At 42.4% G+C, this 271,369-nt stretch overlaps 3 protein-coding genes and 1 long non-coding RNA gene across 7 annotated transcripts; 2 read left to right on the forward strand and 2 right to left on the reverse strand.

The window, feature by feature from the left end:
• The first annotated feature begins 68,631 nt into the window (after positions 1 to 68,631).
• CELSR1 (cadherin EGF LAG seven-pass G-type receptor 1) lies at positions 68,632 to 185,182 on the forward strand. Of its 4 annotated transcripts, none has more exons than XM_069977063.1 (36): positions 68,632 to 72,078; positions 117,210 to 117,848; positions 126,547 to 126,769; positions 127,616 to 127,731; positions 132,913 to 133,001; positions 151,721 to 151,878; positions 151,998 to 152,161; positions 153,245 to 153,370; positions 154,232 to 154,398; positions 154,525 to 154,710; positions 155,385 to 155,498; positions 156,038 to 156,212; positions 157,118 to 157,259; positions 157,361 to 157,481; positions 158,045 to 158,228; positions 158,938 to 159,039; positions 160,562 to 160,656; positions 162,506 to 162,715; positions 163,815 to 163,998; positions 165,617 to 165,760; positions 167,249 to 167,438; positions 169,109 to 169,276; positions 169,704 to 169,830; positions 170,473 to 170,673; positions 171,686 to 171,860; positions 172,764 to 172,876; positions 173,171 to 173,250; positions 173,418 to 173,544; positions 174,847 to 174,972; positions 175,909 to 176,042; positions 178,078 to 178,181; positions 178,538 to 178,705; positions 179,099 to 179,341; positions 180,259 to 180,523; positions 182,274 to 182,353; positions 182,588 to 185,182. In XM_069977063.1, the coding sequence occupies exons 1-35, from the start codon at positions 68,739 to 68,741 to the stop codon at positions 182,317 to 182,319; spliced, it is 8,946 nt and encodes a 2,981-aa protein (XP_069833164.1). In that variant the 5' UTR covers positions 68,632 to 68,738; the 3' UTR covers positions 182,320 to 182,353; positions 182,588 to 185,182. The 4 variants fall into 4 exon arrangements, with proteins under 4 accessions (XP_069833164.1, XP_069833190.1, XP_069833172.1 ...); XM_069977089.1 differs by having other exon boundaries at positions 175,909 to 176,000; XM_069977071.1 differs by lacking the exon at positions 182,274 to 182,353 and having other exon boundaries at positions 182,555 to 185,182.
• Positions 185,183 to 203,536: 18,354 nt separating this feature from the next.
• Positions 203,537 to 225,291, reverse strand: TRMU (tRNA mitochondrial 2-thiouridylase). The gene is made up of 11 exons (XM_069956118.1): positions 225,113 to 225,291; positions 221,562 to 221,727; positions 220,777 to 220,883; positions 217,224 to 217,346; positions 216,934 to 217,106; positions 216,208 to 216,261; positions 216,056 to 216,122; positions 214,399 to 214,499; positions 212,421 to 212,565; positions 209,952 to 210,034; positions 203,537 to 203,964 (listed from the first exon to the last, which is right to left on the reverse strand). Exons 1-11 carry the CDS (start codon positions 225,192 to 225,194, stop codon positions 203,809 to 203,811), a joined length of 1,257 nt encoding a protein of 418 aa, XP_069812219.1. The 5' UTR covers positions 225,195 to 225,291; the 3' UTR covers positions 203,537 to 203,808.
• Positions 225,292 to 228,587: 3,296 nt separating this feature from the next.
• On the reverse strand, positions 228,588 to 240,101 carry GTSE1 (G2 and S-phase expressed 1). The gene is made up of 12 exons (XM_069956119.1): positions 239,925 to 240,101; positions 239,108 to 239,153; positions 237,807 to 237,864; positions 237,053 to 237,716; positions 235,216 to 235,386; positions 234,812 to 234,953; positions 234,348 to 234,728; positions 234,189 to 234,261; positions 233,242 to 233,481; positions 232,782 to 232,956; positions 232,554 to 232,700; positions 228,588 to 229,144 (listed from the first exon to the last, which is right to left on the reverse strand). Exons 2-12 carry the CDS (start codon positions 239,121 to 239,123, stop codon positions 229,055 to 229,057), a joined length of 2,157 nt encoding a protein of 718 aa, XP_069812220.1. The 5' UTR covers positions 239,124 to 239,153; positions 239,925 to 240,101; the 3' UTR covers positions 228,588 to 229,054.
• A 5,480-nt stretch (positions 240,102 to 245,581) lies between these two features.
• LOC138776322 (uncharacterized) lies at positions 245,582 to 246,739 on the forward strand. Its single transcript, XR_011360718.1, has 2 exons — positions 245,582 to 245,939; positions 246,297 to 246,739. It is a non-coding gene; the product is annotated as an uncharacterized lncRNA (long non-coding RNA).
• The last annotated feature ends 24,630 nt before the right edge of the window (positions 246,740 to 271,369 follow it).

The raw sequence follows: 271,369 nt of genomic DNA on the forward strand, positions 1-271,369 counted from the left end.
CCAGGTCCCCCCCTCCTTCCTCTTTTTCATCCACTCTGAAAAATCTGAAAATTGTGACTTGTTGCAGGAGACGTCCCCTGTCTGTTCTAGGGAGAGGGGAGGGGGGAGGAGGAAGGAGGGAGTTAGCCGGCAGCAGAAAGCAGATAACAGAGGATTACAGGCAGGGAGCTGGGTGACAGCTGTAATCCGAGCTCAGACAGGTCACTGGTGATGGTCAGTAGAGATATCCCGTGAGGGATTTGTAGATTAACTCTTTGTTGTCCTGTTTTGGTCTTTTCTTTAGCTCTCTCCATAGGAGAACAATGAAGACAGGGGGGAGAGCTTCAGACTGCTTTTTCATGATAAAAATGCATTTTTCGGATAATAAACCCAATTACAAAGTTTCTTAAAATCGCCTGGACTATTGATTTCTGCAAAAAAAAAATTCACGACAGTGACACTTTAAAAATAGAGGCTATGCTACTCACCACTTTAACAGAGCCAAATACATTGTATCTAAGAAAAATCGTGACAACCTTATAAAACCGAAACAGAGCACATCCTGTCCTAAAAAAACTATTTCCCAACCAGTATTATCCATGGTATATACTCCAGTATTTAAAGGGGTAGTGCGGCGGTAAAGAATTATTGACAGAATAACACACATTACAAAGTTATATGGCCCCCTTCCCCGTGTCCCACCACCCCCACCCGTGTACCCGGAAGTGTGGTGCGCTATACATACCTGTCACGTGCCGACTCGTCTCCGATCTTCAGTCTGCGATGTCGTCTTCGGATGGCCGGGCCGAATCCCTCCGACTGTCCTGAGTGCCGGCCGCCCTCTGCTGCGCCATCGGCTGCTCAGCCGCGATTGGCTGAGCATACCTGTGCTCAGCCAATCGCGGCTGAGCAGCCGATGACGCGGCCGCGTCATCCGCTGCTCAGCCGCGATTGGCTGAGCCAAACTGTGCTCAGCCAATCGCGGCTGAGCATCTGATGACGCTGAAGAGGGCGGCCGGCACTCGGGACAGTCGGAGGGATTCGGCCCGGCCATCCGAAGACTACATCACTGGCTGAAGATCGGAGACGAGTCGGCACGTGACAGGTATGTATAGCGCACCACACTTCCGGGTACACGGGTGGGGGTGGTGGGACACAAGGAAGGGGGCCATTTACAGACATAACATACATTACAAAGTTGTATAACTTTGTAATGTGTGTTATTCTGTCAATAATTCTTTACCGCCGCACTACTCCTTTAATCAAATTAAATACTTAATAAAAAATCATATTCTAACTGAAGATGCTAAACTGGCGGAAATATTGTTACTGAAAAAAGGACTCCGACCTGGTTGCAAAAACATGGCTTTTTTAAATGTGGAGTTAACCCTGTCGAACATGCACATATGTCAAAACATGTACCACTTTTCATAATAACTCAATGACAAACAATTTATCATTAAACAGAGGATGGATTGCAATTCCACGAATATTGTTTATGTCATTGAATGTTCGCAGTGCAATATAAAATATGTGGGATGTACCACGCGTAAGTTAAAAACACGCACATTAGAACATCTCAATGACATAACTGGTAACCTACTACGTAACAAATCGGGCGCCTCGGCACATTTTTTTGCAATGCCATAATGGCAAATATGACGGTTTCACTTTCTATGCTGTGCCCCATAAAGTAATAATGTCCCCTGCTGTGCCCCCATATAGTAATAATGTCCCCTGCTGCACCCACCATAGTAATTAAGTTCCTCTCCTGCCTGCAATTAACCTGACCGCTATGCCCACACACACTACCCCACCATACCCCCCTACACACACACACTTTACCCCACCTGACCCTCATCCCCTCACACACTACCCCACAAACACACAATCTCATCAGCCCCCCTCACCACACTCGCATATTACCCCACCTGTCCCACCCCTTTCCCCCACACACTACCCCACCTGGGCCCCATCCCTAACCTCACCTGACCCCCTCCACACACATAATACACTACCTGACCTCCCCCCCCACGTCCACACACATACATATTACCCCACCTGGGCCCCAACTTAACGCCCCCCAACACACAGACACACAACCTCACCTGACCTCCTTCACACACATACTACACTACCTGACATCCCCCCCCACCTCCACATACATACATATTACCCCACCTTGGCCCCATCTGAGCACCCCCAACACACATACTACACCACCTCACCTGACCCCCTCCATACACACATACTACACCACCTGACCCTCCCCATACACACACACACATGAATTGCTCACTTGTCCGCCTGCCCCTCCCCTGAAAGTATAGGTCTGTTTGGGTTGCCATGGGCCCTCCCAGGAGCTCAGGGCCCTAGGCTACCGCCCAACAAGGACCTATTATAATCCACTACTGCTGACACAGTACTGGTCCCAGAATACAATGCTTTCCCTCAGCTGCTTTCCCTCATCACAGTCCTTGGAAGGGCTGGCCTAAAGGTCTAGGCCCCACCCCACTAGATTGGCCCACACCAATGGCCACTGAGGGGGCGTGGCCTATGCAGTGACAATGTCACAGAGGGGCGTGGCCAAGTGGGCTTCGGCCATGAAGCCCTGCCCAGTTATCCCAATCCCAGATGATAAAAGATCACTTGAGGTATAAAAACTTCTAAATTGAACCTTTACACCTGTGTAGAGCATTCATAATGCAAAAAGGGGGTGACAGTGTCACTTTAAATAAAAATTTTCAACTAGAAAAAGAATTTTCATGTAAGAAACCATACAAAAATGTATGGAAATGAGGGCCACATATGGGATATTTTTAAACAGAAAAATTGTGTTTGCACAGAGAGATTTATCTGACAGATTTTTAAAGCCAAAGCCAGGAACAGACTATAAACAGAAAACAGGTCATAAGGGAAAAACTGAGACTTCTCCTCTTCTCATATCTGTTCCTGGCTTTGGCTTCAAAAATCTGTCAGATAAATCTCTCAGCATTAGGGGAATAAATATTAAGTTGCGGGTCTCGGGTCAACACCTACATAAAAATGGGGTACATGCAGGATACTAACATGCAAAAATAACAATCACAGCTTTCAGAATATAGTGATGCACAAAATCTGCTCAAAACTAAAGGGGTCCCTAAAAAAATCTAGAAAATTTAGAAAATTGGTGCTCTACAACTTTCTAAAAGAATACAGAATGTTTAACAAATTATTTCAACATAAATTATACATATTGTGATTGATAAATAGCTACAAATTTATGTGGCATGATTATCTTTTTTACAAACGGGTAATTTCACATTTAGGCTGGGTTCACACATGGGGGAGATTTATAAAAGGGTGTTGATATACACCTCGTGTAAACTGCCCACAGCAACCAGCTCCTCTTATATACTCACCGGACACTTTATTAGGTACACCTGTCCAACTGCACGTTACCACTTAATTTCTAATCAGCCAATCACATGGCGGCAACTCAGTGCATTTAGGCATGTACACCACCAGATCTATCTTTATCTCTCCTTGCCTACAGTTTGGCTACATTGGCCTGAGGAAGGTCGGAAGCACGACCGAAACGTTGCCAGTAGCATTACTTACCTGCATAATTACTTTGTATCCTGATCTGGTTGGATTGTGACAAACTACTCATTTTTTTTTGTGTGAATAAAATTCTCTCATAAGCATCATAGAATTGGAAGTGCAGTGCCTTTGTTTTCATATATACCGTGGGATTGAGGAATCCTTTTGCACTAGCACCCAACATCTCTGAGGGAGTGCGGTTTGTTGTTGTCATTGCATTTAGGCATGTAGACATGGTCAAGACAATCTCCTGCAGTTCAAACCGAGCATCAGTATGGGGAAGAAAGGTGATTTGAGTGCCTTTGAACGTGGCATGGTTGTTGGTGCCAGAAGGGCTGGTCTGAGTATTTCAGAAACTGCTGATCTACTGGGATTTTCACGCACAACCATCTCTAGGATTTACAGAGAATGGTCCGAAAAAGAAAAAAACATCCAGTGAGCGGCGGTTCTGTGGGCGAAAATGCCTTGTTGATGCCAGAGGTCAGAGGAGAATGGGCAGACTGGTTCGAGCTGATAGAAAGGCAACAGTGACTCAAATAGCCAACCGTTACAACCAAGGTAGGCAGAAGAGCATCTCTGAACGCACAGTACGTCGAACTTTGAGGCAGATGGACTACAGCAGCAGAAGACCACACCGGGTGCCACTCCTTTCAGCTAAGAACAGGAAACTGAGGCTACAATTTGCACAAGCTCATCGAAATTGGACAGTAGAAGATTGGAAAAACGTTGCCTGGTCTGATGAGTCTCCATTTCTGCTGCGACATTCGGATGGTAGGGTTAGAATTTGGCGTCAACAACATGAAAGCATGGATCCATCCTGCCTTGTATCAACGGTTCAGGCTGGTGGTGGTGGTGTCATGGTGTGGGGAATATTTTCTTGGCACTCTTTGGGCCCCTTGGTACCAATTGAGCATCGTTGCAACGCCACAGCCTACCTGAGTATTGTTGCTGACCATGTCCATCCCTTTATGACCACAATGTACCCAACATCTGATGGCTACTTTCAGCAGGATAATGCGCCATGTCATAAAGCTAGAATCATCTCAGACTGGTTTCTTGAACATGACAATGAGTTCACTGTACTCAAATGACCTCCACAGTCACCAGATCTCAATCCAATAGAGCATCTTTGGGATGTGGTGGAACGGGAGATTCGCATCATGGATGTGCAGCCGACAAATCTGCGGCAACTGTGTGAAGCCATCATGTCAATATGGACCAAAATCTCTGAGGAATGCTTCCAGCACCTTGTTGAATCTATGCCACGAAGAATTGAGGCAGTTCTGAAGGCAAAAGGGGGTCCAACCCGTTACTAGCATGGTGTACCTAATAAAGTGGCCGGAGAGTGTATTTTACCAGAGATGAAAGCTGAGCTGTGATTAGTTGCTGTGGGCAGTATATTTACACCCTTTCATAAATCTCCCCCATTGTATTTTTGCTCGGTAGGCTATGTTCACACACTGTTCAGATTGAGTGTATGGGCATCATTTAACCCTTAGAGGACCCGGCCAACTAAAATTTTTGCATTTTTGTTATTTTCCTCTCTGTGCTTAAAAGGCCATAGCACTTGCATTTTTTCACCTAAAAACCCACATGAGCCCTTATTTTTGCACCACTAATTGTACTTTGCAATGACAGGCTGAATTTTTTCGTAAAGTACACAGCAAAACCAGAAAAAAATTCCATGTGTGGTGAAATTGAAAAAAAAACCAATGCATTTCTTTTATTTGGGGTTTATTCGTTTTTATGCTGCTCGTCCTGGGGTAAAACTGACTTGTTATATATGTTCCTCAAGTTGTTACGATTACAACGATATGTAACATGTATAACTTTCATTGTATCTGATGGCCTGTAAAAATTTCAAACCATTTTTAACAAATATATGTTCCTTGCAATCGCTCTATTCCCAGGCTTATAGCGCTTTTATCCTTTGGTCTATGGGGCTGATTGAGGTGTCATTTTGTTCTTTCTATCGGTACCTTGATTGCGCATATGCGACTTTTTGATCACTTTTTATTACAATTTTTCTGGATTTGATGCGACCAAAAATGCGCAATTTTGCAGTTTGGGATTTTTTTGCGCTTACGCCATCTACCATGCGAGATCAGGAATGTGATAAATTAATAGTTTGTGCGATTACGCACGCGGCGATAACAAACATGTTTATTTATTTATTAATTTATTATTATTTATAACATGGGAAAGGGGGGGTGATTCAAACTTTTATTAGGGGAGGGGGATTTTTATTAATAACAACACTTTTTTTTTTTACACTTATACTAGAAGCCCCCCTGGGGGACTTCTAGTATAGGTGCACTGATCTCTCATTGAGATCTATGCTGCATAGATATACAGCATAGATCGATGAGATAGGCACTTTGATTGCTTCCGGCTGCTGCAGCCGGAAGCAATCATGTGCCGAGCCGGGATCAGCGCCATTACGGCGCTGAGCCCAGACGGAGGAGGATGTGTGGATCAACCCCACTAGACACCAGGGATGGCTGCAGTCAAGTAATCGGATGCAGCGGTCAACTTTGACAGCTGCATCCGATTACTTTATTAGCGGGCACGGTGATCCTGACCGTGCCCGCTAATATCCACGGTCCGGGGCTACATGCGGCACCCGGGACCGCGGTGGTTCAGAGTGCGGCCACCGCGCGGCCTCACTCTGAACACACGTAGGCGTCCCTGGACGTACAGGTACGTCCAGGGTCGCCTAGGGTTTAATGGCGAATAACGGATCTTATTTTAAAACAATGTTGGTTGATTTAAAATAATGGCAATTTATTTTAAATGGCGGCCATCCACAAAATTTAAACAGTGTGTGAACTGTGCTTTCAATCCACTTCTGGTTATGGTTCAAAATACTAACCAAAAATACTGTGTTTGAACCTAGTCTTAAATTGCAATGCAAATTGGTCTAATTTTTCATAACATTCTGGAAAGCATCAAGCAAAATTTACCACTAACATAAAGGGCCGCATTACACGGCACAATTAGGAGGAGGAAGCTAGCACCTTGTCCCCAGGTTCCTTTTAGTGCAGCTAAGAGAACCACATGGAGGGGGGGGGGGGGGGTTTGGAGGGCTGCCCAAACGATCCTTATATCATCTGGAAGGCCCACTTAAGAGAGTTGCCGCTGCTTCTAGTAATTGGACAAAAACAGCCAATAATCACTTGGTGTTATACGGCCTAATGGTGTGTTTACATAGAGAGATTTATCTGGCAGATTTTTGAAGCCAGGAATGGATTTGAAAAGAGGAAAAATCTCAGTCTTTCCTTTATGACCTGTTCTCTGTTTATAGTCTATTCCTGGCTTTGGCTTCAAAGATATGTTAGATTAATCTCTCTGTGTACACGCGCCCTTAGGTAGATGCATAATATAGTGATTGCCAGGAGCCCTTAGCAGCTATGGCAAGGGGTTAAATGTTCTGTCATCTGACACAATGCTTTGCATGAACTTCTATAGTTTTTTTGTATTCCAAGTGTCATAACTTTTTTTTATGAAAGTGAATCTTTCATTGGGGACATACTTGTATATGTGTAGTGACTTTTTGATCTCACTCTGTATATATTTTTAGATGATCTTTGCCTGTAGGCTCTAATTGTTACATAACACTAAATAAATCAATAATAGTTCTGCATACTATTAATTACTCTAATGATTTTAATGCTGTTGCGTGCTGTTTGTTGGAGGCAAATGAGGTTTGACTTTCTTTATTGTACTATAGTGAGCTTTACTTTAGAGATACCTAATATGATATGATGTAATTATAATTAAAATATCATACTTTACTTACAGTCAGGGATGGCTTAGGGGCAGTATTGGCTTTACTGCCGTCAGGGGCCGGGCCTCTAAAGGGGCCCACACTGCCCTTGTGTTATTAATGGGGTTATCCAGCACCACAAAAACATGGCCACTTTCTTCCAGAGACAGCACCACTTTTCTCTCCAGTTTGAGCGTAGTTTTGTAACTTATTGTCCACAGTGTGTGTGTTTGTGTGTGTGTGTCTGTGCTGAGCCTGACAGCTGCTCCTTGCAGGAGGCCATTATTTTACTTAAAGGAGAAGTCCGGCAAAAATTTTTATTAAAGTATTGTACTGCCCCCCAAAAGTATACAAATCCCCAATATACACTTATTACAGGAAATGCTTATAAAGTGCTTTTTCCCTGCACTTACTACTGCATCAAGGCTTTACTACCTGGATAAAATGGTGATGTCACGACCTGACTCCCACAGCTGTGCGGGCTGTGGCTGCTGGAGAGGATGATGGCAGAGGGATGCTCAGTGTCCCTCCAGTGCCCTGTGTCCCTAGGTGTCCCCTGCCATCATCCTCTCCAGCAGCCACAGCCCGCACAGCTCTGGGAGTCGAGTCGTGACATCACCATTTTATCCAGGAAGTGAAGCCTTGATGCAGTAGTAACTACAGGAAAAAAGCACTTTATAAGCATTTCCCGTAATAAGTGTATATTGGGGATTTTTATAACTTTTGGGGGACAATATAATACTTTAATTAAAAAAAATTGAAACCGCCTCTCTGGGATTTAAGGGCTGAATGCCCCAAAAACTTTCAAGCAGAGAGACCAGGACTGCGATGGGAGGTAAGTATTACCTGGCAACAGTCACAGAAACCAGTTGGCACACCCAGTCTTTGCTGCAGGGGTGCCTAATGGTCTCATGAAAGGTCTTGCATCTGTCAAGTTACACTGTGCATGCTGAGATTAATATTGATTGCTGCAAGGACAGGGTTAACGTGTACCTGTCGTTTTTCATAGAGACATGTCAAACGTTTTGATCGGTCCAGGTTCAAGTGTTCAAACCCATACTGATCAGGAAATTGAGGGGGGGGGACGTGCTGCACTGTGGTCCAATCAGGCTCTGTGTTAGAAAAATAGTCTAGCTTATAATGTAAGTCTAGGGAGTCCAGCTTTTTTTTTTATCATACAGCACTTGTTCTCCCGATCATTCTCCCGTTCAGTATCAGTAAATGGCCAAAGAAATACCCCAAATTGACTTAAAAGTTTTTTAAATTATTGTATATTATTAGGTGAGGGCCCAGACAAGTCAGCAGTTTATGGCCTGATGGTGGCCCTGCTTACAGTAGCTGAATTACCTACTGGGCCGTTCTGCAGTTGTAAGTTTTCAGTGTGGTGTTTGCCCATGAGAACATTTTCTTGCAAATGCAGCAACACCAAGAAGTTAAGGGGGTTATCCAGTGCTACAAAAACATGGCCACTTTTCCCCCTCTCTTGTCTCCAGATTGGGTGGGGTTCGGAACTCAGTTCCATTGAAGTAAATAGAGCTTAATTGCAAACCGCACCTGAACTGGAGACAAGAGAGGGGGAAAAGTGGGCATGTTTTTGTAGCACTGGATGACCCCTTTTAAGGGGAACTCCAGGTAGAGGTTAAAAAAAATGAAACTTCTGCAGAAGCATATAGCCTTACTTACCTGTCTATCCCAGTTTTGAAACTACCAAAAATCCATTTGTTTGGTTTTTTTTTTGCTCTGTTTTGTGTTTCTCTTCTTCCTGGTTTAGCATTTCCCAGAATGCAATGCTTTCCCTCATGTGATCATCAGAGACCCCCCCCCCCCATCACAATCGGTAAAATTAGTGCAGCAGCTATTTCTGCCCGGTTAGAGATGGTGAATCAGTCAGGGGATTGGGTTATCCAGCCAAGCTTCCTGTGACATCACACCCTGTCCCCTGTCTGCATCATCAGCAAACACACACAATGTGAGACAGAGGCATGTAAGATTTGTCTCCTAGGGGGGGATAGCAGCAGGAGCAGGAGACAATGTGAATTGGCACAGGGGGCATTTTTTTTACTTCCTGGATTTCTATCAGCTACCAGTGTGGCAGAACTACACAGATACGGTAATACATTGTATAGACACATCTATATAACTTTTAATGTACTTTTAATAGAAAACAAGTTTTTCTTATCCAGAGTTCCCCTTTACAGGGTTTGTCTGGGGAGCAGAAGATGGCTGAAGCCTCCTGCTCCTCAGCACCCACTTTCGTCAGTTCCACATCTCAGAAGGTAGGGCCCTATTACAAGGGACAATTATTGTGCGGAAAATCGTTATATAGCTCAAATTTAAACGATAATCGTTCTGTGTAATTGCAGGCAACGATCGAAAAAGTGTTTGCGTGTCATTTTTAATTGATTTAGATCTGACCCTAAAATTATTGTTAATCGTTAGCTAATTGTTTGCTGTAATTTCACATTCGTTCACTGTATTTCCGCATTTGTTCACTAATTATTCAGTGTAATTCCACATAGTCCCTTCTTTTGCTGGGATCAGACAGAGTAACGTTTGTAGCTAATGACTATCATCCTATGTTATATGGTGAACAATTTCAGGTTAACGATAAACAATCTCGTTTGCGATCATTTATCGTTAACCCCTTCTCTGGTACGTCATGGTGCCGCGGGGGGAGTTCAGAGAGGGGTCCCGCCGGGACCCCACTCTGAACGGCGCCGCTCCCGGCTGATATCTGCAACCGGGGAGCGCCTCTATTAGCCGGCATGGGTCCCGTTGCCGCGCCGGCTTATTAAGCCTCTAAATGCAGCTGTCAAACCTGACAGCTGCATTTAGAGGCCTTGCGCCGCATGTCCCTGGTGGGTCGGATCTCCCCCCCGCCCCCCCTGCGATGGGATCGCGGGGCAAGATCAGTGCTTCTGACCAGGCCGGGACTTAGCGTCGCAATGACGCTGATCCCGGCTCGGCAATAGATTGCTGTGGCCTGCAGCAGGCCAAACCAATCTATCACCGATCTAATGGATCTTTGCTGTGTATATACACAGCATTGATCTCTATGAGAGATCAGTGCTGTGTATATACAAGTCCCCCAGGACTTCTAGTTAATGTAAAAAAAAAGTAAAAATATTTTTTTATTAATAAAAATTCCCCTCCCCTAATAAAAGTCCAAATCACCCCCCTTTTCCCATTTTATAAATATAAATAAGTAAACAAATAAATAAACGTACTGTAAACGGCGTCAGCGCCCAAAAATTCCAAAGTGCAAAATTGCGCATTTTTGGTCTCATCAAATCCAGAAAAAATGTAATAAAAAGCGATCGAAAAGTCACATATGCGCAATTAAGGTACCGATAGAAAGTACACATCATGGCGCAAAAAATGACACCTCAATCAGCCCCATAGACTAAAGGATAAAAGCGTTATAAGCCTGGGAATAGAGGGATTTTAAGGAACATATATTTGTTACCAATGGTTTGAATTTTTTAAAAGCCATCACATAAAATTAAAGTTGTACATGTTACATATCGTTTTAATCGTAACGACTTGAGGAACATGCATAACAAGTCAATTTTACCATAGGGTGAACGGCGTAAACACGAAACTCCCTGAAATAAAAACAAATTCCTTTTTTTTTCAATTTAAAATTCCAAAAGTAATATTATTTTGTTTCCAAGAGAAAGCAAAACTGATTTACATTAACCTCTTGTTTTCTTGTAGCTTAGTATCACAATTGTAAAATCACAATAGAAAATTAATATACATATTATTATTATTATTATTATTATATTTTTTTATACCATTAAATTGCCCTTCAAACTTCAAGAAAAGAAAAAACTTCCCCTCATCAATCTTTCCAATCTTTTCTTCACAGATTATGCACAGCTTTAATTGAAACAGTATCACCGAAGCAGAAAGATTAGGGGAATCCCAATTCAATCCAAGGTCAAAAAAGCAAACTAGAAATCATTGCCACAGAGGCCATCATAGACTAGATAGAACTTTAACCCTTTAAGGACGGGGCCCATTTTCGTTTTTGCGTTTTCGGTTTTTCCTCCTTGTGTTTAAAAGGCCATAGCACTTGCATTTTTCCACCTAGAAACCCACATGAGCCCTTTTTTTTTTTGCGTCACTAATTGTACTTTGCAATGACAGGATGAATTTTTGCATTTGGTACACTACGAAACCAGAAAAAAATTCAATGTGTGGTGAAATTGAAAAAAAAAAACGCATTTCTTTTATTTGGGGGAACTGTGTTTTTACGCCATTCGCCCTGGGGTAAAACTGACTTGTTATGCATGTCCCTCAAGTCGTTACGATTAAAACGATATACAACATATATAACTTATATTGTATCTGATGGCCTATAAAAAATTCAAACCATTGTTAACAAATATACGTTCCTTAAAATCGCTCCATTCCCAGGCTTATAGTGCTTTTATTCTTGGGTCTATGGGGCTGTGTCAGGTGTCATTTTTTGCGCCATGATGTGATCTTTCTATCGGTACCTTGATTGCTCATATACGACTTTTTGATCGCTTTTTATTCAATTTTTTCTGGATTTGATGCGACCAAAAATGCGCAATTTTGCACTTTGGGATTTTTTTGCGCTGACGCCGTTTACCATGCGAGATCAGGAATGTGATTAATTAATAGTTCGGGCGATTACGCACGTGGCAATACCAAACATGTTTATTTATTTGTTTACTTTTATTTAAAACCTGGGAAAAGGGGGGTGATTCAGACTTTTATTAGGGGAGGGGTCTTTTTACTATAAATAACACTTTTTTTTTTTTACACATATACTAAAAGCCCCCCTAGGGGACTTCTAGTATATATACTTTGATCTCTCATTGAGATCTTTGCTGTATAGATATACAGCAAAGATCAATGAGATAGGCACTCGTTTGCTTTCGGCTGCTGCAGCCGGAAACAAACGAGTGCCAAGCCGGGGACGGCACCATCTTGGATGAGTCCCCGGCCGGCATCAGACAGGGAGATGGCTTGTCCCGGAGGAGCGATCTCCCCCACTAGACCCCAGGGAAAGGTTGCCTCCGGTAATTAGAGGCAGCTGTCAACTTTGACAGCTGCCTCCGATTAGCTAATTAGCGGGCACGGCGATCAGACCGTGCCCGCTAATAGCAGCGGTCCCGGGCTACACGCGGCACCCGGGACTGTGGCGCTTTGAAGTGCTAATGAGGACATATGACATACGGGTACGTCATATGTCCTTAAGAGGTTAAAGGGGTTGTCCGAGATTTTTCAATAAATTAGCATTGCATTGACCTCTGTGGATGTTGCATATTCTACATACACTTCTATTTTCTATTTAGAGCGCTTATTGTGTTCTCAGGCTCAGTCACATGACCACACTGCCTGTGTTTTCTTTACTTCCTGTGAAATTCTGTTCCCTTTCTGTTTCCTGTTCCTGCCAGTAAGGAAACAGTGAGTCATCAGGTGGGCGGGGTTATGCAAATATTTCTTTAGCCCCACCCCTAACATGTAACTAATCTGAGCCCAGAAGAAACTGCAACAGTAAGGACAGCATGACAGACTACAATCTCTGTATTGCACTGCAGCATAGGTTGGAGCTATAAAATGTAAATAAAGGAAGTACGAGGGATGATTTATCAAAACTTGTGCAGAGGAACAGGGAAGCAGTCACCCATAGCAACCAGTCAGATTCTAGGTATCATTTTCCAAGGCCTTTTTTTAAAAATGAAAGAAGCAATCTGACAACACCAGACAACACCCTCCAGACAACACCCATGACCCGACCATACACACAACTACCCCCAGCCATTCACACAACTAGCCCCGCAAAACACACAACTACCTTACCTCTCAGCCATACACACAACTACCCTACCCCCCCGGCCATACATGCAACTACCCCTCCACCATTCACACATCTACAACAACCAACCCCCCTGGCCATACACACAACTACCCCCAGATCCATTCACCAAACTACCCCCCAGCCATACACACAACTACCCCCTGATCCATTCACCAAACTACCCCCCAGCCATACACACAACTACCCCCAGATCCATTCACCAAACTACCCCCCAGCCATACACACAACTACCACCCCCAGCCCTCCACACAACTACCACACCCAGCTCCCCAAACTCAGACATTCAGACAGACACACACACATGACAGAGCTATGTACACAAACACACACATGACAGAGCTATGTACACACACACACACGCACATGACAGACCTATGTACACACAGACACACATGACAGAGCTATGTACACACTCACACACATGACAGAGCTATGTACACACACACACACACACGACAGAGCTATGTACACACACACACACACACGACAGAGCTATGTACACACACACACACACGACAGAGCTATGTACACACACAGACACACACACATGACAGAGCTATGTACACACACACACACACACGACAGAGCTATGTACACACACACACACACACACGACAGAGCTATGTACACACACAGACACATGACAGAGCTATGTACACAAACTCAGACAGACACATGACAGAGCTATGTACACACACACACACACATGACAGAGCTATGTACACACTAGGGCTCCTCATCACACACTATGGCAGCCTCCAGTGTATACAGGGCTCCTCATCACACACTATGGCAGCCTCCTCAGTGTATACAGGGCTCCTCATCACACACTATGGCAGCCTCCAGTGTATACAGGGCTCCTCATCACACACTATGGCAGCCTCCAGTGTATACAGGGCTCCTCATCACACACTATGGCAGCCTCCAGTGTATACAGGGCTCCTCATCACACACTATGGCTGCCCCCTCAGTGTATACAGGGCTCCTCATCACACACTATGGCAGCCTCCAGTGTATACAGGGCTCCTCATCACACACTATGGCTGCCTCCTCAGTGTATACAGGGCTCCTCATCACACACTATGGCTGCCTCCTCAGTGTATACAGGGCTCCTCATCACACACTATGGCAGCCTCCTCAGTGTATATAGGGCTTCTCATCACACACTATGGCAGCCTCCTCAGTGTATACAGGGCTCCTCATCACACACTATGGCTGCCCCCTCAGTGTATACATGCCCCGGCGCACAGGCAGCACATCTAACTTCCATAGATGTGCAGAGCAGCTCTCTGTCTGCCAGAGCGCCCCCTAGCTGGCCGGGAGTGAGGCGCCCTGTGCAAGCGCACAGGTCGCACACCCCAAAGGCCGGCCCTGATTGTAGTGTAAAGATGTACAGTGTGAGGGCAGTACTGCTGCTGTGTGTAATAGGGAGAGGAGAGAGGAGACTTCACCTCATACCACTCACCATGTCATCTAACAATCTATTGCTGAGGTAAACTTGTAACAGAATCCTGCCTCATTGAGACCCCACCCACCTGTAGGATGACTACTGTAGTGTATATGTAATCCAGGACTACAACTCCTATCATGTACATGTGTGCTGGGGTTTGTAGTCCTACAACAGATAAAAGTGTGAAAAAACTAGTTGATTTGATAACATAACTAATTGGCAGACACTGAGCCACCATGCTGCTCAAAAGGACACTTGTAGTAATACAGACATTACCTGCCTATGGGTAGAGTGGGTGGAGCTACAGGCGTGCAGAGTTGTGATGTCACTGCTGACCCCTGTGACCAGGAAGTTCTTTATGTAAACAAACACAAATCCAAAAAGCAGCAACAGAGGAGGAGGCCTGGGGACACAGCGGCGAAAGGAGGTTAGAGAAAACCACTCAGGGAAAGGGACAGATTACAAATTATTCACATTTCCAATAAGAAGAAAATGTTGGACAACTTCTTTAACCCCTTAACCCCTTTGACCCGGAAAAAAATGGCGGTCAGTGCTGTCCGAGGACGGCACCGACTGCCATTACTGTAAAAAGTAATGGTGGTCACGGTGCCACCAGCCCGATCGCCGTGAACGGCCGGCCGGTACCGGACAGCCGTTCACGGCGATAGGGCCGGTGGCACGGCGATCAGAGTCCCCCAAAATAGTAAATACCTGCTCTGGACCCCTCAGCTAGGTAGCTGAGGGGTCCAGAGCAGGTATTTGTACATTACTCACCTGTCCCGGGGTCCTGATCGGCGTCTTGCGGGTTTGCGGCGTCCTCCGTCTTCTCCTTCGGTCTTCGGCTCTTTCCGGTGGTCCCCATCGTCTTTTTTCGGCTATTTTCGGCTCCAGCCTCGTCTTTTTCCGGATTTTGCGCTCTGCTGCCCCCTAGCGGCTGATATGTGTAATACACTTATCGGCAGCTACAGGGATATTCAGAATGTAGAAAAAGTTTTGTTTTTTTTTTCCAAATTTTTTTTTCTATTTTCCGCACCCTATCGCCGCTGAGTGTTGATCAGCATCGCACGAAAGTGCGCTGCTAATCAGCAACCCCTCCTTTTTGGCGTAGGGTGTTTTTTTTCTATATCCTACTGCCACGGTCTGCTGATAAGTGCCGCACATAAGTGCGCCATTTATCAGCAACGCCTTTGTTGCCGTAGTTTTTTTTTATACTTACTGTAAAAAAAAAACACGTAAAAAAAAACACTACATTACACCACACTACATTGAATAAAGTTTGACACTACACCACTACATACCCCATATACTAGTCCCCGTATAAAGATGGCCCCCAGGGTGTTTTCGGCGTCAGAGGGATACGTTATTATTGCCTCCGACACCGAAACAGCCATTGAGGATGAATGGGGGGATCCTTCGTTCCTCCATTCATCCTCATCATCCAGTGACGTGTCTGGGGGTAGCGTAGCGTACGCTGCCTCCCAGACACGTCTTTTCCGCCAGTACCGTCCCAATAAGAGATGACGGTATGGCATGAAATTCTCCAAACTCTGTGAGAGTACCTCAGGGTACACTTACAGATTTAGGGTACGTGCACACTGCGGAATGGCGAAGGATAACCCTTCGTGCATTCCGCAGCTGGCACCCGCCGGTGGACTGATGCGGGCGCATGTCTCTACCCGTGTCATAGACTCCATTCTATGCACAGGCGGATTCCATCATCCATCCAAAGAATGAACACGTTGGTCGGAGAGCGGAATCCGCCAATGCATAGAATGGAGTCTATGACACGTGTGGAGACGTGTGACTGCATCACTCCGCCGGCGGGTGCCAGCTGCGGAATGCACGAAGGCTTGTCTCTCGCGATTCCGCAGTGTGCACGTACCCTTAGAGTGTATGTAGGAAGGGACACCCGAATCCAGCCCCCAGATGCCCCCTCCCCCCCCCCATCCTCGGAACAAGTGGGAAGATCGTCCGGGAACTGATCTTCCCACTGCTGGATAAAGGTCACCACCTGTACGGGGATAACTTTTATACCAGCACCCCCCTCTTCCGGACCCTCGCTGCCCTGTAGCTTGCGGCACGATTCGAACATATCAGAAGCAGTAATAGAGCCCTAATATTTAGCAGCCATGGAGCGGACCCAGCGCTTCTGGATATGAAGGACCCCGTATCGCACCAGGGCAACATTTTCCAGGTGACGTCCCCCACACTGGAGAAAAGGAGACCCCAGAAGAAGTGTAGAGTGTGGTGTAAATGAAACTACACCCGATAAGGAATCTAACAAGGGGGGCAGCGGGGATATGGCCTCCTGGTGATGGCCACATTTGGGACGTGAAAATGAAAAAAATGGTATTTTTTATTTTCTCAGCACATGTTCTACGTAAGTGCCCGTCACCAGTGGGGTCCATATGCTCACTGTACCCCTTGTTAGATTCCTTATGGGGTGTAGTTTCCAGAATGGGGTCACTTGTCGGGGGTTTCTACTGTCCTGGCAGCACAGGAGCTTTGTAAATGCGACATGGCCTCCATCCTCCATTCCAGCCTCTAAATGGCGCTCTGTCCCTTTGGTGGCTTGCCCTGTGCCCATATGGCACATTATGCCCACATGTGGGGTATTTTCGTACTCAGGGGAAACTACCCTACACGTTTTGTGTTCATTTTCTTTTTTAACCCCTTGTGGAAATGGAAAAAATTAAGGCTAAACCAACATTTAGTGTAATTTTTGTAAAATTTTTACTCTAAATATTAATCTTGTCATGATTTTTTCATTTTCACAAGGGGCTAAAAGATTAAAAAAAAAAAACACTAAATGTGTAGCGCAATTTCCCCTGAGTACGGAAATAACCCACATGTGGACATAAAGCGCCATGCGGGTGCAGGGTAAGCCTCCAAAGGGAAGGAGCGCCATTTGGTTTTTGAAGGCTGGATTTAGATGGAATGGATTTCGAGGGGCCATGTTGCATTCAAAAGGCCCCTGTGTTGCCAAGACAGTTGAAACCCCCCACAAGTGACCCCAGTATGGAAACTACACCCCTCATGGAATGTAACAAGGGGTGTAGTGAGCATATGGACCCCACTGGTGACGGGCACAAATGTGGAACAATGTGGCGTGAAAATGAAATATTACATTTTTTACACTATAATGTTGGTTTAGCCTTGAATTTATCATTTTCACAAAGGGTTAAAAGAGGAAAAAAAAAACAAAATGTGTAGAGCAATTTCCTCCGAGTCCGTAAATACCCCACATGTGGACATAAAGCGCCATGTGGGCGCAGGGCAAGCCTCCGAAGGGAAGGAGCGCCATTTGGATTTTGGAGGTTGGATTTGGCTAGAATGGATGATGAACGCCATGTCGCATTTACAGAGCCCTCGTGCTGCCAAAACACTGGAAACCCCCCACAAGTGACCCCATTCTGGAAACTGCACCCCTCAGGGAATCTAACAAGGGGTGCAGTGAGGATATGGACCCCTTGATGACAGGCACATTTGTGCCATGAAAGTGAAAAAATGAAAATTTTCCCTTTCACGTCACATTGTTCCACATTTGTGCCCGTCACCAGTGGGGTCCATATGCTCACTGCACCCCTTGTTAGATTCCTTGAGGGGTGTAGTTTCCAGAATGGTCACTTGTGGGGGGTTTCCAGTGTCTTGGCAGCACGAGGGCTCTGTAAATGCGACATGGCCCTTGAAATCCTTTCCAGTGAAATTCAGCTTCCAAAAGCCAATTGGCGCTCCTTCCCTTTGCAGGCTCGTCCTGCGCCCCCTTGGCACTTTATCGCCACATGTGGGGTATTTCCGTACTCGGGAGAAACTGCGCTACACATTTTGTGTCTTTCTTTTCCTCTTATCCCTTTAAGAAAATGAAAAAATGAAGGCTAGAACAACGTTTTAGTGTAAAAAATAAATTTTTCTTTTTTCACGCCATATTGTTCGGAAAATCTGTGAAGCACCTGTGGGGTCCAAATGCTCACCGCACCCCTTGTTACCTTCCTTGAGGGGTGTAGTTTTCTAAATGGTGTCCCTTTAGGGGTGTTTTTTAGGTTTTGGCACCCCAGAGCCTCTGCCAACCTGAAGTGGTATAGTCAAAAATGACCAAATATAACAGAGGCATTGAAATTCACTAGGCGCTCCATTATATCTGAGGCTTGTGGTTGCGTCAAATAGCGCAATAGGGCCACATATGGGGTATTTTTATAAACTGCAGAAACGGGGCAATAATTATTGGGGTGCAATTCTCTGGTAATAGGTTCATAATTATGAAAAATATTGGATTACATTAAAATCTCTGCACAGAAAATTTAAATTTTCAAATTTCTTACACACTTGGCTTTTATTTCTATGACTCCCCTAAAGGGTTAAAACACTTTCTGGATATGCTTTTGCAGAGTGTGGGGGGTGCAGTTTCTGAAATGGGGTGCTTTGTGGGGCTTTCTAACATACAGGCCCCTCAAATACACTTTAAACCTGAACAGGTCCCTAAAAATATCTGATTTTGAAATTTTACTGAAAATTTGGAAATTTGCTGCTAATGTTTTAAGCTTCCTATTGTCTAAAAAAAAAATGAAAGATCGTTTAATAAATGCTGCCAACATAAATTAGACATGTTGCTAATGCTATTTAATATATAATTTATGTGGTATAACCACTTTCTGTATAAGCAAAAAAGTTTCAAAGTTGGAAAAATGCATTTTTTTACATTATTTGGGGTTTTTTCATAAAGATTCGTTATGAGTATCGACTCCAATTTACCAGAAATGTAAAGTACAATATGTCACGAGAAAACAATCTCAGAATCAGCCGGATAGGTAAAAGCATCCCGAAGTTATTAATGAATAAAGTGACACTGGTCATATTCATAAAATTTGTCTCTGTCATTAAGGCCATTTCAGGCTCTGTCCTTAAGGGGTTATGGGTGCCTTCACACCTACCGACTCGCAGCGTTAATAACGCTGCAAGTCGGCTAGGTCCTGGCAGATCACTGTCAGTACATACACGCAGCCGTTTGAACGACCGCTGCGTGTATGTAAATCTGCCGGCTGCTTAACCCCTTCTGATGCCGGCCGCCTACCGCCTCCCGCTCTTTTCAAAAGAGGCGGCGCGAGACAGGAAGCTCCCGTCATGCAGAGCAGCAAGGCCGGGGCACCGCCATCTCGATGACGTCACTTGCGTTCCACCGCTGGAGACTAAATCAGGATGGCGGCGCCCGATCATGCTACAGCGGCGGACCAAAGCATCAGGTAAAGTATAAGTCATAAATAGACAAAATGAAGATACAGACTGCCTTTGCAGTCTGTATCTTATACTTTAACTGATCCTCTTGTTCGGTGCAGGAAGGCCGGGCGCCGCCATCTTGATTACGTCACTTGCGTTCCAGCGGTGGAACGCAAGTAGCGTAATCAAGATGGCGGCGCCGACCTTCCTGCACCGAACAAGAGGATCAGGTAAAGTATAAGATACAGACTTCCTTTGCAGTCTGTTTTTTTATAAATAGACAAAATGAAGATACAGACTGCTTTTGTAGTCTGTATCTAATACTTTACCTGCTCCTTTGTTCCGGTGCAGTAATGCCGGCCGCCGCCATCTTGTTGACATCACGCTGGAACGCACGTGACGTCATCAAGATGGCGGCGGCCGGCATTACTGCACCGGAACAAAGGAGCAGGTAAAGTATAAGATACAGACTGCAAATGCAGTCTGTATCTTCATAAATAGACTTCATAAAGATACAGACTGCCTTTGCAGTCTGTATCTTATACTTTACCTGCTCCTTTCTTCCGGTGCATGAATGCCGGCCGCCGCCATCTTGATGACGTCAATTGCGTTCCAGCGGTGCGTTCCAGCGTGACGTCATCAAGATGGCGGCGCCCGGCATTACTGCACAGAAGAAGAGGAATTAGGTAAAGAATAAGATACAGACTGCAAAGGCAGTCTGTATCTTCATAGATAGACTTAGGGAGAGAGGACCTTTGATAATAGGGATAGTAAATTTTAGGTGATTGGTTCTCTTTAAGTGTACCTGTCATGATTAGAGATGAACGTAACTCAAGCATGCTCTGGTCCGCTTGAGCATTCAGCAATTGATTACAACTGCTGAAGCAGTTGGATGAAGCCTTGGGGCAGGCGAGGGGAACCTTTTCCCTGTTGAGGGCCATTTGGACATTTATAAAATCATTTTAGGGCCATACACTACACAACCACTGCAGTCAATGTTATACTGTGCGTGGCAGTGACGTTGCATGGGTTGGCAGCATCTGGGGCAAGGCAAAGTATTGTTCCCCTAATTCCCCTGCTATTGTAGCTAACCCTCTGTGATGCCCCTGGTAGCTGATGTTAACCCTTGGTGATGCCTGATAGCCATAGTTAACCCCCCAGTGATGCTTCTGGTAGCTGTAACTCCCAGAAAGCTCCCAGCCAGTGATGCCTTTGGTAGTCATAGTTAAACATAGTTAGCCTTAGTGATGTCCCTGGTAGTCCTAGCTAACCCTCAGTGATGTCCCTGGTAGTCTAGTTAACCCACCAGTTATGTCCCTTGTAGTCTAGTTAACCTCCCAGTGATGTCTCTGATAGTCTAGTTAGCCCCCCCCCATTGATACCCCCGGTAGTCCCTAGTAGTCTTGTTAAGGCCCCAGTGATGTCCCTGGTAGTCTAGTTAACCCCCCAGTGATGTGTCTGGTAGTCTAGTTAACACCCAGTGTCTGTACCAAATTAAAATAATAAACACCCCACTCACCTTTCCTCTGCTCCTGCACTGGGTCCTCTTCTCTCCCCTATGCTGGTCTTCTTCTGCAAGCTGCAGGAGACAAGGAGCCAGCATGCACAGGATCCTCCTGTTGCTAGCGGCCACTGCATTCAGTGCTATATTGTTTGCATTACCCAGTGGACACGGGGGGGGGGGGGGAAGGGTCCTCGCTCCTGCCTTAGGGAGTCCTGCTCCCTGCTCCATCTCAATAGCACCCATCTCCAGCATAACACCCAGTGTAATGTGATTCTCTGGCGCTAGGTTTCAGATCAGAGATAGGTGCCAGGAAGAAAGAAATGGTAGCTACAAGTAGCTGGGACAACTGCAACACCATTAAGTTTTTTTGGCACCAAATTCAAAATAAAAGTGTTAGGACCCGGACAGCAGGACAAGACAAGACAGTGAGCCCTAAGCTCAGCCCCGCCCACTGTCCTCTACCTACTTGCCACTATCCGCCCTAAGATGGCGGCGAGCAACTGGGCGGCAGTCCCTGCACTGGCTAGGTGAAACACAAATACAAAACAGACAGACAAACACAATGAAGAATAGTCCACAGTCCGGGTCACAACAGTCAGGCAGCAAAAGTACAAAATCAGGATCCAAAGGCGTAATCAGAAAACAAGCAATATGATCAGGGGGCAGGCAGCAAGCAAGGGAGGTCAGAGGTACAAAGCAGTAGTCAGAAGATGCAAAGAAACAGAATCCACAAGCAGGCAGAGACTAAGTCAATAACCAGCAATGAGTGCAGAGACTGAGGTAGTTATATAGGAGGCCAGGGTTCTGATCCAGAACATCATTGGACCATCCCCCTGATCTCCAAGCACAGACACCTAAGAACAAAACAGATCCACTGGCAGGAAGACCTGTCAGTCACAGCAGAACCAGAACACAGATTAACCCTGACATGGCCAGACAGAACTCAGCAGGTGTGGTCGGGTGTGTCTCGCAAAGAGAGCAAATAAACCAGTGTTCAGACACAGCTAAACAAAACACAGAACAGAATAAGAGAATATCAGCGCCTTCTCGGCCGCACAGCACGAGCAGAGGGACGCATAACGCTCCGCAAAGATACCATCCTGACAAAAAGTCATTTTTAAAGATAACTAATGTGCATAGTGCTGCATGGCAAGCCTTGTTAACAGCCTGGGGCTTTGCTTCAGGTATCCTACTGTCTGCAAGTATACTCAATCCACTCCATTCATGATTGGAATTGTTCAGAGCAGTATACTCCATAATAGTCCACAGACCTAACCTGGCCATAGACAACTTAACCAATACCCATTTTCTGCCAACCTAAACAAACCTATTATTTCTGTTTGTCAGGTAGCATCAGGCTAAGTCCATAAATATGTAAATAGTCATTTGGATTTACACAAAGGGACACACTTATTATGTATTTAGAAAAGAATCAAACATGTAGTTATTATGGTGATTTTGTGTAGCAAATCCAGAGGTGAAAACAAAAGAATGGACACATAACATTTTTTTTACCTTTCCTTTTGAAAACAGTTCTGGTTTTGCTTAAAAATTGCATGTGCAGTTTCAGATTTAAATGTTTTCAGGTGTAAATACTGTTATTTATAAAGTCCCTGTGTACATTTTTCATCACACCCGAATGTATCAGGAAAAGAGTCAAAGCTTCAGAGTTGCATGGGCTATGACTTGTTTATTGATATTTTCCATGCATCCTGGGCAGTCCTGCCCATATTTCACTATGCTCTCTCACTAGCTAATGTTAGTACTACCCAAAACAATTAATCACAAATTTAATGTAAGCTACTTGGCTGTATCAATAGAACAGCTTTTTGGATGTGGTGCAAAATCGTCCATGGTTGTTGCATACCGTACAAGCCATCTATCCCCTTGCCTCCGCAGCCTGTTTTGGCCTTAATGACCAGGCTCATTTTTCAAAATCTGACATGTCTCACTTTATGCGCTTATAGCTCAGTGATGCTTTAACGTATGCTATCGATTCTGAGATTGTTTTTTCGTCACATATGACACTTTATATTTGTATTTGTAGCAACATTTGGTCACTACTGTGTGTATTTTTTGTGAAAAACATCAAAATATCATGAAAAATGTGAAAATTTTGCATTTTATGAACTTCTGAAATTCTCTGCTTCTAAAAAAGGAAGTCATAGCACATACATTAGTTGCTAAATCACATTACCAATATGTCCTCTTTATTCTGGCATAATTTGGGAAACATATTTTACTTTTTTAGGGTGTTACGGGGCTTAGAAATTTATTAACAAATTATCACATTTTGTGAAAATTTCCAAAACTGATTTTTTTTTAGGGACCAGTTCTTTTTTTAAATGGATTTAGAAGGCTTGTATACTGAAAACCCCCCATAAGTGACCCCATTTTGGAAACTAGACACCTTAAAGAATTAATCTAGGGGTATAATGAGCATTTTAACCCTACAGGGGCTGGAGGAAAGTATTCACAATCAGGCCGTAAAAAAATCGAAAATTTTAATTTTCAAATAATATATAGGTTTAGATTAAAGTTTCTCATTTTCGAAAGGAACATGAGAAAAAAAGCATGCCAAAATTTGTAACGCAGGTTCTCCTGAATAAAACGGTACCTCATATGTGGGCATAAACCACTGTATGGGCACACAGCGAGGCTCAGAAGGAAAGGAGCGCCAATTAGCTTTTTCAATGCAGATTTTGCTGTAGAAGTTTCTGAGCGCCAGGTGCGTTTGCAGTGCCCCTGTAGTGCCAGCGGAGTAAAATCTTGCCATAAGTCACCCCATTTTGGAAAGTGTACCCCTTAAAGAATTCATCTTGGGGTAGGATGAGCATTTTGACCGCACAGGTGTTAGAGGAAAGTATTCAAAAGTAGACAGTAAAAATGAAAAACTCGAATTTTTCCAATAATATGTTCCTTTAGTTTGAAATTTCTCAATTTCACGAGGAACAAGAGAAAAAATGTACCCTTAAATTTGTAACGCAGGTTCTCCTGAGTAAAAAGGTACCTCATATGTCGGTATAAACCACTGTATGGGCACACAGCAGGGCTCAGAAGGAAAGGAGCGCCAATTAGCTTTTTCAATGCAGATTTTGCTGAAGAAGTTTCTGAGCGCCAGGTGCGTTTGCAGTGCCCCTGTAGTGCCAGCGGAGTAAAATCTCGCCATAAGTCACCCCATTTTGGAAAGTGCACCCCTCAAAGAATTCATCTTGGTGTGTGATGAGCATTTTGACCCCACAGGTATTAGAAGAAAGTAATCAAAAGTAGACAGTAAAAATGAAAAACTCGAATTTTTCCAATAATATGTTGCTTTAGTTTGAAATTTCTCAATTTCACGAAGAACAAGAGAAAAAAAGTACCCCAAAATTTGTAACGCAGGTTCTCCTGAGTACAACGGTACTGCATATGTGGGCATAAACCATTGTATGGGCACACAGCCGGGCTCAGAAAGGAAGGAGCGTCAATTAGCATTTTCCGTGCAGATTTTTCTGAAGAAGTTTCTGAGCGCCAGGTGCGTTTGCAGAGCCCCTGTAGTGTCAGCAGAATAGATTCCCACCAAAAGTCACCCCATTTCGGAAAGTACACCCCTCAAAGAATTCGTCTTGGGGTAGGATGAGCATTTTGGCCCCACAGGTATTAGAGGAAAGTATTCAAAATTGGCCAGTAAAAATGAAAAACTTGAATTTTTCCAATTATATGTTGGTTTAGTTTGAAATTTCTAAATTTCACAAGGAACAGGAGAAAAAATGTACCCCAAAATCTGTAACGCAGGTTCTCCTGAGTACAACGGTACCCCATATGTGGGCATAAACCACTATATGGGCACACAGCAGGGCTCAGAAGGGAAGAAGTGCCAATTTGCTGGAGCAAAACCGCAGCTAGTAATAGTTATTAGAATAGCGCAGTTACTAAAATAAAATTAAAAAATTAGATTACAGGTAATGTGGGGTGGTTACGGACAGTCTGGGGTGGTTCCGGGTAATCTGGAGGTGGTTCCGGACAGTCTGAGGTGGTTACGGGTAATCTGGGGTGGTTACGGGTAATCTGGGGTGGTTACGGGTATTCTGGGGTGGTTACGGGTAATCTGGGGTGGTTACGGTCAACATGGGGTGGTCACGGGCAACCTGCTGTGGTTAAGGCAACCTGGGGTGGTTAGAGGCAACCTGGGGTAGATACGGACAACCTGCTGTGGTTACAGACAATCTGGGGTGGTTACAGACAATCTGGGGTGGTTACGGACAATCTGGGGTGGTTACAGACAATCTGGGGTGGTTACAGACAAACTGAAGTGCCTATAGGTAATCTGAGGTGGGTACCTGTAATCTGGCGTGGTTACAGGCAATCTGGAGGGGGTTACTGGCAATTTGGGGTGGTTAGAGGCAAGGTGCAGTGGTCAGAGGCAAGGTGCGGTGGTCAGAGGCAAGGTGCGGTGGTCAGTGGCGATGTGCGGTGGTCAGAGGCGAGGTGCGGTGGTCAGAGGCGAGGTGCGGTGGTCAGAGGCGACGTGCGGTGGTCAGAGGCGACGTGCGGTGGTCAGAGGCGACGTGCGGTGGTCAGAGGCGACATGCGGTGGTCAGAGGCAACCTGCGGTGGTTGCGTGCAATCTGGGGGGTTACATGTAATCTGGCATGATTACAGGCAACCTGGGGTGGGGGGGGGACACTATCAATTTTTATCCCGTGTCACCAATCATTCATGGTGACAGGGGATAAAAAGTGCCTGGAGCACATGGTACAAGCGATCACTGCCCCATGCTCTCCGCTACCTCCGGTGGCGGAGAGCATGGGGCTTTCATTAATTTTTATTTTAGATCACTGTGAACAGACATTAGTCTGTTCACAGTGATGGCAGCGGCCATCTTGGATCTGATGGCCGCCGCGCCGAGGGGGGGTTAGTAATCGGGGCACTAGGGGGGCTGATCTGGGGTCTGATTTTACTTATTTCATCTCCCCCCACCGTGGATTCACAGTGGGGGGGAGATGAAATGCAGCGACGGCACCGGCCCGTTAGTGACTGCCGTTTCGGCGGTCACTAAGGGGTTAATGGGGGTCAGCTGCGGGATCGCAGCTGATTCTCATTATCTCCGGTGCTTCACTCAGATGAGAGAGGGATCGCTATCCCTGCAGCGATCCCGTTCTCATCACAAAGCCCCGTCAGTAACAGGAACGTATATATACATTCCTACTGCACAGGGCATGTGCAATAGGAACGTATATATACAGATTGCTGACGTTAGGGGTTAATGGCGTTCATCGGGTGGTATATTTAATGTACAGGTTAATAGACGGGGTCATTACGGACGCGGCGATACCAAATATGTGTATCTTATTTATAGGGGGTCGTTTATAAAGGTAGAGTTGGTGAATGTGTATATTTATTTATTTATTTTAACTATTTATGTATTTATTTATTTAATTAATTTGTAATTAATTGATTAATTAATTAATTAATGTATTTGTGTGTGTTTTCTTCTTCTTCTACTTTTGCAGATATATATATATATATATCATGAATTTCAGCACATGATGTGTTATGTAATGCATGATATAGTGAATCAGCTGTTAGCTTTACAGCTGACAGCTCATTCAAAGCTGAGTACCGGGAGGGAGCCAGAGCCGGATCCGGGCAGGGGTGAGCCAGGGGAGGGAGAGGGAGCTGGGGGGGACGGGGAACGGGGGAGCCAGAGCAGGAGCGAGGGGGGGGGGGGGGAGCACATGTGGATGAATGGGAAGCCGGATCGGGGGAGGTGGGGGCACAAGCGCACGGAGAGGGGGGCCGGATCGCATGGATGGGGAGGGGGGGAGGCTGATCTCATGGATGGAGAGGGAAGGGGGCCGGATCGCATGGGGAGGAGGGGGCCGGATCGCATGGGGGAGGGGGGGGGGCGGATCGCATGGGGAAGGGGGGGGGGGGCGGATCGCATGGGGAAGGGGGGGGGGGGCGGATTGCATGGGGAGGGGGGGGGGTCCGGATCGCAAGGGGAGGGAGCAGGATCGAGACGGAGAGGGAGTTGGAGCTGGAGTGGGGCGGGGGGAGCAGCACGGGGTCAGAGAGGGAAGGATAGAGGCTGGGGGAGGACATCAGCAGAGGTGGCAGGAGGAGGCAATGTCCGTAGCCTCCTCATGCCGCCCTGATCAGCCGGAGGCATCAGATCTCCCCATAGACGCAGCGGTCGCAACGACCGCGGCGTCTATGGGGTTAACTGCCCGGGGGGAGCACGTCTCCCCTCCGGGCAGTGGCAGCGGGAGGAGACTGTGTTACAAAGCCTCCTCCCGCTGCCCGATCTCAGATAGGGAGAGCGGGGGGAGGCAGAAAAGGCATGACGTCCAGGGACGTCATGATGCGTTCTGGCACTGTTTTTCATGACGTCCCTGGACGTCATATTGGGGGAAGGGGCTATAGTACTGTGGTTTATTTTGTTTTTCTGATTCTGTGCTATCAGTGGTGACAATACCAAGGGAAATGGTCAATTTCATTTGTCAACATCTTTGTGAATAATAGAGAAAGTTATAGTAACATAGTACTGCTGAAAGTTGACATGTTTGCTTTGTATTTGGCTTAAAAAAAAAAAAACTTGGGAGAGTAATCTTGGGAAAAGGTGACTTAACAGACTTCTCCGTCCTATGCTCTGTCCTAAGGCATGTCCCCAAAGCTGAAGAACAGGACATCAGACTCATCTGTTCTAATTCGCATATTGGGCGCACAGATGAGTGGGCGGCGATTTCTCCACAGCAAACCAGCATCGGGAGCAGGACCGTCAGGAGGGGGTAAGTGTGGGGGGCTCTATTGGGGGTTCGGATGGGTTCCGCCCCGGGTTCAGGGGTGACAGGTTCCCTTAAAGTAGGTATCACAGAAGGTAGGTGCCCCAAAATAGATAGCGTTTCTCAGTTAAGTAGGTAGTTCACCACAGTAAAGGGGTAATTCTCCCTATTAGATAGATAGGTCCTCACAGTATGAAGGCAGGTCCTGCCTGTAGGTGGATTGTTCTTCCCATTAGGTATTTCCCTTTGGTAACTGTCCCAGTAGATAGTCAGTTGTCCCCAGCAGGTACATAGTTGCCCCCTCAAAAAACCCCAAAATATGTACAACTGAAACAAACTTACCTCCATTATTCTTGTTAACTGGCAGGGTGACAGGCTCCTCCCCCACCCCCCATGAAGTGACATCATTGGTCGATGGGCCAGAGCTGGGAGCAGAGGACATGTTCAGGACATGTTCAAGGGTGTGGACTGGAGGAGTCAGGACGTCTAAGCAGAGTATATGTTATAGCCCATAAACACCATTTGAGGGATACCAGATATGGGTGACACTAATTCCTGTGGTTAGGGACATAACTAGAAATGTCTGGGACCCCCCCTCGACTGACCACTACGCCATCAACACACCCAGCTCTACACAGGTTCTGTACTCCATATAAATTACAGTGCAGTTATATTAAGTGACTCACAGGGGACGTCTTCTCTGATCAGAGTTCTTCCATTTTCATTTTCTTCTCCATCTGCCCTGGGCCATCATGAGAACTTCTCCAAGCCACAAATCCACAGAATCTGCCAGACAGACATATTAGGCTCTTCACTCTGGCACCATCCTCATCTCTCTACAAACTGCTATTGGCCCCTTTATACCCTAATTTAGTGGGTATCCCCCTTATAGTATATGTCTCCCTCTATGTAGATGGCCCCTTGTTCAGTCTTCCATATAGATGGCCCCATGTGCATCTCCTAGAGAGCCCCCCACTGTGTAGTCCCCCTATAGTAGATGACATCTTCTGTGCATCCCCTATACTATATGGCCCCCCTCTCTGTAGCCCCCCCTTATAGATGGCCCCTCTGTGTAGTCCACTATAGTAGATGGCCCCCACTGTGCATCCTCTATTGTATACGCAACCCCAGTGTTGTCCCCTATATAGAAGGCCCCCCTCTTTGTAACCCCTATCCTCTGTGTATCCCCATCTGTGAAGTTCACTTATAAATACCCCCCTCTGTGTAGTGTCCCTTTTATATGGTCCCCTATGTGTAGTCTCTCTTATATATGGCCCCCATCTGTGTATTCTCTCTTATAGGTGCCCCCCCCTCTTATAGATGGCCCCCCTCTGTGTATCCCCTCTTATAGATGGCCCCCCTCTGTGTATACCCCTTAGAGATGCTACCCGTGTTGTCCTCCTCTGCCCCCCTTATAGATGGCCCCCCTGTGTTGCCCCCCTTATAGATGGTCCCCCATGTGTTGTCCCCCTTATAAATTACCCCGTGTTGTCCATCCCCCTTTTAGATGGTCCCACATGTTGTCTTCCTTATAGATGCCCTCCTTTGTTGTCCCCCTATAGATGGCCTCTCATTTGGTCCCCTATAGATGGCCCCCTTATGTTGTCCCCCTATAAATGCCCTCTCATGTTGTCCCCCTATAAATGCCCCCTTATGTTGTTCCCCTATAAATGCCTTCTCATGTTGTCCCACTATAGATGCCCTCTCATTTGGTCCCCCTATAAATGCCCCCCTTATGTTGTTCCCTTATAGATGCCCCCTAATGTTGTCCCCCTATAGATGCCCCCTTTATGTTGTCCCCCTAATGTTGTCCTTTATAGATGCTCCCTTTATGTTGTCCCCTATAGATGCCCCCTTTATGTTTTCATCCTATAGATGCCCCCTTTATGTTGTTCCCCTATAGATAGCCCCCATATGATGTCCCCCTATAAATGCTTCCTTATGTTGACCCCTTTATGTTGTCCCCCTATAGATGCCCCCTTTATGTTGTCCCCCTATAGATGGCCCCCTTATGTTGTCCCCCTATAAATGCCCTCTCATGTTGTCCCCTATAAATGCCCCCTTATGTTGTTCCCCTATAAATGCCTTCTCATGTTGTCCCACTATAGATGCCCTCTCATTTGGTCCCCCTATAAATGCCCCCTTATGTTGTTCCCTTATAGATGCCCCCTTATGTTGTCCCCTTATAGATGCCCCCTAATGTTGTCCCCCTATAGATGCCCTTTATGTTGCCCCCCTAATGTTGTCCCCTATAGATGCTCCCTTCATGTTGTCCCCTATAGATGCCCCCTTTATGTTTTCATCCTATAGATGCCCCCTTTATGTTGTTCCCCTATAGATAGCCCCCATATGATGTCCCCCTATAAATGCTTCCTTATGTTGACCCCTTTATGTTGTCCCCCTATAGATGCCCCCTTTATGTTGTCCCCCTATAGATGGCCCCCTTATGTTGTCCCCTATAAATGCCCCCTTATGTTGTCACCTATAAATGTCCCCTTATGCTTTCCCCCATAGATGGTTCCTTATGTTGTCCCCCTATAGATGGCCCCCTTATGTTGTCCCCCTATAAATGCCCCTTATGCTGCCCCCATAGATGGCTGCCTTATGTTGTCCCCTATAGATGGCCCCCTTATGTTGTCCCCCTATAAATGCCCCCTTATGCTGCCCCCATAGATGGCTGCCTTATAATGTCCCCTATAGATGGCCCCCTTATGTTGTACCCCTATAAATGCCCCCTTATGCTGTACCCCTATAAATGCCCCCTTATGCTGCCCCCCATAGATGGCTGCCTTATGTTGTCCCCCTTTTACAGCCCCCCATAAATGGCCGCCTTATGTTTTCCCCCTATAGATGGCCCCCTATGTTGCCCCCATAGATGACCCCCTATAAATGACCCCCTTATGTTGTCCCCTTATAGATGCCCCCTAATGTTGTCCCCTGTAGATGCCCCCTTTATGTTTTTCCACTATAGATACCCCCTTTATGTTGTCCCTATAGATGGTCCCCTTATGATGTCCCCGTATAGATGGCCCCCTTATGTTGTCCCCATATAGATGCCCCCTTTATGTTGTTCCCCAATAAATTCCCTCCTTATAATGCCCCCCATAGATGTCCCCCTTATGTTATCCCCCAATAAATGCCCCCTTATGCTGCCCCCCATAGATGGCCCCCTTTGCAAAGCAGAAAAAACAAAAAAACAAACACAACTCACCTAACAACACGCTCCTCTGCCGCTGTCTTCTCCTCTCCTTCCCGGCAGCTCTATATTCACAATTTTGTGTACATGCAATACCACTGCACTGGTGTAGGGGTGGTGGCGTCCCGGAGGATATACACGGTAACATACCGCTAAGGGCCCTATTCCACCGGACGATTATCGTTCAGATCATCGTTAAATCGTTCGAATCTAAACAATAATCGTTCGGTTGAAATGCAGTTAACGATTAACGACCGAACGAGAAATCGTTGATCGCTTTATAAGACCTGGACCTATTTTTATCGTTGCTCGTTTGCAAAACGTTCGCAAATCATTCGCATTGAACGTCGTTCGGTCGTTCGCAATAGATACGAACGCAATAGCGAATAAATAGCGAAGAAAAACTATCGCAATTACGATCATAAGTAACGATTATCGTTCCATGGAAATGACTGAACGTTTTCAGGTCTTTCGCAATAGCGGTCGTTTGAGATCATTAATCGTTAATGATTATGCAAACGATAATCGTCCGGTGGAATAGGGCCCTAAGGTTTCTGACTTGCTGAATCCCTAGATTTTGTGGGGTAATAATAGCAGATTACGGGTGGATAGCACCATTAATGATATGATGTAGGTTAATACAATGAACTATATGCACTAGCACTTTAAACATGAATAGCTTACATAACGTCCTACTGTACTGTGTTTAATTAAATCCTCCTGTATAATGATGTAGGTTGTTGGTCAGGGATTGCAGCATGTGTGAAGTAGTAATTATAGAACCACCTCCGGGATAGCCACCGTTCTTTTAATGTTTGGTTTGTCTCTTTTTTATGAATTGTTTTAATATATGTATTGAATAAAGATGTAAACTTTTTTGCTTCGAAAATTCAGCATTTGTTCTTTTCTTTTGGTTATAATTCCCGGCAGCTCTGCAGCTCCGAAACTCAGTGGCCGCCGGGGCTAGTACTTCCGGCACAGGAGGCATCTCTAACACACGCTCCCTGTGCCGGAAAGTACAGGCCGCGGGCGTACCCTGAGCTCACTGTACCTGTGCTGACCGGGGAAAGGACGGGACGCCAGTGCAGTGGCATCCTGTCCTATCACCGGGCAGCACAGGTATCAGTGATCTCAGTGTGCGCAGGCGGCCTGTATTTCCAGGGGCCTGTGTTAGAGACCCTCCCTGTGCTGGAAGTACTAGCCCCAGCGGACACTGAGCTCGGGATTTGCGGAATCCCCAGGACAATAAATAAAGCAACTACAATAAATTACGCATATTTTCATAGCCTGCATACGTTTTCTTTTTATATTGCAAATAGAGATAAGCGAAGCGAATCTGGCAAATCCAAATTCGCTGCAAATCACGCTGTCATTTTTTTAATTCTACTAAGCTTATTCACAGCCATTTGTTCCAAATTTGATGAACATGGCGGCTCACAGTACTGTTACTTGATGGAAGCTAGGGATTATTCATGATCTCTTGTGGATGTCTAATCACCTACAAGTCCCACTGTGATGTCAGCATCTCACCCTCTATATAAAATGTTCGGCTTCCTGGAGGCAGTCAGCTGTCTGTGTAGTGGAGAATAGGTTGCAGAAGGCAGTTAGAGCAGGGAGAGAAATACAGAGAAATAGGGACAGAGAGGAGAGGAGGGGGGATTGTGAGTAGAGTGTGCGTGGTTTTGATGGAGATGACGACGCCTGTGCTTTCAGATTCCATGTAAGGTCTGCCACATCATCATCATTGTAGTCAGGAATGAGGATTTTCTCTTCAAGGCTGTCTGGCTCTCTTGACTGCTTATGGGCCTAGCAACCCCTGGAATTTCAATGCTGCCTTCCAAATGCTGACTGTCCTCCCATTCCGCAAAACAATTCCTCTGAGCACAGTGGCTGAGAGTCTGGGGGAGTTCCCTTGGCCCCGTCTCCTGTCGTATCTTGGCACGACCTTTGGTGGACCATCAGCCAGAAAGCTTCGGACAAACATAGTAGCACAAAATTGCTACTATGTTATAGCCCCACTATTGTAGCTACTATAGTTTGCATGTGATTTGTGAATTAGCACGAATCCGACCCAGAATTCGAGAACCTTGCAAAACTAATTTTCGACTGCTTTGTTCAACTCTAAATGTAAACTTGAAACAATATGAATGCCTCAGCTATGATTTAGCAGTCGTCTGAATAAAGTCTAACAACAACATTAAAACATGGTGTACAATTATGTCACAATGGACTGTGCTAAAGGCTTTCCAACAAATAATTTCTTTTAAATTTTTTAAAAATTTTTTTCAGCACGCAGCACTTGGGAAAAAGATGTTCTGATAGTTGTCTAATAGCATTGCATTCCTACCTACTGTAGATCAGACTTTATTGTGTATTGTTGAAGATGAGACCAATAATTAGTCAGCGACTGACAGATGCCTGACATGGTAATACAAGGTCAGTGTACAATTACCTTTTACTTACTGGGGCTTGGAAATGAGATTGAGGTGAGACAATAATACCCTTGAAAATTTGAAGCTTGTGATATTATTAACTCTTATATTGATGATCATATACGCATATAGCATGCTCTTCTTTAGGTAAATAATATTGAGTGATGTATACAGTACATTGACCTCTGTACATATGCATATTTCATTTATTGCTACACAGATAAAGGTACATACAGTACATAACTCTATGACATCAGCTTATAGGAACACATTTAACAAATTTAACACTTTTCTACAAAAAGCATGGAACCTTTGAACAGAAATTAAAGGTAGTGTCTGCTTTGGACAGTCTCTTTAGAATTCCCTTAGAAGTGTCCCCTATTAGAGTACGTTCACACACTTATTACCACAGATAGGTGGAGATTTATCAAACATGGTGTAAAGTGAAACTGGGGAATTTTACTTGAAATTAACAGATTGCATACACTGATCATTGCCATGCCATAGGCATAGCCTTGATCAGTGTTATAGGCGCTCCGCTTATTAAGCCTTTCTGTGGCAGACTCTATCAGCAGAGCGCCAATCGCACTGCATAGAGGAAGGTAAAAGACCTCCGGCAGTCCGTGAAAGCTGGGGTCCCGATTGGTAAGTGACAGGAACTGCTCCTGTCAATTACACTTAAACCCCGCGGCGTGTAATGGGTTAATGACAGGCTGCAGTGCGATCGCACTGCAGCTTGTCATTAACGGTGAGGGCCTGGCTGCTCGCTGCAGCCGGCCCCCACCTGCTATGAAGCGCGTTCCGCTTTGCAAAGGCACTGCAAACAAGCAATGATCTAGCTGATCGTTGCTTGTTTGTGGCCACACACAGCTGCACAATAAAGGGGTACTCCAGCGAAAAGCTTTTTCCCAGTAATTGAAACACATTACAAAGTCATTTAACTTTGTAATATGCTTCACTCACCTATCTGCCCCCCTTCCCTATCTTTTCCCCCCTCAACCTCCCACCAGGAAGTAAACTCATTCTCACCTAAAGACTGTTGACCCCAGGCTACTCTGTGGAAGCCATTTTTTGACAATGACATCATCAAGAGGGAGGCGGGTCTAAGCCCTGTTAAGCCAGCCTCCCTTTGTTCAGATGAGCTCTGATCAGCTGAACAAGATGTAAACCATCTAACAGTTTTACAGTCAGTTAGACATCTCAGGAGACAAAAGGGCATCATGGGAAAGCCCAATCCGGGAAGTAAAGAAAAAATGAAGCCAACTGGAGTTTTAGGGACCTGCAAACAGCGGAAAATTCAAACGGAGACAGACTCAGGAGGGATGGTAAGTAGGAAAACTATGTTTATGATTGATTAATTGATTGGGGTTTTTTTGTCAGCGTCGGAGTACCTCTTTAAGCTACAACAGCAGTAAAGTGACATTACTTTCTCCTGCTATTTAGCAGTTATAAACCTGACTGCTGGCTGCCTACAGAAAAACAAGATTTGGTATTTAGAAACATAGTACATAGAAGGTTGGCGGTTTTAGTATTTTTCTTATTATTATCTTAGGATTGATATATGTTTATCCTAGGCAGGTTTAAATTCTGTTATTGTAGATAACCAACCACATCTGCTGGAGGTTTGTTCCAGGCATCTACTACTCTTTCAGTAAAGTAAGATTGCTTCTGATCTTTCCCCCAACTAACCTCCAAGAGGTGTCCTCTTGTTCTTGAGCTCAGTTTTTTTACAATTTTTTTTTTTTTAAATTGCATAGTATTGCCAGAACAATTAAAAATACTTCTAAACATTCCAATTTTTTTTTTATAATGAATACTTACACTACCGTTCAAAAGTTTGGGGTCACATTGAAATGTCCTTATTTTTGAAGGAAAAACGCTGTACTTTTCAATGAAAATAACTTTAAACTAGTCCTAACTTTACAGAAATACACTCTATACATTGCTAATGTGGTAAATGACTATTCTAGCTGCAAATGTCTGGTTTTTGGTGCAATATCTACATAGGTGTATATAGGCCCATTTCCAGCAACTATCACTCCAGTGTTCTAATGGTACAATGTTTTTGCTCATTGGCTCAGAAGGCTAATTGATGATTAGAAAACCCTTGTGCAATCATGTACACACATCTAAAAACAGTCTAGCTCGTTACAGAAGCTACAAAACTGACCTTCCTTTGAGCAGATTGTGTTTCTGGAGCATCACATTTGTGGGGTCAATTAAGCGCTCAAAATGGCTAGAAAAAGAAAATTTTCATCTGAAACTGGACAATCTATTCTTGTTCTTAGAAATGAAGGCTATTCCGTGCGAGAAATTGCTAAGAAATTGAAGATTTCCTACAACGGTGTGTACAACTCCCTTCAGAGGACAGCACAAACAGGCTCTAACCAGAGTAGAAAAAGAAGTGGGAGGCCGCGTTGCACAACTAAGCAAGAAGATAAGCACATTAGAGTCTGTAGTTTGAGAAACAGATGCCACACAGGTCCCCAACTGGCATCTTCATTAAATAGTACCTGCAAAACACCAGTGTCAACATCTACAGTGAAGAGGCGGCTGCGGGATTTCGGGCTTCAGGGCAGAGTGGCAAAGAAAAAGCCATATCTGAGACTGGCCAATAAAAGAAAAAGATTAATATGGGCAAAAGAACACAGACATTGGACAGAGGAAGACTGGAAAAAAGTGTTGTGGACGAATGAATGCAAGTTTGAGGTGTTTGGATCACAAAGAAGAACGTTTGTGAGACGCAGAACAAATGAAAAGATGCTGGAAGAATGCCTGACGCCATCTGTTAAGCATGGTGGAGGAAATGTGATGGTCTGGGGATGCTTTGGTGCTGGTAAGGTGGGAGATTTGTACAGGGTAAAAGGGATTCTGAATAAGGAAGGCTATCACTCAATTTTGCAACGCCATGCCATACCCAGTGGACAGCGCTTGATTGGAGCCAATTTCATCCTACAACAGGACAATGACCCTAAACACACCTCCAAATTGTGCAAGAACTATTTACAGCAGAAGCAGGCAGTTGTTATTCTATTGGTAATGGAGTGGCCAGCGCAGTCACCAGATCAGAACCCCATTGAGCTGTTGTGGGAGCAGCTTGACCGTATGGTACGCCAGAAGTGCCCATCCAACCAATCCAACTTGTGGGAGCTGCTTCTAGAAGCGTGGGGTGCAATTTCTTCAGCTTACCTCAACAGACTAATAGCTATAATGCCAAAGGTGTGCAATGATGTAATTGTTGCAAAAGGAGGATTCTTTGACAAAGGCAAAGTTTGATGTAAAAACAATGTTATTTCAAATACAAATCATTATTTCTAACCTTGTCAATGTCTTGACTCTATTTTCTATTCATTTCACAACGTATGGTGGTGAAGAAGTGTGACTTTTCATGGAAAACTCAAAATTGTTTGGGTGACCCCAAACTTTTGAACAGTAGTGTAGCTTAAAAAAAAATATCCCTGATGAAGGAAGGTGCCTTTAGCACTGTTGATGCTTGTTCTAGCATTCAGTTACATGTTTTGTTGCAGGCACATCAGAAATACACGAAAAGGGTAACCTTAAAAAGGTTGTCCAGGAAACAATTAACTTGTCTGCTATCCACAGGTTCCACAGAAATAAATAGAGTCATGGGTCACGTGCCATACCTCCGCAATCTCTTACTTGTCCCCTACCCTGTGGATAGGGGATGAGTTAATTTTCCCTGGGCAGCCTCTTTAAAAAGGGTATTCCAGTCATCATACAGAGCAGCCACCTATAGAGAGCGCTAGAGAAAGCTTTCTTGTCTTGAACACTTATTTGATGATATAGTTTATTCACCAAATGTCCAGCAGAGGGCACCAAAGTTATACTAAAACACCTTTAGCTACATTAATGTGCACCTGTGCAGTCTTAGGGCATATTCCTACATACCCTAAATTACGGTCATTACAGACGGAAAAGCCCTGTAATGGAATGTCTCTCCGTCCGGCATGATATATCAATATCACGCCTGGAGCAGGGAAATTCTTTGAATCTCCACGATGCCTCCAGAGTTGGGGCAAGCGTTTATCATGACGACATATCCAGAACTCCACCAGACCTGTATTCCCATCTAGCAAGGCTCCAGGTGCACTGACACACCACAAGACTACATAAAAATAGCATCTGCTACATGATTAATTAAAGCTAATTACCTACCAGACCACACATACATGGAACCCACTACAAGTTAGATGCCAAATAGACTGCACTCTGTCACCCTGCCCCCATAGGACAGCTCCATGCAACACAGTAACAGTAAAACTAACAGCATCTAAGCCAACCTGATATTTAAAGTGGCAGTGCATAAGATCTACAGTACTATCTGCTAGTATCTACAGTATATTTAAAATAACAATACATAGGCTTAATTAATGGTGCGTTTACACAGACAGATTTATCTGCCAGATCTTTGAAGCCAAAACCAGGAACAGACTATAAACAGGGATCATGTTATAAAGACAAGACTGGGATCTATCCTCTTTTCAAATCCATTCCTGGCTTTGGCTTCCAAAATATGTGAGATAAATCTTTCTGTGTAAACGCACCCTTATAGACATCAATTGTTAATCATATATCATAATCATTTTCATAAAATATTATTAAAGTGACAGGGCATAATTAATTTATAACCATCAATTACCATACCATTAATAAAGTGTCAAGATCATATAATAAACGTATCATGTATTTAAAGTGACAGTGCGCAATACATTTTTAAACATCAATTAACCTATCATTAATCATGTATCATAATAATGTGTCATAATTATAATATCCAATCAGAAATTGCAGTGCTGTGTATAAATAAAGAAACCCAGCCATCCATGCTACAAAAAATAAATATAAAACCATGTAAAACATTAAAAAGTGCAAATGTGCGATAGTGCCAATTGCATAAAGTGCACAGTAAGGGGTGTGTGTGTGTGTGTGTAAGTAAGAACCTGTTATTGACATTATGAATACATGAAGAGATGTCACTATCTAAGTATATACCAAACATGCCATTATTTCAAGCATTGTACTTCCAATTGCATCAAATGTCCCATCCATAAATGAAAGGGAGGGGGAGCAGGGACGGAGGGAAAGGGGAAACTAGGATTGGGAAGGGGAGAAGACAAGGAGAACAGGAAAAGAATAATATCTGAATGTGTGAAGGAATCCATGAATGACAAGGAAAGCTATATATCTCATTTATGTTCTACCATAGTACCTGTAAAAACAGAAACGGGTAGATGTAAATTGTGAGTACATTTTTTTGTTAACATCATAATGTCTATTACGCCTAACCATTTCTTCATCCACTTCTCAGAGCTAAAGATAACTCAAAGTTAGAGGTACCAAAGACTTAAAGGGGTAGTGCGGTGCTCGACATTTATTCACTAAATAACACACATTACAAAGTTATACAACTTTGTAATGTGTGTTATTTAAGTGAATGGCCCCCTTCCTCGTGTTCCACTCACCCCAGAAGTGTGGTGCATTATAATCACAGCATTACTGTTGACCCCTGCCGCCATCTTGGGACAATGACGTCGGCCTTAGGAGGGCGGCCGGAGGGCGCCATGAGGGATGGCTGGAGCGGTCCGCCGGCCTCCTGAAGACAACATCATTGTCCCAAGAACCGGGGTCCCACACACCATAGACCTATAGCCTAATCCATTCGGCCGACATAAGTCTAAGGTTTATGGCCACATTGAGGGTGCCATGTTGCACTTGTGGAGTCCTTGGGGGTACCCCAGTGTAGACATTACCCCATTTTGGAAACTACACCCTTCAAGACATTTTTTTAAGCATTAAGTGAGCATTTTGAGATGTTTGTGTAAAATGTTTAGCTTTGGAAAAGCTAAATGCCTATGAAAAATAATTTTTTAATAATATGTAGCTAAAAAAATTTTATTTTCATGAAAAAAACTCAGAAGTAAAAAGCACAATAAAATTTATTCCACAGGTTCTCCTGAATACACAGCAATCACAGCAGAGCTCAAAAGGGAAGGATTACCATTTTTAGTGCAAAAGTTGCTGGAATGATTTTCAGCTTCTATGGCCTCATTCATACCTCTGCAAAATATGTTAGCAATAGCAGAGCCACGATTGTGGACAGATTTAGAACACATTGCTTTCAATAGGGCCATTCACACGTACGCATTAGAGTGACTTAAAACAAAAAAAAAAAGGTCAGGTTGTTAGTGCGGACAATTGCAGCACATTTCCATCATAGAAATCTAGAGCTTCTGTGATCCACAAAATGTGAAAAACACAACTAGTTCAACTTTATTAACTAAACACTGACTACACTGTACAATTTCTGCAGATCCACCAAAAAACACGGATGCTACAGGTGTGCACCACAGATGGTTTTCAGCAGATTGCAGATGCAAAAATGCGGACACAAAATATAGTCTACAAAAATATACTGACATGTAAATGAGGTTCTATCTATTATTTGTAGAGTCCCTGCCGTACTAGCACAGTAAAAACCCATTTTGGAAACTATAGCCCTCATGGTCTTCACCTGTGGATGCAGTGAGCATTTGATCCCTACAGGTGTTTGCCAGAAATAAGTACCGAGTGGATGCAATTTTTCCACATATATACAAATTCAGTGCCCAATATGTTGTACCCAGCTTGTGCCACAGTGAAAAAAAATAGCTTTCTGATTATTATGCTTGGTGGCTTAGGGCCACACTATACATGTGGCCCTAAGCTTTTCCATGACAGACATTAGGGCTCAGGAGTAAAAGAGCCATATTTACATTGTAAGGCTATGTTTACACTACGTAAAACTACGGCCGTAGTTCTTGCCGCAGAACTATGGCCGCAGTTTTGCGGGGTGGGACATAGCTTTATTTTTAATGGCATCCTGGCTGGAGCGTACACACATCGTATGCGCTTCGGCTGGGATCCCGTGCGGCGCCGGAAAAAACTGACATGAAAGACCTGTCAGTTCACACAGTGAAGCGAGCGGCTCCGGCCGCTTGCTTCACTGTGGGCTATGGGAAGCTCTGATGTGGTCGCGCGCTGATGCGCCCGCATCAGAGCTCCGCGGCCGGAAAGATCACCCGGCCGGTACTTAAGTCCGGGGTCACGGAACGGCCGATTGTTCACGTAGTGTGAACATAGCCTAAAGCGTAATGTGGTAATTTACAGAGCACTGGTCCTTAATCGCAAATGTCTGACATGAAATAATAGACGATTTTGAAAATGTCACCCTTCAAGGTATTAATAGTGAACATTTGGGGGCACATAAAAAATGTGAGCCTACTGAGCCCGTACACAGATCGATTATTGTGCAGCCCTTAGTTAGACATCGTAAGTGATGTCTGTGCAGCCTTTTCTTTGGTGCAAAAATAATAAAGATATGTACTTACCTGTCCAGTCTCCTTCAGTGTCCTCCAGCCTTGTTCCTGTGTTACCTGCTCATCGCACCCACCTTGGGGACTTCTGATGCCGTTTCTAAAGGGACAGGTCGCTCAGCCAATCACTGACCGAGACAGGACAGTACCGCTGCCAGTAATTGGCTGAGTGGCCTGTCACTTTAGAGATGAATTTGGAAGTGCCAGAGGTGGCTGAGCGGAGAACACAGGATCAAGGCTGGGGGAGCCTGTATAGGCCAACAACAATCAGCTGATGATAATTTTTTGGCTGATCATTGTTTTTATTAAACACAGTGACCTTCCTGACCTCCCTCAAGGGGAAAGGGACGACCTCAGCACTTTTTTCTCAATCAGCTTTCATCATTGGTGGTGGTGGCTATCAATCATTTCCAATGAGGATGATTGGAAAGTGGCAATTGCAGCCTTTCTTGAAGTCCCATCCCCACTAAAGCTCTCCCGCATGAACTGGAAGCAAATGCAGCATCACTTCCAGCTACTCGAGCACATGTCAGAATGGGAGAAGCCTGCACTGGAAGTGGAGGCTGTAACTTGAACCAGCAAACGGATCCCTACAAAAGTGCTCAGAAGAATAATGCGTCCTACCAGGTGAGAGAAGACCATGGTCAAAGCCCTCCTCCAGCACTGATAGAGCCCCTGGACGCTGGCAGCCAGAACCCTGAATCAGCAACAATCGGGGAGGGGACAGAACATCTAAGAAGACAGGTCTGCTTCTCACAGGCAAAACACATCTGCAGAAGCTGGAGCTCAGGGGTATGTAACCGGGAACCCCAGTCAGGGCACTAGAGTCACTATCAGCCATAGGCAATAGGAAGAAGGGAGAAAGGAGGGGGGACCCCAATTGACAGGTCAGCTAAGAGGGAACAAAGAAGATAGGAGAAATGTGGGAATGGGTAGGTATCAGGAGACAAATTAGGGCGCAAAGTTTGCTAACTAATTTTTAAAAAATCCCAATTCACAAGTTGTTCTATGTCGAGAGAAGAGTGAGATGTTTATCTCTTTCAAGCAACAATCAGACCGTATAGGCTTGCTTGCTTGACTTGTCAGAAACCTACCTAAAACTGTAAAACAACTTAGTAATATGTTTAACACATTAACATATTAACATGTGACAAGCCAGATGATCCACTGTGGCAACTAAGAAATGAAACACCCTTAGGCTGGGTTCACACTACGTATATTTCATTCAGTATTGTGGTCCTCATATTGCAACCAAAACCAAGAGTGGATTAAAAACACAGAAAGGATCTGTTCACACAATGTTGAAATTGAGTGGATGGCCGCCATTTAATGGCAAATATTTGCTGTTATTTTAGAACAACGGCTGTTATATTGAAATAATGGCAGTTATTTACTGTTATATGGCGGCCATCCACTCAATTTCACCATTGTGTGAACAGATCCTTTCTGTGTTTTTAATCCACTCCTGGTTTTGGTTGCAATATGAGGACCACAATACTGACTGAAATATACGTAGTGTGAACCCAGCCTAAGGGTCTAAGGGATTTTTCCTAAATACAGCATATATATCTTGAACTTAAGATTGCACTTTTATTTGAATCTTTATACTTTAGAGCAGTGCTTCTCAAACTTTTTCTATTGGAGCCTCACCAAACAGACCAAGGCAATGCCTGGGCCTCACCAGACTGACCAAGAGGGCACCTGGGCCTCACTGTCTGTAGTGAAAGTCCATTTAAAAGCTGAAATTAATGCAAAGGCTAGCTTTCACCCGTCTCCCAAGCTCTATATACTCATAAATTAAATACAAAATAAATTAATAATGTTGTTAAAATGGAGATTTCTGCAAACAGCAAAAGGACTGTGCAGATCCTAGTTACTTTGGGAAAACTGCCTCCTCAGCTGGGCCTCACCAACAACTAGGGGGCGCCTCACTGATGAGGCCCGCCTCACAGTTTGAGAAGCACTGCTTTAGAGAATGTTTTTCTACCATAAGGTAGGTAGGTAAATATAAATTATGAAAAAAAACCCATGCAGAGAAGTTCAAAAGATGTCATATTAAATGATAAGATGCCTGTCTGTTTAGTCAGCTGTCTGGAATTCAGTGCTAACAATATTGACAATTTACCCTAAAGCAATATATGGTGTACTCCCTGGTGTGGCATCTACAGACAGTAAACATCAAACTTCTAAAGCTTAAAATTGTTTTGGGTTGTAAGAGACAAGACCAATATAGATCAGGGCAAATATACAGATTATTGGCATTAACGTATTTCAAAGTGCATTACAGATAGCGTTGTTATATTATGTTTGTGCCCTATATCAGATTTGGATCCTATAACATATATAGACATTTGATCTAAATGTAAAATACCACAAGCTTCTAGCATTTTCTTCCCCTATAGCTGCCTGACTCCTTCTCCTACAATTGTCTCAGCCCTGTAGACAACTGCTACTCATTTGCCTACACTAGCGACACTCTCTTGACCTCTAGATGATGATTGACAGCTGTCTGCCTATAGACTGCATAGATAGACAACCGGTTGGCAGAGTGTGGTGGTCATGAATACCCAGGACTACTGAGCACACGCACATAACAGAGAGGACTAGTTATTGTCCTTAATATTCTAGAGGATATCTCCAAATCAGCTGGACAAAACATTACAGAAAGCATGGATAAGGAGTCAGTCAGAACGGCAGTGGTGGTGGATGGGACAGGTGAGTATGGTGTTTTTGTTGTGTTTTTTTTTTTTAAACTCCCGAGCTAAATATAGAAAGAGATAAGTAGGAAAGTCAAGAATATCAAAATGTTATCCTCAAGGAGTGCCAAATTCTGTTGATCTGTATTACTAACTACCCCTATAAAATCGGGTACTTTAAAAGACAGGTTAGCCAAAGGCTCAACTTGCAGTGCAAACAAGGACTGAGGGCACCCCTGCCTCATACCCCAATCTACTGAAAAGGATCAAAATTATAGACTCAGTAGCAGACTATATGAGTCAAGTCTGTATAAAGGGTTTGATGGTACCTAAAAAATGTAACACCAAATGTCATACTTCTTGAACCATAATGTAAATGCTGCCGTGAGACCGAATCAAAGGTCTTCTACAGATCTATGTCAAATAACACATTCTGTCTCACAACACCTCCATGCCAACCTGAATTTAACACAGATATACAACTGAAGACAAAATGGACCTTGTGCACTGCCTGCCTGTAAGAGATAAATCACCTCCTAGTCTGAAAGATCAGAAGCAACATGGGTAAATATCACTTTACTGAAAGAGTAGTAGATGCTTGAAATGGAATAAAAATATGTCTGGGATAAATATCTATCAATCTTATGATAATAATAAAAGAAATAATAGCGTGGACTATATGGATCAAGTTGTTCTATTTCTAACGACAATTTTTTATGTTTGTACGTCCCCTATTGTATTGTGCCGCTGTCTCCTCATGATCAGTGACCCCCTAATAATTGTTTTCAAATCTGTGCCTCTCAGCTTTTTCAAGACTACAACTCCCATTATGGCCTGCCAACAGGAAATTACAGGAGTTGTGGTCTTACAGCACCAGTTATTTGGTCTGGTCACTTCTCTTAAAATACATCTGCTAGTAGCAAGTAGAGTGAAGAATTTAGACTTGAGATGTTTGAGTGGAAAAGGCAGTATATGACTGTTTATTAGAGGTGATTTTTGAGGGGCAACTACTTAAGGAATACCCAATCCAATTAGCATCAGAATCTACTGACGAGGACCCACACAGTTTGGCTTGCTGTGATTTGATAGAAGAGAAAGAAATCGTATTCACGGGACAACTCTACAGATTCTGTAACATAATACCCTGAAGGATGTATGCTAAAGCACAACCATCGACGTGGAAGCCAATGTAGAATCTGTGACCAGAGACCTGAAGGAAGATAGTGAAGCCAGGGTGCCACACTGGTTATACACAGTCCAGGCTCTCAGTCTCTCACACACTGGTTATACACAGTCCAGGCTCTCAGTCTCTCACACACTGGTTATACACAGTCCAGGCTCTCAGTCTCTCACACACTGGTTATACACAGTCCAGGCTCTCAGGCTCTCACACACTGGTTATACACAGTCCAGGCTCTCAGTCTCTCACACACTGGTTATACACAGTCCAGGCTCTCAGGCTCTCACACACTGGTTATACACAGTCCAGGCTCTCAGTCTCTCACACACTGGTTATACACAGTCCAGGCTCTCAGTCTCTCACACACTGGTTATACACAGTCCAGGCTCTCAGTCTCTCACACACTGGTTATACACAGTCCAGGCTCTCAGTCTCTCACACACTGGTTATACACAGTCCAGGCTCTCAGTCTCTCACACACTGGTTATACACAGTCCAGGCTCTCAGTCTCTCACACACTGGTTATACACAGTCCAGTCTCTCAGTCTCTCACACACTGGTTATACACAGTCCAGGCTCTCAGGCTCTCACACACTGGTTATACACAGTCCAGGCTCTCAGTCTCTCACACACTGGTTATACACAGTCCAGGCTCTCAGTCTCTCACACACTGGTTATACACAGTCCAGGCTCTCAGGCTCTCACACACTGGTTATACACAGTCCAGGCTCTCAGTCTCTCACACACTGGTTATACACAGTCCAGGCTCTCAGTCTCTCACACGCTGGTTATACACAGTCCAGGCTCTCAGTCTCTCACACACTGGTTATACACAGTCCAGGCTCTCAGTCTCTCACACACTGGTTATACACAGTCCAGGCTCTCAGTCTCTCACACACTGGTTATCATACAAGATGCTGGGAAGCTATGTTACCTCAAAGTGGCAGTGCTATCAGATCCCACCTGCTGCTGTGCAGCCTCTCTCTCCTCCTCAGGCTCTGTTTATTCTGGCAGCAATAGGGTTAACATCCGACCCACGGGTAGCGCGGGGGCGGGGCTTATTTTCTCGGGGGCGGAGTCTATCGGGACCAACCCAATACATTAATTTACCGGCAAAACCGACTGATGCCAACTCCCCCTGCGTTGTGGATAAGGCCCCCTCTGTGCAGGTGTGCATGGCAGCTGCGGCCCTAAGCAGCTACTGAGGGACTAGCCCTGGAGGCAAATTCGCCTCTGTCAGTGGGCCCCCAGCCTTGGTGGGCCCGGGAGCGGCAGCCCCCCCTGCCCCCCTCTAATTTCCCTTCTGGGCAGCTGAGATTAACCCTCAGAAAGATGAGTTATATATATATGCTGAATAACTAGTGGGAACTTCAAAGACAAATAACATAGTTAAGATCTTGAAGATAAGGTGAATGGGAATAGTCATTGTGGAACTAAGAGGTTAAAAAAATTGATGCAACAAACCCCGCAAAAGTACGCTCCTAGTTAAAATATTTTGGATCTGCCATAGTCCAAACAGCAATCCACTTGACTTTCCGAGGAAAAGTCCACCTGTCCTGACAAATATGTTGCTTCGGCCAGGCCTACACAACATTTTTCTTTGGCCGTTGATGGCCACCATTTTGCGCCCAAATAACATCTATTATTTCAAAACAACTGCTGCTATTTATGAAATAATGGTGGTTATTTTGAACTTACAGCCTTTATTTGGGCACAAAACGGTCAAAGAAAGGCGTTTGTGTGGGTGTGGCCGTTAAGTGAAAAAGGCCTTACACGGGCTGATTCAAATACGGACAACACTGCCTCATGTGATAGGTCCAGCATTCAACCGATGAACAAACACAGCTAATCGCTCAGTTCTGACATGTTTCTAAATCATTGGCCATATTGCCTTTTTATAGGGGATGTACAGCTGGGAGGATGATTAAAGCAAAGGGCATTTAGTGGATTTAACAATCCTGAGCACATGATTATTGAACCGTGTCATAGGCTCTGCAAACAAGCATTAACAGCATTTCTCGAGTCATATAATACATTTCTTACATCAGGGGTTCCCAAACTTTCTGAGGCCCACTTTTGACTGAGCCTTGAGATTAGGACCCCTGGAAAAGTAAGTCCCTGCAACATTACTATGATAATAGTATTCAAGGCAAAGAATGGTTCTTCTGCCTTCCTTTGTGTTGCCTAGCTGTGTTGGAAGCAGGAAAAATGAGCAAGGGAAATGGTCTAAACAGCTTTGACCAGGGCTAAGTTGTGATGGCTAAATGACTGCCTCAGAGCATCAAAAACAACAGGTCATGTTTGGCATTCTCAGGCCACATTCACACATCCGTAGTGAAGTCCATGGCCGCAGACCCGCGGCCGCTGACCGCTATACCGAATGTGCATCCACAGTGCTCCATGCCTCACAGAGCAGTACATTCACACATCATTACCCCAGCGATCCGTGCTGCACGAAAATGGTCCTCATTACAACATGTCTGTTTTTTGCGGCACGGATCACGGCCCCGTATACACATACGGACGTGTGAACAGGGCCATAGGATAACATTGGTTTCATGTTCTGTCCGCAATTGCGTGCCCGCAATTGCGGACAGAACAATTGATGTGTGAATTAGGCCTCAGTATGCTGCTATATGGCTTTCTTCCTGCTTTCTTCTTGTGTGATTTGGCAGCTCAGTTCTATTAAAGAAAATGGAGCTGAACTGTAATACTACATGCAACCTAAGGATAATTGGGGTGCTGTTTTTACAAGAAGTAGCTGCTTTCGGTAATTGCAGATCAGCAACTACAGACAGCATTACGGATGTGTATCTGTAGCCATCCGCATTTGCACAGACCCATTGATTTGAATGGATGACCTGTGCTGCAAATACAGAACATACAATGACATGCCAGTATTTTTTGTGCCACATATAACAGTCCTTTTACATAGCAACTAAGGATGTGTAAATAAATGGATACTATATGGATCTGTAATTGTGGACAGTATAATACTACAGCACCACTCGTTTCCTCAGTGTAGTTTTGTAGCTCAGTTCCATTCAAGTGAATAGAGCTGAACTGTAATAAGACACACAACCTGAGGATACGTGTGGTGCTGTTTTTGCAAGAATTAACCCGTGTTTTTTTAATACTGGAGAATCCTTTTAAATGTTTTAAGTTGGATTAATTAGAGCCTTCATTGATTGGATTTATATCTCCACCACATCCCACGGAGACTGGATCAGATGGAGATCTGGGGATCTTGAAGGGAAACACCTTCAACTGTTTTTCCTAAACAACTGCTGAATAATTTCTGCAGTGTAGCAGGGTGCATTAGCCTAACAAAAGAGGACACTTCTATTTGGGGAATACAAATGTCATGAACTGTGTACTTGGTCTGCAGGGATGTTTAGATACATTTGTATGTGTCAGAGTAACAATCATGACAAACATGAATGTGAGAAGCCAAGCAAAGCACTGCCCAGACACCACACTGCCTCTGCTGGCTTGTGTTCTTCCCATAGTGCATCCTGGTGCCATCTCTTTATCTGATAAGTGAAGCAAACACACATGACAATCCAGATGATGTAAGAGAAAAAGTAATTCTTCAGAATAGGTAACCTTCTTCCTTTGTCCCATGGCTGCGTTCTTTGGCTACATGTACTGTATGTGTCAAATTACAATGCACACAGTTCTTAAATATCTTTATGATCTATTCATCATCCATTTTATCTAGCAATACCTGTTAAGAAAGTTAGGAAACGCACCCTTATAGTAACTCTTTTGAGGGATGTGACCAGACAGCAGCTTCTCATGTGCATCCATCAGTCTTGGATGCCCATGACCACTTATGGTAGGTATTAAATACTGCATACTGGGAACATCCCATAAGACCTTTCATGTAGAAGTTATTACAATGTCCTCTAGCCATTACAATGTGGCTCTTTTTAAAGCTGCTCAGTTCCTTTATGTCGCGTAGGGAACCTTGGCTCTCCAGCTGTTGAAAAACTACAACTACCATCATGCCTGGACAGCCAAAGCTTTAGCTTTGTGATGAGATGAAGCATATGTATTCTTTCTAGTTGTTTCCATAGTGCTAAAATGCATAGTACAGTGGTACCTCAGTTCTCAAACTGCTCGGTTCTAAAACTGTTCGGAACTTGAACTGTATTTTCAAGGAAAGTTTGCTTTGGTTCTCAAACACTTTTCAGACACCCAGTCTTGAAGTACAGTAATACCGAGGTATTCGAACTAACATTTATCTGGAAGTAAAGTTCAGAATTCAAACTTTGCTTGGTATCTGAACGTTTTTGCGAGCGTGGATGGTGAGTTGTACCTGGTGAGTTTAGCACTAGTGAGGCTTCACATACAGTATAGGGCTAGGTTCACACTATGTAACTGTGCGGCTGTATTTTTTATGCGGCTGTAAATGTGCGGATGAAACTCCGGCTGTGGGAAAAAATAGACATGCGGCTCAAAACATACGGTCATTTACTTGGAAATCTGTTTCAACTAAAAATAACAAATAAAATCTTAAGAAAGTGATGCAAACACCTCTGGATGCATCTGGGAAAGCAGGGAACACAGTTTACATGAATTGCTATTACCGGGGTTTGCGATCCTCTGCAGTATGCCGATGTCTCTCATGGTTAATCTATTAAAATAATAAAACACATTTTCGTTGTAATAAAGTGCCTTTCGTTGTTCACTAATTAAATTTAAACTAATCTAATCCATCATTTTGCAATTAAATATACTGTTAAAATAAATAGATATATAAATAAATGTATATTTATATATATATTTATTTTTTGACAGTATATTTAATTGCACAATGATGGATTCGTTAGAATTAAATTATTGACCAATGAAACTGAATTTATTTCATCGAAAATGTGTTTTATTAATTAAATATTAATTAGTACAGGAAGCTCCATAAGCCGTTAATTCATATTGCCGGCAATAGAGCATTCTGTACTAATCATCACTTTACTTTAATGAAAACATCAAATGTTTCTTCTAATTATGTTATCACAATAGCATTATTAGAAGAAACATTTAGAATTATATGTGCGTTCAGCTGATTGGCTGATCGGCTGAGCGCACCTATAAAGAGCCGGTCCGCAGTACAGTGACTTCATTGTGCTGCGGACCAGCGAAGAGGACACATCGGGGTGAGTATAGAGCTCTCCCCACCCCCTCCCCAGCACTGCACCCCTCCCAGCAAGGAAGGGGGGTCAGTTAACCCCTTCCTTGCTGGGATGGGTGCAGTCTGACATCAGTCTGGCCCCCAAGGGGTTAAGGGGGATGCAATACATCCTCCCTTAACCCCTTGGGGGCCAGACTGTAAGCAGCGATCTGTAAAGATGCTGCATACTGTAAGGTGCACAACACTGCTCACAATGATGGGTGTTGTGCTCCTGTTTGTGTGTTTTTTGTGTTTCTCCCTTTTTGTTTTTCAGATATCGGTATCCTGTGGATTACGTCGGATTCCGTGGACTACGTCGATGACCAGCGTTTTTTTTATGTTTTTTTTTAATAAAATGGTCAATGAGGGGTGTGGGGGTGTTTTTATTTGAATAAAAAAAAATTTTAACTTGTGTCTTGTCTTTATTTCTTTACTTTATAGACTTAGTAGTGGAAGCCGTCTAATAGACGGAATCCATTACTAAGTTGGGGCCTAGTGTTAGCCGGTATAAAATGGCTAACACTAACCCCCTATTATTACCCCAGTACCCAATGCCACCAGGGGTACTGGGAAGAGCCGGGTGCCAGTGGTCCCGGAGCGTCAAAATTGGCGCTCCTGGACCGGGCGGCAGCAGGCTGGTAAGATTTAGGCTGGGGAGGGCCTAAACCAATGGCTCTTCCCACCCTGCTGGTTATAAAAATAGGGGGGACCCTATGCGTTTTTTTTTAATTATTTATTTATTTAAAAAAAAAAAAACGCATAGGGTCCCCCCTATTTTTATAACCAGCCGGGTTAAAAACCAAACGACAGCAGCCTGGTAACACCAGGGTGGGAAGAGCCATTGGTTTAGGCCATCCCCAGCCTAAATCTTACCAGCCTGCTGCCGCGAGGTCCAGGAGCGCCAATTTTGACGCTCCGGGACCACTGGCACCCGGCTCTTCCCAGTACCCCTGGTGGCATTGGGTACTGGGGTAATAATAGGGGGTTAGTGTTAGCCATTTTATACCGGCTAACACTAGGCCCCAACTTAGTAATGGATTCCGTCTATTAGACGGCTTCCACTACTAAGTCTATAAAGTAAAGAAATAAAGACAAGACACAAGTTAAAAAAATTTTTTATTCAAATAAAAACACCCCCACACCCCTCATTGACCATTTTATAAAAAAAAAACATTAAAAAAACGCTGGTCATCGACGTAGTCCACGGAATCCGACGGAATCCACAGGATACCGATATCTGAAAAACAAAAAAGGAGAAACACACAAAAAACACACAAACAGGAGCACAACACCCATCATTGTGAGCGGTGTTGTGCACCTTACAGTATGCAGCATCTTTACAGATCGCTGCTTACAGTCTGGCCCCCAAGGGGTTAAGGGAGGATGTATTGCATCCCCCTTAACCCCTTGGGGGCCAGACTGATGTCAGACTGCACCCATCCCAGCAAGGAAGGGGTTAACTGACCCCCCCTTCCTTGCTGGGAGGGGTGCAGTGCTGGGGAGGGGGTGGGGAGAGCTCTATACTCACCCCGATGTGTCCTCTTCGCTGGTCCGCAGCACAATGAAGTCACTGTACTGCGGACCGGCTAATTATATGTGCGCTCAGCCGATCAGCCAATCAGCTGAACGCACATATAATTCTAAATGTTTCTTCTAATAATGCTATTGTCATAACATAAATAGAAGAAACATTTGATGTTTTCATTAAAGTAAAGTGATGATTAGTACAGAATGCTCTATTGCCGGCATATGAATTAACGGCTTATGGAGCTTCCTGTACTAATTAATATTTAATTAATAAAACACATTTTCGATTAAATAAATTCAGTTTCGTTGGTCAATAATTTAATTCTAACAAATCCATCATTGTGCAATTAAATATACTGTCAAAAAATAAATATATATATAAATATACATTTATTTATATATCTATTTATTTTAACAGTATATTTAATTGCCAAATGATGGATTCGTTAGAATTAAATTATTGACCAACGAAAGGGATTTTATTACAAAGAAAATGTGTTTTATTAATTTAATATATTAACTATTAGAGGTATCGGCATTCGGCATCATTGCCGGCTATTTTTGAAGTACTCCGTACGGACCCCCTGTCAATCCTCGGCCGCATGTCCAGCCGCAAACAATGGTCTTGTTAATTTTTTACGGGTCCGTTTACGATCGGGCCGTAGATTCATACATAGTGTGCACTGTGCAGCCGTATATCGTATACTTTCCAGCGTACGCATGAACTACCAAAAATACCGCCGCACAATTACAGCCGCAAATACAGCCGCACAGTTACATAGTCTGAACCTGGCCTAGTACTGTATAAGACTGCTGCAGTGCATATATAGTACAGTAGTAGAACAGTCAGTGCACCACCATCTCCCATACAATACAGTGCTGGGATGGGGGACTCTATACAGGAAAGGATGAGTGAGTAGTTAGTGACTGCTGTACTATAATTGCTGGTTTTGTTAAATGTTTCTTGTGTATAATGTCCTGTACAGTATGGTACTGCTCTGTAATGTCCTGTACAGTATAGTGCTGTTCTGTAATGTACTGTACAGTATAGTGCTGTTCTGTAATTTCCTGTACAGTATAGTGCTGCTCTGTAATGTCCTGTACAGTATAGTGCTGTTCTATAATGTACTGTACAGTATATAGTGCTGTTCTATAATGTCCTGTACAGTATATAGTGCTGCTCTGTAATTTACTGTACAGTATATAGTGCTGTTCTGTAATGTACTGTACAGTATAGTACTGCTCTGTAATGTCCTGTACAGTATAGTGCTGCTCTGTAATGTCCTGTACAGTATAGTGCTGTTCTATAATGTACTGTACAGTATAGTGCTGCTCAGGGGTGATTCTAGCCTCTCTGCTGCCTGAGGCGAACTATAGGATGACGCCCCCCCCCCCCCTCGTCAATCCGCCCACATTATAATCCACTACTGCCCCCCATCCCCACTGCTGTCCCCAATAAACATAATGTTTGGTCCCTTGCTGCACAGAGGATGTCAGGAGAGGAGGGGGCTGATCTTATAGGGGAGGTCACAGCAGCACAGAGGAGGTCAGGAGAGGAGGGTGCTAATCCTATAGGAGAGGTCCCAGCAGCACAGAGGATGTCAGGAGAGGAGGGTGCTAATCCTATAGGAGAAGTCCCAGCAGCACAGAGGATGTCAGGAGAGGAGGGTGCTAATCCTAAAGGAGAAGTCCCAGCAGCACAGAGGATGTCAGGAGAGGAGGGTGCTGATCTTTTAGGAGATGGTCCCCCTCTTCCCCCCTTATAGATGGTCCCCCTCTTCCCCCCCCTTATAGATGGTCCCCTCTCCCTTATAGATGGTCCCCCTCTCCCCCCCCTTATAGATGGTCCCCCTCTCCCCCCTCCCTTATAGATGGTCCCCCTCTTTCCCCTCCCTTATTGATGGTCCCCCTATTCCCCCCTTATAGATGGTCCCCCTCTTTCCCCCCTCCCTTATAGATGGCCCCCCCCTTATAGATGGTCCCCCTCTTTCCCCCCCCCCCCCCCCTTATAGATGGTCCCCCTCTTCCCTCTCCCCCCCCCCCTGCACAGAAGATAAAACAAAAACAAAAAACAGCACATAACTCACCTGCCATCCGTTCCCCCGTTGAGCCTCTCTGGTCTGGTCTCCGGCTGATGTGCGGCTGCCGGGCGTGTCCCGTCCTGTCCCCGGCAGCGCGCGCATCAGAGAGCTCCCCGTGCACCTGTGGCTGTGACTTCCGGCGCACGGGGAGCTCTCTGATGCACGGCTGCCGGGGACAGGACGGGACACCCCCGGCAGCCGCGCATCACCACCGGGACTAAGGCTGCATTCCCACGTTCCATGATCCTGACGGATCACGGACGTGGAATGCATGTACCGGAGTCCCCCCGCGCCCGGACAGCATCTGTAATTAGATGCTGGGAGCGGGCGAGACTGTATTCATAAGCGCAGCGCTGTAGTAACAGCACCGCGCGGCTGATTCAGTACAGCGCGGCGCTTATGAATACAGTCTCCCCCGCTCCCAGCATCTAATTACAGATGCTGTCCGGGCGCGGGGGGACTCCGGTACATGGTACAATCAGTGGCGGATTACAATGTGGGCGGCCGCCCGAACCTCCCATATTATAATCTGCCACTGAATACCGCCCCCATGATGGCAGCTGGTGGCGCCGCCTGAGGCAGACGACTCAGGTCGCCTCATCATTGCGGTGCCACTGGTGCTGCTCTGTAATGTCCTGTACAGTATAGTGCTGTACTGTAATGTCCTGTACAGTATAGTGCTGTTCTGTAATGTACTGTACAGTATAGTGCTGTTCTATAATGTCCTGTACAGTATATAGTGCTGCTCTGTAATGTCCTGTACAGTATATAGTGCTGCTCTGTAATGTCCTGTACAGTATAGTGCTGTACTGTAATGTCCTGTACAGTATAGTGCTGTTCTGTAATGTACTGTACAGTATAGTGCTGTTCTATAATGTCCTGTACAGTATATAGTGCTGCTCTGTAATGTCCTGTACAGTATATAGTGCTGCTCTGTAATGTACTGTACAGTATATAGTGCTGCTCTGTAATGTCCTATACAGTATAGTGCTGTTCTATAATGTCCTGTACAGTATATAGTGCTGCTCTGTAATGTCCTGTACAGTATATAGTGCTGTTCTGTAATGTACTGTACAGTATATAGTGCTGTTCTATAATGTCCTGTACAGTATATAGTGCTGCTCTGTAATGTACTGTACAGTATATAGTGCTGCTCTGTAATGTCCTGTACAGTATATAGTGCTGTTCTGTAATGTACTGTACAGTATAGTGCTGTTCTATAATGTCCTGTACAGTATATAGTGCTGTTCTGTAATGTACTGTACTGTACAGTATATAGTGCTGTTCTATAATGTACTCTATAGTATAGTGCTGTTCTGTAATGTACTGTACAGTATATAGTGCTGCTCTGTAATGTACTGTACAGTATAGTGCTGCTCTGTAATGTCCTGTACAGTATATAGTGTTGCTGTAATGTCCTGTACAGTATATAGTGCTGTTCTATAATGTCCTGTACAGTATATAGTGCTGCTCTGTAATGTCCTGTACAGTATATAGTGCTGCTCTGTAATGTACTGTACAGTATATAGTGCTGCTCTGTAATGTCCTATACAGTATAGTGCTGTTCTATAATGTCCTGTACAGTATATAGTGCTGCTCTGTAATGTCCTGTACAGTATATAGTGCTGTTCTGTAATGTACTGTACAGTATATAGTGCTGTTCTATAATGTCCTGTACAGTATATAGTGCTGCTCTGTAATGTACTGTACAGTATATAGTGCTGCTCTGTAATGTCCTGTACAGTATATAGTGCTGTTCTGTAATGTACTGTACAGTATAGTGCTGTTCTATAATGTCCTGTACAGTATATAGTGCTGTTCTGTAATGTACTGTACTGTACAGTATATAGTGCTGTTCTATAATGTACTCTATAGTATAGTGCTGTTCTGTAATGTACTGTACAGTATATAGTGCTGCTCTGTAATGTACTGTACAGTATATAGTGCTGTTCTGTAATGTCCTGTACAGTATAGTGCTGCTCTGTAATGTACTGTACAGTATAGTGCTGTTCTATAATGTCCTGTACAGTATATAGTGCTGCTCTGTAATGTCCTGTACAGTATATAGTGCTGCTCTGTAATGTACTGTACAGTATATAGTGCTGCTCTGTAATGTCCTATACAGTATAGTGCTGTTCTATAATGTCCTGTACAGTATATAGTGCTGCTCTGTAATGTCCTGTACAGTATATAGTGCTGTTCTGTAATGTACTGTACAGTATATAGTGCTGTTCTATAATGTCCTGTACAGTATATAGTGCTGCTCTGTAATGTACTGTACAGTATATAGTGCTGCTCTGTAATGTCCTGTACAGTATATAGTGCTGTTCTGTAATGTACTGTACAGTATAGTGCTGTTCTATAATGTCCTGTACAGTATATAGTGCTGTTCTGTAATGTACTGTACTGTACAGTATATAGTGCTGTTCTATAATGTACTCTATAGTATAGTGCTGTTCTGTAATGTACTGTACAGTATATAGTGCTGCTCTGTAATGTACTGTACAGTATAGTGCTGTTCTGTAATGTCCTGTACAGTATAGTGCTGCTCTGTAATGTACTGTACAGTATATAGTGCTGCTCTGTAATGTCCTGTACAGCATATAGTGCTGTTCTGTAATGTCCTGTACAGTATAGTGCTGCTCTGTAATGTACTGTACGGTATATAGTGCTGTTCTGTAATGTCCTGTAGTGATTAAACTGGGCACTTTTCAATGTAATAAATGAGTATAGTAGGTAATTATTGGTGGGTGCTGAAATCAGGCATGATAGGAGTTGTAGTTTTGCAACAGCTGGAGAGCCAAGGTTCCCTACCCCTGCTTTATGTTTTCCCATTTTTGCTTCTTCCAGCATGTCGACTTCAAGAATGGACCATTCTCTTGCTGCCTAGGCTAGCATATACCGCTCCTTGATAGGTGCCACTGTATTAACATTTACTCGTCAGTTGTTTTATTGTATGACTGATGTACAGTAATTGTCTTTCTAAGCCCTAGGCGACCCTGGACGTACCCGTACATCCAGGGCCGCCTCCATGTGTTCAGAGCGGGGCCGGGACCGCGGCTGTTAGCGGGCACGGTCCGATCGCCGTGCCCACTAATAAAGTAATCGGATGCAACTGTCAAAGTTGACAGCTGCATCCGATTACTTGATGCAGCCGTTCCCTGGTATCTAGTGGGGTGGATCGCTCCTCTGGGACGTTGTCCCGGACCAGCTATCCACACATCTTACCCCATCCGGGGTCTGCACCGTAATGGCGCTAATCCCGGCTCGGCACTCGACTGCTTCCGGCTGCAGCAGCCAGAAGCAATCAATGTGCCTGTCTCATCAATCTATGCTGCATATCTATGCAGCATAGGGCTATGTTCACACTACGTAAAACTTCGGCCGTAGTTTTCTCTGCAGAACTACGGCTGTAGTTTTGCGGGGTGGGACATAGCCTTGTGTGCAATTGGATCCCGGCCGGAGCGTACACACATCGTATACGCTCCGGCCAGGATCTGTGCGGCGCCGGAAAAAAAGTCAGTTTTCTGCGGCCGGAATTCAGTGAATTGCGGCCGCAGAAAGACCTGTCAGTTCACACAGTGAAGCGAGCGTCTCCGGCCGCTCGTTTCACTGTGGGCTATGGTAAGCTCTGATGTGGGCGCGTGCTGATGCGCCCGCATCAGAGCCCTGCGGCCAGAGACCGGCCGGTCTCATACGTAGTGTGAACATAGCCTAGATCTGTATGAGAGATCAGAGTACTTATACTAGAAGTCCCCCAGGGGGGCTTCTAGTATAAGTGTAAAAGGAGAAAAAAAAGCGTTGTTAATAATAAAAAGCCCCCTCCCCTAATAAAAGTTTGAATCACCCCCCCTTCCCATGTTATAAATAAAAATAAATAAATAAACATGTTTGCTATCACCACGTGCGTAATCACACAAACTATTCATTAATCACATTCCTGATCTTGCACAGTAAATGGTCTAAGCGCAAAAAAAGCCCAAAGTGCAAAATTGCGCATTTTTGGTCACATTAAATCCAGAAAAATTGTAATAAAAAGCGATCAAAAAGTCGTATATGCGCAATCAAGGTACCGATAGAAAGTAAACATCATGGCGCAAAAAATGACACCTCATACAGCCCCATAGACCAAGGGATAAAAGCGCTATAAGCATGGGAATGGAGAGATTTTAAGGAACAGACGGCGTAAAAACGAAAAAAAAACCAAATAAAAGAAATGCGTTTTTTTTTTTTCTATTTCACCACACATTGAATTTTTTCCTGGTTTCGTAGTGTACTATATGAAAAAATTCAGCCTGTCATTGCAAAGTACAATTATTGGCACAAAAAATAAGGGCTCATGTGGGTCTCTAGGTGAAAAAATGAAAGTGCTATGGCCTTTTAAGCACAAGGAGGAAAAAACGAAAACGCAAAAATTGAAATTGGCCCCGTCCTCTAAGGGCTAATAACATTTTGTGGCAAAGAAGTGAGACCCCTTGCACAGCCTCCACACAGTTATTTAACCTGATTGTGCTTCCGTGTTATAGGCTCTGCAAACAAGCATTTTGGCCCCCTTTTGGCCGAGCCTTTTGATTGGGACCCCCCTACTACCACACCTATGCTAACACTTGAAAAGTAAGTCCCTGCAACATTACTACTGTGTTTCGCCAGAAAATAAGACATTGTCTTATATTAATTTGTGCTCCCAAAGAGGCACTATGTTTTATTTTCAAGGGACGTCTTATTTTTCCATGAAGAAATTAACACTTATTGTTGAAAAAAAACAAAACATTTATTATATACTGTACAGTAGTTGTCATCACAAACCAGCATAACTATGCATAACCCTGGTGGCGGCAGGGGTTTTAGATTTGGTGGATGTCTTATTTTCGGAGGATGCCTCATTTTAAGCTATGCTGTAAATTCTCCACTATGCCTTATTTTTGGAGGATGTCTTATTTTCGGGAAAACAGAGTATGATAGTATTGAATAATAGTATTCAAACCAAAGAATGGTTCTCCTGTCTGCCTGTAAGACACAGTATGATAGCTGCAGGGCCGCCGATAAGGCAGTACAACTGGAACTGCCGTATGGGGCCCGGACCCTAAGAGACATGGGGGGGGGCCCGCCGGCCGCTGCCCCCCGTCCGCTACGCTAGGGGGGCCCGCACGGCCCCCCTTGCCACCTGTTTTTGATGGGGGGGAGCACCGGCCCACGGGTGCCTAGTCCGCGCCGGGAGGGGGGGGGGGAGGGGGGGTGACGGAGCGGCCGGGAGAAGGATGGGCAGACAGGCTGGTTCCCTCCCCCCTATGCAGCGCCGAGGTCCGGGATCCGGGGTCCGGGGTGCGGGGCAGGTGTTGAGCTTCCGGCACACACAGTGTGACAGAGGCCGGAAGCTCCCAGCTGCAGCCCCGCGGTCCCGGATCTTGTCTCCTGCTCGGCGGCGCTCACGTGATGTGACGTCATCGCCGAGCAGGAGAGAAGATCTGGGAACGCGGGGCTGCAGCTGTGAGCTTCCGGCCTCTGTCACTGTGTGTGCCGGAAGCTCAACACCTGCCCCGGACCCCGGCGCTGCATGGGGGGAGGGAACCAGCCTGCCTGCCCATCCTTCTCCCGGCCGCCCGCCCCGTCACCCCCAGCCTCTCCCCTCTGCCCGCCCCCGGCCCCCCCTGCATCCTCAGCTGCTCCCCTGCCCCCCCAGCCTCTCCCCTGCCCCCCCCCCAGCCTCTCCCCTGCCCCCCCAGCCTCTCCCCCTAACCCTCAGCCTCTCCCCTGCCCCCCAGCCTCTCCCCTGCCCCCCCCCAGCCTCTCCCCTGCCCCCCCAGCCTCTTCCCCTAACCCTCAGCCTCTCCCCTGCCCCCAGCCTCTCCCCCTGCCCCCCCAGCCTCTCCCCCCTGCCCCCAGCCTCTCCCCCCTGCATTCTCAGCTGCTCCCCTGCCTCCCAGCCCCTCCCCCTGACCCCTAGCTTCTCCCTCTGAATCCCAGCTTCTCCACTGCCTCCCTACCGCTCCCCCTGAACCCCAACCTCTCCCCCTGAACCCCAGCTTCTCCCCTGCCACCCTAGCTGCTGCTCCCCTGCCCCCCAGCTGCTCTCCCTTTCCCCCAGCTGCTCTCCCTTTCCCCCAGCTGCTCTCCCTGGCTCCCCCAGCTGCTCCCCCTGTCACCCCCAGCTGCCTCCCTTCCTCAGCCCCCCCCCAGCTGCCTCCCTTCCTCAGTCCCCCCCCCCAGCTGCCTCCCTTCCTCAGTCCCCCCCCCAGCTGCCTCCCTTCCTCAGTCCCCCCCCAGCTGCCTCCCTTCCTCAGTCCCCCCCCCAGCTGCCTCCCTTCCCCAGTCACCCCCAGCTGCCTCCCTTCCCCAGTCACCCCCAGCTGCCTCCCTTCCCCAGTCACCCCAGCTGCCTCCCTTCCTCAGTCTCCCCCCAGCTGCCTCCCTTCCCCAGTCACCCCCAGCTGCCCTTCTGCCCCAGTCACCCCCAGCTGCCCGCCTGCAGACGAGTTATGGTCAGAGAAGTCTTCATGATGCTGCGCCAGATGGAGAAGAAAGCAAAAAGTTAGCGACAGCAATTCGAGAAGACGTCACATGTGAGTCATTAGTAACTGCACTGTAATCACTTCTATAGTGTGCAGAGCCTGTGTACCATTGGGGTCTCAATGGGTCAGTGTATTGTTTGCGGTAGTGTACTGACACAGCCCTGCGGTCACTACAGTACACTAACCCAAACTTTTAAACTAGGACCCAACTACAAGAGCTGCAGGCACTACAACTCCCAGCATATCCTGAGGGCTGTAGACTGTCAGTAAATGCCGGGAGTTGTAGTGCCTGCAGCTGTTGTAGTTGGGTCCTAGGTGCATTATACACTGGAGGCTTTGTGGGAGATCAGAATACAGAGATCTGTGGGGGCTCAGTGTGTGGAAGTGACCCCAGAACATCACTAATAGGGGATAGAACAAAAACATCTCCCCCTATCCCTATTAGTGCTGTTCTGGGGTCACGTCCCTGCACTGAGCCCCCACAGATCTATGTATTCTGATTTCCCACAACGCCTCCAGGACCCAACTACAACAGCTGCAGGCACTACAACTCCCAGAACAGTCTGCAGCCCTCAGGATATGCTGGGAGTTGTAGTGCCTGCAGCTGCTGTAGTTGGGTCCTAGGTGCATTATACACTGGATGCTTTGTCGCATATCAGAATACATAGATCTGTGGGGGCTCAGTGCAGGGAAGTGACCCCAGAACATCACTAATAAGATATTGGGGGAGATGTTTTTGTTCTATCCCCTATTAGTGCTGTTCTGGGGTCACTTCCCTGCACTGAGCCCCCACAGATCTATGTATTCTTATGTGCCACAAAGCATCCAGTGTATGATGCACCTAGGATCCAACTACATGTACTGACAGTCTGCAGCCCTCAGGATATGCTGGGAGTTGTAGTAAAGTAGTACAATCCTATGATAACTGCGGCTGTAGACAGATGTTTTGCTGGACCTTCAGGGCTGATGGTTGTCACCCACAGATTGCAGCCACCAGGAGACTCTGCACACTGTGATTTATTACAGGGTTGTCCTCTCAGAGACTACAACTCCCAGCATACCCTGAGAGCTGTATAAATGGAGGGTGTTCTGAGATTTGTCACAGATACAGATGAATTCAGGAAAGGAGTGGGTCAGCATGTCGTGTCTCACTGGTTGTATATTGGTGAGCCCCAGGTACCCCAGTCCAACACTGGACAGAACCAGTCCCCAAGCAGAGCGGCACCCAAGTGCCAGGGTATATACCATGCATGTACAGCAACGTGGGGGGGGGGGGCGCCTCTGCGTGCAAAGTGCCTAGGGCAGCATGAACTCTAAATACAGGCCTGCTCACCGCCATGTATTCGCTATCACTGGCTTGGGTGAGCTAAACTAGTCTGCCTGGGGGGGGGGGGGGGGGGGGTGATTTGTATATGCTCACTAACATGGAACAGCCTCATTATATTAGCCTTATCAACATTCTATGTTAGTGAGCATACCGGGAAGGGGATATTGGTGAACATATACAAATCAAACAGCCCCCCCCCCCAGACCCTCAAGATTCAATAACCCCAAACGGGGCATTGCCTAGTACTCAACAGCATTCTGAATACAGGGGAACCCCTACCCCACTCTTGTATAAGTTTTAGTCTCCATCATAATGAGCCCCGATGGGCTTCTAGACACGCTATAAATTGTACGTTGCAGGGGTGAATATAATGCACTGCATACAGAGCACAAGAGACAGCTATACAAGTAAGTGTCTGTATGGTGACATTTACATTGCACCTTGTTCACATTTAATTTCTACAATTTTATAACTGTATAACAGAGGTTACATTTTAAGCCACTGGGAAAAATGGAGTATATGAGCCAGTTCTCTAGAATTAATCTGAACCAAATTATACCTCCCAGCAAGGCGTGGGTCGAACACACAATTTTTTTTTTTTTTTTTTATTAATGTGGGGGGCCCAGACACTTTGGTTGTATGGGGCCCCGAAATTCCTGATGGTGGCCCTGGATAGCTGTATTGTGTTTATTAAAAGCTGTGTAAGGTTTTGTGGTCTGTGTGTGTGTGTGTATGGTATAGTAGTATTAAAAAGAAAAGACTTATATATTGTATACCTTATTGCACCTGCTACAAATGACTGGAAAAAAATGTTTTTACTTTTTACAAGTAAAACACGGCACACCATGGGGTGTAGAATGAGAGAAGCGTGTAAATGTTGCATCCTCGCAGTTACCATTAGGTGGTGTTAGATTACTTCGGCTAGTGATAATGCTGTGGGTGTGGTGGGTAAACCCCTCCCTGGGGACGCCTCAGTGACTTGCCATTTCCATGGTGACAATAACTCACACGCTTCATTCGGTGTTCTGAACAATAGATTTAAACTGATGTAACAAAGTTTCTTTCAGCGGCTATGAGCACTCATTGGCTGGGACTTCAGCGGGAGAAGGGCGCTCTGCTTGTCTGCTTTTAAAAAACAACCTTTATGTTGGCTGGTTTACACAAAGAGGAGAGACTATGGGGGGAACATCAAACCACATATTCCCCATAACATTGAATTTGGTCAAATAAGCATTCCTAAATGTTAATAAAAATGCATAGCCTTTTAAGCATGTGTCTAGGGAATAATAAACAAGGGACCATATCCAGGAAGCATATAGTAAAGTGCCCATGACTGCTGGAATACTAAACTAAACTAAACTGATACTCCCTGCCCCAAGTCATTCGCACAACCCCCTCTATTGAGTCCCTAATGTTTGTATATATCTGAGTTACTATGTATCTGTATGGAAGAATACATGGATGTAGGTACTCATCTGTTACACATACACAAGGCACACCATTTATTCATTGTAAAATAAGAACTGGTGAATGCCTGCTCCCAGAGTGTGTCCCCTGGGCAGTGGGCTATTCAGCCAGAGGAACAGGTGGGGCAAGCACTCTGTGTGTGGTGTGGGGGATGGAACCGAGAAGCCAAAAATACACCCAAGAAAGACCTGTAATGCAGCATGCTAAGACATAGTTTGCCTAACACAATAGGTGCATGTTATATATGTACAGTGTACTGCTACAACATTAGGTTTTAGCTAACAGATGATGAACCATGCAATGCTTACTGTTAGGGTAACTTCACATGTACCAGATCCGCTGCGGATTTCATGCTGCGAATTTGCAGCAAAATCCGCTGTGGATCCATGTAGTGCAAAGTGGAATGGGTCACATACCCACAGCGGAATTTTTATTCCGCTGCCTGTATGTGACCCGGTCCCTTTAACCCCCCACAGCCCGCAGCCCCCGGCCCGGAGCATATATTACCTGCTTGGCGCCGTGGCTGTGTGTGATGCTCCCCACGCTCCCCATCAGCCAAGGAGCCATCAGCCAGGAGGCTCACACACAGCCGTGGCGACAAGCAGGTAATGTATGCTCTGGGCCGGGGGCTGCGGGCTGTGGGGGGGTTAAAGGGACCGTGTCACATACAGGCAGCGGAATGAAAATTCCGCTATGGATATGTAGCCCCATAGACCTTCACACTACATGGATCTGCAGCGGATTTTGCTGCAAACTCACAGCGTGAAATCCGCTGCGAATCCAGTACATAAGAAGCTACCCTAAAAGGGTTTTGGTCATATAGGGCAGTCTTAATTTCTTTATATGGTGTGTAACATGCGGAGACTATGCATAACATGATGCTGTATTAAGTATTGCATCTGTTACCAACCTATTTACCAGGATAGAATCTGATTATTACTTATGCTCCCAGGGAACCCCTTTTTCTATCCCTTATTTGAAGAAGCTTGGTACAGACACATCATTGTATACATATTCTCTATATTTTGGCTTAGCTATTTTGACTGTTTTGCTGAGTGTCTTAAAGTATAGTGCTGCTCTGTTATGTCCTCTACAGTATATAGTGCTGTACTGTAATGTCCTGTACAGTATAGTGCTGTTCTGTAATGTCCTGTACAGTATATAGTGCTGTTCTGTAATGTACCGTACAGTATATAGTGCTGCTCTGTAATGTCCTGTACAGTATATAGTGCTGTTCTGTAATGTACTGTACAGTATATAGTGCTGTTCTGTAATGTACTGTACAGTATATAGTGCTGTTCTATAATGTCCTGTACAGTATAGTGCTGCTCTGTAATGTCCTGTACAGTATATAGTGCTGTTCTATAATGTACTGTACAGTATATAGTGATGCTCTGTAATGTCCTGTACAGTATATAGTGCTGTTCTGTAATGTCCTGTACAGTATATAGTGCTGCTCTGTTATGTCCTGTACAGTATATAGTGCTGTTCTGTAATGTACTGTACAGTATAGTGCGGCACTGTAATGTACTGTACAGTATATAGTGCTGCTCTGTAATGTACTGTACAGTATATAGTGCTATTCTGTAATGTCCTGTACGGTATATAGTGCTGCTCTGTTATGTCCTCTACAGTATATAGTGCTGTTCTGTAATGTACTGTACAGTATATAGTGCTGTTCTGTAATGTACTGTACAGTATAGTGCTGCACTGTAATGTACTGTACAGTATATAGTGCTGCTCTGTAATGTACTGTACAGTATATAGTGCTGTTCTGTAATGTCCTGTACAGTATAGTGCTGCTCTGTAATGTCCTGTACAGTATATAGTGCTGCTCTGTAATGTACTGTACAGTATATAATGCTGTTCTGTAATGTACTGTACAGTATATAGTGCTGTTCTGTAATGTCCTGTACAGTATAGTGCTGCTCTGTAATGTCCTGTACAGTATATAGTGCTGCTCTGTAATGTTCTGTACAGTATATAGTGCTGTTCTGTAATGTCCTGTACAGTATAGTGCTGCTCTGTAATGTCCTGTACAATATATAGTGCTGCTCTGTAATATACTGTACAGTATATAATGCTGTTCTGTAATGTACTGTACAGTATATAGTGCTGCTCTGTAATGTCCTGTACAGTATAGTGCTGTTCTCTAATGTACTGTACAGTATATAGTGCTGTTCTGTAATGTCCTGTATAGTATAGTGCTGTTATGTAATGTCCTGTACAGTATATAGTGCTGCTCTGTAATGTACTGTACAGTATATAATGCTGTTCTGTAATGTACTGTACAGTATATAGTGCTGTTCTGTAATGTCCTGTACAGTATAGTGCTGCTCTGTAATGTCCTGTACAGTATATAGTGCTGCTCTGTAATGTTCTGTACAGTATATAGTGCTGTTCTGTAATGTCCTGTACAGTATAGTGCTGCTCTGTAATGTCCTGTACAATATATAGTGCTGCTCTGTAATATACTGTACAGTATATAATGCTGTTCTGTAATGTACTGTACAGTATATAGTGCTGCTCTGTAATGTCCTGTACAGTATAGTGCTGTTCTCTAATGTACTGTACAGTATATAGTGCTGTTCTGTAATGTCCTGTACAGTATATAGTGCTGCTCTGTAATGTACTGTACAGTGTATAGTGCTGCTCTGTAATGTACTGTACAGTATATAGTGCTGCTATGTACTGTAGTGATTGGACACTTTTCAATGTAATATATGGGTACTTTAGGTAATTATTGGTGGGTTCTGGAACCAATTAAACACATTTACATTATTTCCTATGGGAAGATATTAGTCGGTTTTCAGACTGCCTTCCGCAACCAATTAAAGTGTCACTGTCGTGAAATTTTTTTTTGCAGAAATCAATAGTCCAGGCTATTTTAAGAAACTTTGTAATTGGGTTTATTATCCGAAAAATGCATTTTTATCATTAAAAAGCAGTTTGAAGCTCTCCCCCCTGTCTTCATTGTTCTATGGGGAGAGCTAAAGAAAAGACCAAAACAGGTCAACAAAGAGTTAATCTACAAATCCCTCACGGGATATCTCCTGTGACAGTCACCAGTGACCTGTCTGAGCTCAGATTACAGCTGTCCTCTGTTATCTGCTTTCTGCTGCCGGCTAACTCCCTCCTTCCTCCTCCCCCCTCCCCTCTCCCTAGAACAGACAGGGTACGTCTCCTGCAACAAGTCACAATTTTCAGATTTTTCAGAGTGGATGAAAAAGAGGAAGGAGGGGGGGACCTGGGAAAAGGCTTTTTACATGCAGATAATGGCAGATTTGGCTAATAAACCCAATTACAAAGTTTCTTAAAATCGCCTGGACTATTGATTTCTGCAAAAAAAAAAAAAAAATATACGACAGTGACTCTTTAAGTTCAAGAACCGAGGTACCATTGTAGTATAATACAGCATACTGGGACACAAATACTGGGTACAGTATGATATTATGTGGTGTGTATAGCTTAGGCTTTGTAAGGAGTAATGGTGCAGGATTTTGAGTGGTGTGTGTATCGTAGAGACTGTAGAAGGTGTAATGATGGTGCAGGATATAGTAAAGGCTATGTACGGTGTGGTGGTGTGTGTGTATAGTAGAGGCTGTGTAATGTGTAATGTGCAGGAAATTGGTGTGTATAGTAGAGGCTGTGTAAACTGATGATGCAGGATATTGTGTGGTTTGTGTATAGTAGAAGCTGTGTAAGGTGTAAGGTACAGTATGGTATTGTGTGGTGTGGTGTTTTTATAGTAGAGGCTGTGCAGGGTACAGTATGATGTGGTGTGTATAGTAGAAGCTGTGTAGGCTGTGATGGTGCAGGGTGCTGTGGTGTGTGTATAGTAGAGGCTGTGTGAGCTGTTATGATGCAGGTAGAGGCTGTGTAAGGTGTGCGTATAGTAGACACTGTGTAAGGTGTGCGTATAGTAGACACTGTGTAAGGTGTGCTTATAGTAGACACTCTGTAAGGTGTGCGTATAGTAGACACTGTGTATGGTGTGATGGTGCAGGGTATTATGGTGTGTATAGTAGACCCTGTGTAAGGGGAACGTATAGTAGACACTGTATGGTGTGATGGTGCAGGGTATTATGGTGTGTATAGTAGAGGGTGTAAGGTGTGCGTATAGTAGACACTGTGTAAGGTGTGTGTATAGTAGACACTGTGTAAGGTGTGATGGTGCAGGGTATTATGGTGTGTATAGTAGACCCTGTGTGAGGGGTGATGGTGCAGGGTATTATAGTGTATAGTACAGGCTGTGTAAGGTGTGTATAGTAGACACTGTGTAAGGTGTGTGTATAGTAGACACTGTGTAAGGTGTGTGTATAGTAGACACTGTGTAAGGTGTGCATATAGTAGACACTGTGTAAGGTGTGATGGTGCAGGGCATTATGGTGTGTATAGTAGACCCTGTGTGAGGGGTGATGGTGCAGGGTATTATAGTGTATAGTACAGGCTGTGTAAGGTGTGTATAGTAGACACTGTGTAAGGTGTGTGTATAGTAGACACTGTGTAAGGTGTGTGTATAGTAGACACTGTGTAAGGTGTGCATATAGTAGACACTGTGTAAGGTGTGATGGTGCAGGGCATTATGGTGTGTATAGTAGACACTGTGTGAGGGTGACGGTGCAGGGTATTATGGTGTGTATAGTAGAGGCTGTGTAAGGTGTGAGTATAGTAGACACTGTGTGAGGTGTGTGTATAGTAGACACTGTGTGAGGTGTGACGGTGCAGGGTATTATAGTGTATAGTACAGGCTGTGTAAGGTGTGTATAGCAGACACTGTGTGAGGGGTGATGGTGCAGGGTATTATAGTGTATAGTACAGGCTGTGTAAGGTGTGTGTATAGTAGACACTGTGTAAGGTGTGTGTATAGTAGACACTGTGGAAGGTGTGTGTATAGTAGACACTGTGTAAGGTGTGATGGTGCAGGGCATTATGGTGTGTATAGTAGACACTGTGTGAGGGTGTGATAGTGCAGGGTATAATACAGGATGTGTAAGGTGTATAGCAGACACTGTGTAAGGTGTGTGTATAGCAGACACTGTGTGAAGGGTGATGGTGCAGGGTATTATAGTGTATAGTACAGGCTGTGTAAGGTGTATAGCAGACACTGTGTAAGGTGTGTATAGCAGACACTGTGTAAGGTGTGACGTGCAGGGTATTATAGTGTATAGTACAGGCTGTGTAAGGTGTATAGCAGACACTGTGTAAGGTGTGTATAGCAGACACTGTGTAAGGTGTGACGTGCAGGGTATTATAGTGTATAGTACAGGCTGTGTAAGGTGTATAGTAGACACTGTGTGAGGTGTGTGTATAGCAGACACTGTGTGAGGTGCAGGGTGCTCTCCGGAGTGCGGTGCCGCAGGCTGGGTGCAGTGTGACCTGCATACTATTAGCCCCCTCCTCCCCCTGCTCTCTCCCCAGCACCGAGGTGACTAGGGGCTGCTGTGGGAAGCTCCCAGCAGGGCGGATAGATAGATAGAGCAGGTTTATGGTAATGAGATGTACGGGGGGAGGAGGGCTGAGGAGCGGCGCAGCCTGTGAGGGGGTGGGAGCCATTTTGGAATCACTCGTAAAGTTAACGTGGGACGTGTAGGTGAAGTTGCGGAGAGTGCCCGGCATGCCGCCCCCCAGCCCGCGCTGACAGTGGCCGCTGGAGAGCCGGAGATGTGGGCGCTGTGCTTGTGTGTGCTCGGGCTGCTGCAGCCGGCGGACGGCCTGGATGTTCACCTGTATCCCGGAGTGACGGTGAATGTGTCCCTGGGCTCTGACTGGACATATCGGCTGCGGGGGGTGCTGAGCACGGAGCTGGAGGAGACGGAGCCCGGCAGGCTGAGGCTGAGGAGCGGGGCTCGGTGTGAGCGTCCATCCCCGCTCTATGTGGAGCTCAGCTCGTGGAGCCTGCGGACCGCTGTGACCATCAGGCTGGATGTGCGGGGAGCCCGGCAGCGCTGCCACCTTCAGCACCGGGCAGTGGACGTGCGGTACCGCGGGCTCCGGGGGATGTCGCGCTGTCGCCCCTGGCTGCTCCCCAGGACCGTGAAGCTGCTGAGCGCGATGCTGGGGACATGGGACTGCAGGCTGCGCGGATCGCCGGCCTCCACCGGGCAGTGCGCGGATTCTGCCCTGCACCTGGTGTGCCAGCCCCGGGCTCTGCCGGTGCGGGTCCGGCTGCTGGGAGACGACTATGCGGGGCTATCCCGGGGCCACCGGAGGCTGAAGAGGAGCATCAACAGCAGCCCGCAGTTCCCGCAGCACAACTATCAGTCGTCTGTCCCCGAGAACGAGCCGGCGGGGACCTGGGTGACCGACCTGCGGGCCACCGACCAGGACCAGGGCGAGGCGGGCAGGGTGGAGTACTTCATGGAGGCTGTGTTTGACAGCAGGTCTGCCGACTACTTCCACATAGATGCCGAGACCGGGATAGTGACCACCACCCAGCCACTGGATCGGGAGACCAAGGACACCCATGTCTTTAAGGTGACCGCCACCGACTTTGGTTCTCCCAGGAGGTCGGCCACCACCGTCCTGACCGTCACCGTAAGTGACACCAACGACCACATCCCGACATTCGAGCAATCGGAATATAGGGAGAACATCAGGGAAAACCTGGAGGTGGGCTATGAAGTGCTGACCATCAGGGCCATAGATGGCGATGCCCCCTCTAATGCCAACATGCTTTACCGACTGGTCAATGCTGATGGAGTAAATGCTGTCTTTGAGATCGACCCCCGAACTGGAGTAGTAAAGACTAGGGGGCCAATAGACAGGGAGACTGTGGCCAACTACCAGCTGATAGTGGAGGCCACTGACCGGGGCAAGGACCCAGGCCCCAAAAGTGCCACAGCCACTGTGTTTGTCTACATAGAGGATGAGAATGACAACTACCCTCAGTTTACAGAGAAACGATATGTGGTGCAGGTCCCTGAGAATGTCAGTCCCAACACCAAGATCCTGCAGGTCCAGGCCACCGACAAGGACAAGGGTAACAATGCCATGGTCCACTACAGCATTGTGAGCGGCAACATCAAGGGCCAGTTCTACATGCATTCTTTTACTGGAGACATTGATGTTATATACCCCCTGGATTATGAGGCTGTCAGGGAATATTCCATACGGATAAAAGCCCAAGATGGCGGCCGACCTCCTTTAATTAACACAACAGGTATGGTGTTCGTGCAGGTGGTGGATATTAATGACAATGCTCCTATTTTTGTGAGCACTCCCTTCCAGGCCACAGTTCTGGAGAATGTTCCCATAGGCTACTCTGTAGTTCACATCCAGGCCAATGATGCTGATTCTGGAGAAAATTCTCGGATACTATATAGTTTATTGGACGTCCCCCCTAATTTCCCCTTTGTCATAAATAACAATACGGGCTGGATTACCGTGTCTGTAGAACTGGATAGGGAAACGGTGGAGTTCTATACTTTTGGCGTTGAGGCTAGAGACAATGGAGAGCCAGTCATGAGTTCTTCAGCCAGTGTGACTATAACAGTGCTGGATGTCAATGACAACAATCCTACCTTTACCGAGAAGGTCTACCAACTGAGGCTTAATGAAGATGCTGCTGTGGGAAGCAGTGTGCTCACCATGACAGCCGTGGACAGGGATGTGAATAGTGTGGTGACATACCAGATCACTAGTGGCAACACCAGGAATCGCTTTGCAATAACTAGCCAGAATGGGGGTGGGCTTATCACCTTGGCTCTACCCTTGGATTACAAGCAAGAGAGGCAGTATGTCCTCACTGTCACCGCTTCTGATGGCACTCGCTCTGACACGGTTCTGGTCTTCATTAATGTCACTGATGCCAATACCCACAATCCAGTGTTTCAGAGCTCACATTTAACAGTGAGTGTGAGTGAAGACAAACCCATAGGGACATCTATAGCCACAATAAGTGCAACTGATGAAGACACAGGGGAAAACGCCAGAATAACTTACACTATAGAGGATAACGTTCCCCAGTTTAAGATAGACCCAGATACTGGCACCATTACTTTATTGATAGAGTTAGACCATGAGACCCAGCCATCTTATACCTTGGCAGTGACTGCTAAGGACAATGGTATTCCCCAGAAGTCTGACACCACATACGTAGAGATAATAGTTCTAGATGCCAATGACAATGCACCTGTGTTCCAAAGTGACAGGTACCTGGGTACTGTGTCTGAGGATGCAGCAGTTTACACCAGTGTGCTTGGGATATCTGCCACAGACAGGGACTTTGGTTTGAATGGGAGGGTCACATATACATTTCAGGGAGGGGATGATGGTGATGGTGATTTTTCCATCGATTCCAATGGTATTATTAGGACAAATCGTCGTCTGGATAGGGAGAACGTACCTGTGTACAATCTCAGGGCATATGCAGTAGACAAAGGAAATCCACCTTTAAAAGCCTTTGTGGACATCCAGATCACTGTTACAGATGTCAATGACAATGCTCCAGTGTTTGAGAAAGATGAGCTGGATATATTTGTGGAGGAGAACAGACCGGTGGGCTCTGTGGTTGCCCGGATTACTGCTACAGACCCTGATGAAGGAACTAATGCCCAGATCATGTACCAGATAGTCGAAGGCAACAATCCAGAGGTCTTCAAGCTAGATCTCTTTAATGGAGACCTGACCGCACTAGTAGACCTGGACTATGAGGTTAAGACAGAGTATGTCATTGTTGTTCAGGCCACCTCCGCACCATTGGTAAGCAGGGCTACCGTCCATGTAAAACTGCTGGACAAGAATGACAATGACCCTGTGTTACAGGACTTTGAAATCATCTTTAACAACTATGTGACCAATAAGTCCAATAGCTTCCCATCTGGGGTAATTGGGAGAATCCCAGCCTATGACCCCGATGTGTCTGATACCCTGCACTACAGCTTCATTCAGGGCAATGAATTAAATCTCCTCATCCTGGATCCATCCACTGGGGACTTAAAGCTCAGCAAAGACCTGGACAACAACAGACCCCTGGAAGCCCAGATGAGAGTTTCTGTTACCGGTGAGTCAGTCCTGTCTCCTATCTGTATGGTGGTAATATATAGACTTCTGTGCATATCATTGTGACAGGTGCAGCAGCTGGATTCAGCCTGTATGACCATGTGCTGGGTGCCGAGATACTGGAGATTTACAGCCCATACTGCCTGTCATCTGCCATAAAGACTGTGTACAGCCAGAAGTCACACAGGAGATCTTTCCCCAGGCATTAGAACCAATATTACCTTCTGTTTGTCCTCTGTAGTTGGAGCCATGTTAGATTATGCTTGTTGCTTGCAGCATATATAGGAGGCAGTGTCAGATTTTTATTTGTGTGTCGCACAGGCTTGGGATAACTATTGTTATACATATTATGTTGTGATAATATTGATTTTATTTCTTTATTTGGCTATACACCTGCAATGGTGATGCAGGAAGGCTGTGTCACTGTCGGCATATGCACAGCTATAATGTAGACAGCCATGAATTCATTAGTCATTAGCCTATAGCCTTAGTGATAGTTACCAGTGTGTGTGGTGGCAAATGATCACTATTACATTAGGGGTTGCAAACATATTGCAAACTTTACCAACCTTAGATACCTGCAATAACGGCAAAAAAGGGTCATGCTGATGGCAAAACATTTCCAGGGCTTCTTGTTTAGAGACTGCTTGGCTATGTATATGATGAGATCCTACCATGATGGATCCCAGAGGAGTCTTGTTTGACATGCCTGAGTATACAGTACATTGCTTAGGATATGGTGTTCATCCCTGACCTGTAGACAGTAGGTGATGATGGTTATTATGGTTGATAATACTACTGCAGTAATATTCTGAAATGATTTGTGTGGAGGTATAGAAAGCCTCCCATAGGAATTACATCCGTAGTGCAGTTTGTTACATTGCGCCGTACGGTATATTGATCTGCACATAGGTAGCTTGTCCCTATTGGCTTAGGTGTATAAACAGATGGCATTTCCTCTCGCTGTCTACCTCCTTGATCAGCTCTTGTGGCAGACTTCTGACAGGTCTGATGATATAAAGTGTTCTTTCATGTATCTGTATGAATAAGTGAAATCCCTCTAATAGATAAAATGAATTGATAGCCATCTTAGATTTTTGCTGTAAGTCTCATGTAGTGTCTAATTGTGGGACCTTGGGCACTGAATGTTTACGGGACCAAAACCAATGACTATATGGATTCTTTGGTGCCCACAGGCTGAAGGAAGTCTTGGTTACCTGCAATATAAGCTCACACAGCAGTAAACACCTGCAACATGTTAAAACCTCTCCTTTCCATTTAAGATGTAACTATTAGGATAGCAGAATGTGGGCATCCATAGGGGAGCCACTATCATACCGTTTCTCCCTATCATACAATAGTGGCAATATATTTATCACTGTATGCATTGTATACTGGCTTTCTATATCCCAGTATACGCAGCGTGTTAATAGCTCATGATGGATTATCAGTGGAATCCATATTCTGTTTTCCCAGTAGTCAGAATCACTGCGTTGTGTGTAAGAGGTCTCATCTTAAGAGGGTGAGGACTGATTCCAGCCTGCCTATTACATTCTGCCCATCCACTTTCCCCTCTTATCTACAGACATTGGGCAGACACAGACTAAACAGAGCTACTGAAGGATTCCTGCTAGAGCCAGGATTGACATGTTAGGACAGATCGCTTAGAACTAGTCTTTTGTATAATTGGATAAGGAAATTCTGGATCACTTTACAGAGAGTATCAGTCAAAACCAAGTTAATCACGAAACGCAATGCCTGTGTGCCTCTTTTTTTTTTTTTTTTTTTTTTTCTTCTCACACAATTGAGCATATTTTTCATGGGAAAAAGGTTTTGGCAGCATTTACCTTCCTACAGCAAGACCTTTCTTCTGTATATACAGCGTACCACTAGAACTGTAACTTCAGTTAAACAACTGTCCGGAAACAGCCCCTTGGACCCCCTAACAGGGGTCCTGTAGGAACACAATCAAACTTACTGTCATGTTTTATCCATATACAGCATTTATATACAGTATATATGTAAATGTTATGACATTTTGCCCAAAGCTTACCTAAAGAGACAGAGGTAACGTTCACATGGAGTCTATAGGCTGTATACTTTTTGTTGCAGATTTATGGTGCGTTCAATTATGCTAGATAAATCAGCACAATGTGTACAGCATTAAATCTGCCTGGCATGTAAGCTCTGCATGAACATACCCTAAGAATACATTTTCACGGGTCAGAAAAGTTCTGCCTCAATTTAGGCATCTGATATAAAAAAAATAAATAAATAAAATCTGCATACTCCCCTTACCGATCCCCTAGCTTCACTGGTCCCTATCGGTCTTTTTTTACCGGCCTCCAATGATGTTTTGACCATGGGACCACTGCACTACACTCACTGGAGGCCTGGTATATTGAGACCAACAAAGAAGACCAGGTAAGCATTGCTATGCAATGCTAGGGGATAGTGCTTTCTTTTTATCTGGACTTGTGGTTTTTGCTGTGTATCTGCAGGTAATCTGCAGCAGAATCCGCAACAATAGGAGCTTAAAGCAAATTTCTTCTTCCCTATTGAAATAAAAAGGGAAATTCCACTAACAAAAATCTAATCTATGATCTTAGCAAATTTTAAGTTGTGTGCTATAATTTTAGACATCAATTTTAAGAAAACTAAAAGAAACAATGGCCGATCAGACACATTTTTGTCTGACAAATAGCAACCAACCACATCTCCGCTTTTATTTCTCAGAATGGGCTGTGATTGGTTGTTATCTGTCCGATGTGTCTTATTTTTGTCTGACAGATTGATATATCTGGGCCATTAGATATGAGCATACTCTAAACCAGTGCTTCTCAATTCCAGTCCTCAGGCCTCACCAACAGGTCTTGTTTTGAGGATATCCCATAGAAAGAGTATCTGTGGTAATACCTGATGCACCGAGTATAATATCACCTGTGAAATACTAAGGAAATCCTCAAAACATGACCTGTTGGTGAGGCCTGAGGACAGGAATTGAGAAGCACTGCTCTAAACATATGGGGGAACATTTATCAAGCTTACAACCAGAGCATGCACCAGGGAGAAGGTGGCAAGATGGGAAGGAGGCATGGCTTCCTACCGTGCCTCATTTCTCATGATTTACGCGTAAATCGTGATTCAAATCTACACGTGCTGGAAACAGGTGTAGATTTGGTACACTAGTCACAGGGTCTGGTGAACGGCCAGCCGGATTCAATAAGAGGTGTGTGCCTAAAGAGGGCAGGGCCTAATTTAAAGAAAAGGGGGGAAAGGGGGCAGGGCCTAGTTTAAGACCACAACGGCCTTAATAAATGTCCCCTATGATCTCTAAGGTTTTTATCAATGGCCTAAAAAAGGTCACAAATGTGCAACACTAGTTTGTGGTGCGAAAAACATAGGAACAGTTGCGTGTATATAATATACATTTAACAGTAAAAAAAAAAAAAGAAAACCAAAGATCTTTTCCCCCTCGATTGCCCATCCTGGTATAGTTTATCGTTTATATTCTGGGAAGATATTATAAGGCTGTGCAGCAGCTTGTAAGTTGCAATGCCTCCCCATTCACTTGTATAAGTGAAGGGGGTCACGTGACAGGCAATGCAACAGTTTTTGGTCATGTGACAAGGAATCACCATGTTGCCCCCAGCCTAAATTTGAGTGATTGTAATGATAAGCGCCCTCTATGCATATTGCTCATTTCTAGAGATGATCGAACAGGGCCAAGGTTCAGGTTCATACGAACTTGAACCATCGGCATTTGACTCCCGCTGCCTTTCCGTTCCGTGAGGAAGGTGGAGACAGCCCGAGTACCGCCTGGAAAACAGAGATACAGCCTATTACCCTGTTTTCCAGGCGGTACTCGGGCTGTCTCCACCTTTCCCATGGGACAGAGAGGCAGCGGGAGTCAAATGCCAATGGTTCAAGTTCGTATGAACCTGAACCTCGTCCCTGTTCGATCATCTCTACTCATTTCTACCTAAAAGGCTTACCCTATTGAATTGTGTAGCCAGGGATGTGCTTGCACATAATGTCTATAACTAGACATTGGCCCAAATTTATTAATCTGTGTGATACAAAAACTGAAGTTATTTGCACACAGTAACCAATCACAGCTCAGCTTTCAGATCTGATAAAATGTAAGCTGAGCTGTGATTGGTTGCCATGGACAATTTACACCAGCTTCAGTTTTACACATTTTGATAAATCTGGTATAATTGACTTTCTGTGCAGCCATATATTACAGTAAAGTCTGTAGTGAAATATAGATCAGCAAACAGTGCTTTAAATGTAATGTGTGTACTGTGGTATTTCTGACATTTTTACAGAAAATGCCCTTTTTAATGTAAAATAAACACGAAAATTGCTTGTAAAGATATTATGAAAAGTACATGAAATGCTTGAAGGAAGTGCTATTAACAATAGTGTGAGTGTGAAAGAGCCTTATACTTATACTGATTTCTGCGGCTTGCAATCCTGGAACGTGGGGAAGAATTTATTCCATTACACGGTTTCATCCATTCCTCTACCATTTTTTTTTAGTTTATTTTGCTTGCAATGTTTTCACATGATTTGGTAGATCAGATATATCTGGATGATTCCTTTTCACACTAAATGCAGCGTGGAACTTGACACCGTCTCATGAGAACACCCACAGAGATCAGCAAAAAAAAAAGTTATTACTGGGTTATAATACATTCATAGCTTATAGTGCTAATAATTTTTTATCTATACAGCACCAATATATTCTGTAGACAACATCAGACACTATGCATTCACAAACTACAATATGCAGTCTGTGAGGAAGTGCTTATGTGACCGTTATTTTTCCGTTAATCGTCTAGTGTAGATAGCGAAGACAACGATCAGCCGACATGAACGATGTCCGCTGATTGTCGCAGTCGTTTGTCTTTCAACATGTTGAAAGACAAACGATAATGATAGCGATCTGCTGCTGTCACCCTGCGAAATAGAAGCGGCGGCAGCAGACCGCTGCGATCCTCTATGGGCTGCCCGGACGATCTAGCAATCACCCGGGCAGCCTCCCTGCACCTCCGCCCCGACCCCTGGCTTTCACTCGCGCGCTGCTGACGGGTGTGCAATAGCGGCGGCAGCGAGCGAAGAACAAGGAGCTCCTCCAGTCGCCCTGTGTAATAGGGGCTTAAGTCTTAAATACAGTCCCCCATAAAGAGCTGATAGAGAAGTTAGTAAAATAGTTGAGTCATTTTGTGGTTGGTTGAAAAATAGATACAAAGGGGCATTGTTAAATTCACACTTCTGTTAGTATTTAATTTTTGTGTATGGATAAGCTAACTGTGATGGTATTAGTTTTTTTTTTCCTTTTAAATGGGATGTTAGGTTTATTCTTATTAACTGTTAAGTATTTAGCTTCTGATGCATGCCTTTGACAGACAGCTATCATGTATCCCATGGGCATAGAGAATATCTAACTGTAAGAAACTACACAGTCTACCTTAGTCATGTTTATCTAGGGATATCAAGAGAACAGTAGAGCTGTCACTCTGACATTCTGTCATTCCAATCCCTACCCATTATTATAATAAAACTACCATACAGACAGGGCCGGCTCCAGGTTTTTGTGGGCCCTTGGGCGAGAGAGCCTCAACGGGCCCCTTTTATATAGCACACCTCGGGGCACACCTACCAAATAAAGTTTGACAAAATACTAAAAAAAAACGTAATCCAGTAACTCACAGGTGACGTCTTCTTTGATCTGAGGCGATCGCTCTCCGTTTCCTCTCCATCTTGCCCAGACCTCCATGATGATATCTTCAAGCTACAATTCATCTCTTCGGGACCTGTCAGACAAACATGTTAGACTCCGCACATTTCCAGCAACTTCCCTTTTTACCACCCATAGACTCTCATACAGTAGTAACTCCACTGTTTGGTGTCATGTGCAGTAAAGTAAGGAGGTTTGTAGGTCCCGTGCTGTGCCCCCCATATAGTAATAAGGTCCCCATGCTGTGCCCTCCATATAGTAAAGATGCCCTTTGTCCCCATAGTAATGTACCCTGCCATGCCCCCATAGTAATGTCCCCGGCTCCCCATAGTAATGTCCCCTGCTCTGTTCCCATAGTAATGCCCCTGCTCTGCCCCCATAGTAATGTCCCCTGCCCCATAGTAATGTCCACTGCCCCATAGTAATGTCCTCTGCCCCCATAGTAATGTCCTCTGCCCCCATAGTAATGTCCTCTGCCCCATAGCAATTTCCCCTGCCCCATTGTAATGTCCTCTGCCCCCATAGTAATGTCCTCTGCCCCCATAGTAATGTCCCCTGCTCCCCATAGTAATGTCCCGGCTCCCCATAGTAATGTCCCCTGCCCCCATAATAATGTCCCCTGCTCCCCATAGTAATGTCATCTGCCCCTATAGTAATGTCATCTGCCCCTATAGTAATGTCCCCTGCTCCCCATAGTAATTTCCCCTGCTCTGTCCACATAGTAATGTCCCCTGCCCCATAGTAATGTCCTCTGCCCCCATAGTAATGTCCCCTGCCCCATAGTAATGTCCTCTGCCCCCATAGAAATGCCCCCTGCCCCCATAGAAATGCCCCCTGCCCCCATAGTAATGTCCCCTGCTCCCCATAGTAATTTCCCCTGCTCTGTCCACATAGTAATGTCCCCTGCCCCATAGTAATGTCCTCTGCCCCCATAGTAATGTCCCCTGCCCCATAGTAATGTCCTCTGCCCCCATAGTAATGTCCCCTGCCCCATAGTAATGTCCTCTGCCCCTATAGAAATGCCCCCTGCCCCCATAGAAATGCCCCCTGCCCCCATAGTAATGTCCCCTGCTCTGTCCACATAGTAATGCCCCCTGCCCCCATAGTAATGTCCCCTGCCCCCATAGTAATGCCCCCTGCCCCCATAGAAATGCCCCCTGCTCTCCCTCAACACAAGAAAATAAAAAAATAAAACCATACTCACTAATCCGGGGCGGGGGACGGGCCCTCATTACATGAGGTATACCGGGGGGAACTACAACTCCCAGCATGTCCAGCCTGTTATTATGGGAGATCAGAGGCCATTACAGGAGGAGGTATAAGAGGAGGACTACAACTTCCAGCATGGACAGCCTGTTATTATGGGAGATCAGAGACCATTACAGGAGGAGGTATAAGAGGAGGACTACAACTTCCAGCATGGACAGCCTGTTATTATGGGAGATCAGAGGACATCACAGGAGGAGGTATAAGAGGAGGACTACAACTCCCAGCATGTCCAGCCTGTTATTATGGGAGATCAGAGGCCATTACAGGAGGAGGTATAAGAGGAGGACTACAACTCCCAGCATGTCCAGCCTGTTATTATGGGAGATCAGAGGACATCACAAGAGGAGGTATAAGAGGAGGACTACAACTCCCAGCATGGACAGCCTGTTATTATGGGAGATCAGAGGCCATTACAGGAGGAGGTATAAGAGGAGGACTACAACTCCCAGCATGGACAGCCTGTTATTATGGGAGATCAGAGGACATTACAAGAGGAGGTATAAGAGGAGGACTACAACTCCCAGCATGGACAGCCTGTTATTATGGGAGATCAGAGGCCATTACAGGAGGAGGTATAAGAGGAGTACTACAACTCACAGCATACAGAAAGAAGGTATAAGTGAGCCCCGACCCCTCATGTCACATGACAATGATCACAGGCCCTTCATCCATATGCAGCCTCTCCCATTCTCAGCCCCGCCCCCTTATGACATCACCACAGGTCGTGGAACTTGACACCGTCTCATGACGCCATGGGCCCCGACACTTGCCCGAGTATGCCGGGTGCTGACGCCGGCCCTGCATACAGATAACAACTTCCCCTTACAGCAGCAGCAAAGTGACAATAGTTTCCCTGGTATTCAGCAGTTTTCAGCCTGGCTACTGGCTGCAAGATTTTTGTATTTAAAAGGGAATTCCAATAAAACTAAAAAATTTAAGGAAGGCAGGGGGGTGCTGTAACATAATAAAGTATACTTGTCTGTCCTCGTCCCTCCGTTGCGCTGCTTTCCGTTTTTCGCCAGCTGTCCTTTTCAGCCAGCGTCCAGGTATGTCCCATACCCGACTCCTTCAGCTGCAATGTCACAGCCCGGCTGATTGCCCGCTCAGCCAGTCAGTGACCGGGGTGGTGTCCCACTCCAGTCACTGATTGGTGTAGTGGGCAATCCATCCATCAGCTGAGTACATGATGTTGCAGCTGCAGGAGGTCAGGGCCTGTCAGCGAGACCCAGGAGCTGTGCTATGCCTCATGAGAATAGGTAAGTATTAGAGATGAGCGAACAGTGTTTGGGTTCGAGTCGATCCGAACCCGAACGTTCGGTATTTTATTAGCTGGGGCTGCTGAACTTGGATAAAGCTCTAAGGTTGTCTGGAAAACATGATATAGCCTTAGGGCTTTATCCAAGTTCAGCAGCCACCGCTAATCAAATGCCGAAAGTTCGGGTTCGGATCAACTCGAGCATGCTGGAGGTTCGCTCATCTCTAGTAAGTATACTTTGATATGTTCCCGCACCCTCCTGCCTTTCTGGGTTTTTTTTGTTTTGTAATTGGACTTCTTTAACTTTTAATTGTAGAGTACTGCTATACAGAATAAAAGAAAAGTACTGCCAAAAATTCTTTAAAGAATAGTTTTTCATAAATGTTTAGTTAAAATTCCCCACTCTTTTGGAAATGTCAATTTAATGTATTCTGAGCAGAGACTGGTTACAAGTGGTGTGTCACAAGGGCCTGTGATATAGAAGAAGGTTTGGTAGGTAAGGTTTATCTGTTTTCTGATGACACAAAAGTGTATAATAAGGTTGATATTCCTGGAGGTTTCAGTAATTTGGGAAATTATTTAGTATTACTAGATAAGTGGTCTAAACAATGAAAACTGTAGTTTTCCAATGTTTCCAAACGTAAAACAATAAAGTAATCATCTACCTTAGTATTATATTGGTAGTTCTGTTTTATTAAAGGCTTCAGAAGAGAAGGATTTAGGGGTAGGGAACCTTATGAGTCACCAGTGCAGCCAGGAGGAAGGATGGGTGACTGTCGGAAGAAAATGACTGACAGCTGAACAATCAGTCAGTTATTGAAAGTGTATGGGGATCTTTACTCCATGGCCATTTTCAAATGTTTTTAAAACATTTTTTGTAGTTAGACTTCTAGGTAGTATAGACAGTATTGCAGTTAGTGGAATGTAAAAAGCTGGTCACTCCTGTAATTTAAGTGACAAGATAGTTGAATGTAGTAATCCCTTCAGCCATAACCTAATTTCACCTGTGACCTTAAAAACAGCAAGTTCTTACGGACAAGTCATGCTATCCCCTCAGGATAAAACTACCCTGTTAAGATTAGGATTAATGGTCTTTTTTGTTTTCAAAGCAAAACGTGGTTTAAAAACAATAATTTAAAAAAATGAATATATATTTATTATAATATGTGTGTGTGATATATATATATATATATATATATATAACATTTTTCTTCCAAACCAAAAAAAGACCATATATTGACAGACTACCATGAAGGTTATGTAGCGCTCTGGGATATACTATCAGGTACTGTTTACAGTTCTGTATGTATTCCAAAGAGACCATGAGCAGGATGGGGAATGTTTTCTATATCTGTTGGTAAAGCATCTATCAGAATGATTACACAGTCCTCATTTGTGGTAGTGAGGTCTGTGTGTTACACTCGTGAGCTAAGCATTGACATAAAGGTGGTCTTGCATGGAAATATATATGTGTATGTGTTGGGACAGCTGCACTACTAGGAGTACTTTTCTTAGGTTTTACAATGTCTAGCACCATATTCCTATTGCCTATTCCTATTACATTGTGCTTAGTTGGATCAAATATTACTAGAGATCTTGGCTCATCTTATGAGGGCTTGAAATACTTTTTGTGTCTATAAAGGGGCTCCTACTGCAGCCTGCTAGTTGTTTGGGTGTCCCAGAACCATTCTTATGACTAAAGTGCATGATGTTAAAATGGCTGAACAGATTATTTTGCTACAGCTCTTGTGGATTTGTTGGGCCTTTTTGTTTATTCATTTTTTCTTAAAGCATACTTTTGACCATGTTGTGTACACAAGTGTGATTTGGGGGACCTGTCAGTATGAAAGGCCCCCTTTTTAGGTTTTGGTGTCTATATAAAGCCCTGTAAGATAAACCAAGAGGCATACATGCTCCCTTTCGATGCCCTTGGCACTATCAGCAAGGAATTATAAGTATTTTGCTAACTGCAGTGTGTGTGCTAGGTCGGGGAGTGAAAGAAGCATATCCTTTGAACCATATTGTCTTCGAGTGACTTTATAGAAGAGTACTCTGCCATACTAGTAGGTCATATGTACAGAAAGTCAGAAAATAACGTTACACAATCTGTGAATAACTCGGAGAAGTTACCACCTCACTCAATGATTTCTGCTTGACTTGATGGCCCGTCACATCAAAGAACAATGAAACATGACTGCTTCCTTAATTTAACTGTGAAAAATTGGCACGTTTCATTGGCTTCATGCACATGCTAAATCACTGAATTTCTGTGTTGTTTTTCCATACACAAACATGTGCGCAATGACCTGATTTCCTTTTCCTAGTGTTCAGACAGATATGGTGCTCCAGTTAAGCTTTTTTGTGGCCGGAAAGGCTTGTCATTAGATGGATGGATGGATGGAGGTGATTTGTATGCTCAACAGTTTTCAGAAAATAGGAGGTGTGGTGGCTACAGAGATTGGGCTTTTATTTCTATGCATGTGTCTTAAGTGTACTGTGCTGCAGTGTTTCATACATTTCTTGTATATATGCACCAAACTTCACTCTCCCTTGTCTTACAAAGAGTGGGATCAGGAGAGGAAGTGGTCAGCTGACGACGTTATGATATTTATGGCTTTAAGCAGAAATTTATACCAAATGAATGTTATTTAATGCAACATAGGAATGACCTATGATGTATACAGAAAAATATTTATACTTTATATGACAATAAATGTTGATATTATGGCTGGGCGACTAATCAAATTCAATTAATTGGCCCTTAATTTGAATATCGATTAGATTTTTATTAAAAATTGTTAATTTGATTTAAAAAAAATGTGCGCTTTGACCTGCAGAGCTTATGCATCCCCGTTACCGGTGGCCTCCAGTTAGAACATGGAGTTCAGCTGGGCCCTGAGCAGTCTCAAAGGTAGATCGGTGGGAGGGCAAGGGAGCGATCCCCATCTCTATCAATAGAGATGTGAGGACCCAGCACGGCACGCCGCCTTGTAACTACTAATATTCCTATTGCTGCTACTCTCACTATTGCTGCTTCTACAGTTACTCCAACTTCTGCTACTACTATTACTCCCATTACTGTTGCTACTACTTCCACTATGGCTGCTTCTACTACTTCCACTATGGCTGCTACTACTACTTCCACTATGGCTGCTTCTACTACTTCCACTATGGCTGCTTCTACTACTTCTACTGCTATTTCTTCCACTTCTTCTGCTGCTGCTACTACTCCCACTACTACTACTAATACTTTTACTACTACTCCCACTATGGATGCTACTACTTCACCCACTACTGCTACTACTACTCCCACACCTACTCCCCTCATCTACTATACCTCTGCTACTACACCCCTCATCATTAGCAAGAAAATAAATAAATCGAGATTTAAATTGAGAATCGGCCTAAATTGTTAAAAATAAAATCGAGATTTTATTTGTTGTCCGTATCACCCAGCCTTAGCTGATATAGTGGCAACACATTTCAGTGTTGTACACAGACTGTGTCTGTAAACCAGAGCCAGTATCATGGACACGCCAGGTTTTGTATACTAATTACAATATTGAATCTTTTCTATATAACTGTGGAGAGGCTTATAAAGCTGTTAGCTCCATTGCACCACGACTGACAAAATAATTTGCTTTTTAACAAAGGGAATAAACCATTTCCCTATGAAACTTAAAGGTCACCCTTTGATTTTGGTTGCAGGCTGCTCTGTCACTCCACAGTCCGTCTTCTGCTGTTGTAGTCCAGCGTTCTGTGTACATCTAGCACAGAACAGTCATGATAGGTAGCAGAGTTTATTCACTTTTGTTTCCCTCCTGGCACACCTTCTTAATAACAGTGCCAAGTCTGTTACCTAATCCCACTGAGAGCAGTGTCTCACAAGTACAATATCAGGTCAATGATTAGAGAATGTCCGATATTTCATTCAACATCTCAGCATGCACTTGATGAGTTTTGTGTATGGGCAGAGCAAAGTATTGGCAAAGGCATAGATTAGATATCCTACCCCTATATACAAAGACTATGCTGGGTTTAACTGGCAGTGACCTTATTCTGTATTGAGTAATTGCATGCTATGTTAAAGGAAAAATATTTTTGTACTGTGTTGGCGGGTAAGATAGAAAAGATAAGGACTTTTTATATTTGCCTTAAAGGGGTTGTAAGGAGAATTAATTTTATCTTTAAACGTGCTCAGGGTTTGGTAAAACAAATGTACTCCACTACAGCAGATACCCTGATGTTGCTAGTCCCTGTTGCTCAATACATTCTGTTTTCATTCAAACACACAGGAAAGGCCTGCTCAGCCAATCACTGGCAGAGACGGGTCACTACTGCAGTAGGTGATTGGCTAAGAAGGCATTTCTTTTGCTTTAAAGGGAAACATGTCTATTCGAACTTGCTCGTATGCTCCTTTAGCTGCCTACCTCCTCATTCTGGCGCCAGTGTTCTTAGAACGGTGCCGTGAGGGCCCGAGAAACACCCCCAGTGCACCAAAGGAACTCATTTGCGTATTTTTTTAGGATAAAATTGCTCCAAAACAATGGTATCTACAAAAACATAAACACCAGAACGAGGAGGTAGGCGGATACAGGGACATATCGGCAGATTCGTATGGAGTTTTCCTGTAGGAGCAGAGCAGGAACTCTCGGGCTTGGAAACCATCATTATCACAACCTCATTAAGGCAACATCTCATAATTTCTCTTTGTTCCCCAGTTATAAATGAACTCATGTATAATAAATCCAGTATATTTTGTATGTGTGTAGATAGATATTCAGACGTAATATCTAACATCCAGTAAATGTCAGACGTATGAGCTCTAAAGTAGTTTTATTAATATTTTGCTTCACATAGGAGGAGTACATAGGTTTTTACTGTTGCATTATAGATGTGGCTTTGTATGAAACAGACTATATTTACATGTAGTTCTGTTGTTTTAGGCTGGGTTCACACTACGTAAAAAACGGCTGTATTTCATACTAACGGCCGTAGTTGTGCAAACAACGGCCGTTATTTGTGTTTTTTTTATACGTAGTGTGAACATAGCCTTACTTTATTTTGGTTGGTAAAGCGTGCAAACTTCAACTGCAAATGTTTGTATTTAAGTATGTTAACTATATTACAACTGACAGCAGGTTAGTAGATGTAGCAAGTTGGGCTAGGTTCACACTGCGTTTTTGCAGTTAAGGTATCTGTTTATTGGGGGGGGGGGGGCAGATGCAATTGTGTGCCATTTGTTTGGATCCCTTTTTCCATTGACTTCAATTATAAAAATAAAGTCTGTTAAGCAGACTGTAAAAACGCAGTGTGAACTTACCCTTATCCGTCAGCATCGTTTTTTTCACTGAGCATGAGCAGAAGAAGTGAGAAACCAGGAAGGAATATAAACTGATATGCAACAATGTCGACTAAGGCAAACTGATGTACAAAAATGCATTAAAAAGAACTGATAATTTTTCAGTCAGTTTGTGCTAATCCATTCATTTAATAAGGACGGAACCGTTCATGAATGAGACAAACGTCAGTGTACACCCACCCAAACTCAAAAGGCTTGGAAATGGCTAGACACCTGAAAACACATCTAAATATATGATGCATTTGTGGCCCTTAGAAATGGGAGCGAGGCATTAGCAGCTCTTGGGTACTGACAGTCCTTGCTGCTGTCTTTCGCTGGGTCTTTGACCGCTGCTCATTAAATCTTAAGGGTAACCTGACAGGCTGATTTGCTTTGAGAAAGCAATGTTGTCAATTATTAACCATCACCCAACAATTTCTTACTTGCCCCTTTGACATTTTTAAAACTTCAGTGTGAGCTGCAGATCTGTTATTTTAGGAAAGCCTGCATAAACTTGCACACTGGGAGCTCCCGGATACCAAGTACATGTTAAGTATGTTCAGGGAGACAGAGGCTGTTACTCCTGGTTATAATCATTAACAACCATTGCTTCACTACTACATGGTTCCTTACTGGTCTAGTTGTGGCAGTCTACTGAGCACCGAACACACTCATACATTTTACCTACTCAGTACCTACTGGCAAACAGAAACGAAGTATATGTTGCTGATATACTAAAATGGGTTGTCTCATGAAGACAACCCCTGCCCATATGTCCTGTTAAGGCATTTGGATGTCATACTGTACATGGGATGGCCCTTTAGTATTTGTATCAGAGAGTCTCATTTGGCAGATTTGAGCCATGCTTGTATTACATGGGCAGCCATTCATCTTAATGGTCGCCATGTAATACGACATGTCCTGGCTGTTTGCCGGGGGTGCACACAGGAGTGGCCACATTTGGAAAAGGGTTGTCTTTGGTGAGATCGTCCTTTTAACTAAGAGTGACATTTGAAGATCAGCATGTACTTTGTGTTTGTGTGTGTGTGTGTGTGTGTATAAAATACACACACATATACATTATTAAATTTCACAACTTAAAAAAAAATACATATATACAGTGGGGCCTTGGATTATTGCATAATTCGTTCCGGGGCCGTGCTTGTAATCCAAATCCACTCTTACACCAAAGCAAATTTTCCCATAAAAAACATAGAAATACAGACAATTGGTTCCACACCCCAAAAATAATTATTTATTATTCTGAACATGTAAAGCTAATGAAACAAACATTCAGAAACAGCAAAATATGTGATATTATAAGTTAGGGTACATTAATGCTGAGGATGGGAAACACAAGGGCTGACAGAGACTGCAGGGAGCATGAAGGAAAGAGCAGGGCAGATGTGGGCACATACATACAGCACTCTCTGTCCGGGGAGAGAGGGGTTACAGCTATGGCGAGATTACCTCCACAGTGCTGTCCCCTGATACAAACCCCAGCCTGAAGTGGATCTGCTATGATTTGGAAGGTGAGGGAGACTTTCTGGCTCAGAGTACAGTGCTGTAGACCACCCTGTGCAGACCATGCCCCTCCTCCACTCGCGCTCCCACCCAGTACAGGGAGCTCATAAACCAAGTCACAATTTAGAAAAACTGTGAGCTCTTAAACCAAAACGCTCTTAAACCAAGTTACTTTTAAACCAAGGTATCAATATGTGTGTGTGTGTATATATATATGTATATATTTATATATATATATATATATATATATATATATATATATATATATATAATTATGCAGTTATAACATTTTCTGTGCATTTTTTTGCTAGCTCAAGTTTTTATTGCTTTGAGCAGAGTTGTAGGTACTATTTTTTGAGCACCAGTATACTTACAAGTAGTCACTGGTATTGTGGGTTCTTCACACCACTGTGGGGAAGACTGGGTAAATAACACCAGGTGGTGGAAGAAGAGTAAGCCGGGGGGGGGGGTGTGCAGAATAATGGAGGGAGGAGGGTTAGGCTTGTCATAGTTTGAAGCAGTGTGGAGTACAATATGCAATCTGTCCAGAACTGGATTAAGACCCCATGGGGCTCTTGGCACAGCTGATAACATGACCAAGGGGCATGGTGTAATAATGAAACAAGTCTGTTTCACGCTAAATTGTCTGAATCACAACATTTAACTTGCCCAATGCACTGAATTAAACCTAATGCACCACAGAAGATGTACATTTGTTTCCTTTGGTGCAGGGTTCCCTATCAAAGAGTTAAAAGCATTTCCAACATAGTAACTCATAATGGCACAGATTTATCAATTTACCTGAAACCAAAAGTGTCTGGGTTTGCCCATATAGACCAATCACATCTCAGTATTTATTTTACCTGGTCTTAAGGTATGAAAGCTGAGCTGTGATTGGTTCCTATGGGCAATTCCAGACAGTTTCATTCAGGTTGTTAAATCCTGGCCAATATTCCAATGCATGTTTTTTTTAATCTATTCTGCTTGTGGTTTTTGTTTATTTTGAGCCATGAAAACCACAAATCATTACCTGTATATGCCTAATACACACTCTGTATTTTATATCATCTGAGTTTGTCTTTATAGTGACTGCTGTGTCCTGGGCAGCAAGTGTTATCGCCTGCACCTCTACTTACATGGCAGCCTGCAGAAAAAGCCTTTGGGTTCTCTAGATTGCCCCCCTGGGACTGGATTTTCACTTTTTCCTGAAAGGGTATAAACCCACACACCATATACGCAGCAAATACGCAGCAGTTGTCATGGTGAAGATTTGATGCTATGTTCAGTTATTTATATTTAATCTGCTGCGTATTTGCTGCGTATCGCAGTAGTAAATACGCTGTATATACGGTGTGTGGGTTTATACCCAAAATGTCACTTTAACCTTTTTTTTTTCCTTTTTTTTTCCCTGTGTGTCTTAGGGGAGTTGAGGATTGCAATGGAGCAGGAAGTTTGAGGTGTGACAGTCTTACAGCAGTCCTCTGTCAGATGAATAGAAATGTTAGAACAGCACCAGTTTGTTTGCTTTTCTGTTACTGTGGGCCTGGCACTGGATAGTTGTTTTCTTCATATCTCAAGTACCTTTCTTTGTCTTGAGACATTAAACAGTAACTTGAATGCATTATTACCTCACCTCCAGTATGAGTACAGGCCGCTCCTTGCATGTTCTTGCAAACAATTCTACGGATCATGGTTAAGCAAAGCCTGCAAAATAAACAATGGTCTCTACAGCATAGTGACTTATTCTGGGTTGGCTTACGATGCCCTTACTTTGGTTTGTATATGTGCTGAATGTCTAGCATGTAGTGGGTGTCCACTGGTAATATGTAAATATGGAACTCTGAATTGTGTTGTTCAGTTGGTTAAGACGCATTTGCATATTTATAGCTAAGTAATCTTAAACTGGCCATACATATTAGGCAGTTTTTTTTATTTATTTATTAATATTTTTATTGAATTCTTCAAAATACAAAAAAAAAAAAAAAATCCATTTATCATCCCATAAAACAGTATCACCCCTCCCGGGCAGTAATTAATAAATTAGTTTGCTTCTATTCCCTTTTTCTCTTCCATCCATACCCTTTCATATCTGATATATTGTTTAACCTTATTTTTCCATGCTTGTACAGATATTAACTCATTAGAATTCCACTTTTGCACAATCATCAATCTTGCCACAAAAAGTCTCTTTTTTAAGATCTTTTTCTTCATGCTACCTACACCTACCAAATGGGTATCATCACTCAAAATATTCAGGGAAGGGTAAAGCACTATTTCCATCTCGAGCTCTTCTTCTACTTCCCCTACTACCCCCTTCCAAAATTCATTTAAAGCTGGACATGACCAGAAAATATGTACCCAATCCTTTACTATTTCCCCACACCTTGGGCAGTCCGTTTCTCCTCTTCTGCCTATTTTCTTCAAAAAGTGTGGGGTATAGTAAAGACGGTGCAAAATATGTAATTGTACTAATTGATGGTTTTGGTTTACCGAGACACCCTTGATATTGCTTAGAATCCTCTCCTATGCCCTGTCCGAGAGGTTCCCAATTTCCTTTTCCCACCTCCCCCTACACCCTAATTCATTCCCCTCATATACTTCCTCCCTCAACTTTCTATACATCCTAGACAACCCTTTTTTTTGTGGCTGCCCATTATGTATTTGTGTTAATATATCAGGTGCAGGGTCGACTAGAAAAGACTTTTGTCTTTAGAGCTATTGAAGGCGTGTCTCAGTTGTACATACTCGTACCACTCTTTCCCCTCCAGCCTGTATTCCTCCTTCAAGGACTGCCAGGACCATAGGTTCCCATCTATAAAGGCATCACATACCCTCACTATGCCTGCCCCTTTGAGATTTACCAGTGTCCCTAATTTATAGATTTCCTCCATTCTGGAATTCTTCCAAAGGGGAGTCCATTCAATAGAGTAACGTACATTGCACCATTTCTTGCACCTCTCCCAAATCTTAATCAACATACCAACTGCCGGGAAACCCTCCCATTCCTCCCCCTTTAGGGCATCTGACTCCAGGATCTCAACCATACCACCGTAGGAATCTCTCAGTTTATTTTCCAAAAATTTGGATAACTCTACGTTATCTCTATTCCACAGGTGGTACAGCTAAGACGCCAGGAAATATGATCTCATGTCCGGGAGACCCACACCGCACATTAGGCAGTTTTAGTGGGACTAGCCAACCATGTAATGTGTATTATGCCATCCCCAGAAGGATCTAACAGTCAACTTTCCAATCTTTATTTTGTTCAGAACATGCTGAAGGGGGGGGGCTACTGTGAGATAGCTGTCAGACGAGAGTTTGAACAAGAGTTTTCTCTTCTATCACCTGTACTATGCCCAGTTATCAGATGGCGAACCAGTAAAAGCTTGTTTATCAGTGGATTGGACCAGGCCACAAATAATCATATGTGAAGTCATACATTATGTTGACTTTGAACATCTAAGGGTGGATACAACCTGAGGATTGCCTGGAAAACATGGATACAGCATCCAGGCGTTCTCCAGGTGACCCTCAGGCTGTATCCACCCTCTTCACAGAGCGGGAAGACTGCATGAAGCTAAACAAATCCCGCTTCACTCATTTCTACTCTGTACATTACTTATAATTAAAAGAGTTATAAAAAGATTTACCATAATTGGTGTTATACCTGCAAAAAGCCAAACCTTTAACCTACCAATTTTATTGACTAGTAATGCTGGGACCATCCAATGAGTGGCCTTTTATACATGTTCATTCTTACTTAATAGCGACATAAGGCTTTTGTCAGTGGTTAAGCAAGAGTGGTGGCGATGAAAAGAATGTCTTGTACATCAATTAATATACCAGCTGTAATACTAGATACAAGAGGGAAGATGGCTGCAGCATATGTTTTACGGACATTAGTCTGCAATGAGAATAGTTAAGCAGCTGCTTGCCTCACACTTCCCAATAAATATTACATGAGCTTCCTGCCACTAATGATCAACCACAATCTAATCTTTAATAGAAGTTGCTCAGGCGCCCACTTTATAGGTTTTTATTGATATGAGCACTTAAGAGCTGTCATAATCTACCATCCTAATAGACAAGAGCAAAGGCTGAGTGGTGTAATGTAGAGGGTCCTGGCCTGTGCATTGTATGGCTGTTTGGTATGTTCTTAGACAGTTCAGCACCTTTAGATTGTTGGCTGCCCCTACAGTAGATATAAACTTCTTGTGGAGTTTGAATTTACAATATCTTCAACAAATTGTTCAAATACATTGTACAAAGTTACTCAACAATTGCAGTGTATTGTATTGTTGGTATGTTCCTCATGCACACATTCATTGGTGAATTACACGGCAGTGTACAGCATAGGTAACTTCCAGATATGGCTCACATTTTCCTCGGCTTGATATTCATGCTGTGTGCATAATATGTGACGTTAAACAAAATACATAATAGGAACAATTATCCCAACAGATGGTTATGAAGCTGCGTTAACTATCAGTGTGTTTAGGCATACAGTGTGCTACTGACTGTACGCTGTGGTAATCGGGAACTAGCTGTATGTAGAACTCTTTTCACTGCCAGGTCATTTTGTACCAAGGCAGTTTTCATCCATAATCAAAACAATAAAATAAAAAAAAAAAAGTCATACCAAACCCCCACACCCATATACGTATTGAAAGTAGACACCTGGCACACTGTCAGAATGTCAATCCATACTACTTACAAGTACCTTCATATTGTACATTTTTCATTACATTTTTTTTTCAATGCTTAACATGTCCTTAGGCAGCTTCTCCTGATCAGCATGCAGTCGCTTCTGCCACAGAGAGATCAGGTAACTTCAGATATGTCCACGCCAGGTGAGTTCCATACACTGACCACATCCAGTGTGGATGAATCCATAGTTACCTCATCTTTCTGTGGGAGAAGCTGCCTAATTACAGGTACACTTTATTACATGTCTTCCATATGGTCCTGCTTTGAAGCTCCCATTAAAATCAATACAGGGAGAACCATAGTGCAGCACTGCACATGGGCAGGGTTTTTGCACACCTTAAAGGGAAACTAACAGCAGGTGGGAGGACTCTTTTTCCCATAGACCACAGGGCGCTGAGGATAAAGGAAATATTTTAACCTTGGGCCTCAACGCCATTTTTTGGGAAATCTTGGCTTTATTACATATGCAAATGTAGTGGTTTGCAGCTCTGGGGGCAGGGCTACCACCCTCTGTGCACCAATCTACTGTCCTGCCCCTCCTAAAATTTGGGGTGACTTTGCCATGACATCTTTCCAGTGCTCATCATCTCAGAGCACTGGATGAATATTCATTAGGAGAAGAGGGGCAGATCGGTGCACTGAAAGCAGTAGTCCTGTCCCCAGTGCACCAAACCACCACATTTGCGTATGGAGTCAAGATTCTTTGAACCTGATGTTAGATTCCCTTTAAAGGGAATATGTCAGCTCCAATTCACTTTCCAAAGTGCTGACACTATTAGATCGCTGTTAGGTTAAGGAGACACATGGTACCTTTTATATATCTAGCTGTGCTTCCACAACATAGAAAAATGCTTTTATTCTATAGAACATAGTGAGAGGCTTTCCCGAGCTCCTGAATAGCTGCAAGCTGTAACACCTCTCTACTTCCCCTCCCATACATGATCCTGCAGCATTTCAGCTTGTAGCTATTCAGGAGCCTGGAAAAGCCTGACTCTGTGCCAGAGGATTAAATCATTTTTCTACATTCTGGGAGCACAGCTGGATATATGAAATGTACCATGTGACAGATTCACCTAAAGTTTGTCAGTGTCCTTACATAAGTTATGCATACAGGATGTGATCTGCTGCACATTTGATGCTGTGTTCAGTCATTTGGTTACACTGATTTATTATCATCAAATCTGCAACAGATCCTGTACATGTAAATGCAGGTGGTTTCCAAGAGGACAGACAAACCAGGGCCTGCTAGAGTTGTAAACTAATAAAGCCTACTCACCTTGCTGACCCCAGTGCCGTTGCACACTCTCCCAGCTATCCGGATTATCTGAATTGGACTCTGCACGATGAGTATGCATTATTTTATTATTTTAACAAAAAGAACACTGTTGTTTGTTTTTATTTATCTTGGAAAACCCCTTTAAATCTTAGTCTTCTTTTATGTATGTCTTCTCCTATAGTATTTTTTTAATGAAATCTTTTTAGCAGATATGAATGCCAGGGACATGTCTAGTTAATTTATAGTTTCTTTTAAAAGCAATATATGAGGTGCAATTTTTAGTTCACCTTCTTGTCAGTTGATAACCTATAATAAATCAAAACCTCTGGAAGGACATGTTAAGAGACAGAAGAGACTTTGTAGGGTGTGCTGCATCTGATACAAGTTGGCTCGGGGTGCAGCTTTCATGTCTATGAGTCAGAGCATGTCATGCTGAAATATGTGAAAATAGAAAGTAAACTTCTGTCAGAGCAGATCAGAGCAAAGGATATTTTTTATTTGGTTTACAAGCAAATAGGAAAGTACAACTACATTAAAAACTGTATCGCTTTGGGCAACTACTGGGGTGTAAATACAGAGTATCCTTTCTCTTAGAGGGTAAAAATTGTAGTTGTTATAATAAACTTGAACTAGAAAACTCAATTATCAAACAACTTTGGTGTTCGGAGCAAATAGTAGTTTTATGATGGGGTCTGTTAGATAGGAACCCTCCAAATACTTGCAGCCATTGCTTAGCTACAGATGAAGAAGGAAGCACCTCATTGGCCCAGGTTTACTAAAAGGAATTACTGGATTTACAGAGACCATTCCACTTAATCTGATGCAACAATAAAGTATATAAAAAGAAAAAAACATTTTAGGCTGGGTTTATGCTGCTTTTTTGCAATCCTTTTCTTTTTTTCATCTGTTTTATGCAAAAAATGGATGCATTTGTATGCATCCAATTTTCATTCAATTCCACAATAAAAAAAAATCAAAACGCATCTTTTTTTTTTTAGCATACACAAAAACGTGGTTGACATAAAAAAAGGATGCATTTTGATCCGTTTTTTTTTTTTTGTTTAATAGTGGAATACAATGGAAAAGCAGGTCCAAATGGATGCAGACACATGCATTTGTTTTCATCCATTTTCTTTTTTCATAAGTGATGGAAAAAAGAAAAATAAAAGGAATGCAAAAATGCAGTGTTAACCCAGCCTGCACATCACACCAATTTCTGGGGTAACCAGTGTTGTTTTGGCTTTGTGAATTGATAGGGTGCCATCCATTTTGTTGCACCAAGAAATACTTTGGGTACAGACAACAGAAGGAGCCATGTTAACTCACTAGTAGAGAGGAGTGGACCTTAAGCATACTGTGGTTCATCCAAACTTAAAAGTGTGCACCATTTTATTCCCATTGGCTGATAAATATGGATGCAGCCCTAAGCGGGTCTTTCACACGTCCCTAGAATTGTCTGTACACAGACGGTTTTCTTCGGACTGGTCCTGGGAGCTGCCAGCTTTGTGATTAACTATGGTGTCTCGAGCTACTAAACAGTTAAAAGTTTGTGCTCCCAGGTCCAGTCTGTAGAACACTGTGTATGGACAGAATTCCATACAGAATTCTACCCCTTAGGCTGCCTGGAAGTTATAGGCTGTATCCATGTTTTCCTGGACACCCAAGGGCTGCATACAACTTCTTGAGTCACCAGTAATCAAATGCTGCGCTGAGTGTGCTCCAGGTTATCTTATCTCCACTCACTAACAGAGTTTATTTCCAAAATCTGTAATTAAACTGTATCTGTTAATGGCCACAGCCGTTCATGTCTTTTTATGTTTCTTTACCAACAAGTGAAGTTCTCATGGTTTTTATTTGTCTTGGTTGTCATACATTAATAGGATGGAATGAAAGTTCAAGCACTGTGTGACTAGAATATTGATTGCACTAAACCTCTCAGACAGTTCACCTCCATGTTGACTCATCCAATATTCTCTGGGTTCTGTTTTGTTTGAGCCCTGGCATTGTAATATTCATCTTCACTGAAGTAGTAAACTGAGGATAAAATGCAATACTGAAATATATTAGTGAAATATTGAAGTTACTCTACATATTACTGTAAGGTTAATAAAACTAGACGGGTGCCGGGTGTCAGGACCCTGCTGTTCTGTGTATAGTGTTAAGAGTGGTGTAAAAGCCGTTTTATGCATAGTAATTTTCGTTTAAAGATTTGCTATAATGATCGGTCGCCAGTGAAAACTATCGATTTTGTAGCAAACGATACTGAGGTTATTACATTCACTGATTATTGTTATGAATGATCGATTTTACATCAATATATGGTCCTCAGAACGATCCACAAAACATTTTTTACATTGGCGAACGACTTATTACACAAACAGATATGCAAACAATCAGCGAACTAACAACCATTATTTTTTAACACGATGAAAAACAAAAATGAACAATTTTTCATTCATTGTTTGATCGTTGGGTGTTATTACAGGGACAGATAATTGCTCATTTACAGTCCTTATAATGATTTTTTAAATGGTAATCTGTGTAATAGGGCCTTTAGCCCGCCAAACAATTTGCACATTTTTAAACAAATGAGCATTTGTTTTAAAAAAAAAAAAAAAAGCAAGTATGGCCCCAGAAAATTTCAGAGACAGATTTTAACTATTGAGTGGCAGCTGAAATACATAGGATTGCATGCAATTAAGTGTATTGCTGGACTGCAGCTGTAGCTCCATAATTAAAATCAATTAGAAATGCTACAGCATAGCTGTAACCTAAATGGGCCGCAAACTAAAAAGCTTTGAACAATGAATCCCTTTTGGATAGCACCAATCTATTACAAGAAGTATGAAAAGTTCAGATATTTGTGCTATGTCCTTTTTTTTTTCCGAAAAACTCTAAGGGTGCGTTCACACGTACCGGGTCTGCAGCAGGTTTGACGGCTCAGATTTGAAGCTGCAGATTTGCGTTGAATCTGCAACTTCGAATCTGGGCCATCAAATCTGCCTTGGATCCGGTACGTGTGAACAGTACACACCCTTAATAAGTATATTTTTTTGTGTAGAGATGGTTTCTATAGTTTTTATAATATAATGTGTAGGGCACACAGAAGCTTTGATTACTATTGCAATATGGTGATTTTACAAGCTGAAACCTGTAAACCGTTGTCCTTACATGCTAAATCTGCTGTGCCAAGCCTACATGGTTGTGCATGTGATTAAACTGGAAACATAATGTGTGAACCAAAGCAGAGAGGCTGGCAAAATACAGTAGCTGCCAGCTTGGAATCTTCCTGTGTATAAATAGGGTGCACATTGCCAAATGTGTAACCTCATCTATTATCTTCTTGTCACGAATGCTTTTAAGTTGAGTTTTGGCAGAATTTTGAAACATGCCCTTTCAAAAGACAATGGTTGTCTGGGTTAGAAAAAGTGTTGGTGTAATAAAAGGGTCACCATAGTGACTGAAATCTTCACTAAAGCATTTCACAGTAAATGCAGCCTGCAAGATTTACCTTTGTAGTCCCTTTCTGAGCAACAGACCCTTTAAATCGACGAGCCAATGTTATTGTGTTAATGCAGATTTCTGTCACCAGCAAATCAATGGTTCTCCGGAGCCCTGCTTGTGCATCAATGACCATTTTAATTATGCTTAACATGAAGGACCTCAAGAGAAAAGAAATGCAGGCCCATTTTATGCCAGGAAGAGAGTTTTTTTTATTTTTTATTCTATGTTACATAAGATTTTTTTGCTAATGATAGGGCTACTAAAATACCTTGCTAATATATAGTAGATTATTTTGTTTGATTTCACTATTGGTGATAGTACAATTCATTGAGCTATATTTCAAGGATTATCCCACCTTAAAATCCCCTTTTTAAATAAAAGCTGGGTTTGACTCTTGTAACCCCTGGAGAAAGTGTAGTATGCTGGCATTTTAAATCAATGGCCATCCATGTAATCCATGGACATGCCTGAACTGCCAAGGGTAGGCCACTGTTACAGAGCATATTGTCAAAGATACTCCCATCTATGACATCCATACTGTACTGGGAACCTAGGACACAGTGTGGATTTGCACATTTCACAGTCTTCTGCATGGCCCCTGGCGGTCATTACACTATCTACAAAAAGAAAATGTTTTACCTTGAACTTCATAATGTTATGACATGTTAAAATATCTTGTCTAAGCACACCCTCCATAGGATGGTGTCAATGTACTTGCCCTATGAAGAAAAACAAAAACTTATAAAAAAAAAAAAAAATTTTGCCCTGTTTTATTTTTTATCCTAGAGTACACTTTAAAGCAATATAAATGTAGTTGCATTTTGTGCTTTAAGTATTTTGGGTCTAATGAGTGCACAAGAAACTGCTTTCAGTTTGTATTTTTCTATAGTCCCATAACCCAATATCACTGTGAAACTGGCCTCTGCATCTGTGTACAAGTGGGCACTTGAAGGAGGGGATTTGATTAGAGACTGCACTAAGGCTCGGAGTAAATGTGAAGGATCACACCACCCTAGAATATGTTGGTGATATGTCGGTGTCCATTTATGTCACTATTTCACTTAAGCAGATGGTGCCCATAGAATTCGACAAGCTGATGATAGTGCTTTCACTGATCTTTCATAAGCTTTGCACAGTTCTTTGTCAAGAGAGAAGCCCCATCCCCCATGGCAGTCATTGTGCTGTTCCTGTGAATAGAAAGAAGCTGTGAAGATTTGCTTTTAAAATATTTAGTTGCCTTTATTATCACTAGAAGTGTATAGTCACCGATTGTTGTGTGAGCAACCACTGAGCACTTGGCATTCCAGAAATACTACCGACATGGCTGTAACCAGCACTAGACAGAAGGATGGACACTCATTTTAGTATGAATGGATGCCCATCAAAATCTTAGCTATCCCATGAAAGGATGGCCCCATCCTTATGATATTCTTGCATTGATGAGGTTAAGCCAAAAGACAAGGACAACTTTCCATCTATATCCTGCCCAGAGCTTTTCTCCTCTTTGTCCACATATCTCCACCCACTATTTAGTTGGTATGCATAGTCTGATGTGTACAATTGTTAAACTGGTATTGAGATTAAAGTTAGTAATAAAAGTGGCCAGAACAGGATCCTTTCTATAAAGAGGTGCTAATCTCACTATAAATAGCACTTCACAAAAGGCCACCAGTTGTGTCTTGGCTGCCTCAGCTTTCTCACCAGGAGTTCAAGTAATACACTTTTGACATTTTCTTAGCCCCCACAATAAAGCTATAATAGATAATTGCCTTTCTTTATTCCTTAGCTCCCCATACCTGGCCAACTATTGTGAAGTCTGAGAAATAAATTGGGCTACTTGGTTGTATTGTAGTGAATAATTGAGGAATTTACGTCGTCTGCTATGTGACCTTTAAGATCTGGATCATATTTCGGTTTATGGCAGAGCCCGTCATTTACTATACTAATAAGCTCAGTTCTAAATGTTCATTGTTTTTGGATCTCTCTTTAACCAGATCAGGCCCCAGGGTACTTTCTGTGGCACCTACACTGCAGAATTGTGGGCCAGTTTACAGACACACTTAGAGTATATTTACATAAATATATTTGTGGGAACATTTGCTCACTTTCACCTGTATCACCCCTTCACACAGGCTGTAGGTTGTGTTCACAAGTTGTAGCAGCATTAATAATAATAATAGTGATATTAATAATGCTTTTATTTGTATAGCATGCACAGATTCCGCAGCACTTAACACAGGTTTTTCCAATTATTGCCCCCTGTCCCTAATAGTACTTCAGTTGGATATGTGCACACTATGGAACCCAGCGGATAGCCCGACATGAATTCCGCAGCTCGCAGCTGCACGCATCTCCGTCTGTGCCATAGATTCCATTCTTTGGTCAGACAGATCCCACTGCCCACCCCAAGAATGAACAGGGTAATTCTTCGGGCAGACGGCGGAATCTCTGGTAATTTTTTGTTTGCAGTGTGAAGACGCTAGGTTGAACGACAACTATTTCTCTCGATCCTCCCATATACATGAATACTCGGCTTTTTTTCTTTCTTTTTTTTGTGGGATAGTTCTGTGTTGGAAACTATTGAAAAAATGCAATGCATACCTCCTGGGCATATGCTAAACAGAAAGACTTTTTTACACAAGTCACGTCCTTTGGTGTATACTGCTGCATGTACATTGTGCAACAACCTCGGCCTTCTACCTGCAAAAACTGCTCCAATACGGCCCTGCTGAGAATTAGTGTAGCTCTGTTTACAGCAGGAGAAATAAAGAATGGGGTAATTTTAATAGGGTTGAGGGTTTTTTTTTCATCATATATTCAGCTTTAGCAGTGCTGGAATGGAAATGTTTTTAGAGATGGATGTGCCTTTGCAAGGATTATTAAATTAGTGTTGATTTCATCTGTCAGAAGTACCCACAATGTTGCATTATGTCTGCGATGTGTGCCTAGGGGCCTTATAATGAGGAACATCACGTGAAAAATTAAACTTAATTATATCAGCTTGCTGGGATGGAGACATTGCAATTGCAGTAGGATTTTACCTAGACGTTTAACATTACATAACCGCATCAAACCTGTTATGCAGAGCTTAATATGAGGGTTTGCATAGTTTATTGATATTTCCACATATTCACCCTGGCAGAATTGTTGCATAGATTCATGTGACTGTCCAATGTGTCTGAAAGGGACTTGCAGGAATAAATGTGTCCCTTCATATACATGTGAAAAAGAAACAAATCCGTTGCAGAAATTTCTGCGGCAAACTTGCCCCATGTACATATGTTTCACTTGAGATGTGGATTTAGATTGGTACGAATGATGGCGATTGTGCAGAGAGGGGTGATCTACCAATGGCTTCTTCCTATTGCAGGAGCTCATCTGTTTCTGCTTATACATAACTGCAGATTCAATTTGGATATCTGGACATTGTTGCTTGTCCCAAGCCCATACATATTAGATACTTGTCTGAGAGGCCCACTGTTGAGGAATCCAGGATTGGAGATGTTAGTATTACTTTATCCCAGGACATAAGCAGCACCAGATTAGTTAGTCCCCTCTGCCAGTTCCATTGTTCATGCAGAGACCATACAGTTGACAGTAGTGGCGTACTTACTTTTAAGATTCTTAATTTTTTTTCAATAGTTTCTAACCTCTGTATTCTTTAGTGCTGTCCAAGGCCTGCTGTCTACTCATCTATATTCACCTACTTGGTTCTTTTGTCTTACTGGACTGAAGCACTGGCATAGGCAGCTATGCTCTCAATCACAACAGGTCACGGACATGCCAGGTCATTGTTACCCTGCTGCTATAACCATCATGTGCTTGGCTGCAGGTTGTTGTCTACAGAAAAGGCATCTTATTACAAGGTGCTCAGTCCCCACAAAAATTTACATGTGCTTCTCCATAGGCAATCCTTCAAGAAGCTTCCCATGTAGAATATGACCTGATAGCACTGCACATTGCCTGAAGGGACAACCTTGCCCTGAACTGTGCCTCTGATTCAGAGGAAAGTTTGCTTCTTTTAGTTAAAACATTCTTTACACTTTAATACATAGCCATGTAGTAATAAAAAAAACAATGGGGTTCACAGTGTCATAAATGTATAGGATAATGTCTTGGTCTTCTGTGACTTCCAGTAAGGCATAAATCTTAGCAGATTACTTAGAGTAAAAATGTCTGCTGTGCTTTTATCTCCAGTCTCTTGCCAGTAGTATTGATTAACCAGCCTGACTGGTTTGGAAGACATTTACACATTCAATAGAGTCGTGACCCCCCGCAGAGTTTCTGTAGACAAGTCACTGTTAAAGAACTTACAGTGCATATTTTATAGTATTTTGTATTCTTATCTTTTAGAAATATGATTTAATTGTAATTGGGTAAAGAGTTTTTAACTCTCTATTGACTAGTGCAACCATCTGTCCTTTGTAGAAAAAAAAATGCTGCAAAAAGCATGACATTATCCCTGAAAACACTGTGTGCGGAAACTACCAGATACAGCCTTTGTGTGCAGGGCAGGTATATCTGGATGTGGGTACCTGGCCCACAGCTGTTCCTAAGCTGTGCTAGCATTTCTGAACACCAAATAGTGTGGGATCATGGGGAGTGATCAGTAAGTGTACGGTTGCATGTAACATGCATGGGTGCACCTACACGGAAAAGTATTGTTTAAGGGTTGTCTCAGGTGTGAACTTGTGTGGCTGGCCTTATTTTCTTTTGTCTTATCCAAACATGTAGTCATCTACATTTTCATGAGTTTATTATGTTCTCCTATCTTAGTTGATAAAAGATTATCTGGTTTGGATGACTGAGATAAGGTGTGGATACAATATTTACCCAGCCAGTTTTCTGTAGGTGTGACAAACTGAAAGAACAGGAAGTGGATGAATACTGTGGGCCATCACAATGTTATTTCTACTTAATGTAAAACCAGGGAGATGGCGATCTATATAATGAGCCAAAAAATGGGCAAATGATTGGCTGATAGCTTGTATTTGACATGAGAGGAAAAACAAAACTGCTATTGGCCACTCATCGTGATTAGACTGTTCATGTGGCCCTAGCATTAAAGATTGTTTGTGCAGCCCTGGCCGTACAATTATGGAGCATGTTTACAGCGTAGCTCAGGCTGTATAGTATTGCCTTTACAGGGTTATTGTGGATGGAGAAATGAAATGAAACCTCTACAAGGCTAGGGGTTTTCTATTGTATTTTTTTTCTTGTAAAAAAAAAAATTGCTACAAAAAGCCGTTGAAATGCATGGCACTTTTGAAATAATTTAAAAATTGCAGCAAAAATAGTGTTCATGAAGTACTGTCTGACATTTTAGTACAATTTCCCAGAGGCAGAAAGCCGCACCTTTAAAAACCGGTACATTATCTTTACAGTATAGTCACATGCTTCAGGTTTACTTTAAGGGTACTAACACACACGACCGATGCACAGCACGTCAGCAGCAGATCTGTAGCAGATTTGATGGTGTGTTCAGTTATTTACATCAAATCTGCTGTGTATCCGCTGCGTATGCGCATCAGAAAATTCACTGCGATACGATGTGTGTAAAGCTATCCTAACGAAGAATTGGTGGTATTTCCACATCAGAATCCACAGCAGCACAATCTCCAAATTTTGGGGATTTTGGTGACAATTTATTGTGGATTGTGAATGAAAAGCCAATAGGCCTCATTTATTAAATGTACACTGAAAGTTGTCTTTCATGCAGATTTTGTCCTGATTGTTTCACATTGTTTGATGAGATTTATCTAAAGGGTAAATATTTTTCCATTTAAAGGGGTAGTGCGGCGCTAAACAATTATTCACTAAATAACACACATTACAAAGTTATACAACTTTGTAATGTATGTTATGTTAGTGAATCACCCCCTTCCCCGTGTTTCCCCCCACCCACACCAGACCCGGAAGTGTAGTGTTCTATACATACCTGCCTCTAGCCGACCCCCGTCTGCCATCTTTTGCCATGATGTCATCTTCGGACGGACGGCCGAACCGCTCCGACCGTCCCTAGTGCTGGCCGCCCTCTGCCGCGTCATCAGCTACTCAGCCGCGATTGGCTGAGCATAACTGTGCTTAGCCAATCGCGGCTGAGCAGCTGATGACGCGGCAGAGGGGTTCGGCTAGCCGTTCAAAGATGACGTCATGGCACAAGATGGTGGACGAGGGTCGGCTAGAGACAGGTATGTATAGAACACTACACTTCCGGGTCTGGTGTGGGTGGGGGGAAACACGGGGAAGGGGGCGATTCACTAACATAACATACATTACAAAGTTGTATAACTTTGTAATGTGTGTTATTTAGTGAATAATTGTTTAGCGCCGCACTACCCCTTTAAACTTGACATTTGGGTGGAATTTACTACAACGGTCGTTCTTTGCACAAGCTCAGTTTCAAGCTGTCTGTGTGTGGATTTGCTATTCTTGTGCATCCATTTATACATTCAACCCACTGTACACATTAACCTGTTTTTATGCTTTTTACGCAAGTGTATGATAATTTTTACACCAATTCTATCTTTCCTTATAACGTCACTTTTATGTGCCAAAAAAGTGTCAAGTCGACTTTGTAAATGTGGCCGAAACATAGACAATGCTTAGCCACTGCCCTTCTGTGTGCCAGAATAAAAAGGGTCAAGTGTGATGCATTTTATTCCTGTGATGTAAACCTCCTAATGTTATAGTGCTCTTGAAAAATGAATGCTGCTCCGTGATTGGTTGCTTGATAGCAGGGAGAGGCAGGTGTCTATGTAATATGGTGTGGTTGTCTTGTCTAGTCTGTAACCTCCAACAGCTGCCAGGGCATATCAATCCATTTTATAATCTATCCTAGTAATGCCTTATAAAATCTAATAAAAGTGATGTTATAGCGATGAAACAATTTATTTGAGGTTATGTGAAATTCCGTGAAACCTTGCACCTCCAAAACTTCCTGTCCTCTAAGTTTACCAAGTGAAGTGGAAGTGAGGGATTGTAACAGATCACTTTTACAGCTCTTGGAGGCAGGGCCGATTCTAGCTTCTCTGCTGCCTGAGGCGAAAATTAAAATGGCGCCCCCCCCCCCCCCCCCCCCCCCGATACTAGAATCAATTGTGCAGGAACCATTCTCACGTATTCTCCTGTCGATACCTCAGCTATTATTATGTATACATTATGTATACATTATTTATTATGATGTTCTGCAGAATCTCATCATGCACCTCAGCTGCTGCAGAACATCACACTACACCTCAGCTGCTGAAGAACATCATCATACACCTCAGCTGCAGCAGAACATCATAACATACATGCATGCACTGCAGCACCCTAATATATTCAAGTGGGGAGGGGGGTGCACATGGCACAGTGACTTTATTAAACTGCAGGGGTTAATAAAGTCACTGTGCCATGTGCATCCCTAAAACTCCCCACCCCACAGAATACATTACATAAGGGTGCTGGAGGGGTTAACGAGGAGAGGAGGACTGTTATATATACAGTGTACAGCACATATATGATACAGAAGACTATATATACACTGTATAGGGGAGGAGTATTACATATACAGTAAATATATGATATAGCAGTTAATGTATACACTATATAGGGGAAGGTTGTTCTATATAAAGCACACATATGAAACAGAAGAGACAATGTATACACTATATAGGGGAGGACTGTTATATATACAGTATACAGAACATATATGATATAGCAGTGGTTAATAAAGCAACTGTGCCATGTGACCCCCCCCCTCCCCCCCTGGAATACATAAGGGGGCTGCAGTGCAAAGTATAAGAAACTAATGGTGCGTTTACACAGATAGATTTATCTGACAGATTTTTGAAGCCAAAACAAGGAACAGACTATAAAAAGAGAACAGGCCATGAAGGAAAGATTGAGATTTCTCCTCTTTTCAAATCTTTGGCTTCCAAAATTGGTCAGATAAATCTCTGTGTAAACGCACCATAACTGTGCCATGTGACCCCCACCCCCAATACAGTGACCCCTGCACTGCAGCACCCTCCCAAATGTATTCAAGTGGGGGAGGGGGTGCACATGGCACAGTGACTTTATTAAACTGCAGGGGTTAATAAAGTTACTTAACACATAACATAAGGGGCTGCAGGGGTTAACTCACCAGCAGCAGGCCCAGTGGATGAGGAAGTTGATGGGAGGGATCCTCACTCAGGTAATCGGCTGCCCACCACACACAGACAGAGCAGCACACATAGACACAGTGACAGATACACAGAGCTGTACATACACAGGGACAGAAAGGACAGGCAGACCCAGCACCACACACAGGTACACAGCAGAGACAGCACCACAACAGCACATTCACATCTCTTCCTCCTGGAGGGATGAGTCGCAGGGCAGCAGCTAATTAAGCAGCATGGAGGGCAGCTGTCCAGCCCTGGACAGGACACACACGCCAGTACTGTACAAAAGATGATCTCCTCCTCCTCTGGGCCGACAGCGTCCAGCCATGTGTGCAGTCACTACTCTGACACTGTGAGCGGCTGCTGCCCTCAGTGTCTCTCAGGGGCCCTCCTCAGCAGCAGGCAGCCTCTGCACTATTAGTTTATATTAATACAGTAATTGAAGTATGCAGACCGGGCGGCCCCCTGGACTGCAAATCAGGCAGCAGGAAGAGGAGGGATCAGCATGTGGAGCCGCTGTGGCCGTCCGTTCATGCTCCTACCCAATCCTCAGGAAGACTGCCGGGTGACGTCACACATCACAGAGACGAAGCCCGGCAGTCCCTGGGAAGGGCGGCAGGGGGCGGCCAGGCACTCAGCACTGATAGGGGCCGAGGCTGCTGTCATTTCAGTGAAGTTAAACCTCACTAAAATGACAGTGGCAGAGAAGATTGTGCCGCCCCCTGGAGGAACACAAGAGCTGCCGCCTGAGGCAGAAGGCTCACTCTGCCTCATGGCAGAGGCGGGCCTGCTTGGAGGTTTCCCCAGTGGCTATTTTCTTTGGTTTGTTGTTACTAGGAATGTGCCCAGCCAGGTCGCCTTATTTCCCCAGGTTCTTATCTCTCCTCGTCTTGTGATAAGAATAGGACGCGTTTACATGAGGAGGGACGGCAAAACATAATTGGCATCTCTACATTCTTAACAGGTCTCCCCAATGCCAACCCGTAATTACTGTCTAATACCAATACAGCCAGGGCTAGTTTGATGGACATAAAATGATAGTTGTTTTCTGTATACATTCAGTATTGCTTTAAATAATGTAGAAATAAAAAATGAGAAAATCTGACAGTGTCCTGATAAATGGCACCTCTACCACAATTGTGTGAATGGACGACAGCTGTTCTTGTTGCCATATATCGGTGGATAGCTTGCATGTATGTTATTGTCACTTTTAACATACCCTGTCTTGCCCCTTACGTGACCAGATTTGTTTGCTTTATGGCACAAGGTTTTTACATTTCAGTGTGACAGAGTACAGTAACAGTGTCCCAGATTATGGGAAAGTAAACCTGTGAGAAATCTCTGATTTGTTGTTATAAAACCATTAAATACAAAAGCCTAAACAAACTCTGGACTGTATCAGAAAAAGAAAATATTTTGCCTGTACTAGAACAGACGCTGTAAGCATACTGGTGACAAGGTCAGAGTGCACATGCCATTTTACCATGCTACCGGTTATACCAGCTCAGGTGGAGGGGCCAGCTGTTTGTTCCCCTCTGTGGCTTTTCTTGTTAATTTCCAGTCTCATTAAGAAAAGAGCACCACACAGGGTCTTCCTACCCATTAGGCTGGGATCACACTGCATTTTTGCAGTACACTTATTGTATGTGTTGTATAAGAAAAAAGATGAAAAAAAACAGATGCAAAAACGGATGCAATTGTGTGCTGTTTGTTTGGATGTTTTTCCATTGACTTCTATTATTAAAAAAAAAGACTCAAAACGTAGGCAGATTTTTTTTTGTTTTGTTTTAGCGTACACAAAAACATGGTTGATCACGTTTTTGTGTATGTTAAAACTAACCATTTAAGAACGGATATCATAAACTGACTGCAAAAACGTAGGGTGAGCACAGCCTTAGTTTACACAGAGATTTATCTCACAGATTATTGAAGCCAAAGCCAGGAATGGATGTGAAAAGAGGAGAAATGTCAGTCTTTCCTTTATGACCTGTTCTCTGTTTACAGTCTGTTGCTAGCTTTGGCTTAAAAAAAAATCTGTCTGTGTAGACACAGCATAACAGACTATGTCTAAGATATGTATTCTCCATAAAATCTTAGCAAATTTCCTGAGAATACATTTCCCAACTGTAGATAAATGACATGTATGTACAGTTCAGGCACAGATTACAAACTAGTCTATGCCATAGGTGTGGTAGGTAATAAATGATAGTTTTAACTATAAAAATCACAGCAAAGTACATCCTTGTGTAATAGTGTTTTGTGTTCTAAAATGTTTCTTCCCATCGCACTTCTAAAGCTATGACTCCTTCAGACCTGTGGGTGACCTTCAAGTGTCCTCAGAGACTCTGCACCCTGACTTGTTTGTATCAACAGTGAAAGTAAAGATATGGAACACCTGCAGGTGGTTTTACATGATTACCTGTGCCTGTACTTGTAACAGAAACACATTGGTCAATGTTAGGCCTTATGCACACGTTCAGTAATTTTTTTTCTGGTCCTGAAACAACCTGCTAAAAATTACGGATTGGACCTCCGTATTGCATCCGTATTTCCGTAAATCCATTTTTACTACTCCAATGCTTTTCAATGCACTTCATCCGTATTTTTTTGCGGAAATACGGATGCCAACATGTTACAATCCGTAAACAATTGATTTCAATGAGAGGATCCGTAAAAAAAAAATCAGGGTCCGCATCGGGTCCCTACTAGGGCATGTCCTTTTTTTTTTCAGGATTGATTTTCATCCATTTCTGATACTGATAGTGTGAATAGCCCAATATACTTCAATGTGCACTAATTCGGATCTGTAAATACGGATCCGTAAATTACGCAACGTGTGCATAAGGCCTTATTGTTCAACTGCATGTGTTCTATAACATTGAGCAGAGCTGAAGCACAGGTCCCAGTGACTACTTGTGGGATCCTTAGGCTGGGTTAACACTGCATTTTTGCAATTACAGTGGTACCTCGGTTCTCGAACTTAATTGGCTCCGAAAGGCAGTCTGAGAACCGAGCAATGTCTTCCCATAGGGAATAATGTATATGTGTTAAATTGGTTCCAGCACCCACCAATTATTACCTACAGTATAATTTTTTACATTGATAAATGCCCAGTATAATCCCTGCAGTACATTACAGAGCAGCACTATATACTGTACAGTACATTATACACAAGAAACATTCAACAAAACCAGCAATTATAGTACAGTAGTCACCAACTCCTCCCTCATCCCTTACTGTATAGAGTCCCCCCCACCCCAGCACTGTAACGGAGATGGTGGTGCACTGACTGTACTACTACTGTACTGTATATGCACTCCAGCAATCTTATACAGCACTGTACTGCATGTGAAGCCTCACCAGTGCCAAACTCACCATGACAACCCACGACCCACGCTCGCAAAAACATTCAGATACTGAGCAAAGTTTTTATTCTAAACGCTATTTCCAGGTAAATTTTTGTTCGAATACTGCCGTATTACTGTACAGTTCTGAGCAGTTTGAGAACTGAGGTTCATCCTTAGGCTATGTTTACACAACGTCAAAAATAGAGAAAAGGCAGCCGATTTCGATATTTAAAAAAAACATCAGTTTTTGCTGCGATATACCTGACTGCAATGGCAATGCACTGAAGTCAATGGGAAGACGGACGTCCAATGCACACAATGCATTGAATAATGGACGTTTTTACCGCAGACGTCAAAATAATGAACATGATCATTATTTTCGGACATCTTTTGCAAACAGCGGATGTTTTTATTAGTTGTTCACACACAGTTTTTCTTTTTCCACCGTTCTTTCGCCATTTTTACTATTAAATTCAATGGACCTTTCCAAACCCAAAGTCCAATTAATAACCCTAAACTAGAATAATGTACAAACACCAGTCATTGTACTAAGGGGAATCCAGACAGCTAAATAACATCCGTTATTTTAGACTCAAAATGACGGACGTCATTTTAGGGTAGCTTCACACGTACCGTATCGCCGCTGTTTTTACGCAAGAAAATCGCAGATCTGCCCCTTTGATTTTACACACAGAAAAATCGCATGAATTGACCTGCGTATAATGTGCATAATTTACGCTGCGTTTTTTATATATACATAATACGCATGTCAATTCATGCGATTTTTTTGCATTTAAAATCGCAGGGATGGATCTGCGATTTTCTTGCGTTTTTCTTGCGTAAAATCCGCAGCGATATGGTACGTGTGAAGCTACCCTTAAACAGAGCTGAAAAAATGTCGTGTGAACATAGCCTTAGGGTAGCTTCACACGTACCATATCACCGCTGTTTTTACGCAAGAAAATCACAGATCCGCCCCTGTGATTTTAGACGCAGAAAAATTGCATGAATTGACCTGCGTATTATGTGCGTAATTTATACTGCGTTTTTTATATATACATAATATGCAGGTCAATTCATGCGATTTTTCTGCATCTAAAATCGCAGGGGTGGATCTGCGATTTTCTTGCGTAAAATCAGCAGCGATACGGTACATGTGAAGCTACCCTAAATGTGCAAAAAAAGCAGATAAAAAGGATCAAAACACTTCCTTATTTTTATGTGCGCTAAAAGGATGTGTTAAGATCTTTCAGTTTTTCATGTGTTTTTTTTTTTTTTTTTTTGCATAGAAAGGAAGGGGAAAAAATTATTGCAAAATTGCATTGTGAACCCAGTGTTGGGGTGCGTTCACACCTACAGGATCTGCAGCAGATCTGCAGCAGATTTGATGCTGTGTTCAGTTATTTAAATGAAATCTGCTGCAGAAAATCTGCTGCAGATCCTGTAGGTGTGAACGCACCATTAGGGTAAACACACACACCGTATATGCAGCAGATCTGCAGCAGATTTGATGCTGTGTTCAGTAATTTAGATCGTATCTGCTGCGTATCACAGAAAAAAATACGCTGCGATACGGTGTGTGTTTGTACCCTTAGTGTGGTCTCTTTGGGCATTTAATTAAAGTTTCAACATATAATAATTCTAAAAAGCATGAGCTATAAAATACAGTCGCAGAAATATTTGCACATATAGTTACATTTGATATATACTTTTTTACAATTATATTCCATCCATTCCATTAAAATCTACTTTGGATTGTAATAAAACAAACTACCGTCTTTCCGTTCTGTAGCTACTAGTTTACTGTAGGGAAAATGTATCCTGCACTGTGTATTGCCGTGGATATAAGATTTCACAAGGCTTCTGGGAGAGTGACATGTAACTTTATCCCAGACTTTGGGTCCTGCCCCTATATTTCAAACAATACATATTACTTCCAGGGTAGCTTGTCTTTGAGAGTGTATTAGTCAGCATTTCCTCAGTAAATGCTGGTCTACAGGTAACTTTAACTATTTTACAGGTTTTTCTTCCTTGAGGCCCAGACTTTATTGAAGGGCGTGTACAGAAGTGACGGTTACAGGCACAGAGTGGGGTGGGGTCCAGTCCCATTTCAAACATAAACTGCGGACATGTGGGAGTATCATTTCTTCAATGTTTTCTGTGCTTTTTTTTTCTCTGTTTGAAAGCTGAGAATCATTTCTTCCATTACTGGCTTTGGCATTTTTGTGATTTACCTTGCCTCTAGTGTTTCCTACCACTACAAATATGTCACCACTGGCAATAGATAATGGTCTTTACGTTGTAGATATCATTACACTTATTATCAGTATACCATCAGCGCATAAGACTTTTGCATTGTTAGCAGATGGCAAAGTGTATTTTCCAAACTCATAAGAAACAAAAAATTTAGTATAAAATATACTCTCAGACCTAAATGGATGACAGCATAGCATTATTTTTATTATTTTTTTTTTTTTTCAAAGCAGCTTCAGAATGTCAAAATAATAATTATGACAATTATTTGTGGAGGTCTTTTGCAAACAGCGGACTTTTTTTTTAAGTTGTTCACACACAGTTTTTTGTTTTTCACCGTACTTTCACTGTTTTTGTTATTAAATTCCATGGAGTTTTCAAATAAAGACACACCCAAAAGGCAATCAGTCCACCCGAGGTAGAATAATGTACCAACAGCTATTATTGCACTGACAGGCGGCCAAAACGACAGACGGAATTTTTTCTTCTTCACAAAAACAGAGAGGAAAAATGTCGTGGGAACATAGCCATAGGATGATGCAGGTTGTTATCAATTTATATTTGGGGACTGTGTTTGATATATTAGGATGGATTTACATTTTATGAAATCTAAGGTATGATCACATCACCTGCAAACCTCTCATAACATGACATTTCTGTCACATTTTGCTCTTTCTCTACTGCTTGTCACATTGTTCTGTTTTTACATTGTCGTGTCATGTAATACTTTTCATGCCTCTTCGCTAAGTATGATTTAGGATTCAGGATGAATAGTCTTATAGCGAGTAATAAGTATTGGTATTAATGTGCTTATAGCTGCTGTGTTTTGCTGGTATCCAAGAATAATGTCAGCTCTGTTTTCATAGGATAGAATAACTACATGAACATATGGCTTAGTTTTTTGTTGTGATAAGAACTGTACACTTTATATTTAAATAATTTCTGACATTGTGTAACCCCTTCTTGTCTGTCGCTGTGTAGCTCTTGAGCCGAGGGAATAATGGCTTACAGTTATATTGTCCATGTTATCTGTCAGAAGTCACAGGCATAGATGTCGGTTGATATGAAGATTTACTCCCTAAAATCTAAAACTTTCCATACACATCTGTAGTTGTCTGCCTTCAATCTTTTGTAGGCTCAACACTAGTTTCCCTAGTCTACAGTGATACAGCTTTAGATGTTCTAGAATATGCTTTCCTGGCTGTCTACATGGTCACTGACTGTGCTAGTGAGCTATCTGTCCTCTATCTAAACATTGTCCTGGCACCACCCAAAACTTGTGTTACTGTATCTGGAGCAAAATCAACAGTGGCTGCAGGCGGTGGGATACCTGCACATGAGATGCGATAAGTCCTGTATTAACCCTTACCCAGCCACCGATCAGTGAGATGCGATTAGTCCTGTATTAACCCTTACCCAGCCACCGATCAGTTATATATACTATACATTGGGGGAAATAGATAATAATGTGCAATTCTTAGATTAGACTAAACATTCTACAAATCCAACAGATTTTAAAAGTATCCCAGGTTGTTTAAAAATTTGGTGCCTCTGTTTCAGTCTTTACCATCTTTAATTTAGCTTAAATTTTAGACCGTTTGTTTTCTCAATTTTGTTTTAAAAAATTATATTTTGCACCAAAATTCGCACAAACTTTAATTACTTTTTTTTTTAGTTAGTATGCTTCTGAGAAAGCAGAATATGCCAGTGTTTGTTTCTCACTAGCCATCCAGCTTGTAGATGTGAGGTGAAGGGGAGAGACTTACCTATCATATGCATGTCAATACAAGTAAACACCCACAGACCATTACCGTGAGAAGCTTTGTTTTCATGTACACATATCAATGGCTGCCAATGTGTTGGCTTTTATGTTGCCGTCTTTGATCTCCTCCCTACATAGTTTTTCAGAACATAGGTTAATAAGCACTTCACCATAAATTTAGTAGGAGCCCCTTTGAAATATACCTGAGCTTTATTCACTGATCTGACAACTTCGTGTGTGGGACCAGAGAGGCCAAACTGCTGCTATAATATACATGTATTAAATAGTTACCTTCACTCTGTTCTCTTTTAGCAGTCATCTACCTTTCATTGTGGTGGAGGTTTACTGCTGCTATTTTGTCACCTGTCAGTCCACCTGTAGCATAGGTCACTAGTCTATAATGCAAAGCCTCCAGACCCTGTGCCTCCTCCGTGTACTATACTGCAAGTACAGTTCTGCCACAACTATGGGAAGAATTCTAGCAGTGACAAGTGGCTGATTTGCTGGAGGTTAGCAGGAGGGACACCATAAATCTGAAGTGACAGCTGCTCTCGGGGTAATATGGGTAACCAGTATGCATTGGGGAAACAGCTGTAATATCAGTGGAATGAAGTGACTGTACTGAGCGGTAGCTTAACAATTCACTAAAAAAGTTTACAAGCATTTCTCTAATGTATAAAGTAAGCCTATATATAAAGAGTATTTGGGCTATGATGCTTTACTACAATCTTTAGGTATTACCATCAGATCATAGGGTTGTACAGTAAAATATTGATATGGTTGTGCCTATGTATTTTATTGTCACCCCTTTAGCAGTCCTGTATTAAAGTGTTGGAACAGTAGGTAGTCTCTGCTGAGGGGAACAGAGGTGAAGTGGCAGGTAAGAATCTGAATGTTAGGCCTTGTAAATTATACCAGCTTCAGAGTGAATATTGTGATGTGCTGTTTGTAACCTAGCTTTAATTTCACATATTTAACACTACGTTCTCAAATTTGGTAAAAAGTACATGGAATAAGCCTAATATGCTTACCAAAATCTAGAAGAATATCATTGTAGACTTTGGTGTGGCTTTTTGTAGAGTATGCCACTCATTTGAATTGCAGTGAATTATAAGCTGCTATGTAAATCTGTGACGATTGCATAACAGAGCACGCTGCTATATTTTACTGTACGTTGTTTTGGAATTTTGGATGAGATTTTGCTACGATTTGTGAATTCTCTCACACAGTAATTCTCTCAATTTTGGGCATTTTAAGAGTCCTTTTAAATGAGCAAATAATTGGCTGATAGAGCACCAAATGACTACCATATCTCCATATGTACAAGTGGAACAACACTTGTCTAAAGCAGTGCCTCTCAATTCCAGTCCTCAGGCCTCACCAACAGGTCATGTTTTGGGGACTTCCCATACAAAGAACACCTGTGCTAATACCTGATGCACCGAGTATAATTATATCTCCTGTGAAATACTAAGGAAATCCTCAAAACATGACCTGTTGGTGAGGCCTGAGGACTGGAATTGAGAAGCACTGATCTAACGGACAGTTTACATGGCTAAAATATTGGGAATGAAGGGCCTTTTATATGGGCCAGTAATTTGGAATAAATGCTCCTGTAAAAGTATGTTTTTATGCTGAAAAAGGTATTAAAGCTAACAGATTAGAGTTCTCAGATGAAGTCCTGTGAGAAACAACACCTTCTCCCTTAGATGCCTCAGATTTGTCTCTTAGGTGTTTATTACATTGTGATCAGAGTGTATAATAATTCTCATCATTAAATAAGCTACATTATCAGAAGTCTACTTCAAGCAAACTCCCATTGCTGTATTTAGGAAGCGAAATGGTTGTAGTCGCCTCCTATAAACCTACATAGTGTTTGCCTCATGCATTATTTAATAATAAATTGTTTTACATTAATCCCGTCATTGTCATATTAGCCTGTAGCACAAAACCCATTAGGATTTGTTGACAGATGTTCCCTGTGCAAACACAACCTGCCATTCCTCACATTTTTATTTGACGTTTTAGCACCTATGTAGTGTGAGCTGAACAATGGCCCATTGTCACCTGCCATAATGACTCCTCAGATTAACTCCTAGTAATTTTATCCATCCTTTCTCTGCTCAATTTGCATGTAACATCATGGAAATAGCTCTTAGTTCTAAGAAGGTGGATTCAATGAATTCATGCAGCCCTACTGCTGTAAAGCCATGTCATGGTCTGTCGAGTCATCCCCTTAAGATTTCAGGATACAGGTGTATAGTACTTATGCACAGGATGGGATTTTGCACAGGTAATAAAGGTTTCATGATTATGGAGAAAGGTAGGCCAGGAGAGCTCCATGATGTCTGCATTACCGGAGACAATATTACACTTTGCAGAGGGGGTGGAATTTGTCACCAAGCCAACCTTTTTTTATCTCCTTTATAATGCGCCTTGTACTGTATCATAGTTCTAGTGCTGCAGTATACTCCCACGTCTCTATAAACGAATACATTTCTCACCATGTATCATCTGAGGGTAGGTTATATTTCATTAGATTGACATGGGTACATGCAGAGTTTAGCAGACACCATGCAGAGTAGTTTACGGTGACCCCAGACAATAATCTGGAAAATGATGTACTGTATGGCTGACAACAATCACCATTTTCCATCTTTTCTAAAAACAGGAAACACATTTTTCTACTGATGAAAGTGTGGTGTATGCTTCCATTGGCATCAGTCCAAAGTGAATGTCACTTTCCCTTACGTGTGTCTAATATGATGTCACTAATGCCAGGAGCTAAGGCAAACAATACATGTTTGTAGATTTGCCTAATCCATGACTGGTACACATGTCCTAGTACACCTGCTGGGATTGTATAGAGATAGCTGCTGCCACTGCAATAAATGGATCTGTAAGGTGTGGCAACTTTCACTAGATTATCTGTCCTTATATTTTTATTTGATATGATATGGCAACAATTTATAGTAAACAGGAACTTAAAGGAGTATTCCACATAAAATAATAAACAACACATACCTGACATGCTGGGGTTCTCATGTGACATCTTTGAGTCTCCTGCTGCACACTCTGGCCGCTACCTAGACCCCAGGGCTGTCTGTTTGTTGTGTCTTGTGCTAGGGCACAATAATGGTGCATTTACACAGAAAGATTTATCTGTCAGATCTTTGAAGCCAAAGTCAGGAACAGACTATAAACAGAGAACAAGTCATAAAGTAAAGATTGAGATTTCTCTTCTTTTCAAATCCATTCCTGACTTTGGCTTCCAAAATCTGTCAGATAAATCTTTCTGTGTAAACGCAGCATAAGAGCCCATTATATGGGGCCAATTATCGCCCCATGTAATAAACACAATGATCATCGGCTGATTGTGACTTCTGGTCTTCCCCTAAAATTGCAGATCGCGCATCCCTGTTACACGTAGCAATGCGCTAACAGTTGTGTAAACTGTATACATTACCTTTTCACGCTCCTGGTGTTCTTCTGCTCTCTGCTCCGGGAGCGTGGGAAGGTAATGTATACAGTTAAGGGCATGAGATGCACAGACATTGCTGACAATGTCCGTGCAGCCCTTGCTAAACGTTTATCGAGCTGTGTAATAGGCTCAGTAAAAGAGCGCTGATCTAGTAGACCAGCACCCGTTTACATTATTGATCAATCATCAGCCTGTCCAATAGGACCCCAAGTTTTGCCCTAGGGCAGCCTGTGTTTTAGAGACATAGGGCATAGTGTATTGTCATACAGGAGTACGCAAATACATTATAATTATGAAACAAAATTGTACCATTTTAATTCCTTATTAGGATAAAGGAAAAAAGCCCCATACTGCCGCAGGTGCTCAAACGCAGAAAGGCAAAAATGTTGAAAATTAGCTGGTTATTAAGGCTTTTCTCAATGCTAAAATGTAAAGTTTTGTAAAGATTTTCATATTGTCTAAACTTGGATTGAGCCTATAAACATTGAGGAAGCGTTGTATAAGGCGTAGGGAACATTTAGAGACTATATATAGGGCCAAACAATAGATCAATTTATTTTTAAATCTCCTCTGGTCATAACTTGTGTACCATTACTGTGGATGACTGGGGACTCTGCTGACCGAGTGGAGACTGCTGATTTACCTTACTTGGTTATTTGTGTTCCGAATTGAAAAATCTTTAAGAAACAAAGTTTGAAAAGTCTTCTAGTATATTGTGATTTATTGTATCATTAAACGTACAGCTATAGCCATATGTGTATTTCAGGCTGCTTAGAAATTTGACAGTGCACTTTTCTCTTGTACAGCGTCTAATATATCCTACTAATCCTACTGTAAAGTATTTTTATTGTTAGCTGCTTATGAATTGTGACATATTCCCATCAGGGTGCTGTGCAGTAGTAGCATCAGACTCTTTTGTTCTTCTCCTGTATATGCTTCATCAGAACAACAGAGTATTGTATGTAGGAACAAGCCTATTCTAAGATTGACAGATCATGCATCTATATTGTCATAGGGAGAGGGATATTAATGGTTGTCAGACCTGGCAGATCATCTCTCGCTAGGGGAACAAAAAGAAAGCACCCATTTTTGAAGGCAGTCTTGTCTGGATCCTCCAGCAAGTTCCCAATGTGTATGGCTAGATTTAAGGGTGACATTTTTTCTCCAAGCCAAGGTCAGAGAGCACTCTGGTCATAGTAGTCATTAAACCCCTTAAATGCTGCAGTCATTAGTGACTAGCATCCAAGAGGTTAGATGGGAAAAAGGCTCGCTCTCTTTTATATGAACTTACCCTTACATATACATATTTACTTAATGCATTCAGCATTGTATGATTGTAAAATAGTGTGGATACTTTTAAAAAGGATTTCATGCACTGTGTCTTTTGAAGTAAATGTGACATTCATTTGATTTCCATAGTGTTAAAGTGTATAATGTTAGTGTTCTACATGTGCAACCATTTTACATAGTTTTGTTCCACTTTATTCTATATTAATGTGTTGTTTTTCTTTTTGTAGATGGTGTTCACAGCGTCACTGCTCACTGTACCTTACGTGTTACCATCATCACAGATGACATGTTGACCAACAGCATCACAGTCCGCTTAGAAAACATGTCTCAGGAGAAGTTTCTGTCCCCTCTTCTTTCTCTGTTTGTGGAAGGAGTGGCCACTGTTTTGTCCACCACCAAAGAGGGCATCTTTGTCTTTAACATTCAGAATGACACCGATGTGAGCTCCAATATTCTTAATGTGACATTTTCTGCCTTGCTTCCTGGTGGGATGAGAAACAAGTTCTTTCATTCTGAAGACCTCCAAGAACAGATTTACCTTAATAGGACCCTGCTCACAATGATTTCCACTCAGCGAGTTCTGCCTTTTGATGATAACATTTGTTTGCGGGAACCTTGTGAAAATTACATGAAGTGCGTATCTGTATTAAAATTTGACAGTTCCGCCCCTTTTATAAGCTCTAATACAGTACTTTTCCGCCCAATTCATCCCATCAATGGATTACGGTGCCGCTGCCCTCCTGGATTTACTGGGGATTACTGTGAAACAGAAATTGATCTCTGTTATTCCAATCCTTGTGGAAAGAATGGACTTTGTCGGAGCAGAGAAGGTGGCTACTCTTGTGAATGCAATGATGAATATACAGGTATGACTATTTATTATACACAAATGGGCTACGGTAGCTAGAATGCGTTAGCAGACCTCTAACATTTTTATATCTAGTTCTGACATATGAAGGGAATTAGCAATCTGTTCTATGCATTCTATGAGATAAGTTGTGTTTGTTGGACTTATGCTGAGATCTCCGGTCAACACTTTAGCTGTTGTATGAATGCCTGAATGCGAAGGTATCTGTAAACCTAGAAAATAAAGGTATGTTAAAATCTTATGCAGAAAACCCCAGTTTTTCAGCCTCCTAGAGCTATGCCAAGGTCCCTGAACACAGTCCTTAAAGGTTCTGTCCATTTCTAGAAAAACACGGCTGCCTATTTCTAAAAATACTACCACACCTGTCTATAAGTTTTGTCTGGTATTGCAGCTCAACTGCATGAACTGAGCTGTGGTGCGGAGCTACTGTACTACTATGTGCAAAAAAGTTGTTGGTTTTTTATCTCTTTTTTTTATCTCTTTTAATATCCTGCGTTTGCCCTTTGGCATGCTTTAGTTTAGTTGTCTCTCTAAATCAGGCAAAATACTTAAAGGAGAAGTCCGGCCAAAATTAATTTTTGATATGTTGTTACTTATGAAAAGTTATACAAATTTCTAATGTACATTAATTATGGGAAATGCACATATACTGCTATTTCCCTTAATTTAGTAGATCAGGAAGTGTTAGAAATATCTCTGAAGAAGTGACGTCACGACCCAGGGTGTAATTCCTATGGAGTGTCCAGCAGGGGGCGCTCTCTATATAGAAGTCTATGGGACTTTATTGTTTCTATGGGTTTCTATGTAATGTAATGTAATGTAGTGTACAGTGCTTTATTGAATGAATACATCTATGGAATACTTTGGGGAGCAAGTGTCCTTGCTCCCCAAAGTATTGCATAAATGTATTCATTCAATACATTCAATACACAGTAAGCCCGCCGATCCGCCGAATTTCCGCCGATCCGCCACACGCTGATCCGCCGCATTCCCGCCGATCCGGACCATATACATTGAACTACAGCTCCCATCATCTGCTTATAGTATGAATAGGTGATGGGAGCTGTAGTTGGGTAATGGATATGACATGCCGCCGGGCGCAGGGGGGAGCCGCTCAGTACACAGGAGCGCTCCCCCCTCCTCCTCCTCCTTCCGGGATAACTTCCGCCTATAGCACTGCTGACTCCCTGCCTGGCCGCCGCTCTCCGCTCACATATACCGGCTCCCGGCATCAGCGCGGACACCAGGATGCATCGGGAGCCGGTATGTATGGGGGGGAGAGCGGAGAGCGGCGGCCAGGCAGGGACTCAGCAGTGCTATAGGCGGAAGTTATCACGGAAGGAGGAGGAGGAGGGGGGAGCGCTCCTGTGTACTGAGCGGCTCCCCCCTGCGCCCGGCGGCATGTCATATCCCTTACCCAGCTACAGCTCCCATCACCTGTTCATACTAGAAGCAGATGATGGGAGCTGTAGTTCAATGTATATGGTCCGGATCGGCGGGAATGCGGCGGATCAGCGTGTGGCGGATCGGCGGGAATGCGGCGGAAATTCGGCGGATCGGCGGGCTTACTGTGTATTGAATGAATACATTTATGCAATACTTTGGGGAGCAAGGACACTTGCTCCCCAAAGTATTCCATAGATGTATTCATTCAATAAAGCACTGTACACTACATTACATTACATTACATTACATAGAAACCCATAGAAACAATAAAGTCCCATAGACTTCTATATAGAGAGCGCCCCCTGCTGGACACTCCATAGGAATTACACCCTGGGTCGTGACGTCACTTCTTCAGAGATATTTCTAACACTTCCTGATCTACTAAATTAAGGGAAATAGCTCTATATGTGCATTTCCCATAATTAATGTACATTAGAAATTTGTATAACTTTTCATAAGTAACAACATATCAAAAATTAATTTTGGCCGGACTTCTCCTTTAAAGGGGTTTTGTGGATCTTTTGCATTGATGGCCATTACTATGTGATCATGGGGGGCCCACCCCTGTTGATTAGCTTTTTGCCAGAGCTGCAGCATTGAAATTGAGCTGCAAAAACCCGTCATGGCCACAACATGTCATACTGAATTATCAGCTTCTAGTTCTATTTTAGTGTATACAGGCACCATGACTCTGGCATACAGCTGGTTGGCAAGAGTGCAATTGGATATTAATAGCTTATTAAAAAGTCCTGGGAAACCCCCTTAAATAGTTTGTCTTATTTAAAACTCATTTAATAATCATGTTAGATAATAGAAGGTATTAGTAGGTAATAGAGGACAATCCCCTGTTCAGGATCTTGACCAAACTGAAAACTGGTTACTAAGAGCTTCTCTTGCTTTGGAGGACCCGACCTGTCTGACACTGCACAGACATCCCATTGATTTTTGTCTTTGAGGAGTATAAGTGCCCTATTCCACCAACAGATCTGACGACAGATTATCTGCCAAAGATTTGAAGCCAAACTCAGGAGTGGATTTGAAAAGAGGAGAAATCCAGTCTTTCCTTTATGACCTGTTCTCTGTTTATAGTCTGTTCCTGGGTTTGGCTTCAAACTTTTGGCAAATAATCTGTCGTCAGATCTGTTGGGGGAATAGGGCCTTAAGCATGTTAAATTTCAACCTGCCTGGTCCTTCCTTCCTTAGGGTGCGTTCACACCTACAGGATCCACAGCAGATCTGCAGCAGATCCGCAGCAGATTTGATGGTGCAGATTTGATGCTGTGTTCAGTTATTTAAATTAAATCTGCTGCGGATCTGCTGCTCCTGTAATTGTGAACGTACCCTCAGGGCCCTATTACACAGAATGATAATCGGCCGAATTTGCCGGATTCGGACGATTATCGCTCCGTGTAATAAATGCAACGATCAGCCGATGACAACGATCATCGGCTGATCGTTGATATAGATTAGAACCTATTTTTGTTGGGCGCCGACCACGCACCGCTGCGTGTAATAGCGGTGCGCGGATGGCGACTAACGATATACATTACCTATCCACGTTCCAGGGCTGCTCCTGCCGTCTGCTTCTCCCGGGGTCCCGAGCGCGCTCTAACTTCACATCGGCCTGTCAGCTGATAGGCCGCTCAGCCAATCACAGGCCGCGGCGGTCCCGGCCTGTGATTGGCTGAGAGGCCTATCAGCTGACAGGCCGAAGTGAAGCTAGAGCGCGCGTGCAGGACCCAGGGAGAAGCGGACGGCAGGAGCAGCCCTGGAACGTGGATGGGTAATGTATGGCAGTTTAGCAAGGGCTGCAAGGACTGCAAGGACATCGGTAACGATGTCCTTGCAGCTCTTGCTAAACGATTATCGGGCTGTGTAATAGGTTCAGTAAACGAGCGACGATCTAGCAGATCGGCGCTCGTTTACAGGTATTATTGGGCCCTGCTCGGCCCGTGTAATACCACCCTTAAAGTGGTAATCCAGAAAAAAAAGTCAACTGATACCATAAAGTTTCTCTATATGCTGGAGGAATGTAGGGCTTTCAAATCTGACACAGTACTCCTGCTCTCAACAGTTCCCAACACAGACTGAGGTGGCAGCATGTGTCAGAATGGGAAGAACCACATGACTTCATCCAAGGCAGCAGCTACTAGATGAAGTCTGGAAGGTTGGAATTTCTTAAATAGAGACAATTTACAAATTAAATCTAAATTCCTGAGCCTGCCCAATACTCTCTTCCTGACATCATCACGTATTCGAATATCAGATGTTGGGAAAGGGTTTAAAGTAGTTTTCTAAATTAAAGGGGTTTTCCACCCAAGAGCTAAAAAATGAAATGCTCCTAAACCTAGCTGGTCTTAGTCATTAAGTCCCCCTGAGTACTTTGAACCATCTCCCATCTTTCTAGCTGCTTTCTAGAGTTATACCATTGTGTACCAAGCACTAAAGGTTAGATGAAAACTAGGAAAAAAGGTCAGCTCACCATGTGAATGTGTCCCAATGTATAATGGGAACCCTCTTATAATGTAGCAGATGATATAGCGTGGGCCGTTCACCCAGGTCTGAATCCAAAATAAGAAAAGAATCACAGCTCCAGCAAAAGTAGAAAAAATATCAAAAATTCTTTATTTCTGAAGCATATTAAAAAACACACATGTTAAAATCAACACGCCGACGAGTCTCAGGGTCAAGCCCCATATTCATGGCCTAAAGGTTAGGTCTGAAAACAAATCTTTACTTTTGCATAATGAATAGTACAATATGTCATCCGTTTAATACTAGACTAGTGCACCAGGATTACCCATCACATATTCGGCCAACGCACTGCATTGTCCTTGTACATAGGCTGCCTGTGTGCTGTGAAGTAGTTGATGTACTGTCAAAGGAACAGGATTGATGTTGTTTTGAGTTGAAGAAAAGTTTGCCTGATTAATATTAATTAAAAGATGTGATAAAACAAGTAGCTTGTCCCGCACCTTCCGCTATTAAAGACTAGATAGTTCCTACCTTCTTTTGTGTGTTTCTAAGTTTTATAGTCAATATATCACTTTAGAACCTGTTCAAGCCATCTTATTGGGGCAAGCCCCTATGGTAACTCTCTGTTCCTTTGTTAGAAATAATTTGCACTGTGAATTTCAGGCCCCTTAGTTGTTTTTTAGCAGTTGTGTTATCTGTGTAGCTGTGAGCTGCAGTCACTCGGTGCATGTTAATGTATACTATTGTTCAGCCTGTGAATGGATCTGCAATTGAATAATCCTGTGGTGTGGTAATGCAGGATGGAATGTAGAGTCAGTCCGGGACTCCTTGCTTTTCCTATTACCCTTTCAGCAGGCAGCATTTCGGAAATATGTTACTGCAAAATGTTACAATCTGTCATCCTTACGATAAGGGTTACTAAGGACCGATGATAGAAAGTGCAACAGAGATGGCGTTCACCTCACAAATCACAATTGATAACCAAACGGTAAAAATACCTGAACCATTTCCTTTGGAGGATAATCGTGGTCTAATGTCACTGTTCTTCCTCCCGATTCTTTGAAGGTTCCTACTTGGCCTAAAGCAATTATTAGTAATTTATACATGATGAAAGTTCCTTATCTTGGGAACCTTCTGTTACTAACACAACAGGTAAACTGATCCTCAAGGTGCATTTTTGTGGTAACATGACAACGGGGTCATTAAAATTTTCCTCTGTTTTTCTAAATTCTTATTCAGAATGTAATGATCACAATGAATGAAGCCTAGAATTTACTGACTTTACTAAACTTTTGTAGTTTATTGTATGGTTTGTAATACCACCGCTACAATAGCAGTGGAATAGACTCTTAGGGGGACATTTATTAAAGGGGTTGTCCGGCGATAAAAAATTATTCACAGAATAACACACATTACAAAGTTATACAACTTTGTAATGTATGTTATGTCTGTGAATGGCCCCCTTCCCCGTGTTTCCCCCCACCCACGCTAGACCCGGAAGTGTGGTGCATTATACTCACCGCATCTCGTGTCGTCCACGGTCTCCGATCCTCAGCAGTGACGTCTTCTTCGGGAGGCCAGCGGATCTTCCCGAGTGCCGGCCGCCCTCTGCAGCGTCATCCGAAGCTCAGCCGCGATTGGCTGAGCATAACTGTGCTCAGCCAATCGCGGCTGAGCAGCTGATGACGTGGCCGTGTCATCAGCCGCTCAGCCGCGATTGGCTGAGCATAGTTATGCTCAGCCAATCGCCGCTGAGCTTTGGATGACGCTGCAGAGGGCGGCCGGCACTCGGGAAGATCCGCTGGCCTCCCGAAGAAGACGTCACTGCTGAGGATCGGAGACCGTGGACGACACGAGATGCGGTGAGTATAATGCACCACACTTCCGGGTCTAGCGTGGGTGGGGGGAAACACGGGGAAGGGGGCCATTCACAGACATAACATACATTACAAAGTTGTATAACTTTGTAATGTGTGTTATTCTGTGAATAATTTTTTATCGACGGACAACCCCTTTAAGACTTGTATGCCAGTCTTATATAAAGCTTTGCCCCCTTTATCCTGGCAGAATTTACTACCAGGGAGAAGGGGCGAATCTGCCCTTTTTTTTTTTGTGGTGTACGCCAGAAGTGCATCCCCCTTAGAGTTGATTATTGCCCAGTGTCGCCCTGTGATATAATGCTATAACGATCAGCCTATAAGCAAAGACTTGTTTGTCGGCCGATCAGGTTGTTTTGACCTGTCAGAAAATCATAATCCAGACATCTTTCTGTGTAATGACTGATTGGACCAAATGGCCGTGTGATTTTCCAGGTAATAGACTCTGTAAATTACATTGGTGCTCATCTACTCACCTCGTAGGGCCATAACTAGACAATAGTTTCCCCATGCATGAGATGCAGTAATCGGTTGTTTGTTCCCCGGTTGCTCATCATGATTATCGGTGCTTAAAAAACATTTTTTGTCAGCAGCACTGTAGACGAGGATGTGCTGTTGGCAGTGAAGAAAGTGAATGGCCACCTGAATGGTACAGTGACGGTCGAGGCAGCTCTTCACTATCAGTTTATTAGCTCTTTAAACTGGTGCTGATCAATATATACATATATATATAAAAAATTTATTTTTTTTGTTAAAACCAAAGGAGTGAAACTGGCACAGAGAATGGCAGAATGGACAGCACAAAACAGCACACCAGTCTAAACAAGATTTTATGGAGATATGTGTTTTTATTAAGGAAAAAAATTGTAATTTATTCAGGCCGTGAGTATTGTCAGGATTAGGGGCCTGTCATTTCCTGGGCCCTAGTACCTCACTGTGCTCTATGCACAGTGCACATTGATGATTATAGCAAGGGGCAGGCATACCCCACATTGAGGCGTAGTGGTGCAAGGGGCCCAGGGAATGGTAGGCCCAACCCACTTGACAGTATTCACAGGCCAAATAAAGGTCTTTTTACGAAAATAAAAAGGCAGACACAAGCAACAAAAATATTCTCTTATGGATATCTATTGAGTGATGCAGCCAGCTCAGTATGTAGTCAGGGGGTTACATATTCACTTTAAATATCATACTGCTTGGAATACTCCTTTAATTTTCATTTTCTGCAAAAGATACAGAATTGAAGAGACTGAAACCAAACCATCATTATGTTATTATAGTGTATGTAGTGTTATTATGGTGTTCCTGTAACTTCCAGCATGTCTAGTACTTATATTAAGACTCCAATGACCACAGGAACGCTCACTTCCTTTCACATAATCCATCTTTAACCCTGTAGAGAAAAGTCCTTTGTGGAATACCTTATATGAGGGGAATGTCAGGGGAATGCCAGTCTTAAAGGACAAGGTTTAGTGTACTTTAGAACATGCATTGTAGGCTGCTTTAGGTCTCTTTTTTTAGCCAGTGCTTGACATTTCAGGGGTTAGGTATCTAATATGTCTGGAAATGTACTAACCTGTACCTGAATTTAAGGGTGTTTTCAATTGATGTCTCAGAAAATTCTTATTCAGGGCTACTAAACAAAGTGACACTGCTTGTAGCTTCATCTGAAGAGACCCCTGTATTTTCACTCTCCCTGTATTTGCCTATCCCTGCTGCAGTCGCTGTGTACAGGTACCAGTACGGCAGCTTTGTTGTTTGGAACACCACTGAAGCTATGCAGGAGCACTTTGTGGTTAAATGTACAGTAATTAAATGGTGTCCCCGTACTGTAGAGACGTTACCTGGGGATGTTTACTTGTGGCTTCGCCACCTGTTATGCTCCTAGTTCCTATGTCTTAGGGGTAAGTCTGCCAATGCTCATCTATCAGAGTACTGAAGTGCTGCCAGGGATGACTCCTAAATCATGCTTCTATCCTTATGTTGTCCTTCACTTCATCAACATGGGAAGACAATAGTGTGAGTGACTGACAGTTTAAGACCACAAGCTATAAGCATCGCCCGATATCTGAGCACCCAGGCGGGGACTGATAAGTGTCACTATAGTAAAGGGTTTTGTTTTCCAGTTTCCTATTAAAAGAGAAGATGTCTTGTCCTATCGTTTTTCTTTCTTTTCTCATTTGGCCCAAGGGCTTTTTCTAGTAAAGAGATTAGTCATTGTTGGTCAAACATTACAGTCATTTTCTAGCCAAGCTGCTCTCCTTAACTACGTCTTCCAATGTTCAGTATATCTTTATAAAGGAAAACATGCCATGCTTTTTCAGTTCATCTCCAAATAGTAGTTCAGGTTTCTGTGTAAGCGTGACTGGCATAGTGCACATTGCAGCTACCATTTTATGTGTCCGCACCGTCTAATCAAATTATAAAAGGAATCAATAACAGTGCTGCTCTCGTAGGATCCAGAGTGCCCCCAAAGAGCCAGACAGGACTAGGAAAGAAGCTCTGTGCATATGCCAACATGGAATTTATCTTCTTGGTACAGGGATAGTGTACATAAAATGACAAGATGTTATTACACTGTGCTATCTCTATATGTCTAGGTCAGAGTTATTGGCCTTGAAGTGCTGTCTACATTTTCCTACTGGAATGCAGATTATAAAGTATACAGTATACAGTGTAGTATCTGTAACGCTTCAAAGAGTGCATTTTCTCTCATCTTTTATTTGTAAATGTGTGTGTCTGTATATATCTTCTATCTATGCTCTGGTGGTTCTACAATTGTATGCATCAACTATAGACCTGCTTTTATTATTCTAATGTCTGGTAGCCAATGTGCAGTTTTATAACATTTTGAAAATCCATGCTAATACAAAGTTGTCTTCTCTTCCTTTTTCCTAGGAGAATACTGTGAAGTTAGCTCAGTCTCTGGACGCTGTGTCCCGGGGGTCTGTAAGAATGGAGGCACCTGCATTAACCTGATTGTTGGAGGATTTAAGTGCGAGTGTCCCCCTGGAGAGTTTAAGTGGCCATACTGTGAAATGACCACCAGAAGCTTTCCCCCACAGTCTTTTGTTACTTTCAAAGGATTAAGACAACGCTTCCATTTCACAGTCTCTCTCATGTAAGTTGACAATAATAGGTGCTACAGAAAATAGAGACGAATAGGGATTATTAAATGCATGGGGAATACATATGATAGGGATTTTTTACTAAGAAAGGTTTAATTTGTCTGGTATGTTCTCACAACAGGATCTTCCCAATCATTTGTATGTGGCATTAAATTAAGGGAACCCCTATGCCATTCATTGTGTACAGTAAGGTCTTCAAGTGGCACTAACTAAATTGTATGAGGGCTGGACTGGATCTGCTTTAACCAGTAGTGGTGAAGTCTTGAGAATCCATGTACAGCTAAATATTTGCCCTTTTTTCATTAGGATATATTCACACACAGCAGATCGGTTACAGCCATTTCTGCAGCTGTCCTGTTCATCTGTTGGAGCTCACAGAAAACCAAAAGAACTACTTCTTTTAGATGAATGGAACTGATTTTTAGTAGCAGAAAGTTCTGCAGCAACTTGCTGCGTGTGAATCTTACCCTTATTGTGGTTATCATTTAACTACCAAGCAAGTCAATGGGAAGGACAACACAAAAGGACTGGGAAACCTAGTTTAATAAATCTTCACAATAAGGAAGTGTCCCTGCCTGACAATGCCCTGTAATGCTCCACAGCATTTTATATATGACTGAAGTTCTTATTGAAGGCCTTCTTTCACATTTAAGCAGTCCTCATTTTTATAATAGTAGTAGTCCTGCCTATTTTACACTTCACCAAAACGTATATATTAGTAAGGGCATGGTGACTTAGTAATGGTTCTTTCTGCTGTTATTTGGCTTCTTTTTGTTACTAACTTTTGACCTCTTGCTCCGTCATTGAATGTAAAGAATGCAGTGGCTTTTGTATTTCAGGTTTGCTACCAGGGAGCGGAATGCACTGATACTTTACAATGGCCGGTTTAATGAAAAGCATGACTTCATTGCACTAGAAATTATTGAGGAGCAGATTCAACTTACGTTCTCAGCAGGTGAGTTATGGCCCCTGAGGAAACCATTACAAAATGTCCTTTTTTTGTACCATCCTTTATAGCATTATTCCCATATCTGGGTATATAATTAATTACACCTCTTTCCCTAAGAATTAATTGCATTTCCATTGAATTTAATACCAACACAGTTTCAATATGTGAAGAAATTAACCGTTCACTCTGTGGACTGTCTGTAATATTTCTGTATAAGGCATCTCTTAGGTGTGAAGCCACTGTGCTTGTCGAAAGTGTAAAGGTGCCTATACACCTTCAATAACTGTTGACCAAATGATCATTCGGTCAGCAGTTGCTTCTCCATATACTTGAACATTCATCACAGCCGAACATTCATTTGTTCCCTATGGGGGGATGTAAGCCATAGCCAGACTGCTCTGGCGCCATCTTATCCTTCATTCAGCCTTATTCACACAATCGCAAAAAAAGTCTGTATTTGCGGACCCGCAATTGTTGGCAGAGATAGGTTATCTTGCTGTCAATAGATCTATTCACACGTCCATATTTTTTGTCTCCGCATTTGCGTTCTGCAAAAAAATAGGACATGTTGTAGTGCAAACTGCAATTGCAGCACATTTCCCCATAGAAATCTATGGAAGCCTCCACGATCTGCAAACCGTCCACAAACTGTCACAAAAAATGCTGATCATAACTAGTTGAAAACATTGTACAATTTCTGGGAATCAGCAAAAAAACACAGACGCTATGGATGTGCAAATTGCAGGTGACAAAATGCGGACACAAATTTCAGTCAGCAAAAAAATACTGATGTGTGAATGAGGCCTTATGCTGTTGGCTGAACTTGGCCAACTTTAGTATAATGTGTATGGGCACCTTTAGCTAGAGTACACATAAGTTTGGGTGGGAGGTTGGAACAAGCACTGCAGGATCACCATGGTGTTGTGGATATCAAGGTAGTCACTCACTTTTCTGAAAAAGTGTTGATAGTGTGTATTGATGACTATTTTTCCCCATACATTTCTCAGGGAAGGATAACCACCAGTCCCCAGCGCTGGTGCAAGGAATTTTAGGTAATTTTTTGTTGTTGTTGTAAACGCTGGTTTTAATGTAGAGTTTTGGGCAACCAACAAACAGGATTGAGTCCTTCTCCTTAACTCCTATTAAGTTACACATTCTTTGTACAGTCTGCCTTAATATATCTGACATTGGAATAGTGTATTACATGTAACATAATTTTATGGCATAACTGCATATAATAACCCTGCTTTAAATGTATGGAGACATTGCAAAAAAGTCCAATCTCAGCACATTGTACAATGGACTGACTGATGGTTCTAATCTACGCGTATTAATAACACATGGTGACAGATGTGGGCCTTCTTCAGTACGCATATTCAGTGCCCTGTTAGGCCAACCTTCAATTACACATGTAAATAACCAACAAAGATTCGCTAACTGCAACACATGGGAAACTTAGATCACAGGATTAAGCTACTTTACCACAGCACCCATCTGCGACAATTGCGAGCAGATTAGCTTCTAACAGTAGTCCTGTAGCCCATGCCTGGTCATGGATGCTAGACCATTAAGTAATGTTATTTGATACCTTATGTAGATGATAGTGGCAGGTTATTCTGCCTCAGATGTAATACACACGAATCTTCTGTGTGAAAAATAAATTTTCAGCATGCAATATTGCATTATTATTTTTGCATTTGCTTGAAATAAAATAATTCTTCCTTTGTTGTATACCCCCCCCCCCCCCCCCCACAAATAATATCTAGCTTTAGAATTGGAAAGCACTTAGAATAAATATAGAAAAAAATCTTTCTGCTGACTGTAACCTGTCATGCAGCAGCCAGGGGTGCACACATCATAGAAACATCTAGTCTGAGATCAGTAACAAGAAGGGGCTCTGGTTAGTACTAGACCCTTATGATATCAGACTGCCAAGGGCCCCCTCTAAAGGAGAGCAGAAGCAGTGTGACTGTGATGCTGCCTTTCTCTCCTATAGGGAATAAGGAGGGGCATTTGGCAAGCACTGGGATATAATATTTAAAAATAGGGCAGGGGAATTATAATGCCTGTTATGGGACCTTTTCCTTGTCTTTTCTGGCTCTTCTGCTGTGGGAAACATAGTCACAAAGTTTCTCCCACCTCGGTATAATGGAAGAACACACATGGAGTTTAAGGAAGAGGATAGTTGTCCTTAATATGTATAAATTTTTTTTTTACGGCTAACTTAACGTTCAGTGATGATGTTAGGTTATACAGCAAATGTTTTATATTTTGCCTAGTTCACAATTTTTTTCAAAGAATAGTGAAGTGTCATAATATTGAGCTGCTCCTGGATACAACGTAATTGCATATATCCTCGCCATGAAAGTTATAATTACAGAGCATGTTTGTTACCTTCGCTATTCCTGCATGTCTCGGCAAAGCAGCCTGCACTTACTTTATATTTTAAACATGGATTCTGTAGTGTTTTATATTACTAGATTCCTACAAGTCTTGCGGATATTTTCATTTTTCTGCAATTAGTCAAGATTAACTTAGATTTGTCTAAATTCCGTAAAATACGGGCACTGCCATTTTGTATTGAGCGTTTAGACTCATACTTTAAGGGTGGTTGAACATGCAGGAGCTTGTTTCTAGTTTTATTAGACCCTAGGGATAATATGACACATTTATTTATCTATTGCTGGTTGGAGATTAATTTATTGGCATTCAAGTCTAAACCAAGACTCCCAATGTCTTCTTGGAATTAGTTAGAAGCTCTTTACCATAAAGGGTGTGTGCGAATCACTTTGACTGCATTGTTACAGGATCCTGTACCTGATATTAGATATTTGTACAGAGTTGGAGTTTGCGGTTGGGTGTTGATGTAGGAGGTGCAAGGGCATGACTTGAAAGGGCCTGGTACAATAATGTAAGACGTTGAGAAACAAGACATAGACAAAGTCAAGTGTTAGCACATTGAAAATCCGATGAATCGGGAATGCTCGACAGACCTTCCAATAACATAGGCATGTTATGCTGTCATTTCCTGAACAATAACCTCTCCACTCGCTTTGAATCTAGTAAAATGTGTATGTGTGCTGGCGGGGTCTAGACAGCCTTCCTGCCTTCCGGAGAGTAGAAATCTCCCATCAGAAGACATGTGTGTTGTTTTCTGTTAGTAGAATGTATGTTTATTACAATAACATTGGATCTTTGGGGGTCACATTTTGTGTATTGTGTATCTGTGAGATCCGTGAATTGGCACATGAGTTAGGCAATTGCTTAAAAATCCTCTTTGCCTATTATTACTAATTATAATTCTTTATTTTTTATTATATAGAGACTACGGGGGAGATTTATCAAACATGGTGTAAAGTGAAACTGGCTCAGTCGCCCCTTGCAACCAATCACATTACACCTTACATTTTCCAAAGAGTCTTTGAGGAATGAAAGGTGGAATCTGATTGGTTGCTAGGGGCAACTGAGCCAGTTTCACTTTACACCATGTTTGATAACTCTCCCCCTACATTTCTATACAAATGCATGATTTTGTTTAACTTCACTTGAAATATGACAAATTTAGGAAGCAGTATATGAACAGACATAGGTCAGAGCTGCTGGTACATATTGTTTTCAATATTTGTTAACATTTGGTAACTATTCCCTATTCTAAAACCTTAGTGTCACTGTCGTTTAATTTTTTTTTTTGCAGAAATCAATAGTACAGGTGATTTTTAAGAAACTTTTTAATTGGGTTTATTAGCCACAAAATGCATTTTTATCATGAAAAAGCAGTCTGAAGCTCTCCCCCCTGTCTTAATTGTTCTCTTTGAAGAGGGGAGGGCTGGCGGGAGATGAGGCACCAAAACAGGACCACAAAGAGTTAATTTACAGCTACATCACCGGCTTTTTCCTCTGACGTCAGCACTGACCTCTCTGACCTCTGAATAGAGGCTTTCACACAGGTCCCGCTGTGTAATCCTTTGTTCTCTGCTAGTGGCTAACCTCGCTCCTCCCCCTCCCCTCTCCATAGGTTACACAGGGCTCGACTGATGTAAGAGAGTCGAGATTTCCTGATAATGAGCAGTGAATGAGAGAGAGGAGGAAGGGGGGGGGCCTTGGAAAAAGTCTTTTTGAATGCAGATAATGGCATATTTGCCTAATAAACCCAATTAAAAAGTTTCTTAAAATCGCCTGGACTATTGATTTCTGCTAAAATAAATAAATAAATAAATACGACAGTGACACTTTAAGCCATAATGAATGCTGATGCAGGAAGCTCTGAGCTCAGGTTTGTGCATGGACAGTATTTTGCTGACGTGTGAATTGCCTCTAAGGATTCATAAAAAATGTGCAGCTGTTTTCTGTTATCAGCCATTTCATTCTAAGTAGAAACTGACCATCAAAAAGAATACAGAAAGAAGAGTGGATTTCCCTCCACCCCAGGGGAATGTATTCCCCTCCCACATTTTCTTAGTTTGCCCTTATGCCATATAAAGTTAATATATACACACTGCGGACATCAGCTTTTGTGCCACGTCAGTGATCAAAGAGTTGTACCTCGCAGAACTTGATGTGATGCAAGAGTCCGGCAAGTGCATTATTTAAGTGTGCCAATGCTTTTCACACTCAAGTGTTTATCATATAAAATCAGAGTGAGAAGCTGAATGTGTTTGACTTTCAGGAGGCCTTGCCTTTATTTGCCCGTTTTTCTAAGGTTCTGTAAATGTTTGTTTTGCTGTAGTTGTTCACCTGCAGAACATTCTGTTATATTGTTTGGTTAGGGCAATCTCTTCAGGGTATATTGCCGCCTTTGGATGGAACGTTTCTTTCCTTTCTCTCTTCCCTTTAACCTTTTGTTTGACTGGTTGCATCCTCTGCAGAGCAGACTTGGCATTGTTTTAAGGGCAGACAGATTTACCTTGTCATTTATTTGACATTTTATGGTTCCTAAGGATCCCACTAATTAGCGGATCACTGTAATGACCAGTGTAGGCTTGTTCCTGGGAAGGGCAGAGGTGGATCATTCCTAAGGGACAATAAGTGGGATTACCTTGATTATTTGTTAGGCCACATCACATCCAAGCTTTAGGTGGGTGCCATAACCACTCCCTTTCAGTATTCTGTAACTACTGTAAAGACATTATATTTCAAAATTGTGCTTAAGATTTCTGTTGAAATAGTTTTTATGTTTTCTTGTTACAGGAGAAAGCACCACAACAGTCAGCCCTTATGTTGAAGGAGGTGTGAGTGATGGACAGTGGCATTCTGTACAAGTGCAGTACTACAACAAGGTAGGAAACCGTGAAGTACAATAAAGCTATACACGTGTCCATATAGTCAATAGTGCAGCTTGGCAATAGGGGGAGCAGGTTGAATGTTCGCCTGCATAGCTAGAGGCATAAACATTACGAAAATTGTGATTTCCAATTTTTTCGAGCATGGGTCTCCAAACTGCGGCCCTCCAGCTGTTGCAAAACCACAATTACCATCATGCCCGTACAGCTAAAGTATTGGATTTAGCTGTCTAGGCATGATGGGAAATGTAGTATTGCTTAAGCTGGAGGGCCGCTGTTTGGAGAGCCATGTTAAAGAGCCTAGCGAGACCGCATCTGTAGTGTTCAATTCTGGAGACTTTACCTATAAAAAGACATACAGTATACAAAATAGAACAGGTCAAAAGATGGCCTATGTAAATGGTGAAAGGTCTAAAAAATTGTTGGTCAATTCCTGGATAGGCCAATATTAGGTTATGGAAAGGGATCAGACGACTCCAGACATCCCTGCCAATCAGATTTAAGGGGCTGCAGAAGTTATGTCTGGGAGAAGCATCTGATTACATCTGATAACTTAGCTCCGATTTTTTTTTTTTTTTTTCACATTAAAATGACTACATATTTTAGTCTGGCAAGATATCTTTACAGATTGTTTGCCCTTAGTGGCCAAAAAGTGAAGTAGTTTTTATTTTTAATTGATGAGCTTATGAAACCTTCAGTTGTTGCATCTGTATCATCATATATCCCTTTAATCTGACATCTAGTTTCAGGCAACTCCTTTAAAATTTTACTTGCTGCTTGTTTTCGGTAGTAAGTTTGTTTTTTTAGTATTATATTGTGGGCTAATTACCAGGTTTAGGAGAAAATAAAACAGGCTAACTCCTGTCAGGCTGTGCGTGTCTACCTAAATCTGCTTTCTCTATCTGTGTAGCTAGCATACATGATGTAACAGGCATTGTCAAGGGAAGTTATTTTTTAATATGATTGGTTGAAGAAACCAAAACCTTTGTTGAACCTGGAGGCATACTGAAGTGTCTTGAAAATTTGTCTAGTTTTGACACACAAGAGAGGTTGATGGTGGCTGTGCGTTTGATTTCATGCTAAACAATAAGCTGAAAGCAAAGGACTAGGATGATGCGGGAAAGGTGAACAAAAGGTGTGCCAGGGCTCGTAAATAGGCCGCTCAGGTTTCACTGGCGTATTAACTAGACTTTGGCTGCATATAGTGTTACTCCTGTACATATGGAAAGGGCTGGTTATGTTTCTGGAATGTTCAGTCCCCTGTGTTTAATTGACATTTTTTCTTGTTCCATTTTCCTCCAGGTCAGTGGGCAGCAGTCCCAAGTGATCTGAGTACAACCCCTAGTAACAGGTCTTTGTACTGTGCCTCTATATTACACCACAATAGCCTTTGAAAATGAGCTTTTACTAATTATTCTGAATATTTCTAATTAGAGTTGAGTCAGTTTCACTGGCGGTTGTGGCTTTTTGACCTTAGATACTTTATTTCCACATGAACATAAGGAAAAAAATGACTCTCGAGGAGGTGTAGCTATTGTGGAGCTAGATTTCCTGATTTATTTTTCAGTATTTGCGTACTTTGGCCCTTGGTGGTAACAAGAAAAGAAAATTCACTTCTATTAGAAACATTAAACTGTTAAATGTTAAAAAAATATCTGTTTAACTTCTGTACACCTGTGACACTTATAGGGGTTATGAAAAAAAAAGGCCTTTTTGTTCCAGAGACAGCACCACTCTTGTATCCGGTTTGGGTGGGGTTTTGAAATTCAGTTCCATTGAAGTGAATGGAGTTTTATTGAAAAACACACCTGAACTGGGGACAAGAGTCGTGTTTTCCCTGGAAGAAAGTGGCCATGTTTTTCTAAGGCTGGATAACCCCTTTAAAGAGATATTTCCTTCTGAGCTTGTTTACTCTATCTATAGTATAGGGGATAACAAGCTGATCACCGAGGGTAAATGCTCTACTACACAAAACAATTATTGGCCATATTCGGCTGATAATGGTCTTGTGTAATGCTGCGTTTACACGAGACGATAATTAGCCCGATCGTACAATTAACGATGTCAGAGTAATATATAGTTCGGAAGATTTGTTTTGCGATCGCTTAAGCCTATCTCACACATATGTTAAATCGGCGAACGACTGTTCACATGGAACGGTCTGCGAATTTTTTGCGAACGATCAACGACGATTTGAGAACATGTTCAAAGACCAAAATGAACGATTTCTCGCTTGTCGTTTGATCGTTTGCTGCGTTTACACGTACAATTATCGTTCGAATTCGATCATCGCGCAAATTCGCACGATAATCGCTACGTGTAAACGCACCATTATAGAACACAACGATCAGCCGACATGAACAATGACAGCTGATTGTTGCAGTCGTTTGTCTTTCAACATGTTAAAAGGCAAACGACTCATATAGCAGCGATCTGTTGCCGTCGCTTGGTGGAATAGGAGTGGCGGCAGCAGACAGCTGCTATCTGCTATAGGCTGCCCGGATGATCTAGCGATTACCAGCACAGAGCCCCCACCCCCACCCCGCCCCCCGCAGCTCCCCTCCCGCACTCACCTGCTCACTGCCAACGCGTGTAATAGCGTCAGCAGCAAGCAGGGAACAAGGAGCAAGCGAGCGCTGACAGCGCTCGTTCGCTCATCGTCATCGCCCTGTGTAATAGGGGCTTAAAGGGGTAGTGCGGCGGTAAAGAATTATTGACAGAATAACACACATTACAAAGTTATACAACTTTGTAATGTATGTTATGTCTGTGAATGGCCCCCTTCCTCGTGTCCCACCACCCCCACCCGTGTACCCAGAACTGTGGTGCGCTATACATACCTGTCACGTGCCGACTCGTCTCCGATCTTCAGTCTGCGATGTCGTCTTCGGACGGCCGGGCTGAATCCCTCCGAGCGTCCTGAGTGCCGGCCGCCCTCTTCAGCGTCATCGGCTGCTCAGCCGCGATCGGCTGAGCATAACTGTGCTCAGCCAATCGTGGCTGAGCAGCCGATGACGCGGCCGCGTCATTAGCTGCTCAGCTGCGATTGGCTGAGCCAAACTGTGCTCAGCCAATCGCGGCTGAGCATCTGATGACGCTGAAGAGGGCGGCCGGCACTCAGGACGCTCGGAGGGATTCAGCCCGGCCGTCCGAAGACTACATCACTGACTGAAGATCGGAGACGAGTCGGCACGTGACAGGTATGTATAGCGCACCACACTTCCGGGTACACGGGTGGGGGGGGGCCATTCACAGACATAACATACATTACAAAGTTGTATAACTTTGTAATGTGTGTTATTCTGTCAATAATTCTTTACCGCCGCACTACCCCTTTAAGACCCCCACTGATTGTGAAAATGGATACTCAATCAATTTGCAGTGAACGGAATGTGCCTCTGTGGCCACTATAGAGAAGGAATAAAGTAGCCTGTACAGGTGTGCAGAGCGCTTACATAATTGTGCAGCAATTGCGTTTCTGCTCTTAGGATCTGTGGGGTCCTGGTGGTCAGAGTCCCAGAGATTGTTGTCCCCTTTCTTATGACATAATGCATCAGTGTGCTTATCCTCATGATAAAGTAAAGAGCCCCTAAGTTTAAAAGCTAGACACAGGGATAAAGTACTTTTTTTAATAGCTTTAGTAGGATAACTTTATAGCTTTATTTTTGTCTGTCTGTTTTATATGTGCATAGATTGAAAGAGACCCAATAATGCCTTTCTTACTATACCTAAAAATACCAAAGCAAAGAAATACCTAATTTCACTTGTTAAGTTTTCTATCCAGCATAAATGGAGGAAATGACTTTTACATTTTCTGTTCGCCGCTTTCCAGTTGTCAGGGCACTATCTCTGCCTATTGAATTTGAGGGACAAATGTAGCCATGAACCATGAAAGCCTTTTCAAAGAAATACCCCATTTGTCTCTTAGCATCTTTATCCACAAGATGAGGTCATTGTAACTCATATCATCCTATGAGAGAGTATTCCAAGTGTGCTCTGTTTTACAATAGCCGTGAGGAGAGAGAACTACAGCATGGTATTTTCAGGACGGAAGTAGTGTTGCAGATGTTACAGCCATCGGTTTGTTCCTAGGAGTGCTTAGCCATGTGAAACAATAGTTGAACATGGAGCTGTAGAGTGGGGTTGTTAAGGTGTGTTTACAAAGAGAGATTTATCTGACAGATTTTTAAAGCCAAAGTAACAGACTAAACAGAGAACAGGCCATAAAGAAAAGACTGATATTTCTCCTCTTTTCAAATCCATTCCTGGCTTTGGCTTCAAAAATCTGTCCGATAAATGTCTGTGTAAACGCACCATTAGATGGATCTGCTGTCACCAGACATCATTACTTCTGTCTGTGTTATGAATGAAGCTACCTCCTGATTGATATACAAAAGGTTTCCATGCTGCTGCAACACACTGGAAGGTGCTAATAAATCACACTGGATGTAATTGCACTAGATGTCTGATTGTTATCATGGCCATAAGGAGGGCAAACATTATGCTGACCCCATTTTTGTCCATACTTTGTCTGAGCCACAGCAACTACAATTGTCCCATTTATTTTGCAAGATCTGAGTTGACAAAAAAAATCGTGCAAGCCTTTGTCTGTTCAAATCTGAGTAAATAAATGGACACTAGATGGCCCCCATTGAAGTCATTGGGATCTCTCAGGTGCTCAGGTGTCTGCATCAGTTAGTGTCTGCTCTTAAACGAACCATCCTGTTTAGCTTTGTGGCGCCGAACGAACTCTGCTGCGGACGTGTGAACGCAGGCCGTTATATGAGAATGTGGCTGTCATTTTAGGACAAATAATGGCCATTACTCCATAACAACGGCTGACATTTTTAAATAACACCATTTATTTGTTATTAAATGACAGCCCTCCACTAAATTTCAACATTGTGTGGACAGAGCCTTTCTGTGTTTTTAATCCACTCCTGGTTTTGGTTGCAATATGAGGACCAAAATATTGAGCAAAAATACTGTGTATGAACATAGCCTTTAAGGGTTTTTCTTTTTTATTGCATGGTATTGGCCTATTGTTATGGTAAATCCTTAGCCTATATGTTACATCACAGAGTTTTTGGCTAGAAGACAATCCTATTAGGCACAGTAGGGGTCTCAGTAGGGTCACTGGGCTGTATACAATGTTTTTTTACTCCATAAACTCTAAATTTCATATAGGAAAAAATATGTCCTATGATCTTTTTTAAATCTTTTATGTATAGGTAAATGAAAGATGTTGTTTATTAACAATAAGAGTTTTCGAAAGATCTGTTTTAAGAATAAAAAAAAAATGTTGAAAATTCCTCCGACACAAAGCCATTGATGCAGTAAAGTGGACAATGAGATGACCAATTGCACGTAATTCATTGACCTGAATCCTAAGAGGCTTCAGATGTTTAATTCACTTTCCTACTCAAATGCCTACTGAGTTATTGTGTGCACCAGGCATATGCACTACAAAGGAGACCTGTGCGGGCTCTCTCGGGGTGACTTCCTGAGACCACTAATGACAGTGCGTTAGCTCCTTGCTCTTTGTACACATGCAAATAGCACAGGACACATGAGCCTCCTTCTATAGGATTACAATAAGAACACTAATTTTTATGCTGATCCAAGTGATTAAAAATTCAGTGACACAGCACAGCAGTTCTCAGACAGATTGCACCATAAAAGCACTACATATGTGGTAACCTACAGGTGCGCCAACATTCAGGAATTTAAATAGTGTTAAGTTATTAGAAAGATAGGGTATTATGATGACAGATGCTCTAGATTTCTATAGTAATCAAAATTAGAAATTATTCTTTGCAGGTTTTGTTTTTTTTTTATATAATTTTGCTCCTCTCTCTTTTCATGCATTCCCCTGATCCTAGATAATTGCATTGACTTTATTTATTTAGGGGATGTAAAATATTCATACTTATGAATTATATAGAGTATTTTTATCCACTGTGTATAGTACCAATGTCAAGATGTCCTCAGATGAACTATAACCATATAGTTGTATTTAATTACCAAATACCTTCTAGGAAAAAATGATTCTACATTTGTTTTAATATTCCAACTAATTCTATGGGTTCCAACATTAGCACAGGAATCATATAAGCTTTAACTACAAATTCACAAAACTACAAGGCCATATTCACACACAGTCTTTTTAATGAAACAACGTTCGGTATTTGATACTCAAAACAATGGCCATAATTTTCAGTCTTCCATGATTTCCATTGAAGTCTAAGAAATTAATGTCTGTTAGTTCACACAATGCATAGAATAATGGTCGTTGTTTGCGGCGGCTGTCAAATTAATGTACAGGACACTTATTGGCGGCCATTATTTTAAGTCGATTTATTTTTTGGTCATCCTTTCACCGTCTTTGTAACTAAATTCATTGGACCTTTAAAAATGGCCAAACCCAAAAGGGTGTTGAATGCGGCCATCATTCAGCCTAAACTTAATGTACCAATGGCTATCATTGCATTCACTGCCGCCAAAGTATATTAAATAACAGTCATTATTTGGTACTCAAAATAACTGCCGAGTATCAAATAATGGCCGTTGAAAATCGTTGTGTGAACATCGCATTAGGCTGTGGTGCTGGCTTTTCATTGTACTGTAATAATACACAATAAGGCTATGTTCACACTGTGTATGAGTCCGGCCGTAGTGCGAACCGCGAATATACGCACGTAGTTTTGAGGTTGATGCGTTCGCTTGAAAGTATACGATATACGCCCGCACAGTGCACACTACGTATGAGCTTACGGCCGGATCGTATACAGCGCCGTGAAAAATGAACAAGACCATTGTTTGAGGACAGAAATGTTCCAACTCACGGCCGTGGATTTCCATGCGGTCCTGTACGGAGTACTTATTTCAGCCAAATTGAACTTGATTTTTAGATCCAAAAGGTTCTGTGAGTTTTATTGGGCTGGGCGAAGATTTCCAAGTAAATGACCTGTTTCAGATCGCTTCGAAACAAGCTAGGGAAGCATAACTCTACTACGGGCGTATGTTTGCAATCTGGCCGCATGTCTATTTTTCCCACGGCCGTACTTTCAGCCGCACATGTACGGCTGTGTACAAACTACGGCTGGACTCATACGTAGTGTGAACATAGCCTAAGGGCGTAAATAAACGTAATTTTCACTCAAAGAAACTAACGAAGACCTGACAAAATGACAGTGACTTTCATTCCAACATATAAATAAATGTTTTCACCAGTAAAATATAATTTTCCAACAAAACCAACTTGTAGATAAAAAGGCATGAGAACTTTATCTGTGGCATAACTAAACACAATTCAAAACCATCATTTGCCTCTGGGCCCACAGGGCTGTCTGTTCCCAGTCCTCTGCCCAATATGCTTTGAGTGATATTTGCAACATCTGGGCCTCATTTACATGTCCATAGTTCTGTTTGCAATTGGGAACAGCACTACAGACCCATTCATTTGAATAGCCCCATTTACACGTCCGTAAGTGTTACAGGGCTGTGGTCCATGCTGCTAAATGGATAGGTCCTACTATGGACCCGCAGTTGCATCACGGATCACTATTTTCCAATGAATAGGTCGGTGCATTGTGGACAACTACAGATGCACTTCTAAAGTGTGGTCTTCAATTGCAGACTGCACTGTAGACGTGTGCATATGGCTGTTCATATAAAAATCCTTCTCATCTCTTCTTACTGATCCCTTCTTACTAGGCACCATTATTATTATTATTATTATTATTATAATACAGTTTCCAGCCAGCGTCTTCTACTGTTTTGACTTTAGATTAGTTTTGCAATTTCTTCCCATAAATAGCTGTAATCCTCGTATGGTGCAGTCTCTTTCTCATGTTATCATGGATACTATGCAAGAATACTTTACATAGGCACTGGGCTTTCAAAGAACCTTACATGCATATGCAAATACCAAGCTAATGTCATTACAAAATAATTTTATATATTATTTTAGATTTTTGAAGTTTTCGAATTAATATGTATTTGGTTGTTCTGCTGTCAGAAATCACATGAATAATGGTGGACTAGAGCTCTAAAAGGAAAAGAAATCTTTGTACTGTGTTAGCTATTAGATAGAAATGTAAAAACTGAGAGTCAATAAAGGGTATTGACTACTGGAGAATCTCCGTTTTTATCATATATATCTAAATACAATGGTACCTCGGTTCTCAAACTTAATTGGTTCCGGAAGGCAGTCTGAGAATCAAGTAATGTCTTCCCATAGGAAATAATGTAGATGTGTTTGATTGGTTCCAGCACCCACCAATAATTACCTACAGTACCCACTTATTACATTGATAAGTACCCAGTTTAATTTCTACAGTACATTACAGAACAGCACTATATACTGAACAGGACATTATACACAATAAACATTCAACAGAACCAGCAATTATAGTACAGCAGTCACTAACTTCTCACTCAACCATTACTGTATAGTAACCCCCCCCCATCCCAGCACTGTAACGGATGGGAGATGGCAGTGCACTGACTGTACTACTACTGTTCTGTATATGTACTCCATTAGTCTTATACAGTACAGGATGGGAGATGGTGGTGCACTGCCTGTACTTCTACTGTACTGTATATGCACTCCAACAATCTTATACAATACTGTACAGGTTGGGAGATGGTGGTGCACTGCCCGTACTTCTACTGTACTGTATATGCACTCCAACAATCTTATACAATACTGTACAGGTTGGGAGATGGTGGTGCACTGCCTGTACTACTACTGTGCTGTATATGCACTCCAGAAGTCTTATACAGTACAGGATGGGAGATGGTGGTGCACTGACTGTACTACTACTGTGCTGTATATGCACTCCAGCAGTCTTATACAGTACTGTACAGGATGTGAAGCCTCACCACTGCTTAACTCGCCAGGTACAACCCACCATCCACCCTCACAAAAACATTCAGATACTGAGTACTTCAAGACTAGTTGCCTGAAAAGTGTTTGAGAACCAAGCAGAATTTGAGAACCAAACCAAAGTTTTCTTGAAAATACAGTTTGAGTTCCAAGCAGTTTGAAAAACGAGTAGTTTAAGAACCGAGGTACCACTGTACTAACATTACATATGGAATAATGATAAAATATAAAAATAATCATAATAAAATACAGAACTACACGTATAGTATAACAAAGTGTTCTTTTATGTAGCCACACACATTTTGATTGCAGGTCTCCTGGAGTCGCTGTTCATGGTGATTTCCATGGTGGTCCTCCCGGGGTCAGAGGCCCTCTCATACCCATACATTTTTCACTCTACATTGCAATCCTTTCCAAAATAAAAGGCAATCACATCAGCACATACATTACCAGTAATTCTATTTTTTTCTCTCTGTCTAAGGGTTTGCCTTTTGGATTTTAAGCTTTGGTGTTGTCATGACAAGCTAAAACAACAACGAGGCAAACCTTCACTCTGTAGTCTACATAAAAACTCTGTATTAAACCCAATGTAGCAGGTAAACACATGTCTTGGTTTTTGCCTTTTTGAAGGTAATTACCTCTGAACAATTTCTGGCGTGCAAGAGTGTCATTTCTCTCAAATCAGCAGTCCCGGGACACTTCAGATGACAGCTCTCTATAGGTCTTATTCTGCACATTGCAAGCGATGCAAAGATTTCTGCACTCATAATAGATAAAGTTTTATAACCAGCCTTTACTTTGTTGTATACAATTGTGGTATAGTGACTGGTCGTGAGCAAACTGGGAGCACAGCATTTGATTAGCAGTGGCTGCAGAAGATGGATACATCCCTAGGGAGTCTTGTTTTTCAGGCAGTCTTGGCTAAATCCAGCTTCTATAGCCACTGCTAATCTAATGACCCATGCTCTGGTAGTGACCATACACCTAAAAGGGTCCTCTCAGTTTGGGTGTGGTTTAGCAGCTGCATTTCATTGAAGTGAATGGACATATAACCCCTTTAATGAATTTGTCTTTGAAATTCTACTTTTTGGTATTAAATCCAAGGCATTCAACAGTCTTTGGATAAAGCATACAGCCTGTGCCAGTAAATACAACGTATAAATGTTGTTTGTTTGTTGTTACTTAGTGTTAGCACAAAGATCGGTGTCTGTTGGTGAAAAATAAGTAGTCCGTTTTCTCAGACAAATTAAAGAGGATTTTTATACATTTAGGTTAAAATAAAGGAAAAAATGTGGGAGAGTTCATCATCGGGTCTTGGTGAAGAGAATTATCTTGAATTTAGTTGAGTAGTGAGACTTCAACATCTCTAACTTGTTTTATGTTACTTAAAGGAGTTATCCAGCGAAAATCTTTTTTTTTTTTTTTTTTTAAATCAACTGGTTTCAGAAAGTTTTATATATATATATATATATATATATATATATATATATATATATATATAGATAGATAGATAGATTTGTAATTTACTTGTATTTAAAAATATCAAGTCTCCTCATACTTATCAGCTGCTGTATACCATGCAGAAAACGTTGTTTTATTTTCAGTCTGACACAGTGCTCTCTGCTGACTTCTCTGTCCGAGTCAAGAACTGTCCAGAGCAGGAGAGGTTTTCTATGGGGATTATGGGGATGGCTGCTTCTCTGGACAGTTCCTGTCTTGGACAGAGAAGTCAGCAGAGAGCACTGTGTCAGACTGAAAAGAAAACAACATTTCCTGCAGAACATACATCAGCTGATAAGTATGGGAAGACTTGAGATTTTTAAATAGAAGTAAATTACAAGTCTATATAACTTTCTGAAACCAGTTGATATGAAAGAAAAAGATTTTTGCTGGATAACCCCTTTTCAAGCCAGTGCTGTTTTGTCTAAGAAGCCAGACATATCAGGAAACCTACTGTTAGAGGACAGAAGGTTTCTTCTAGGCCTCAAATACCTGCCTTTAGGCTTGCATTGCACTTTCAACGGTATGTCAAATAGGCAAGGCAACTTATACAGTGGCCAAATATGGTTTACTAGTTTCTACATTCAGTCCATTTTCTTCTTGTATATATTTATTTTGCTGCTCTCAGAAGTGCAGCAGACCATACATTGAGCTCTGCAAAATAAAGTATATCTGCAGAAAGTGGACTGCACATAGTCACTAGTTGAATTTGTTTGATCCATTAAACACAATAGGCTACTGCCAGTATGCTGTGATATAAATCAGGATTGCTGTTTGACAGGCCGCCGACAAACGGCTGATATACTGTTGAAACATGTTGTGAACCCAGATGTAAACATTTCTCCAAGCAGTAGGGTTGTTTGTGAATGTGCCTTGGCCTTCACATGTACTGTAGCTGTCATGCAGATACAATCTATGCTCAGAGATCAATTTAAGCCAAATCCTACTGTCCAGAGAACAGGTCTAAACTCCCAGAAACCGGTTTGCATGCGTATGTCTCCATACTGTCTATACATTAGGACTAATGATGCCTTGCTCTTATGGATTCTGGGCTTTTCTAGATAAAGCCGCACAATCTGTTTGATACAATGTGGATATGCTGAGGTACATTTTATATATATATATATATATATATATATATATATATATATATAGTTTGTAGCTAGTACATAACTTGGAAAGCGATGAGCTGAATCACCTATCAGCAGGTCTTTGCTCTATCATATGTGCATGTTTTCCTAATGAATTTACTTCGATTTGGAAGCATTCCAGTGAAATGATCTGTGTCTCAGTGTTTGAGGTTGGGGTTCCTACATGTATGTCCTAGACCTTTGGCTGCTCAGCAAGCTGAAACATAGCTAAGCCAGATGAGTGCTCCAAGGGGGTAATTCAATACACATAGAAGCTACTTATTGCTGCAACTCGCACTCACTGAGATTTGAGTTTTCTGCCAATCACAATTGTTTATAAGACATTGTAGGGAAGCAACCCAAAGACATCACCTGCCACTATCTTCTTATTGACATGCACATTAGTCATATTGAATACTTCTCTGGTAAGTCACTTTACTCATTCCAGTTTGACAAATTAGTCAGGTTATATTATTTACTGCTGGTACAGCAAAAAGTGTGGTGTTTAGGAGAAGGGAGACCACATTCACTTGTTTTTCTCTCTGTAGTATTCACATGATTTGCTGGTCATGCCTTCAGGTAGATTACATACCAGTAATGTTCTTTTGGATTAGCATCTCTTAGTGTCAGTTTTCACTTTTTTCCTGAAGATGAAAGGGCTCGTTCCCACTGAGCAAAAGCAGCTGAATTTCTGCGCTGAATCAGCGCTGAAATTTCAGCCGTTAAAATAGGTGCAGAGCTAATTTCCATTGTGTTGAATGGAAATTCTGCTCTGCAGTTCACACAGTGGAATTTCCGCACTGAACTAATCCGCTTTCCGCCAGAAGAATGAACATGTTCATTCTTCCGCTAGCGGAAGCCTATACAAATCAATGGGGCTCTGATTTTCTGTTTCAGCGCGGAATACAAGCGTATTCAGCGCGGAATACAAGCGTAATACAAGCGGAAATTACTCGCTGAATCAGCGCGGAAATGGGGAAAAGGGGGGGGGAGGAGGATTCTAGTATATGTTCTGGTATAGTCTAGTTTACTCACCAAATACTCGCTGAATTTCAGCGCTGAATGCATGCGGATTCAGCGCGGATTCCTCGAGTATTCCGCGCTGAATTTGTCAAGAGCTGATTACGAGCTGAACACTTTCCTAGCGGAATACGCAGGGATTCTGCTTGCATTCTGCTTATATTCTGCTCGGAATTCAGCGTCAGTTGATTTCAGGCGGAAATATTTCCTTGCGTAATCCGCTCCTTTTACTCTGTGTGAACGTAGCCAAACACTTCGCACCTTCTTATTAAACATGATTTAAATTAATGCTTTTCCAGCAACTTTATGGCTGTTGCTAGAAGACAGTGACACAAAGACAGTACAACATAATTTTTTGTACCAAGTGCATAAAAATATATAGGAATGGTAACAGAAGGAGGGGGACACGGCACCCCCATAATCATGTATTAACAGCAGTATCATGTATATGGTGGATACATTTATATTTATAGTCTAAAATGAGTCTACAATTGTGGCATCTAGTTAAACATGTACAGATTAGTATTTATTCCAACAGATTGCTTTGTATAAGTGTTAGTTCCATGAATCTGTCATACTACATGGTTATAACTGTTCAACACATTCTGATAACACGTATAAAACACCATAGAATACGTGTGTACTAAAAAGTCTAGCTCTTTGTATTGTATTTTAAGGGTACAAACACACACGGCATATATGCAGCGTATTTACTGCTGCGATACGCAGCAGATTAGATCTAAATAACTAAACACAGTATCAAATCTGCTGGGTATCTGCTGCGTATCTGCTGCGTATCTGCTGTGTGTGTTTGTACCCTAAGGATAGGTTCTAGTGTTTTTGAGTAAGGGTGACAGTGACATAGTTATAGGGTTTCCAAAGGTAGCAGTCATCCCTACACCTGGAGCGCCCATAGGCAACATCAAAGAAGGTCTTTCACTTTCATTTTCTTTAACTAGCCCAGACAACCACAATGACTTCTACCAACAACAGCAGAGTTTGCTGCCCATGAACGAAAGTTGTGGAATTACACTGAACTATTAGTGAACAAATGTGGAATTACAGTGATTATTTTAGGATTAGCTCAAAAGATGCGATCAACGACACATAAACGATTTCACGATGGCTGCCTGCATTTACAGGAGACTACAATTATCATTTAAATTTGAACAATATAGCTATTTTATGTGCGATAATCTTCCTTCTGCTGCCACAAATACTGTGCCTCTGCTGTTCCACTTGTTTTCACAACTGTAACTAATACCCAGTAACCCCAAATACTATGCCTCTGACAAAATTGTGAATTTGGGGGGTGATCCCAAAATTAATTCAAGTGCCACTGTAGAATATGTCCTAAGGGTACAAACCCACTTGACGTATTTGCTGCGTGAATCAGTCTTAAAAATAAGCAGGCAAAACGCAGGTTGGCTTTATACGATTGTTCTGCGTTAAAAAACGCAATTGCGTCTTTTTGAAGCGTGAAGCTTGTTGTTAGCAACGCATCAGTTGTTTACAACCTGTGCGAAAAACGCATGTAGCTTCACGCTTCAAAAATACGCAATTGCGTATTTTAACGCAGAACAATTGTATAAAGCCAACCTGCGTTTTGCCTGCTTATTTTTAAGACTGATTCACGCAGCAAATACGTCAAGTGGGTTCGTACCCTTAGGGTACAAACACACACACCGTATACGCAGCAAATACGCAGCAAATACGCAGCAGATTTGATGGTGCAGATTTGATGCTGTGTTAAGTTATTTAGATCTAATCTGCTGCGTATTTGCTGCGTATTTGCTGCGTATTTGCTGCGTATCGTAGCAGTAAATACGCTGCTTATACGGTGTGTGGGTTTATACCCTCAGGGTACAAACACACACACCGTATACGCAGCAAATACGCAGCAGATCTGCAGCAGATTTGATGGTGCAGATTTGATGCTGTGTTAAGTTATTTAGATCTAATCTGCTGCGTATTTGCTGCGTATTGCAGCAGTAAATACGCTGCGTATACGGTGTGTGTGTTTATACCCTAATGCTAGATGTTTATTGCCCTTTTACATCAAGAAATGTACTAAAAGGTTATAAGGACTTGTGAGCATTCGAGCAGGAAGGGGATGCCTGGGAAATGAGTTTCCATCGTGTTATCTACTGGCTAGTTGGGCCAAGGCCAGCAGGTTAATGAAATGATCCTCCAGGGATGATTGGAGAACTAATGAGCAGATTGTCTTAACTCTGGAGACAGTTTGTATCTCCACACTTCTATGTCTTACATGCCTAATCTCCAGGTCTTCTTTTCCTCTTCTATTGTGACTACAACGTTTTCATGAAATTTTCAGGGAAAAAAAAGCTAATAAATAAATTTGGAAAAAACTGTTGTTTTGCTTCAAGAGCATTTCCCCTATACTTTAGATTATATTGACAATATGCCCTTCACACACTGTAAAAAAAAAAGTGTTTGAATTACAGCTGTTTTTAGACTGTGTGTGTCCGTTTTTCCATAAACTTTAACAGAACACGTTATTTTATTTTAAAAAAGACACTTTTTATACCTGTTTTATGGCCTTTTTTCTTTTTCATTTTACACTGTGTGAACCCAGTCTTACAGTTTACTGATTTGCAGGTTTTCTCATTGTATTCTGGGCACATTTTAGTTAGTTTAGTTAGTAAAGTTTAGTTTAGTTAATATTCCAGTACTTATCAGTTGCTGTATGTCCTGCAGGAAGTGGTGTATTCTTTTCAGTCTGAGGGTGGGTTCAGACTAGGGAATTCGCGCGGATAAAATCCGGCGGATTCCGTTGCCTGTACGCGCTCACGGCCGTGTCCGTGTCAGTTCTTTTGGCGGATAGCGGAATCAGCCGGCTATGGAGCCGGCGGAAAGGCGTGCGACCGTGAGTGCATTCTAGCGACGGAATTCGGCGGAATTTATCCGCGCAAATTCTGTAGTCTGAACCCACCCTAACACAGTAACCTCTGCTGCCACCTCTGTCTGTGACGGGAACTGTCCAAAGCAGGAGAGGTTTGTTTTTTTTTATGGGAATTTGCTACTGCTCTGGACAGTTCCTGTCATGGACAGAGTTGGCAGCAGGGAACACTGTGCCAGACTGGAAAGAATACACCACTCCCTGCAGGACATACAGCAGCTGATAAGTATTGGAAAACTTGATATTTTAAATAGAAGTAATTTACAAATGTATATAACTTTCAGACCCCAGTTAATTTGAAAGAATTTTTTTTTCCTGCTGGATAACCCCTTTATAATACACTAAAATTGGTTACATGAATATCCCACAAACTGGGGTATTCATGTAAAAGACAGTGAAAGACCAATTGTAGATCTGTTTTCAGTGTGCTGATAATAACGTCTGATATGAAGAAAAACCGTTTAACCATAGCACGTATGTCCAAATGACCTGCCAACCTATTGTAAAACATGACTGTTTCCATTTGCCTGGTTGAACTGTGCGCATTTTACATCCTATTAATATGGAAAAAAAATAACCCATAGACCAGAACTAATAATCTGATATGATTAGGCCACTTCTACAGGTCCAAAAAAGATAGGATACTATGCAAATGTGTATAAAAACACAATGCAGTGATCTGCAAATCTCATAGACCCATATTGTATTCACAGAAGAACATAAAACATATCAGATGTTAAAAGTGAAGCTCCGGGACATCTAACTAGATACAGTTTGCAAAATTGTCCAGCAGTGTAGTGGAGTTGGTCTGGATAGAAACTTGTTCCTTGTTCTGTAAATGATACAGTCAGTCATCTTTCTGTATGTTTGCTCAATCTGATTTAAAGGGAACCAATGAGCAGCATTGTGCTAATATAGCTCCCAGCTGCACCAAATAGAGCTCCGACACAGTTCCTGTAACATATCTGCGGTGTCTACATTGGTAAGTGTTATTCCCGGAAGAGGAGAGAGAGCTAGTGATCTGGGCGGAGACCAGGCCGCAAGTAGTCATAAATATCAGTGTGTCAGTGCACTCTGCAATTCTTTGGACAGATCACACTTCTGAAATCAATCATTGGAGTTTTTCTCTGTGTAAATGGACAGCTAGGTGTTTACCAGTTGAGGGCGTGTCCCTGCGCACACTGACACTGTCCAATCAGTGGTGACAATGACTGACACACCCATTGTAACAAGGGGAGGAATAATAAAGGGGGGACACAATGCAGAGAGATGAGAAATTATGCTGCAGTATTGTCATTTAATGAGGAATATAGTCATTTACTAAAACAAGCAGGTCTGGAGAACTAATAGCTAGTCTTTAAGCAGATCATTTTACACCTTTTATACAAGAACGCCAAGTCTCCCTGAACAGAAGGAGACAACAATTACCTGAGCGCTTTGCTCTGTATTACCTGAAATACAGGTAGGGGTTGCAGAGAAACTACAGAGCGTGACAATTAGAGAGGCCCTGTTCCTTCTAGGCATCCATATAAAGGAGATCATTGTTCCCTGTAGCTTTCATTGATCTGATCAGTACTGTTACTTGTCTTATCAAGGCACTGCTTAAACACTCATTGGCATCAATCCACTTCCATGACTGTGTTTTGTTTTTTGTTGTTTATTTATATATATTTTTTTTTATTGGAGTTAATTACATTTCACATTATTGTTTGTGAAATTACTGTCTGTATCAGTTTTTTTTCTCCTTTTTACCTGAATGTGTTGGGTATCTTGTAGTATTTGTCAGCAGGGGCTGCACACACCTAATTCCATAAGGTAAATATTGTAGGTGTACAGTCGGTAATAAGCAATAAAGGGGGATCTCTAATAAAAACGATAATAATATTCACACGAAGGCCATTGTTTCCACAATGTTTTTTTTTGGTGGTTTCACAGACATTTTTTGGAACAGACACCGTTTTGTTGCCAAAATGCGTCCCTTTATGCAATTAACATCATAAGCATGAAACAACAGCATCCTGATGCCAAAATAGCGGCCGTCCAAAAAACTGCTGGAAAATGGTAAAAAGACATTGTAGGGACATGGCCTACATGTGTCTGCTTATTAGTAGTTGAAATTACAAACTTTTATTTGCAGTGTAGAAAAAGGAATGGATAAGCATCTTCTACAGCTGATATTGTACTTGTTGGTAGTAGGTGATCCTTGAAACATAATAGTGCAGTAAAGAATCATTTGTAGGTAGTGTTACTAGAGCCCTGCAGACCGAGTGGTAGTTTTGAAGGAACCTGTATTCCAGGGTTAAATCCCTTGAATGATTTCTTGATACCTGAATAATATCTATTGTCTAAAACTTCCATCTTTATTGTATGAATGGAATGCAGAAAATGTATTATAAAAACCTACGTAAATTTACATTTGAACAATGGAACAAATGGAACATTTGGTTATATAATATGACATGTATACATTGTACTTTTACTAAGACTTGTAGCTGAAAAGTTTTAATAGCCTGTTCTGTAACATTTATAGCTGAGAGTAAATGTAAAACTGCTTGTATGATGGTTATTAATGACATAATTGTAGGTGGGGATGCTTTAATGGACAGTAATAGTGTTATTTGTCACATCTATAAAGCTTGCTGTCACTGGCCAGCTAATAAAGTGTGACATACAGATGGCTACTGAGCCACCAGAAGCATGTACAAACCACCAAGCCACTTGTAAAACTTGCTTTACAGAGAGGTTAATATCTGTGTAAATCCCACAACTGTACTAAAAGAAACCATGTATAAATGGCCAACACTTGCCTATTGGAAACATTGTCCAGACCCAGTTCATCAGCTTTAGAAGGCAAGGAACTAAGGAACACCTTGAGGGTGTTTTAGAAAAGTCAATCAAAGTATACTTAGACATGCTTGGGTCACATCTAGGCCATGCATAAAATAAAAAAATCATCACTCACCAAATTCATAGTTAAAAAAGTCCAAACTTTTTCCCATGCTTGTTAAAAGTTCAGCAGACTAGGAATAACAGCTGTGGGGCTATACATTTTATTTTTGCACCACTTTATCCCTGTTTTTTAAGTCCCTGCACAATAATAGCCAAAAAATATTTTTTTGCTGCGGTCAATAAATGTTTAACTGATGTTTTCTAAGACATTACTTGTCTCTTCTGCACATTTTCATGTATAATATATTAATGCATTTGAAGGTTCAATATGTATTGTAGTGTGCTTAATATGAATGTTTTGTTTCAGCCCAATATTGGAAGGATGGGTATTCCTCATGGTCCATCTGGAGAGAAGGTGGCTGTGGTTACTGTAGATGACTGTGACACCGCTGTAGCTATAAGGTTTGGGGACTCTATCAAAAACTACACATGTGCTGCCCAGGGGACACAGACTGGGTCCAAGAAGTAAGTTAAAACCTTTTGTTGGTCAAATATAAAGAGTTGTTTTCCTTATCCATTGACTATAGTCATTAATAGTTTAGTACTGGCCAGTACCTATTGTAATATATAACCTGTTATTCTAGGTCTCTCGACTTAACTGGACCCCTGCTGCTCGGAGGCGTTCCGGATTTGCCCGAGGACTTCCCTGTACGGAACAGGCAGTTCATTGGCTGCATGAGTAATCTAACAATTGACAGTAGACGAGTAGACATGGCTAGTTTTATAGCCAACAATGGCACTTTACCAGGTACGTCATTTTAATGCAAAACTTTTTGTTTTCCCTGTTTTTTTAAAAAAAATATTTTTAGAAGCTAAACGAAAAAGGGTAAAAAAGAGACCAAAAAGGCCTGCTTCAGTGAGGCAATGGGATGCCGCACACTCGCCTCCGCTCTCCGCCTCTCTCGGCCCAAAGAATTAACATGTCAATTCTTTGAACAGAGCACGGAGGTGCGTGCGGCATCCCATTGACACACTGAAGCGGGCGGGATTCCACAGCAGTTAATCAGCGTGCACATACCCTTGCAATTCATAGGACACACATTAAAGGGGCTTTCCCGGCTAAAATAATAGCCTGTCCACAGGATTGGCTATCAGTAGTTGTTCGGCAGGGAAGCCAGGTGTCGGCACCTGCATTACATAGAGAGCTTAAAGTACTTAGTTCCATTTACCTTGTTGGGGTGGCACCGGAACACTGCAGACTAAGCTCTTACTGAAGTGAACAGAGGCTTAGGTTGCAGTACATGCAGTACGTATATGATGTCTGCATTAGTCTGTAATTTACAAAAAATTTGTCTGTATTACATCCGTAATCCATATTCTTCTGAAGGTGATAGTTAACAAAGTGGGAATGGTTTAAGTAGATTAATCATCTATATTTTATGGATTTGCGGACAACCTCTTTAAGTGTCAGTGCATGCATAAAAGGCAAAATGTGTGCATATTGTAGAGGTTGTTTTTGAAATTTCCCCTTAACTATAATGGAGAGTGAATAGGCATACTGGGGGTCAGTGTCAGTGGTGAAGCCTAAAATTAGTAGTGTACAGAACTGCTAAAAGCACCATAGCCTTGCATTGTAAATCCATTATGCTTGCATTACGCTTCCGGCAGTTCCGAACACAGCTTGTTTTAGGAGTGGACTATGATGCTGCCAGAGTTTTGAAAGGGTATCCTGAGCACGCAAGCAAAATGACAGCATTTTAATCTCTATTTTTTCATCAGGGATATATATATAAAAAAAACAACTTTATTCTTGGAATCAGAGAAAAATATTCTCCTTGTCATGTTCATGCAGGCTGTAGTGTATTAATGTGGCTTTTTATTTTATTCAAAGGCTGTTCTGCAAAGCAAAACTTTTGTGGTACCAATGTATGTCAGAACCACGGGACCTGTGTTAATAGGTGGAACACACACTTCTGCGACTGTCCTTTGCATTATGGAGGGAAAAACTGTGAGCAAGGTGCGTGCCTCTGTTCTAAGTACTACTGTTTTTTGTATATTAATAAGCAATATGTTGGCTCTAGTAAGTTTTGGACAACTTCTAAATTTCTGTTTTATACACTATTTGCTTGGTTTTTAATTTTGCATATTTGCATATTCAATTTTTAATAAATCGTATCGCTCAATTACAGTATAAACTTAGTCTAAAAAAGCTTCAAATCATTTTACTGCTAAAGAATGTAAAAATGATATCTCTTTGACATTAAAGGGGTACTCTGGAGACGTATTTTTTTTTTAATTTGCTAATACATTGATTTAATAAACTTATAGTACTCTGTAAGGTAACTTCATTAAAATAAATGTATCTTTTTTTCTTTGAGGGGCAACACGAGCCCTTCTGCTGCCACCAACATTTGTGTTGGGAACTGCAGGGTTGTCCGAGCCCTGCAGGTCCCAGTCCCTTGCACTGATCAAGCGCTTTCATACAGTGCTATACAGAGCAGGGTACCACCCAGTTCTAATAATATACAGTATTGGGGGGGGAGTTGTGGTTAGACGGAAACCTGCATTTTGCAGTAGTGGTTCATGAAAGCAGGGGACTGGGGATTGCAGGGCTTGGACAACCCTGCAGTTCCCAGCAGGAATGTTGGTGGCAGCAGAAGGGCTTGTGTTGCCCCTTACTGCTGCCACTCAAAAAGTATACATTTATTTTAATGAAGTGATATCACAAAGTCCTGTACTGTAATTTTATTAAGGCAATGTGACTTTGAGAGTACCCGAGCAATTATTTCCACTATTGTGGATTAACATCCATTTCAGTTTTATGTTTTCACTGTTTTGTTCATCTTTTAATTTATTTATTTAAATAATGTATTTTCAGTAATGCCATTTCCACAACGGTTCCAAGGAGATGGAATTGTTATGTGGCCTGAGTTGGATGTTACAGTGTCTGTGCCATGGTTCATTGGAATGATGTTTAGAACTCGGCAAGCTAGTGGCATATTGATGCAGGCTAATGCTGGTTCTTCCACAAAGATTAACATCCAGGTAAGTACCCAGATATTTCCATGTAAGAATAGAGCAAAGCATAGCAGTACATCTGTAACAACACAAGAAATGCTACATAGTAAGAGATCTGCATTATCAAGCAGTAACACTATATTTTCCAAACAGATATTGAACAGTTACCTGGACTTTGAAGTATACAGTGGCTTTACCCGTGTAGCTGGTATGAAAATCCTGCAGATGAGGGTCAGCGATGGTGAATGGCATCACCTACTCATCGAACTGAAGAGTTCTAAGGATGGCAAGGACATCAAGTATTTAGCCATGATGTATCTGGACTATGGAGTTTATCAGGTAAAACCTAATCATAGTGATTAACTCTTTATTCTCTTATGCGTGAATTTTTTCTGTACATCTAGTCTTAATAACTACTACAAGCTACTGAAATTTAAAGAGAATGTATCGCCAGATTTTTTTTTTTTTTTTTTACTGATTACAGATACTGTAACATGCTTTTTTTCAATTCTGTTTCTGATTTAATTTTATTACATCATTATGGGGCTGCCATCTTGCATGAGCTATTTTACATAATGTTTTATGGACAGTGGCACAATGAACATCTCCAGGCCCTTTTAGTTTTTTTGTTGCATAGGACACATTTATAAGCATGCTATGAGGAGGCTGAGCTGTGAGCTTAATATACTGTATATCTCTTCTATCAAGTGGAGTCACCTTTTGCTGTATTTTTGTACAGATCACTTTCTGGCACCTCTTGCTTATAAACATAAACTCTCAGCTTAAAGGGAATGTATCACCTGGATGTTCTTTTACTGGTTAGAACCAGATACTAAAACACATTCTTTTTTCTATTTATCTATTTTCTGACTGTATTTTTTTTATCTTTTTGTATATTGTTATGGGGCTGAGCTGCCATTTTACCTGAGCTGCCAAAATTCTTAAAACTAAACAATAGCATATTTTCTGATGACATTCCTTTGCTCACACCATTTTCCTTTATGTATCGACAGAACTCTGTGGAAATTGGCAATAATCTGCCGGGCCTAAAGCTGAAAGCCATCTTTGTTGGTGGTTTGTCTGATCCAAACGGTTATGTGACCCAGGGGTTTATTGGCTGCATGAAGGTAACCTATAATTAAGTTATACTTATAGTTGTATACAATAATTGTGCTTCTTTACAAAACAGCAAAGTTTTTCCTGGGTTATTAATGCTGGGTTCACACTGCACTTTTGCTGTCTATTTATAATATTAATATTTTTATTTACGCAAAAACTTGGTCAACTGTGTTTTTGTGTACGCAGAAAAATGCTTTTTTTCATAATGGCAGTCAATAAAAAAGGATCAAAACGAATGCACACATCCAACCATTTTTTTTTTCATAGTTTTTTTTTTTTCATTAAACTGATCCTTTAAATGGACAGCAAATACATAGAGTGGACCCAGCCTAGTGGTGTTATCACCCTCAGTATAATTTTTGTCTTACATTAATTTTACATTTATTTTATTTGGTTTTTTTTTTAGATCACCCGAGTGAACTATTATTAGCTTTGGGTATTTCTTCCTCAGATAATACAATAACATAAATTAACTTTTTTTTTTTTAAGCATTGCATCAAGTGAAACTGTAGTCATACAATGGTAATTTTGCTTCAATATCCTTTAGGGAGTAAGGATGGGAGAAACATCCACAAATATAGCAACCCTTAACATGAACAAAGCTGAGGTCATCGGTGTGGAAAGTGGCTGTGAAGTGGACAATCCTTGTGATGCCAATCCATGCCCATATAACAGTGACTGCACTGATGAGTGGGATAGTTTTACATGTAACTGTGAGCCAGGTAAGATTCGACATATTTTCCTTTTGTTGTAAAACATAGCAAAAAAGTGAAATATATTTGAAGGAAAAAACAAAAACATTTTTGCAAAAGGCCAATAGTATATTTTGTAGCTTTGGGAAAAATTGTGTTCTTTTTAGAGCCAGTGCAGCGATCAGCTGACTAGTGTGAGAAAGCCACCTCTGGTGTTACATTGCACATGCAGCAGTTGTGCATGTAATGCATGGATGCCCCGCTTTCTCTATATGTCCTAACAGGTTTGTCTTTATGTGACTATCTCTTGAAGTTCTGCCACCAACCTTATGTCGCCTATCCTATTAAACGTACTAAACGTTTGTAAAGGATTTAGAGAACAGAATTACATAATTTCGAGATTCTAGAGAGATTACAGTTAAACTCAATTGGCCCAAGAAAAAAAATTCTGCACTCACAAATGGAGAAATCCTACACATCTTTATTTTGCACAGAAGACAGTATCAGGCTCCCTTTACATATGTATATGTAGCAACATGGTTCAGTCATTTCAGCTTTTTCAGCACTCCATCTGTCACAGTGGTGAGTGTGATAGAGCTCAGGCGGGTGCACAGGCAAACCTAAGGCTCAACCGTCTTTATTAAAAGCAACATAAAATGGATAATTTTTCATATTGACTATCCCACAGGCATAAAAGGAGTATAAGATGTATCTATACAACTCTGCTGCAGATAGTGGTAACTGATGAAATATCTGCATTGGGTACAGATTATACATTGTAAAGTAGTGAACTCGTATGCACGGTATGGTGTTCACTTATCAGGCTTTAGAAGAAACACAGCCTTTATTTTCCGATTGTTTTATTTTCAGACCAGTGATTTGATTTTCATAAAGCATATATGGCACATGTAACTGATTCCTCTACTTCCCTTTAGGGTTTTTCGGGAGAGACTGTGAACATGTGTGCAGCTTGAACCCCTGTGAGCATGTCTCTACTTGTGCTCGAAAGCCAAGCTCTTCTCATGGATACACGTGTGAATGTGGGACAGGCTACTATGGCCAATACTGTGAGAACAAGTAAGGGAACAGTTACATCTATCTGTCTTAATCCTGTCAGGTTTTCTGACTGCAAACTGAGCAGTTGTCTCATTACACATGGTGCTTTATCTCCTATTTAGAGTTGATTTGCCATGTCCTAGAGGCTGGTGGGGTAATCCTATCTGTGGACCCTGTAACTGTGATGTCAGTAAAGGATTCCATCCCGATTGTAATAAGACAAATGGAGAATGCCGGTGTAAGGTGAGGATGTGTTTATAATTTCTTCCAGAATCATACTAAATCAATGTTACAGTACACCTTCATGTGTATGTAGATATTAAACAAGAGTCCTCAGTTAGAGACCCAAAATGTTATTATTTGGGCAGGTTTCCACACTATGTTGTGGAAACTATGGAATCACAAGAAAAAGACCAGAAAAAAGAAATGTCTTTTCAGTTAGACTCTTTGGGGGTAATTGATCGAGGGTTTTGTGCCTATTTTTATGTAAATAATTCAATTTTTTTTTCATCTATTTTTGGTCTAAGTTCTATTTATGAATCCGTATTTGACGGGCAAATATTTTTTAAATTCAGCTTTTTTTGTCATCTGTTTTGAGTATTCACCCAAAAGTTTGTGGATTTATTTGCACAATTTTTGCTTTTTTGCCACATTTTACCTAGATACATTCACTATGGCAGTGCTACATTTTAATAAATCAGTCACAAGATATTGAAAAAAATATATGTCAATCCCCATTACAATAGTTACACACATTTAACTTCTTAACTTCTTAGTAAATGTACCCCCTTGCCTTCTCTTTGCAGGAAAATTATTACAGGCCACAAGACAGTGACACGTGTTACCCATGTGACTGCTTTCCTTCTGGAGCATATGAACGTGGTTGTGACATGGAGACTGGCCAGTGCCCATGCAAACCTGGTGTCATCGGACGCCAGTGTAACCGCTGTGACAATCCCTTTGCTGAGGTCACCAATGATGGCTGTGAAGGTATTGATGTGAAATAAAGACTCTGTATACACCAGCATTGGTTGCACATTCTGCAATGCAACAAAATATGAGTTTGCCCTCTTTAATAAGTCCTGTTATACCTTGCAGAACATCACAAGGCCAGGCCAAGCTTTTCCTTATATTGAATGCATAATGTTGAGTTACTTTATACCTTATAGACATATAATTGTTAACACCTCATTAGTAGTGGTTGTTGTTTATTATTCATAAAGAAGTTTTCCATAGGGATTATATGTATATATATATTCCTTTACAGTAATCTCACAAGAGAGCGGAAACCATATGTGTTTCCATGACCAGCATTCTTACTACATCACTACAGGCGACTTATGGTTTTGTTATTTTAAACCCTTTTTGGCACATGATGAGTCAGCAGTGAACAGCTGCAGTGTCTATGACACTTTTATTGTTCTTGGCTCATGAACAGTAAAGGGTGACAAGAAATTAAATGTTATTGTGCATTGAAAGAGCGTCTGTCTGCCATGGTGTTGTCTTTTCACCATTGTGGTTCTGTATAATAATATTAACACACGCTTATACATTGCATGTTTTTGTTTCCCTACAATTTCCTCATTCTGTTGTGCTTCTGAAGACGGGATAAATTCATTATTTATATGAGAGGTTAAATGTGGCAGTGACAGAACCCATCGGGGAGCCATGTGTGATTTCTTTTCTCTCCTTGTTGTAGTGATATATAATGCATGCCCCAAAGCCTTCGAGGCCGGAATCTGGTGGCCACAGACCAAGTTTGGTCAACCAGCTGCTGTTCCTTGTCCCAAAGGATCTGTCGGTAAGTGTAGCTTCTTGCAGAATTGTACAGTACAATAGACATTACTTGGAGCTTAAATAGAATAGTTCAAAAAGGACATATTTTCACTTTGGCTTGTTTCTTGTATATTGTTGTACATCCTCAGGAATTCCTCAGGAATTCTTTGCGTAGGGAACTATGTTTGTTTACTCATTAAAAATCTATTTTTTAATGAATATTATCAAAATTCTTGATCACAGTCTTGATTGCCAGATCTCCAAAAGCATGTCAAACTAAGGTATAAGACAGACCGCAGTGCATGTGTGCAGAAGCCATACAGCAACACACAGGACTTATAATTTCAAGCAAGAGCTCTTAGACACCCAATTTTCCTGACATTTGTGCAAAGAAAACTCTATTTGTATTAGATACTATAATGCCTTATAATAACAGATGGTTGCTTTTCAATCACTTCTATTTGTTTCCTATGTTACTTGCAGTTAAGCATTGCCAGGACAATGCACGGTGCATGCTAGACAGTTATTTACACTCTTGAGTCATACCCTACACACCTTGGACAATTCACATCCTCAGAAGTGCCATGACAATGGTATTATTGGGAAAATTCTTTTTGTATTACATGTAACATTGATACAACAGACAGGGCTTTGTTACACAATATACTTTATTACTCCAATAAGTGAAGTAAAAGGTTCTGTTTTTTTCTGTGTACTTTTATGCTTACTCTCTATAAACTCCTCTAAGAATGGTGATGATTGATACCCATGATTGAGTATTTGGATGTTTGTACCTCATGTGGTTTGATTTTACTGAAAGCTGTCAGTTCAGGTGCAATAAAAAGACTGTCATTGTATTACTGCCCTAAGGAAAATCTGCACAGAGTAAGCAGAAATATAAAACGTTCAGCCATACCATAAAAGTCTAGGTATAAATACTGACTTGACAGATGTTTGATAAATTCCACCAGCTTTGTGTCAGAAAGACCCGTCCAATTAGCATGGTATAAATCACCATCCGACAGATCCATACAGCTGACCTGATCATATATCTTTTCTATTCCACCTGAATGTATTATGATAGACCTAAAAAGTCAGATTTTATCATATTATTCAGAAGGCCAAATGCCATGGGCATCTCTAGCAGTACTGGGGATTATGTAGTATTTGTCCTCAAAGAGGAAAAAGCTATCCTAATGCATAGGATAAAGTTGGCATTTAGCCACACTAAACTGTCCACTTTGCTATACCTTTGCCCAGGTACCAATCTAGGAGTCCAAAAGTATCTTAAAGGGTGGTCCAGTCCTTTCTTCCATACAGACATGAAGGGAACTAGGAACAACAAAATCGTTTATGGTCTTGATCCAAAGCCATGAAAGAATATAAGGAATATTTGCTAGAGCTTTGTGGAGTTTTTGTTTCAATATATATGAAATGTTGGTATTCTTTATGGTTCTCTGGTGGAAAATCCACATGTCTGTAGGGTAACATGTTGTATTAGGTTTCTTCCTACGCTTTTGTTTAGCTCCTACATTTGTTTCCCGTAGGGAATGCGATCCGCCACTGTAGTGAGGAAAAAGGCTGGCTTCCTCCCGAACTCTTCAACTGTACCACACTGACCTTCTTGGAACTAAAAACCCTGGTAAGAGCGTTACTGAGCTGCCCAAACACCGGGTCCATTTTAACATCTCTGTCCTACACTTCCTCATGCAAACACACAATTCAGGGGTAAGCTGCATCATATTCCACATAAATGCAGATAACAACAGTAGGCACTATTGTTGCTAGCCTTATGAAGAGGTCTCTGAGGGTATTCTGCTTTAGCATGCATTTTACTAATATGCCATTGGTAGGCAACAAACCAGTCCAGCTATAAGTGAACCGTACAGCTGACCCAGAATACTGTTGACTGCCAGATATATGGATTTCACTGGCACTAGATGCTCGGTTGTTCCCTAAAATAAATCTTGTTCCTTAGTACTGAGTTATCTTTATATACTATTTAGTCTATAAATGAAACTTTATTTAGGAGGAGTGTTAATGTCTCTTGTATGACTGAGGCCTAACCAAATGTTAAAGGGGACTCGCACCTTTGTAAAGTAATGAATTTTGTCATTTACCTCCTTCCATTTTTTTCTGTTTTCATACTCCTATAGACAGTGAATAAAATGCACCTTTATTTAGCCACATTTGGGACATTTAGCTTTTATATTTGGAAATATAACTCTCCAATGGTATATTATAAAATAACATTGATAGAGAACATTAAATCAGGTTGCCATATCTCTCTCAAATAGCAGCTATTATTACTCAAGGTTTTATCTAACCCTATGTTTAACTGACCTTTTCAATAAAGTAAGTTTGGAGAAAAAAAAAAGAATCCATATGTATAACTAAGGGTATCATTAACTCCTTAATGACGCATGACGGGTATACCCGTCATGCGGCCGTTAAGGGGAAGCAGAGAGGGCTCCCAGCGTGCAGCCCGCGGTCCCAGGTTGCTGTAAAATTTAATTGTAATTTAATTGGTGAACATCATGATGCCAATTCCTTTTCTAGGTCCCGGTTATTACATTTATCTTTGTGTTTTTTTTATTTCTCCCAAAAAATTTTGAAAAAGCTTAAAGGGGAACTATCAGCAGGTTACACAAATGTAACCTGCTGAAAGCCCCCGATTGTACAGGAGACGCCATGGTGGAAGGTATATCTCTTACCTTCCTCCTCTGCTCAATCCTGGTGCGGTTAGTTGTGTGCTCCACGGTCCGGTGAAACTGTTAGGAGCAGAGGGGCACCTATGCTCCTAATGGTTTTGCCAGGCCGTGGAGCACACGGCTAACTGCACCGGGACTGAGCAGAAGAGGAAGGTAAGAGATATACCTTCCACCATGGTGTCTCCTGGGCAATAGGGGGCTTTAATCCCCTTTAATCCAAAGCTACTATGTCTTCAGAGTTAAATAGAGGGGGCATAGTCTGTAAAGGACATTAAAGTAAAACCCTTTAGCTGAGCATGTCCAAACACTGATCGGGAAGATCTCTCCATTTGGCTGCTCTTTTAACTGCATATGTAGTTTAGTGGCCTGGTTCGGTGCATGGTCAGACCAATATGCGGTAATGGATATTCTTGTAAAGTGACTCCTGTCGTCTTGCTGACAGCCTGAAGCCCGTGTACTCAGCTCTACAAACACAGTTTAAGATGAATGTCAGGAATCCTGTGCATGTCTTGTGCTGCTGTTATTCCTCTCCCTTTAATTGCACAACACCAATACACTTTATGGAATGCTTAGAACTATTTGTACAGTCAGTGCCAACAGTGGGCTGGTTTTGTACACAGCTCACAGCAAAATTGCTTAAAAGTAATAATGAGATGGCGCTGACCTTCACATGTAAATTATCATTCATATCTATTATAACGTGTGTTTGGACCTTTCTAATATTTTGTGAGCCAATTACTGTATTGTTATTGTATGCTGAGTAGCTAATTTGTTTTACAGAATGAAAAGCTTCACCGGAATGAGACAGTTTTAGATGGTGTTAAGTCCATTGAGATTGCTAGATTCCTGCAGAATGCAACCAACCACACAAAGTCTTTCTATGGAAATGACATCAGAACCAGCTATCAGATGCTAGTGAGGGTGCTGCAGTATGAGAGCCAGCAGCAAGGTTTCGATTTGGCTGCAACTAGAGATGTGGAATTTAATGAGGTATGCCTACCTGCTGCGTATAGCAGAGCAGTTCTGCACCACTACTTTGTCCCTTCATTGCATCATAATTTGGTTGTTATAACATGTAACAGAGTACAGACCTTATAATTACTAGAGAGCATTGGAAAAAGAGTACAGACCTTATAATTACTAGAGAGCATTGGAAAAGTGTATAAAGTGCAAACATTAAATTAAAAGAAAAATATCTGAAAAGCCATTAAAGTAAATAAATGGCAGTAGACACAAAGATACATGCTATGGAGCTTATATATTCTACTCTCACTGCAAAAGTCCACAGTTCTGCAGTTTGTTTACCACAATCTTGAATAACTATATTTTATGATATTGTATTTGAAACAGCCACTGACTTCAGAGTGTATTTGCAGAGGCAGGCATTTGTACAAAACTTATTGGGAATTTATGGTAACCAAACTCTTTATGAACAGTAAATAATGAGGTATGCCAGTCAGATAGAGGGAAGATTGTTGACTGACAATATCTAAAGATCATCAGCGTTCCTTGAAGACAGGTTAATATGTCAGCTGCCTGGGGCTCTAAGCCTCTTTCACTCTTCTCAGAGTTTTGGAAGCTGAGTCCTAATTTCTTAACAGCAAGGAGATTTGAAGCCAAAGGAGTGTTGGGTTTCTAGTTTAATAATTACCGTAATCTCTGAACTTGGCAACGAATTACCACTGAAAGGCAGCCTTAAGGGATTACTGGTAAGTAATGCAATTTGCAACCAAGAAGTCCATTATGAAAGAGACAAAACCACTTTGAGACCCTTTCCTTTAACAAGTTGTTACCAAATCTACCAAACCTAAAATCTCCTATTTGTCAGAGAATGCAGAGGTCCATATCCTCTGATACCCTCTGTCCACAACTAGGAATCGGCAGGGTGGTTTACTGTTTTGCTTGCTGTTGCCTAAAGAACAGGGAAGAAACATAAGCCACTTTCTTTTTTTTCTCCCTCTTGTGAGAGGTAGGCGTGATACACATGGCTACGGAGACACTTAGAGGAGACTGAATAAGCCTTAGATAGGATATCATTGTAAATGTGTTTTTTTTTTTGTCTTTGTAACAAACAAACTCTATTTTACAGAACGTCATCCATGCAGGAAGCATAATATTAGATCGTAGCAACAAAGAGCACTGGGACCAGATCCAGAGGACTGAAGGGGGTACAGCACACCTGTTGAAACATTACGAAGAATATGCCAACAACATGGCACGGAACATGAAAAAGACTTATATGAAACCTTTTATTATTGTTGCAAAAAATATTAGTAAGTATTACCCTGAAACAGGAAAGTTTAACTTTTAAGACCCTAGTACCCTGAATCTGCTGGTCTTGTGAGTAAACCTCCATTCATCATATTACTAAATAGTTTTAAGGATGCTCTGAATGTAAAATGCTAATTACCAGTCAGGAAAGTGGCTAAGACTCCGGAAACTACAAAAATCTCTGAACATGTATGTAGTAAATGACTTTTACTGTGCTGTGGTGACTCAGAAAGATCTTAAGAGCTTAGTCCAGATCTAGGGTATTAAAGGAGGAGGGAGTGTTTGGCACTGCAGTGTAGTATACACACATTATAGATCAAGTCATGCCTCTGAGTTATGTATTAGTAATATTATGGCCACGTTTGCACATTAATATTACAATGAAATGGAACCTGTCAGCAGCATGCAGTAGTTACAGGTACACTTATTTGAGCTATGTCTCTTCATTACGACGTAGTTTGGGGCAAATTATAGAATATTGTGTAGTTTGATGCGAGCCCGGTAAGGCAGGAGCCCAATGTATTCATATTATGCCGACTTCCCCTGCCCATCTGCTGCTATTTTGACAGCTTTCTATCTAGGCACAATAATTGGAAGAAAACTTTCAGTCTGCAGTTTGGGGCAAGTGGAGTATGTATATTATACATCATATATCAGTGCTTGCATTATGCTACATAATAAACTGTAAATTTAGCCAAATCACACCTTAGACCTATATAAGAGACATGCCTCACATCACATCATATACAGATGTACTTTATAACTACTTCTAACCATAGTGAAGCCAGAGCGGAGGCCTTGCAAGCATTTTATAAAAATAAGGTATAACACTTAAAAGTGTTATCCCTAGATTTAAACTTAACCACAGGATAATTTTAAACAATATGTGGTCAGTGGGGATCTGACCACTGGGACCCCCATCGATCAAGAGGACAGAGAACCCTTGTCACCCAAATAAATGTTGTGGCAGTACACTTTGCCCTATTCATTGTCTATAGGACTTCTGAAGATAGCAGAGCACAGTGCTTGTGGGTAGGTGGTAAGTTTAATTTTTGCGATAGACCTCTTATAATGCACCTACACAAAAAATTACAGTCTCCTCTTATTTGTGATGGCCTGAGATAATCTGTATATAACGCATCCTCTTGAAGTTTTTATTATAACCCTTCTTTATATTTTAGCTAGGGTTATGAATCAAAACTTAAAGTGGCATCGTAGCCCAGTGTAGCTGATTAGAGTTCACGCTAAATATTTTTTGTGCATTTAATACATTAAAGGGGTTATCCAGCGCTACAAAAACATGGCCACTTTTCCCCCTACTGTTGTCTCCAGTTCAGGTGCGGTTTGCAATTAAGCTCCATTTACTTCAATGGAACTGAGTTTCAAAACCCCACCCAAACTGGAGACAACAGTAGGGGAAAAGTGGCCATGTTTTTTTAGCGCTGGATAACCCCTTTAACAGATTAACAGATTCTGGCAGGCAGGGTAACATGAGCACCTTGTATCTTTTGTGAAATATCACTGAAAATTACTTAATAAAAATAGTGTTTTAAAAACAAATCAAAACGGTAAAACTTTTAATTCTGCATATCTTTTAATTCTGTGTCTTCTCTCCTCCAGTCATTGCTGTAGACATCTTTGACAAGGCAAATTTCAGTGGAGCCAAAGTCCCCCAGTTTAGTGAGATATATGAAGATTATCCTAAAGACTTGCAGTCATCAGTTCTGTTTCCTGATACTTTGTTTAAGCCCCCTGAAAGAAAAGGTAAAATTACAGTGTTTTTTCCAATCTTTTTAGTTAATACCCGGTATTAGATATGTTAGGTGAGATGCAATAGTAATACATCAGTTTTGACTGCTCCTTTAATTTAATGTTATTGTATTCTTTTATTCTGTTGGCTTTGTAACCCCATTCACATGAACACATAATGATGATGCATGAAGGTTAATCTGCAGAAGCGTCTTGTCAATAGTCATTGCTGGCTACTCCCACATTCATTTGTGTCTGTGCCGTGCATCTCCCTAAAATCACACATTTTTGCTACAGTGGAGATATTTTCTTCATTATTAAGAATGGACTAAAAAAATTACACAGTATACTACAAAGTGATGGGGCACTGAGCTGCTGTGGGTGAGCATGGCAATGGAATGATAAAGAGTTGCTGATCTTGCAGCTGATCACTAGTTGTTACAGTCACATAATTAAACTTCTAAACTCTGGGGTTTTCTAGGATATAAAATTGTTGGCCTAGCTCTATGATGATAGGACCTGTCACTGACCCTTTAATGCAGGATCTGCTCTTGTTCTAGCTCTTGTCCACGTTTATCCGTATGGCTGTTGTACTGCAGCCTAACCATGTTATTTTGAATGAGACTAAGTTGCAGTAGCAGAAACAGTTGCTTAGACATGAACATCATTGTACCAGTTACTGCTATGAAGGGAGTAAAGGACACTTGAGGTTAATACGTTTAGGGCCCAGACCAAGAAAATGGCTGCAGTGTTAAATAGAAAAACATATAAAATAAACACATATAAAAACACCAAGGAAGACTCTTCCTACAAGATTTAGATGTGTAAAAAAAAAAGGTGTTTTCTGACCAAAATAGACTGCTGAGCTATCCTCAGGACACCCGGCAGCCCTGGTGATCAGCTGTTTGGCACCTACACTGGTGGTGGTGATGTGTAACTGCAGCTTGGCTCCTGTTAAGTGACAAACAACATTTACTGTGTAGTGTGGCACTGCAAAGCTGATTGGTGCTGGGTGTCCCCTTAAAATAGTTATCTGTAGTGTCATGTGTGTGAGAAAGTAAGCGAAGAATAGGAGTAAAACCTGGTCACCCTTTCTTGTTTTGCACATAATGAATGCATGTGCTGGTATAGGATGAGCTGGACTTGTTACAGTGCTCAGATTCCTTTGGTGACACTTTCTTTTTCTACACCAGCTCCTGTGTTATACAGGGCTACCTGAAGCTAATAAATTGCATCTATTTGGTGACTGTGTCCAGAACGGTCATTGCAGAAAATTACATTTTATAGCTGGTATATTTATAGATGACCTCAGTGGAAGCACAGTAATGTTATTACTTTTTTAAAGATGTCATTATAGAAGTTTATTGTTTTTTATAGCCAGAGAGTTTATTGATTGTAACATTTTACTCTGTATGTACAGTCTGAAATAAAAGTTTTAACGCTTACATAATTATGCTGTAATAACTCATATTGTTACAATACAATTGTTTTTTTTCTACATAGCCCAGCCCACTGTCAAGCCTTCCAACCAGAAATATGCCAGTAATGAGGAGGAATATGACTCCAGTCTCTCTAAGCGGAGAAAGAGGCAACCAGATCCATCCAATCAGCATGCTGTTGCTATGGTGATAGTGTATCGTTCTTTGGGGCAGCTGTTACCAGAAAACTATGACCCTGACCGACGAAGCTTAAGGTACTCTAAGATAAAATCCCAATTGCCCTCCTTACAGATAGACAGAGATGTGCTAGGCCCTTCTGGAGGGATATGTGGCTAGTCCTGTGTTTCAAGACTCTTAATTTAGGCTCTCTGGACTCTTTAGCATATATTTCCCAGGGGGCAATGCACCTAGGTTTTCAGTGCCGTCTTTAGCTGGTCTCCCTGAGGTCAGTGATTGTTTTGCCGTAGTGGTCTACTAGGCATTGCTCCCTCCTAGCCAGAATCGTACTCTACACTGAAGAGGGGCAACACTCCTAAACAGCTGTCTGTGGATGGATACCTGGCTTTGGTTTTTCCACTTAAAGGGGTAGTGCGGCGCTAAAAAATTATTCACAGAATAACACACATTACAAAGTTATACAACTTTCTAATGTATGTTATGTCTGTGAATCGCCCCCTTCCCGTGTCCCACCACCCCCGTCCGTGTTCCCGGAAGTGTTGGTGCATTATACATTACCTGATCCGTGTCGCGCATGTCCTCCATCTTGTGCCAAACGTCCTCTTCGGACGGACGGCCAAATCGCTGCCACTGTCCCCCCTCTGCCGCGTCATAACTGTGCTCAGCCGCGATTGGCTGAGCAATAAACTTGTAATAGATTTGGATATTGGAAGGGACACAATATAGTGGTTGGTGATCCACTTACTGGAGCGAACCCTTGACTAGGTCCTTCCTTGAAGGGATATCTGACTAGTCCTGTGTTTTTTAAGACTCTTAATTGAGGCTCCACAGACTCTCTTGTAGATATATTTTCTTTGGACCTCCTGTCATGCTGAAGCTGCAATGTGGTGAATAATAGCCTTACTTTTTCTGTGAGGTTAGGAAAGTACAATAGAGAATAATCTATATATGATTATAAGCCACAAAAACTTCTTCCTGCATACCACTTCTTATCTTAACCATTAAAAGGGATATCTGAATATATAAAGTTTTTAAAGGAGAAGTCGGGTGACATTTTTTTTTAAGTATTGTATTGCCCCTCAAAAGTTATACAAATGACCAATATTCACTTTTTACGGGAAATGCACATACAGTGCTTTTTGTCCCTGCACTTACTACTGCATCAAGGCTTCACTTCCTGGATAAAATGGTGATGTCACGACTCCCAGAGCTGTGCTGGCTGTGGCTGCTGGAGAGGATGATGGCAGAGGGACACAGGGCACTGGAGGGACACTTTGCATCCCTCTGCCATCATCCTCTCCAGTAGCCACAGCCCGCACAGCTCTGGGAGTCTGGTCGTGACATCACCATGTTATCCAAGAAGTGAAGCCTTGATGCAGTATTAAGCGCAGGGAAAAAAAAGCACTTTATGTGCATTTCCCGTAATAAGTGTATATTGGTGATTTGTATAACTTTTAGAAGGCAATATAATACTTTAATAAAATTTTTCACCAGACTTCTCCTTTAAGGTCCCCACACAACTGAGTGGTGTCACAGCCATCACTATTGTGAAGAGTCTCGGAAGTAGAAAACAAAGTGAGGAACTAGGGAACTGGTAATGTCACACCAGGAACTGAGAGGGGCTGGGGTAGTCAAAAACACAAAATCTAGCGAGGTGAGAAAATAAAACCTTAATGTGCATGGATTTTGAAAACCAGACAGTCTTAGTTAATCTGGGCCATTGTATTCTGCCTCTTTTTTCCCCCAGAGTTCCTAACCGACCAATCATTAACACACCCATTGTAAGCGCATCTGTGCATAATGAAGGGGACCCACTACCAACTCAGCTGGACAAGCCAATAATACTGGAGTATACTATGTTAGAAACTGAGGAAAGGACTAAGCCTGTGTGTGTCTTTTGGAACCACTCCATTATGTATGTATCTACTTCCCTTTCTTAACTATTTATTATCCATAAACTTGATTTCTTATTTTACAATGCATTCATTTCTATAGAGATTATCTATTTTTAAAGAATTGTACCAGTTGACTCGGATTAAAGCATACCTGTCACCGTTGTAGAGACGTTTCAAAAGTTTTGATTGGGCTGGCTTTAGATGTTCAGACCCTGACCTACCACTAGACTGGGGCAACACATGCAGCTTTTCTCCCTGCTATCTGTGCATGTGACACAAGACAGTCCTATAGTCTTGCATCAGGAATTGGGAAGAGAATGTGTTTAATGCACTTTCTCCGGGATTGTTCTAGCAGTAGTCTTGAACAACCAGATTCACAACATGTCAAAGTTTTTTTTAAAGTGACAGTTCCCATTTAAAAAAAAATTCTTTTCTAATTTCAAACAGAACTGGTGGCTCAGGGGGCTGGTCCTCCAAGGGCTGTGAGCTGGTCTTCAGAAATAGAAGCCATATTACCTGCCAGTGTAATCACATGACCAGTTTTGCAGTGCTGATGGACATTTCCAAGCGAGAGGTTAGTTACACTTAAAGAAAACTGTTTTATCTTTACATGAGTGCTATACGCCTCCTTTACTATTCCACAGAAGAGGTGTATATTAACTGCATTGCAATATCAGTGCGCCAATGACTCAAATAATATAAAACTGGACCTGACAATCTAAATATAAGTAAGAAACAAGGATTTCATAACCAAACCAAATTTATATTGTAGGAGGGTGTATGTAGAAGATGGGGTATGCCATGCAACATTACCCTTAAATTGCACTTATTTTAGTCAGGTATAAATCTATTCTAGTATTAGAGTTATGTGGAGGGGACAAAGCTGTTGAGTGTGGCAATTTCACATACTGCATTTATCACAATATATGCCTGTACACATGTGTAAATTGTTGCTGTAATCTTTGCCAGCTCTAAACTGGCATATATTTCAGTGACAGCACATGGGCAGCTTAATCAGAAACTAGTATCAGAGAACCTCCTTTTACACTCATACAATATGACTTTAGTCAGGAACCAGATATTTATTGTCAAATTGGATGATGTCATGTAATAGCTTGGAAACCATATTGTCAGAACCAGTTTTGTGTACATCTTATGTATTTTATTGTTTGTGACATAATCCCATAGAATGACCTGTGAATTGTCTCCATTACAGAATGGTGAGGTGCTACCTCTGAAGATCATCACTTACACCTCTGTGTCTGTCTCAATGGCGGCCTTACTGATGACTTTCATCGTCCTTGTGATTATCAGAACATTACGATCCAACATCCACAATATTCATAAAAACCTTGTTGCCGCCCTCTTCTTTTCTGAACTAGTCTTTCTTATTGGCATCAACCAGACTGAAAATCCAGTAAGTGAGAGTGTTTTCACATGTTGTGTTCTCAGGCTAGACTTTTTACCCCATTGTGGGAGAGTTTATGGTTTTGTATGGCTAGTTCTTTTGCAATTCACCTGGCTTATTGCCTATCTATTGCCAGTATGTATTATTTGTATAGAATCTTGTTTTACCAGAAGCTTTCCATGCCTGGGTTAATATTGGATACCTTACAACAGGATGTTTCCCACATCTGGCACTGGTACCGTCAGGCATCCCTGGCAATTATGGTACCAGATTAATCATCCGAATTCTTGCACTTGATCTGCTGCCTGATACGTCATGCACTGGTGAATCCAAGACAGGGCAGGAATGCTGGAGCTGAAATAATTCATGACCGTTTGGCTCACAGCCTGATTTATTGCCTTTCTGATAGAAAACAATACTGTTTCAGGGAGCGGCCATAAAAGCCCTTACAAAAGGTTGTAGGTGATTCATAACATTATTGCTCCATATATTGGTTTTCTTTGTAATGTCACTAACAAGGGTATCACCGTTACTTAAGGTCCTAAATGCAGAATTAGTAGAAAAACAGACTTTCTGAACTGTAAGCAAATATTAATACTGGAAAGAAGCCAGTCCTTTATGTGTCCTATGCTATTTGGCCTTGCAGTCGCAGGTTTGTATTTTCAGTTTCCTCCTGTTACTATAAGGAACTGATGATTGCCTTAAAACAATAGGAAGTGAGAGCCCTGAGATCACCTACATATAAAATACTGTTCCAAATGATTAATTTCACACCATAAAACAATTTTCTTTCATTTTCTCATGCTCTTATTTTATTCCAAATAGGAGCATGAGAAAATGAAAGAAAATAGTTTTATGGTGTGAAATTAATATTCTGGAATAGTGTTCTGACGTTCTAATTGCACCCAACAGTGTGCACAGATATACTACTAACACTACATATAAAATATTCTGCTTCACTATAGATATGAGAATGTTTGCCCTAACAAGCTTGGTTACTGGTATTTTATCTTCCATATAGTTTGTCTGTACTGTGATCGCCATCCTTCTGCATTATTTCTACATGAGCACCTTTGCCTGGATGTTTGTGGAAGGGCTGCACATTTACCGTATGCTGACAGAAGTAAGAAACATCGATACTGGTCACATGCGCTTTTATTATGTGATTGGTTACGGGATACCAGCCATTATAACAGGTATGTTGCCTCTCACGCCACTTAGCTGTAGTGCATACTGCATGCTTTTATCCTGTTTCATGCTGTGCCATGTTTTGACTATTTGGTTATATTATTCAAGCAGTAGATAGAGAAATACTCAGTGTTTTACTCCATGTCAGTTAGGAGGTCTCACATGTTCAGGTTACTGTCCAGGGTGTACTAGTTCATCTTTCTTTATTAACCAGCCTAGTCATACTCAGCAACAGATGGGTTTCTGGAGATTGGTAGCATTGCATGTTATCCTGGGGAGCAACATATGACCAGTTTCTTCTACTGTTTATAAAAGTGTCTTGTATTCTGGTTCAGTGGCTGGGAACATTGACATTAGGATTTAGACAGTTCTGTAAGCTGCTGAGTGATGGAGAACTGCAGTGTGTAGAAATCATATCATCTTTGTCCTGAGAGTGCCCCAGGGTAGAATCAATATACCTTGCTGGAATGTGTACACCATGAGGCCATAGAGCAGTATTCCTGGAGATTTTACCTTACTTTGTGTTAACACATACCTACAATGTATTGCAGTATGTGCCACTTGTTATACACTAAATATTGCAATAAAATAAAAAGCAAAAGAAATATATTATAAATATATTACAATTTTTATAAGGATGTATAGTAGATAGGGCAATAAATAAGCCTCCATGATTCATATTCATTATTCATATTCATATTTTTCTTGGTCTCATTTCTTATATTTATTATTTTTCTACAATTACTGTTTTCTTTACTATTCTATAATAATGTAGCCTACCTTAAATATCAAAGGTGAATAAATGTCTTTAGGATTATAATAATTTATTCCTTATCTCTTCTTATGTGCATGGATACAATTTTTTAAGTCCTCGATGGAAATAAATTTGCTTTTTATGTTTCACCTATTAGGGCTTGCTGTTGGCCTAGATCCTCAAGGCTATGGAAACCCTGACTTCTGCTGGCTTTCAGTACATGACACCCTAATCTGGAGTTTTGCTGGCCCCATTGCTGTAGTGGTTGCTGTAAGTATCATCAGAAAAAAATTGCACAGCAGAAGGCTGCCATATATTTGACATGATGGATGACCTATTTCATAGATAATTAATTACCTTATTGTAGATCAATGAGAATTTTCCCTATTTTCTCTATACTGGACTTAGTCCCTTTACCAGTAATTGTATCAAGGGGTGTGCAAAAATGTCAGTAGAGAACATATTGTCACGTACTTGGGAAGTTCCTCTAAAGTGGCATTACCTTGTTATATGAATAATAAGAATTCATTTTATTGACATGGTATTAACATGTTTTTTGTACAGATAAATACAGTCATCTTTGTACTAGCTGTGAAGACATCTTGTGGACGAAGACAACGGGTATTTGAGAAGACAGGAGTTTTGTAAGTTTAGAGACAAATGCTTATCTCATTCATGCAGTTTAATGTAGAAGTCGCCAGCCTAATCTTTGTTTTGAGAGAAAATCAAAGTAAAGAATACAATGAGGACTTGCTTACTTTGAGTTTTACTGATATAAATGCCATGTTAATTAAGAAATTTATGTTTCTAGATCAACCCTGAGAACTGCTTTCCTCCTGCTGCTTCTGGTTAGTGCCACATGGTTGTTAGGACTCATGGCTGTCAACAGTGATGTGATGACATTTCACTACCTCTTTGCCATCTTCAGCTGTATGCAGGTAATCTGTCTAAGATTTGGTATTTTATGTTTCTGAGATCATTAAAAATGGCCCATGTTCTCACACCATGTAGCAGAATACTTCCTCAGGACTCCGAGACTACCTGTTTTACAACTGTATGCATAATGCTACTAGACGCTTTAGGCATCCTATATATATTGATACCGTTTTTTGAATCACTTTTCCTCCCTTTCTCTGTAGTCCCTTATTTGAGCTTACTGGTCTGACACTTACATTGGGTTTTACCTTTTTGGGCATTTGTGACATGTATAGATATTCATTGACCATTTGCACCCCGTTAGATCTGCCACAGGCAAAGTCTACTGATTTTATTTCCCCTGTAAAGACACAATATTCTGCTCTCCTTTTCAGAAACCCATTGTGGACCTTAGTGTAACTGTAGCTTGTAAACCCAATGTGGCTGGTCTACAGCAAATAATTCCATGATATTCCCTGAAGGTTGTGTATTAGTTGAATTTAGGTTAGAACCAAAGTTTATCATGGAGCCAAAGTGTTATTTTTTTTGTAATAAATTTTGTATTTATTGTTAAAAAAATCAAGTCTTTATGTTGCTATATTTTGAGAGCTGTTATTATGTAATAACTCACAGAGATGTGCTAATTTTTTGCAGGATGAGGGGATATTTTAAGTTGGACTATTCTGGGGTTCATGTGACATTTTGATCGCTTTTTTATAATTTTTTTAGGGAAGCCAGATTTTAAAAAATAGGTAATTTTGTCAAGGTTTTGTTTTAAGGGCATTTATTCACCTTGCAGGTTAGATCTTGATAATTGTATTGCTTGCATCCTTATGTATACGGCAATACCAAATATGTGTATGTTTATTTTTTTTATTTTTTTAATGTGGAACATGGAGGATTGTGTGTTTTAAATTTTGTGTATGTGTATTTTACCCACTTTTTTTTCATATTTTTTTGTTGTTGTCCCACTAGGGGACTTGGGTATGCCATCGGCTGATGGGCAGGTATATTACACTACTGTACAGATCTGTATTGTAGTGCATTGTGCCTGTCAGTGTTACACTGACAGGCATAGCAAGTCAGACTGTGCCTAAGGGCATGTGCACCCCTGCTATTTCATGCTCAGCCATTGGTGGCAGCAGAGAGGCTGTGTCGTGTCTTACTGCTGCTGCTTAGTGTTAAAAAAAAATCAATAACTTTTCTTAATTAAAGTTTAATTTAACTTTATTTTTAAAAATGTCTCATTTCTTCTTCACATCATCTGTGTTTTAATGCAATTACAAAATGCAGCAGTAACAACATAATATTTTTTTCTACTGCAGGGGCTCTTTATTTTCTTTTTCCATTGTGTATTTAACAAAGAAGTCAGAAGACAGTTAAAGAATACATTTACTGGAAAGAAATACATTACAGATGACAGTACAACAACGAGAGCCACATTATTAACTGTAAGTCACTTTATGTACCTCTACTGCCCTCCTAGGGGCAACTGGGAATATTGATGGTTGGTGGGAAGTCCTGTTTAAAAGGTTGTGGAATAAAGATGATGTTGGTTGCAGGCATAAATAGTGTATATAATTAAAAGAATAAAGCCATAATAACAGTTATGTATGCCATTTGACATATAGAATTAGCATTGTATATGCTTGTTGTTTTAATGGCAATTACAATTATATTTGTCATTGAAATATTTCGGAGGTCATTAGATTTTATGTCCTGGTTTCCAGTACAGCTTTTCAGAAGTTCCCTTCTTATATGCTACCACTGGTTAAAGACTGTGTCAAAATAATAAATATTTCACTCATTTTTTCCCCCGAAACCATTATAATTTCAAGATGAGTCAAGGTGCAATGTGTTTCTAATCCAGAGATTGGTGCTGTGAGAGAAGTGACTTTAAAACTTATATTCACTTTTGGTAAAAATACCTCCTTATCTGTGCCCTCATGGTGAGGGCCACCTCATCTGTTAAGAAACTTGGCTGTAAAGTGGTAGGCATAGCAGTATATATCACAACACAAGTCATGGAATTGTTTTAGAATAATGTCAGATATGTGCAGATTCTAACACTTCTCTTATAATGACTTCACATGATACTGTCGTCACATACAATACAGTAGGAATGAAAGGCAGTGTATCTTGCTTTTTTCCCTAGTTATGGGAAGTCCGGCAGAACAGTTTTAAACAGAAAAAACTTTCTTTTCAAACTGAAATAAACATTTGTATGTGGTAAACATGAGCCACTGAAATGATTGGTGTCTTCATTTTTTAGTAGGGCCAGATTTAAGCTGTCATCTAACTGAATTTTAATCTTTGAAACTTTAAAGTGCAAACTTGAAAACCTGAAAACTTTTAATGGTGGTTTAATTGTTTTTTTCATTTTATAGAGGACACTAAATTATAATAACACCTATATGGATGAATCCATGTTCAGAACAGGCATCGGAGAATCCACCGTCTCCTTGGAGAGCACCGTCAGGTCAGCCAAGAGCCACAATAGCTACCTTGCTTATATCCTCAGGTAATGCGGTGGCGGGTGCATGGTGCTTGGCTTGTCTTTTCAATGGCTAATACAAAATGCAAATTTATGAATGTGGAGTTTGCAAAAGTCTCAAGAAACTTACAGTGTGGAATTAAGTCTACAGAGACTATATGCTGTCTATTCAGGTAAAATAGACAAATGCTAGGCTCTGCGTGCTTTATTTTTTGACCCTGCAGTTGAGATATATACGTTTCTTTCTAACTTGTAGTGCAAGAAATAGGACACAAACATTTCTTTTAGATTGGGTAAATTTTGAGGGTTCAATCTAATGGCTTTTTCAGAGTGGGAGGAATTTACTTTAGTTGGCTGAGAGTCTGACATGTTGACTGCATTGTGCAAGGTGCATTTTTAATTATTTATTTTGATCATTCATTATTTTGGTGCACACTGGTTAGTAAATGCCTGTAAAGTTATTTACAATCAGTTTTTTTGTGTAGCTTGCACCAACAATTACTTAAGAAATTAGCTTTTTTTTTCATTCGTAAATGAATCGAGAAAACCTAAACTTCACTAGCCTAGTCCCTTTTTCAGGAATCCAAACCTTCAAACATGATCTTATCAAAAGAGTCTTGCCTAAACTGTGTACATTATTAGTAAATGTGTGATGATAAGCACGAAACTGCTGGAAAGTAATTTGTAAAGAACAAGAAGTTATAGCTTAATATTATTCCTAGTGGCCAAAATTTTATCATCTAGTTTAATGGAAAATTTAAAAAAAAAAATCACAAAAAATTCTTTAAATATTTTAAGCATAAAAACATGATTTAAACAATAGGTCATTTTCTGATAATGCATTTCTTTCAACCCCCATCAGAACCATCCATTGCTGATTAACGGGCCGCAGAGAATCCCTGTCACTGAGAATCCTCAGCTGCTTTTGCATTCAGGCAGTTGCTGGGAAGCCCTTGATGTCAGTAATGAGGTCACAGGCTTCCCCCAAGCAGAGTCTGCCCAAAAGTAGGCAAAAAAGATGTGATCTGTGTCTTCTCTTCATGCTTGACTATATAGATCATTGTTAATAGTGATCTAAAGGGCTGTAGGGAAAATATAGACAATTTGTTACCTACTATCCTGTGTCCCACAGTAAAGAACAACAACAAAAAGTGACAATGAGAAAAAAATTAATGAAAATTACCCCTTCTCAGAAGAAAGTGCACACCTCTCCAGTCATCCAATTTCAACTCGTTTTGCACTGGCCTAAGCGCCATCATTAACATGTTCCTCTCACATAGAATGTACATGGGACTAAAAATAAAATGATTGGGCATTCATTTTTGTTTCTTCTTCTCCAGTTGTACTTTAGCCAACAGTGTTCTGTACCTGGTGATTATAAACCATGTACAGAGGCTGCGTACAAAGCTAAGGGCAATACTTTTAAAGCCAAAATAATCTTAAAGCTAAAATAATCTTTTTTGGATATTTTTTAACACCCAATTTTTTAATAATTATAAAGCCCAATATGTCCAGCAAGATAATGCGGTATTCCAAAAGATAAGGTTTTGCTCTTCTCCCAAAAGCCCAAAACACCCAAACCATGAAGGGGATAAGCAGACAGTGTCTCAAAAAAATATGTAAACTCTTTTGTTTTTTTTATATAGATTTGTTATTTTAGTTGCATACAGACATATACATCAGACATATGGCCCAAATGTGATGAAAATAACTGGTACTAAATTTCTTTCCATGCACTGCAAAATAAATGCTGCTTTCTGCATGGCAGACTTTCACTTGTAATCATCTGTTGTGTAGTACAAAATGTGTGCTTAATTTAGATTATATAGGAGAATAATACATATCTCTGTGTATATGAATATATAACCTTGTACTCATTCACCTGATTGCATTGTGCTTGCATGCTGATAAACTGAGTTGACAATTTGGCTGACAGATTTACTGCTGCAGGTATCTTCCCTTAGTGCTTGTCATACGTTGTGCAAATTGTCAGGACTTTTGCTCTGTGTGTAAGCCATTTGTGGCATATTTTAATATACTCTATATTGGTTACTAAATACAGGGATGAAGCCGCTCAGAGGCTTAGCTTGTCTTCAGGACAGACCCGTGCTGGTGTGGCAGAAGTCGATGCTGCCCTCTTCAACAGAAACCACACACACTCCAATGGTACGGAATGTTGTGCATCTTGTTAAATCACCATATAAAATAACTTTCCTGACCGTGTCCATATTCTTTCTTAAAATATGACTTAAATTTTCATGTGTTTTTACTCTAGCAAAATGTCAGACAGTCTCATACATGGATATGCTCCCATGCATATTTTTGGCAGAAATTTCTGTGACAAAAATCTGCTGCATTTATCAAAATGTGGATGCTTCTGCATCAAGCACACAGATTTTTACACGCTTGTTTCAGATGAATGGGACGGTTGCAGAAGTTTCTATAACAAACATGCTGTGTGTACACCCTTAAAAGAACATTCCATACCAGTACTAACAACTCATTATTTTTCTTCCTTATAGGGCAGGACTCTGACTCAGACAGTGAGCTTTCCCTGGATGAACACAGCAGCTCATATGCTTCCTCTCGCTCATCTGACAGCGAAGAGGAGGACATTGAAACGGAACAACAGTGGAAACCAACTAGCCCTAAAAACAATGAGCGAGGACCAGTGCACAGCACCCCAAAAGGTAATGAGTACCCAACACTTGGTAGTTCTTTATTCACGTAACTATATTGTTACTATCCTGGACCACAAACACTGTGGTACAACATAAAAACCTTTAATAAAACAAGCATCCAAGCCCTGAAAATTGTTTCCAAGCCTTGAAAAATAATTATTGGGTAGATTTATTGAAAAGTGAAAATAAAACTTAGCATGTATTGTCAACAGACTAAAGACATTTTTTTTCCATGTAAAATATCAAACAGAATCTTGAACTTTTGCTTAAGGTGTCCAGCCCGATCAATTCATCAGAATGGATAGAATAATGAGATAATGGATAGAAGAATGATGTTATGTGGATGGCAATTTTGGTTCACGTCATTGTATTGATGAATTCCTATCTTGCTTCTTTGTACAGTGGATTCCATACCGAATCATGTTAAACCCTACTGGCCAGCTGACTGTGTTACTGCCAGTGACAGTGAAGATCAGGATGGCAAATGCAAGTTGAAAGTGGAGACCAAAGTAAACGTAGAGCTACACAATGAAAACAAGGTCAACCACTGCGGAGATACCCCTCAGGACAAGGAGAATGAAGCTCAGAACAAGGATGGCAAATTAATCAGCAATCACAATAACCAGCAGCCAGAGCTCAGGAAAGGTAAAGCCCATCCATAAATGAATGCAATTTCCAAAGCTATGGTCCTTTTTTTATTGTGTATATTGGAGGGGTGACAGGGTTTGGACACCCACTGATCATATAATAGTTGTCTATCCTCATCACTGGTTACACAGGCCCAATGACTCCACACCCATATGGGGAAGCTATGCCTAGCACTGCAGATCATTCTGTTCACAAACATTTCTAATATGGTCCAATTTTTAAGTTCTGAGCTTTTCACGGTATCATTGCACATAAATATATGGAAAAATGGGAAAATGTGACAGCATCCATGTGGGCGGTTAAGTAATGGGCAACATTTTGACCCATGCTTCAGAAAGACCACTGAATCCTGTCTTTAGTTCTTTGGATCACATGAGGCCACTATTTGCTGAGGCGTTAATACTTAGGAATGATTCTCTCCATTATTATAACCAATAACAATCCAGCTTTCATATGTGACAATGATGTATGTGTTTTCCTCATAGTTGTCCTGCCCTTTATATTTACCTAATGAGTCAGGTTTACTCAAGATAACAAAAGCCGTGCATGACTTATTCTTCCTGTGTCACCCACTGTTCTTTCAAAATTTCCTCTGAAGGTTTGTGACAATAATTGCAAAATATAGCAGGGCATTTTATAGTGATAGCCCAATGTACAATGTAGCCAAGGGACACATATCTGCCCCATACACTGGGAAGCTAAAAGAAGCAAAAAAGAGACAAGGCATCAGTGAGAGAGACATTCTTATTACTTTACTACCATAAAGAACAACAATTTACTGGGATTTCATAGGTAGCCTCTGCAGTAAAATACACCCGCTTATAAATTGCCATGCTAACACTATGAACTTCTCAGATTGTGATACTTTATCTTTGTGCACTATGTTTAATAAATGTTTACAATGCTATTAATAGGAATTCTGAAAAACAAGGTCACATACCCACCACCTTTGACTGACAAGAACATGAAAAATCGTCTACGTGAGAAGTTGGCAGACTATAATCAAAGTACAATTTCATCAAGGACTTCTTCTGTATGCTCGAATGATGGTGTTCATCCAGTAACAGACAATGCGATAACCCTTAAAAATTCACGGAGAGACCATTCTCGAGAACAGCTCAATGGCATAGCAATGAGTGTGCAGGTGCCACCTACAAATGGTGAAACTTCAGATTCTGAGTAAGTATAGCTATAAATATAGAGAAGGGGAAGCTATATTAAAGATACACAGCTGTATTCTATTCTGTAAAGCAGTCATTAACTGCGTAGAAATATTTTCATAAGGTATCACATTTAACTGTGAGGTTTATTAGGATTCTTGTCGCACCCCTCCCCCCGCCCTCCAGCTGCTGATTGACAGTTGACTGCCTATACACAGCATGGATAAATAGCTGCCAATCAGCAGCTGGTGGGCGGAGTTTTCTGCTTCTCATGAATATCCAGGACTACTGGGCTCATGTACATAATGGAGAGGACTACTTATAGTCCATACAGAAGAAATCTCAGAATCAGCTGCACAGAACAATGTAAGTAATACATCATTCTGTTCAGCTTCTCTGTCACTATGTTATGCTACCTTGAGATAGGACAGCATAAACCTACTGACAGAGTCTCTTTAAAGCGACTCTGTACCCACAATCTGACCCCCCCAAACCACTTGTACCTTCGGATACCTGCTTTTAATCCAATATCCGTCCTGCGGTCCGTTCGGCAGGTGATGCAGTTATTGTCCTAAAAAAATACTTTTAACCTTGAAGCCTGTGCCAAATGGGAGTATCTGTGCCCTAACTTTGCACAACCTCTCTGTCCCTCCTCCCCACCCTCTTCATCAATAGGAATGCTCCAGGCAGATTGCCTCCTATTCCCCACCTGTGGCAGCCCGGCACATGGGCTGGATCGTTAAGGCCCTGTGCAGTGTTCAGTATGGAGAAAATGTTTCAGTGGCATTCCTAATGATGAAGAGGGTGGGGAGGAGGGACGGAGGGGTGGTGCAAAGTTAGGGCATAGATACTCCCGTTGGGCACGGGCTTCAAGTTTAAAAGTATTTTTTAGGACAATAACTGCATCACCTGCCAAACGGACCCCAGGACAGATATTGGATTAAAAGCAGCTAACCAAAGGTACAATCTGATTGGGGGGGGGGGGGCATATTGTGGGTACAGAGTCGCTTTAAGGTCTGTTTGCTGCATGACACTACTGTCATGCCAAGGGACATTTTCAGTCATGCCACAATATCCTCATATTACGCATCAGGCCATTGGAGCAGTCTGCTTTCCTGATAACATAACTCAGAACTGTCACTGTTAAGGCGGGGTTCACACTGCATTTCTGCAAAAAGTATACGTTTATGAAAGAAGAAAAAATGGATGAAATTGTGTGAAATTGTTTGGATCCCTTTTTCCAAAAACTTCCAATTAAAAAAAAGAGGATCAAAATGGTTGACCAGGTTTTTGTGAACGTTAAAAGTAACCATTTAAAAATGGATGCGTTAAACGGTCTGCAAAAACGCAGTGTGAACCCAGCCTTACTTTGCTGCATCTGTACTATGATTGATATGTTACTCAACACACACCTTTATGTATGGAATAGGACCCAATATGGCAGGTTCCCAATAATTGTACTTCCCCAGTGAAGAGCAATGCTTGCCTTCATGGTAAATACAGCACTGTGTATCCAAGCCAGTAGTGGCCATACTCTGAACAGGAGATATTTATCTTTTGATGATCTGTGTACGTGATAATAGTGTGCACTCAATTACACATTTAACCTCACCATTTAATGGCCGTTAACAATACTAATATTATACTGTAAAACACATATAAGCACGTTGTTTGATCCACATTATTTAATACACCTATCCACTAAATTGCCTACTTGTCCTCCCTGTATTCTGGCAAACTGTTTAGGCAAGCTGTGCTATTTTTTATAGGGTAACAAGTAACCTCATTTCGCTGGAGCAGAAAGTCAGATTTTAACATAAGGCAAAAGTTTTCTAAAGCAATATGATTGGTAAATTAATCTCTTCTACGTCAATAGTATAACTGACTTTGCATGGGTACCAAACATGGCCAGCTGGTGGCAGGGTTATATATGCATGCTTGTTCTGTGAATCTTTCTTTCCTCAGAAATATGCATGACCAACAAACTAACATTTATAAATGAAGTTCTTATCTAACCCTAACCCTGCATGATCCCTTCTTTCATGAACAGCGGCAGTAATGAAACTTCAATTTGAATCATCAGGAAACTGTGAAAGCTGGTAGTGATCGAAAAACCTCGCCCCAAGCTTGTGATGCCCTCTACACCTGGGAAGATGCAGAAAGCACAAGTGTCATGGTTGAGGATTTATTGTTGCTAATGCAATTACCTAATACGGCAGACTTGTGACTGCTTCCTAATACACACACATATATATATATATATCGGAAGGCTGTGCTATCAGCACCCAGTGCCAAATGTGTGACAATAAGCAAAGTTCCGTTGCCCTGGATGAAAAGGACATCACAGTAGAGACTGGCGGATACCCGGGGCCATACATTGCAGAGGAGGCTGCTTTGTGGTGCAGTCTAAGCTAAAGACTCTTAAATGAATGAATGTAAATACAATGGGACTACTATGTTAAAATTGGCATTCTACAGACGGCCCTTTTTCTCTAGGACCCCTCCGTGCTGATTTGCTTGTGTTCTGTCACAATGTGACCTTCCAGCCTACTGAACAATATGCATCGGAATATGACACCAAGTGCCCTTCATTCATTTCACCACATTATAATGTGTCTTAAAATCTCACCCGATGTATAAATCTTTAACACTGACTGTAGATATTTTTATATATTTTGTATGAAGACTTAAAAAAAAGCTCTTTTTGTAAATTTTACACTAGAATTAGTTTGTTTCTTTGATACTCGGAGACCTGCTGAGGACAGATATTTTTATAATAAGATTGCACATTGTTACTTGAATTTTAACATTTTATTTTTCAGAAAATTCATCATTTTTTTAAATTTTATTTTAAAGTGACATTTGTAATTATTTTACAAACCTGTGCCCTAAGTCGAGACAAAAAAATCATGTAATTGTGCTGCCAAGTAGTTGTGGTTCTTGTCATTACCAAAAGCTCACAATGATTGCTTTCCTTTTTCTTTCTTGGGATTTGAGGCCTTCTATGAACATCCATCCAGTTGTCAAACTTTTTAGAGCTTCCTTTCATGTCATTTTACAGCTGGAATATGTTTTCAAAAATACCACAGAAATTTGTCATACAGTACCTGAAACCAACATTTGCTAGATTACTTTATAGACACTATTACATTGTATGTAACTCATTGCATATGCTTTGTGGTCCAGTACACAGTAGTCCATCACATCTGCGGTATACATAAAAAACATGACTTTTTATACAGTTGTTGATGGTATATCTAATTGTTGAAAGTACATTTCAATTTTAGTCATTTTATGCTACACACAAAATCTACCCACTAGGGTTGAGCGATCTTAAAGCATGTTCGAATCCATCTAAAGTTCGCTCAGCTCTACTCCCCCACACATAGGGTGGCTTAAAAATGTTGTCTGGGGTTTGTAGAAGTGCTTTAGTTTTCTTATGTGTATGTACACTGTTACAGGTTCCCTAGTGGAGATTTAAAGGACTACTTTTAAATCTAAATTGCTGCTCCTGAGGCACATACAGAAAATCCCTTTATGTATTTCGCACTGTTTTAATTGCAATATTGGATAAGACAAGATTTAAGGGAGACTTTTCCAGTATGTTTTTTTATTTTATTTCCTTTGTGTCTTTTCTACATTCAAGATCTTCACTCAGCGACAGCTTTAATGCAAGGATTTACATCACATAGTTTTAGTACATTTAAACGCGTTATCCAGGATAAGAAAAATCATAGCTACTTTCTTGCAAAAACAGCACCATTTCTGTCTCCAGGTTGTGTGTGCTATTCCAGTTCAGCCTCCTTTACTCCATTCACACCCAAATATATATGCCTTGCAGTATGGCAGTAGATATATACAGAAGTTTTGTGTTTAATAAGTACTATTTGGCCCCATAGTATCTAGAGAATTGTGGATGCACTGCACATTGGTACGGTCAGTTTATACTTTTAGTGTATTACAGACACAAAGCCTAGACCTGCTGTGGTTTTACTAAACTAGACCTACCAAAATCCTGTGGTGATCTAAGTCTAGTTCAGCAAACCACGGAGGGTTGCAGCTGTAATTTGGACACTAAAATGTGCCTGTATTTTATCCACTTGGAAGTGGCCTTAGTGATTCGGCAGGTTTGTTTAGGGTGCCCAGTAGCAACATTTCCCACAAGATGACAAAAAGCATGTATGGTGTGAATGGAGTCCTAGGGTGTTTGGTTTTTTTTATTTGAAAGGAACCCAACTGGTACACATATCATAGGTATTTAGTGGTGTCAGTGAAGTGCCTTACAGCAAGTCACCAACTTAGCATTTGTCCTTCCATGTGTATGGTCTGTCGGAATATACAGCACATTTTCTTGTTTTAGAGCCCATGGTTTTTAGGAAAATGTCTATTAGAGAATACTATATACTGTTTCTGTCTACACCAGTGCATTTGTTGGTATGCAGTATCTATGTACACATGTCCATTGCAGAAAAAGATTGTACAATGTACATTGTGACCCAGCTCAATGTTTGCAAAGGCAAATAAGTGTTAAATATTGGCAAGGTGTTTTTTAATTTTTAAAATTATTTTTATGACATAATAGACACTGGATTTTTTTATGTGTATATTTATTGATGTACAAAACACTGGAAAAAACTGAACTGATAAGATGGAACAGTAAATTAAAATGTTCAACTTGTCTGTGTGTCTTGGCCCCTTCTAATTTATGATAATCTGTAGTTATGTATGTTAATCCCTTAACGACTACTGTGTTAAATTAGTATTTTAACTTCGGGGATGTCTGATGCTCTACCCTTTTAGGGAAACTCTGTCGCGGAATTCTCAGCTCGCGTCTCCGACTGTGTCATAGGCACCATTCTATGCACGGGCGGATTCTTTCTTCTAACAGAGAAAACTGAAATGAAAAGATTTGTTTATTTTTTATTTTTTTCAATCCACTTCTGGTTAAAAAAATACCGACCATCCCCTCCTTGGTTGAACTTGATGGACATGTGTCTTTTTTCAACCGTATTAACTATGTAACTATGTAACTATGACCAAGAGACGGAGCAAAATATTGTATGTGAACATAGCCTTAAAGAGGTAGAATTCAATAGATGTTCAGCACACCTAGAGCACAGCTGATGTTGAAGAAAGCTATCTTATAACCTGTGCCAAGGTAGCTGACATCTGTGACTGGGCATGTGGAGAGTTGAGGGTGTTGTTTCATCCAGAGTGATTTTGAGAGTGTCATGGTAATGTTTAGTGGCTAGATTGGAAAAAGAGAGAAAGGAGATTGGGAGAGGGAAAACTAAAGAGTATCTATAAGTTGTTGGGTGTTGATAAAGTACAGATTTCTGGTTGTGTAAAAAGTTGGAGTGTCAAGCAGAGGAAGAGAATTTTTGATAGAAAATAAAAGAAGGTTGGGAAGGATCATTGAGAAAGTTAGAAACATCTGCATTGTTGCTCTTTCAACATGTTGAAGGACAATGATCAGCTGATATCATGCATGTCGGCTGATCATTGTCCTCTGTTAGGGTATGTGCACACTACGGAATCCCGGATGATCACCTACCTCGGATTCCGCAGCTCGCCCCCACTCGCGGGCACTGGTCCCATAGGTTTTATTCTATGGTTTGGCAAATTGCGCCGCCTGCCCAAAGCATGTGAACCTGTTTATTCTTGGGGCGGACAGCAGAATCTGGCAAACCATAGAATCAAGCCTATGGTACCAGTGAAGATGCGTGATCCGCCGGGATTCTGTAGTGTGCACATACCCATACAGGTAGCGATTATTGGCCAAATAGAAATCAGAAGAACAATTAACCACTTAGCGACCCATGACGTATCTCATACGTCATGGCGCCGCGGGGGGTGTTCAGAGGCGCCGCCGGGACCCCGCTGATCCCGGCTGACACGTGCAGCCGGGCAGTGCCTCTGTTAGCCGGCGCGGGTCCCGTTGCCGCGCCGGCTAATTAAGCACTTCAATGCAGCTGTCAAACCTGACAGCTGCATTGAAGTGCTTTATGCACAACATCCCTGGTGTCTAGTGGGTCGGATCTCCCCCCCGCGATGCGAACGCGGGGGGGAGATCCGTTCTTCTGCCCGTGCCGGGCCTCAGCGTCGGAATGACGCTGATCCCGGCTCGGCAATAGATTGCTATGGCCTGCAGCAGGCCATTGCAATCTATCACCGATCTGATGGATCTTTGCTGTGTATATACACAGCATTGATCTCTATGAGAAATCAGTGCTATGTATATACAAGCCCCCCAGGGGGGCTTCTAGTCCATTTAAAAAAAAAAGTAAAAAAGTGTTTTTATTAATAAAAAATCCCCTCCCCTAATAAAAGTCCAAATCACCTCCCTTTTCCCATTTTATAAATATAAATTAATAAATAAATAAATAAACATATTTAGTATCGCCGCGCGCATAATCGCCCGAACTATTAATTAATCACATTCCTGATCTCGCACGGTAAACGGCGTCAGCGCAAAAAAATTCCAAAGTGCAAAATTGCGCATTTTTGGTCGCATCAAATCCAGAAAAAATGTAATAAAAAACGATCAAAAAGTCGTATATGCGCAATCAAGGTACCGATAGAAAGAATGCATCATGGCGCAAAAACTGACACCTCACACAGCCCCATAGACCAAAGGATAAAAGCGCTATAAGCCTGGGAATGGAGCGATTTTAAGGAACGTATATTTGTTAACAATGGTTTGAATTTTTTACAGGCCATCAGATACAATATAAGTTATACATGTTATATATCATAGTAATCGTAACGACTTGAGGAACATGCATAACAAGTCAGTTTTACCATAGGACGGACGGCATAAATGCAAAACTCCCCGAAATCAAAACAAATTCGTTTTTTTTTTCAATTTGACAGCGCAAATGATTTTTTTCCGGTTTCGCAGCATATGTTATGGAAAAATAATGCCGGTCATTGCAAAGTACAATTGGTTTCGCAAAAAATAAGCGCTCATATACGTCTCTAGGTGAAAAAATGCAAGCGCTATGGACTTTTAAACTTAAAATGGAATAAGCAAAAGCGCAAAAACGAAAATAGGCTTTGACCTTAAGGGGTTAAAGGACACTGGTAGGTTTCTATAGAAGGGAAATATAGATGAGAAGTTACTGGACAAAGAGAGGTAGGTTAGGGTAAGAGGAGATATCACCAGCAGCTAGAAGCAGAAGGATGAAGAAAGAGCAGATGGTTCAGTGAATACTATGAGCAATTTCTGTGCTGCCTGTCATTCTCACTGGCTCAAAGTTTGGAATTCTGGATTTTCAAAGGCCTTTCTATGCCTGTTTACAATTTAGTCAGTAAAAGCTCTCTACTTAGACAGCCCAAAAATATCTGTAGTTCTGCCCCTTTTAGCCTCTTGTTCTAAAAACTTTATCTCAGGAGAAGAAAAGACCATCTTTCAAGCGTCATCCTTTCTGGCAACCTTACTTCCAACCAGGTCTCCTTCCAAAAAGCCTAATTCATACATACCACCTTCTGCCTGAAGGGAGAATAGGAATCTCCAACTTTAGTGGGTGGCACCTGACCTTTTTTTTTTTTTTTTTTTTAACAATGTTTGGCTTTCATAGGTCAAGGATGCCTAAATCAGGGATATACAAACAGCAAAAAATAATAGAATTTTCTAACTGTCCACATGAGAACACCACATGAAGGATGACACTGTTAACACTATCAGGAAGAGGGAACACACAGAGGCTAAAGAAGCACCTTCCACAACCCCTTCTTCAGGTTTTCCCTGATGGGATCAAGAGACACAGAGGTGTGATACCTGTGATCGGTGTGGTCATGGGTTTGGGACATACAGAGGAGCGGCTTCAGGGTCCCTCCAGTTAAATGCTGCAGTTGGTTCAGTCCTTCGTGATGCCTCCGTGTCCCTGCTCACCTGCAGCGCTCTTAGAGTTAAAGCAGAAGAACCTGGAAGCATGCTACTCCGAAGCCTAGAAGCGCCATAGCATAAAATTTCCTGTGGATATTGTGTTTCATTTTTTCCCATTGACTCTCAGCATCATCTGGCCGCTGCACTTTTTTTCTTTCAAAAGTGCTGAGAAAACTGCATTTTACATTTTACATGTTTGACCCTCTTAGAATTATAAAAAAAATGTATAGTATGGTACCGTGTTAGCCAGAAAAATCCATCTCGTGGTAAATACTTGTAATCAAAGTCTTTTAGGAGTGATACCTTTATTGGCCAACAAAATAAGCTTTAATTTACAACAAGTCCTTTTTTATTGCCCTGGCTTATCTATGTGATGTATTTACCCCCTCATCCCCCACCCCCTTATTCACAGATGTCTCTCTTTTCTTGCTTGTAACATCCCTAAAATGTTGTGCTGTTTCTGTAAGTTATTCATTTGTGAACTTGTCTGACGAAGGGATCTTGTTAATCCCGAAAGCTCACAGCTCTAACAATTTTTTGTTGGCCAATAAAGGTATCACTCCTAAAATACTTTGATTTCAAGTATTTACCACGATATGGACCCTGTTAGAATGAAATATGAATGCTCTGAGTTGACCTGCAGGCTTCTTATTAAGTGAAGGGTGTGGAGAACAAATATTGAAGGGATTAAGTGGAATAATAGATCTGAATGGGTCCTGTCAGCTATGACATTTGCATATGCTTTATCAGTCAACTGTTGCAACGTTCTCCATGGCTGCAACAGATACTAGAATTTCTGGACACAAGACACTCTTTTGCACTTTCACATTTCAAAATTTTGGAATCTTTCTTTAACTCTTTCTAGAACAATTAAATGTTGGAAACAAAAGCAGACAGACATTCATTGGTATTAGTGCAAATGAAATCCATGCATGGTTACAAGACATGACTGAAACTTTATCAGCTGGATAAGGTTTCCAAACTATTGACTCGGACTTGACATGCAGACAACAGTTCCTTTGCTAGACTAGAGTTTCTTGTGTTTTATTGGCTGAGTATCTATTGTGTACATTCACAAAGCTTGCACACTCATGTGTATGTGACCTAAAAATATCCAACACAAAGTAGGTATTATGTTTTTTTTTAAGGGAAATAGTCAAGGAATGTTTTATTATGCATATTCTCAGTTAGAATAATACTCTGCCATTTAATACTATCATTTAGGTTGACCCCTTTTGTTTGTTAGATGGTAAGCACAATTACAGCAATTTTACTTTTCTTTCTTGCTTAATAAGCCAAGTCTACTTAGTGAGACATCAGGTCGGAGTTCATAGAGACTAAAGTGTGAAGCTACCCAGGTGACTTTGCCAATGATCCCTGGATGCTACAGGGTTTCCAAAAAATGTTACATAGTTAATAAGGCAGAAAAAAAGAGTCCATCAAATTCAACTTAAAACCCTACTGTGTTGATCCAAAGGAGGGAAAAAACCTTTATGAGGCAGATGACAATTTCCCCATCACAGGGAGAAAAATTCCTTCCCAACTCAAGAATGACAAACAGAATAAATCTCTGGATCACATGAACTCTAAAGCCCATAACTTTGTAATATTATATTTTTTTTCAAGAAAAGCATCCAAGTCTCCCTTAAACTTTACCACTAGTACATTGCTTTTTTACATGAATAGACTGGCGCTGGCATGCTGGAGCTGCCTGGTTTTCGCGTTGGTCTGTTACCAAGCACCAGCTGGGCATAAAGCTCCCGAGGCAGGCCCGCTGGCCCCCGGTGTGATTATGACACTGGGGGGGCCAACCAGCCGCCTCGCCTCCAATGCCCGGGCAGTGCTTGGTAATAGACTGCCATCCTTGCGCCAGTCTATGCATGAAAAAAACAAAAAAGCAATGTACTAGTTGTTACATTCGCTTTAATGAGTTAGCCATGTCAACATCATGTGGCAGAGAGTTCCATAGTGTCGCAGCTCTTACAGTAAAGAATCCCTTTTTTTGCTATTGGTGAGACGTTTCCTCTATACGTAGAGGAAAGATACAGGCATGGTTACAGGCCTAGGACTAAAAAGATCACTAGAAATATGTCTGTACTGTCTATTTATATATTGTGATCGTGATCAGATCACCCCTAAGACATATTTTTTTCTAAGCTAAATAGCCCCACACTTGATAATCCATCTTGGTACTCTATGCCTGTTTTGATTCAATTAAAAAGATAACATAACAGAAAACTATATAACAAAAAGACTAGGACTGACAGCTTTTTACTTATGTTTCTTGTTATTTATTTATTTTTCTTTTATGCTGGGCTCTATTGGTATATAGCTGACCCTGTACCTCCACAAGCCTTGTGTGTGGCATACAGATGACCCTGTCCCTCCACACATATTTACATGCTTTCTGTGGTATGCAGCTAATTCCTGTCACTACTCTGGTCATGGTATGTTCAAGAATGTTTATACAATGAAGTACAGCTGATCCCCAGTCCTCCACTTGCTCTATTATGGCTCTTCGGATTGTTTACAATTAAAGGGGAAGCCCCATGAAAAGATAAAATACAGACAGGGGTGGGGGAAAATAATAAGCAATGTTAACTTACCTATCTTTGTGCCCTGTAGTGCCATTTTGGGGGTCCTGTTCACAGCTGCCAGTGACCTGCAGCTCTCCTAGCTGCAAAGTCATGTACCCGGCTGAGTGATTGCCCGCTCAGCCAATCAGTGATTGGTGCGTGAAACCGACTGGCTGAGCGGGCAATAGCTTAGCTGGGTCGTGACGTTGCAGCTGGAAGAGCCGGGTACAAGACTTACCAGAAGATGACAGACGGCGTCAGAGAACGGGACCCGGGAGTGACACAATGGAGGCACAAGGATGGGTTAGTTCACTTGTTCATTATTTTCTACCCCACCCTGCCTGCTGTATTTGATTTTCTTGTGATCTCCTCTTTAATCCTCTCCCTCCAGTGTGGCTCTGCAAGTTATACTGCTGTCAGGTTCTTTTATGTCTTATTTCTTATTGTACATTCCCGCACCTCTTTGAGCTTTCCGGCAGGAGTATGGAGAGGCGGAGATAAACTCTCTCTGACTTGCCTCTAGCAGGTGATGTATCATTCTGCCCCTGACTGGCTCGCTGGTGTCATCTAGGGATTTGTGGTTCGTATGAATCAGAAATATCGGCGGCTGACTCCCGCTGCCTGCTCTCTCCGTGCAGCGGGTGGATACGTCGTAAGGAACGCCTGGAAAACTGGGATACAGCCAATGCCAATGGCTGTATCCCAGTTTTCCAGGCGTTCCTTACGATGTATCCACCCGCTGCACGGAGAGAGCAGGCAGCGGGAGTCAGCCGCCGAGATTTCTGATTCATATGAACCAGAAATCCGGCAGGTTCGCTCATCTCTAGTGTCATCCTGCCTTTTGGGCATGATTGGTGCAAAAACACTGAATTTAAAAGGCCTGATGATACCTGAACTTGCTGGCCAGCAGATCTCCACAGCATATACAGGTACTTTATGTGATGTCCCTTCCTGCTCCTGTCCTTTTTCCACACAGATGTAAAAGTTATGCCGCACTCAACTGTTCCGTGTTCTGCACAGAACACAGACGTGGAATGCCTGTAATGGAGTCCCCCTGCCCGAGCAGCATCTGTGATATAACGCTGGGAGTGGAGGAACTGTATGGATATGCACCGCACTGTAAAGAAGCAGCCGCGTAACTCTGTCATTGCAGCGCATATGCATACAGTTCCCCGCCCTCAGCATCTTATCACATAGGGTGTCCAGCTGTGAAATGACATAGTCTAAAAAAATCTTATCATAGGGCTTGTACACCAACCACCTCTAGATGAATTTAAAGGAGACATGTGCACCAAAGATCAAAGATCTGCTCTCAAATACTTATAATAGAGGTGAGAGCTTCCTCACATTTGCAACCGCATGCCAACCCTATCATCGCAATCTTCTGACCTCTGTGAAGGTGCAATATTCAGCTCTTTTAATGAAGAGGACAGTAGCAATGATTGCTATCTTTAATTCGCTCATCACCCCTCTAAGAAAAAGCTGATTTACTTTCCCAGAGCACCCAATTCTTGAAAATGTGATCAATAAAGAATGGGGAAAAACCTGACAAAAAAATAATTTGTGTTAAAGATTCAGTTCTGTTTACAATCTTGGTCAATCTTTCTGTAGCACATGGGAGGCTCCACCTTAAGTGGCTCTGACTGGGCTAAACTAGACATGAAGTTTGTCTTTCCTTTAGAAGAATCTTTCTCCCTGAAGGAAACAATGGACCTTAAAGCAAGCCTCTTTGGCCATATAGTCCCCTACTGTTTCCTACTCTAATTATAACATAGCTTTGTCATCTGTCCCAGTCACTAGAGCCCTAAAGGCCCTATTCCACTGAACGATAATCGTTCCGTGGAATAGAAGGCAATGATCAGCCGACATCGTTTGAAAGACAAACGACTTATACAGCAACGATCTGCTGCCGTCGCTCCGTTGAATAGGAGTGGCAGCAGCAGACCGCTGCTGTATGCTATGGGCTGCCCGGATGATCTAGCGATCACCCGGGCACCCCCCCCCCCGGACTTACCCGCTCGCAGCTGCCGCGTGCCGAGCAGGGAACGAGGAGGAAACAAGGGCTAATAGCACACGTTTGCTCCTCTCAGTCGGCCCGTGGAATAGGGACTTAAAGGGGTATTCCCCCCAAGAGTTTAAAAAATGAATTGCTCCCAAACCTAGCTGGTCTTACTCACCAAGTCCTCCTGAGTATTTTGAGACATCTCCCATCTTTCTAGCTGCTGCCGTTCCTGAGTTACAAGTTTTTCTAAAAGCCGATCTATATCCAAGATAGGAAACTACATTTCCCATCATGCAATGCTTCTGCCTGATGATGGCAACGTAGCAGTGCTGAGACAACGAAGGAGATGATGACAGTGTAGCAGAGCTGAGTTGGCGGTGACGGCGTAGCAGAGCAGAGTTGGCGGTGACGGCGTAGCAGAGCAGAGTTGGCGGTGACGGCGTAGCAGAGCCGAGTTGGCGGTGATGCGGCGATTGCAAGGGCGGAGCTTGTTGCGGGCGGAGCTTGTCGCGGGCGATCTCGGGGGCGGAGCTTGCCGCTGGCGATTGCGGGGGCGGAGCTTGCCGTGGGCGAAGCTTGTCGCAGGCGATCGCGGGGGGTTGGAGCTTGGCGCGGGCGATCACGGGGGGCGGAGCTTGCCGTGGGCGATCGCGGGGGCGGAGCTTGCCGCGGGTGAGTGCGGAGGCTATGCTGCGGGTGAGTGAGGGATGCCACGGGTGATGGGGGGGCGGTTGGTTGTGGGGCGGGGGGCTGTGTGCTGCGGGTGAGTGCTGCCGGGAGGCTCTGGACACAGGGGGTGAGCTCTGGGCTGGGGGTGACCGGGTGGCTGCTGTTAGAGAGGAATGCAGTCACAGCTGCGCTGATCACTGTCTCCCTCTGTAACAGCAGCCACCCCATCAGTGTTCTCAGTCACTTCACTGTGCAGGGACTGAAGACACGTGATGCCGTCTCGGAGGGTCGGAGCCAGGAGCAGGGAGCGGTGTGGACTGAGGTCTGATAATTCTATGCAATCCATGGAGGTGAATGCAGCTGGATAACAGCAAAACTGTGCAGAATCCATAATAACTTTATATTGGAAAGATGGAAAGCTACGGGTGGGCAGCGTATTAATGCAAAAATAATTTTGGGGGAATACCCCTTTAAGAATCTGTCTCAGCCAAGTCTCAAAAATTTGAAGACCATGTCTCTTCTGAACTCAGCTACAGACCCTCTTTGTTGCGTTTCAGGACTCTTTAAGGTTGTCAGCTAAAAAATGTACCCTCAAAGAGCCATTTCTGTGCCCTTCCATTCCAACCAGACAGAATATTTGGTTCTCTCCTAACAACAAGCGATTATTACCAGAAATTATGCAAAACCTCATCAGATGCCTGGGTCAAGTCTCTGATAAAAAGAAGGTATCTTATAGAATTCACATAGAGACTGTCAGAGAAGTTTATGATCAATCATGCAACAAAACAAGTCTCCAACTAGCAGAAACATTCAAAAACAAAAGTGCCATAGAACCTGTTCCTTCTGGTCAGCGAGAAGATAATTATTCTCAAATTTTTCCAGTATCCAAGCCAGGAGGAAAATGGAGACTAGTACCTGTCATTTTTAAACATTTCTTTGCCAAGAAAAAAAAAACAAGATGGATTCTATCAATTCCCTTCTAGACTTCTTTGTGTCCATAGACCTGGGGCATGCATGTCTTCCAATGTGACTGTGGTCTTGGCAGCTAATAGAGATGAGCGGATCTACAGTAAGAACGAAGCAAAGTGCTTCGTTCCTATCGGAATTCTGCTTATCAGGCTGTGGGCTGCTCTGCACTGCTCCTCCCTGGGTGCTGGAAAAATATGGATCCAGTCCTGGGAAACTCAGAGAAGTTTCCTGGGACTGGATCTATCTTTTCTAGAGATGAGTGAACCGAACGTTCGGCATTTGATTAGCGGGGGCTACTGAAGTTGGATAAAGCTCTGAGGTTGTCTGGAAAACATGGATACAGCCAATGACTATATCCATGTTTTCCACATAGCCTTAGGGCTTTATCCAACTTCAGCAGCCACCGCTAATCAAATGCCGAAAGTTCGGGTTCGGATCGACCAGAGCATGCTCCAGGTTCGCTCATCTCTAATCTTTTCCCAGCACTCAGGGAGGAGCGGCAGGGAATGGAGCTAGGGCTGGGCGATAGTGGCCCAAGTCAATATTGCGGCTAATCGTACATGTAGCTGCGCTAACGATAATCGAATGATTATGACACACCCCTTTTTGCAAGCTACTGTACATCCACTTGGCCATACCAATCTGGCAATATTTTGTTTGTTTAAAAAAGTTTTTTTTAAAAAAGTAACTCAATGAGCTACTCAAGGTCATTATTAGGGGGTCTCAGAGGAGCAGAAGTATACAGCTATGTACACACCACAGGATGTGTATACACAGGTATACAGCCAGGTTGCGGGGGGTACACTGTGACACGCTGGTGTCCCTGCCCATACAGCACAACGCAGATACCATCCTGGCAAAGTTAAGGTCGGTTAACCAATGCCAGAGAGGGCATCAGTATTTTCAGAGCTTATCGCCAAGCCCTACTACGTACACATGGGGGGGGGGGGGGGGGGGGGGGGAGTTCTCTATATATACACACTATGGGGGAGATTTATGAAAGGGTATAAATATATACCTGGTGTAAAGTGGCCACAGCAACCAATTACAGCTCAGCTTTCAGCTCTGATAAAATATAAGAGGAGCTGTGATTGGTTGCTGTGGACAGTTTACACCAAGTGTATATTTACATCCTTTCATAAATCTCCCCCTATGTACACACAGGAGGGACAGGTCTCTCTCTCTCTCTCTCTCTCTCTCTCTCTCTCTCTCTCTATATATATATATATATATACACACACACACACACACACCAAGTACACAGGGGGGGACAGGTCTCGAAATATACACACTATGTACACAAGGAGGGGGAGGGACAGGTCTCTCATATATATATATATATATATATATATATATATATATATATATACACACACACACATTCTGAGTACACTCTATACACCATTTACACAGGGGGGACAGGTTTCTATATGTACACTTACAGTAGAAGGAGGGGGGGGAGGATCAGGTCTCAATATACACATACAGGTCTCTGTATATACACACACACACATACTATGTACACACAGGAGGAGGGGGGACAGGTCTCTCTCTCTCTCTCTATATATATATATATACACACACACACACACACACACACACTAAGTACACTGAGGGGGGGGGGCAGGTTTCTATATATACACACTATGTGCACAGGGGGGGGATCACCCAGCCCTAACCGTAGCAGACTTCAAACGGCCACAGCCGGATAAGCGGAATGCAGGTAGAAACCAGGAATCAGTTTGCTTTGTTCCTACTGTAGATTCGCTCGTCTCTAGAAGCTAATCTTCACCAGTAAGGAATATTTCTCATTCCATATTTTAGAGAATTGATAAAAGATCCTTCAAGGAACATTTTTTGAATTCATCTTTAGGGTGCATTCGCACGTACAGGATCCGCAGCAGATTTAATGCTGTGTTCAGTTATGTAGATGAAATCTGCTGCGATACGGTACGTATGAAGCTGCCCTTAAGCAGTTCTTCTAGACCATCAAGGATGGTCAAGGGGGGGGATGGTCAAGGGGGGGGAAGTCAGTCTGTTCTTTCTCAGTTGATGTTTCTCAATCTATTCACAGAATGACAATATCCGTTTCCAGTAAAGATCAGCAGTCAGTTGAGCCATCAGGCATTCACGCCTGTCAGTCACGTCTGCCATAAAGATCTTGGGCACCCTAATCTGTTCCATAGAGACAGTACCTTGGGCCAGAGCTCTTCCAACACAGGAGCCAGAAGCAACAAACTCTGCAAGCTAAGTGCTTTTATATTGTATTGTGAGCGAGTTTTGGAGCGTGCGAGTTTTTGATCTGAAGTGTGTTTTTGTCTCAAGTGTGGGACTTTAATATTCTGGGACTTTAGATTCGGGGAGTTTTAGAGGAAAACAAATTGTTTATTTGCTTTTGAACACATTGTTTGCTTTTGTTGCTTGTTTGTTTTTTCTTTCTTTATACATAATATCCCCATATAAATGAGCGCCATGTTTGACAATGCGGCCCAATGTACATCTTGTGCGATGTATGCAATCCTTGATCAACCGATCGAGGGTGCATACCATTGTGGGAGATGTGTGCATGTTGCTGGTTTGGAAGCCCAGATCCTGGATCTAAATGAGCAGCTGCAACGACTGAGATGCATTAGCAAACTGGAAAGGGGTCTGGTGCTCACTGAGCAATCACTCCAAGGGGTAGATGGGGGAGAGAGTGATAGCATGGAGGTGCAGGAGGAAGAGGCAGCTAGTTGGGTCACAGTTAGAAAAAGGGGTAGAGGGAAGAGTGTGAGGGAGGCCAGTCCTGATCTGGCACACCCCAACAAGTTTGCCAAATTGGCGGATGAGGGGGATGTTGATTCAGGGGTGGCATTGCTGCAGCAGGACACTGCCTCTGAAAGCCAGGGGGGGGTCTGCTCCAGTAAGGTGGGAAACAGGAGTTCAGGGCAGGCCAGGCAGGTACTGGTAGTGGGGGACTCAATTATTAGGGGGACAGACAGGGCAATCTGTCACAAAGACCGGGATCGTCGAATAGTGTGTTGCCTTCCTGGCACTCGAGTTTGTCACATCGCGGATCGGGCTGACAGGTTACTGGGAAGGGCTGGCGATGACCCAGCAGTCATGGTGCACATTGGCACCAATGATAAAGTTAGAGGTAGGTGGCGGGTCCTTAAAAACGATTTCAGGGACTTAGGCAGGAAGCTTAAAACTAGGACCTCCAAGGTGATATTTTCCGAAATATTACCTGTACCACGAGCCACACCTGAGAGACAGCGGGAGATTAGGGAGGTAAATAAGTGGCTCAAGAGCTGGTGTAGGATAGAGGGGTTTGGGTTCATGGAGAACTGGGCCGACTTCTCGGTCGGTTACAGGCTCTACGGTAGGGACGGGCTGCATCTCAATGGGGAGGGTGCAGCCGTGCTGGGGGAGAAGATGGCTAAGAGGTTGGAGGAGTGTTTAAACTAGGGACCGGGGGGGAGGGCAACTACAATATAGTAAGTAAAGACAGAGTAGATGGAAAGCTGGGCCTAGATTATGGAACTGGGGGTGGAGCGGCGGGAGAGGTTAGAATAGTCACTAGTGATAAAAGGAAAGGGAATATGGACAAATATATTAAATGTATGTATACTAATGCTCGAAGCCTCACTAATAAAGCTGAGGAATTAGAACTCATAATGGTTGAAGAGAAATATGATATAGTGGGGATAAGTGAGACATGGCTGGACGAGACCTATGACTGGGCCGTTAATATCCAGGGTTATAGTCTATTCAGAAATGACTGTAAAAATAAGAAAGGGGGAGGGGTCTGTCTATATGTTAAATCCTGCCTTAAGCCCATTCTGCGGGAGGATATATGTGATGATAATGTGGAGTCTCTGTGGGTAGAAATAAGGGGAGGGACGAAGAATAATAAAATTCTTATAGGAGTGAGTTATAAACCTCCAAGTATAGTGGAAGAATCAGAAAATCTTCTTATAAGACAAATAGATGTGGCAGCGAAGCAGGGGGGAAGTCATTATTATGGGGGACTTTAACTACCCAAATATCAACTGGAAAGCAGAAACCTGCAGCTCCAGGAAGGGAAGCGTGTTTTTGGAAATAGTAAAAGATAATTACCTTTCCCAACTAGTAGAGGAACCAACAAGAGGGGGGGGGGGCCCTTCTGGACCTGATCTTAACCAATAGGCCCGACAGAATATCAAAAATAGAGGTGGGGGGTCACCTAGGTAATAGTGACCATAACATAGTAAGTTTTCAATTATCCTTCAATAAAATTATTAGTAGAGGGGCTACAAAAACATTAAATTTCAGGAAGGCTAATTTCCAAAAACTAAGAGAGGACCTTGGGAACATAGACTGGGACAATGCCTTCAGAAATAAAAGTACACAAGAGAAATGGGACATATTTAAGAGCATCCTGGGTAAATCGTGTGAACGACACATACCATATGGGAATAAAAGTAGTAGAAATAAGAGAAATCCAATGTGGTTAACTACAGCTGTAAGGGGTGCAATAAATGATAAGAAACAAGCATTCAGACAACTAAAACAAGAAGGTAGTGGGGAAGCATTGAGCAACTATAGACAGAAGAATAGAATGTGTAAAACGCAAATAAAAGAAGCAAAAATAGAAACAGAAAGAAGGATAGCCACAGAAAGTAAAACAAATCCCAAAATGTTCTTCACCTATATAAATAACAAAAGACTTAAAACCGAAAATATTGGTCCCCTCAAAAATAATCTGGGTGTAATGGTGGAGGGGGAAGAGGAAAAGGCCAATCTACTAAATAAATTCTTCTCTACTGTATTCACAGAGGAGAATCCCATAACAGACGACATGACTAGGGATAATGTTAATCCTCCCATAAATCTCACCTGCCTAACACAACAAGAAGTGGGGAAACGCCTTAAAAACATTAAAATCCATAAGTCACCGGGCCCAGAAGGTATCCATCCTAGAGTTTTGCAAGAATTAAATACTGTGTTGGACAGACCGTTATTCCTATTATTTAAAGATTCTATTACGACAGGGATTGTTCCACAGGACTGGCGCATAGCTAATGTGGTATCAATATTCAAGAAGGGGTCAAGGCGTGATCCTGGAAACTACAGGCCCGTAAGTCTAACATCTATAGTAGGTAAAGTATTTGAGGGGATTGTAAGAGATGCTATACTGGAGTATCTTAATGAAAATGATCTTATGACGCAGCACCAGCATGGATTTATGAGGGATCGGTCCTGTCAGACTAATCTGATCTGCTTCTATGAAGAGGTAAGTTATAGACTGGACCTTGGGGAGGCTGTGGATGTTGTGTATCTGGACTTTTCAAAGGCATTTGATACTGTGCCGCATGAAAGGTTGGTCTACAAAATGAGGATGCTGGGACTTGGGGAAAACGTATGCAAATGGGTAAGTAACTGGTTGGGTGATAGAAAACAGAGGGTAGTCATTGATGGAAAATATTCAGATTGGGTTTTAGTTACTAGTGGGGTACCACAGGGGTCAGTGTTGGGTCCACTTCTTTTTAATATTTTTATTAATGATCTTGTAGAGGGGCTACAGAGTAGAATCTCCATTTTTGCAGATGATACTAAACTGGGTAAAGTAATCACCACAGAGGATGATAATATATTACAGAGGGATTTGGAGAAGCTAGAGGCTTGGGCGGAGAAATGGCAAATGAAGTTTAATGTGGATAAATGTAAGGTTATGCATTTGGGCCATAGAAATAATAAGTACAGTTATGTGCTAAATAATAAAACACTGGGTAAAACTACTTCCGAAAAGGACCTGGGGGTATTATTGGACAGTAAACTCAACTTTAGTGATCAGTGCCAGGCAGCAGCTGCCAAGGCTAATAAAATAATGGGGTGCATCAAAAGAGGTATAGATGCTAAAGATGAGAACATAGTTTTGCCTCTTTATAAGTCACTAGTCAGACCACATATGGAATACTGTGTACAGTTTTGGGCACCGGTATATAAGAAGGACATAGGTGAACTGGAGCGGGTGCAGAGGAGGGCAACAAAGGTCATTAAGGGAATGGGTGGGTTACAGTACCAAGACAGGTTATCAAGCTTGGGGTTATTTACGCTAGAAAAAAGACGTCTTAGGGGCGATCTGATCACAACGTACAAATATATGAATGGACAGTACAGAGATCTTTGTAGTGGTCTTTTTACTCCTAGGTCTGTAACAATGACAAGGGGGCATCCTCTACGTCTAGAGGAAAGAAGATTTCATCATCAGCATCGACGCGGGTTCTTTACTGTACGAGCGGTAAGACTGTGGAACTCTCTGCCACATGAGATTGTCATGGCCGATTCATTAAATAAGTTCAAGGGAGGCCTTGATACTTTTCTTGAACAATATAATATTACAAGTTATGGGCATTAGATTTCTGGTGATACGTTGATCCGGGGATTGTTCTGGTTGCCATTGCAGTCGGGGGGGGGGGGGGGGAGTTTCTCCCTGTGGTGGGGCGGTTGTCTTCTGCCCCATAGGGGTTTTTTGCCTTCCTGGATCAACACAGTAGGATTCTCCTAGGTTGAACCTAATGGACTCTTGTCTTCTTTCAACCTTATTTACTATGTTACTTCTGGTCAGTGCAAACATATCCTCAAGCACTGGTCCAGATGTCCGTATTCTCTAAATCCGTTGATGACCCTGAGCCCAAGTGTGTGGAAGGATTGGTGGTTTAAGATAAATTTCTTCAGTCAAACTCTGATCTGTAATCTCATCAGAGGTTTCCAATTAGTTGGGCTGCCCATGTAGAGAACTATTGAGTACAACAAGCTTGGTCATCCACAGAATGCACTTTGACCTCACAACTCTTTGAGATTGGATTAGAGACGGCCAACATGGTTGCAGCCTTCTACATCAAGAAACAAGGGGGACAAAAAGTTGTCCCCTAGCCAGAGAATGAGCCTAGTTAATGTGATACATTAAAGAACCTCCTTGCACGTCTGCATTTCTAAATAAAGAGTATTGTATTTTAAAACATTTGTATGTCAATACTTTGTCTTTCTCAAGCTTTTCTGGTTTTGCAGGGCATGGTTCCCCCTTTTAGAGCTTTTAAACAGAACATATTTAAAACTAACTTACAAAATGGATTGGCAAGTTTGGGAGGGGTTCCTGCATCACCTGCATTTGACAGATTGGCTTATAAGAGGAAATGTCTCTACAAGCCTTAAGCCTCTCTACAGAAGTCATCAATACCATTCTGCAGAGGCCGGAATCAGAAGATATTTCTTAATTGGTACTCCAGACTACAGGTTTTTGAACCCTTTTTATCTAAAGTCTTGTAATTTGAGGGCCTAAAAGTTATAACGCTAAGGGGCAGATGTATCAATAGCCAGCATTTTTTGTGCCACACATATTTTACATTTTCCCAGGTTCGTGCGACTGGATTTTTCAAGAGTCACACTGCTCTTGATAAGCCCAGCAAAGCGGAGGCTGGTGCGCAGCAGGCTAAAAGACATCAGTTAAAGCGACTCCGTACCCACAATCTGTCCCCCCCAAACCACTTGTACCTTCGGATAGCTGCTTTTAATCCAAGATCTGTCCTGGGGTCCATTGGGCAGGGGATGCAGTTATTGTCATTAAAACAACTTTTAATCCGGCAGCCCTGTGTCTAACGGCCGGGGCTTACATTTGTATATGCATTAGGCTGGCACCACCTCTATGTCCTTCCTCCCCACCCACCCTCCTCATTATTAGGAATGATCCAGGAACATTTACTGCTGTTTGAGCTTTGCACAGGTGTATTAACGATCCAGCCCATGTGCCGGGCTGCGACAGGTGGGGAATAGGAAGCAATCTGCCTGGATCATTCCTAATGATAAAGAGGGTGAGGAGGAAGGACAGAGAGGTTGTGCCAGCCTAATGCATATACAAATGTAAGCCCCGGCCGTTAGACACAGCGCTGCCGGATTAAAAGTTGTTTTTATGACAATAACTGCATCCCCTGCCGAACGGACCCCAGGACAGATCTTGGATTAAAGCAGCTATCTGAAGGTACAAGTGGTTTTGGGGGGGGGGGGTCAGATTGTGGGTATGGAGTCGCTTTAAAGCCTTTTTGCCTAATCTATTTAGCTTATTTTTTGGCTAATCCAATTGAAAATATCAATAACATTTTGCAGGGAGGACAGGCCTTCCTGCACGAAAAGTCACATATTTTTTGCGCAAGTGCATCCTTTTCAATTCTTTGCGCTATGCGTAGAGCTTGATGCATCTCCCCCATTCCCTCTGTGTTTCCTCGAAATTCAGAGAAACCTTAAAAAAATCAATCGTGATCTAACCATTGTCCTAAAACATCTGGTCCTGTCTCCGTTTAAATCATTACAAAAAGCCCATTTTGAGATTGGTTTCAGTCACCTCAGAAAGGAGAGTGAACTCTAAAGCCTCTTCTATAAGAGCCCCCCTACCTCAGATAATGTCAGACTGCCTGATCTTGAGAACTATTCCTTCCTTCATTCCTATTGTGACAGATCTGTAAACCCCCCTTGCTGCTTGTTAAGACGTGGACCATATTTTTGGTATTTGATGTATTTTATTACATTTTAATGAATAAAATGTATTCGCATATAATTTGTTAGTGGTGTGGTGTAGGTGCTATAGTTTTAGCACCATAAGCCATTTCTGGCTACTGTGCCAATGATACATAGTCCCTCTTACAGTGTATATACATTATTTACCTGCTAGAAGGTTCTCTATACACTATATATTTATTTTTTTTAATAAAATTTCAGTTGTTTGATCTGACGCCTGCACAACAGTGATTAAAAACACAGGAAATATTGGTTAAATTCTAAATACTTCCATACTTTTTCTTGAGTTTCCTTTGTTAGCGGTATTTTGAGGACAAACCTTGTTTATTGTGAAAAAATATATATAATTGAAATTAGTAAGTGATGCAAAATAATATTTATATTGCAACAAAACAGTCCAGTGTTTGACAGTCTTTAATTAAAAAAATAAAACTTTTAATGTAATCATCTTTGGAAAAGTTATTCTCTCAGAGATGTACAGGTCCATAGATTGTCTGTGGAAAACAATCCATTACTGTGTCTGGAAGACCTCAGAGGTAGAATGCCAGTCAATGTCTGTCAGAACTTGCCCCGTAATTACCACAGAGACACTGTATGTTTTTGCTCCTCCGTTATTTGCTGGTTTGGGTTTTAATAAATTCTTCAGTTAGCTGGGAAGACTGCAGAAGTCAAGTTAATGGATCCAGTTCTTTAACAGTCTCTGTCGTTACATTTGCTACGGATTTCATTCTATCTTGGCCCATTTGTAGTGTATACATTGAAGGTCCCAGCCTCACAATTTTACCACTTCCAAGACATTCCTCTCCTTTGTAGAAAACCGCAAACTGGCAAAAAAACAAAATAAACAAGAGTTATAACACTAAATGCTGCTAACAAACAAACAGCTGTTCCAAAGCGCACAATGGGGTGTCTCAAGGACATTAGGCCTCATCAGCCAATCCATGGCAATATAGGGGCCTCACCTGGAAACATATTACAGTAAAGCACCAAATACCAACCAGGCAGTGCAGATAATCCCCTCTCACAGCACCAAATACTACAGAGCCGCACAAAATACCTCCCCAGAAGCACCAAACAAATGAAACAGCATCCAGCATTCTACCCAACCTTCCACCCTCTCACCCCTCCCCCGACTGACAGCAACGGTCTTCCCCAAACACCCAATCCTATCCTTCTAAGACTGATAGGAGTACATATAATGCTGAACACGGAAGGAGAGCTCCGTCGAAAATTTTTATTGAAGTATAGTATTGCCCCCCCAAAAGTTATACAAATCACCAATATACACGTATTACGGGAAATGCACATAATGTGCTTTTTTCCCTGCACTTACTACTGCATCAAAGCTTCACTTCCTGTATAACATGGTGATGTCACGACCCCACTCCCAGAGCTGTGCGGGCTGTGGCTGCTGGAGAGGATGATGGCAGAGGGATGCTCAGTGCCCCTCCAGTGCCCTGTGTCCCTCAGTGTCCCTCTGCCATTATCCTCTCCAGCAGCCACAGCCCACACAGCTCTGGGAGTCGGGTCGTAACATCACCATTTTATCCAGGAAGTGAAGCCTTGATGCAGTAGTAAGTGCAGGGAAAAAAAGCACTTTATGGGCATTTCCCGTAATAAGTGTATATTAAGGATTTGTGTAACTTTTGGGGGGCAATACAATACAATATTTAATAAAATAATTTTTCCCGGACTTCTCCTTTAATCTTTAGTCTTCAGACTTGCAATGGATCTATACACTGACATTAGGCCAGGGCTACACACTGCAACCTTTTGTAGTGCTACAAGACAGATTTTAAAGGCAATCTTTTGGATTGCAGCTGTCACTCATTAGTTAAAAGGAAACTATCAGCAGGTTAGACAAATAGAGAGCTATCGGCGGGTTTTATTGCGCACAGGGTGCTGGGGGTGAAGGCATGTCATTTTTTCTGATGACATTACATTTTTTTTATTTGATGTGAACAAAAATAAATTTCACATTTCAGCATTTTTTTGCACTTACACTGTTTACAGTGTGATATTGTGAACACAATAATTTCATAGTTTGGGTGAAACATGGCGATAGCAAATAGGTTTATTTCCTATTCCTATTTTTATTTATAAATTTGGGTTGATTTAAATTTTTAATATGGGTTTTTATTAATGCATTGTTTTACTGAAATGCTGGGTTCACATTGCGTTTTTGCAATCAGTTCTTTTTTCATTTGTTTTTTTTTTTCTCAAAAATGGATCAAAATGCCCTAGGACGTATGGGTACGTGATGAGATGGGTAGCGGTTAATGGACGCCAGGTTACACACAAACTCCACAGAAATGGTGCTGAGGATAAAGGTAAGAGACTTACCTTCATCCTCAGCACCCCCACCCACCGTGGGCAATAAGGACATATCAGCAGGTTAGATTCTTCTAACCTGCTATAAGTTTCACTTTAACTAATGAGTGACAACTGCAATCCACAGGATCACACATGTCATGGAATCATTATGGACTGCAGCTGGATCTCGATAGTTAAAATCTAGTAGTGTTAATAGTGTTAATAAAACCCTAACTAGGGGTTCTCCAATGACTTTGGTATAAGAGGTGCTTGTTATGAGATTTGAACACAGGTATGTAATCAACTATTGGTAACTGAAAAACAAAAGGCAGCACAATTTCTCACATTACAATGCACTGAATGGTTACCTAGGTTCACCCAATTATGCATTGTAAAGAAAGGATTACGTCGGGTACTGTTAATTCAGCACTGTACTTACTCCTTACGTGGATCAGTGCTGAATGTATGAGAAAATTCTCATGCTACAAAAATGGTTTTGTAAATTTACAGTGTAGTTTTGGAATAACAGATGCCAGATATGTCTTTCATTCCAAGAACAAAAAAAAAACAACAAAAAAAAGAAGAGCATGCCACCCGCTAAGCTGATCTTTGGTGCCACTAATTTTAAACATGGATGGAGCCTAAATACATTTTCTCTAAAAATGAATAATTTCAATTGGATACCAAGTGAAACACATTCTCTGCTAGAAACTCCTAGAATGTTGGAAGGCTCTTGGTAACATTTGGTAGACATATTGTCAGTATGTGACATTCCTTGAGATCTATAACCATGGTTACAGTAGTCACTAATGAGCATCAAATATTCACAGCATGTCAGCCATATGGCTCAGCTTTCTGCTCATGGGCAGAAGTCCTACTAAGGAATCATTTCATTAAAAGTGATAGCCAGAAGCTTTCTTTTATTTAGACAAAATGGTCAATCATAACCAAGCCATCGATTGCCTATTGGGGTTTAAATGTATTTTCATTTTGTATTAAAGGTGTTAAGTATATGTGCCAATCACTTTATCCAAGATATTCCTGACTAATACGGGTTTCAGCATAATAAGCTGGCGGGGAAAGCTTTTTAACTCCCCTTTACCCTTAGGCTGGGTTCACACTGCGTTTTTTTCAGCCTTTTTTTGCAAACAACGGATGGAAAAAACTGATGCATTTGTGTGCATCCATTTTTCCATTGACTTCCATTGTAAAAAAAAAAAAAAGGATCAAAACGGATCCGTTTTTTTTGACGGACGCAAAAACGTAGCTGACACTACTTTTGTGTCGGATCAAAAAGGATCCGGTTTTTTTTTTAACTGTTTTTTTTTTTTTTTTTACAATGGAAGTCAATGGAAAAAAAAATGATCAAAACGGATGAACACAAATGCATCCGTTTTTTTCATCAGTTTTTTGCAAAAAACGGATTGCAAAAACGCAGTGTAAACCCAGCCTTACACATCCCTAAAGTATTGCTTTTATTTATGTCCACATAAAAATAGACACTGAATTGTGTGCTCTGATATACATGTAATATTAAGTGTAACAGCACCTCACAATTGGCAATGTATTCATTGTCTAATACTTGACAGATGTAAAGACACATTGCCCTGCAGTAACTGAATATATGAACTGGTAACATAGGCTGACAGACTGTCACTGGGAATATGGGCGCAGGCAGCCGCAGCTGTTACTTGGGTATCAAGTATATCAGCACACACCAATTCTTGTAATTTTTCTTTTTAAGTGGACATATATATAAAAGTGATGTTTAAGGTGTTAGAAGTAATTTGCTACAAAAAACAGTCTAGGCTTTCCTAACTGCTTAAAGTAAAACTAGTTTAAGAGTTTTGTTTAAAGTGACTCTGTACCCATAATCGGACCCCCCCCCCAAAAAAACCAAACAAACAAACAGTCGCTTTAACTTCCCTACCACCTCTGCCATCTGCAAAAAGGCTGGAAGGTCAGGGAGCCTTCCTACAGAGGTGGGAATACCCCTTTATTATATGATTTATGTAAACACATCCTTAATAATAAATGTTCATTCATGCCTCTTACAATCCCACACTCACTCAAGAAGATCGGGCATAGCCCCTTGAGGTTACAGTATTGGCTTCCTCAACGGCCAATAATTAATTTATTCAATACCATATTAATATGGTATCTGACACTAGTGCATCTGCACAGAATAGGAAGAATCCCTTCCTTCGGCAGTCATACAATGCATTTGAAAGTCATCAGGCCACATTTTGTAACGACACATACAGCAATATGCTAACATTAAAAGGAGAAGTCCAACCATACCCTTTTTTTTTTTTTTTTTTTTAGCAAGTGCCGGGGAGGGGGGAGGATGAAAGAAATAACATGCTCTACCTCCCCTGCTCCAGCACTGGTGGCCACATGCCGCCGCTTCGGTCCCCAGTTGCTTCCTGGTCTGAATGGGGACCTGGGTTGTGATGTGTGAGGTCCACCCACTACAGCTGCTGACTGGCTGAGCAGATCACAGCCATTTTCATGTATCTCCAAAGATATTATATGAGGTTCCAGTCAGGGCTCTGGCTGGACCACAAAAGGACATTCACTTTTGTCCCCAAACCAACCTTGTGTTGTCTTGTCAGTTTGCACAGGGTCAATGTTTTGTCTGAAAGTGATGCTTCAGCCTAGCCTAGGGTCCAGGGCACTCTGGATCAGGTTTTCGTTAAAGGGGTTGTCCAGCAAAAATCTTTTTCTTTCAAATCAACTGGTTTCAGAAAGTTACATAGAGCTGCTGTGTGTACTGCAGGAAATATTGTTTTTTTCAGTCTGACACAGTGCTCTCTGCTGACATCTCTGGCCGAGACAGGAACTGTCCAGAGCAGTAGCAAATCCTCATAGAAAACATTTCCTGCAGGACATACAGCAGCTAATAAGTATGGGGAGACTTAAGATTTTTAAATAGAAGTTAATTACAAATCTATATAACTTTCTGACACCAGTTGATTTGAAAGAAAAAGATTTAAGACTCTGATTCTTTGATCCATTCAGCTTTAACTCAACCCTGACCAGCCTTCCTGTCCCACCCACTAAAAAGCACCTCCACAGCATGATGCTGCCACCAACACCATGCTTCACTGTACAGATGATGTTGGGTAGGTGATAAGCAGTGCCTGGTCTCCCCAGGCATGATGCTTAGAATTGAGGCCAAAAGTTCAATCTTGGTTTCATCAGACCACAGAATTCTGTTACTCACAGCCCGGAGAAAGTCATAGTAAAAGGTCTGAATATTCATGTCAATGCGACATTTTAGTTTTTACTAAATTTGTAAGATTTAAAAAAAAAAAAAAATCATTATGGGGTATAACATAAAAAGTGAAAGGGTCTAAAATAGATTCTGAATGCATCATAGCTGCAGGGCTAAGGAGTGGATTGTGCGTTTACGCTGCCCTTTCTGAACACATCTTTAAGTAGTGATACTGTAATTTCAAGAGATCACTGTCCTACCAAGTTTTCACATGCGGTCCACAGCTCGGTGTGGAGAATGGAGCATGCAGCTTACGCTAAGGGATGTTGTTGCAGAGGCAACACCCCACACCCGGAGTGTTTCATGCACAAGACCTCTTAATTGGAATAAGAATTATGCACAAAAATGTCAGGCGGTCATATTCACAGATAACAGATGCACTCAGTGTATGGATCAGTACCTTATGCTGCTCCTGTGTATAGCAGCATAAACATTGTAATATTTGCATTAAGGGTACAAACCCACTTGACATATTTGCTGCGTGAATCAGTCTTAAAAATAAGCAGGCAAAACGCAGGTTGGCTTTATACAATTGTTCTGCGTTAACATACGCAATTGCGTATTTTTGAAGCGTGAAGCTACATGCGTTTTTCGCACAGGTTGTTAACAACTGATGCTTTGCTAACAACAAGCTTCATGCTTCAAAAATACGCAATTGCGTATTTTAACGCAGAACAATTGTATAAAGCCAACCTGCGTTTTGCCTGCTTATTTTTAAGACTGATTCACGCAACAAATACGTCAAGTGGGTTTGTACCCTAAGGGTACAAACACACACACCGTATACGCAGCGTATTTACTGCTGCGAAACGCAGCAGATACGCAGCAGATTAGATCTAAATAACTGAACACAGCATCAAGTCTTCACCATCGAATCTGCTGCGTATCTGCTGCATATACGGTGTGTGTGTGTGTGTGTGTGTTTGTACCCTTATTGTGGTTACATCCAGGTTCAGTCTTTCCTGCTCCTGTCTGAAAACAGTGCCACACTTGATTCCAATTTGTGTGTAGTACTGCAGCTGAACCACATTGAAGGGAATGGGACCAATCTGTAATATTGCACACAACTTGGGGACAGGTGTGGCACTCTTTTCAGAGAGAACAGCTAAGTTTTTCTATTCCTTTTAACACCTTTTAAAAAAGAAGACTGGAAACATTGGACGGCTTCTGTGGGACAGGTTAGGACAAGTTAGAAGTAAAATATAGGATCCGATTTCTTACCTGTCCAAGAGTAAGAGCTCGCATTGGCTTCACTAATGATGCCCAAACTGTGCCATCCTGGTTTAAGGTTAGCACACACGGTACTAGAAAGTGTAAATACAAAAAAGTAAGTTAGAAAATACTGCACTTACAACTTTTTATGTTTGTAAAATAAGAAATTTACAGAATATTTTCCCACTTTTTAAAATACTCTTCATCTCGTTTTTTCCACAAGATGATTTCTTGCAGAGCCTATAGAGGAAGGAGCAACTCAACATTTATCCATTAATAGGGTTATGAAGCTTAGCTGTCTGTAACCCTGTGCACAGTGTTAATTATAGTTTACATCCCATATCATGCCCATGGCAATTATAACTTTACTTCACCCTGTGAACAATGTAACTATTGAAAACGAAAAGTAATTTCTAAGCTACGCAACAAGACGTGACAGGCAGCGCATTTCTCGGGGATTACAGAACACTGTGGGTGCATTGCATAAAGAAACAAGTCCAACAGCATAATGCACAGACTTTCCAAGAGCTCTGAAAACCATACAGACATGCCAGGCCAATATACTAATCTAATCTAATGCTAGAGACAAATCATAATTACTAGAAGCATCAGCTACACTGGTCAGGAGATGACATGGACCTAGACACAATCACTTACAGGTCATACTAGTGGCAGCTTACTGCCTGTCTACACAGATACTAAAGGTAGACTTGAGATGCTTCTAATACACAGTATTTGGGGAAAATGCTATAAGCTGCATCACAGATAAAGGGGAGAGAACATACAATTGTTGCAGTGTTTTTTCCAGGGCAGAAAACCCCACCAAGGCTTCCTTCACACAAACATTTTACATAAAAGGTACATAGAATGTTCAAAACCCCACTGATCACCGCAACGAGAGCAGAGAGAAGTGCATGGCTGAGCACTTCTCTCCCTACTCTCTGTATGCAAGACCCAGATGGTCCCACAGTCTGTCCTGGTCACATGGGACAGAGCTGAGTATGTGCTTAGCACACACCTCTTCCAGTTCACTTTTGAGATCAGTTGAGGTATAAACACCCAGACCCCAACCAATCAAAACTTTTGACGTGTCTTTATGATCATGCCCATTGAAAAGGGTTTTTCAATGGACACAATAGACTGTTATCTGTAGCTTTGTTACAAACAATGAATGTATACATGGCTGGCAGTATTAAGTCACTGAGGATATTGTCAAAGGTAAAGTGGGGTTCTGGTTTTATGTACATAAAAGGTAATGTATTTGATACATGACTATACGACACACCCCTGGTTTAGACACTGTCTAAAAGCCATAATAAACAGGCAGACCTGTGGGTAAGCAAGTGCCAATCTGCTAGATTACTGCACATTTCTTCCCACTCAATCCAAAGATCAGTTGGGGGGCTCAGCACTGAGATCCTAAACGATTAAAACTTTGGACAAGTAATTTTTTTTTTTAAATGACAGGGCAACTTTAACACTCTCCATGACAGTATGGTATACAGTAGGGCTCTGAAGCACGCACAATACACACACAGCTCTATTACATCAAATTGCACACAAGAAAAGCTACTACATCAATATTCAGAAATGCACACTTTTCCTACATCACCTACACAAACAGTTTTGCTACATAAAGACATATACATACAGACAGTAACATACTCATTTTAATACAGATAGTAACCTAGAATAGCTAGGTAGGGACTAAAGTAAACACTCCTCCCAGTCATGTAACCAATGACATGACTACAATATCAATGATGGTCCTGCAGGGCCTTCAGATCCCGTTCTGAGCTGTTCTAGACACGTTTCCAGAGACTTTTACATGAAGGAATCTGGATGGGGTGCACATCACTTCCAGATTAACACTATACAGGCACCAAACCTATCTCTGTATTGATGCTATGAAACAGTGTTTCTAGAATCATAGTGATTTCTTTTAAGTGACAGATTCAATGGACACAATGGGATAGTAGGACAGGGAAACAAGGGGGCAGAGCTTCCTTTCTGGCATAATGAGCAGAGTAAGATACCTATCATTAATACAGATTTTATTAAAACATTATAAAAGTGGCCAACCCCTTCAAGCAAAGTATAAGCCCTGTCTTTGGGTTCAACTTTAGGTTTTAGATAAAAACAAACAGACCAATGTATGTAAATAATAAATGTTTCTGTTTGCTGGGAACAAGCAGAGAAAAGGATGAGGAAATACTGCACACAGTATCATAGAACACTGCAGAAACAATACACTAGCTATTACAAGCACATATGCTTAAAGGTACCTAATACTTTGTAATCACTCAATGTGAACACCGGTAGTACAAAGGAGACAGTTTGTCCTAACATTTTTCTAATATCCTATAGCAGGATGTCCAGTTAAAAAAAAAAGGAAATTAAAAAGTTCTATGAATATAACAAGTCAACGCTCAATTCAAATAGAAAGCAGTTACAGTTTGTGTTCATTGGAAAACGTACCTAGTGCCATCTGGTGTTGAAACCTAAAATGACACTCCATCATCTTGTTATTTATCAGCTCTACAGGAGGCTCCTCTGCAATCCAGTGCATTCTGTCAGTGCGTAGTAAGTCTCTAAACAAGGCTGGGTGATCTGTACATGGGGCCTTTAAAACAGATTATAAACAGACAAACATCACCCCAAAATCCGACATTTCAAGTCACTGCAGTATTTTAAACTATGAGAGCCATCCTTACTGAAGCAGCCACCTATGTGACGATCCCCAAAATGTTTATTCCATTATGTTAATATTTTTTTCTTTTTGTGTGTAAATGTATGTGAAGGCAGGGGCATATCTAGGATTCACGGGGCCCCATAGCAAAATGTTTTAAAAGGGCCCCCCTCCCCTAAGCAAAACACAAAGCACTGTGTGTGTGTATTATATATATATATAAATATATGTATATACATATATATCTGGTTTAATACTTGTGCACTGATAACCCCTGACCTCTGCACGGAGCTCTACACATTTTCCTTTCCTACTTGATTGCCAGCTAGAGAACAGAGGTTAGAGGTTATCAGAGCACTGAAGCAGAGATCTCTGTCTTCTGCTTGTTAACCCTTTTTTGTGTTGCAGCATGTAAGTAAAAACTGAGTCACTTACAGACTGCAGTACATAAGGGGTTATGCAGAAGGACACACACTCTTACCTTCTCACTCGGGCCCCCCTCCTGTACGGGCCCCACAGCAACCGCCTACCCTGCCTCTATGATAGCTACGCCACTGTGTGAAGGATAGTATTATTTTTTTTTTATTATAACTTTACATCACAGACAATCTCTAAAATCTATTAATGACCATTTTAGTTTCTGGTTTATTAGATAGTGTTGGGGCTAGTGCTGTGAATACAACTGAAGAGGCAGGTTTTTCCTATAGGTGTTTAAATTGTTGTAGTATTATTATTATTTTCAATTGCACCCCTGTCACCTATTGAGTGCTGTACATACATAAGTAGATAGGGAAGAAACAGGTATCTACTGCATTCCTAGCGGTTTGACGGCAAGGAGCCCAGGTTTAGGCTGCAGATCTGTTCTGCGGTGCTCCTGCAATAAAGCACCAGTAAAAATAGAGCGTACAATTGTTTAGGGCAGCCATGGTCCTAGAGAATCCAGAAGAGTTGTTAGAACTTGCAAGGAGTTCCACATAATTCCAGCCTGGAAGGAAAGTTAGTGGTGGGGTTCATGTCTTGACACTGGCAGCAGGATGTAGCATACAGTGGTGCACCATACAACATCCTGAGGCTGGCAGACATTAGAATATCTGTCACGACTCCAAGCACATGACAAGGCAGAAGTGCTACGGACCTAGCTTTGGAGCTACCAGCATCATCATTCATTATGATGCCATGTGCTCCAAAAGAGTTAAATCTTTACACTACATTACTGACATACTTGTGTTTTACTAGGTAAGCATTTTTTAAAATTTATTTTAGTGGTAAAACTAAAGGGGGGCATGACCCTGTGTAGGGCATGTAAGAGGCATACTACTGTGTGAGGGACACTGTACAGTGTTTGTGCACTAAAGGGGGCGTTATACTGTGGGGACACTATGAAGGTATATTACTGTGTGAGGGGCACTAAAGGGGCATAATACTGTGTATTTGGAGGCATTGTAGGATTGAGCAATTAATGCAAACTAGCAGCCACTAAAATTCAATGGTGTGGTATGTAACCAGGGGGTGTGGCATGTAAGAAAGAGGCATGGCATAAAATAATAGGTTATAAAATTGTAATTAAGGTTAAAGGTTTAATCAATTGCGATTTTGATATCACTGAATTTAAAAACTAAGCAAGTCCATTGAAAGTAAAATTTGATTTCTTTAGTTGTAAAGAAAAAAAAAAACACAACACCACCACAACAAACAAACAAACAAACAAAAACACACACACACACACACACACACTAAAAATTATTGTAACATGAAGGGCATACTCACCACAAAAATTTCACCTGTGGCAACATCCTTATCAACCACAAACCATGCATCGCGTAGGCCACCTATTCTTGCCCTCTGGCCCAAAGTGAACAGAAACCAACCTGAAAGTTCATTAAACAGTAACATTTTACCTTTACTGTACACATATATGCAATGAGGATGCGCATGTGTTCAATCAAAAATAGGGAACAGTGCTTTACTGGTCGAAGCATCACTTAAGAGTCCTAGTAGTCGGACCAACAATATGATGTTTGACTATTTTTTTTGAACCCCTTCACGCCAGCCATAATAATAAAACATATAACCTTGATAACGATAATTGTGCCCCGTCCTTTTTAGGTCACAATTCTTTTGAAAGCCACACCAAAGTACAGAATTTGTTTCAGTTATTAATTTCAGTTATCTTGGTTAATTACACTAAAGCTGGGATGCTTCTAATAATAGACTGTATATATCTCCCTATGATAGGGCTGGGCAATATGGCCAAAAAATAAACCTATGCCTATCTGTACCTATCCCTAGTAACCTCCTCAATTCATGTAGGCAAGGAGAGAAGAGCTGCCACTTTGTATATAATGTATATAATGTGACAGTGCAGTGTCTGTGTATAATGTGCCAGCCCTGGTGCTGCGTATAGACCTGCTCCACTCCACACTGCTGCACTGATATCATCCCCAGCAGGTTTTTTTTTTTTTTTTTTTTTTTTTTTTTTTAATTTGGTGCTGGTAGCTACCAAACTAGCGGGCGGCAGCTGACAGCTGATCTAGCAGTGGTTAGCACAAAATTAAAAAAGCTGCTGCTCCCCGCTGCCAGCCTGCCCAGCACCATGGGGCTCTTCTCCAAGCTGCTGCTGATAGCCTCCCAGCCAAATTCAAAAAGCCACCACTCCTGCCTCTCCCTGTTGCAGGCCTGACTGAGCTCCAGAGACCTCTCTTCAGGCTGCCTGGAGAGAGGTCCCTGGAGCTCAGACAGACTGACAGCTGTGTCCCCCATGGCGGATTCTTGAATTCTTGAGTCCTGGCATGCTGGCGGTGGTGTCCCCTGCAGTAGGTGCAGCAGCTGTTTGAAGCTGGTGTTTGAGGGTGCTGGATAAGCGGCATGAGGGGGGAAAAAAAATAAAAAAAATTTCACAATTAATTGCGTGTGTGTGCATATATATATATATATATATATATATATATATATATATATATATATATACACACACACACACACACACACTTTATCTTGCTATACATCTACACTATATCTATATATAGCTGTTAACTATGGGAGGGAAAGAGCAGCATATCAGAACATATTACTTGGGTTAAATAAGTAATGTATGCATAACTGCCCTTTCTAACGTTGTTGGAAATGACTTAAAATTGAATCCCAATGATTAAAAGTTAGTTTATTAATAATACGTCATAATGTTAATGACAAATTATATGATTTTGACTCTAGTACTAAGTTCTGATTACACTACAATTTTCCTGGTTACACTGGGGCACAATAATGTTCAAAGCTACCAATAACTGGAGATCTACATGATAGGGGGCTGACAGCCACTGGTTGGTGAACACTGATGTATTGCAAAATTACTTTTATGTACACAGATCTGCAAACATAAATTAATAAGTAATGATAATAATTATAAATTAATTTGAAAAAATACCTTTGTGTGTGCCCAAGATTTGTCCATCTTGAATTGAAACAAAATTCCCAGGCTGAGGATCTAAATACTAAAGAGAATGTATAACAGTCTATTACAAGAGATTTATGCCACAAAACATGTGCCAATTCTATAGCAAACTTCTGAAAACTAACCTCAAGAATGAATTTTTCAAAATTCCTCTCCCCGATGAAACAGATGCCCATGCTCTGGGAGAAAATAAATACATACAAAAATCACAGTCTGAAGTCATATTCTAGATCAATTCAATCTTCCATGCAAAGAACAATCCCATTTTACAGCCAGGGTAAGAACTGGAAATCAAGTGAAAAGGGAGCAGTATATTACAGCAGTCATTTAAAATATATTCTGGACATGGATATGTACCATGCTGGCCAAGTTTCATGCGTCTGGAACTCAACAAGCCTGGGTCATATCCACAGCAACTTAATCTTCCGGTGACAGTTGTGTCTGTATGTCAATCAGGAAAGATCACCTTTGTGACAGGGACACTTTAAAAAATAAAATAGTTATATATAATTAGTCACTGCAGCATCCAAGGGAATCAGCAGTCTGTACTGGTTCTTTTCCCAGCCATTCAGCGGGGTGACAACTGTACAATACAGCTACTACCTGCCAGTGATAGTATGTGCTCAGCTCCTACGAGCAAACATGACTAATACTAAAATGACAAACATACTAATATACTACTAAGGGAATGACCCCCTTAATGCGCACAAGCCCTATTCTGTTTCAATAGGACTTATGCACAGAACTGACCCAGTGTGGTTGTATCCATAGTTACCCAAACTTCTGGTGGCAAGAACGACTGCCCGCCAATTGGGTAAAGAATCATAATGACAGGTACACTAACTCCTTGCCTCTTTTCTCTTTAAAACATGATGAAATCCGGCTTCTGCTGCAATTTTCTTAACAAAGTCCTTTGTCAAACCTCCAAGTGGAAATAAGGTCTTTCTTAGTGCATATTGTGATATCTGACTGAGGAAAAATGTCTGGTCCTTGAAGTGGTCAGCAGCTTGAAGCAGCTTTACATCTATTTAAACAATAAAGAACACTGGGTTAAGAGTAGTACAAGTAATGGATAGAGCATGGAAACTGCAATGCCCATAAAGTATTTAGTATAACAAGTACAATATACCCCAATACCTACTGTTTCTTATTTCAAATCTGTTCCTAAATAGAGTCTGAGGACTCTTTACATATTGGTGCTGAAATATTTCTTCATCCTCATGTGATGTTCTTGCATAATGTCCAGTAGCTATGGCATCAGCCCCTATTATGGCAACAAGGGAACAAGGACTCAGTTAAACCCATCTTGTATTTAACAGAATCCTAACCTAATGTTCAGAACATACAATCAGCAATGGCCATTTCAGGGAGGGTGCGCAACCTTCAGCCTATCTAGTGGTAGCAATGGGCACCCTTAGGCTGCATTCACACGTTCCGGGAAGTTGTCCATGCTCACGGATCCGTGCGCATGGACAACTTTACAGCCCATTGCTTTCTATTGGGCTATTCTGATGTTCCGTGATTTCACGGATCCGTGATCCGATCCGTTAAAAAATAGGACATGTCATTACTCGGAACGGATGCCTCATAGAAATCAATGAGATCCGTGTTTTTCACGGATGTACACGGAAAACACGGATGTGACATCCGTGTTCATCCGTGAAAAACACAAATGTGATGTAATCAATGTAATTTAAAATGCTTTAACACAGATCCATGAAAAAAAAACGGACACGGATACAAAACGGATGAAAAACGGACTGTTTTGCACGGATCACGGAGGCTGCTGCCGGACCACAATCACGGACCGGGAAAAACACGTGTGAATGCAGCCTAAGGGTGCTTTCCTGTCAGCAGTGGATGTTCGGTTAGAAGCCTGCTTTTCCCTCTATGATAAAAATGCAAAACAAATCAGGAAACCCAACCGACCCCATGAAAGTCACAGGTATTGTTTGTGTGTCACAAGGGATCCATTCACTGTAAGTTATATTATTCTGCTCCTATGACAAACACAGCAACTAAAAGTATCACTTTGATGTGTGGATTTTGGGGTAAAGCTACAAATTAACATGTACCTATAATTATGATTTTTTTTTAGTCTAAATAGGTTTATTTGTAGATGAATTCCATCTTTGTAGAGGTCAAAGCTCAAATTTTTGATGTGCAGCTTTGCGTACACACCTGACATTTCCATCTCCTAAGCAGCATTCGCGCTGTCTTGAGGTTGTGATAGCCTTTGTTATTTTACAACCCCCGCCCAACACACATCTCCTCCCTCATATCTGTCTACCATACCACAGTCTCTATGTTTTATCGATCAAAAACAAAATTCATCATAATCTAGAATTCCCATGACTTTGGCTATGCTAGACCACTTCTCTGGAATGGAATACCTAAAACACTTAGGGGGAAATTTATCAAGGGCTTTGTGCCTATTGTTAGGTGAATAATTGGATTTTTTGCTTATTAAGTTCTATTTATGAACCAGTATTCGATTGGTGAATTTTTTTTTACATGCAAATCTGCCTGTTTTGAGAATTCATCCAAACGTTTACATAAATTGGGCGCAAATCTTGGATCATTAGCAGTTTTTTTAAAAAGTCACGAAAACTGGTGCAGGCCTACTTCTGATCTATACCAGGTGAATATGCTTGCACAATTTTTGTGACTTTTCCCTTTCATACATTCACTATGGCAGTGCTACATTTTAATAAATCAGTCACAAGATATTGGAACAAATTATAAACCAATCCTCATTAGAAGAGTCACACAGATTAGACTCCATAGTAAATGTCCCTCTTAGACTAATTCCCAACACGCACAATTTAATCCTGGCACTACACAGCGATTCACATTCGCACAACCAACCACAACACAATTCAAGTGAATTGGGTTGTGCTGCAGAAAATCTGTTCAATATTTCCTGCAACTGTGGGGTCATAGTGCAACCCCATTCACTTGTATAAAAAAAGGGGTCATTAGTCAGGGATCACTGTGTAATCCCAGCCCAAACGTGCCCTAAAGGCTCATCTCTTTAGGCAGTGTTTTAATGTAGCCTAAATGGCTTTTCCCAACCTCTTCTGACCTTTCAGTCAACAGTGTCCCCCTATGCTTAATGCACTTTGTAACTAAACACACTGGCGATTGGCTCATCCATCTTTATGCACAAGACCCTATATAAAAGGGCAGTAGCTTTACAAAGTGGAAAAAGGTGTTTTATTCTGGTGCGTGAGACCAGGAGAGGGGTGGCAACAAGTGATCTGGGTGGGAGCTGCCCGTCAGTACTCTCTGCCTGTCAGCAAACTCTGCTGGGACGATTGACAGGCAGAGACCAATTATTGGCCTTTTTGCCTGTCAGTCATCCCTGCACTGCGAGCTGACAGGCAGAGAGAGTTCCTAGTTACGCTCAGCTGATAACCGCTCAATATTAAAAGGGCCAGCCACCAGTCAACGAGCAAGCAAGCACTCGCTTGTCAGATGATCTTTAGTGTTTAAAAAATCATTGTTGCTGGCCGCATGTCTCTCTGTGTAAATCAGCGGATGTGCAGCCGATAACAGTGCATTTCAATGGCAGCACAATTAGAGGGTACCTTGTAAATACACTGCAAGCAAGTCCCAATCTCACAGATCAGGCTTGTACTCACTTGCATATCAGGTTGAGTAAAATGAACTTTATACATACAATGGCGAGACCATTGGCATGTCTTTTTTTTCTCAACCCTATTCCTCAGATTGTATGGGCATGGGCTGCATAGGGTTGGTCTACAGCCCTGTACTCTGACCCAGGAAGTCTTGCTCAGCTTCCAAATCATAGAAGATCCACTTCAGGCTGCGGCTTGCATCAGGGGACAGGACTGTGGGGGAAATCTCCTCATAGCTGTAACCACTCTCTCCCGGACAGAGAACGCTGCATGTATGTGCCCACATCTGTCCTGCTCATTTCTTCATGCTCCCTGCAGTCTCTGTCCGCCCTTGTGTTTCCCATCCTCTCCATTACTGTACAGTAACTTATAATATCACATATTCTGCTGTTTCTGAATGTTTGTTTCATTTGTTTTAGGGTACAAACACACACACCGTATACGCAGCGTATTTACTGCTGCGATACGCAGCAAATACGCAGCAGATACAGTCTAAATAACTGAACACAGCATCAAGTCTTCACCATCAAATCTGCTGCGTATCTGCTGCATATACGATGTGTGTGTTTGTACCCTTACATGGTATTCAGAATAATAAATCATTATTTATGGGGTGTGGAACCAATTGTCTGCATTTCAATTATTTATTATGGTAAAACTTGCTTTGGTGTAACAGTGGATTTGGATTACAAGCACGGCCCCGAAACGAATTATGCTCATAATCCAAGGCACCACTGTATATTGAAATGGACATTATTAGAACAATTTGATAGTTGTGATACATCCGCTATTGCGCTGACTGACTCTATACCTACAGACAGTAGATAATCTTATTGTTGGACATCTTACATTCTCAATGACAGTCAATACTTAGTGCAAGTTCACAAACAGCAGATATGTTACAGAAATCACTGTGATAGTCTCATGTGAATGAGGACTGCAGAAACCCAGGCACATGCTACTGGAACAACAACACGGAAATGTATGCAGGAAATCTGCTGTGTGTGATTATTATTTTATCATCATCGGAGATGGTTATACATATACTCTTACCTAAGTTATCAATAGCATAGTTGAGGAAATGGTTAAACTTAATATGCTTATTGCACAATATGTCTGGATTCGGGGTCCTTCCTTTTTCATATTCATTTAGGAAATAACTAAAAAACAAAAAACAATTACAGTCAGTGGAGGGACTTGGCATCAAGCACTAGACCTGTCATACATATGGTGGACCAAAGATATCACCTTTTACATTTGTGCCTAGACAGTTTACATGTGTCTACAATGGGGGTGTTGCAGTGTAAAAAGGGTCACATGTACGCTGTTATTTATATGTATTACATTGACATACTGATGCTGGCATCGAGGAGGGAAACCATCTATGTCTAGAAACACAAGGCAAATATTACACATTGTGAACACCACTGTGTTAAAGGGAACCAGTCACTACTACCTAAACAGTGACAGCACGTGTATAGAGAATGATTTGTCATTCAGGACAAGCGGACCACCCTGATGACACACAGCCCCATTCCCAAGTATGATTATTGTGAAATGGCACACAACAAATCATCTCTCTGTGATAAGGGAGCCTGACAGTATTTCCTGCTGCCCGTCGTCTCATCTGGTTATGTGCTGCCTATATTTAGGACAGTTTTGACATGTTTTCCATAATGTTCCAGAATTATCGATCTGCCTGAGGCCAAAACTGTGTGTCTTTCCCCATAGCTTAGCTTTCATATGGTAGGAGAAGGGTCTTTGTTTAGAGCAAATAACCCCAATGTCTTTTACAAATGTGCATCATGCATGTATGCCTACCATATTACCCCACTCACCTGAACACCTCATGCCAGTATTCCTTCACATATGACACTTGGTGGAAGGGGATATCCAGTGTCCGGCAGACTCTATAGGCATCCTCACAATCCTTCTCTGCAGTGCACATCCCATGCTCATCCACCACGTCCCAGTTGTTCATAAAGACACCTGTCACTTGGTAACCTAGCAATAGAAATTTACCATCAGGTTATATGGAATAGCTTTATATACTACCAAGTAGAAACTGTACTTATCAGTGGATAGGCCTGAAAGTGTGTATTGCCTGCAATAGTAACAACACCTAAGGCAGTGCAAGTATGGCGCCCACAGCAACAAATTCACTCTTGAATTTGTACTTTCAGGCTAAGACAAACCTGCCCCATGTACAGGCACAGCAGAGGAGTACAGCACTGCATATACAAACTCTAGTCCGGCACTTTTGGCTACAACAAATGTAGTTCAGTTCCTTGGCAATGATTCTTTCCATGTGATTATGGTGGACAGTAGCGGTCTTGGGCACCAAGCATCCCACGCAATTGCGTCAGGCCCTCGACATCCAGGGGGGGCCCCGCTCTGGTGCCCAAAACCGCTGCGGCTAACTATATGCGCTCGTTACAGGCAGCAGCGGCACTGACAGGGCAGGAGCCATTGGCTCCCTCCCTGTCAGTCACTCTTGTGGTCGCAGGAAGTGTTTTCCCTGCGGTCACAAGAGGCCGCTCTGTGCCTCTGGTGCCGGCACTCGAGGCGTCACTGGAGCGCCGGTGCCATGACAACGGGAGAGCGGCCTCTTGTGACCGCAGGGGAAACACTTCCCACGGCCACATGAGGGAAGAGAAGAGACGAGAAGAGAAGAGGAGACGCCGTAACCAGGTGAGTAAAAATGTTTTTGTTTTTTTGTGTTATATACTATATAGGAGGTAGAGCACACAGTGGGGGCCTATATAAAACAGGAGGAGCGCACAGGGGGGCTATACAAACTGGGGGAGCGCACAGGGGGGCTATATAAACGGAGGAGCGCACAGGGGGGCTATATAAACGGGGGGAGCGCACAGGGGGGCTATATAAATGGGGGGAGCGCACAGGGGGGCTATATAAACGGGGGGAGCGCACAGGGGGGCTATATAAACGGGGGGAGCGCACAGGGGGGCTATATAAACGGGGGAGCGCACAGGGGGGCTATATAAACGGGGGGAGCGCACAGGGGGGCTATATAAACGGGGGAGCGCACAGGGGGGCTATATAAACGGGGGGAGCGCACAGTGGGGGTCTATATAAACGGGAGAGCGCACAGGGGGGCTATATAAACAGGGGAGCACACGGGGGCTCTATACAAGTGGGGGAGCGCACGGGGGGCTATATAAACAGGGGGAGCGCACAGGGGGGCTATATATTAACGGGAGCACACAGGGGGCTATATACAAGTGGGGGAGCTCACAGGGGGCTATATACAAGTGGGGGAGCTCACAGGGAGCTATATACAAGTGGGGGAGCTCACAGGGGGGCTATATACAAGTGGGGGAGCTCACAGGGAGGCTATATACAAGTGGGGGAGCACACAGGGGGTATATAAAACTGGGGGCAGCACACAGGGGTTATATACAACTGGGGGCAGCACACGGGGGGCTATATACTAGTGGGGGAGCACACAGTGGGTATATACAACTGGGGGGAGCACACGGGGTATATACGACTGGGAGCAGCACACAGGGGGTCTATATAGTATACTGGGGGAGCACACAGGGGGTCTATATAGTATACTGGGGGAGCACACAGGGGGGCTATGTATAACTGGGGAATCACACAGGTCTATATATAACTGGGGAAGCACACAGGGGGGTCTTTATACCACTGGGGACAGCACCCAAGAGGTATATACTACTGGGGGCAGCACACAAGTGGTATTTACTACTGTCGGCAGCGCACAAGGGGTCTATATAACTGGGGGCAGCACACAGCGGTCTTTATTACTTTGGAACTGCACAGAAGTGCCTATATGCCTTACTACTATACTGGGGCACAGAACATACCTAATTATTAAGTGGGAGCACAGGGACACCTTTAATCTTTGGGGGCACAGAGGGGCGTAACTACTATATAGACGTAGAGGGGACCTAACTACTGGATGTGTTGGAGCCTAAAATATTTCTCTGACAGATTCTGGAGGGAAGATTACCAGCCGGGAGAAGACTTCAAGGTGTCCCAGGCTGGATGGAGAGAGAAAGAAAAAGAAGTAAAAGACGCTGATCGGAGAAGACGTCTCCTGTAAGTCACTGGATGTAACTGCACTCTGTTATAGGGTCTGTAGTGATAGGGGTCATGGTGTGGCAGTATTATGTTATGGCATCATTGGTAATATCTTCCTGTTTTGTTCAGAGCAGTTTTGAGGTGATATGCAATCTCTGTATGGTGGTAGGAGGGTTATAAGAGGACTACTGGGGGGGGGGGCAGCGCATGTCAAGGGGGGGGGGCATGGGGGGGGGCCCCAGACATGACTTCGCTTGGGGCCCCAGAAATGCCAAGACCGCCCCTGATGGTGGATGTACATTTCAAAGATTTATACCCTATAGAAATACAGGGGATCAGGTGTAGGCATGCCTTCCAACTTTTCGGATGGCCAAAGAGGGACACTTGTGTTTCACACTAAAAAAATTACAGGCATTTCTATACTTTTAATTCCAGGATCTGCAGCAGATTGATGCAGTTGCGCATCCAGGATCTGCAGCAGATTGATGGATTTATTTACATTGATATCTGCTAATCTGCAGCGGATCCTGTATATGTGAATACATCCTTAGGTCCCATTCACACATCAGTAACACTGTTTGTAATTACAGACCCACAACTGCGGATAACATACGTGTTTCAGTAACTGTCCACATTTACAGGGACCCACTGTCAGATAGGTGACACGGTCGCAATATCTTAATCGTTGTTTTGTGGTACGGATCATGTCCCCAAAACGGATCCATAACGCCTACAGATTTGTGTATGGGGCCATATAAACTGCATGTGTGACAGGGACCATAATGTCACATGATTCATTAACAATTATTAGGATTTAACTTGCACCACATGATGGAATAATATGCAAGTTTGGGTCTATTAGAAACATAGAAAGTTCATTAATGCCAATCTAATTCTTATATCAAAAAGAGGGATATGTAAGGAGCAAAGAGGGACACTCAAAAGTAGGGACTGTCCCTCCAAAAAAGGGACACTTGAGAGGTATGTGTAAGTGGACATGAACCGCAGCATATAGGCAGCTGCTTTGGGTCTTCATGAAAGTGGGGCAGAGCTCTTGTCAGCTTCACACTCCAGCAGCCCCACAGTCAGTGTGCCCCCTCCACATGGCACAGGAGGCGCTCCCTCACTTCTTCCTGTAGGGCACATGAGCTTACCTTATATAAAGGTTACTCCCCCATTATTGCCTCCTATCTGTAGTGTTCCCCGATCTATAGGTCTCCTAGCATGGCCGGACAGCCTTCGTGCATGATGGAAGGGTAGTCCAAGTACATATACCCCTGCCTACAGACACATGTCCTCCATACATAACCAACAAGGTCCTTACCTCTTCTCCGTAACAGCAGAGCGGCTACGGCACTGTCTACCCCGCCAGACATGGCGCACACTACATGCCGCACCGCCTGCATATTACCGCACTCGCATGGACCTCGCAAGCAAAGTCACGCCGGTCCCAGCAGCTGTACGTGCACGTCTCATAAAGCCCCGGTCAGAAACTCCGCTCCGACTGACGGTTCCTGTAACAGCTACTGTAATTCCAGAAACAGACACTAGATGGCGCTACTTCCATGTACATGCCAGCTGATTAGTTTCTATGATAAATACTATGTATTAGGTCCCGGTCATTCCTGGTTACTTCAGAATTACACTAATCAGCCATAACAGTAAGACCAGGAAAAGTGGGCAAGAAGGAGGTGGGCATGGCACAATCTGCTGAAAAAAACTTACTGCTGGCTATTATAGCAAGATGTCAGAACACACAATGCAATACACCCATGCTGTCCACCACTGAAATCTCCTATAAATGGGTGCATGGTGATCTGGTCTGATACATCAGCTTACATTTTCCACCATTTTAGCTTGTGCATCACTTACCTGTGAAATAGATGAGAAGACAGGAAAGTGATCTGAATAGAATTAGGGTGCATGCACACTACAGAATGGCCACGGATAACCCGTCGCACATTGCGCACCCACTGGCGGACTGATGCAGGCCCCTGTCATAGACTCCATTCTATGCACGGGCGGATTCCTTCATCCGTCCAAAGAATGAATGTATTCATTCTTTGGAAAGCTGACGTAATCCACCCGTGCATAGAATGGAGTCTATGACAGGGGCGGAGACGCGCATGCCTGCATCAGTCAGCCAATGGGTGCGTAATGTGCGACGGGTTATCTGTCGCCATTCTGTAGTGTGCATGCACCCTTACAGTGAGAAGTGACTAAGTAAAGAAGACAATAGCACCTCAGCCTCCCCCTACCCTGTAGAATGGCATCTGCACAGGTCACATAGATATTCATTGTGTCTATGTCCATGAGGCATATCATCATGCCTTTACACAGAGATTTATCTGACAGATTTTTGAAGCCAAAGCCAGGAATGGATTTGAAAAGAGGAGAAATCTCAGGCTTTCCTTTATGACCTGTTCTCTGTTTATAGTCTGTTCCTGGCTAAATGGCCTAAATGGAGCTTAAAGTGACTGTACCACCAGGCCGAAGCACTGGAGGTGGGCCGACCCACCCTTAGTGGGAGGAAACCCTAGCCCCTCTATGATAGGGTTCCATTGATTCTAATGGAGTCACGTCATGGAGGGGCTGGGGTTTCCTCCCACTAAGGGTGGGTCGGCCCGCCTCCAGTGCTTCAGCCTGGGCCTGGTGGTACAGTCACTTTAATTGCAAACCGCACCTGAACTGAAGACAACAGTAGGGGGAAAAGTGGTCATGTTTTTGTAGCGCTGGATAACCCCTTTAAGCTCCATTAACTTCAATGGAACCGAATTTCAATCCTCATCCAACATGGAGAGGGGAAAAAGTGGCCATGTTTTTGTAGTGCTGGATAATCCCTTTAAAGGGAACCAATCACTTTAAAAATGGCTATTAAGCTCAGGAAGTGTGCTGATAATGATACATGTTCTTATATCCCCCATCCCTGCAAATGAAAACGTATAATCCTACTTTTATAGATCGGCGTGCTGTATGGTAATCACCCCCAAGTAGTCATCTGGGCCATGGGAAGGTAGTCACAGTCCCCTGAGCGGTTCTCCGATGTAATCACACCCCTCTGGGCGTGATTCAAACTCCAGTGAAGCTGTGACTTCCTCCAGAGGCATGCCATAACTTCCGGCAGCGCGCCGACTTTCTCATAACGTCGCACATGCGCAGTACAGCAAGTCCCATTCTGTGCTGTAGGCAGCGTGATGAGAATAATTTGATCAATCCAAACCAGTTTAGCTTTGCTTAGAGCCGATTATGTCAAACTAATCTCATTTATTTCTTTGATTATGTCACAATAGTGAAGGGGGTGCTGTGGATATCGCCTATCTGGACTTCAGCAAAGCCTTTGATACAGTTCCCCATAAAGAGCTGCTAGAGAAGTTAGGGGAAATTGCACTTAATCCCTGGATAAATGAGTGGATTTGTGGTTGGCTGAAGGATAGATCAGAGGGTTGTTGTTATATAGTACAGTGGTGCCTTGGATTACGAGCATAATTCGTTCTGGGGCCGTGCTTGTAATCCAAATCCACTCTTAAACCAAAGCAAATTTTCCCATAAGAAATCATAGAAATGCAGTCAATGGGTTCCACACCCCAAAAATAATGATTATTCTGAATAACATGTAAAACAAATGAAACAAACATTCAGAAACAGCAGAATATGTGATATTATAAGTTACTGTACAGTAATGGAGAGGATGGGAAACACAAGGGCGTACAGAGACTGCAGGGAGTATGAAGGAATGAACAGGGCAGATGTGGGCACAGTATAGCAGCACTCTCTGTCCGGGGAGAGAGGGGTTACAGCTATGAAGAGATTACCTCCACAGTCCTGTCCCCTGATGTGAGCCCCAGCCTTAAGTGGATCTGATATGGATTGGAAGGTGATGGAGACTTCCTGGGTCAGAGTACAGTGCTACAGACCCCGCTATGCAGACCATGCCCCTCCTCCACTAGCGCTCCCACCCAGTACAGGGAGCTCTTAAACCAAAGCAATGCTCTTAAACCAAGTCACAATTTTGAAAAATGGTGAGCTCTTAAACCAAGTTACTCTTAAACCAAGGTACCACTGTATGTTGTATATCCCAAGCAGAGACTGGTTGCAAGTTGCGTGCCACAAGGGTCTATTCTGGGTCCTGTTCTTTTTCATATGCTTGTAAGGGATATAAAGAGAACGTTTGGTAGGCAAGGTTTGTCCGTTTGCTGATATAATGCACAAGGGAAGAGGGAATCCTCTGAGTATCATATTGGCAGTTCTTTGTTCGCAAAGACTTCTGAAGAGAAGGATTTAGGGGTAGGGAAAGCCAATCGTATGCTGGGCTGTATAGCTAGAGATATAACCAGTAGGAACAGGGAGATTGTGATCCCGCTGTATAAAGCTCTAGTGACATCACATATGGAATACGGTGTCCAGTTCTGGAGACCTCACCTACAAAACGGATATTGATAAAATTGAGCAGGTCCAAAGACAGGCTACAAAAATTGTGGAGAATGTGAGGCATAAATCATATAAAGGAAAGACAAGTCAGATAAATGTGTAAAATCCACACGGATAACCCACCCCTCGCACCAATCTCATCCCGTGCCATAGACTCCATCAGTTGTCCTCAAAAGGATGCCAGACCCAACTTTAGCCTCCAAATACAATCAATTTAAAGAGCTTTTCAAATCCATTCCCGGCTTTAGCCTAACTAATCTGTGTAAACACACCATAAGGCTGTCTTTCTACATTTGCCTTTGAGAACTGCATTAAAATAAACGCATGCATTCCACTTCGGTAGAACTTGAGAAGCAGTAGCTGGCAAAGCATGATTTAGAAACAGCCTTTATTGTAAACAATCAAACAAGCCTAGTAATGTTGATCACATTACAGCGCTCAAACAACAAGAGACCCAGGGTATGTGGAAAACAGAAGACAATGAAGATGTATTAAATCTTTAATTACACAGTTATAATTAAAACAGAATTGAGTATTTTTAGTTTCTTTACATTTCTTTTTTTTTTTACATTTCCTCAATACATAAAAAAACATTTAAAATGGTACCTTATGTTCAGAGACAAACAAACATTTAGTACACTAAAAGGTTGTTGCTTTTTTTCCTTCAATAAACAAAATAAGCCAGCATATACTACAAGAAAACCTGCAAATCCTCAGAAGGACATGTCAATCATTCCTGACAGGGCTTAGTAAATACATGGCTTTTTGTAGAATGACAATCTTTGAAAGTCTTTTCATTGTGGCATGGCTAGGTTATTCTTCCCAGAAAATTTAAGTCCTAAAACTTCAGGAGTGGAGAATCATATTCCAGATTTTCTTTGTTGCCTGTAGGACTCAGTTTAATGAGTGGTGAACTGAGATCAATCAACTAAAAAAAAAAAATAAAAAAAAAAAAAAAAAAAAAAAAAAAAAAAGATAAATAATGGGGTTACCACCAAAATAAAAACCATGGAGGTCAACATTTATGCAGCACAATTGTCTGAAAAAAGCAAGAAGCCCGAGAAGAAAGGAGGAGAAGACAAAACACAATAATATATACACTATACATAGAATGGAGCTGCAGGGTGCACAGCGTAGCAACCATTCAGAACTCAGCTTTCATTTCTTAAAAAGTTTTGATAAGCTGAATGCTGAGTTCTGATTGGTTGATATGGCCAAATCAAAAAAGTTTGTACCAGTTTTTATTTATTCCCTCCAAACACAAAAGTGATGCTAGCCAGTTGTAGCTCCTTGTGCAGGTAAACACTAATGGGGCCCAGTGCTACATCTGCACAACATCCCCTTCATTCTCAGAACCTGAGCAGGTGCTAGAGGCCAGACCACCAACAAATCTGGGTGACTATATTCTACCAATCTACTCAACCTTTACATGATGGGGATTTTCCTTTAACCCCTTCACGACCCACTACATGTTCAACATCAGCCAGTACTCAAAGACAGACAGCGGCTACTGTGCTGCTGTCAGCCATTAACCCCATAACCACGATCTAATGGTCTCATACTTACCTCCATGCTGTCTAAAGGTGCGTTTACAAAGATTTAACTGAGATTTTTGAAGTCAAAGCCAGGAACAGACTATAAAGAGGGATCAGGTCATAAAGGAAAGACAGATTTCTCCTGAAAGGAGTCATTACAATTGTTCTGGGGGGGGGGGGGGGGGTATTCACTCAGGAAGTGCATAAATAAAAAATGTTGTAGGAGTGAATGTATAATAGAAATATCAGCATGTATTAAGTATAGCGCTAGGCCTACACTTACTGTTGCACTACAAAATGATTTTAAGTTAGGGACTGACAGCTGCAGTCAAAAGCAATAGATTGAGTTATATGCAAGCTCTCAAACTTCAGCTGTCACTCAATAGTTAAAGCATAACTGTTATTTCACTTGTCACATCAGAAGTTTTCACCAGTAGGGGTCCAGTTGCTGAGGCCGCCACTAATTACTTAAAGTAGCAGCACCCAGAAACACAGATGAAAACCTTTACGTTTCTGACAAATCAAGAAAAGATCCACATGTCAGGGAACATTGTCATTTAGTGAAGTTAGAGTTGGTAGACTGGAATGCTGGATGTAATACTCGTTGGACACATTCCTATGCCTGCAGTTATTGCAGTTACAAGCAAACTAGGGTTCCACTGATTTCTATACATCCGTAATTTTACTGATCCAAGCCACAAAATACACTGCAGAATTATACAGTCCACTAAAAACTGCGGCTGTGACACTGCGGGCTTTGTCAACATCTCCAATACATGTTAATTTTTCAGAAATTAAAGTTACACTTTAAAAGCATTTATTAGCACTACTAAAAAGCCTTAAAAAAAATCGACAAACTTAGAGCCACTTTATCTTAAAGTGTCACTGTCGTTTCATCAACAGTCCAGGCGATTTTAAGTAACTCTGTAATTGGGTTTATTAGGTAAATATGCCATTATCTGCTTTCAAAAAGCCTTTTCCCCCGCCCTCCTCTCTCTCATTCACTGCTCATTATCAGGAAATTTCAACTCTTTTACATCAGTACACGTCTGTTCTATGAATAGGGGATGGGGGGTGGAGGAGAAAGGAGGGAGATTAGTCGTCAGCAGAGAACAAAGCATTACACAGCAGGGAGCCGCTGAATGCCCCTATTCAGAGGTCAGTGCTGACTGTCAGAGGAGATAACCGGTGATGTAGCTGTAAATTAACTTTGTTGTCCTGTTTTGGTGCCTCGCCTCCCTCCACCCCTCCCCTCTCCATAGAGAACAATAAAGACAGGGGGAAGAGCTTCAAACTGCATCCAAAAAAAAAAAAAAAGATTTCTTGGTGGTCTTTCCCCTCAAAAATGCATGTTATTGTTGGTGGACAGTGCCGTAGGGGCGGGACTTAACAGTTATCAAGTATCTCCACCCACATTGGAGTCATAGGCCACTCCCCTTCTGTGGCACCACCACATTCTAGGCCCCACCCCCTCTAAAGCATCCTCAGAATGGGCCGACGTATAGACCTAGCCCTCGCCCTCTGAAAGCCTGATCAGAGAAGGCGGGGCCTAGGCCTCTAGGTTGGCCCTTTCCAATGAAGCTGTGGAGGGGGCGTTGCCTACTGCGCCATAGTGGACGGAGGTATGGGTCACTATGGCCATTAGGCCCTGCCACTAAAGCACTGTCCACCAACAACATGCATTTGAGGGGATAGACCACCAAGAAATCCTTTATACGGTAAGATATGAAATGTCTTCATACACAATATAAGCTTAACTGTCATTTATTAAATTTTTTTCCAGAAATCAATAGTACAAGCAATTTTAAGAAACTCTACAAGGTTTTTAATCAGGCAAAAAGCCTTTTTCTAAAAGTGGTTTCAAAGCAGAGTCTATTATACCCTATAAAGCAGGGAGGGCGTTTAGGGGGGGGTGAGCGAGCAGGGAGAACAGACAAGAAGCTGTACTGTTTGCAGACCATCTGGGCACAAACTGGATTTAGAGGTCAGAAAGGTCAGTGCTAGTCTAGGAGCTTGGTGAGAGAAGATTGCAGGGTGTAGCATTTTGCCGTGCTGCTTTAATTCCTCAGTGCTCACTCACCCCCTCCCCTCTCCATAGAGTATAATTGACACAAATCCTGCTTCTTCTGAAGTGGGGGGGGAGTATAGTGTGTAAGCTCATGCATGCGAGCAGGGACCTCACTCCTCATGTATGGATAATTATATGTATCTCTGTAATGTCGATTTTTTGTCTATGTATGTAACCCCAGAATTGTAAAGTGCTGCGGAATCTGTTGGCGCTATATAAATAAAAATAATTATTATTAAACTCTTTTGCTTAATAAAAGCAATTACATAGTTTTAGAATCTCCCGTAGTATCCATATTTATTGATTAACAAAAAAAAACAAAAAAAAAAACAAAGACATTTAAATGACAGCTAAAGCTTTAAGAAAGGTGCTGAGAACCCCTTAAATGGAAAGGGGAGTAGCAATATTACTTTACAACGTACAGGATCTGCAGCAGATTTGACGGCGCAGATATCAGTGTAACTAAATAACTGAACACAGCATCAAATCTGCTGAGGATCCTGTACGTGTGTGAACGCAGTGTGAATACAGCACAATATTGCATTATAGAATATAGCCATCAAGAAGCTTGTAATGTGGTTTCAATGCTGACAGGCACAACTGTAGACAGTTTTGTAACCACAGGATATTTCCTCAAGCAGATCAATATAGCAAACAGAAGTTACACTACGTTAACACTATGTAGGAGAACTAGCAATTATTCTAGAACAATGTAATATACTAGGATATCTTACCTGAATATTAGCTGGCTTGAGTAGGACATGTCTCTGGTTAAATTCAGGTGTGTTGGAAAGGTCAATAAGAGGTTGACTTTCAATGTCAATGGATGACAGCTTTCTAACTTTGTTAGTTTTATCCATCTCAATGTCAATCAACAAAGCCTAGTTAATAAAAATGTTTAGTGATTTATAGTGAATATAAAAAGGTGGACATAAAATTTAGTAAACCTGTTGAGATCTTGCCTCTGATGGTTTTTCAGCCACCGACTGCCTCTCCTCGTTTTCTGCCATGAAGACATGTTTGCTTTCTGGAGAAAAGTTCAGGGAGCAGCATACTGTATTGGGAGCAGCATGGTCTTTTATAGGCGAACATGGACTCTTGGCTGCTTTGGTCCTATTCTGTTCACATTCTGCAGACCTAGAAGCAGATTTATTATTTATAAAAGAAACAAAGTATTGTATTACTGTATCGAAACTATTAGGCAATTGATTCCGATCCCACCCCAATACACATTGGATTAGGTAAGATTTACCATTGGTAATCTGCACCAAGTGTCAGCAACTAGAGTACAAGTTATGGCCCATATTAATCAAAGTGGGTAGAACAGAAACTGGGTGTAAACTGTGATTGCCATGGGCAGTTTACACAGATTTTTATTTTAGACACGTTGCTTAACATGGGTCTATGTGGATATTCATTTACCCATTTATAGGAGACTTGACAGATTTGCTGGATGCCTGGACAGCGGTTGCCGGTCGTAGAGAAGAAATGGGTCTTGGGATAGTTCTCGGTGTTACAAGCCCGGATGTTCTACGGCTGATGGGTGTTGGCAAGGCAGACACATGTTTTGAGTTGGGAGTAGCAGATAGATTCCTTGGTGCTATATTAGCATTGGTCGTCATAACTTTTGTGGCTCCCAATGGTGTGCTTTGAGCAATGCCACTGAAGAAACATAAGATTTTGTACTTTTATTGCATTTCTAGAAAATGGTGACATCAAAGCACCATAAAAATATTTTTTTTAAACAGAGTAGGTGATGCAATATGAAGAGTTTCTGCCGCTGTAATGTACCTTCACACATTGATATTAATGATGAGATGGATGCAAGCCTGATATTCTATAATGTAGTAATTTTTCTAAATTATGGCTGACAAGCTATATTGGTTTTATTATGAATTAAAGTGGATAGAAACATGACTATTAAAGCAGAAGTCCGGTGAAAATTTTTATTACTCTATTGTATTGCCCTCCAAAAAGTTATACAAATAACCAATATACACAGACTCCTAGAGATGTGGGGACTGTGGCTGTTGGAGAGGATGATGGCAGGGGGACACTGAGGGGCACAGGGCACTGGAGGGACACTAAGCATCCCTCTGCCATCCTCCTCTCCAGCAGCCGCAGCCAACACAGCTCTGGGAGTCGGGTCGTGACATCACCATTTTATCCAGGAAGTGAAACCTTGATGCAGTAGTAAGTGCAGGGGGGGGGGGGGGGAAAGCACCTCATAAGCATTTCCGGTAAGAAGTGTATATTGGCGATTTGTATAACTTTGGGGGGCAATACAATACTTTAATAAAATTTTTCACCAGACATCCTTTAAAAACAAGATTGGTAACTTTACAAACACCACAACCACTCCCCATTACCTGCCGATTTCACCATAAGACAGTAACCTTTTAGGCTGAAAGGACTTTGCTGTAGTACGATCAGGTGACAGTCCTACATATAAATACACGCAAAGCAAAATATATTATCAATCCAACATTGAAAAGTAGCTCAGAGATTAGATAATTGTATGCTCTTACCTTCCTGCTTTTGTGGAAGCTTTAATCTATTTGTTGGAGTGGGCAATACCTTTGCCTGAGGCTTGGTATTCGCTCCTTTTACAGCACTTTCCATTCTAGATGGTGGTGGCAAACGTTGCAAATTGGGTGCCGATGTTTGCCTCAGGATTTTGGAAGCTGGAGTTAGGGGTTGGGAAACAGACACTGAAGTCGATTTATGACCAGCTGGTTTTATGGCAGTACCCAGTTTTAGACGGCCATTCGATACCTCAGTGGGATTTTTTAAAGATGACCCCATAGCACTAACGGGGCGAACAAGTGCAAAGCGGTTTGCGTTTGTCTTTTGTCTTGAACTGGTGGCTGAGGTGTTCAGAGAGGTGTTAAGCGATGCATTTAGTTTGGCTGTAAAGCAAAGAGTGATGTCTAGATAAGCAACAAACCTAAAGCTCAGGACACGATCATCATTGATGTGGAGTGCAGCTTACCATTAGTTGCTGGTGGTGAGAATGACAGACTGGAGTTCAGACTAGCATTCATACTGGAATGGGAGGATGAGGAGGAGGATGTATTCCTTTTATAACCCACTGTAGCTGATGGAGTTTTGAACTGTGCTTTGTTTAACCCAATCTGAAAAAATAAAATACAGAATCTATGTAGGTGCCACACTGCATTATTGGTTTAATGTAATTACTGTAATGTACATTGTACTGTAATGCCGCTCTACATGGAATTACAAAGTACTTTGGTGCTATGTCTGGTAAAATTACCTATCTAACCTATTACCTATCTATCTTATGAACTCTGCAGTTACATTTAACTAGGCAGGAGATTTTTTTTGCTAGAAACTCTAAAGACAAAACAGCACTAGGTTCTTGCCCTTGCCTCTAACCTTATTTGCCACTGGTAAGGTCCTTTTACTTGGTCCCACAATGCTGGTATTAAAGGAGGAATCACTGACATCAGATGCAATGCTAGACTTATCAGATAGCAAGTCTTCAGTAGAACCCATGCTGTTCAGATTTTTCCTTCTAGCTGGGCTTGTTTTCTTTACGGCTTTGTGCTGAGAGAAAAAAAAAATTAGATATTCAGTCAATAAAGCATCTTTTCTCCATCATCAAATAGTTTAGCGAAATACTGTATGATGGAAGATTTGCTTTCAATATTCTAGAGAAAAGATGTGCTGCCCTCTATAACAAGAGAAGGCCCACATTACACTGTGAAGGGAGAATATAATGAGAGTTTCTTATGGTGCATTTCCACAGAAAAATGTATGACAGATTTTTGAAGCCAAAGCCAGAAATTGATTGGAATAGGGGAGAAATCTCAGTCTTTCCTTTATGTCCTGTTCTCTTTTTATAGTCTATTTCTGGCTTTGACTTAAAAGAAATATGTCAGATAAATCTTTGAATGTAAAGGCACCATTAGAGTCTCCTATTGGGCAGGCAGTCATTAAGGAGCAAGAGAGCACCTACCTGTAAGGTCAGCGCTTATTTGCTTATTTCCTGCCCGTTGTCTGTGCTATTACACACAAACCGAGCAGGGAGAAGGTGACCCCCAGAAGATAACAGTCCGCTGCCGCTGCTCCTATTACACGGAACAATGGCCAGCAGACCACCGCTATCGTTGTTTAATAGAACGTTTTAAGAAAAAGATCAGCCGACATCATGCATTTCAGCTGATCATTGCCTTTTAGGGTACGTTCACATGTACCGAATTTCTTGCTGCGTATTCACAGAGATCCGCTGTAGATCCCTGCCCAGTAAACCCTATGGGCAGACAAACTCGCAGCAGGATGCACATCCCACTGCAAGTTTGTCTGCAGCCTGCCCAGTTAACCCCCTGGCCGCCGGAGCCTATACTTCACCAGGTCCCCGCTCTGACTTGCTTCAGGGTTTCTTGGCATGTCCCACGCAGCAAATCAGTGCGCCAGCCCGCTGATTGGCTGAGCGGGACGTGAAGACACCGGGAGCCCCGAAGCAAGCCGGAGCGGGGACCAGGTGAAGTATAGGCTCGGGCCAGGGGGGTTAACGGGGCAGGTTGCGGACAAACTCGCAGCGGGATGTGCATCCTGCTGCGAGTTCGTCTGCCTATAGGGTTTCCTGGGCAGGGATCTGCAGCGGATCTCGCTGTGAATACGCAGCGAGAAATCCGCTGTGGATCCGGTACGTGTGAACGTACCCTTAACCTGATCTACATCAAATGACTATTGGCCGGAACGGGCGATTACTGTCATTTGTAGTGACATGACATGTCCAAAGTTACTAGTTGCACTGGGTCTGCCAAGACCTGCTGTGATTTCAAGATACAGCCAGGGGGAGTTCAAAGAAGCACGTCTCTCCCTGGCTGTCAAAATCAGACACTTTCACTTCAGTCTATGAAGCGAAAGACTAGAATGTTCGCCTGGCTGCTACCCCCCCCCTTCCTTCCTTCTTTTCTCCCCATTTTATTTTTATACCTTTGTTTCTTCAGCTCCAGTGCAGATCTCCATGGTATTAAACACTGGAGTCTAAGGGTGCATTTTGACAGATTTATCTGATAGATTTTTTTAAGCCAAAGCCAGGAATGGATTTAAAAAACGGATAGATCCCTGTTTTTCCTTTATTACCTGTTCCTGGCTTTGGTTTCAAAGATCTGTCAGATAAATCTTTGTGTAAACGCCCCATAATAGTGCAGCGTACAAATGCAATAAATAAAAGAGAATTGTGAGCAGTAGAGTGAATAGATACCTTTTCAACAGCCAAATGGTTATTTTTTGTATGTACAGTGGGTGCCTTCATCGGTTGCAGCTTATTTACAGTTTTACCATTTGCTAATGAAACAGCATTTTTTCCTTGAGGTGCTTTGGTCTTCTGAGCAAGTGGAGATGACAAGTGACTTTTCACCGGTTTTGGTACCTTCAAGGGACTAGTGCAGTTCTGTGAGTCCACGCTACATGATTTATTAGCTTTTCTGTTAGACATAGTAAGCTTTTGCTGAACTGAGGGAGGAAGCTGATGAAATGGGCTATCCTGTACACAATAAGTCTCTCTTTTAATGGCGACTGGAGTTTTATTTAATTCTGCATTAAAAGCATCAAAAAGATTGAGTTTTGATTTTGACTCCTGAACAAATTTCTCTACCGCTGGGTTTGGCACTGGGGTAGCAGGTTCCTCTTTCTTTTGGTCTTCATTTGCAAAACATTCCAGCTGTAGGGCAAGTAGGTGGGCTTCTTTAAAAATCTCCACAAATTTGTCACCACTCAGGGGGCTCCAAACCACCTGGTCAGTAGTTGGAGGAGTGAGTTTTTCCTCAGATGACTGACTCTTCAATACAGCGGTGACACATTTCTCTTTATGTCCAACTGGCCCAACAAACACTTCATCATCACAGTCCTCATTATCTTCTTTAGCACTATCAGGAAGAGGGAAAAAAAAGCAAATATGAATCTAGTACATAAGCCTAAGTTGTGAGAACATTCATTGATAGACTGTGAAAAGTTACCTTGTAGGAGATAGGGATATATCAAAATCAAATTTTTCATCAGTTAAAAGGGTAAAATCTAAAAAAAAAAAAAAAAAAATTAAGTTAGTTTAAAAAAAAAACATTTACTCAACTGACTAAAGGTTAGGCATTACTATGGAACACAGATGGCAGTGGCAAAAAACTTCAAAGTAAGTGGCTTTGCTCACATTAAAGTGACTGTACCACCAGACCCAGGCTGAAGCACTGGAGGCGGGCCGACCCACCCTAAGTGGGAGGAAACCCTAGCCCCTCTATGATAGGGTTGCATTGATTCTAATGGAGTCACGTCATAAAGGGGCTAGGGTTTCCTCCCACTAAGGGTGGGTCTGCCCGCCTTGAGTGCTTCAGCCTGGGCCTAGTGGTACAGTTACTTTAAAGTGATACTGTCACCTAAGTTTTCCTATGTGCTTTTATCATTGTTGGACAGTGTCACAGAGACCGGACTTCGCATCCGCTGACCCCTGCCTTATCGCAAGGGGAGCATGGATAACAGCACTGGACAGAGGCAGAGGTCTCAATGGATGCTAAACCCCACCTTAGTGACATTGTCCAACAATGATAAAAGCACACAGGAAAACTGGGGTGGGTGGATCACGTTAAATTGTCACTGTTGTTATAACTCTACCTGGAGTTCCCTTTAAACCAAGGTACCACTGTAATTTTTACCGAAGAAGCCAGCATCACTGAAGGTATGTGTGCAATGCTCATGTCATAGCCATCTGGAAACAGGCAGCACAGATAAATGCATCATTTCCAACATAAATTTGCACTCAGACTAGACTGTTTGCTGGTCATATCAATGAGTTGATAGGACGTTCCTGGAAAAAGCATAAAAAATCTGCTCTTTGACAAAATGTTGTCTTAGAAAGCAAAAACGCGTCCTCAAAGAGTCACCGTCATTTCTAAAAACTTTTGACGTGTCAGAGACGTAAAAGTTTTCCTCAGTGTGGGTGCAGGGAGAAGACAGTGCTGCAGCGCAGGGAGAAGACAGTGCTGCAGCGCATCTTCTCCATGCTGTGCAAGAAAAAAAAAAAAAAAAAAAAAAAAAAAAAAAAAAAAAGGGGGGGGGATCGGTCTCCATAGACTTACATTAGAAGCCGAAATCTTTTCCTAACAGAGCTGGAGGGGACGGCACTGCAGCGCACCTTCTTTTGCTCGTTCTAATGATCGGTATGGGTCTGACCCGGACTGATCAAAAGGTTTTACAAAAGGACAGTGACACTTTAAGGTGTTAACAGAACTATTTCGTATAAAAATTCAAATACAGTTTCCATTCTTACCAGTACATGCATCCATTATGGAAAAGAACTTCTTGCTTTATAACACCTAGAAAAATAAGCATATAAAAGAACTTTACAAATCAATGCACTAATAATAGGAGTGTGTCCATTGCATATGTAGTACAACTAGGCACGTGGCCAGACAGACTAATGGCCAGAGGTCCGCTGACTGCTCGTGGGTATCAAATGAAATTCTCAAAGCCATGGTCAACACATGCTGGTTTAGTGGGCCCTGGACCCTCCTGTTACAGGACAATGGCCGACTTCTTGTGGTCAGTATGTACGCACCTCATAGAAGACAAAGGTACTAATGCCATTGGCTGGATCTCGCATTCACCAGACCCAAATCCAGTTGAAAACCTTGGAGGTTATATTTAGGTGCATCCAACACTGCCAAGTCGTGCCACAGACCATCCAGAAGCCCCCGATGTCCTGATACAGTGTGGGGAGGAGGTCCCCAGGACACTATTTGGGGCATACTCATATGCTGTAGGGAGTTCAGGCACAAGGCCGCCATACTTACTATGACAGCCAAAGTTATATTGTTATGAATAAGTTTGGAGATCTCAGCAATGGCCACAGTCACCCACCATGAAGGGAGGACATTCCCCAGGCGTCCTCCAGCACTGTGTATTACCTCACTGAGGAGGATAAGAGGCAGGTGACGCCATGCTGCCCATAACACAGGCGTGACAGCAGCACTGGTCTCCTCCACTAAGGACAATGTCAGTCACCAATACTACACAGAAGCAGGCCTCTCCATTATACTCTATACCCAGTGCACTAGGCAGCGACCAGCCACTACATAACACCGCACCTGAGAGCCGGAGAGCGCAGTCCTGGAGCAGCAGTCACAGCGCACACAGCTCCGAGTGAGCCGGGACTTCCTGCTACCGTGGCCGGCGGTGACGAGACTCACAGCCAACACCACAACCGGCTCTCACCACCGCAGAAACGGCTGCACGGTTCAAACTTCCCACTGAGCTCGAAAGCGTCCACGTGACAAAGGATAACGGGCAATGATTGGTTAGTTTAAAGACATACGCACGATCACGGGATACACGTTTAGCACGTGCCGCGATGCCTGCTGGGAATTGTAGTTTTGGTCCTATTTTTGTTAGAGGCCATTACTGGTCACGTGTGGTTTTAGGGCCGGCGAGGAGGGGGATCGGGAGGCGTTCTCCATCTGCTTGTCTGCAATAGAGTATACGGAGATGTGTACGAGTACATATCAAAGCCGTTGTCAATTACGTGTTGTCCAACACTCCTCAAAATGCTACATAACATAAAATATGTTTATTTATCTATTTTTAAATAAATGTAACAATGTGTTAAAACATGTCCCTTTCTTGCAGCAAAAATGAGATAAAAGTTGCTGACCCTTCCCTAGATCCTGAATAAATGTCCAACATTATCAATAGATTATTTTATGGAGAGCGAATGTAGTGGTATGCGACTGTATCAGGGGCGGATTAGCTTTACCATAGGCCCCGGGCTGTTCACCAAGCCTGGCCCGCCCCCCACCCCACTGTAACTATGGCGGCGCTAGTGTGGTGTTCATAGTACAGGATAGATAATGTCATAATGCCCTGAGTTGTGCTAAATTGCTGTAGAAAAGCCACGATTTTTGGCAAATGATGGCAGAACTGTAACCAGGAGACATTTCGCCACTAAAAGTATCAGTCTCTTTAGCTGGCCATGGGCCCCCCAGGAGCTCAGGACCCCGGGCTACCGCCTAAAACGGACCTATTATAATCCGCTACTGGACTGTATTATAGAGACAAGTCCTGATCAGACTGCTGGCCAAATGACCTACTGACCGCATGATGGAATCTACAATGGGGGACTATGATGTTATCTGCTGGGAACACAGATGGACCAGAACTTGTGGCCATAATATAGTTGCAGAAATGCTGACTTAAGTTTGACGTGTTTGATGGAGGACCGTATGGTTTTGAAGTGAATGTACCATCAGGTACATCGATTTGTTTTGTTTTTACAGTAGCCAATCGGTGCTATTATAAGGATACTGGTGGCCCGGATCTTTTTTTGAAATACCACCTGGTTCCCGTGCTCAGCGCCATTCTTTTGCCGTGTAACGACCTGGCTCTATGCACTGGGGAGGCGGGCCCGCCGCCCCCAGTGGGAAGATATCCCCTCCCCTCTGTTAGAGAGGGGATATGGTCACTCTGTGGGAGGCAAGCCAGGCTGGTCTATAGCAAAAGAATGGCGCTGAGCCCGGAAACCAGTCGCCCACCCACTGGGATCACTGAAAAAGAACAAAAAAAAATAATGTACATGTCGTTATATCTATACATCTATACATTCTTTTTTTTTTTTTTTTTAGTTCAGTCAGTTTTTTTCAACCAGCACAAGTCAGAAAATCTTCCTTTGGGAGACTGGACCTGGATTTCTGGTAAGTTCAGCTTCGTAGTACAGCATGATAACAACAACAAATACTGAATATACATTGCAAACTTGCTTTATGTCACATCTACTGTTAATTTAGATTGTGAAAGTTATAACAACAGTGACACTTTAGTATATATTAAAGACAACAGTAGTTCACAGGTCATTATTGTTGGAAGCATTTAGCTATCAGACCCCCTTATAATGTTATTAGGATGCCAAACAACTTAAAGGGAAACTAATAGCTGTTAGAAGTGTCTAGCCTGCTGATATGTCCCTACAGTGCACGGGGCGCTGAGGATGAAGGTAAGTTACCCTCCGCGCTGTTTCCGTAATACTAGTAGCTTATCCTCTATACCAATTAAGTGCTTTGGAGGACTGGGGACAGGACTACCACCCCCAGCGCACCAATGTGAGTTTGCAGCAAAATCCGCTGCAAATCCTGCTACTGTGATTTTCAGTGGGGTTACATACCTTCAGCAGAATTTTCATTAACATTTTCATAACATACCGCCTGGAGCAAACATTACCTGCTCAGTGCCACGGCTGCATCTGAGGCTACCGTCGGTCCCACTCAGCCAATCAGTGAGTGCGGTGGGGCTGTCACTGAGTGGCTGAGTGGGACCAATGGAAGCCGGGAGCCTCAGATGCAGCTGCGGCGCCGAGCAGGTAATGTATGCTCCAGGCGGTGGGTTAAATGGGCCGGCGTCTACATACTTGCATGAAAATTCTGCTGCGGGTATGTAACCCCATTGAAAGTCACAGTAGCAGGATTCGCAGCATGAAATCCGCTGCAAATCCGTTACATGTGAAGCTACCCTAAAACTTTTTTTGCAGTGCATTGTTCCCACAGAAGTTGTCAAGGAGAGGGAGAAAAGGTGAGTACACTACTAAGGCTGGGTTTACATATATCAGTTGTAATTTTTCCCCCTATGTTTTCCTGTCATTTTCAACAGGATTTTAAGGTCCTCGCAGCATATTGTCATTACACTGTGAGTATAGTGGCAGCCCCCTGACATCCCGCTCAGCCAATGAGTGCGCACAGGGGGGCTATATACTAATGGTGGGGAGCACACAGGGGGGCTATATACTAATGGTGGGGAGCACACAGAGGGGCTATATACTAATGGTGGGGAGCACACAGGGGGCTATATACTAATGGTGGGGAGCACACAGGGGGCTATATACTAATGGTGGGGAGCACACAGGGGGGCTATATACTAATGGTGGGGAGCACACAGGGGGGCTATATACTAATGGTGGGGAGCGCACAGGGGGCTATATACTAATGGTGGGGAGCGCACAGTAGGGCTATATACTAATGGTGGGGAGCGCACAGGGGGGCTATATACTAATGGTAGGGAGCGCACAGGGGGCTATATACTAATGGTGGGGAGTACACGGGGGGCTATATATTAATGGAGGGAGCTCACATGCTGGGCTATATACTAATGGAGGGAGCTCACATGGGGGGCTATATACTAATGGAGGGAGATCACATGGGGGGGGCTATATACTAATGGGGGAGCCACAGGGGGGCTATCTACTACTGGGGGAGCCACAGGGGGGCTATCTACTACTGGGGGAGCCACAGGGGGGCTATCTACTACTGGGGGAGCCACAGGGGGGCTATCTACTACTGGGGGAGCCACAGGGGGCTATCTACTACTGGGGGAGCCACAGGGGGGTCTATCTACTACTGGGGGAGCCACAGGGGGGGTCTATTTACTACTGGGGGAGCCACAGGGGGCTATCTACTACTGGGGGAGCCACAGGGGACTATCTACTACTGGGGGAGCCACAAGGGGGGCTATCTACTACTGGGGGAGCCACAAGGGGGGCTATCTACTACTGGGGGAGCCACAGGGGGGCTATATACTACTGGGGAAGCAACAGGGGCGCTATATATCACTGTGGGCTGGCAGGGCACTCCTCTTTGGTTGAACGCCGCAAGCCAGAACCGGACGGGATGTATATGCATGCGTCCTGCCCGGCGAGGCATCCGGCGCTCTATTTGTTTGAATGGGTGCGGCGCTGCATTGTCGGAGCAGCGGTGCGGCAGGACGCTGCAAGATGCGTCCTAACGCACCGACTGTCCGGCTATGCGGCGGGCACTATTTCCCTGCCGCATGTTTTGAACGGTCCCATTGAAAACAATGGGATCAGTTCAATGATGCGCGCCGGAGGGAAACCCGCCCTTATACCCCCAGCCAGGGGGCTTTGACACCGCTTATTTGTATTACTTTATCCCTTCCTGTACTTTTGTCTAGCTCTATCGTCTTAGCCACAAAACTGTGCCTTAGGTTTCTAGCACTGTTTAGGTTGTTTATGTGTTTAGTTTGTGTGTCCAGCTCACTGGTACAGGCCTTTGTACCCCCCTGGGGTGATTTATTGAGGTCAGCTATTCACTTTTTCTCCTTCCCTATGTTCACCAGCTAAATCATCAATAGAAAGAGCATGCCGTTGGATTTTTATGCAACGTTTGTGAAACACATCAGATTGTGCAATCACTTTTAGGCTGGGTTCACACACAGTATATTTCAGGCAGTATTTGGTCCTCATGTCAGGTCCTCATGAGTGGATGGAAAACACAGAAAGGCTATGTTCACACAATGTTGTAATTGAGTGGATGGCCGTCATATAACAGTAAATAACTGCCATTATTTCAATATAACAGCCGTTGTTTTAAAATAACAGCAAATATTTGCCATTAAATAACGGCCATCCACTCAATTACAACATTATGTGAACATAGCCTTTCTGTGTTTTCAATCCACTCCTGGTTTTGGTTGCCATGAGGACCTGACATGAGGACCAAATACTGCCTGAGTGGATGGCCGCCATTTAATGGCAAATATTTGCTTTTATTTTAAAACAACGGCTGTTGTATTGAAATAATGGCCATTATTTACTTTTATATGGCGGCCATCCACTCAATTTCAACATTGTGTGGACAGATCCTTTCTGTGTTTTTAATCCACTCCTGGTTTTGGTTGCAATATGAGGACCACAATACTGACTGAAATATACGTAGTGTGAACATAGCCTTATGATGTAATGTATAAAATGTACTTTCATCATTTATCAGTCATCAACAGAGGATTGTACATGCATTTGGTACCTACTTTTATTCCTGATGTCCCTTTGTTTACTTTAGTAAAAAATGGTTTGTTTGTTTTTTTTTATAATCCAGGGACAGTGTTAAAGTGGTGTGTCTAGGATACTGACAAATAGCACTAGAGTGAGAGCAGATCTTGCTCTAGAATTCAGCCATTCAGAGTGCAGTGCATGTGCTATAGGTCTCAGAGACTGCCCCAGAGGATGAGGGAGTAAAGCCCTTGCGTGGGATATTGTGTATCCAGAAGAAGGTCTGCCTGTCAATCATTCACTAAGGAAGGGGGGGGGACTGGTGATGGAGTGCGGCTGCAGGGCAGGCACCAGACACAGACATCTTGCTCGTGCTACCAATTTGCAACAACAGCCGTGATTAATTGATAATTTGTGTGAACTTAGCCTTTAGAAGCAGTATGTAGTTTCAATATTCAATATCCAGTCATATAACAATAAGTACAGAAGATAATCGGAGGGCACTCACCATAAAACTTGACTTTTATCATTAAGCCATTAAAATCCTTCCAGTCGACTCGGGCGACTCGGACGCCAGCACCATGCGGTAAACGTACGTGACAGCTGTTTCGCGTGCGTCAACACGCTTCTCCAGACCCTGCAAAACAGCTGTCACGTACGTTTACCGCATGGTGCTGGCGTCCGAGTCGCCCGAGTAGATTGGAAGAATTTTAATGAATTAATGATAAAAGTCAAGTTTTATGGTGAGTGCCCTCTGATTATCTTCTGTACTTATTGTTATATGATTGGACCTACTTTCTACGGAGAGGAGCACCCCACATTGACTACTGGCAAAATATCAGCGGGGCATACTATATTTTGGAATAGTTTCAATATTTCAACTTTTCTTAACATGGTAGAAGTATGTTAATTGTCCTGTTTATAGCAATAAAAGGCATCTGGCAGGTCTACTGGAATTGTAGTGAGATCATCCTTTGCTTATGCAGGAAACATCTCATGCTAGCAGCTGCTAAAGCAACATTTGACAACATCAGTCATATCTTTATGGGCGCCACTTCCAGCCAGGAGTTTTAGTTGGGAGTGTCCTAGGCGTAGCAGGAGGTTGTGTTCACACAGACCTGATAAAGTAATACTGGTAGGACAGGGGAAAGACACAAAACTCCATCCTGCAAAGAAACCATGACCGACTAAGGACACAGGAAGATGCTAAATCAAGTATGTGTGAACTCAAAGGCACGACCTCTCCAGTCACTCAAAGAGTCTCTTTACACTAAACTCTGAGGAGCAAAGTAAGCTGTCACATCCTGGACATAGTCAAGATGAATTCCTCAAGACGGTAAGAAGACATTGCTTCTGATTAGCTTGTCTTTCTATACAATAATTGTTGCTCATTGTTGTATATGAGATATATATATATATACACACGCTAGCAAATAGTATTTGATTGCTACAAAAATATAAAACAGGCAGCAGTCTTAGTGAAGATTATATCATGTTATTCAATTAGCATCTTCTACCTTCTACTAGTTTAATAAGTTTCTATTCATATATTTATTTAAATAGCGCCAACATATTCTACAACACTGTACATAACAGATGGTACATATGCAGACAAGACTGTCAGTTTTTCTTTCTTATTGATGTATTAATTTTTATCTATCAATTAAAGTACATTCTATTTTCCTTTCATCAGAATACACTCCCTTCGAGCTCACAGACAGAGGATTCCTATGACGTATGTGGAAACCTGGCAGAATCAGTCCTGCAGCTGCACAGATCAGTGGTGCATAGATGAACTGGCCACATATTTATTGATTACCATGATTATTATAATTGCTCTATTGGGAGCTTGGGCAAGAAAGGATGTGTATGTGTAGACTTCCCAGGATATATAACCTTCATCCAACAAGATGCATCTCCTCAATCATCAGACTGTTTGACTTTTCATAGGGAAGACAAATCACATTATCTTCAAAGTTTTATTTGAAGGATATTTATTATGTGGAGAAAATGCAATGCAATGTTTACAATGTTTAGTATCGGGATTCTAGTTGGTTTTGTACAATGACTTGTGTGGCAAGGAATAAACGTATAAGCTTTTCATTGGGAATAAATATCCTAAAATCTGAATAGCAATGTGCATATAGCAAAGCCTTTGTGTGATTTTTTTTAAATTCCATACTCATTTGTGAAGAGTTGTTTCATTTTTCTCATACCAGCTATAGGCTCTGCATCTCCAGTAGTTTCAGGTTATTGTCACATATAATGAGCATGCTTCTTTTTTCTACTCATACAAAAAGAAAAAACAGTGATCACTACCCATGCACTACCAGTAAGGTCTATTGGATTATGCTATACACAGAATGGCTGCACACACAGGATGGCTGTTGGTGAGTTATTAGCTTATTTATAGATACCCTTGGTGCATTGTTGTGGAAAAACTAATGACTGAACAAGGACTTATGAAATAACATGGTCTTTCTAATGTTAACAGGAATAAGATGTGTTATACCTTACGTGGTTATAGAATTGAAATAAAATTGGACTATAGATATAAGTGAATCTGTCAGATGGTTTCATATTGTGCAACCCTTAGTAAGGGTTAAAAGCACCTTTATAGGCATATTTTACATTTGAAAACTTCTGTTTGTGAACCAAACAGTTTTTATTTTTTATACATGCAAATGAGCAACAAAGGCCAATCCTGTCCTTTCAGGCCCCCGGGCCTCTTAATCTGGCCCGGGAACCTAACAGGTCCGGAGAACAGTGTTTAATGCTGATTTCCTGACCTGTATGGTCATAGGGCTGGTTTGTGAGCAGTGTCGGACTGGCCAACCAGAGGCCCCCTGGTTTGGAACCAGCACTAAAACTGACTGACATGTTGTTTCTCACTGGTTCTTCATTGGTGGGCCCACAGGATCACTTCCTCTAGTGGGCCCCAAATACCCCAGTCCGACACTGTTTGTGAGGCCCCAGAGACCTTAACCTGTTGAGTTCTCTTTTAGGCTATGTTCACACATTACATCTTTGATGCGTTTATGTAGCGACATTTGCAAAATCACTGCAAAAGTGGTGTTTATTTACTGTGATTACATCACCACCAGAAATGACCTAAGTGGTCCTATGTGCACTTTTTTGTCCACCCAAAATAATAAATAAAATCACAACATTTATTGCACTCTCAACCTAAATACGGATTTGCTGCTGTAGTGGTTATATATATTTACTGTGATTTGCACAATGGTGGTAAAGTACCAGTACCATTTTGCACCAGTTTCACTAAAATCTCTGTAAAAATGCATAAAAAACGCAATGTTTGAACACAGCCTAAAGGTATGTCTATATACACCAGATATGTTGCAGGAATTTCTGTGACTGTTTCATATATCTAAATAGGTTTGCAAAAATCCTTGCACATGCTCCAAAACAGTTATATAAATGAATCTGATTTTTAATCACAAAAATCTCTGCAACAAATCTGTTATACAGTATATGTACATTACATTACAAGCCACTCTGGATATTCACTAAAGTTATAGAGTAGTAATAAAAGTAGAATAGCAATAAAAAAAATAAATAAAAAAAAAAATATTTTTATCATACTGCATTGGTAAGAAATAATCTAATATGGCAATGCCTTGGTAATCTTGAAATTGAACAAATTCTTGTCTTTATTCGTGATTTTGCCGAGGTACTTTCCTAAGCTCAGTCTAAGTTTTTCATCCCCATAGACCTTATAACTGTACTATTGAATTGTTACCTACAGTGAGATATCTAAAGGAAAAGAATATACAACCTTTTTGGCCCTGAAATATGAAAGACAGAGAGTTTTCAGAAAAGTCATGTCCAGCCTTCAGTTTCTCCAATGGGGGCTGGATTCTTTCTTTTTTTGGGGGAAGAAGGACTCCATGTCTAGATTATCAGGAATAAATTTATGATCACTGTTAAGAACTAGATTTGCATTTCCAGGGAAATACATAGTGCTTGAAAAGAGCGCCCCTTTACCAGTGACTTCCTTTTAACTTTAATCCTGGGTGCCGTCCCTTTAAGAGTGACTTGGGTCCCATCCCTTTACGAGTAACTTGGCTCCCGTCCCTTTAAGAGCGACATGGGTCCCTTTAGTAGCGACCTGGGTCGCTTTAAGAGCGACGTGGGTCCCTTCGCTCTTAAAGGGACCCAGGTCGCTCTTAAGGGGACCCAGGTAGCTCTTAAAGGGACCCAGGTCCCTCTTAAAAGGACCCATTTCACTCTTAAAAGGTACCCAGGTCGATCTTAAAGGGACCGAGGTCGCTCTTAAAGGGACCCAGGTCGCTTTTAAAGGGACCGATTTTGCTCTTAAAGGGACCCATTTTGCTCTTAAAGGGACATATTTTGCTCTTAAAGGGACCCAGGTTGCTCTTAAAGGGACCCATTTCGCTCTTAAAGGGACCCATTTCGCTCTTAAAGGGACCCAGGTCGCTCTTAAAGGGACCCAGGTCGCTCTTAAAGGGACCCAGGTCGCTCTTAAAGGGATCCAGGTCGCTCTTAATCCCTTGCCGCAAAATGACGTTGGGGGAACGTCATGTAAAACAAGTAGTTCCCGCAACTTGACGTTCCCCAAACGTCATGCTTTCCCTGCCTCCCCCCGCTGTCCCTGACGGTGATCGGGCAGTGGGAGGAGGCTATGTCACATAGCATCCTCCCGCTGCCTTTGCCTGGAGGGGAGCCGCGCTCCCCGCGGGCAGTTAACCCCATAAACTCTGCGGTCAATGCGACCGCAGCGTCTATGGGGGAGATTTGTGTGCCCGATTGGCGGGAGGAGGCTGCAGAACGTTGCCTCCTCCTGCCGCCACTTCTAAAGTGTCCCCCAGCCCCCCCTCGTCCCCCGATACCAGCGGATCGCCGCTATTACCGTTATAGCGGCAATCCGCCGGCAACGGGTATTACCGGCGCCGCCGACAGCTTTCATCTCCCCCCACCGTGAATCCACAGTGGGGGGAGATGAGGCCGATCACTAACCCTCTCCCCTCCCCGAGCAGCCATCAGATCGCCCCCCACCCCCCCTGTCACCCCCGTCACCCCCCCTACCCCTTATACGTTACCTGATCCTGGAGCTCCTTCCTCCTCGACGTCCTGGCTGGTTATGAAGTGCGCATGCGCTCCACAACCAGCCAGCTCTGAAAATTTAAAATGACAGAGACCAATTTGGTCTCTGTCACTCAACTATGATTACTGTGATAGAAAATCACAGTAATCATAGTAATACAGTGAAAATGAATGTGTAAAAGTACAAAAAGTGAAAAACATACAAAAAAATAAAACACACACTTTTTATTATAGTAATAATTGCAGTTTACTCCCAAATTACCCCTACCCCCCCCCAGATTACCCGTAACCACCACAGGTGGCCCATATCACCCCAGGTTGCCCGTAATCACGCCAGATTGCACGTAATCACCGCACGTTGCCCATAACTACCGCACGTTGCCCATAACCACCGCACGTTTCCCATAACCACTGCACGTTGCCCCTAACCACCGCACGTTGCCCCTACCCACCGCACGTTGCCCCTAACCACCGCACGTTGCCTCTAACCACCGCACGTTGCCTCTAACCACCGCACGTTGCCTCTAACCACCGCACGTTGCCCATAACCACCGCACGTTGCCTGTAACCACCACATGTTGACCATAACCACCCCAAATTGCCAGTGACCCCCTCCAGATGGTGCGTAATCAGCCCCGATTGCCCGTAACCCCCCAGTTTGCACGTAACCACCGCACGTTGCCTCTGACCACCGCACGTTGCCCATAACCACCGCACGTTGCCTGTATCCACCACATGTTGACCGTAACCACCCCGAATTGCCAGTGACCCCCTCCAGATGGTGCGTAATCAGCCCCGATTGCCCGTAACCCCCCAGATTGCACGTAACCACCGCACGTTGCCTCTGACCACCGCACGTTGCCTCTAACCACCACACGTTGCCTCTAACCACCACACGTTGCCTCTGACCACCGCACGTTGCCTCTGACCACTGCACGTTGCCCATAACCACCGCACGTTGCCTGTAACCACCACATGTTGACCGTAAACACCCCGAATTGCCAGTGACCCCCTCCAGATGGTGCGTAATCAGCCCTGATTGCCCCTAACCCCCCAGATTGCACGTAACCACCGCACGTTTCCTCTGACCACCGCACGTTGCCTCTGACCACCGCACGTTGCCTCTGACCACCGCACGTTGCCTCTGACCACCGCACGTTGCCTATAACCACCGCAGGTTGCCTATAACCACCGCACGTTGCCTATAACCACTGCACGTTGCCTATAACCAGGAGGCTATGTCACATAGCATCCTCCCGCTGCCTTTGCCTGGAGGGGAGCCGCGCTCCCCGCGGGCAGTTAACCCCATAAACGCTGCGGTCAATGCGACCGCAGCGTCTATGGGGGAGATTTGTGTGCCCGATCGGCGGGAGGAGGCTGCAGAACGTTGCCTCCTCCTGCCGCCACTTCTAAAGTGTCCCCCAGCCCCCCCTCGTCCCCCGATACCGGCGGATCGCCGCTATTACCGTTATAGCGGCGATCCGCCGGTAACGGGTATTACCGGCGCCGCCGACAGCTTTCATCTCCCCCCACCGTGAATCCACGGTGGGGGGAGATGAGGCCGATCACTAACCCTCTCCCCTCCCCGGGCGGCCATCAGATCGCCCCCCACCCCCCCTGTCACCCCCGTCACCCCCCCTACCCCTTATACGTTACCTGATCCTGGAGCTCCTTCCTCCTCGACGTCCTGGCTGGTTATGAAGTGCGCATGCGCTCCACAACCAGCCAGCTCTGAAAATTTAAAATGACAGAGACCAATTTGGTCTCTGTCACTGAACTATGATTACTGTGATAGAAAATCACAGTAATCATAGTAACACAGTGAAAATGAATGTGTAAAAGTACAAAAAGTGAAAAACATACAAAAAAATAAAACACACACTTTTTATTATAGTAATAATCGCAGTTTACTCCCAAATTACCCCTAACCCCCCCCAGATTACCCGTAACCGCCGCAGGTTGCCCATATCCACCCCAGGTTGCCCGTAATCACGCCAGATTGCACGTAATCACCGCACGTTGCCCATAACTACCGCACGTTGCCCATAACCATCGCACGTTGCCCATAACCACCGCAGGTTGCCCCTAACCACCGCACGTTGCCTCTAACCACCGCACGTTGCCTCTAACCACCGCACGTTGCCCATAACCACCGCACGTTGCCTATAACCACCACACATTACCCATAACCACCGCGCGTTGCCTGTAACCACCACATGTTGACCATAAACACCCCGAATTGCCAGTGACCCCCTCCAGATGGTGCGTAATCAGCCCCGATTGCCCGTAACCCCCCAGTTTGCACGTAACCACCGCACGTTGCCTCTAACCACCGCACGTTGCCTCTAACCACCACACGTTGCCTCTGACCTCCGCACGTTGCCTCTGACCACCGCACGTTGCCCATAACCACCGCACGTTGCCTGTAACCACCACATGTTGACCGTAACCACCCCGAATTGCCAGTGACCCCCTCCAGATGGTGCGTAATCAGCCCCGATTGCCCCTAACCCCCCAGATTGCACGTAACCACCGCACGTTGCCTTTGACCACCGCACGTTGCCTCTGACCACCGCACGTTGCCTCTGACCACCGCACGTTGCCTATAACCACCGCACGTTGCCTATAACCAACGCAGGTTGCCTATAACCACCGCACGTTGCCTATAACCACCCCAAATTGCCAGTGACCCTCTCCAGATTGCCCGTAACCACACCAGATTGCCTGTAACGACCCCAAATTACAGGTACCCATCCCAGATTACCTATAAGCACCTTCAGCTTATCCGTAACCACCCCACGTTGCCCGTTACCACCCCAAGTTGCCCGTAACCACCCCACGTTGCCCGTAACCACTCCACGTTGCCCGTAACCACCCCAGATTGTCTGTAACCACCGCAGGTTGCCCATAACCACACCAGGTTGCCCGTGACCACCCCAGGTTGCCCGTGACCACCCCAGGTTGCCCGTGACCACCCCACATTACCTGTAATCTCATTTTTTATTGTATTTTAGTAACTGCGCTATTCTAATAACCATTACTAGCTGCGGTTTTGCTCCAGCAAATTGGCGCTCTCTTCCTTCTGAGCCCTGCTGTGTGCCCATACTGTGGTTTATGCCCACATATGGGGTACTGTTGTAACCTACATTACAGATTTTGGGGTAGGTTTTTTCTCCCATTCCTCGTGAAATTAAGAAATTTTAAACTAAACAAACATATTATTGGAAAAATTCGAGTTTTTCAATTTTACTGTCTTATTTTGAATACTTTCCTCTAATACCTGTGGGGTCAAACCGCTCACTGCACCCCAAGATGAGTTCTTTGAGGGGTGTACTTTCCTAAATGGGGTGACTTTTTGTGGGGTTCTATTCTGCTGACACTACAGGGGCGCTGCAAACGCTCCTGGCGCTCAGAAACTTCTTCGAAAAAACTGCACTGAAAATGCTAATTGGCGCTCCTTCCCTTCTGGGCCCTGCTATGTGCCCATACAGTGGTTTATGCCCACATATGGGGTACCGTTCTACTCAGGGGAACCTGCGTTACAGATTTGGGCATGCAGCTTCTCCCCTGTTCCTAGTGAAATTGAGAAATTTCAAACTAAACGAACATATTATTAGAAAAATTCTAGTTTTTCAATTTTACTGTCTTAGGCTGGATTCACACGCTGTAACTGTGCGGCTGTATTTTTTATGCGGCTGTAAATGTGCGGGTGAAACTACTGCCGTGGGAAAAAATAGACATGCGGCTCAAAACATACGGTCATTTACTTGGAAATCTGGTTCAACTAAAAATAAGAAATAAAATGTTAAGAAAGTGATGCAAACACCTCTGGATGCATCTGGGAAAGCAGGGAACACAGTTTACATGAATCGCTATTACCGGGGTTTGTGATCCTCTGCACTATAGCCGATGTCTCTCATGGTTAATATATTGAATTAATAAAACACATTTTCTTTGTAATAAAGTCACTTTTATTGTTCAATAATTAAATGTAAACGATTCCATCATTTTGCAATTAAATATACTGTTAAAATAAATATATATATAAATAAATGTATATTTATATATATATTTATTTTTTGACAGTATATTTAATTGCACAATGATGGATTCGTTAGAATTAAATTATTGAACAAAGAAACTGTATTTATTTAAACGAAAATGTGTTTTCTTAATTAAATATTAATTAGTACAGGAAGCTCCATAAGCCGTTAATTCATATGCCGGCAATAGAGCATTCTGTACTAATCATCACTTAACTTTAATGAAAACATCAAATGTTTCTTCTAATTATGTTATCACAATAGCATTATTAGAAGAAACATTTAGAATTATATGTGCGCTCAGCTGATTGGCTGTTCGGCTGAGCGCACATATAATGAGCCGGTCCGCAGCACAGTGACTTCATTGTGCTGCGGACCAGCGAAGAGGACACATCGGGGTGAGTATAGAGCTCTCCCCACCCCCTCCCCGGCACTGCACCCCTCCCAGCAAGGAAGGGGGGTCACTTAACCCCTTCCTTGCTGGGATGGGTGCAGTCTGACATCAGTCTGGCCCCCAAGGGGTTAAGGGGGATGCAATACATCCTCCCTTAACCCCTTGGGGGCCAGACTGTAAGCAGCGATCTGTAAAGATGCTGCATACTGTAAGGTGCACAACACCGCTCACAATGATGGGTGTTGTGCTCCTGTTTGTGTGTTTTTTGTGTGTTTCTCCCTTTTTGTTTTTCAGATATCGGTATCCTGGGGATTACGTCGGATTCCATGGATTACGTCGATGACCGGCGGTTGTTCTTTGAATTTTTTTTAATAAAATGGTCAATGAGGGGTGTGGGGGTGTTTTTATTTGAATAAAAATATTTGTAAACTTGTGTCTTGTCTTTATTTCTTTACTTTATAGACTTAGTAGTGTCAAACTAAACGAACATATTATTGGAAAAATTCAAGTTTTTCATTTTTACTGTCTAATTTTAAATACTTTCCTCTAATACCTGTGGGGTCAAAATGGTCACCACACCCCAAGATGAATTCTTTGAGGGGTGTATTTTCCAAAATGGGGTGACTTTTGGGGGGTTTCTCTTCTGCGGACATTACAGGGGCGCTGCAAACGCACCTGGCGCTCAGAAACTTCTTCAGCAAAATCTGCATTGAAAAAGCTAATTGGCGCTCCTTTTCTTCTGAGCCCGGCTGTGTGCCCATACAGTGGTTTATGCCCACATATGGGGTACCGTTGTATTCAGGAGAACCTTCTTTACAAATTTTGATGTACTTTTTTCTCTTGTTCCTCGTGAAATTGAGAAATTTCAAACTAAACAAACATATTATTAGAAAAATTCGTGTTTTTCATTTTTACTGTCTAATTTTGAATACTTTCCTCTAATGCATGTAGGGTCAAAATGCTCATCCTACCCAAAGATGAATTCTTTGAGGGGTGTACTTTCGAAAATGGGGTGACTTTTGGGGGGATTCTATTCTGCGGATACTACAGGGGCTCTGCAAACGCACCTGGCACTCAGAAACTTCTTCAGCAAAATCTGCATTAAAAAAGCTAATTGGTGCTCCTTCCCTTCTGAGCCCGGCTGTGTGCCCATACAGTGGTTTATGCCCACATATGGGGTACCGTTGTATTCAGGAGAACCTGCGTTACAAATTTTGGCATGCTTTTTTTTCTCATGTTCCTTTTGAAAATGAGAAACTTTAATCTAAACGTATATATTATTTGAAAATTTAAATTTTCAATTTTTTTACGGCCTAATTGTGAATACTTTCCTCCAGCCTCTGTAGGGTTAAAATGCTCATTATACCCCTAGATTTATTCTTTAAGGTGTCTAGTTTCCAAAATGGGGTCACTTATGGGGGTTTCCAGTATACAAGCCTTCTAAATCCATTTAAAAATAGAACTGGTCCCTAAAATAAATCAGTTTTGGAAATTTTCACAAAATGTGATAATTTGCTAATAAATTTCTAAGCCCCGTAACACCCTAAAAAAGTAAAATATGTTTCCCAAATTATGCCAGAATAAAAAGGACATATTGGTAATGTGATTTAGCAACTAATTTATGTGCTATGACTTCCTTTTTTAGAAGCAGAGAATTTCAGAAGTTCATAAAATGCTAAATTTTCAAATTTTTCATGATATTTTCATGTTTTTCACAAAAAATACACAAAGTAGTGACCAAATTTTGCTACTAATATAAAGTGTCACATTTGACAAAAAAGTCTCAGAATCACTAGCATACGTTAAAGCATCACTGAGCTATAAGCGCATAAAGTGAGACAGGTCAGATTTTGAAAAATGAGCCTGGTAATTAAGGCCAAAACAGGCTTTAGAGGCAAAGGGGTTAAAGGGACCAATTTCACTCTTAAAGGGACCAATTTCACGCTTAAAGGGACCCATTTTGCCCTTAAAGGGACCCAGGTCGCTCTTAAAAAGACCCATTTTGCTCTTAAAGGGACATATTTCGCTCTTAAAGGGACATATTTCGCTTTTAAAAGGGACCAATTTTACTCTTAAAGGGACCAATTTCACGCTTAAAGGGATCCATTTCGCTGTTAAAGTGACCCAGATCGCTCTTAAAGGGACCCAGGTCGCTTTTAAAGGGACCAATTTCGCTCTTAATGGGACCCATTTTGCTCTTAAAGGGACATATTTCGCTCTTAAAGGGACCCAGGTTGCTCTTAAAGGGACCCATTTCGCTCTTAAAGGGACCCATATCGCTCTTAAAGGGACCCAGGTCGCTCTTAAAGGGACCAATTTTGCTCTTAAAGGGACCAATTTCACTCTTAAAGGGACCAATTTCACGCTTAAAGGGACCCATTTCGCTCTTAAAGGGACCCAGATTGCTCTTAAAGGGACCCAGGTTGCTTTTAAAGGGACCAATTTCGCTCCTAAAGGGACCCATTTTGCTCTTAAAGGGACATATTTTGCTCTTAAAGAGACCAATTTCACGCTTAACGGGACCCATTTCGCACTTAAAGGGACCCAGATCGCTCTTAAAGGGACCAATTTCGCTCTTAAAGGGACCCATTTTGCTCTTAAAGGGACATATTTCGCTCTCAAAGGGACACAGGTTGCTCTTAAAGGGACCCATTTTGCTCTTAAAGGGACCAATTTCACGCTTAAAAGGACCCATTTAGCTCTTAAAGGGACCCAGATCGCTCTTAAAGGGACCCAGGTCGCTCTTAAAGGGACCCAGGTCTCTCTTAAAGGGACGAATTTCACTCTTAAAGGGACCAATTTCACGCTTAAAGGGACCCATTTCGCTCTTAAAGGGACCCAGGTTGCTCTTAAAGGGTCCAATTTCGCTCTTAAAGGGACCCATTTTGCTCTTAAAGGGACCCAGGTTGCTGTTAAAGGGACCCATTTCGCTCTTAAAGGGACCCATTTTGCTCTTAAAGGGACCCAAGTCGCTCTTAAAGGGAACAATTTCACTCTTAAAGGGACCAATTTCATGCTTAAAGGGACCCATTTTGCTCTTAAAGGGACTCAGATCGCTCTTAAAGGGACCCAGGTCGCTCTTAAAGGGACCTAGGTCGCTCTTAAAGGGACCAATTTCGCTCTTAAAGGGACCAATTTCACTCTTAAAGGGACCCATTTCTCTCTTAAAGGGACCCAGGTCGCTCTTAAAAGGACCCATTTTGCTCTTAAACGACATATTTCGCTCTTAAAGGGACCTAGGTCGCTCTTAAAGGGACCCATTTCGCTCTTAAAGGGACCCAGGTCGCTCTTAAAGGGACATATTTAGCTCTTAATGGGACATATTTCGCTCTTAAAAGGACCCAGGTCGTTCTTAAAGGGACCTAGGTCGCTCTTAAAAGGACCCATTTTGCTCTTAAAGGGAACCAGGTCACTCTAGCGACATTGGTCTCTTTAAGAGCGACATGGGTCCCATACCTTTTGGAGTGACTTGGGTCCCTTTAAGAGCAACATGCGTCCCGTCCGTTTAAGAGCAACTTGGGTCCCGTCCCTTTAAGAGCGACTTGGATCCCTTTAAGAGCTACATGGGACTCTTTAAGAGCGACTTGGGTCCCGTCCCTTTAAGAGCGACTTGGGTCCCTTTTAAGAACGACTTGGGTCCCTTTTAAAAACGACTTGGGTCTCTTTAAGAGCGACATGGCTCCCGTCCCTTTAAGAGCGACTTGGGTCCCTTTAAGAGCGACTTACGTTCCTTCAAGGGCGACCTGGGTCCCTTTAAGAGCAATCTGGGTACTTATAATGGTAAAGATCATTGCTCGGTTACCATGACAACCTTACTCATGTCAGTGAGACAAAATCATTAAGGACCTTCCATGTATTACATCTTCTATTGGCCAATAGTGGACATGTGACTGTGGATGGTGTGATACATGCCTGACAAGACCTTAGAATTCCTATTGGCTGCTATATCTCAGCTATTTGCATATGTGCTGTGATTGGCTGTTAGCGGTTAGAGTGTGGCCATTATTTTCTATGGGAAATTTGGGGTCTTTAAACGTAAATTTCTTAAAAACGACAAATCTGATCGAAACGAAAAATAGATAGCACACCACACATCGCCGAGGGCTTCGAAAAGCAGTTTGAACGGAGTCTGTTCGCAAAGCGGTTCGGGCTGTATTACGCGCAGAAAAATAGCTGGAAGAAGAAGAAGAAACGGAAGAAGAAGAAGAAGAAGAAGAATACAGATTACAATATAGTGCTTTTCAAGCACTATAACTAATACCAACCACTGTGCCCCCTGAATTTATTAGATCTGGAATCAGAGGGCAAAGTGTTTTCTCCGCTGAAGAGGGAGATAATGGAGAACCACATTTAAATATTTGGTCATGCCTTTTGGGTTGGTTAATGCTCCTGCGGTTTTCCAGAATCTTGTAAATGGCATCTTTTGGGATCTCATTGGTCTCTGCATGGTGATGTATACTGATGACATTTTGATGTATTCGTTGGTCTTTGCATGTCAAGCATGTTCTTCAGGCCTTGAGATTTTTAAAGAAAGTCATCTATTTGTTAAATTTGGAAAATGTGTTTTTTTTCAGAGTACAGGAGATACCATTTCTTCGGTACATCCCGTCTCCAAAATCATTCATATAGATCCAAGCCATTATTGACTGGGACCACTCCACTTTGCTGAAAACCTTTCAAAAAAGGTCTTATTACGGCTGTTGAGTGAGTTGGCCAAAAAAGGGATGGACCTCAATAGTTGGCAGCCCGAAGCAGTCTTTTGTCATGGATCCAGCGCTGATCCAAGCTGATCATTGTAAACTGTTCATATTTGATTAGGTTTATGAAGGCTCAATCAGACCACAAATGGACTTATGGGAGAATTCCAATACCTACATGGTACAAATAACTTAGATAAAGATCCCGCAAGGAGACAGTGATAAAACAACAATATATTCAAAACTAATTAAAACAATACATTTAGAATCAGTTCATCTCTAGTTGTTTCCTAAAACAAGGTATGACATAAATACAGCAACATGTGCTTTTAGAACAAAACTGCAGGGCCCTTGCAGGGAAAAGAAATATATATAGAAGAATATATTCACAGGTGCATATTCTGTAATTATTTATGATCATACTGCAAAGTAAATGGCCTTAGATAGAACTTCTGATGGGTTTGGAAAGTTTAGTTTGTAACTGGATTGAAAACTGGCTTAATAATCGTACCCAGAGAGTGGTGGTCAATGATTCCTACTCCCGGTAATAAGTGGTGTACCCCAAGGGTCAGTACTGGGCCCTCTTCTGTTTAACTTCTTTATTAATGATATTGAGAATAGAATTAACAGCAATGTTTCTATCTTTGCAGATGACACCAAGCTTTGTAGTACAGTACAGTCTATGGAAGATATGCAGATGTTACAGGATGACTTAGACTCACTGAGTGTTTGGGCGTCCACCTGGCAAATGAGGTTCAATGTGGATAAATGTAAAGTTATGCCCCTGGGTACTAATAACCCACATGCATCATATGTCCTGGGAGAGTCGCTGATAGATAGGGATCTGATTGTACTTGTAGATAATAGACTACAGAACAGCACACAATGTCAGTCAGCTGCTTCTAAGGCCAGCAGGATATTGTCATGCATTAAAACAGGCATGGACTCTCGGGACAGGGATATAATATTACCATTCTATAAAGCTTTGGAGCGGCCTCATCTGGAGTATGCTGTCCAGTTTTGTAATCCAATTCATAAAAATGATGTCCTAAAACTGGAAAAGGCACAAAGACGGCAACTAAACTAATAAGGGGAATGGAGCATCTTAGTTACGAGGAGAGATTAAAAGAATTAAATTTGTTTAATCTAAAGCAGAGATGTTTTGGGGGGGATATGATTAATTTATTTAAATATATAAATGGCCCCTACAAGAAATATGGGGAAAAGATGTTCCAGGTAAAACCCCCTCAAAGGACAAGGGGCACTGCCTCCGCCTGGAGAAAAAAAGGTTTAATCTCCGGAGGTGACAAGCCTTCTTTACCATGAGAACAGTGAATCTGTGGAACAGTCTACCACAGGATCTGGTCACAGCAAAAACAGTAGAGGGCTTCAAAACAGGGCTAGACAAGTTCATAGAGCAAAATAACATGAATGCATACAGGGACGGATTAACTTCACAATAGCCCACAGGCTTTTTACCAGGCCTGGGCCCCCCCACCCTACTGTACCTATGCTGAAACTGACCTCCTGTCAGGATCTGAACTGCTGATGCTTGTGTTGCTGTGTAGAGTGCCGCCCCAAGACCATCTGTTTTTTTTTGCTTTGGTTTCTGACTTCTTTCCATTTTTCTACTGATTTATGTCTCTCCTTTTCTTCTTCCAGCTTCTGCCTCCTCTTCTCATCCACCGCAGCGCACCGTCTTTCCTGCTTGAGCCTCTGTTCTTCTAATTTCTTCTTGCGTTCTTCCAAATGTTTGGCATAATGCTGCTGCGCTCTCATCTCTTTCTCTAACCACAGAGATTCTCTGGCCGTGATCAGTTTTTCCCGCTCCTCTCAGCGTTCTTGGGCCAGTCTTTGTCTTTCATCAACTTTAAGGGCCCTATTCCACAGTAACGATTATCGGCCGGATCGGCCCCATTTGGCCCGATTCGGCCGATTATCGTTCGGTGAAATAGAGAGAACGTTCATTTAGGGCCAGACCTAAAATCATCATTCCCCCACCGCGCATCGCTACAGTTGAATAGCGGTGCGCGGTGGACGACCAACGATTTGACAAGCAGCAGCATCATACATTACCTGTCCAGGCTTCTTCTCCGCGCTGTCTTCATCCCCAGGTCCCACGCGCTCTATCTTCAGAATGGCCGGTCAGCTGACGAAGCGCTCAGCCAATCACAGGCCGGGACCGCCGCGGCCTGTGATTGGCTGAGTGTGGCCTGTCAGCTGACCGGCCATTCTGAATATAGAGCGCGGGACCCTGGGATGAAGACAGCATGGAGAAGAAGCCTGGACAGGTAATGTATGCTGCTGCAAGGGCTGCAAGGACATCGGTAATGATGTCCTTGCAGCCCTCGCTCAACGATCATTGGGCCGTGAAATAGGCCCAGTAAACGAGCGGTGATCTAGTTTACATCGTTGATTGGGCCCTCTTCGGCCCGTGGAATAGGACCCTTAGAGTAAGATGAGGTTCCGATTTGGAGAGAGCATTGTCTTTTCTAGCTTGATTCAATGACATTTTCTTCTCTTGGACTTTACCCTGAGAACCATCAGGAGCTGCTGCGGGTGTCTCCATTTGGTCTGTCACTGTGAGACTCGCGTCTGGACGAGCGTTTGGTTCCGCTTCCAATAGCTGTTTCTCCGCCATTTGTCTGGGCTGACGGCATCCAGGAGCAGCGGCACCTCCCCTCTTTGGGCTCCCGAGCTGCTGCCACCGGAGCTGGACATCTGGCGGCTGTGAGCGGGTACTGCAGGGGATGAGGATTGCGGGACCTATGGTAGCACTAGCGTGGTGTTTATAATACAGGATAGATAATGTCATGATGCCCTCATTTGTGCAAAATTGAAGTAAAAAACAGTGATTGTATGAAAATCATGGCAGAACTGTACCCAGAAGACAATACACCACTGAAAGTATAAGTCTGTTTGGGTGGCCATGGGCCCCCAGGAGCTCAGGGCCCCGGGCTACCGCCCGAAACGGACCTATTATAATCCGCTACTGAATGCATATGTATAGAACCTACCCATCATTCACCCCATTCCCTGTATCCATCCCCTCCTTGTATATCCCCCTTCCCTGCATCCATTCCCTCCTTGTATATCCCCCTTCCCTGCACCCATACCATATTAACTATGTAACTATGATAGAAACAATAGGGTAATTTCAGTTGTTATTGTATTAGTTGATTTATATCGATGGCAGAATATTAGTTTTATATTGTGTTGGATATGGATAGGATGGTATAATTTCCAGTTAAGAGTAAGTAGTTACCACAGAAATATCCCTGGGTTAATATATAAATGCAGATACAGATGAGCTTGGTATGGTCTTCCCAGCAATTGCCATAGATACAACTAATCCTTGGATTAGTAGGATACAAAGTTTCCTTAGCCCATTTGCAAGCGGTCTGTTTACGAACAGTTAATGCACTGATAGTGAAACGCACCCTATTATTGAAACCACTGTTTCATGTATACAGTAATCCTCATGCATAACACTTAATACAGTCGATTTCAATAATAAGATACATTTTGCCGCAATGTTTCTGGAAAAAAGCAACCATGTTTTTGTAAGCTTTGATAATCCATTAAACTCTCCATGTGGGCAAGAGATTTCTGTATCAGAAGAACAAAGCTCTGTGTGATGTCAAAATAGATTTAGAGAAAAATCAGAACAAGAGGAAATCCATAAGTGACAATATTAAAGTGGTATTCCACTCAAACATAACTTTTGATATGTTGCTGCCCATGGTGAGACTAAGGGCCCTATTCCACCGGACGATTATCGTTCAGATTATCATTAAATCGTTCGAATCTAAACGATAATCGTTCAGTTGAAATGCAGTTAACGATTAACGACCGAATGAGAAATCGTTGATCGCTTTATAAGACCTGGACCTATTTTTATCGTTGCTCGTTCGCAAATCGTTCGCATTGAATAGTAGATACGAACGCACTAGCGAAGAAATAGCGAAGAAAAAAACTATCGCAAATACGATCATAAGTAACGATTATCGTTCCATGGAAATGAGTGAACGTTTTCAGGTCTTTCGCAATAGCTGTTGTTTGAGATCGTTAATCGTTAACGATTATGCGAACGATGATCGTCCGGTTGAATAGGGCCCTAACAATTCCTTCCATACTTTATTATCTTTTCAGTCTCCTCCCAGTCCCAAAAAGCTGTGTGTGAGCTTTTCTCTCTGTCTCCCCCTCCTCCCCCTCCCTTCCTTCTGAGACGGCTGATGCAAACAAATCCCTATCTGCAACTTTGTAATGTCAGGAGGGATAATCACAGTAAGCTCATCAGCAACTTGACCTCAGATTAACCCTCTCTTGATTACAAAGAAGCTACAAAAATGCAGATAAAGCCAGCCAGGTACTTGTTTACATCAGCTCTCTTGGTAGGGAGGGGGGAGGAGGGGGAGATGGAGAAAAAAGCTCACACATACAGTTTTTTGTGTCATTAGCAGAAAACAGCAGCTCAGAACCAGGGCCAGGGCTACCGCACAGGGCGCATCAACCCGTCAATCACAAGGGGGCGCCAGCACCCGGTGAACCCGGACAAGTGCCGGGGCCACCATCGGGTGCTGTGCCGCCCCCTTTAGCTATAAGCCTGCCTAATGGCAGACAGGGTGCCCTGATTGACAGCAAAAGGTGCCACTGGCTCCTCGTGCTGTCAATCACTCTTGTGACCGCAGGCATTATGCCTGCGGTCACAAGAGGCTGCTCTGTACCCCTGCTCCAATGCTCTGACGTCACTGTGCGACGAAGCAGAGAGGTACAGAGCGGGGAAGAGAAGAGGGGATGCCAGAAGAGCCAGGAGGCATTACTATATGGGGGGGCTGGTGACTGCAGGGGGAGGGTGATAACTGATACTATATGGTAACTGCAGGGGGGAGGGTGGCTGATACTACTATATATGGGGGATGATACCTGATACTACTGTTAGGGTGAGACTTAGAATCAAAGTCTCTCAGCTATACCTGGGCCTTGCCAAATTGGTAAAGTAGTATGGTAATGCAGTCTGCCGCGAGCATCAGTCAAACACATGATACCAAGCCAGTGTTCAAGCTGATTCTGTTTATTATGGGAACAACCCTTAATAATATCTTAACAAGAAAGTTTCAAAATATAGGAGGAGGAATAAGGAGGAGGAGGGGAGGGAGGAAACAGGTTTTCTCATACATTCTTCATAAGAAGTCATTGTTCTAGCCCCCCCCATCCTCCCTAGTCATTATCTATTGGCAAATACTCGCAAGCCAAAGACCTTGGATTACAGCAAGAAGTCTAAAACAATGAATTCCAATACATGAACAGAGCGGGAGGGGCCTTTCCTAGTATCTGTCTATAGAGTGTTATAAAAAAACATATATATACATTTTAAGAATACAGCACATATAATGGACTCTCAACTCCACACTATATGGTGACGGGAGGGGGGTGATACCTGATACTATATGGTGACTGCATGTCCTTGCAGTATATGGTGACCGATGTCCTTGCAGCCCTTGCACCATATATTACCTGTCCGGGCTGCAGGTCTTCTCCTTCTCCCAAGCCCAGCAGCTTCGGAGCGGGGCTGTCTGAACTGACAGAACACTCAGCCACGGCGGTCCTGGCCAGTGATTGGCTGAGCGGTCTGTTAGTTCAGACAGCCCCGCTCCGAAGCTGCTGCGCGCAGGACCCCGGAAGAAGGAGAAGACCTGCAGCTCGGACAGGTAATGTATGATGCTGCTGAAATCGTCGGTCGCCGCCGCGCACCGCTATTCCGCCGTAGCAATGCGCTGGTGGCGAACAATGATTTTAGGTCTGAACCTAAATGAACAATCAGCCGATGACACGATCATCGGCTGATCATTCTCTCTATTCCACGGAGCGATAATCGGCCAAATTGGGCGAATTATCGCTCTGATTCGGCAGATTATCGCTCCGTGGAATAGGCCCCTAAGAGTATGTCCTTCAAGGGTTTATGTGGGCGATAGAAATGATTAACGTTGCACTCCCTGTATACATTTTGGTTCCATGTCCAGCTGTTTCTGAGGGGAGGGGGGGCGCCATCTACCCTAAGGCCGGCCCTGCTCAGAACTGGGGAGAGGAGACTGAATAGATAATAACAAGTATGGAAGGAATTTGTTAGTGTTACCATGGGCAGCAACATATGAAAAGTTATGTTTTGGTGGAATCCCCCTTTAAACAATCAACATTCAATTATTAATTTTTACTCAACTGAACAGCATTTACATGTAACTATAAGATGAGCGAAACTAGGTGCTGTTTTGCCAAACTTCGAATGCCCAGAGTTTGCCCAGAACTACATTTGGGTTAATTTATGAGCATATCTGAGTTTTGTCTCAGACTAAAAAGTGCAGTAATCCATGCTTCTCTGACTGAGGCAAAACTCAAATATTCAGAGGAACTAACCCCAATGTAGTCAAAAGTTGACTATGCTCAGGCCATTAAAATGAATGGAAGCCATGCCAATCCGAGCAGGCATACCATTGTTCTTGGTGTAAACCCTGCATTATTTCTGTTTGAAAGTAGTGCCTAGCTACCTATATTTGTATTGATGTAATGTGCAATGTGAGCTCATAATTACATAAACTTAAAGGGATATTCCTTTCTTAAGTTGATCAGTGGGGGTCCAACATCTAGGACCCCCACTAATGCCACTGCATGTTAGATAAGTTATTCAGATGGGAATACCCCTTGACGGCTCCGGAGCATACATTACCTGCTCCACGCTCCTGCTTGCTTTAGGGCCTCTCAGCAGTCAGCCAGTCAGTGCGCTGTGGCGGGCAGCACACTGATTGGCTGACCACCGGGGGACACCGGGAGGCCCCGAAGCAAGCAGGAGCATGGATTGTCATCCTGCTGCGAGAATGTCAGCCCATTGAAATGCATGGGCAAGTATCCTTTGCAGATTTCGCATCGAGAAATCCGCTGCGGATTCATTGTCTGTGAAAGCACCCTTAAGACTACAATGCCATGTAGAATTAAAGGGGTTATCCAGGATTTGAAAAAAAAAACAGCACCACACCTGTCCTGGTTGGGTGTGGTATTACAATTAAGCTCCATTTACTTCAATGGAACTGAGCTGCAAAACCCCACTCAAACTGGAGACAAGAGTAGTGCTGCTTCTGGAGGAAAGCAGCCATGTTTACGTAAGCCAGGATAACCATTTTAATGCTGCAGATTTTCTAGTCACATTTAGGAAAAGGAAATCCTCAGTGGATTACAGTACCACACATATGAATGACATTTTAACAAATCTCAACCACAAATTGCAGAATTTTCCTAAATGTAAATATACCTGCAGCGCAGCAGTTTTCTCAAGAAATCTGCAGTCATATCCTATTGTTGAAGAATTTTCTATGGCATACCCACAGGTCTGCAGCAAAATCTGATGTAATCCAGATAAAATTCTACATTGAAAAACAAATCCCCATAGTCTTGCCTTGTACCCCATAAAGTATAGGTATCTTCAAGGAAATCCACTTGAATATCCACACAATGGATTTAGGTCAGAATATTTGCAGAAATTTCCAAGAATTTTAACCTGTCTGAACACACCTTAGCTCAGTAGCGGATTATAATAGGTCCTTTTCGGGCAGTAGCCCGGGGCCCAGAGCTCCAGGGGGGCCCATGGCCACCCAAACAGACTTATACTTTCAGTGGTGTATTGTCTACTAGCTACAGTTCTGCCATGCAGATTTTTTTACTGCAATTTTGCACAAATCAGGGCATTATGACCTTATCTATCCTGTACTATAAACACCACGCTAGTGCTGCCATAGTTACAGTGGGGTGGTGGGGCCCCAAGCTTGGTTAACAGCCCGGGGCCTATGGTAAAGTTAATCCGCCCCTGCCCTAGTTAATACCCATAAAAAGGTTCTTCTTATTGTCTTTGATACTGCAGAGCATGTTGTATTGCTGACGTATTTGTGTTGCCTTCCCAGTGATGTCAGGGAACATGAGTGTATTTCCATGCAGCCAAGTACTAATAATTCAGCCCCACTGGCAAAATAACTAAAACAAAGTCCTTTGTCATTACATTCTAGTTAAACTATTAGAAACGATTGATTCCATACAAAAGATACCTCGAGCATGCTTGAGTAGGATTGCTCGGCATTTGAATACCGGTGGCTGATGAAGTTGGATATAGACCTAAGGAGTCCTGGAAAACATGGATACAGCCATAGGCGTACACATTTGGATGTCTGGTGTCAGGTGTGGGTTTTCCTAACCTATAGCATATTGTGGCATAAGGGACATACTACTGCTGTCCCTATGTTATACTGCCCTCACAATTACAGCAGGTTAGTGACAGGTTCCATTTAAACATTAGAACTTCTTAACTCTAAGGGCCCTATTACACGGAGAGACAATCGCCCGAATTGGCCCAATCTATCCGATTACTGCTTAGTGTAATAGAGACAATGATCAGCCAATGAAACGATCAGCTGCTGATCATTGCTTTAGGTCTAAACCTAAAATCATTGGTCGCCGACTGTGCATCGCTTCATGTAATAGCAAAATGTGGCCAGCGGCTGACGATTCTGCAAACAGTATACATTACCTGTCTATGCTCCAGGGCTCCTCTTGCGGTCTGCTTCTTCCTGGGTGCCGAGTGCTGCAGCTTCAGAGCGGCCTGTCTGAGCTGACAGGCTGCTCAGCCAATCACAGACTGCGGTGGTCCCGGGCAATGATTGGCTAAGCAGTCTGTCAGCTCACCTGACTTTCAAAAATATCACAGAAATGACCCATTTTGTTTAGCAAGCAGATATATGAATGAATAACATACTAAATCTTTTCCCACAATACAGCATAGCAATCTGCTCTGCTCCTCATGCTCTATATTATAGCCCTGCCACCCTGAACATCATTTTCATAATGAACGGTTTCTGTCGAAAAAAAAAATAAAATGATTGGCTCATTTCTGTGATATATTTAAAAGTCACTCCTAAACTGGTTCTTGTTTTGTGTCTTTATAGGGGGGTTCCGGAGATTAAAAATGGATTTTTACTACATATACTACACTTACAGTATATAACTTTGTAATATAATTTTTTTTTTAATTTACATATATAACTTCCATTGACTGGCAGCAGTATAGGGTGACTCAGGCCCCTCTGCTGCCACCATCATTTGTGTTGTGAACTGCAGGGGTATGGCTCTATGTGGTAGTACTAGAACACAGCAGGGGATCGGTAAGTGCAGGGTCTAGATAGCTCGATACAAAAAGTTGGCAGCAGAGGGGGCAATGTCACCCGTTACTGCTGTCAGTCAAAGAAAGTATATGTGTAAACGAAGCAACAATAGTTATATTGCAAGGTCCTATAACGTTAGCGTGACTCGAGCATGCTTGAGTAGGATTGCTCGACATTTGAATACCGGTGGCTGATGAGTTGGATACAGCCCTAAGGAGTCCTGGAAAACATGGATACAGCCATAGGCCTACTTATTTGGATGTCTGTGAGTTAGGTGTGGGTTCTCCTAACCTATAGCATATTGTGGAAAAGGGACATGCTACTGCTGTCCCTATGTTATACTGCCCTCACAATTACAGCAGGTTAGTGACAGGTTCCATTTAAATAGTCACTGTCATATACTACACTTACAGTATATAACTTTGTAATATAATTTTTTTTAATTTACATATATACTTCCATTGACTGGCAGCAGTAAGGGGTTAAACAGGCCCCTCTGCTGCAAACAACATTTGTGTTGTGAACTGCAGGGATATGGCGCTGTGTGGAAGTGCTAGAACACAGCAGGGGATCGGTAACTGCAGCGCTTAGATACCTTGATACAAAAAGTTGGCAGCAGAGGGGGCCGTGTCACCCGTTACTGCTGTCAGTCAATGGAAGTATATGTGTAAACGAAGCAACAATAGTTATATTACAAGGCATTATAACATTATTAAAGCAATGTATTAGCAAAAATCATTATAAAACCCTATTGTGATCTACGTTTAGCACTGGAGAACTAGATAGGTCACATTATAGTTATCTGAAACCAGCCCTGGAATGCGTCATTTTAAATTAACATCACATGTAACAAAAACTTATTGTAGTAGCAACTAATTCCAGAAGATTACATTGCTGTGGATGTGTCCCATGCACAGAACACAACTGGTGGCAATGCGATCTTTCAATTGTACCTGTGATTATACTGCATTTCCCTGATCTGAGTATAGTCACCACTGCTGCCGGAATATAGAGTTACCATGGATACATCCATGAGTTACGTCAGAATAGGGCTCATGCGTGGAACTCTCCCAGCACGCACGTATCCATGATAACTCGATCTTCCGAAAGAAATTGGGGAAATTCAGCATAATAAGAAGTACGCTTTCAATCTCTTCTGGAGACTGCATAAACATGTTGAGTTGAACAGTAGAGTTTTAAACAGTGGTTTGGTGTGTGTGTGAGACTAACCATTCCTTGTTGTAGTGTTGGCCCATCATCGTGGAAAATGAAAGGTATGTTTAGGTTTGCTGACAACACAACAGAGCATGGAACATTTCATGAAATATATTGGCAAGCCACTTGACACTATTTTGGTAGCCTTCAGTAATGTGCTTAAACAGGTATGTTTTATACACATCCTTTTTTGAGCATGCTAACACATTTTCTTTCTTTTATATAAACAAGAACAATTAGTAATGAAAATGTAACACGTAAAGAGTGACATAAGTTCTGTGTGAATTAGCTCACTCATCTGAACTTCAGTGCAGTGAATGATGTTTTCTCTAATGCTTCCACAAAACTGGGAAAACTAATACTACAATTACCATATACGAACTACTATATTGTGGAGATGTGAGTCACAAGGAATGTGCGGAATGGTCCTTGTTTGTACAGCATGAGAACATTGCCATAAAATGCACCCGGTGCCTTGGTTAGGGTAAAAAAAAAAGATCTTTCAATCTGACGCCCCTGGGCAGAATTTCTTCTATTCATCACTTGCCTAACAGTGCACAGGTGCCTTAATGATCTGAAGCGGCACATGCGCACTGTTTAGGCAAGCAATGAATATAAGACATCCTACCAGGGGTGTTCCTAATGATGAGGAGGAAGGAGAGGAAGAAACAAGAGGCGTTGCAGGCTTAGGGCACAGACACCCTAGGCCACACCACAATGAGTCGACTGCTGCAAATTAATAGATAATTTTTTACCATAACCAAGGCACCGGGCGCATTTTAAAAACATGGCTGGGAAGGACTCACTCTCATCAAACAGACGGTACAATGGATACGGTATCACTTTAAAAAGGCTGCACCATGTACAGACCTGCCAAAAAGTTGCTAATTACTGCACAAACAATGCACTCATCAAATGGATGAACAGTGAGTATGGCATGGTGTGAAGGGGGTGTGGCTTCCCCATGTGCCGAATTTATCAAAATTTACACCGCCATATAACGCTAAATAACTTCCATTATTTCAATATAACAGCCGTTGTTTTAAAATAACAGCAAATATTTGCCATTAAATGGCGGCCATCCACTCAATTACAACATTATGTGAACAGAGCCTTTCTGTGTTTTCAATCCACTCCTTGTTTTGGTTGCTATACATCCTCAAATATACGTAGTGTGAACATAGCCTGAGGCTGCGTTCACACTACGTATATTTCAGTCAGTATATTTCAGTCAGTATTGCAACCAAAACCAGGAGTGGATTAAAAACATAGAAAGGCTCTGTTCACACAATGTTGAAATTGAGTGGATGGCCGCCATTTAATGGCAAATATTTGCTGTTATTTTAGAACAACGGCTGTTATATTGAAATAATGGCAGTTATTTACTGTTATATGGCGGCCATCCACTCAATTTCAACATTGTGTGGACAGAGCCTTTCTGTGTTTTTAATCCACTCCTGGTTTTGGTTGCAATACTGACTGAAATATACGTAGTGTGAACGCAGCCTGAAGCAGACATAATTTGTAGTAAAAATTTATGCCAGTTTACAGGTGCTGTAGAGTTCAGTAAGGTCAAATGGGCAGCCTTACCTGCATTAGGATTTATGTAGATGCCTGAGTGCCGGCAGGAAATTACTTAACACCGGCGTGTGAGATGGTAAAGCCCTCCCAATTTATTTTGTATTCCAAAACTAGTTTTTAGGGCAATATTTAACCGGATGTATAGTAGTTTAGGATACAAGTGCAGGGCTTTATAAGGTATCTATACAGCACTGATCTAAAGTACCACAGGATGATTAATGGAGTTTATCCCTTCTGGTATCTGTTAGCTTCTTTTTTCATTTACCATCTCCATGTCCCTCCATACATAGTGTGGTGCTTATCCAAGACATAGAGAGAAATGATATAGGAGGTAATGCTATACAATTACTAGCTGCAGAGTTAGGGTAGCTTCACATGTACTGACTTGCAGCGTTAATAACGCTGCGAGTCGGCTAGGTCCTGGCAGATCACTTTCACTACATACACGCAGCGGTCTGAAAGAATGTAATTCTGCCGGCCACTTAACCCCTTCTGTTGCCTCCCGGCTCCCGCTCTGTATACATTACCTGTCCTCGCTGCACGGGGTCCCG

The sequence above is a fragment of the Dendropsophus ebraccatus genome, chromosome 1 (genome assembly GCF_027789765.1).
Source record: "Dendropsophus ebraccatus isolate aDenEbr1 chromosome 1, aDenEbr1.pat, whole genome shotgun sequence".
Taxonomy (NCBI): Eukaryota; Metazoa; Chordata; class Amphibia; order Anura; family Hylidae; genus Dendropsophus; species Dendropsophus ebraccatus.

Coding starts and splice junctions, on each gene's coding strand:
- TRMU (XM_069956118.1), bottom strand. CDS start 225,194: ATGCAGGCGGTGCGGCATGTAGTGTGCGCCATGTCTGGCGGGGTAGAC. Junction 221,728..225,112: donor TCTGCTGTTACGGAGAAGAG/GTAAGGACCTTG, acceptor TTCTATTGCTAG/GTTACCAAGTGACAGGTGTC. Junction 217,347..220,776: donor CTATGCTATTGATAACTTAG/GTAAGAGTATAT, acceptor TTGCCATAATAG/GGGCTGATGCCATAGCTACT.
- GTSE1 (XM_069956119.1), bottom strand. Junction 237,717..237,806: donor ATATCCCTATCTCCTACAAG/GTAACTTTTCAC, acceptor TCTTCCTGATAG/TGCTAAAGAAGATAATGAGG. Junction 233,482..234,188: donor TCTTATGGTGAAATCGGCAG/GTAATGGGGAGT, acceptor ATGTTTCTTCAG/TGGCATTGCTCAAAGCACAC.
- CELSR1 (XM_069977063.1), top strand. CDS start 68,739: ATGTGGGCGCTGTGCTTGTGTGTGCTCGGGCTGCTGCAGCCGGCGGAC. Junction 169,277..169,703: donor TTTTGGAACCACTCCATTAT/GTATGTATCTAC, acceptor AATTTCAAACAG/AACTGGTGGCTCAGGGGGCT. Junction 169,831..170,472: donor TGGACATTTCCAAGCGAGAG/GTTAGTTACACT, acceptor TCTCCATTACAG/AATGGTGAGGTGCTACCTCT.